This window comes from Hyperolius riggenbachi, chromosome 11, assembly GCF_040937935.1.
Source record: "Hyperolius riggenbachi isolate aHypRig1 chromosome 11, aHypRig1.pri, whole genome shotgun sequence".
NCBI classification, from domain to species: Eukaryota; Metazoa; Chordata; class Amphibia; order Anura; family Hyperoliidae; genus Hyperolius; species Hyperolius riggenbachi.
The window spans coordinates 51827657-52050833 of record NC_090656.1 but is presented as its reverse complement, the minus strand read 5'-3'; the positions used below and the strand labels follow the sequence as shown (position 1 = coordinate 52050833).

At 44.7% G+C, this 223177-nt stretch overlaps 1 protein-coding gene across 3 annotated transcripts; it reads left to right on the top strand.

Annotated features, from left to right (window-relative positions):
• Window positions 1-56518: 56518 nt before the first annotated feature.
• On the top strand, window positions 56519-207089 carry LOC137539214 (capping protein, Arp2/3 and myosin-I linker protein 2-like). Of its 3 annotated transcripts, XR_011024966.1 has the most exons (11): window positions 56519-56701; window positions 77468-77571; window positions 115303-115693; window positions 132851-132964; window positions 145911-145947; window positions 182591-182656; window positions 185242-185529; window positions 194454-194561; window positions 201067-201174; window positions 204605-206198; window positions 206237-207089. XR_011024966.1 is itself a non-coding variant. In XM_068261753.1 (10 exons), exons 1-10 carry the CDS (start codon window positions 56606-56608, stop codon window positions 204769-204771), a joined length of 1476 nt encoding a protein of 491 aa, XP_068117854.1. In that variant the 5' UTR covers window positions 56519-56605; the 3' UTR covers window positions 204772-207089. The 3 variants fall into 3 exon arrangements, 2 of the variants coding, with proteins under 2 accessions (XP_068117854.1, XP_068117853.1); XM_068261753.1 differs by having other exon boundaries at window positions 194457-194561; window positions 204605-207089; XM_068261752.1 differs by having other exon boundaries at window positions 204605-207089.
• Window positions 207090-223177: the final 16088 nt, after the last annotated feature.

The window sequence follows — 223177 nt, the reverse complement described above, 5'->3', positions numbered from 1 at the left end:
GCAACTTCCTTTGTGCGGCAACGTACCAAATAAGTCAGGTAAACTGGAGAATGATCATTTATAAACAATTTAACGTTTGGATTGCCTGGTTAGCATCCTTATTGCTTGTTTACCAGATAAAAATAAAGAATTAATTTATTTTTGGTTTTATGCCCGATGGTTACACTTTAACCACTTCACCACTGAGGGGGTTTACCCCCTGACCACCAGAGCAATTTTCACCTTTCAGCGCTGCTTCCATTCATTCGTCTATAACTTTATCATTACTTATCACAATTAAACGATCTAGATCTTGTTTTTTCCACCACCAATTAGGCTTTCTTTAGGTGGGACATTATGCCAAGAATTATTTTATTCTAAATGTGTTTTAATGGGAAAATAGGAAAAATGTGGGAAAAAATTAAGTTTTTTTTCAGTTTTCGGCCATTATAGTTTTTAAATAATGCATGCTACTGTAATTAAAACCCATGAAATGTATTTGCCCTTTTGTCCCGGTTATAAAACCATTTAAATTATGTCCCTATCACAATGTTTGCCGCCAATATTTTATTTGGAAATAAAGGTGCATTTTTTTTCAGTTTTGCGTCCATCCCTAATTACAAGCCCATAGTTTATAAAGTAAGTGTTGTACCCTCCTGACAAATATTTAAAAAGTTCAGTCCCTAAGGTAACTATTTATGTATTTTTTTTTTATTGTACATTTTATAAAAAAAAATGTATTACAAAAAAAAAATTGGGAGTGTGGGAGGTAATGAGTTAATTTTTTGTGTAAAAGTAATTTATTTGTATGTGAAAAATGTGTAGGGTGTAGTATTACTATTTGGCCACAAGATGGCCACAGTAACTTTTTGCTTTAATGCGACCTCCAAGCGTCCTTCCGGAAGCTTGGAGGAAGTATAAGGAGGCTGTAAGTGTTTGATTTTTCTCACAATGATCGCGCTGCCCATCGGAGAGCAGCGGATCGTTGCGGGGCTAAGATCAAGGAACGGGAATGGATTTTTCCGTTCATTGATCTCCGGGCGAGCGGGCGGCGGCGTGTTTACTAGCGGCGGGTTTACGGGCGGGAGCGCGGGCAGCGGCGGGAACGCGGAAAGTACGGATTTCTCCGCCCCTGGGGGTTAAAGGACGGAAAAAGGGACGGAGAAATCCGTACGGGCGGGGGTAAACTGGTTAAAGGCTACCCGAAGAGACATGTGACATGATGAGATAGACATAGGTATTTTCAGTGCCTAGCACACAAATACCTATGCTATTCCTTTTTTTTTTTTTTTTTTTGTTCCTTTCTCTGCCTGAAAGGTTTAGGGCTCATTTCCACTATTGCGGTGCGGAATCGCCTGGATTCCACCGCTGATGAAATCGCATGCGGATGCGATTCCGCATGTGGTTTTTGCCGCGAATTCGCATAGGTGAGGGTATATGCGATTTTAACCATGTCACTGCCTGTGTGAATTTACATTGGTACCTATGCGAATTCGCGGCAAAAAACCGCATGGGGAAACTCATGCGATTTCCCTATTAAATACATTGTGTGCGATTCGCCTGCATTCCACACGCAGGTGAATTCTGCAGGGTGTTCCGTGCAGATTTTCTCCGCACAATAAAACGCTCCCGCAGACGCATAAGTGGAAACAGGCCCAATCACTTATATTGTCTATGCGAATTTGCATACGCAAGACGCATGTGGATTTGCGATAGTGGAAACGAGGCCTTAAAAATCAGGTATGCAAGTGACAGGTCCTGTCTGGGTCAGGACTGGGTCTGACTAAATTATAACCCTCGCTGATAAGGAATTACAGCCATAAAACATTTTCCTAACAGAAAATTGCTTCTGAAGGCAGGAAAGAGATTAAAAAAAGGTCAATAGTTCATAGATTTTAGCTCTGGCATACTTCAATGAATGTGTCATTGAGCAGAAACAATGAAATGGGAAAAATGTAAAAAGCAGATTTAACCTACTTAGCGGTAACCCCGTGTGTGACACGGGGTAAGCTGCCGCAGGGTGCCGCTCAAGCCCTGCTGGGCCGATTTTAAATTTTTTTTTTTTTTGCTGGACGCAGCTAGCACTTTGCTAGCTGCGCCAGCACCCCGATCGCCGCCGCGCGCCCGATCGCTGCTATCCGGTGCGGCGCGCCCCCCCCCCCCAGACCCCGTGCGCTGCCTGGCCAATCAGTGCCAGGCAGCGCCGAGGGTTGGATCCGGAGTCCCAATGACGTCGGTGACTTTGAACGGGATTTCCTGATCGGAGATCGCCGAAGGCGATCGAAGCGGGGGGATGCCGCTGAGCAGCGGCTATCATATAGCGAGCCCTGGGCTCGCTACATGATTTTAAAAAAAAAAAACTGCTGCGCTGCTTCCTGGCGGTATTTTTCATACCGCCAAGGGGGTTAAATATAAAATAAAACTGGGATATCTAAAAAGTCATTTCTAGGAGGAGGAGGATAGATGCGATTGTTTATCTCATCAGTTTTTCACCTTGAGTGTCTTTTAAAGCGTAAAAGATTCTTTAATAGTTTCGTTGTTTTTAAAATGTAAACTTTTTGAAGTCATTTGTTTTCAGTCATGTCTCGGCAGTTATTGCCACAACCAGCAATACTCTATATAATTTTGACCTTCCCATTTTCAGATGTGCTGCAGTATGATTTTTCATTAAATTTCATTCATTACATTAAACGTTCACGTCTGATAGCTACAGTGGTCTATAAAGTGTTTTATAGAATGATTTACCGGATTACTGAACCTATATGGTATCTGGTTTTATAGCAACGTTCAGCCTGTGTAGCATTTAGACAAGGAATCAGAGAAAAGTGAACCTGAGGTGACCGTTATATTGGAGGCTGCCATATTTATTTCCTTTTTAAGCAATACCAGCTGCCTGGCAGTCCTGCTGATTTTTCTGCCTCCAATACTTTCATCCATAGACTCTGGACAAGCATCCAACAGATCAGGTGTTTCTAACATTGTCAGATCTGACCACATTAGCTGCATGCTTCTTTCTGGTGTAATTCAGACACTATTGCAGCCAAATAGACCAGCAGGACTGGCAGGCAAATGGTATTGTTTAAAATGTAACAAATATGGCAGCCTCCATATCCCTCTCACCTCGGGTTCACTTAAAAAGAACCCGAGGTGAGTTTGACAAATCATATTAGGACACAGAGGCAAGTTGTGTATACAGTGACCAGCCTCTGTGTCCTTTCATTGGCCCTCCCACCAGCTCTGCTGTCCCCCATTAACAAAAGCGCCAGGCTAGCTGCACGCAGATTGTCGCTAGCCTGCTATTTACCTCAAGCTGCTACTCCTCTCTCCTGGGGAGCCACGCTATACAGGAGACAGCATGAGATGGGTAAAAAGAATAGTGGCCTCTGCTCAGATAAGATAATTGGGATCTCTCCATAAGGGCAGCTGTATGCATGACATGGTTGAGTTTAGTCTGATACTCCCCTGAAAAGTACAGGTCCATACACAAAGATCAAGGAACTGATAAATTAACTTTTGCAGCACAAAAAATAAAACTTAGTAAATGTCAACGACAGGAGCGTGCCAATATTCAAGTAAAATGTAAATAAATGCACACAAACGGATGATTTGTAGTAAAGCACTTTCTTTTCCTGTTGGCACATCTGGAGTAAGCTGGGTTCACTCAACACAAAACATAGTTTTCTTCAATAGATATTGGGGAAATGGACATGTCGTCAGATCCAATGCTACATTTTTGTTAACGGAATTTTATGAAAAGAGGGATTGCATAAAATATTGCCTGTTCCTGTTTAAATGTAAACAATTCACATAAAACAGCATGCAGGTAAAAATGAACATAACCATGTACTTATGTTATATATAGTTGAGCTAGGTAAGAGGAACATGGGGAATGTAACCCCTATTACTGGGAGTGTACAAAGCTCCATGCATATAAAAGATAATGGCCTGATCCAATTCACTTTTTATTCTGGGTGATTTTACCTTTCAACCAGTGATGAGCAACGGATGAAATCCAAATGAGTTTCATTTGGATTTCATCCGGATCATTAATGCTGCTGAGCAGGTGGGTGAGGGGGCTAATCTTACCCAGCAGGCGTCTTCTTTCACGTGTTCCACGGCACCTCCCACGATGTGTTCTAAGCTGTGTCACGTGACTACAAACATTTCCTCCTCCTAGGTTGAAGTCCTTCAAGTCATGTGAATTGAGTAAGGGCCAGGGTAAGGGGAAAAAAATGGATGAGTGGTGTAGACAGGTAATGTACCCATCTCAGGCCTAGTTAATGGTGCATCAGTTGCGTTGCAGAATAATTCTGCATGTCTGCTCGCTGCCAATACAATTCTACGGGCCTGTTCACAGTACTGCGTTGTAATGCATTGTGTTATTCTAATTCGCTGCATGCAGGCTTTGCATTAAAGTCTACGCCCAGTTTCCATTGCTGTTCACACACTTTTTAACGTGGGCGTTAGGCAATGGTCCACTGTGAATCCAGTCTCAACCCCTGTCCCTGAGGTCCCACAATACACCACAAGGAATATGAAGCATGTAGCACAACTGCTTGGCTTAAAGGACAACTGAAGTTAAAGGGATATGAAGGCTGCCATATTTATTTCCTTTTAAGCAATACCAGTTGCCTGGCTATTCAGCTAATCCTCTGCCTCTAATACTTTCAGCCATAGGCCCTGAACAAGCATGCAGCAGATCAGGTGTTTCTGACAAATGTAGACAGATATGACCAGATTAGCTGCATGCTGGTTTCTGGTGTGATTCAGACACTTCTTTAGGCAAATAGACCATCAGGGCTGCCAGGCAACTGGTATTGCTTAAAAGGAAATAAATATGGCAGCCTCCATATCCCTCTTACTACAGTTCTCCTTTAAAGGGAACCTAAACTGAGAAGGATGTGGATTTTTCCTTTTAAAATACCAGTTGCCTGACTCTCCTGCTGATCCTGTGTCTCTAATACTTTTAGACAAGACAAGACACAGCCCCTCAACAAGCTTGCAGATCAGGTGCTCTGACTGAAGTAGCTGTATGCTTGGTTCAGGTGTGTGATTGAGCCACTACTGCAGCCATAGAGATCAGCAGGATGCCAGGCAACTGGTATTGTTTAAAAGGAAATATCCATATCCCTCTCAGTTTAGGTTCCCTTTAAGCAATTCAATGTGCCTGCCAGCCCTGCTGATCTATTTGGATGCAGTAGTGTCTGAATCACACCAGGAACAAGTGTGCAGCTAATTTAGTCAGATCTGACCATGTAAAACGCCTGATCTCGTGCATGCTTGTTCTGGGTCTGGCTGAAAGAAAATCAGCCACGCAGCTGGTATTAAACCGAAATAAATATACCTCTCACTTTAGTTGTTCTTTAAAGCAGTGTTCCCCATCCCTGTTCTCAAGGCCTACCAACAGTGCATGTTTGTGGAAATCCACCGTGGTAATTAGTTAGCTCTGGTGAGACACTTAACCACCCTGGCGTTCTGATAAGATCGCCAGGGCGGCTGCGGGAGGGTTTTTTTTAAATAAAAAAAAAAAACTATTCCATGCAGCCAACTGAAAGTTGGCTGCATGAAAGCCCACTAGAGGGCGCTCCGGAGGCGTTCTTCCGATCGCCTCCGGCGGCCAGAAGTAACACGGAAGGCCGCAATGAGCGGCCTTCCGTGTTTCGCTTACCTCGTCGCCATGGTGACGAGCGGAGTGACGTCAGCCGACTCCGATCCAGCCCTTAGCGCTGGCTGGAACTGTTTGTTCCGGATACGCTGGGCTCGGGCGGCTGGGGGGGACTCTCTTTCGCCGCTGCATGCGGCGGATCGCCACGCTGCAGCGGCGATCAGGCAGCACACGCGGCTGGCAAAGTGCCGGCTGCGTGTGCTGCTTTTTATTTCATTAAAATCGGCACAGCAGGGCCTGAGCGGCAGCCTCCGGCGCTGTTGGACGAGCTGAGCTCGTCCAGACCGCTCAGGTGGTTAATTACCTCACTTGTGAATGTTTGTGGTTTCCTGCAAAATGTGTACTGTTGTGCCTTGAGGACAGGGTTGGGGAACCCTGCATTTAAATACCTGCTGACCGATCTACGCCTATTGGCGTGCATGGCTTCTTATGGGGCTAGCGGGAGATTGCGTGTGCATCTCAGCTCCGCCTTCAGTCTCCCAGTAGCAAAACCACCGTCTAATTAGGCTGTTCTGGGGACACAGAAGCGATCAGTGGTGATAGGTTGAAGCCAATAACAGCTGAACTCTGTGATGGGCAATTAGAGGGAGGGACAAAAGTAAATTTATTTAAAAATAAACAGCTGAGGAGTGAGCAGACTCCCCCAACAGAGAGCCTGGTCTTTAGAGAGGTTTAACACTGCGGTTCTCAAGTGGTTGAAGAATATGACAGGAAATGTATAGCAATACTGCACTGTTAGGGCTCAGCCACACTATCCAGCCTTTTTCAACCTTTTTACCTTGGAGGAACACTGCAAGCAATTTTTGGATCTCAAGGAAGCCCTGAATTTATTTTGCAGGTGGCATGGCCTTCAAAAGCTGGTGTGGCTGTTCTTGTCACTACCCCCTATTACAGTGCCCTTCATTATAATTTAGTGCTTCTTTTTACAGTACCACCTATTATAGTGTGCTCTCTATCTTACTTCCCCCATATCCCACAATGGGAAAAATGCCAAGGAACCCCTGTAGAATACTCCGGGAACCCTGGTTGAGAAAGCCTGCTATATGCGCTTTCTGAGCGCTTGTGATTGATTCGTGCTTTCTGAGCAATTTTTTTTAAAAAAAAATCCCATTCATTTTAATTAAAATTGTGGTAAAAATTGTCATGTACATGTCAAATCGTAGCAGTTATTACCGTGATTTTAAAGTAAATGGGAGTGGTTTTAAAAAAAAAAATGTAAAGTGTTAATCTATCACAAGCGCTCAGAAAAGCCCTTATAGTGTGGCAGAGCCCTAATGCCTGGAAGCTTGGGGGCAAAAGCTCCAATCCATTCATCACAAATTGAATTAAAGTTACCTGGACAATTCCTATTTCAGTAATGCTACGTTCAGTGGGGCATTGCATATCCTGCAGATGCAGGATTACAATGGAGGGGGGGAGGTTGCATCGTGTGTTGTGTGAGCCGGGTGAGGCATACAAAGCCTGATTCTCTACACCTGTTGTGTGTTTATGCTGACCAATTCTACTGCTAATGTGCCAATGAGCGTACTACTGAATTACAATACAGTATAATTACATAATGTTAGCAGTGCAATTATACTCTGCACACTGCAGTGGCCCACCGTGAACATAGCTGAAGTGATTTTATATAAGGGGAGGGCATTACTGATAGAGCATATCCACGTTTGCAAGGACTGTGCCCTGGGTTTATTCCATTCAAAAAAAATTATTTTTAGTGCAATGACGTAACCTTATCTTAATTTTCTAGCTACCATCTAAGATGCTCAAGTTCAAGGATAAAAAATAAATACATGTTATGGTGGACAAGCGCCTTTGGGAACTCATTCATTGTCTGGATTGACTCTCCTACTTCCCTCCAGAATGTTGCAACACATATGCCCAAATGGGCCAGGAACTGAATCACACCTTATTCAATCTCAGGAAAGAGGGGTTTATTTTACTATACAAATAGGGTATGATAAATATGGTGATTTTTTTTTTCATTGCCATCAGCCCATCCTTAACCGATACCAGATCTGATTAAAATGAGATCTTAAAGAGTAACTGTCAGGCTGCAGAAGCTAATTTAAACCTCTATTCTCCTGTGTTAAACAGTTTAGACGGAAGCCAAAAAGGCAATAGTGAAGATAAAAATCTCTCATTTGATGTGTGCTTATCAGCAAAGCTGTTAGACCCAAGCTCTTAAGAGGACGCAAGCCGCAAACCATACTGCAAAAGCATTCTGGGGCCCTCCCCTCGGCTGCTAATGAGAAGTTACAGGGTCAAGTAACAATAGCATGTAACTCAGTCCAGCGCACAGCACTGATAAATCTCCTGGCAGAGTACACTGCAGGAGTCCGCTATTGTTCCTAGCCACATGGCTAATTAATATTCACTGCAAACTAGTGTTATTCAGTACCAGCTTTTCTGTGATCAGGAAGCAGGGAGGACATGACGTCAAATTTGGCTTCATAGGAGACAGACAAACATGGAACCTGCCATGAGCTGTCAGGAGCATCATCCTCTGCATATACTATATAAAAATTCTGTGAAATCCAAACGTGGACAGTGAAATGCATATGTAATGTAAGTACAGCCTATATTTAGCTACTGATATATGTGTTTATTTTCTCTGAGACCTTATACCTAACAGCTCCTCTTTAACCACTTCGCATCCAGACCTTGTTTTCCCCTTATTGACCAGAGCAGTTTTGACGCTTTAGCGGTGTCCCTGTTTAACCTCCCTGGCGGTTAATTTTTTTTGCCAAATTGGCAAAAATCCTTTTTTTAAAAAAATTTTTTGTTTTGTTTTATGTAAAGCTACCAGAGTGGTAGCTACATGAAACACCACTAGAGGGCGCATGTGTCCCTCTAGTGCAATCGTCGCCGGCATCTATAGCAAACGGGAACGCGTATATAACGCGTTCCCCTGTTTGGCTTCTCCTGTCGCCATGGCGGCGATCGGGATGACGTCAGCCGACGTCCTGACGTCAGACACCTCCGATCCAGCCCATAGCGCTGCCCGGAACTCATTGGTCCGGGGCGCAGCGCTCTGGCGGGGGCCCTCTTTCGCCGCTGCGTGCGGCCGATCGCCGCAGAGCAGCGGCGATCAAGCTGTGCGCGCGGCTAGCAAAGTGCTAGCTGCGCGCACAGCAATTTAAGGTAGCCATACACTGGTCGATGTGCCATTAGATCGACCAGCTGACAGAGCCCAATCTGATCAGAGAGGGATCGTATGGCTGCCTTTACTGCAAACAGATTGTGAATCGATTTCAGCCTGAAACCGATTCACCATCTGCTGAGCTGCTCCTGCCGCCTGTCCCCCCCCCCCCCCCGTATACATTACCTGATGCTGGCTCCCGGGCATCTTCTCCGCATTGCACGGCTCTGTTCCGGATCCATTACGGCGCTTCCTGTGTTACTCCGTGACCAGGAAGTTCAAATAGAGCGCCCTCTATTAGAACTTCTTGGTCACTGCAGTGACACAGGAAGCGCCGGGATGGATGGAGCCGGAACAGAGCCGTGCAGCACGGAGAAGACGCCCGGGAGCCAGCCTCAGGTAATGTATACCTGATCGGATCGGCCGCCGCTAGCGACGCGCACTTTACCGGCGGGCGATCGAGGGTAATTTCCCGCACGGCGCGATCGACGGACCGATCCGATTTCGGGAGGAAATCGTATCGGCGGCTGCGTTTACCGCGAACGATTGGCAGCAGATTCGATCCCAGGATCGTATCTGCTGTCGAAACGGCCGGGAATCGAGCCAGTGTATGGCTACCTTAACAGTATAAAAATCGCCCCACCAGGGGCTGAGATCTCCCCCTGCGTGGCATAGCCCGAGCTCAGCTCGGGCTTACCGCCAGGGAGGTTAATCACCAATAACTTAATCTGTACTCGTGCCACATAAATGATCTATATATCTTTTTTTTCAAGACAAACTAAGCTTTCATTGGGGGGTATTTGGTCCCAAGTAAAATGTTCCTCTCTATGCATGTTAATGGGAAAAAGGGGGGGGGGGGGGTAATAAAAAAAATTCACTATTTCTCAATTTTGACCAATTTCTGTTTAAAAATAAAAAGTGCAATTGACATAAAAACTGTGCCACCAGTTAAAGTCGCCCCAATATAGTATCACCCCCCCCCCAGTATAGCCAGATGTGTCCCCAATATCAGCCCCCCCAGCATAGCCAGATCTGTCCCGTGTTTGCCACCCCCAGAATAGATTGACAGATGCACCCCCAGGAATAGTGCCCCTCTTTATAGCCAGATGTGTCCCCAGATCAGGATTACCCCCATTATGGCCAGATGTACCCCCAGGATTAGCGCTGCCCCTCATTATAGCCAAATGTGCCCCCAGTATTAAGGTATGCCCCCCCCCCAGGTGCCCAGATGTGCAAAATTTGTAAACCCCCCCTCCCCTTGGTTACTCAGATGTCCCCCTTTAAACATGTATCCCCTCCTTTGAAAATCCCCCTCCCCCCCAAGAATCTATAGCCAGTTGCCCCCCCCCCCCATCAGGCAGCCCCCTCCGTGCAGAGATAGTTAATAAAAATGCACAAGCAGGCAGTCTCACTCACCTTACCTCGGTCCTGCGACTATCCTGAAGCCTGATCCTCCGATCCCCGCTCTGCAGTCAGCCGCATATTGCCGGTAACCCGGGTCCCGGCTTGATGACGTCATCAAGCCGGGACCCGGGTTTTCGGCAATATGCGGCTGACTGCAGAGCGGTGATCGGAGGATCAGGCTTCAGGATAGTCGCAGGACCGAGGTAGGTGAGTGTGGCTGCTTGCTTGTGCCTTTTTATTAACTATTTGTGCGCCGAGGGGGACAGATGAAGGATCGCTGCAGTTCACTACTGCAGCGATCATTCATGGGAGGGGGGTGGACTAATTGGCCAAAAGGGAGCATGTTCCCTTCCACCAATTAGTATTGCAGCTGACAGTGCCGGAGGGTGCACTCTAAAGAGCACCCGACCGTGCACAGCAGGGCTGCAGCCAGGTCAGTATATCTACGTCGCTGTGGCTTGGAGGGCGCCACAGCTGACGTAGATATACTGTAGTGGTGGGGAAAGTGGTTAAAATGTCTGGTACGTCAGACTGCCATCTATTGATATCTCTATTCTCTGTCTTACCCAGAAGAAGGCAGTCATAGGCCTCAGACAAAGGTTTGACTACTTTGAGTAATGTATATTGACTCTCTCATCTGAGCTAACTGACAAAGGTGTCTACTGAAATAGCAACTGCATTGCATGCCTCAATTGCAGATCGCAAAAGAACATTTTATCTATTTTAAAGTTTAGACTGTTAAATTGCAGCAAAGTACCCTGTGATGTGTATCTGCTTGATCCCACATCTGGCCCAAATAAGAGGATTTAGAATAAACAGGAAATGTTCAAAGTGTGGGTTGACCCGGCCTGGAACCCACTGCAAAATGCAATCGCTAGCGTTTCATATGAGCAGTTTGTAAGCGATTCCTTGAGCGTTTTAGGGAGTGATTTTAAAAAGTGTATCATTTTGCCAGCGGTTGTGTAGCGATTAGCGGTTTAAAGTCTGATTGGTCCTTTCTATTAATTTTAATTTTGTTACAGTGTACATTAACTTAAAGGCGCTAGCAAAATCACTCTGCAAGTTTTGATGAGCGATTACGCCAGCGATTATATACTTCACATTGAACTTCAAACGCTAACAAAATGCTGCATGTCGCTTCTGTGGAATTTGCACCATCCATTTACATTGGCAGAGCGTTTAGGTAAATCACTAGCGATTTCTCAGGCTCCCTAAACGCTCAAAAAATCTTTCTAGTGGGTTCCAGGCCTTAAGGAAACAGAATGGGGGGGGGGGCTAACTAACTTGGTTGCTGCTTCCCTTGCCTTGAGAGCAGAAATCAAGGGACCTGTATGGAGATATGACTGTCTAGATCAGTGGTCCTCAAACTAAGGCCCCCGGGCCGTATGCGTCCCTCTGAGGCTTTTTTAACGTCGCCCACATAAAATAAAAAAATATTACTTATAGATACGGCCTGCTGCATCTTTAAATATTGGTGGCCCACATATAGAATAGCATTGCTGGCACCACCCATCCACATGGAAGCCAGAAAGCAGTCATTTGCTGGCTTCCAATCCAATTCCACATCAGGTGACACTGTTGTCTAATTGGATGGCAGGTTGTCACCTGGGTATGCTTCACCGTCTGTCCTGCAAAGACTTCTTCAGGCTCCGCGTGAATGAATAGCTGCTGCTGGCAGTTCTTTTCCTGTCATGGTGGTTGTGGGTGTGAAGGGGTAGTGGGGCTAGAGGTAATGTAAAGGCATTGCGTGTGTAGGGGTGGATAATTTACAGTTTATGCATTTACTGGGGAAAGGGGGTAGTTTTGTGGTGAGGCACTTTTGAAAATAGTGTGGCAGAGCAAGTAAAATTTTAAAAGTAGGAACACTACTGCTGTAGCATGCACTACTAACTAAAGGTGCATGCACACATCAAGACAAGACAAGACAAATAACATTTATATTGCGCTTTTCTCCTTGCGGATTTAAAGCGCCAGAGCAGAGCAGCAGCCACTAGGGCGCGCTCTATTGGCAGTAGCAGTGTAAGGGAGACTTGCCAAAGGTCTCCTACTGAATTAGTGCTGGCTTACTGAACAGGCAGAGCCGAGATTCGAACCCTGGTCTCCTGTGTCAGAGGCAGAGCCCTTAACCATTACACCATCAGCCAACATCAGACTATAGTCTTTGGAAAATGAAAGATCACAGACCAATCTTACCACCCTTCATGTAGTATGAGAGCCATACTCTACACAGTCTATTCTATGGAGCTGAACTCCCCATCAGAAAAAAAATATTTGCAAGATGCTGCACACAAACATGCTGCAAACACTCAAAAGATCTGTAGCTGCAAAAGATCTGTAGCTGCAAAAGATCCATTCCTGCAAATTGCAATGATAGTCTATGAGATCTGCAGATCATCATACACACATGATTTAACTGACAATTATCTGCAGATCAGATCCACCAGGATGGATTTTCAGATCTGTGGATGATTGCTTGATCTGCAGATGAATGTCAGTTAAATCATGTGTGTATGATGATCTGCAGATCTCATAGACTATCATTGCAATTTGCAGGAATGGATTTTTGGCAGGAACAGATCTTTTGCAGATAATGATCTTTTGTGTCTGTACAGCATCTGTGTGTGCAGCATCTTGCAAAGATTTTTTTCTGATGGGGAGTTCAGCTCCATAGAAAAGACTGTGAAGGTATGGCTCTTATACTACATTAAGGGTGGTACGATTGGTCTGTGATCTTTCATTTTCCAAAGACTATAGTCTGATGTGTGTATGAGCCTTTACTCACGCTCCCCCTAAAACGAAACAGCTGCTTCAATTGTCCCACTCTGGACCCTGTCAGGTCCAGTGACAGAGGATGAGATCACTTGACAGGCAGCCTATTTGTTCAAAGTGCGGGGATCTCGTCCTACAAAGTGAATCAACTCCCAAATCAGCTAGCTAATTGTACAAGTTGTCAGTTGGTACTTCTCCTGTCTGGCTCTCGGGGAAATTGCTGATGTTGCTGAAACCCAAAAGAAGCTGAAGACGTATCTGACACTTCCGCTGCCCGGCGGATTAACTGTATACACATCACCATGGCAACAGGGACGTGAGCCCTCTGCTGCACATGTTCACAGTCCCAGTTTGAAACATACTGTATGGCTCTCAGGAAAATACATTTTAAAATATGTGGCGTTTAAGGCTCTCTCAGCCAAAAAGGTTCCTGACCCCTGTTATACAGTATAGACATAAGTCTATGGTAGGGATTCGATTGTAAGCCCCCCTGAGGGAAACTAAGGCAGCAGTAGGGTAAAAATAGCTATAAAATTTAAAAGTAGAAGGGGCAGTGGTGGACTTCTCTAAGACACAGAATAGAGTTGAAAATGTATCAACAAAATACATTTTATTTATACAGTCCAAGATTAGATACACAAGTGTACTGAATCTCGGAGTGTATAAATAAGATTTATACAATTATTTCCTGCTGTTACAAAGTACACAACACCCACTGTGAACCTAGCCTCATAATATATTTTAATAGTAGTGAAGTAGTGAAAATCAGTGCAACTATACAAAAGAGGGAACATATTTACAGATTAGATAAGTACACAGTATAAAAAAGACCAGGGATGAATGAGAAGGTACCTATGAGAAGTAGTGATTGCTTAGTCTGTGTCCATCAGGTGTCCAAAACAGAAACTGCCAGTTATGCAATACGGGTGGTGGGTAGAGGCATTGGCTCCAGGGCGCAGGCTCATGTAGTACCGCATAGTTTTAAATTTGCCCTGAGAGCAGGCAAAGGGATCATCCAATCACTACTACGTAAAGGATGGCTTTGGTCGGGGATTATCAGACACTACCAGAACATCCATAAGTCATCAAGGAAGAGTAATATTAGGCCTTGTTCACATTATCGCACGCAGATGGCTGCCATCTGCGTTTGTATGGGTTGCGTGGCTGATCCCATTCACTGCAGTGAATGGGTCAGCTGCACGTTTTGCTAAAAAATGCGTGCAGCATGCGTTTGCGCACTGCGCTGAAACAGAACGCATGCAGGGTGAACATTAGACAGTGCTGTCTATGCACTTTTGTTGCTTGTGCTTGTCTGCCTACTACACGCATTGCCAAAATATGACCGGCATTTTTTAAGCGCCGGCAATTCTCAAAATCGCCCTAAAAGCGCTTGTACAATGATTCCCTATGAGAGAGTTCACATCTGAGCGGTTCGTTTCCGATCCGCTCAGCAAATCGCTGCCTGTACCATATTTAGGGTGATTTTGCTACAATGGAAGGTGTAGGGATAACGCAAAACGCTCACAAAACCGCTTTGTTCGGCGATTGCATTCGCGCTTTTAAGAATAAATACATTGTATTTATTATTTTCCGGGTCAAAGAGTTCACTTCCTGACTTGCGTCAGGAAGTGAAAAAAGAAATCGCTCTACAAAAATGCTTTGAAAAGTGCTTTAGACAAAATCATAGTGTGCAGGTAAGCGCCAGGAGGGGGAAAAGAAAACAAAATCGCAAAACGCGGCCGTCGGCGATTTCGATTTTAGATGTGAGCAAAGCCTAATGCCTCGTACACATGCTGGAAAGTATTCAGCTGTAATGCTGGGAATTCACCATGTGATATTTTGACAGATGGTTCGATAGATAATTTCCAACAGGTCTGATCTTATACACAGGAAAAGAGCATTCCGCTACACTGAGGCTGGGTATAAACCTTTGCTTCAACTTTATTTGCACATCAGTAGACACATACAAAGGTTGACGCGTATCGGAGCTCCAAAAGGCTCCTTAATCATAGCCATAGCCTGGCTATGATTAAGGAGCCTTTTGGAGCTCCGATACGCGTCAGCCTTTGTATGTGTCTACTGATGTGCAAATAAAGTTGAAGCAAAGGTTTATACCCAGCCTCAGTGTAGCGGAATGCTCTTTTCCTGTGTACATGTTCTGAGATCCTGGCTTCTGCTCCCTTGGCTTGTGCAGCGGTGGTGTTAGCGTTTCCTCCATCCTTGTTGCAGGTCTGATCTTATTTTCGATCGTTTTTCAGATCGATTTCTCATAGAAGTGAATGGAAATTGATAAGAAACACGATTGGAAATCGATCAGACAGTAAATCTGCTGAAAATTCTTATAGTGTATTCCCAGCATAACATTCCTTCGGCACTGTCTAGGCTCAAAATCTAATGTGTGTACAGCTGCCTCTCTGATGTATATCGAGATGTTATGCTGGATTGCTAAATGACAACTTGCGAACTAACTCCCCTCTCTAGTGAACAGTACATGCTACTTGGTATAGCCAAGCTGTGTGTGTCTGTACAGCTCTCGTTCCCTTTAGTATTAACCTTATGACTAAAGGCCCATATCCACTCTCGTCTGAAATCAGTGGTGGCAGACAACAATGACTACCAAGCCTGAGAATTGGGCAGACCGCCGTGGGTACAATGGCGCAATGATGGTCGCTAAGGCTTGGTTCACACATAAAAAGGTGTCCAGTCCTGTCCTCAGTTTTTGACCGTTGGCATCTGCTTTGAATGTGTTTCTTTGGCTTGTGTTCACACATAAATCTGTACATCTTTGGTCTGGTCCTATCAGTTATATATGTGTTTCTGTGGGTGTGTTCAAACATAAAAGGTTATTTACTGGTCCAGTCAGGTAAAAGTGATGCGAAGCTGACTGGACTGGACCAGAAAAGACTAATGTTCGTTCCAATGTTCTTTCAGGGGACGCTTGGCTGTCTAAGGGCCTGTACACACTGCTGCGCTTTTAAAATCGCTAGACAGAGGCGCTTATTGTGTCCATAAGACTGCACTGTGTGTACTCCTGTTAATTATTGCCTGAAGAAGCGGGAATATACCCGTGAAACGGGCTGTGCTGTATGTTGGAGTATATAAATAAATTTGTTTTGTACTAAAACCGACAGTATCATGTCTGCTTCTGGGAGGTGAGTCCACCCCCACCTCCTGAGGAATTTTAAAGTTTTTAGATATATTTTATTCTGTTGGCGCCTCTGTTCTCCTTACAATGTCAGCATCCACCCCTGGTGGAGGGGTTGAATTCCCTTTCTTCTCCTAATATTCAGAGAGCGACATCTTAATCCTGAGTGAGGACAGGCCTAATTTCCTCACCTGCCTACACAGTGGTTGCCTAATTGGTAACCCTGACTTGTGAGTATATCTATCATATACTTTTCCATTTACCCATCACCCAACTTACTACAATATATTGGGCTCTCGCTATCCCTTCTTTTTCTTTTAAAATCGCATGCGTTTTTTAATCGCCAGGTCTTTTGAAAAATCATTAAAATCGTGTATGTACACACTGCTGCGATGCGATTTTTCTATTTTCATGAATGCTTTGCAATTTGATCAGTGTCACCCCCAGTGATCATTTCCTAAGCTACATACTCACCTGGCGACCATCTGCTAGATCTCTGTCACCCAAGGGATTGGGTACAGATCCCTGCAGGGTAACAAAGCACTAAAGACGCTGTACATACGCATCAACTTGTATGTTGCTTTACGGTAGGGGACAGTAGGGACGAGAGTGTGCAACCAATGCAGTAAGACCAATGTGATTGGCAGTGAACGCAGCACAAAGGAGTGAGCCCATGGGAGGTCTGCGGGGCCTGGGCTACTAATTGTCTTTAAGTTATTGCAGCTGTGCACTGGAAGAACAGCGGGAAGCAGGGACCTATCAGACAAGGGAAGGCTGAAGAACTGTGCATAGACAGTACCTGATTGGCTGGATCCAGGTACTTAAAGGGAAGGTTCAGGGAGGGTGCCTAAAAAATAAAAATCAATTTCCACTTACCTGGGGCTTCCTCCAGCCCGTGGCAGGCAGGAGGTGCCCTCGCCGCCGCTCCGCAGGCTCCCGGTGGTCTCCGGTGGCCGACCCGACCTGGCCAGGCCGGCTGCCAGGTCGGGCTCTTCTGCGCTCCAAGGCCCGGCACTTCTGCGTCCCACGCCGGCGCGCTGATGTCATCGGACTTCCGCCGCACTGTACTGCGCAGGCGCAGAACTACTGCGCCTGCGCAGTACAGCCCGGCGGACGTCCGATGACGTCAGCGCGCCGGCGTGGGACGCAGAAGTGCCGGGCCTTGGAGCGCAGAAGAGCCCGACCTGGCAGCCGGCCTGGCCAGGTCGGGTCGGCCACCGGAGACCACCGGGAGCCTGCGGAGCGGCGGCGAGTGCACCTCCTGCCTGCCACGGGCTGGAGGAAGCCCCAGGTAAGTGGAAATTGATTTTTATTTTTTAGGCACCCTCCCTGAACCTTCCCTTTAAGGAGCGGCGGCGCACGGCTGTGCTAGCCGTTTCAGCTGGAACCGGACCGCAGCAGTGATCCCCCCGCCCTCCGCTAAACGTACTTATGTTTAATGTTGATTAAAAGCTGTTTATTTGTTTGGTGAGCATAAAGCTTGGTGTGTTAAAGACCTCTTGGGTAACCCTTAATAAAAGCCACAGCCTGTTATACGAAATTCTGGGAGTTGTGTGGTTATTTATTAGAGATCTAAGGCATACTGTGTGTGCCAGTCCCCGCATGACATCCCCCGCGAGTCTTGGACATAGGTAAACATCTGACATGCCGGATCTTTAGGCACACATATATCTGTACTTTTTGGATCTAACTTTGATAGGTGTTCCGGGTGAAGTTAGAGGAGCACCTCATTTCAGCTCTGTTGGCTCTGCTACCATGTGTCAGTTTGTCACAACTGCATTTCAGGGCTTTTACACTTTATGCCATTCTGATCATGATGCGGGTTTTAAAAAGGCTGTTTCCTCTACGTTTTTATCCTTGAGTTGCAAGCAGCCACTGAAAATCAGAATCGCATTGCAATTTGCAGTGTAACAGAAGCCTCAGCCAGGCCATAATGGTCTCTTTTCTGTGAAAGGAGATGCACTTTAACAGAACCCTTGTTCTTGGGAGATTTATTTGTAAGACTTGTTAGTGTTTCTCTGTGAGACTAAATAAAACTGCTGAACTGTTCTCCCTCTTGCTGTGTGATGAGAGGCAATAGATGTTAGCTGGTTGATCAGTAGCAACAACTGAAGACAGCTTCAAATGTAGGTCACTTCACTGGAAACAGTAAATTCGGGCGCCTGAGGCTAGTGGACAAACCGGGCGCCGCCATTCACTCCTATAATAAATATCGTTTAATGGGCGCCCGATAGGAAAAAAGGGCGCCGGAGATAAATAACGTTTTAAAAGCGGCGCCCGGAGACTTAATGTTTTATTACTGTTTCTCATGATTACACATTATTTAATGATTTATACATTTTTAAATTTTATTTTTAAACGAAAAACAGTACAATATTTTTTAAAAAATTATTTTTAAACGAAAAACAGTACATTTTTTTTTAAACATTATTTTTAAACGAAAAAACTAACAGGGGGGTCTTAGGTTTAGGCACCAACAGGGGGGTCTTAGGTTTAGGCACCAACAGGGGGGTCTTAGGTTTAGGCACCAACAGGGGGTCTTAGGTTTAGGCACCAAAAGGGGGGTCTTAGGTTTAGGCACCAACAGGGGGGTCTTAGGTTTAGGCACCAACAGGGGGTCTTAGGTTTAGGCACCAACAGGGGGGTCTTAGGTTTAGGCACCAACAGGGGGGTCTTAGGTTTAGGCACTAACAGGGGGGTCTTAGGTTTAGGCACCAACAGGGGGGTCTTAGGTTTAGGCATCAACAGGGGGGTCTAGGGGTTAGGGGTAGGTGCAGGGAGGGTTACTTAGTATTTTTTTTTTTTTAACGTTATTATACGTTTCACTATTTAAACGAAAGATTAACGTTTTTACAATTGCCGATTTAATGCACATTATTTAATGATTTATAACTTTATAAAACTTTAATTTTAAACGAAATACAGTACAATACATTTTTAAACGTTATCCATGCTTATCGTTAAAAACCCGGCGCCCTTTTTTCCCAGCGCCCCTTTTTAACGTACGCCACTTCACTCTTCTACACATCATGGCACCATACAAGAAAATCACTTTGTTTCCCATTTTTTAAAATTATTTTCCCAATGTTTGCAAACTTTTTCATATGATTAATCAGCCTTAACCCTCCTGGCGGTTTGGCAAAATCCGCCAGGGGGCAGCAAATACGTTTTTTTTAATTTTTTTTTTTTCATGTAGCGAGACGAGGTCTCGCTACATGATAGCCGCTGCTCAGCGGCATCCCCCCAGCCCCTCCGATCGCCGCCGGCGATCGGAGATCAGGAGATCCCGTTCAAAGAACGGGATCTCCTGGAGGGCTTCCCCCGTCGCCATGGCGACGGGGCGGGATGACGTCACCGACGTCATCGACGTCGTGACGTCAAAGGGGACTCCGATCCACCCCACGGCGCTGCCTGGCACTGATTGGCCAGGCAGCGCACGGGGTCTGGGGGGGGGGGGCGGCTGCGGCGACGCGTATAGCGGCGGCGATCGGGCACTGCACGCAGCTAGCAAAGTGCTAGCTGCGTGCAGCAAAAAAAAAAATTATGCAAATCGGCCCAGCAGGGCCTGAGCGGTGCCTCCCGGCGGCATAGCCCGTGCTCAGCACGGGCTTACCGCCAGGGAGGTTAAAGTGGACCCAAATTAAAAATACAAGATTTCAGAAATAAAATCTATTTTCTAAATTATAATAATAAATAGCAGCCTTTTTTCAGCTGCATGATGACAAATATAAAATATTTTACATTTATTGGAGGAACCCCTCCCTTCCTTTCATATTGCCGGGACAGAATCCGGCAGACTGGTGGAGTAGGTGGTGTCCGGCAAAGGAGGAATTGCTAATGGCTGCCACCTGTATAACTCTAGTTATGAACAGAGAAGGGTGAAAAGCATGCACTGAAATGCTCATAGGCTTGAAGGAGTGTTTATTTATCTTTGTATGTGTCAGAGTGGTGCAACTAAATATTTTTAATTTAAAAAAATGTTTGGCTTGGGTCCACTTTAAACTGAACCAAAACCGAAGCTTGGGTTCAAAAAGAGTTATTTAATCAATGTGTGTGCAGATATTACCTGTCGTCCATCGCTCACCGTGCGGTACTCATCCACCTTTGGAATGTTATTTGTGATGTGGTAGTTAGCCCCCCAGTATAGGTAGTCAGGTATAGGTGCCACCAATATAGGTATCAAGAAATAGCTGCCCCCAGTTTTAGGTAGCCAAGTATAGGTGCCCCCAGTATTTGGTAGCCAGGTATAGGTGCCCCCAGTATAGGTAGCCAGGTATAGGTGCCCCCAGTATTAGGTAGCCAGGTGTAGGTTCCCCCAGTATAGGTAGCTAGGTATAGATGCCCCAGTATAGGTTAGCCAGGTATAAGTGCTCCCAGTATAGGTAGCCAGGTATACTGTAGCTGTCCCCATTATATGTAGCCAGGCATAGGTGTTTCCAGTATATTTAGCCAGCCATAGGGGCCCTCACCCTCCCTCCCTGCAGGGGTCACCAGTGCTGTGTGTCAGTTACTCACCATGCTTCTCTCCAGCGCTGGTCGCACCACCTCTGTACAGCTGGTCTACTCGTCTGGAGCATTGTGACTCGGCGTCATAATGCTCTTGTTGTCGTGACATCATCAAGCCTAGTCCAGAGTAGACTAGCTGTATGCAGCGGAGGTGATGCGATCGGGGCTGGAGAGAGGCACAGTGAGTAACTGACACACAGCGCCAGGGATCATGGAGGTGGTATCTATAGCTAGCTAACCTGTACTGGGGCACCTAAAGGTTGCTAACGTATACTGGGGGCACACTCAGTACTTTAAAAACCTCTGGGGCGGTATGCCCGACACAGTGTCAGGCATATCACTTTCTTGCCTGACACAGTGTCGTGCATACCTCCCAGGAGGTTAATGATTTGCTGGATGAAGCCCTGTATAGACTGCAGCTTACAAGGAAAGAGTGAGAATATAACATACTAGTAAAAAGGCCAGCCCGTTAAAAAAACGGGCGCTAGGTCACAGCTGCTACCCCTCCCCGCAATGCACGTAAATACGCGTCCCGCTTGCTCGTTCCCCACCACTGTCTGAAGTATATGCACACAGGGAGCTGCTTGCTTGGTAGTTGGAAAAAGCTGTTATCAGCAGGGTCGGACTGGGCCACAGTAGTACATTTTTTTCCCTCGGTGGGCCCTGCCTCCAGGTCTCTGGTGGGCCCCCCTCCTTGTCTGACAGAGCTCCAATTGCTGCCTGCAGCACAAAAATTCTCTTCTCAGTGCTGTAATCACTCATGCTGAGAGCAGTGGTGTAGCTAAGGAGCTGTAGGCCTCGATGCAAATTTTACAATGGGGCGCCCCCAAGCACTCTATACATAACAATTGATACGATGCACCAAAACCTGCCAATTGCAACTACAGTGTCAGAGGTGCAAGAAGGGGATGGGAAATAGCTTGTTAATGATTACCACTGTTCAAAGTATTTATAGAAGTGATTATTATGAGCACAGGACCAATAGAGAGGTAATACTGTTGTTGAGGGAGGGCCCTTCGGGGCCCCTTTGGCCCAAGGGCCCCGATGTGGTCGCAACCTCTGCTGCCGCAACCTCTGCAAAGTATGACATTACTTTATATTGAAGGAGGGGACTCTATGCAAAGTTTTGCTGGGCAGCAGTGTCTCTGAATTACAATGCTGCTAAGATCATGTACATTTGGCGCTGTCCATAATACATCATGACCACGCCCACCTTCCGGTGCATGGTCACGCCCTTTTTTCACCGCAATCATGGGATGTGTGGGCCCCAGGGTGAAACTTATTTGGTGGGCCCACAGTGTCCCAGTCCGACCCTGGTTATCAGGACGCTGCCTCTCACCCGCACTGCTGTGGTTGCTTACTCTGCTCTATACCCATCAATAAAGGAAGCATTTCCGAAATGCCGACGTTTGGGTAAAATAGTTGAGGGTGCCAGCACCTCATCTTACACTGTTTGCTAAACTGAATTACGCTTACTATCAGATTGGGACTCTGTTCCTGGACTTTTACTACAGGGGACTTGGTTCTCCTAGAGACTCACTCTGGTTAGATGCAGCATTGGTTAATGAACTATTTACAGATAGCCTCCATTTTTTGGACTGTGTCCTTATGAACTTATACTGTTGCTTAAGCATCTTTCCAGATAGCTGTGTGTTGCCTCATATACTGCATGTTTTGTATGTCATTTTTGTATGGATTTCCTACTTATACTGAGAGCTCAGACCAGCATATGTAATCACTTTGTATGAATTGTAAATACATTTTTCTAAGCATTTGAACTGGCTTGGTGTGCGTGTCTTCTTGTAAATGAAAAAGCTGTTATTTCCCACAATGCAATGAGAACCTCTGTGAACCACACACAGCAAACTGTCAGGTCTGGCCCTGTGTCCTAACTGCCCTGGCTGCGCACATGCTCAGTACAAAAAGCCAGGGGGACACAACCATTCAGTTGATGACGCAGGGACACTTGCATTTTATTGTATAGGATATATGTAAGTATTTATAATATTCCATAAATATATTTCATAACTAAAATACATAAATGTAAAACTCTCCCACCAGGACGACCAATTGTGTCCAGGAGTGGTGGACTGTCAGAACGCCTTGGATGATAGGATATGTAGATCAACAACTGCAACCTGCTGTAAAAGCTCTCCCTTCATATGTCCAGGACACGCGAGATGTCTTAGGAATGTTATGGACCTTAGTGTCTCCATCTGGGGCTTTTCTCATCGGAATCATCATGAAATTGTTGTACACACCAATCCCACACAAGAACAGCCTACAGTAATATATTTCTACCTAAATAGAACACAATGTGGGTGCATTTTAACATAATGAATTCATATGTCATGCAATGCAATTCATATTACAGTATAATTGCTTACTTTTGAAGGTCAGTTTCATCGTCAATGTAGGGGAACTTCGATGGGACAGCCTGTGTATTATGCCTTTCTCCACATGGGTCTCTGGGAGAGACAATTTGTATTCAAGGATCCTGGAGCAGTGGCTGGATAGTAGTTAAGGGCTCTGCCTCTGACATAGGAGACCTGAGTTCAAGTCTCGGCTCTTCCTATTCAGTAAACCAGCACCTACTCAGTAAGGAGTTCTTTGGGCAAGACTCCCTAACACTGCTACTGCCTACTGAGTGTGCTCTAGTGACTGCCTTGCAAGTGCTTTGAGTCTGACTGGAGAAAAGCTCTATACAAAAAAAGGAATTATTATCCTAGATACCAAGCACAGGTCGCCCTCTGGGTCTGCTACATTGATGGCGTGCTGGTGGTGTAGAGCGGCACAGAAGCTGAGCTAGCAGGCTTTATTGAGACTCTTCATAAAAATTATAGGAATATCCGTCCAACCTATGTGTCAAGTTTAACAACAATTTCCTTTTTGAACTTGAACTTGACAATCTGAGGAAGTACTGATACAACAACATTAAGAAAGCTAGTGGCGTGCTATAGCCATATCCACGCCACCAGACATCATCCAGCAACCCATATTAGGTGGATTTCATATGGGCAGTTCCTTTGAATGCAAAGGAACTGCTTTACTGACATGCAATTTCCACAAGAATTGTCAGCAATGTATGCACAGTTTTGATAAAGGGAGTCCTTCAAAAGTCACTAAAGAGCATGAAATAAAGGAAGAGAGGAGCTTTTGCACCCAAAAAATGAAGATGAAAATGTTCAATGACTCAATGTTCATATGATCACATCACTTATGGTAGCCATTGGTCGACCATAAAATAAATATTGGTGAAAATTGGCCAGCCTTATTAATTCACTTTTACAAAAGATGCAGTTTAGGCACTGGTTATGTGTAAGTAGCCCCAGAACCTCCATAACTTCGGCCTCTTTTCCATGGGCAGTTGAACTGTATGCTCAGCAAGCAGTTGCTGGGCAGGAGTGAGCAGTTACCAGGCAGCAATGAGCTGTTGCCAGGCAGCAGTGAGCAGTTACCAGGCAGCAGCAAGCAGTTGTGAGAATTTGAGAGGCATTTCACTGCCTATCAGCTGTCCCTGGAAAAGAGGCCTTAGATCTTTTAGTATTTAAGGGGATGATTTGGGAACCCAGCCGCAGCCGCTGATCAATTAACCACTTTCCCCACCACTACAGTATATCTACGTCAGCTGTGGCACCCTCCAAGCCACAGTGACGTAGATATACTGACCTGGCTGCAGCCCTTTGGTGCAGGAACAGGTGCGCTTCAGAGCGCACCCCCCAGCACTGTCAGCTGCAGTACTAATTGGCAAAAGGGAACATGTTCCCTTGTAGCCAATTAGTGACCCCCCCCCCCCCCCCTCCCTGAGCGGATGAACGATCACCGCTGTAGCAAACAGTGTGATCCTTCATCTCCCCCTCCTCCGTGCACAGATGGCCATAAAAATCCCAGCTCTGAACTCAGCCGCATATTGCTGGTGACCCGGGTCCTGGCTTGATGACGTCAACTGCCAGGCATCTGGGTAACTGGGGGGATGAAATCTGCCAATGGGGGATCATTTGGTTACCTGGGGGGGGGTGTAACCTAATACTGGGGACACATCTGGCTATAATTGGTGGGGGGGGGGGCAATTCTGGGGGCACATATGGCTGTAATGGGGGAAATTTTATCCTGGGGACACATCTGCCTATAATGAGGGGTGCCAATCCTGGCGGCGTAACTGTCTGTCTGTACTGGGGGGTGGTAGATACAAGGGACACATCTGACTATACGGGGGGTGCTGATATTGGGGTCACATCTAAACTGGGAAGGTTGGGCTGATACTCGGGGCACATCTGACTATATTAGGGGGGACATAAAACTGGTGGAATGGTTTTATCCCTGTGGCACTTTTTATTTTTAAACTGGAGTTGTTAAAAACTGAGAAATAATACATTTTTTTTATTTTTGGTACCTTTTTTCAATTAAAATGCCTAGAAAACAAAATTGTTCTTGGGACTAAATACCCCCCATCGAAAGCCTCGTTTGTCTTGAAAAAAACGATATATAGATCATTTAGGTGTAGTGAGTAGGGATAAAGTTATTCCTGATTGAATAGGGACATAGCTAAAACGTAAAAACTGCTCTGGTCAATAAGGGGAAAACAAGGTCTGGATGCAAAGTGGTTAAACCTTTTGATCACCATGATTGGCCATTTGCAACGATCAAAAAGAAAGCTTGTTTTGGGAAACAAACGTTCCCTGGGCATTTGAACTGAGCACAGAAAATGTCAGGAATGGGTTAAAAGAAACCTGCTCTGAGGGGAAAGTGGAGGATGTCATCTGTATTCACTTTTAAAAAGACTTTTTGTCACCTCTGTTTTTGTCAACAAGAAAAAGTCATTTGAGCTCCATTTATTATCAGCTGATATATATTGTGCCACTAGAGGGCAGCAGAATTCATACTTTATACCTTATTTTAATATTATAACTTCACACAATTCTTAAAATGTATAATACAAAGAGCCTAATTTTCTTTCTTGTTTATTATACCCCTCATTTATTTTATACACCTTACTTTGTTAATTTATTTCGAATATCAATTTATTTCGAATATATATATTTATATATATATATATGGTATACTGTATATAATGATTACATTTTTCTAATCTGGTCACATCAAGACTAATGCCAAACTATTGGCTAGGTATGCAAAGTAATATATTCTAAAATCTCAGTTTGGGGTTACAGCAAAATCAATGACAAGCAAAATAAACAAATTCTGCTTTCTGTTAATTTTCACAATAATTAATAGTTTTTTCCCCAAAAAATATAAGTCAAGGGGTAAGGCAAAACTAGAGATTGCCTTAGAGAGCTAGGCCTCCTTTCCACAGACTGTTGAGCGGTGTGCTTAGCAAGCAGTTACCAGGCAACAGTGAGCAGATACCAGGCAGTAACAAGCAGTTACCAGGCAAAAGTGAGCAGATACCAGGCAGTAACAAGCAGTTACCACCAGGCAGCAGTGAGCAGTTGTTAGAGTTTGAGAGGCATTTCACTGCCAATCAACGGTCCATGGAAAAGAGGCCTTAAAGAGGAATCACTGCGAAAATCTTTAAATTTATAACACACACAAATAAGAAGTAAATTTCTTCCAGAGTAAAATAAGCCATAAATTACTTTTCTCCTATGTTGCTGTCACTTACAGTAGGTAGTAGAAATCTGACATTACCGACAGATTTGGGGCTAGTCCATCTCTCCATAGGGGATTCTCAGCATGGCCTTTATTCTTTATAGCAACTTTCCCTGAAAATGATTAATACAGAGATGCTGGCCAGCTTCCCTGATCGTCACACACTATTTTGGCGGTTGGACGGAGCAACTGCCATTCACTAAGTACTTTTAAAAATAAAGAAAACCCTGAGAACCTCCCTATGAGAAGATGGGCTAGTCCAAAATCTGTCGGTTCTGTCAGATTTCTACTACTTACTGTAAGTGACAGCAACATAGGAGAAAAGTAATTTATGGCTCATTTTTCTCTAGGAGAAATGTACTTCTTATTTGTATGTGTTTTAAATTGTAAGATTTTCCCGACCGTTCCTCCTTAAAGAAGCTGCTTTTAACTATGAATGAGATGCAAATTTGTGCGGCTTGAAAAGGGATCTTTGAAGGTGGAATCTGATTGGTCCATTTTTAAGCTCCACACAGTTGCATATCAAATTTACATAATCCTGCATCAACTCTCAATTGCTTACATCTCATTGACCATGCCTACTTTAAAAAGGAACCAGTGCACAAGTGGTTGGTGGTGGCAGTGAGTCCCTAGAAATGTTGTTTAACCCTTTCGGGATCGGCTGCCTAACCCCACTTAAGGACCAGGCGATTTTGCATTGGTAGTGGTGAGTTTGGGGGATCAGGCAGCCGGATTCCCACTGTGGCTAGCTGGGCATGGTGTCCCTTTGGTAGTTAGGTGTGTCCCCCCTGTAGCCTGCAGCCTTTACTCACCTCCCAGGCTCCAGCGATGAGCAGCTGTGGACCCCTCCACTCTGGTCGGCATCCTCGTACTGCCGCTCAGTTCAGGGTCGGGACCTGGCACTTACATCAGAGCGAGCGGGGATGCCAGCCTGTGCGGAGAGGAGCGCCGATCGCCAGGAAAACGTCAGGAACGTGAGTGGATCCTCTTCTTTCCCCCTACTGCCGCAGCTCTAACAGTGATCGCTATGATTCGCCGGCGGTCGTAGTGATCACGTGATCAGGAGACAAGCGCGATGGCTTCTGATCACTGAGGGGATGACAGCTGACATCTCCCCTCTCGGGTGCGCAATAGTAATTGGATACCAGTCTTCCACCCATTATAGAAATTGAATAGACCAGGGTTTCTCAATTCAGTCCTCAAGGCCCACCAACAGCACATTTTACAAGAAACCACAAACATTTACAGATGGGGTACTTACGTAGTGTCTCAGCAGAGCTCATTAACGGTAAGCCTTTGGCAGGACCCTCTACCCTTACGTATCATTCTTGATTGTACACTCTACCCAGAATATGTGAACTGGTACTACTGGCACTACCCCTCCAGTGTATGATCTAGCATTGGATTACTACCTGTATTGTGTTGTGTATCTTATTGCTTATTACCTGTATTGTTGTAACTATTGTCTAGTAACTGTATTGTGCTGTCGGTCACCCTGTTATCATTGTCTGTAATCCTATGTATTTTCAGCGCTGCGTAATATGTTGGCAGTATATAAATCTAATAAATAGTAATATTAATTAGCTATCTCCACAATTTCCACAAAGCTTGCACTGTAGGGGGTACTTGAGACTTGAGAAATCTTGGTCTAGACCTCTCACCAACTGGATAAGCCAACTGCATGACTCACAGCCATCAGCTCCCGAGGCTGGGCATACTGAGGGTCACTGCTTCCATTCTGGGTTTCAAGAGTGGCAGACAGGTGACATGCAGCGCGACCCACCCACCAACATGTTTTACCCGCCTGTGCATGAGCTTCCTCAAGGTGTAACATGTTGAACCATTGGAAACATTTGTTTTTACACATACAGATTCACAGAACGTTTTTCTCGAACACTCTCGCTGCCACTACTTTTGTCCAGGATTCCAAACTAAATTACGGTACATAGGATGTTTGTGTATGTGTATGCCGCCATCACTTGAAAACGCCTTGACTGATTTCAACAAAACTTGGTATACAAATCCCTTACTACCTGGGATAATATGTCTCGTGTCCCCCAGCCCACCTGGCTGGAACCAATCAGATTTCACCTATTCATGTCAATGGAAAAAATGTTAAAGTCTGCCATTCCTACTGTAATAAAGCCAGAGACCCCAAACTTGGCACAGCTGGTCACTTGGTGACCGAGGTGAAAAATTCAGGGAAAGTGGGTGGAGCATAAAACAGCCAATCAAATTTCAGCAATTCATTTTCGATGGGAAAATGTAAACTGCAGCCATTCTTAGACTATTAATGGTAGGGTTCTCAAACTTGGCACACTTGGTGACTGGATGACTGTGATTATTATTCAAAAAAGTAGGTGAAGCCTACAACAGCCAATCAAAATTCACTTATTGTCTTTCAAGGGGAATATTTAAACTACTGCCATTCTTACACTGTTAATGGCAGAGGCCTCAAACCTGGTACAGCCGGCCATTGGGTGACTGGGGCTCAAATTCAGAAAAGGGGTGGAGCCACAAACAGCCAATCATATTTCTTTGCTGGATAAACTGCTTTCATTCACACAATTTTGATGCCAGGAACCTGAAAGTTTACAAACTTGGTCATTGAGTGACTGTGTGTCAATCATACAAAAGTAAGCACAGCAAAAAAAAATTCACTGGGAAAATGTAAACTGCAGCCATTCTTACACTGGTAATGGCAGGGTTCTTAAACAGTTGGTCACTGGGTGACTGGGATTAATATTCAGAAAAGTGGTTGGAGCCTGCAAAAAGCCAATCAAAATTCACCAATAGATTTTGAAGGGTAATATTTAAATTGCTGCCATTCCTGCACTGTTAATGGCAGAGACCTCTTAACTGGTACAGTTGGTCATTGCTCAAATTCAGAACAGGGGGTGGAGCCAAAAAAGTGAATCAAATTTATTTCATTTCAATGGGAAAATAAAAATTAATGATGCCAAGGACCCCAAAGCTCAAAAACTATGGACCGTGTGTCAAGATAAGAAAAAGTAGGCGGAGCCAACAACAACCAAATAAATACCCGGGCAACACCAGGTCATCAGCTAGTAGCTCATAAAATCTACATTCAAAAGCATTCTTTACTTCTTATTTCCATCATCTACTCCCCTAACCGTCCAACAAAATATAACCTCTTCTAAGGAGAAACTCATAGCTTTCGAATGTGCACAGCTAGTGCGCTTTTTAGAATTTTTATTCTGAATGTCCCGTCCTTATTTTAAGTTTTCTTTTCATCTTTCCATTGTAGATTAATTAATCAACTGTACATTATAAGAATTGCCTGTGTATGTCCTATCTCATATGCAAAGAACATCCTTAAAGTGTACCAGAGATGAGTAATTCTAATAGATTTACACATACGTGGGGCTTCCTTCAGTCCCCTCCGCACCAATCACTCCCACTCCGTCTTCCTCCACTTTCTAGTTCTCCCGTTAGCAGCCCCATAAGTTTGGCCAGTTGCAGCCAGTGGGCACATGTGCAGTGCAGCTGCGAGTGCCCCCCCCCCCCCCCGTCTCGCTCCCATGGCATTCTGCACCTGTGCAGTAGTACTGTGTAGATGCGCACAGACGTGACAGGGCATACGCAATGCACCCTGACAAAGCTATCGGGGCTGCTAACGGGAGAACGAAGAGGTGGAGAAAGATGGCATGGCAGCGATCATTGCAGAAGGGGCTGGAGGAAGCCCCAGGTATGTATAAATATTTTATACTTACTTGTTCCAGGGTCACTTTAACCATATTTATCAATTGCTGAGTTGCCTATAGTGATTTTTACTAGTAACTGTGTTTTGTAATTCTGGCATTCATTTGCTTCACACTTATTACATAGTGGCTTATGTGTAACTTCTAACAGTCTGTTAGCCCTACATCCGGATTAATATGCATGAGCCTTGTAGAGACTACCCCCCACTGCTGATATGCTAACTCACTCAGCTGAGCTGACCATCCTGTTTCGCTCGGATTGTGCTTTGCTGTGTATTATTATGCTGGTACGCGATAAGGTAGCGTACAGGTTTATATACAAACAATAGTACAAAGGTGTAGTCTAGATCAGGCTGAAGTCATACACAAATCAGAGATATCAAGGTACAGAGTAACTAAGCTAAATCCTAGTCAATAATCAAGCAGAGTCATACACGTAAATCAGATGTCAGTCGTATCGAAAGGAACAGGCAGTAACAAAGTCAGGGACAGGCCGAGTCGGTAACGTATATCAGATGGCAGCGGTACAGAGGGACTAGACAGGAGCGAGGTGAAAGAGGCAAGCAAGAAGTCGGTACACAGATAATATACAATAAGATGTTACAATAATAATATTACAAGAATATATACGAAAATAATAAAGACTGACTAACTGGAGTACATATATATTGTGCGTCTAAACAATATATCAATGTAGCTCAAAGTAGCTAGCTAGACCTAGAACCAGCGAACTGATTAGTATCAAGGTCACCGTGCAATGAATGCTCTGGCCTTAAATACATGAATTCCCTATCAGCAACTACTCCCACCTGGTGATGTCAACTAGTGACATCACCTGCTGACATCCCTAAACCCCCCTCCTAAGCCTATAAGGCTTATCTGAATTCGTGCACGACCTAAAGGTCGCACCGCACACGCGCGAGTCAGAAGACACTGCCGGAGGGAAGCCGGGGACGCCGCCAGAGGATTCCAGCGCAGAAGCCCCGACGCTCGCCTGGACCATGCCCGAGAGGCAGCGGGACCTGCCGCTGGAAGGTAAGCTTATTACATTACTCCCCCCTTGAGGAGTGGTCTCCGAACACTCTCCTCCAGGCTTATCAGGAAATTCCAGATGAAAGTCCTGAATTAACTAATCAGCATGGATCTGACTGGCCGGAACCTAGCACATTTCCTCCAGCCCATATCCCTTCGAAATCCAAGTACTGTACAGAACCACGAACTCTCCTGGAATCCAAAATGTTCTCAATTTCATATCCGGGTTCACCATCCACCTCTACTGGCAGAGGAGGAGCTGAGGATGAAATTGTGTTCGCTGCTGGTTTCAAAAGGGAAACATGAAATGAATTGACTCCTCTGATAGACTGAGGTAATGTTACCCTGTTAACCAAATCGTTAATCTTCTCCTGAATGGGATAAGGACCAATAAACCTAGGTCCCAATTTCACAGAGAGTTGACGTAAAGGGATGTTCCGGGAAGAAACCCATACAAGATCCCCCGGGGAAAATTCAAATTCAGGTGAATGTCTAGCATCAGCATAATTTTTCTGTCGAGATACAGCATTCCATAGGTTTTGCTGTACCTGAGGCCAAATCTGTTGAATGTGAGTACTCCACTCCTCTAAAGCTGGAAGAGGAGAAGGAGAAGATGGGGAAAAGGTAAACTTAGGATTCTGACCAGTGACAATCCAAAACGGTGACAATTTGGTAGATGAACTGGGGAGGTTATTAAATGCAAACTCGGCAAATGGTAAATAATCCAACCATGACTCCTGACAGTCAGATGCAAAACAGCAGAGATACTGTTCCAGGGACTGGTTAGTTCTCTCTGTTTGTCCGTTGGTTTCTGGGTGAAACCCGGAAGAAAAAGAGAGTTTGATGCCCAAGAGATCACTGAAAGCACGCCAAAAGCGTGACACAAACTGGACCCCCCTGTCTGACACAATATTTTCAGGAATAACATGTAAGCGAAAAATATGTGTAATAAATAGCTTAGCCAGTTCTTGAGCTGAGGGTAACCCAGGGAGAGGTACAAAATGTGCCATTTTGCTAAATTGGCTAGGACCCAAATAACTCTTTTACCTCCCGAGGAAAATAAATCCACCACAAAATCCATTGAGAGATTAGACCAAGGTCTCGATGGAATGGGCAAGGGTACAAGATGACCTCAGGGAGCAACCCGAGATACTTTATTCCTGGCACAAGTGGCGCAGGCTGCCACAAATGCCTTTCAATCCTTATTAATGGAAGGCGACCACACGTGACGGGACATGAGTTCCAAAGTTTTAGTTTCACCCGGTTACCCCGCTAGTTTAGACTCATGAAAACCTGTAACATCTAAAGTCAAAGATGCAAAGGCACATAATCTACATTAGGGGGTTTCCCCGGAGGACTATCCGATTGAAATGACTGTAAGGACTCGTATAAATCAGGAAACTCCTGGGTATGAGTGGCGGCCAAAACACACTGTGTGGGCACAATACTTTCAGGGACTCCGTCCTGAAATTTCTCAGGTTCAAAAGTTCTTGATAAGGCATCAGCCATAACATTTTGGACCCGGGTTTGTACGTTATTACAAAATTAAAGCGGGAAAAGAACAGTGCTCATCGGGCTTGTCTGGGGTTAAGCCTTTTAGCCCCCTCAATATATTGTAAGTTTTTGTGATCCGTGTACACTGTTATAGGATGAACTGCTCCTTCCGACCAGTGCCTCCACCCCTCGAAGGCCATCTTTACTGCCAAGAGTTCACGGTTGCCCATGTCGTAATGCCGTTCAGCAGAGGAAAACTTCCTAGAAAAGAAGGCACAAGGATGCAACCTTTCTGGGAGGCCTGAAAACTGGGAAAGTATGGCTCCTACCCCAGGTCAGAAGCATCCACCTCAACTATGAAAGGTAGATTTACATTGGCATGGGTGAGGACAGGAGCCGAGCAGAACGCATTCTTAAGCTCCAAGAATGCTTTATAAGCCTGAGGTGACCAATTGACCGGATCTGCATCCTTTTTGGTTAAATCGATCAATGGTGCAACCAAAGAGGAGAAATTTTTAATGAACCTGCAGTAATAGTTAGCAAAGCCTATAAATCGTTGGATGGCCTTGAGGCCTTTGGGGGGCAGCCAGTCCTGAACGGCTGATAGTTTTTTTTTATCCATGGACAGACCAGTATCAGAAATGACGTAGCCAAGGAAAGGAACGTAACTTTGAATAGACACTTCTCAAATTTAGCAAATAATGAATGAGTTCTCCCTCAATTTTTGTAACACAAATCTCACATGTCCCCGATGTTCAGACAAAGAGTAAATTAGAATGACGTCTAAATAAACGACCACAAATCTTCCTAATACATCTCTAAAGACATTATTTACAAAATCCTGAAAGACAGCTGGTGCGTTACATAAACCGAAAGGGATCTTCGTAATGCCCGTCCTGGGTATTAAAGGCTATCTTCCACTCGTCTCCCTGACAAATTCTAATCAGATTGTATGCCCCTTGCAAATCTAATTTAGAGAAAATCTTTGCTCCTGAAACCTGTGCAAATAGATCATCAATCAGAGGTAATGGGTACCTATTTTTATCGGCAATTTTATTCAGTCCCCTGTAATCAATACAGGGGCGTAACCCTCCATCTTTTTCTCCACAAAGAAAAAGCCGGTGCCGGCTGGTGAAGTGGATGGTCTAATAAACCCTTTCTCTAAGTTTTCTTTAATGTATTTTTTCATAGAAAGTTTTTCAGGCCCTGTGAGGTTGTAGAGGTGACCTCGCGGAGGCATGGTACCGGGCAACAAATCAATGGGACAATCGTAAGATCTGTGTAGTGGTAATTTATCGGCTGATTGAGGAGAGAACACATCAGAGAAATCCTCATAAGGTGGTGGTAGTGTTACTTGTTTGACCCTTAGGCTGCGGAGAGGGATACCCCATATACAAACATCCTGACAATGCGGTGACCAACCCGTAAGTTGTCCCGAACACCAATCAATATGGGGATTATGTCTCTGCAACCAAGGCAACCCCAACACGAGTGGACTAGAAGGCATACGTAACACATATAACTGAATTTTCTCATAATATAAGGCCCCAACCTGCAACGAAATCTCCGGTGTGATGGATATGGGTTGTTTGGGCTGCAAAGGGGTATCATCTATGGCCGTAACATAGAGTTTGTTCTGCAAAGTGAGAACTGGAATACCCAGGTTGGCTGCAAAAACAGAATCTATAAAATTTCCTGCCGCACCTGAGTCAATAAAAGCTTTGGTTTGAAATGAATCATTACCCCAGTGTATGGTGACTGGCAAAATAATTTTCTTTATTTTTAGGGGAACAATTGGCCCGCCCAGGTGAGGTCCCCCAACTTCACCTAGGCGCTGGAGTTTTCCGGAGCCTTTCCATTTGCAGAACAATTTTGGGAAAAGTGACCTTTTTCACCACAATACATATAGAGACCAGCCTGTCTTCTTCTGAGCTTCTCTGTGGGTGAAAGTCACGAGAAGCCCAGTTGCGTCGGTTCTTCACTGGAGGATGTGCTACCTGGCATAAGGTTCCCTGAGACGGAATAGACTTTGTTTTGATGTCTGTGTCTGATCCGTCTGTCAACCCTTATGGCCAGGGAGATGGCATCCTCCAGAGTTCTGGGTTCAGGATGACTCACAAGCATGTCATTTACAGAGTCAGCTAGGCCAAAGAGAAATTGGTCGAGGAGTGCTGCCTCACCTCATTTGACAGATACCGACCATTTTCTGAACTAAGCTGCATACTCTTCAACAGTATGCCTTCCCTGAGGTAAGTCTCGCAACTTACGAGTAGCCGTAGCTGTAATGTCTGGGTCAGCATATATTACAGCCATGGCATCAAACAACTAAAGAGCTACATCTTCAGGACTTAACCCATATGCCCAAGTTTGTGAGTCTCCTTGTAATAATGTTTTGACCAGAGTAATTTTCTGGAATTCTGTACCAGAGGATCTAGACCTAACCTCAAAGTATGACATACATCGGTTACGGAAGTTACTAAAGTCAGAACGAGAACCTGAAAATTTCTCAGGTAATGGCATTTTAGGCTCAATAATGGTTGGAACAAGAGCCGGTGGAGGAGATTGCTGAACATTAACATCTGCTGGTATATTGATCTGAGCGAGTGCGTTGGATAACTGAGTTATCTGCGTTTGGTGAGTGGCCATTTGTTCAGTGAGGTGATTAACTGCACCGGCAAGTGTCTGAATCTGTTCTCGCAATTCCTCCATGATATATTTTTTATGGACCTTGATAATATCACGCTGGTACGTGATGAGGTAGCGTACAGGTATATATACAAACAATAGTACAAAGGCGTAGTCTAGATCAGGCTGAAGTCGTACACAAATCAGAGATATCAAGGTACAGAGTAACTAAGCTAAATCGTAGTCAATAATCGAGCAGAGTCATACACGTAAATCAGATGTCAGTCGTATTGAAAGGAACAGGCAGTAACAAAGTCAGGGACAGGCCGAGTCGGTAACGTATATCAGATGGCAGCGGTACAGAGGGACTAGACAGGAGCGAGGTCAAAGAGGCAAGCAAGAAGTCGGTACACAGATAATATACAATAAGATGTTACAATAATAATATTACAAGAATATATATGAAAATACTAAAGACTGACTAACTGGAGTATATTTATGTTGTGTGTCTAAACAATATATCAATGTAGCTCAAAGTAGCTAGCTAGACCTAGAACCAGCGAACTGATTAGTATCAAAGTCACTGAGCAATGAATGCTATGGCCTTAAATACATGAATTCCCTATCAGCAACCACTCCCACCTGGTGATGATACCTAGTGATATCACCTGCTAACATCCCTAAACCCTACTCCTAAGCCTATAAGGCTTAACTGAACTTGCGCGTGACTGAAAGGTCGCACTGCGCACGCGCGAGCCAGAAGACACTGCCGGAGGAAAGCCGGGGACACTACCAAAGCATTCCAGCACAGAAACCATGCCACTCGCCCGGACCACTCCCGGAGATGCCGCGGGAACTGCTGATGGAAGGTAAGCTTATTATATGTATATAACCAAGGCCCTAGGCAGTTCACTGACTGGCAGTTTGCATTTAAAGAGACTCTGAAGTCTCATAAAATTCAGGTTTTTATTTTAAAAATCTCTTTAACATCATTGCCCTAAGTAAAACACAGCATCCCCGCGGCTGCACACTAACTAAATCCCCCCAGACACCCCGGGGCACATTGCAGGGAGCGCTTCCGTGAGAGGCAGAGCTTTTGGCTGCAGCTCTGCCTCTACACGCGTCCATCAGTGCGGATCGCCGCGTCCGCCCGCCCCTCTCAGTTTTCTTTCACTGAGAAGAGCGGGGGAGAGGTGGAGATACGCGCGGATTGATGCGCATTGAGGCAGAGCTGCAGCCGAAAGCTCTGCCTCCTCCAGCAGCAAAATCCACGACCAAGAAAATCGTGGATTTTTGCTGGGAAGTTTGGGGGGATTTAGTTAGTGTTCAGCCACGGGGATGTGGCGTTTTAGTTAGGGCAATGATGATAAAGAGATTTTTAAAATAAAAACCTGAATTTTATGAGACTTCAGAGTCTCTTCAAGAGTAATGTTTTAAGGGTGAAGCACTCGAATTGAATTTACCAAATTCTCTACAATTAGAAACAAGACGCCCCAATATCAATGACCGCTTTGGTATTTGATTATAAAAGTATCAAACTATGTAAGATATCCCCTTGTTCCTTATAAGATGCTAATCTTTTTCAAGGACTGTTAGGGACTTTCAAGGGAATAGAATAGGTAAGTATTGAATCAAATCATCTGATAACCAGTTAAAATATCAATTTATTACAACATATTTATTTCTCCACAATTTGACATCACACCAAGATACGGTAATTTCCACTCAGCCCCCTCCTATCATGTCACTACTACTCCACCACTTTAGTTTGTAAGCCTTTGGCAGGACCCTCCCTCAATGTGTATCTGTACACTCTGCTCACAGAATAATAGGAACCTGAGTTACTGAGACTATTACGCCAGTGTATGATCTGGTATTATGTACCTTATCACTTATTGTCTGTTGTGTGTTGATTGTCACCCCATTATCAATGTTTGTAACCTTATTTAGTGTACAGCACTGCATAGTATACAATTAATAATACATTCAATGACATGGACAAGTCATCCGTATACAGAGGTAAATCTGAGTTACAGTTTTTAAAGGACAACTTAAGTGAGATGAATATTATTTTTATTATAATCGATTTATAGTGCCAATATACTTCTTGGGGCTGTACAAAGTAAGAAACATGGGGTACATAATACAGACAAATGGTATACACCAATAAACAGAATACCGAAATGCTAGCAAAATACAGAATTGATACAAAATACAGAATTGATCATTACAGTGGAAAAGTAGCATGATGAAGGCTTCCATGCTTACTTCCTTTTAAACAATGCCAGTTGCCTGGCAGCCCTGCTGATCTATTTGTCTGCGATAGTCTCTAAATAAAAACAGAAACAGGTACGCAGCTATTCTTGTCAGATCTGACAAATAATGCCACAAACACCTGATCTGCATGCTTAGTCGCTCAGTCTAGCAGGAAATAATAATATGACAGCCTCCATATTCCTCTCGCTTCAGTTGTCCTTTAGGGCCCGTTTCCACTTGTGCGGTGCTGAATCGTCGCGGATTCCCTGCTGACAAATTTGCATGCGGGAGCGAAATCGCATGCAAATTTTACCGCAAATTCGCATACGATTTCACATAGCTTAGTGTGTATGCGAATTTAACCATGTCAGTGCCTGTGTGCTTTTACATTGCTTTCATGCGAAATCATATGCGAATTCGCTGTAAAATTCGCATACCAAAACTGCATGCGATTTTCCTATTAAATACATTGTATGTGATTCGCATAGCGGTGTGCGGCATGCGAATTCTGCGAGGTCTACCGTGCAGATTTTTTCTGCACAGAAAAACGCTCAGAAACAGGCCCATCCACTTGTATTGTCTATGCGAATCTGCATGCAGGAAACACATGCAGATTCGCTCTAGTGGAAACGGGCCCTCAAAGAACATTATCTGGATGTCTTTTCTTTCCTGGAATCTTGAAATATTGTCGTTTCCATTCTCTCAAAAACTTTTACAGATACCATTCAATCTATTCCCATCCAACTAGGTCTTCAGCTAGGTCTTCAGCTGAATCTTGATATGTGACTGTACTAACACATCTCTAACATTTGGTGCAAACATTGCAACCATCTTCAGATATGGGCCCACAATATCACTTCAAGGGGTACTATGGCGAAAAACTGGAAAATACAGCCAGGCTGCTACTCATGTACCACTATCCTGGCAGATGGACAATGCAATTCAAGGAGTGCCTTTGAAAGGAAAAGAAATCCTGAGAATTCCCCATGAGGAGATGAACTATTCTTTAGCCTGTTGGTAAGGGATTCAGAATTGGTAGATTATTGGTAGATTATAATCCCTTCTGCAAGTGACAGCTACATAGGAACCGAAGCATTTATAGTGCAGTTGGAGAAATGTACAACTCATGTGTAAAAACAAATTTTAAATTTTACAGTTTTTCACCACAGTACCCATTTTAAATGTAAATAGTGATCCTCAGTGTTCTGAGTCACAGTGGCTGATGCTGAGGGCAGCTGGGAGTCACGAGGGCAATTCATTTAGCTGGTTACAGGTCTACACAGCTGATTTAATGGGTAACAATTACTATTGCCATGGTATTCTTTTCAGTGCATGTTATGTAGCCGACTGCTATACAGTCCAGCCATCCCAGAGTGGTGTAGAGCAGTTCTAATATGGGCTTACTTACTGTGGATTGTCGGTTTATGGCTCAGCATACATTATATTGAAGCACTGGAGTGTGTAAGCTGGGAGCAGCACTGTGTAAATGGCACATGAATGTTTGGTGGGCCTGCATTATGCTTCTAGGTAGGATTTTAATTGCTTTTATTGATCTGCCTTGTCTTGTTAGTATTGAGCACTTTGCAATAAAGTTTATATATTGGTTCATCTCTGGTTCACCTGTGTACAGAGATTGTTGTTTACCTATGAGTTAGCTGGCTTCTGCTTAATTAACTTTTGGGTTATTATAATGGGAATTTATTGGGAAAGTCTTCCAGAATCTTTAAAAACTCCTGCCAAATGCCCAGAAATGCCTATCACATTTTTAAGAGTTTGGCTGGCATTTTTATTTGGTTTATGTTTACAGTGGAAAACAGAACTCATCTCTAAGGCTAGAAAATATGATGGAAACTCTCATTCGAATGCCAAGAAAACACCGGTTATGCTTTCACAGAATTTGACTTAAAGGATATCTGAGCTGAAGGCTTTACTTACTGGGGCTCTCTCCAGTGCGCCGCTAGCCCCTCCCAAAGACTTCTGCGCACGCTTCTGCACACGCTCCCTTGTGCAGTTCACCAATATTTAAACTCTGCAACTGCAGAATGCTCCTGGCGATTGGAGCACGATCAAGAATGACACACATGCACAGAAGCCACAGATCTTTTGGAAGGGCTAGCAGTGCACTGGAGAGAGCCGCAGGTAAGTAAAGCCTTTAGCTTCACCTATTGGAAGGGCTAGCGGCGTATATATACATACGAACTGGTTAAAGTGTGTACCTGAAGTGACATGATGAGATATATATACCTTAGGTACAAATAGGGCTAGTGCTACATAAGTGTTAGAAATTGTCTGAAGTCTCTTGCTGTACAGCAAATGTTAAAGCACTAGAGCTGGTATCTATGCGAATGAGTTTGTCAAACAGCTTGTCAAATTCAGTGTGGTTTCCTGAAAAGTAAATAGAAGGCAAGAAGTTATTATCTGGCTGAGAACAGACTGATGATATAATTTTAGTGATGAAAAGAACAAAAGATCATGTGTAACTGAATTAAGGTTTTCCATCAGACTGTCCTAGCGGCAGTTTGGAATTCCATCTAAAAAATGAAGCCCTTAACCTGGAAAAAAAAAATAGGAGACACAGGGCCTGATCCAATTTACTTTTTCTCCTACATTTTCTCGTAGGTGATATTTTCAAATCTTATTAAAGAGAACCCGAGGTGGATCTTCGGGGGGCAGATGGGACACAGAGGCATGTCCTCTGCCTAATGATAAAATGCATATTAGTACTGGATAGTATGATAAAGGGTTACAACTTCTTTTGGATTTTATTGCTGTCTTGCATCCCCATCTGTGAGAAATTCTCTGTCCTCCTGTGAAGATGAAAAGTGTGAAAATGTTTTCAAGAGGGACAGTGACCGTAACAAACAAGCCATTTCAGAACTGGAAGTGAGAGGAAATCTCTACAGACACAGCAATAAAAGAGGGTTGTGCACAAATTGGATGGGGCAGGGAACAGGGCTATGGTGTTATGTAGCCCCTTCCCCAGTTTAAATAGCTAGATGTACCTCCAGTGTTATGTAGCCCACTTCCCAGTTAGCTACGTGTGTCCCCAGTGATCTGTAGTCCCCCTCCCAGGTTAGGTAGCTAGATGTGCCCCCAGTCAGTCAGCCTTTCCACTGTCAGTCTGGCATCTTATCTTTTCTTTCAGTAGAGCAGCATGTGGCAGAGAGTTTTCAGCATGGAGCCGTTCAGCATGTAGCACAAATGACGTTGTAATGAGAGAACAGCGCCACCTACTAACACTCTGCTGCATGCTGCTCTGCTGAAGAAAACCGATTAGACCCACAGACTGGCAGAAAACAGCCCACAGATCGGCAGTGGGCCGCAGATTGGGGGTTGGGGACCCCTTCCCGGTAAGTCATAATAATTGGGCAGTTCATATCACTACTGCTAATGCTCACTGGCCATGCTGGAGATATCATCTGGACCAGTGGAGTAGCTAAGGAGCTATGGGCCCCCGATGCAAGTTTTACAATGGGCCCCCCCAAGCCCTCTATACATAACAATTGATACAGCGCACCAAAACCTGCCAATGGCTACTACAGTGTCAGAGGTGCAAGAAGGGAATGGGGAGCAGTTTGTTAATGATTGCCACTATTCAAATTATCTATAGAAGTGATTGTTATTAGCACAGGGCCAATAGAGAGCTAATACTGTAGTTGAGGGAGGGCCCTTTGGGGCCCCTCTTGCTCAAGAGCCCCGATGCGGTTGTAACTTTTGCACCCCCTATTGCTACGCCCCTGATCTGGACCATTACAGGACTAGTGGCTATACAGCTCACTATGTGCCCCTTAGGTGCTGGTAACTCATGTAAAAGGATTTGGGTAGCAATGGCCCATTTTCCATAGAGCAGGGAAGAGAACAACAGTACATCTGATTATAAGTGATGAGCTTATGCTAGAATTAAAAAATACACATTGGCCCAGAACTCAGCTTTAACTCCTAGACCTCTTTTACATGAAATGCTGAAGGTCGGGAATTCACTGCCTTCCGTTCAATGGCCAGGCACTTACTAGTGCTTGGTACGGGCGATGAACAGGCAGCCCCAACAGGAGTCACCTCTCACTGCAGCCGTGTTCAGATGTGAAGTGTCACTTTTTTTGCACCACCGCATGTCAGTTGATGACACGCGTTGTGTCACAAATGCTGCTGTTCGGCTGCATTCTAATTGCACCTGACTGATGCTTGTGGGCAGCAGCTGAGAGGTTGACCTGCCCAACAAGTGCACAGTTCAGCCTCCCATGTGAAAGAGGCCTTGGAATTAAAAAAGAGATAGAATAACCACTTCCAGACCGTACTGATTGCAATCTTTGCCCTGTTTTGCACCTGTTATCTTTGCCATAACTACTTCCTCAGGTAAGATATTCCAGATTTTAACCCCTCTCACTGTGAAGGACCCCTTTCTAAATAGATGACAAAAACTTTTTTCCTCCTTCATGTCCCCTTGTTCGTTGTACAGTGGGGTGCGAAAGTTTGGGCAACCTTGTTAACCACTTGATGACCTACCCTTTACCCCCCCTTAAGGACCAGCGTGGTTTTTAGTGATCTGTGCTGGGTGGGCTCTACAGCCCTCAGCACAGATCAGGGTGCAGGCAGAGAGATCAGATTGCCCCCCTTTTTTCCCCCCTATGGGGATGATGTGCAGGGGGGGTCTGATCTCTTCTGCCTGCGTGTGGCTGGCGGGGGGGGCACCTCAAAGCCCCCTCCGCGGCGAAATTCCCCCCTCCCTCTCCTACCTGTTCCCCCCCCCCGGTGATCGAGGCTGCACAGGACGCTATCCGTCCTGTGCAGCCAGTGACAGGACGTCCCCTGTCACATGGCGGCGATCCCCGGCCGCTGATTGGCCGGGGATCGCCGATCTGCCTTACGGCGCTGCTGCGCAGCAGCGCCGTACAAAGGTAAACAAAGCGGATTATTTCCGCTTGTGTTTACATTTAGCCTGCGAGCCGCCATCGGCGGCCCGCAGGCTATTCACGGAGCCCCCCGCCGTGATTTGACAGGAAGCAGCCGCTCGCGCGAGCGGCTGCTTCCTGATTAATCAGCCTGCAGCTGGCGACGCAGTACTGCATTGCTGGTCCTGCAGCTGCCACTTTGCCGACGCACGGTATAAGCGTGCGGTCGGCAAGTGGTTAATTGTCATGATTTTCCTGTATAAATCATTGGTTGTTACGATAAAAAAGTCAGTTAAATATATCATATAGGAGACACACACAGTGATATTTGAGAAGTGAAATAAAGTTGGATTTACAGAAAGTGCACAATATTTGTTTAAACAAAATTAGGCAAGTGCATAAATTTAGGCACCACAAAAAAGAAATGATATCAATATTTAGTAGATCCTCCTTTTGCAGAAATTACAGCCTCTAAACACTGCCTGTAAGTTCCAGTGAGAGTCTGGATTCTGGTTGAAGGTATTTTGGAGCATTCCTCTTTACAAAACATCTCTAGTTCATTCAGGTTTGATGGCTTCCGAGCATGGACAGCTCTTTTTAACTCACACCACAGATTTTCAATTATATTCAGGTCTGGGGACTGAGATGGCCATTCTAGAATGTTATACTTGTTCCTCTGCATGAATGCCTTAGTAATTTAGAGCAGTGTTTAGGGTCGTTGTCTTGTTAAAAGATCCAGCCCCGGCGCAGCTTCAGCTTTGTCACTGATTCCTGGACATTGGTCTCCAGAATCTGCTGATACTGAGTGGAATCCATACGTCCCTCAACTTTGACAAGATTTGCAGTCCCTGCACTGGCCACACAGTCCCACAGCATGATGGAACCACCACCATATTTTACTGTAGGTAGCAGGTGTTTTTCTTGGAATGCTGTGTTGTTTTTCCTCCATGCATAAAGCCCCTTGTTATGCTCAAATAACTCAATTTTAGTTTAACCAGTCCACAGCACCTTATTCCAAAATGAAGCTGGCTTGTACAAATGTGCTTTAGCATACATGAAGCGGCTCTGTTTGTGCTGTGGGTGGAGAAAATGCTTCCTCTGCATCACTCTCGCATACAGCATCTCCTTGTGTAAAGTGCGCCGAATGGTTGAACGATGCACAGTGGCTCCATCTGCAGCAAGATGAAGTTGTAGGTCTTTGGTGGTGGTCTGTGGGTTGACTCTGACTGTTCTTACCATTCGTCGCTTCTGTCTATCCGAGATTTTTCTTGGTCTGCCACTTTGAGCCTTAACTTGAACTGAGCCAGTGGTCTTCCATTTCCTCAATATGTTCCCAACTGTGGAAACAGTCAGCTGAAATCTCTGAGACAGCTTTCTATATCCTTCCCCTAAACCGTGATAGTGAACAATCTTTGTCTTCAGGTCATTTGAGAGTTGTTTTGAGACCCCCATCTTGCTACTCTTCAGAGAAAATTAAAAAGAGAAGGGAAACTTACAATTGACCCCCTTAAATACTCTTTCTCATAATTAGATTCACCTGTGTATGTAGGTCAGGGGTCACTGAGCTTACCAAGCCAATTTGAGTTCCAATAATTAGTTCTAAAGGTTTTGGAACCAATAAAATGACAACAGTGCGTGCCCAAATGTATGCATCTGCCTAATTTTATTTAAACAATTATTGCGCACTTTCTGTAAATCCAATTCACTTAATTTCACTACTCAAATATCACTGTGTAGTGATATTAGATAACACAATGAAGACGGTTGGCCTTATAGCGTATTTCCAGAAACATGGAATCCCAGGCATGCTTCTTTCAACTGACGCGGAAAAAGCTTTTGACCGCATTGCCTGGGATTACATGTTTGCTGTACTTAGGGGCTGGGGATTCGTCTGCAATTGCTATGTTGGCTACAACCCCTTTACCACAAGCCATCAGCTAGAGTTAAAGTCAATGGTTACCTTTCTTACCCCCTACAAATCTCAAACGATACAAGACAGGGCGGCCCCCTGTCCCCATTACTCTTTATAATTACCCTGGACCCTTTCCTAAACATGATTAGACACGACCTTGATATTAAGGGAGTGAGGGTTGACAAAGAGGAGTTTAAGGCCGCAGCTTTTGCAGACAACCTCTTATTCTTTAGCACCAATCCGACTATCACTCTACCTATTCTTGTGACCATTTTACTGAATTCCAGGTTTTATCCAACTTCAAAATAAACTTCCAGAAGTCTGAAGCAATGAATGCTTCCCTATCTCAATCCTCAACTACCCAATGCAAAGGTGCCTTCCCATTTAAATGGGCGGCCAGGCCAGGTTTTAAACTCAATTTTGAACCCTTACAATTCAAACTTCTTGCTGAGCTTGCTGCTTGGGGGACAAAAACATATCTGTCATGATTGGGGTGAATAGCATAGGTGAAAATGACTCTCCTACCAACATTTTTATATGTTTGCCAAGTCCTCCCTATTGCTCTCCCCAAACCATTCCTACATAACCTTCAATCAAAGATTTTGGGATTTGTCTGGGGGAATAAAACTCCAAGAATACGTCATAGCCTTCTTAAACTTCCTAAAGAACAAGGTGGGACTGGACTCCCAGATTTTATGGCTTATCACCAGGCAGCGATTCTTAGCAGACGTTTTGAGTGGTGCAACCACAAATCTATCAAACATTGGGTCATCATTGAAAACACGTTCTCTCCAGTCTCCTTACAGGCCCTACCATGGATTATTGACTTGAGGGTTAAACTCTGTCACCCATTCACCCACTCCTCTATCAAAACTTTCAGAAGCCTTTTTTCTAAAGCGGAAGGATCCTCCCTTAATGCCTGTCAGGGATAATCCATCATTTCCACCAGGCCATTTCTTTTCCTTTGCACATGGGTGGCTACTACCCACTATTCCTAGACTGAGAGATTTTGTTCAAAACAGGGAGGTCAAGAATATCAGCACCCTCTAGTTAACTAGTGGCATCTGACAAATTCCCATACTGGGCTTATCTTCAAATGCGCAGTTTTCTAAATGACTCCACTCACAAATCCAGGGCCTGCAGGCCTTTGACTCTTCTTGAGCAATCTTTGATGCGATCTGGACCACACAGACACACCATCTCCTTAGTATATGACCTATTGATTACTATGGGTATCCCGTCTACCCTACCCTATCAAGCCACATGGGAGGAAGTTTTAGGGAGGTCCCTTTCTAACGAGCAATGGCAGACCATTATGTCCCTGACTCATAAGTCTACACTAAATGTTTCTACCCAACAACAGGGATTCAAAATCCTTACCTTTTGGTACAGAACCCCTGCACTACTCAGTAAATTTGCTCCAGGGGTTTCAGACTCCTGCTGGAGGTGTGCAGCCCCTAAAGCGGACCTACTACATATCTGGTCTTGCCCCCATGTAACCTCGTTTTTGGAAGGAGGTACATAAATGGTCAGTGGCAATCTCAACCATTTAAGTCCCTTTCTCTCCTGAAGCTTTATTACTGCATTGCTGTCCTATTTCCCAGAAATCTTACAAAAAAACTGTCCTGGTCCACCTTTTAAATGCAGCTAAGGCCTTAATCACCTTGCTATGGAAGAAACAAGACATTCCTTCCATTGTTCAATGGTGGGCCAGAGTTGACAGTATTGCTCAAATGGAAGAGATCATCATTTCTTCACAAGACAAGGCAGGCCAATATGTCCATACCTGGGCTTGCTGGGTCTTGTTGAAACACTCGGATGAATATAAAAACATGATTGGCAGTTACGACCCCCCCCCCCCTCCCCTTTTCTCTTGTCTGTTTGAGTTGCTTCATTTCTTCATTTCTTGGTTTAGTTTTCATCCTCTCTCTCTTCTTCTTTTTCCCCTTTCTTCTCTGAACCTTTCCTACTCCTGGGACTAGGGAGTAGAGGTTGCCGCTGCCATGTTTTTTCTTCTTTTGTTGTTATACTTTTTGCTTTTACTTTCTCTTTTCTCTTTTCTTCTCTCTTCTTCTTTTTCTTTCTTTACTACTTTGATCTGTTTTGACTAAGTGGCCTTGAGAAACATTGTAGTTTCATACTTGTGTAAAAAATATACCTATAAGACACGTTTCTTGAAGTTTATGATACGATTTGAGTTACTTCTCTGCTTTCTACAAGATAATCTTGTTTATATCCAGTTGTTAAGAGATTACTTACTTAATGTAAAAAAAACAAAAAAACGTTTGTTTTGATGTTTGATGCTTTTATACTCTTAAAAACAATACAAATCTTTGAATGTAAAAAACAAAACAAAAATATTACTGTGTGTGTCTCCTATATGATATATTTAACTGACATTTTTTAGCATAACAACCAACGATTTATACAGGAAAATCATGACAACTAACAAGGTTGCCCAAACTTTCGCATCCCACTGTACAACCTTGAAAGGATTTAAAGGACACCTGAAGTGAGAGGAATATGGAGTCTGACATATTTATTTCATTTTAAACAGTGCACATTGCCTTGCTGTACTACTGATCAGCTGTATTTAATACTTTTAGTCATAGACCCAGAACAAGTATGCAGATCAGACCCAAGTATGACCCAATTAGCTGCATGCTTTGTTCATGTTTGTGATTTAAACACTACTGCAGCCAAAGAGATCAGAAGGACTGCCAGGCAACTGGTATTATTTAAAAGGAAATAAATATGGCAGCCAGAAAATGCTTCTCAGACTCAGTTTGGATTCCCATTAAGTCCAAATTGAAAAGCCACCTGTTTACTCTGGCATTTAAGAAAACGTGACTGTATCCCACTTGAGTCTGTAACACAGTCCACCCTGCAATTATGTACTGAGTGGGACATCACAATAATACAATACAATATCTATTACAATAATATTTGTAAAGTGCTTTTCTCCTATAGCACTTTACAAATATTATTGTATTGGATATTATATTGTATTGTTGTAATGGTTATGTCCTCTGTAAATATGTTGTTATAGTGACTAATGTCTCAAGCAATGTCCTTGGTAGTATAATAAGTAATGTCTTTGGTGAGTTAGTGGGTTAATTAATGCCTTATGCGATAACTCTGTGGGTGGGATATCTTTATTAATGTAATGCTGGGTGAGTGGGCAATCTCCTTGGTCAGTTAATGTTTTTTTTAAATGTCTTAAAAGATACCCGAAGTGACATGTGCCATGATGAGATAGACATGTGTATGTACAGTGCCTAGCACACAAATAACTATGCTGTGTTCTTTTTTTTTCTTTCTCTGCCTGAAAGAGTTAAATATCAGGTATGTAAGGGGCTGACTCAGTCCTGACTCAGACAGGAAGTGACTACAGTGTGACCCTCACTGATAAGAAACTATAAAACACTTTCCTAGCAGAAAATGGCTTCTGAGAGCAAGAAAAAGATGAATAGGGGAATTTCTTATTAGTGAGGGTCACACTGTAGTCACTTCCTGTCTGAGTCAGGACTGAGTCAGCCACTTACATACCTGATATTTAACTCTTTCAGACAGAGGAAGAAAAAAGGAACACAGCATAGTTATTTGTGTGCTAGGCACTGTACATACACATGTCTATCTCATCATGTCACATGTCACTTCGGGTATCCTTTAAGGAATGTCCCTGACCATCTAAGTAATAACGGCCCTTATCTTCTTCCTCCCTCTTGGACATCCCCAGGTCAAGTTCCTCTCACTGCTCAAGGTCCATTACAGATGGTGTCTCTGAAGCACACAATCTCTTGTAACTCTGTTAACCTCCTGAGCGTTAATCCCGAGCTGAGCTCGGGGTATATCGCACAGGAGGATTTCTCAGGCCCTGGTGGGCCGATTTGCATAATTTTTTTTTGTTACACGCAGCTAGCACTTTGCTAGCTGCGTGTAACTTCCGAACGCCGCCGCTCGCCGCCGATCTGCCACTACCCGCCGTGTCGCACAGCCCCCCCCTCCCCGACCCCTTGCGCAGCCTGGCCAATCAGTTCCAGGCAGCGCTGAGGGGTGGATCGGAACTCCCTCTGACATCACGACGTCCATGACGTCGGTGACGTCATCCCGCCCCGTCGCCATGGCGACCGGGGAAGCCCAGCAGGAAATCCCGTTCTGAACGGGATTTCCTGCTTACTCTGATCGCCGAAGGCGATCGGAGTGGGTGGGGGGATGCCGCTGCGCTGCGGCTATCATGTAGCGAGCCCTGGGCTCGCTACATGATTTAAAATATAAAAAATTTAAAAAAATAGTGCTGCGCCACCTCAATTATATCGCCCAGAGGGTTAGTGTGCCTATATCATTATTATCTTCATCATCCAGAAGATGCATACTGTTTCCATGGAAGCAACCAATGGCAGAAACACTAATGTTCATGGAGACACATAATGGCTTTAGGGAAGGGTTGTCTCCAGGGAAACAGAACACATCTTCTGGATGATGATGATGTAGGTAGACTAGGAGAGAGTTTGTGCCTTCGAGCCATTGCATGAAATGCTCTTTAATTAGTAACAGGAGGCTGTACAACTGGGCCTGGGTGTGAGAGATAGAGGAACAGGGAATGTCTAAAATGGGGAGATGAAAAATGGGATGTCTACGCATACGTAAGGGGCAGCCGGTCTTCTGCACAGAAGCATCTGGATGTGGTGAGATTCCACTTCATAGACCAGATGGATATCCATTCCATTCATTAGAGAAACAAAATAGCAGGCCATAGATACTGAAATTGCGCTAAAGAATGTCTGCTCTCAGCAAGCAAGAAGCAAAGGGCAAAGTTAAATACCAATTTTGATACACATGATTATAATTGGTTGTAAGATGCTGTGGAGAGTGCCAACTCTTGGTATGGAAGATCGGTCACAGGGGAAGAACATTTATTAGTCTCAAGCTGATTTCAGGCCTAGAAAGTAAAATGATATAAAAATTACACTTACTGTAAATGAACTTCTGGCTTAACGTGGCTTAATAGCAGCAATCTTTGTTGTTGTGACGTACTGAAGTTAGGTATTAAATGTGGTCGGCCGAGAGGTCTGGACAAGGTGCCTGAGAATTTGTAGGCTATAGCACATGGGTTCTATTCCACCAAGTCCAGTTTTAAAAAAACAGGAGGCAGGGTTCATACTTATTAAAAGCCACTTCTGTTTTGTGATTTTCCAAAATTGCAGTGGTCGTACATGTATTGCACTTTATTGGCATCCCATTCTATTTGTGCTGATATGCAAATGCATTTGAATTTTTTTTAGTTTAAAATTTGACTGTGACTAACTAACTATAAATTAGCTTTATTCCCCAAGTGCGATGGTTGACATTGTCCCTGGAATGATTTGTGGTACACATGGCATTAGCAGCAGAACAGTTGACAGGCAGTTATTTACAAGCACAATGATAGACATAGAGACAGACATTAAGCACGGAGATCACTCATTTTGGGCATAGGGGGATCGAGTAAAGCGGGACGACTGCTTGGGGAAGAAGGTGCTCCTGCGTCTGGTGGTTTTGGAGGGGGTGGTTCTGTAGCAGCAGCCCAATGGAAGAAGCTTGAAGTAGCGACTGCCAGGGTGGGAGGAATTTTGTGAGATCTTGGTGACCCTGGTTTTCAGTCTAGAAGAATAGAGGAAGTCCAGTGGTGGCAGTAGAGAGCCAATGACCCTCTCTGCAGCATTAATACCTCAGAATTATTATATATTGTACCTGTCCCTTGTGGTTGCACTTATGTACCAGACGATAACAGAGCAACAGAGGGAATGGTGGCGGAGTAGAAGCTAATCAACAGATCCTGCAGCTTTCCAATTTTTTCCAGTTGCTGCAGGAATAACAGTCTTTGCCAGGGGTGCTGCTTGGCCCAGGTAAACTAGGCAGCCACTTGGGGCCTCACCCACAGCAGGGGCCTCCCTTGCTGCCTCTCCATCATTCACCCACAGACCTCAGTTCAGCAGTAGGGATGCTCATTCCGATTCCACGGCACGGAAATGTCAGAATTTCCAATCGTAATTCACATTTCTGCATCGGATTGCGTAACGCGGAAATTAGAGTGCGGAATGAGGAATTCGTCAGAAATCACAGACATTTCTGCTATACCGATAATCAATAATTTTAAGCCAATCAGAAGACTTGGGATGCATCAGCCAATCAGAGAATTACGATTTGTATTCCGGTAAGTAGTATTGGAAATTTCCGTGGAAATCCGCTGTACCAATAGTCGGTAATTTTAAGCCAATCAGAAGACTCGGGATGAATCAGCCAATCAGAGAATGAGGATTTTTACTGCGGTAAGCGGTAGCGAAAATTTCCGTGGAAATCTGCCATACTAATAGTCGGTAATTTTAAGTCAATCAGAAGGTTCAGAATGCATAAGCTAATAAGAGAGTGAAGATTTGTAGTGTGGTAAGCGGTAGGCGGAATTTTCTGTGGAAAACGGAAATCCATGGAAATTGGAATACCGTCAGAATACTGCTAAATACAGTCAGAATACAGCAGTGGCGGAAATCTGCACTGGCAGAAATGCACGAAAATCTGCAATCCTGACCATCCCTATTCAGCAGCAACGTGTAAAGAGAGGAGAGAAGCGCAGCGACCATGGAGAATATTTCAGATGCGGAAGGTCATTGCTCATTTCCCGCATTTGAAGTGTTCTCCTCTCTTTGGGGCACCACAGCAGGTCACCTTGGCTACCTTGGATACTGGGGGTGGCTACCTGTGTTGGAGGGGGGGGGGGGGATGCCCTTGCTACCTATACTTTGAGTGGCTATCTACACTGGAGGGGGAGGGGTGCTCCTTTAACTACCTAGCTATACTAGCACAAATGATGTGCTGCTTGGGGCACAAAATCCTAAGCAGCAGCCGCCCTGGTCTTTGCTGAGCTTTCTTCTGAATTTTGGTGGTATTCTGCCCCCACCTTATGTTGTTGGTAATGGTGGTCCCAAGTCACTGAAAGCTTGATAGCCTGGTGACTTGGCAGGTCTGCTTCTTATTGTGCGCTATGTCGATTCCTGTTTGTGCAAGTCAATGGGAATGCAGAGAAGTCCCAAAACAAAACAAACTTTCACATCCAAACGAACGCATGTAAAAAATGCAAAAACGAGCACAAATATTCATAAAACCCATATATATATATATATATATATATATATATATATATATATATATATATATATATACATATATATATATATATATATATATATATATATATATATATATATATATATATATATATATATTGTATGGCTCTATAAATTATAGGCTGTATGCATGCTGGACACCAGCGACTGGATGGTTGCTGGGCTTGCCATTGTGGCTTACATTGTGGTTTACATTATCCATCACTGAACAGAAGTAATGCATAGTGGCGGAACCTTCAACCTGAATAATTGCAAATACATACTGTTTTAAGAAGGCAAAAATATATTTAAAAGAGGAAAACATGGAACACTTCCTATACATCTAATAGGGAACAGCTAAATGTTGAATGGGGATGCCCACAGGGGTGGGACCTCTGTGATCCTTCAATGGCCTCGATTCATAAAGCATTACCTCATGCGGTAATGCTGAAAACAGCAGACTTTACCGACCACTTAGCAAAATGTCAATTCATAAAGGCTGTTACCGCATGAAGAGCTGACATTACCGACCAGGGAGATAAATTACTGACTTGGCTGCAGTTACCGACAACACATGTCAGTAAATTGTCAGCAAATGTCAATTCATAAAGCCTTCAACAAGCGGTAAGCCTGGCGGTAGTTACCGACACCTCTGGTGAGGTCTTTACAAGTTACCGACAGCTCTGATTAATGCAAAGTGCAGAGAGCCGAAGTCTGTTTGATTCATCTGTGGAGAGAGCCAGAGAGCCCTCTGTGTGAATCATTTCAGCAGGCAGGGAAAGACTGTGTGACTCATCTGTCTGAGTCATCAGTGGAAAGAGCCGGCTGTGTGAGTAATTTCTGCAGGCAGGGAAAGACTGTGTGACTCATCTGTCTGAGTCATCAGTGGGAGAGCCAGAGAGAGCCGTCTGTGTGATTCATTTCTGCAGGGCAAAGAGGGAATCGGGACACTGCTCTACTCTACCGCTCAATGGGCTGCAGTAATTTACCGACCTCCAAGGGCAGCTGGGGAAATCGTTATGAATTAGCACACAGACCGGGAAAATTCCGAGTGCGGTATTTTCCCGACAAGATTTTGTTTATTGCACTGCTGTTTATGAATCGAGGCCAATGTGCGGAAGGCACGCTAATATACCTAGAGGATTCTTTTTTATCTCGGCAGGCAGTCTTGAATATCCTTGAACATCATGCATGTATTTTTCAATCTAGGAGTTAATTATAGAAAAACCTCTATTGCCGATAGACCCTGAGGGCTCAAACCCACTTGCAGCCTTTTCTAAGCGCTTGTGATTTGTAAAGCTCTTGCTAATGCAATGCTATGGTTGATTTTTATAAAACCACGTAATTCAAGCGGGATCACACCTAAATAGCATTACATTGGCAGGAGCTTTTTAAATGAGAAGTACTTAGGAACAGCTTTTTGTAACTGTTCTCGATCCTAATGAGGCTTCCCCCATCCTCCTAAGCCTCAGGGATTTAGCACTGGGTCCCTCGAAACCGCATCCAACAAAGCTGTCGGCTGTAACGCAGGTGCAGTATCGTCTGCAATATTTACCTAATGCGATCCTGCACAGAGGCAGTAGCAGCTTTCTGATCGGGTTCTGCCTGAAGTAGCTCGAGCCCGATCAGGTCCACTCTATTGTGCAGACGCAAGTCAACTGGGCCTGCACAGTAGGACTCGACTTTTTCCGCCTGAGCCTGATTGGAAAGCTGTTACTGTGTCTGCGCAGGATCGCGGTAGGTAAATATTTACCTTGCCGGTGAAAAGGGACGGCCAGCGCTGGATCCCGGAGGGGGCGGAGGAATGGGGAAGCCTCTGTGAAGCCTTCTTTAAGTTATCTAATGTACTCAAAAGGGAGTTGGATCTTCCTAATACTACATTTTTTTGTTACTTACAGCTGAGATATGAAACTTCGTCCCAGATTCCCTCAGTGGAAATCAAGCTGGAAGCAGTCCTTTCTTGGGCACCATTTTGCTCAGGAGTATGTGGACAATCCATTGTCCTTCACATACTCAGAGCTCCTATCTTCTAATCCTCTGGTGGCCATTCATCATTCAATTTGCCACCAGATCGACCACTAGATAGATCCCTCTCTGATCCTTTAAAGAGAACCCGAGGTTATGCTGGATACACACGGTACGTTCCTGCACTCGATGCGACTCTCGATTCCCGCCGATTCGCGGGCGCTCGATTATTTCCGACATGTCCGATTTGCGTTTCGGTGGATCGTTAGGTCGATTTGGCATACTTTACATGAGAATCATCGAAATGCGCTCGGAAATGCTTGGAAATAATCGAGCGGCCGGGAATCGAGCTGCGCATTGAGTGCGGGAACCCACCGTGTGTATCCAGCATTAGAGTGACATAGAGGCTGACATGTTTATTTCCTTTTAGATAATGCACATTGCCTGGTTGTCTTGCTGATCCTCTGCCTCTAATATTTTAAAGGGAATGTCCAAGCAAAATAAAAAAATGAGTTTCACTTACCTGGGGCTTCTACCAGCCCCATGCAGCCATCCTGTGCCCTCGTAGTCACTCACTGCTGCTCCAGTCCCCCGCTGGCAGCTTGCCGACCTCGGAGGTCGGCGGGTCGCATTGCGTACATTTTTACGCATTCCCGCTAGTGGAGGAACATTAACACATACATTTTTACGCATTACTGGTTCAATGCCAGTTGACAGGACTGCCAGCCAACTGGTATTGTTTAAAAGGAAATAAATATGGCAGCCTCCATAGGCCTTACACTTCATGTTCATTTTAAAGATATTGATTGATGTGATTGCTATCCACCATTACTACTGTTCCAAACAGGTCAATCGGGCCGTGCGAGGTGGTATATATCGTTTTGTGGTTGTTGAATTGGGCCAATAACTGTCCCTTACATAATCTAATGTTCCTACCATAGCCATATGTCCCTACTATAGATTAGTGTCATTTTTTGGGATAAGCCAGAGGAAGCTTGAGTGCCTGGAGGAAACACACACAAACATGAACAGGTACATACAAACTTCATGTAGGTATTTCTCTGGTCAGGAATTAAACCTCGGACTCTAGCAAGTTGACAGTCCTAGCCACTTAGTCACTGTGGTATATGGTTTATGTCAATACAATTTTATTGTGCATGAAGAGAGTGCATGAAGAGAGTTCCGATGGTTGACAGCTGAGGGGAAGAAGCTGTTCCTGTGTCTTGAGGTCCTGGTGGAGATGGACCAAAGCCTTCGGCCTGAAGGGAGCTGGCTGAAGAAGTGGAAGCCTGGGTTTGAGGGGTCATTGGCAATTCTCAATGCTCTGGACCGCAGTCAGGAGTTGTAGAGGAAGTCCAGAGGGGGAAGTGATTTTCTGCCGATCCTCTCCGCTGATCTGATGACCCTCTGAAGTTTGTTTCTGTCGCTGGCGGAGGAGCCAGCGTACCAGACCAGAATGAAAGAACAAAGGACAGATTTAATTGTGGCGGAATAGAAATTCATCAGAAGCTTCTGGGCCATGCCGAACTTCTTCAGTTGGTGGAGGAAGAATAACCTCTGCTGGGCTTTCCACTGGGTGGAGGTGGTGTTTGCCTTCCAACTTAGGTCGTTGGAGATAGTTGTGTCCAGGAGGCGGACACAGAGAACTCTTTCAACTTCCTTGCCGTCAATGCAAATTGCAGGTGGAGTGGAGGCGTGCTTCCTAAAGTCAACAATCATCTTAACGGTTTTTGAGGCATTGAGGACCAATCCATTCTCCCTGCACCAGTAGCAGATTCTGTTGACCTAATGGCAGTATGCCCATTGATTGTTTTTGGTGATGAGACCAACTATAGTAGTGTCGTCAGCTAATTTAATTACTGTGACATAGTCTGCCATGGTTTTGCAGTTGTTGGCATATAGAGAGAACTGGAATGGTGACAGGATGCAGCTTTGTGGTGCCCCTGTGTTTGTGATCCTAGGTTGTGAGGTGATAGCATCAAGCTTCACAATCTGTTGATCTGTGAGGAAGTCTGTGATCCACAGGCGGAGGGCAGGGGGACCCTGAGCGGGGCAAGGTTCTCCTGAAGCATCTGGGGGCTGATGGTATTAAACGGTGAGCTGAAGTCGAGCAGGAGGATCCTGGCGTATGAGTCTGGTCTGTCCAGGTGGTCGTTGCGTTGACGAACTCCAGGTAGATGTTATTGGTGTCATTGGTGAAGCTGTTCGGGTTCAGCAGAGCCTAGGTGGATATCTTGAGGATGGACAGCACCATGCTATCAAAAGTTTTCATGATGACAGGCGTAAGAGCCACAGGCCTGAGGTTGTTGAGGTAGGAGACTCCCTGCTTTTTGGGGACAGGGCTGATGGTGAACCTCTTGAAACAAGCGGGGACTTTGCCTCCCCAAAGGAATTTGATAAAGATGGGGGAGAGAATAGGCGCTGTCAAGTTTTCAGGCAGGCTGGTGACACCCTGTTGGGGCCAGGGGCTTTCCTCACATTTAGGTTTGTAGCTTCACCTCTGGATTGACACTTTCTATGATCCCTGGTGGTGCTTGTTAGGTGCTAAAATGTCTCTGGTAGCATTGAATCTTTATTGTTTTTATCAGCTGGTGATCACATGACATCAGAAAGAATCAAGCTGCCGGACATGTGGCCATACTGATTCTTCTTCAGGTACACTGATATCATCTTTCAGCTTCATAAATGCATGGATACAATAAGTTTGTGCTACATTTTGTCCAGAGCCCCCCTTTAACCACAGTTACAGCATTGACCACCTAAAGTACCCTATATGTCATGCTGTTTGAGCAACTGATTTTAAGCAATGCTGTTCAATTTTCCAATGTTTATCATGTATTTTATTATCCCTACCATAATTCAGTGCAAATTTACTTGAAACACATTTGTTTATTTATTTATTTTTGTGAAAAATTCTAAATCATGCGATAAACAAAAAAAAGCATGAATGCATTTAAGTCTTACCTGTGTTTTTTTGGTTTATTTGACTAGAAAATTAGTATTATTTCTGAATGCTGTTTAGTATACATTAAAAGCAAACAACGGTGTCATATTGATCTCCTGCACAATCCATTATATTTTCATTAGTGCCTCTGAATATGTTAACAGGAGCAGGATGAACAAATCATCTCCACTCCAGTTCCCACCCCCTGCCCTTCAAAATAATTGTGTTTTCTCCCTAAGGACCATAAAGGCTGGATACGTAGGCTCTAGCAGAGAACACTGTTGCAAGCCAGATAATTTTCCCATTCAGCTGCTCTCCCCCTGAAACCACTCCCTTCTTCCATAAACGATGCTGAGAATACAGTCAGCCTGCTTCCTTCTACCCAGCCTGCATGCACAACGCACCTTATGGACCTTCCAACGGATGGTGAAAAACTGCAGCATTACACACTCCAGAGACCCAGACCCAACAGAACCCTCAGGCAGCCACCTAAGAAACCTCATGTAAGACACTTCTTCATTTCAAAGCCTAGATCAGGGATAAAATGAAGTCTTTTTTTTCTCTAGGCAAAGGATGCAATTCATTACATGCCCATCAGATGTCTGAAGGATGCAGGATTTTCTGCTTATATATTTCTATGATCTGCATTTTATTGATTCCTTGCTTTTGTTCATATTTGCATCAGTTGCTTTTAGTATATTCACAAGCTGGTTTGTGGTATAATTATGATGATAGGTTATTTATTTTAGCTGGTATATGGCTGTTTTTCTCTGGGTCAGACCTAGAAGGCCTCATCTTCTGACATGTTCCTACCGGGTAAATGGAAGACCATAATTATAGCATTCAGTCCTCCTTACAGCAAATATGACACCATATGGATATCTGTATTCCGGGGTGTGTTTGACGAGATCTGTTTCTGTTATGTGCATGTTGATGTTTTCTTATCAGTGAAGGATGCTACAGGGATCTCCTGTGTAATCATTGTAATCTGTTTCCTTCAATCTCACAAACTGCAGGCTAGGTAAATAACACAAGTGTAAAGGGAAATTACATAGAATGGAGGATAAAGTCATTTTTATTTACATTCTTTGTGAATTCTAACCACAATAAGGCTTAATAATATGGAGGACATAACCCTGTATACAGCACAGGGAGCCGGACATGCCCGAAGTTGTCCTTCTGTAAGCGTTATTGGTTTTAGGGATTTTGTTTTTCAGCTTGCATCTTTATTGGCCTGTTATGGAAATTGTGGAGTGTGCATTTTCTTGCTGCATGTACTTATTGCCATTAACAGGGACAATACTCTAAGGACTCATACACATAGATGGAAAGATGAACCCTCCACTCAAGAATCAATGCACAATGCTTTTGTGGTATAGTCAGGTGTAAGCAGGTACCTAACAATCCTACAATCACCTTTACAGGCAAGCTCCAAAGGCAATCTGCATGCAGCACCGGTCAGTACAGCAGCACCAATCAGCAGGCCTCTTCTTAGCAAAACTGCTTCTCTGCCGCCCAAATCAACCTTTTTTCATTGGTGTTCCGCAGGACCTTAAAGAGGAACTCCACTGAAAATGATGTAATAAAAAATTGCTTAGTTTTTACAATAACTATGTATACGGGATTTAGTCAGTGTTTGCCCATTGTAAAATCTTTCCTCTCCCTGATTTACATTCTGACATTTATCACATGGTGACATTTTTACTGCTGGCAGGTGATATCAGTGGAAGGGGATCCTGCTTGCTTTTTTGGCAGTTGGAAACAGCTGTAAACAGCTATTTCCCACAATACAATGAGGTTCACAGACAAGAAACTGCCAGGAGCATGGTCCTCACAGTTTCCTGCGAGAGGGGTTTCACCACAATATCAGCCATACAGACCCCTCTGATGATCCGTTTGTGAAAAGGAATAAATTTTTCATGCAAAAGGGGGTATCAACTACTTATTGGGATGAAGTTCAATTTTTGGGTACGGTTTTTCTTTAAAGAGGTACTTTAATAAAAAGGGGAAAAAAACAATACATTGCAAAGTGAGAAGTTAAAAATAGTAGAGAGATCAAGAAATGAGTTATTTGCCATGAAATTGGTTCCTGTTGTTTGATCCACAATCAGTCGACGTGTGATCATCTTTATTACTGGAAGACATGAAAAAAACAGACAGCACCAACTGCCAATGGCCTCAATTCACTAAGCGTAACTCCTGTCTTTAATAACTCTTCTGAGCTGTTTTACAGTTATCACAATTATATCACCATGGTGATAACTGTAAAACAGCTCAGAAGAGTTATTAAAGGCAGGAGTTAAAGGGATACTGTAGGGGGGTCGGGGGAAAATGAGCTGAACTTATCCGGGGCTTCTAATCAGGGATGGTCGTAGTCAGCCAACTTCGCTACGCTGGAAATACGCGTAGTTTTACGCAATTACGCTTCGCCAAACTATGGCTTCGAAAACAAATATTCGCTTCGTATGCATTTCGTAGAATACGCGTTAAAATACGCAATTACGCGTAGTGCGAAGCATAGTGTATGCGGATACTTATGCCCTTATGCAGAAAATTGTACGCATTAATTTCTTTATAAAGGCATATAATGGGAACCCTTCAATGCGTACATTCCCCTTTCCAATGCGTACATTTGTATGCATACAATCGCATGCGGAAAATTAGACGCGAGTAACACATTCGTAGTTCACTACGCAATACACATGTTAACTACACATAGTGGGCGTAAGCTACGCGTAGCGGTACTTCGCTACGCGTAAATTCGTAAGCGTAGGTTTGAAACTTCGCCTATGAACTACGATGCGTAGATGCGAACTACGATGCGTAAATTCGCACTGGCGTAGTTTCTGCTCATCCCTGCTTCTAATGGTCCCCCGCAGACATCCTGTGTTGGCGCAGCCACTCACCGATACTCTGGCCCCGCCTCCAGTTCACTTCTGGAATTTCTGACTTTAAAGTCAGAAAACCACTGCGCCTGCACGCCCGTGTCCTCGCTCCCGCTGATGTCACCAGGAGTGTTCTGCGCAGACACAGACCATACTGGGCCTGCGCTGTGCGCTCTTGATGACATCAGCGGGATCGAGGACACGGCAACGCAGGCGCAGTGGTTTTCAGACTTTAAAGTCTGAAATTCCAGAAGTGAACCGGAGGCGGGGCCGGAGCATCGGTGAGTGGCTGCGCCAACACAGGATGTCTGTGGGGGACCGTTAGAAGCCCCGGGTAAGTTCAACTCATTTTCCCCTGACCCCCCTACAGTATCCCTTTAAGCTTAGTGAATTGAGGCCATTATCTACTACCACACCCCCTAACAATGTGATAGGCTAAAATGTGTTTTTTTTTATATAGCTATACATAGACACAGAGAGAGATACTGGTTGCTTGGCAATTGAAAAAAGCCATGATTTCCCACAATGCAACACTGTTCACAGACAGAAAACTATCAGAACCTAGGTACTGACATCACACTGTGGGAGGGATTTTATCATAATATCAGCCATACAGATCCCTCCTGATGATCTATTTGAGGAAAGGTAAATATTTCTCATGGAAAAGGGGTGTCAGCTACTGATTGGGATGAAGCTCAATCTTTGGTTACAGTTCCTCTTTTTAGTGTCTCTCTAGTCACTGGAAATACACTGTACAGCTTTCAGTAGGACCAGGCTGAAATCCAATAGCTTGTTATTGCATGCTGTTATTTCAATCAGAACCTGAGATTGTTGCCAGTAAAGTGCTATGTATGTCTGTTGCAATATGCTTTCTGAAACCAGTCATTAGCTTGCATAGCTGCTGAAAGGGCAGGTCAGAAAACCCCTATCAGAACAGAACCTGTTTATTAGCCACACACAGTAAAAATAACAGAACTCCAGCTGATCATGAAGCAGAATGACACCTTCAATAATAACAGAGATTTTTGGTTTCTCATATGCTTGGATATGAGGGTGAGCCACAGCAAGGCCAACTTCATTCTGGGCTTAAAAACAAGAAGAGAATTGAGAGCCCAAAATGGTGCAGTATTGTCAGGTAAAATGAAGAGTTCAATACAATTTTATGTGTATATACTCACAAACACGGGTTACCCAAAGGCAACCACTTTAAATGCAGGTGGGGAGCATTAGGACCTGACCCCACTCAGGTTAAGAAGTCGCTCTCTGTAGATAGTAGATGGGGATGCACCCCTCCACCCAGGGTGGACTAGAAGATCAGCAAAAACTCGGTATACAGAAGCGCCAGAGTAGAGTAAAACGTTTTAAAAACCGCTTAAAAGCAGTGGGGGATGTTAGGGTGGACTTACCTCCCTCTTACAAAAAAAAAAAAAGAAAACTTACTCGAGTCTCGATAAAACAGAAAAACAGAATTGACAAATAATTTATTCAACTCCACAAATGCGACGCGTTTCACAGGCGTGACCCCGCTTCCTCAGGCAAAAATGGGAGCACAACTCAGTGGGTCAAGCAATAGGTTTGAGACAGAGGCGCTTAAACCTATTGCTTGACCCACTGAGTTGTGCTCCAATTTTTGCCTGAGGAAGCGGGGTTTGAGCGCCTGTCTCAAACCTATTGCTTGACCCACTGAGTTCTGCTCCCATTTTTGCCTGAGGAAGCCGGGTCACGCCCGCGAAACGCATTGCATTTGTGGAGTTGAATAAATTATTTGTCAATTCTGTTTTATCGAGACTCGAGTGAGTTTTCTTGTTTTGTAAGAGGGAGGTAAGTCCACCCTAACACCCCCCTTTGCTTTTAAGCGGTTTTTAAAATGTTTTACTCTACTCTGGCGCCTCTGTATACCGAGTTTTTGCTGAACGTCATTCTGGGGTACCTACTCTCAAGGTGGATACAAACATATCCCCCATACAGAGGAGCTTATCGTGACCTTGAGACTGTACTGCGTGTACTCCTACTTTTTATTGCCTGAGGAAGCGGGAATATACCTGCGAAACGCGTTGCAAAAACCCCTGGAGTGTACCAATACATTTGATTGTTTTGAATACACAGTTTTTGTGTCTGCTTGCAGGGGGTAAGTCCACCACTGCCTCCTAAGCAATTTTAAAAGTTTTAAGAATTGATTTTATCCTGTTGGCGCCTTTGTGCTTTATTACGTTATATATATCCCCCATCCCAGCCTGTTCAGCTGCACAGGGCACCATGCAGGCCAACAAAAAAGAAGACACCAACCACTTCTTACATATCTGTATGATGCACCTCCTTTGCCCCTGTGAGACACTAAACATTCTTTGTAAACAGTCACCCTCATTATTTCAGCATGCTTACTTTATGCCATGTGCATATAAAACACAGTCATTCTATTGTGTTTCTAATAACAACCGCCATACAAAAGACAGTCAAAGTTTGCTGCCAGACCAGTCAATGGATTTGTGCAAGTGATGAAAATGAGTAACAATGGCTTTTCTGTCTAGCTGACTACCTGTGCAGCAAGGTTGGAGTCTATGGACTGTCTGTACTTGAGAGCACTGTTGCCATGGTTGCAAACTGCAATTTGGCATTTAGCTGTCAATTTTTTTCCCGAAATTCTTAGGTGGCTGTGAATTGGATTGAAATGAAAAGCTAATTTTTAATAACATTAGCTGACAGAAATACTGTATCAGCAGCCATTCCTGTTTAGACCAATTTTACAACACAATTAGAATTGCCCTTTGCTAATTGTCAAGTGGAAGAGACCAAGTGAGGAGGGTAATCAGTTTCTCAGTAGTTCTGTTGACAGATAAGGTTTTGTCATATGCTGAAAAGTTACATTTCTGAGCAGTTTTTAGCACAAAGTATATAAAGACTTTATTTTGCTGATATTACATGATGACCGGGGCTGTGGAGTCAGTACAAAAATCATCCGACTCCATCTCCGACTCTTTGAAACCTCCAAATCCAGGTGCCCAAAATGGCTCTGACTCCGACTCCTTAGTCTAATACTTAACAAAACTAAGGATTTGGTACAAAAATCATCCGACTCTGACTTCTGACTTCGACTCCTCCGTTTATGAAACCACCGACTCCGACTCCAGGTACCCAAAATTGCTCAGAGTAGGTTTCCTCTAACTTCCTGTTATCTCTCTGGGACAGGAAGTGATGAGATCCAACCCTAGCAAGGAGTCGAATGAAGCACTTTACCATAACAACATGAGTATTGCTATGGTAATGCACATTAGTAAAGCTTTTAGCATAGTAACACTCGCGTTACTCGAGTACCTCGGCTCCTGCTAATATTGTAACTCGTAGTAACCTACTGCCAGTAGTAACGGTAATATTGCCATGCGCTATCTGCACCCAGCAATATTACAGCATCTTCATGCATCCATTCTTTGAGGTGCAACTTTAACGGCAGGGTTGACCTTTACACTAATCAGTAGCCTACACCCCATTTTCTGTGAGGAATCTTTACATTTTCTCTAATAGGTCACCAGCGACTGCTGTGAGGCTGATAATGAGTTGAAACCCCTCCCATAGTGTGACATTTTTAGTCTTGGCTATGACAGTTTCCTGTCTCTGAACCGCAAAGCATTGTGGGAAATAACATGCTGTTGCCAAGCAAGCAGTACCTCCCTCTGTGGATAAAAAAACCCTTATATCCTGTAACATTGCTAGTGGGTGTGTTTATAGATAACAGCATTTTGTGCAGTTCAGTTTTTTCCTGCCCGCCAGCAATAAAGATTCTGACCTGCAGGCTCAGGGAGGATCAAACAACATGAAAGAATTACATGGCAAGTATAAATCTTTTCTTGATCTACTTCAGTGGTCCTCAAACTAAGGCCCGCGGGCCGAATGTGGCCCCCTAAGGCTTTTTTACTGGCCCCCACACACAAAATGTATTATAGATGCGGTCAGCTACATCTTTAAATATCGGTGGTCCATATATAAAATGAAGCCAGAAAGCAGTAATTTGCTGGTTTCCAATCAAATTCCACATCAGGTGACACTGTTGTCCACTTTAACTGCAGGTTGTCCCCTGGGTATGCTTCACTGTCTGGCCCGCAAAGACTTCTACATCATTTTATGTATACTCCGGCCACCCAGCAGTCTGACATATGTTAACCCGGCCCTCGACCCAAAACGTTTGGGGACCCCTGATCTACCTTCTATTTTTACTCCTCACTTTGCTATACCTTGATTTATTTTTTCCCCTACTACTATCTTTTGGTAAAGTTGCTCTTTAAAGAGGAACTCCAGTGAAAATATTGTAATTAAAAAAGTGCTTCTTTTTTACAATAATTATGTATAAATGATTTAATCAGTGTTTGCTCATTGTAAAATAATTCCTCTCCCTGATTTACATTCTGACACTTATCACATGGTGACATTTTTACTGCTGGCAGGTGATGTAGCTGCTGCTTGCTTTTTTGGCAGTTGGAAACAGCTGTAAACAGCTATTTCCCACAATGCAACAAGGTTCACAGACAGGAAACTGCCAGGATTACCATGGTCCTCAGAGTTTCTTGTGGGAGGGGTTTCACCACAATATCAGCCATACAGCGCCCCCTGATGATCCATTTGTGAAAAGGAATAGATTTCTCATGTAAAAGGGGTTAATGGCTACTGATTGGGATGAAGTTCAATTCTTGGTTACGGTTTCTCTTTAACAAGCCCCAAAGTCCCAATTTGTACTTTTTAAACCTGCCAGATCAATTATTTACAACATGTCCGGTCTGAATTTTGACTGATTTTTTAATCGTTTTGGTGATTTATTTCCATAGAAGTAAATGGAAATCGATTGGAAAAATGATTGAAAAATCGATCGAAATTCAGATCGGACATGTTGAAAATAATCCATCTGGCAGGTAAATCTGCCAGAAAATTGTATGGTGTGTACCTAGCATTATGCCTAGTACACGCCATACAATTTTCTGTAAGATTTTCTGTTTCTGTAAGATTTACCTGCCAGATAGATAATTTCCAACATGTTGGAAATTATATATCTAATGCTGGGATTACACGTTACGTTTTTTGCAAAGAATCGTTCTGATAGATGCCTTCGATGATAACATTCCGACATGACCGATGTTCCGCTCGATTCATTTCCGCTCGATTTCTCATAGAAGTGAATGGAAAAAAGATAAGAAAAACAAGCGGAAGATAAAAGAATCGAGCAGAAGATCGAATGGCTAATAGATTGCGCGCAGAATTGAACGCAAAAAACGTAACGTGTAATCCCACCATAACCATCTATCGGCCTAGCAATTAAGCATTGTTCTACTCAGCAGGAGATAACCAGAAGACAATGCACCAGAGATAATGACCAGTCTCTACCAGTTCTTTACAGAAAATAATCTAATTACAGAAAATCGCACAGAACAATCTAACAGAAAATGGTGTGTACTAGGCATTAGACAAGAGCTGTTTACAATGCAGGAACAGAACTTCAGTCATTCATCTTCCCCATTATCATGATTGGCCATATGCTACAGCACATACTCCAGGTATATACTGTATAAATGGAACAGCGGATTGTGAAAATACATGTAAATCTGCTACACTCAATATGTATCTCGTAGCTTGAATTTATTTTGTGTTGAGTCTTTGGTTTAGCTTTAAAGTCTACCTCCAGAATTTTCTGAGAATACAATAAAGGATAAATCTCATCAGTTTCCCACGACTGGTAAGTTATGGTCATTCATATAAAACAAAGTCAGCAAAAACCTTAGTTAGGCTCCCTGCACACTGCAAATCTGTTTTGCGATTCCGATTTGCAATTCCAATTTTCCCTGAATACAATCAACAGAAAAACGGTGGAAAAAATGCAGGATCCAGTAACGATTAAAAATCCGAATTGGAATTGGATGTAAAAAAAGATTAAAAATCGGAATCGGAATCGCAGGCAGTGTGCAGGGAGTCTTACTCAGCTTCCTTGTAGTCATATGACTGCTCCACTGCTCCGCCTTCTAGTGTTAGTGGGTGGGCACTGCATCAAAACTAATGATGCAGAGGAGGAAGCGCAGCATAGACGAGTACTTTTATAGCAGGCGTCTTTTGATTTGGGTGCTGCCAATAGACTGAATATTTGTAATATATTACTAATATTCTACTATCGACTTGCCTGACAACTGACCACAAACCCTTACCTAAACACCTAACACTAAACCCTCTACCTACGCCTAACACTAACCTTCCTCCAAAACAATCTTCTTCCTAAATGCCTAACACTAACCTCCTCTTCCTATGATTCCTATCTTCCCCCTACCCTATCCTCTAACACTAAACCTCCTCACACTATCTATCGGAACACGGCAAATGATAGCCAAACCCCATCGTCACTAGCTGCTCACCAGCGCAGATATCCAGAGCTCAGCTAATAATAGTTGAACCCTGATGATGTTAACCGATCACCAGTTCCCAAGTAAAGCACTTGGTGCCCCACAGCCGCAATTTAAATTGTGTTATATGGATTAGCGGAGAAGTGCCGTGCCACAGCATGCTAAGTTTATTTGCTTCGGCCTACACTGATAGGCTCTAAGGTTGTGTCACACCTTGCATGACAGTTAAAGAGGAACTCCAGTGAAAATAATGTAGTAAAAAAAGTGCTTCATTTTTTACCATAATTATGTATAAATGATTTAGTCAGTGTTTGCTCATTGTAAAATCTTTCCTCTCCCCGATTTACATTCTGACATTTATTACATGGTGACATTTTTACTGTGGGCAGGTTATGTAGCTGCTCCTAGCTGTTTTGGCTGTTAGAGACAGCTGTAAACAGCTAATTCCTGTCTGTGAACATTGTTACATTGTGGCAGTTTTCCCAGAGTACCGCGGTACTCAGAGCTTCTTGTGGGAGGGGTTTCAGCACAAAATCAGTCATACAGCGCCCCCTGATGGTCTGTTTGTGAAAATCATTATATTTCTCATGTAAAAGGGGGTATCAGCTACTGATTGGGATAAAGTTCAATTCTAGGTTGGAGTTTCTCTTTAAGGAGAAGGATGAAAAATGAAGGGGTCATGTGATCACAAAGATGTGAAATAAAAGAAATTATTTAGATAGGCAAAAACATTTAGATACATCTTTTTATTTGGAGACCTGCATTTACTATTAGTGCACAGGGCTGAGAGGTCACAAACAAGAAGACTTTACAGTATATCAGAATGTTTTGTAGTTCCAGAGACAAGACTACTAAAAAGAAGTGATGACATTGGGAAGGGGTGACAAGCAGTGACGACAGCAGGAATGGGTGACAAGAAGTGATGACAGTGGTAGGGGTGACGAGCAGCGATGACATTGGGAAGGGGTGACAAGCAGCGACGACAGCGGGAAGGGGTGACAAGAAGTGATGACAGTGGTAGGGGTGACGAGCAGCGATGACATCAGGAAGGGGTTGCAAGCAGCTATAACAGCGGGAAGGGGTGACAAGAAGTGATGACAGTGGTAGAGGTGACAAGCAGTGATGACATCGGGAAGGGATGACAAGCAGTGACGACAGCAGGAAGGGGTGACAAGAAGTGATGACAGTGGTAGGGGTGACAAGCAGCGATGACATCGGGACGGGGTGACAAGCAGTGACGACAGCAGGAAGGGGTGACAAGAAGTGATGACAGTGGTAGGGGTGACAAGCAGCGATGACATCTGGACGGGGTGACAAGAAGTGATGACAGTGGTAGAGGTGACAAGTAGCGATGACATCGGGAAGGGATGACAAGCAGTGACGACAGCAGGAAGGGGTGACAAGAAGTGATGACAGTGGTAGAGGTGACAAGCAGCGATGACATCGGGAAGGGATGACAAGCAGTGACGACAGCAGGAAGGGGTGACAAGAAGTGATGACAGTGGTAGGGGTGACGAGCAGCGATGACATCGGGAAGGGATGACAAGCAGTGACGACAGCAGGAAGGGGTGACAAGAAGTGATGACAGTGGTAGGGGTGACAAGCAGCGATGACATCGGGAAGGGATGACAAGCAGTGACGACAGCAGGAAGGGGTGACAAGAAGTGATGACAGTGGTAGAGGTGACAAGCAGCGATGACATCGGAAGGGATGACAAGCAGTGACGACAGCAGGAAGGGGTGACAAGAAGTGATGACAGTGGTAGAGGTGACAAGCAGCGATGACATCGGGAAGGGGTGACAAGAAGTGATGACAGTGGTAGAGGTGACAAGCAGCGATGACATCGGGAAGGGATGACAAGCAGTGACGACAGCAGGAAGGGGTGACAAGAAGTGATGACAGTGGTAGAGGTGACAAGCAGCGATGACATCGGGAAGGGATGACAAGCAGTGACGACAGCAGGAAGGGGTGACAAGAAGTGATGACAGTGATAGGGGTGACAAGCAGCGATGACATCGGGAAGGGATGACAAGCAGTGATGACAGCAGGAAGGGGTGACAAGAAGTGATGACAGTGGTAGAGGTGACAAGCAGCGATGACATCGGGAAGGGATGACAAGCAGTGATGGCAGCAGGAAGGGGTGACAAGAAGTGATGACAGTGGTAGAGGTGACAAGCAGCGATGACATCGGGAAGGGGTGACAAGCAGCGACGACAGCAGGAAGGGGTGACAAGAAGTGATGACAGTGGTAGGGGTGACAAGCAGCGATGACATCGGGAAGGGGTGACAAGCAGCGACGACAGCGGGAAGGGGTGACAATCAGCGACGACAGCAGGAAGGGGTGACAAGAAGTGATGACAGTGGTAGAGGTGACAAGCAGCGATGACATCGGGAAGGGGTGACAAGCAGCGACGACAGGAGGAAGGGGTGACAAGAAGTGATGACAGTGGTAGAGGTGACAAGCAGTGATGACATCGGGAAGGGATGACAAGCAGTGACGACAGCAGGAAGGGGTGACAAGAAGTGATGACAGTGGTAGAGGTGACAAGCAGCGATGACATCGGGAAGGAGTGACAAGCAGCGACGACAGCAGGAAGGGGTGACAAGAAGTGATGACAGTGGTAGGGGTGACAAGCAGCGATGACATTGGGAAGGGGTGACAAGCATCTATAACAGCGGGAAGGGGTGACAAGAAGTGATGACAGTGGTAGAGGTGACAAGCAGCGATGACATTGGGAAGGGGTGACAAGCAGCGACGACAGCAGGAAGGGGTGACAAGAAGTGATGACAGTGGTAGAGGTGACAAGCAGCGATGACATCGGGAAGGGGTGACAAGCAGCGACAACAGCGGGAAGGGGTGACAAGAAGTGATGACAGTGGTAGGGGCGACAAGCAGCGATGACATCGGGAAGGGATGACAAGCAGTGACGACAGCAGGAAGGGGTGACAAGAAGTGATGACAGTGGTAGAGGTGACAAGCAGCGATGACATCGGGAAGGGATGACAAGCAGTGGCGACAGCAGGAAGGGGTGACAAGAAGTGATGACAGTGGTAGAGGTGACAAGCAGCGATGACATCGGGAAGGAGTGACAAGCAGCGACGACAGCGGGAAGGGGTGACAAGAAGTGATGACAGTGGTAGAGGTGACAAGCAGCGATGACATCGGGAAGGGATGACAAGCAGTGACGACAGCAGGAAGGGGTGACAAGAAGTGATGACAGTGGTAGAGGTGACAAGCAGCGATGACATCGGGAAGGAGTGACAAGCAGCGACGACAGCAGGAAGGGGTGACAAGAAGTGATGACAGTGGTAGGGGTGACAAGCAGCGATGACATTGGGAAGGGGTGACAAGCATCTATAACAGCGGGAAGGGGTGACAAGAAGTGATGACAGTGGTAGAGGTGACAAGCAGCGATGACATTGGGAAGGGGTGACAAGCAGCGACGACAGCAGGAAGGGGTGACAAGAAGTGATGACAGTGGTAGAGGTGACAAGCAGCGATGACATCGGGAAGGGGTGACAAGCAGCGACAACAGCGGGAAGGGGTGACAAGAAGTGATGACAGTGGTAGGGGCGACAAGCAGCGATGACATCGGGAAGGGATGACAAGCAGTGACGACAGCAGGAAGGGGTGACAAGAAGTGATGACAGTGGTAGAGGTGACAAGCAGCGATGACATCGGGAAGGAGTGACAAGCAGCGACGACAGCAGGAAGGGGTGACAAGAAGTGATGACAGTGGTAGAGGTGACAAGCAGCGATGACATCGGGAAGGGATGATAAAGCAGTGACGACAGCAGGAAGGGGTGACAAGAAGTGATGACAGTGGTAGAGGTGACAAGCAGCGATGACATCGGGAAGGGGTGACAAGCAGCTATAACAGTGGGAAGGGGTGACAAGCAGTGGTTGTGACAGGCCTGCAGGCTGCAGTGCTGCTATTTAAGGGTCAGGAAAATGAACTACTATTTTTAAAATAGCTGGGTATAACAAGAATTGTTCACCTTTTCTTGTAAGTCCGAAAAGGTTATTTTTGTATTTTTCCAAATTTGTTGAGTAAAGCTAACTCTTAATACTGTTAGTCTCTTATCCGTAATATACAAAAAAAGACATTACATCTATCAGCTGTCTTGCCCACGGTATTGTACATTCCGCAATAACCCAATACTTGTCCACCTGCAATAAAAAGTTAATACTTAATCCTAAAATAAACACACTACAACAATTTGGACATAAAATGGCCGCGGCCCTTTATCAGGGCTTAATTAAATATTAAAACTGGGAAAACTCGTGGAATGAATAAACAACATCCACAACTTGAACCACCTTCTTTAACTCAACTCCATCAAAAAGCATAGATTATTCCAAACAACCAAAACGTCCCTAGCTGCTTGACCCTGTAGCCCAGAAGCCAACTGGTACCCACCTGCCTAGCATCGGGTGTCACTTCCCACATAAAGTTGCACGCAACAAAAAAAGAAAAGAAGAATCGGGGGGGGGGGGGGGGGGGAGTGCAGACCACTCTCTTGTTAGGTGTCTTCTCAGAGAGTGAAAGGTCAGGTGATCTGCAGTCTTATTTATTGTCTTCTGAGCTTTGACACCTTAAGGTCAATCCGTTGTCCAATCACAGTCGGGGCCAGGCCACAGGGAACTTCTTAAGCCGGCCCACCTAGTAGGTACCAGGCAGAAACTTCACCCCATGACAACCTGTTTAAGCGAGAAAGAGAAAGGACATCTCCTTCAGAAAAATCAACACTAGCACAACACAAAATCACCTCAGCATTGTTCATAATGACAGTACCGTGAGGTGCCTGCATTATTCATTATGGCACCTGTACACGAACGCAAATGCATGATTTCGCTGAGCAATTGTGTTTATGCCTTTGGAGAAGAAAGAGAAATCAGAGTAAATGTAGGAGGAGGCAGCTCCATCCCTGGCCTATCCCAAGAGGATGGAGGCCCATACATACTTGCAGCAATGGCCAATACATACATACTTGCAGTAATGGCCCATACATACTTGCGGTAATGGACCATACATACTTGCAGTAATGGCCCATACATATTTGCAGTAATGGCCCATACATACTTGCAGTAATGGCCTATACATACTTGCAGTAATGGCCCATACCTACTTGCAGAAATGGCCCATACATACTTGCAGTAATGGCCCATACATCCTTACAGTAATGGCCCATACATACTTGCAGTAATGGCCCATAAACACTTTCAGTAATGGCCAATACATACTTGCAGTAATGGCCCATAAACACTTGCAGTAATGGCCAATACATACTTGCAGTAATGGCCCATGCTCTGTACTTGCAGTAATGGCCCATACATACTTGCAGTAATGGCCCATACACACTTGCAGTAATGGCCCATACATACTTGCAGTAATAATGGTCCATACATACTTGCAGTAATGGCTCATAAATACTTGCAGTAATGGCTCATACATACTTGCAGTAATGGCCCATACATACTTGCAGCAATGGCCCATACATACTTGCAGCAATGGCCCATACATACTTGCAGTAATGGCCCATACATACTTGCAGTAATGCTCCATACAAACTTGCAGTAATGGCCCATACATGCGTGCAGCAATGGCCCATACATACTTGCAGTAATGGTCCATACATACTTTCAGTAATGGCCCATACATACTTGCAGTAATGGCCCATACACACTTGCAGTAATGGCCCATACACACTTGCAGTAATGGCCCATACATACTTGCAGTAATGGCCCATACACACTTGCAGTAATGGCCCATACATACTTGCAGTAATAATGGTCCATACATACTTGCAGTAATGGCTCTTACATACTTGCAGCAATGGCCCATACATACTTGCAGCAATGGCCCATACATACTTGCAGTAATGGTCCATACATACTTGCAGCAATGGCCCATACATACTTGCAGTAATGGCCCATACATACTTGCAGTAATGGCCCATACATACTTGCAGTAATGGCTCATACATACTTTCAGCAATGGCCCATACATACTTGCAGTAATGGTCCATACATACTTGCAGTAATGGCCCATACATACTTGCAGTAATGGCTCATAAATACTTGCAGTAATGGCTCATACATACTTGCAGTAATGGCCCATACATACTTGCAGCAATGGCCCATACATACTTGCAGTAATGGCCCATACATACTTGCAGTAATGCTCCATACAAACTTGCAGTAATGGCCCATACATACTTGCAGTAATGGCCCATACATACTTGCAGTAATGGCCCATACATACTTGCAGTAATGGCTCATACATACTTTCAGCAATGGCCCATACATACTTGCAGTAATGGTCCATACATACTTGCAGTAATGGTCCATACATACTTGCAGTAATGGCTCATAAATACTTGCAGTAATGGCTCATACATACTTGCAGTAATGGCCCATACATACTTGCAGCAATGGCCCATACATACTTGCAGCAATGGCCCATACATACTTGCAGTAATGGCCCATACATACTTGCAGTAATGCTCCATACAAACTTGCAGTAATGGCCCATACATGCGTGCAGCAATGGCCCATACATACTTGCAGTAATGGTCCATACATACTTTCAGTAATGGCCCATACATACTTGCAGTAATGGCTCATACACACTTGCAGTAATGGTCTATACATACTTGCAGTAATGGCCCATACATACTTGCAGTAATGGCCCATACACACTTGCAGTAATGGCCCATACACACTTGCAGTAATGGCCCATACATACTTGCAGTAATGGCCCATACACACTTGCAGTAATGGCCCATACATACTTGCAGTAATAATGGTCCATACATACTTGCAGTAATGGCTCTTACATACTTGCAGCAATGGCCCATACATACTTGCAGCAATGGCCCATACATACTTGCAGCAATGGCCCATACATACTTGCAGTAATGGTCCATACATACTTGCAGCAATGGCCCATACATACTTGCAGTAATGGCCCATACATACTTGCAGTAATGGCCCATACATACTTGCAGTAATGGCTCATACATACTTTCAGCAATGGCCCATACATACTTGCAGTAATGGTCCATACATACTTGCAGTAATGGCCCATACATACTTGCAGTAATGGCCCATACACACTTGCAGTAATGGCCCATACACACTTGCAGTAATGGCCCATACACACTTGCAGTAATGGTCCATACACACTTGCAGTAATGGCCCATACACACTTGCAGTAATGGCCCATACACACTTGCAGTAATGGCCCATACACACTTGCAGTAATGGCCCATACACACTTGCAGTAATGGCCCATACACACTTGCAGTGATGGCCCATACACACTTGCAGTGATGGCCCATACATACTTGCAGTAATGGTCCATACATACTTGCAGTAATGGCCCATACACACTTGCAGTAATGGCCCATACACACTTGCAGTAATGGCTCATACACACTTGCAGTAATGGCCCATACACACTTGCAGTAATGGTCCATACAGACTTGCAGTAATGGCCCATACACACTTGCAGTAATACACACTTGCAGTGATGGCCCATACATACGTGCAGCAATGGCTCATACACACTTGCAGTAATGGCCCATACATACTTGCAGTAATGGCCCATACACACTTGCAGTAATAATGGTCCATACATACTTGCAGTAATGGCTCATACATACTTGCAGTAATTGGGTCATACACACTTGCAGTAATGGTCCATACATACTTGCAGTAATGGCCCATACATACTTGCAGTAATGGCCCATACACACTTGCAGTAATGGCCCATACACACTTGCAGTAATGGCCCATACATACTTGCAGTAATGGCCCATACACACTTGCAGTAATGGCCCATACATACTTGCAGTAATAATGGTCCATACATACTTGCAGTAATGGCTCTTACACACTTGCAGTAATGGCCCATACACACTTGCAGTAATGGCCCATACACACTTGCAGTAATGGCCCATACATACTTGCAGTAATGGCCCATACATACTTGCAGCAATGGCCCATACATACTTGCAGTAATGGTCCATACATACTTGCAGCAATGGCCCATACATACTTGCAGCAATGGCCCATACATACTTGCAGTAATGGTCCATACATACTTGCAGTAATGGCCCATACATACTTGCAGTAATGGCCCATATATACTTGCAGTAATGGCCCATACATACTTGCAGCAATGGCCCATACATACTTGCAGCAATGGCCCAAACATACTTGCAGCAATGGCCCATACATACTTGCAGTAATGGTCCATACATACTTGCAGTAATGGCCCATACATACTTGCAGTAATGGCCCATACACACTTGCAGTAATGGCCCATACACACTTGCGGTAATGGCCCATACACACTTGCGGTAATGGTGCATACATACTTGCAGTAATGGCCCATACACACTTGCAGTAATGGTCCATACACACTTGCAGTAATGGCCCATACACACTTGCAGTAATGGCCCATACACACTTGCAGTAATGGCCCATACACACTTGCAGTAATGGCCCATACACACTTGCAGTGATGGCCCATACACACTTGCAGTGATGGTCCATACACACTTGCAGTAATGGCCCATACACACTTGCAGTAATGGCCCATACACACTTGCAGTAATGGCCCATACACACTTGCAGTAATGGCCCATACACACTTGCAGTAATGGCCCATACACACTTGCAGTAATGGTCCATACATACTTGCAGTAATGGCCCATACACACTTGCAGTAATGGTCCATACACACTTGCAGTAATGGTCCATACACACTTGCAGTAATGGCCCATACACACTTGCAGTAATGGCCCATACACACTTGCAGTAATGGCCTATACACACTTGCAGTAATGGCCCATACACACTTGCAGTGATGGCCCATACATAACTGCAGTAATAGCCCATACACACTTGCAGTAATGGCCCATACATACTTGCAGTAATGGCCCATACATACTTGCAGTGATGGCCCATACATACTTGCAGTAATGGTACATACATACTTGCAGTAATGGCCCATACATACTTGCAGTAATGGCCCATACACACTTGCAGTAATGGCCCATACACACTTGCGGTAATGGCCCATACACACTTGCGGTAATGGTGCATACATACTTGCAGTAATGGCCCATACACACTTGCAGTAATGGTCCATACACACTTGCAGTAATGGCCCATACACACTTGCAGTAATGGCCCATACACACTTGCAGTAATGGCCCATACACACTTGCAGTAATGGCCCATACACACTTGCAGTGATGGCCCATACACACTTGCAGTGATGGTCCATACACACTTGCAGTAATGGCCCATACACACTTGCAGTAATGGCCCATACACACTTGCAGTAATGGCCCATACACACTTGCAGTAATGGCCCATACACACTTGCAGTAATGGCCCATACACACTTGCAGTAATGGTCCATACATACTTGCAGTAATGGCCCATACACACTTGCAGTAATGGTCCATACACACTTGCAGTAATGGTCCATACACACTTGCAGTAATGGCCCATACACACTTGCAGTAATGGCCCATACACACTTGCAGTAATGGCCTATACACACTTGCAGTAATGGCCCATACACACTTGCAGTGATGGCCCATACATAACTGCAGTAATAGCCCATACACACTTGCAGTAATGGCCCATACATACTTGCAGTAATGGCCCATACATACTTGCAGTGATGGCCCATACATACTTGCAGTAATGGTACATACATACTTGCAGTAATGGCCCATACATACTTGCAGTAATGGCCCATACACACTTGCAGTAATGGCCCATAAACACTTGCAGTGATAGCCCATACACACTTGCAGTAATAGCCCATACATACTTGCAGTAATGGCCCATACATACTTGCAGTAATGGCCCTTACACACTTGCAGTAATGGCCCATACACACTTGCAGTAATGGCCCATACATACTTGCAGTAATGGCCCATACATACTTGCAGTAATGGCCCATACACACTTGCAGTAATGGCCCATACATACTTGCAGTAATGGCCCATACACACTTGCAGTAATGGCCCTTACACACTTGCAGTAATGGCCCATACACACTTGCAGTAATGGCCCATACATACTTGCAGTAATGGCCCATACATACTTGCAGTAATGGCCCATACACACTTGTAGTAATGGCCCATACACACTTGCATTAATGGCCCATACACACTTGCAGTAATGGCCCATACACACTTGCAGTAATGGCCCATACATACTTGCAGTAATGGCCCATACATACTTGCAGTAATGGCCCCTACACACTTGCAGTAATGGCCCTTACACACTTGCAGTAATGGCCCATACACACTTGCAGTAATGGCCCATACATACTTGCAGTGATGGCCCATACATATTTGCAGTGATGGCCCATACATATTTGCAGTGATGGCCCATACACACTTGCAGTGATGGCCCATACATACTTGCAGTAATGGCCCATACACACTTGCAGTAATGGCCCTTACACACTTGCAGTAATGGCCCATACATACTTGCAGTAATGGCCCATACACACTTGCAGTAATGGTTAATACACACTTGCAGTAATGGCCCATACATACTTGCAGTAATGCTCCATACAAACTTGCAGTAATGGCCCATACATACGTGCAGCAATGGCCCATACACACTTGCAGTAATGGCCCATACATACTTGCAGTAATGGCCCATACATACTTGCAGTGATGGCCCATACATACTTGCAGTGATGGCCCATACATACTTGCAGTGATGGCCCATACACACTTGCAGTGATGGCCCATACACACTTGCAGTAATGGCCCATACATACGTGCAGCTATGGCTCATACACACTTGCAGTAATGGCCCATACATACTTGCAGTAATGGCCCATACATACTTGCAGTGATGGCCCATACATACTTGCAGTGATGGCCCATACATACTTGCAGTGATGGCCCATACACACTTGCAGTAATGGCCCATACATACTTGCAGTGATGGCCCATACATATTTGCAGTGATGGCCCATACACACTTGCAGTAATGGCCCATACATACTTGCAGTAATGGCCCATACACACTTGCAGTAATGGCCCATACACACTTGCAGTAATGGCCCACACATACTTGCAATAATGGCCCATAGATACTTGCAGTGATGGCCCATACATACTTGCAGTAATGGCCCATACATACTTGCATTAATGGCCCATACATACTTGCAGTAATGGCCCATACACACTTGCAGTAATGGCCCATACATACTTGCAGTAATGGCCCATACATACTTGCAGTAATAATTGGCCATACATACTTGCAGTAATGGCCCATACATACTTGCAGTAATTTAAGTGACATTAGTTATGTTAATTAAAATAGATAGGTGATATAATCTGTTACCCACCATGTGTTAAAAGATCAGGCAAATGTTTGTGATTTCATGGGGGCCGACATCTTTTTTCATGGGGAATGCCATTTTTTTGGTTGAAAGGAGGTGACAGGGAGCATGAGGCACAGTTCCAACATTCCTGTGTCCTAATCACCCCTTCCAGCTGCACGCGCTAAGCTTCAAATCTCAAATTCAAAATAAAAAAAATAATAATAATTTGCGCCGCCAAAACAGAAGAAGAGAACAACATCAGAAATCCCATCATGCTTTGCACAGCATCAGGGGAAAAACGCCCGGGCAGTTTTCTTCTGTGCGGCTAGAAATGAGGCTTGGGTAAGAAAAACAAAGTTCTGATGCTGTGAAACTGTTAAAGAAACACCAAGGCATTTCAGTGCTGCTGAGTAGATTTTTAGTCTGGAGGTTCACTTTAAAGGTTGTTTGGCTATGTCATTAGATTTGGCCAAAAATGACTACACCAAGCATAATTGTGTGATGTGGAAGCTGCTGTTTGATATTGTAATACAAAATGCCCCCCTTTCAAAATATTGAATCTGCTCCTTAAATGTACTCTATTAGATGTAAAGGACATTGTTACATCTTTTGACTTTTTCCCTAATTTTTTACTTTAGGTTCTACCATCAGAAATAAATAAAGTAAGGGAAGATATTGTTTGTACTACAGTTGATGAAGGAATTGATGACTTCTTCTCCAGGAAGCACGAAATTGAAATTGAGTAAGTAGTCACTTTTTAAAATGTAAACTCAAACCTACATAGAGTGCTTCTAGTAAAGTATGATGCTCTAAGGTGCCCCTGCTGCCCCTGGACATACTGCTGTGACACAGATACAGGCATTCACATTTTAGTAGGTATATATGCCCTTATTCAATTCACTTTACCTCTAATTTTTCATCTCCTTTTTAAAAAAATCTTTTCAGCACTCTGCAATTGACAAAGTACCAAAAAGAAGGTGACAAAGTACTTCCTGGCGGCTTAAAAGGCATTTTATTGATAAGGGGTTAAAATATCGCGTACGTACAAAAAGGGCGCCTGGACAAAAAGGGCGCGGGGTGTAAACGCTAATTAATAATTAATCATTAATAGCGTTTATAAAAATAGTGTGCTATATTTCGTTTACAAATAATGTTTTACAAAATTATAAATCATTAAATAATGTTTATGAAATCGGCAATTGTGAAAACGTTAATCTTCCCTGTTTCAAAAGTGAAACTTATAATTACGTTTATTAAAAAAACGATAATATATGTTTAATTGTTATAATTGTATATTATTGTGAATAACCTTCATTTATGGTTTGTTCTTATAATAAAATCTGAAAATATTCTTTATAACAATGATATAAATATAACTACGTTCGTAATAAGTGTTGTAAAACATTAGTAAGTATCACTAAAATTTTACTAAAACTATACCTAAGCCTACTCTCACACAGAACCCTCCCTGTACCTATCCCTAACCCCTAGACCCCCATGGTGGTGCCTAAACCTAAGACCCCCCTGGTGGTGGCTAAACCTAAGACCCCCCTGGTGGTGCCTAAACCTAAGACCCCCCTGGTGGTGCCTAAACCTAAGACCCCCCTGGTGGTGCCTAAACCTAAGACCCCCCTGGTGGTGCCTAAACCTAAGACCCCCCTGGTGGTGCCTAACCCTAAGACCCCCCTGGTGGTGCCTAAACCTAAGACCCCCCTGGTGGTGCCTAAACCTAAGACCCCCCTGGTGGTGCCTAACCCTAAGACCCCCCTGGTGGTGCCTAAACCTAAGACCCCCCTGGTGGTGCCTAAACCTAAGACCCCCCTGGTGGTGCCTAACCCTAAGACCCCCCTGGTGGTGCCTAAACCTAAGACTCCCCTTACTGATCGCTTTATTATGTGGATAATAATGTTTTACTAATTGTGGCTGCAAAAAATATATTGCAATTTACGTTACGTACTGATCGCTTTATTTTGTGAATAATAATGTTTTACAAACAGTAAGGGATAAAATTTTAAATAATGTTTTAATTAGTTAAATAAGATAAATATGTTTAGTATTTTTATAAACGTTATTCGGCATGGGTGCATTTTATAAACGTAAATCACCACAAGCACAGTTATAAATCATTAAAAATCTCCGGGCGCCGTTTGTAAACGTTATTTATCTCCGGCGCCCTTTTTTCCTGCTCGGCGCCCATTAAAGGTTATTTATTATGAGAGTGAATGGTGGCGCCCTTTTTGTCCACTAGCTGCCTGCGCCCTTTTTTCCCGCTTCCGAAAATATCACCTAGGAAAAGAGATAGGCGAAAAGGTGAATTGAATAGGGGCCACGGCCTTCATCTGGACCAAAGAATATAAATTAGGCATCGCAGTAACTTGGTTCACATTGGATCATGATGCAGCTGTCAGTTGCTTGTTTACTTTAGTGTACTGGTGGCCCACAAATCTGCTTTATTAGCTTTTTCTGAGGATATGAAAGTTAAGCTAATTGTTGCCCATTGGGGATCAGGATATGATCCTTTGGGCGACAATTCGTGGGCATGTTGCTGTGCAGGTGCATTGCTAGCCTTCATGTAGTGGACCCAGCTATGGAGGAGGTGGAGGGACAATGATTAGCACACAATGTGGTGGATTCCTGCGAGTGGGGGGGGGGAGCAAAAATATTGTGATTGGTCCTGCTCGGGCATTGTCAAGGATCAGGCACAACAGATCTTTAACAACTCCCGATGCCTGAGCAGGATCAATCGGTGGGCACTGAGCACACAAAATGATTGTCTGCTGAAATGTTTGTTATCACATGTGTGTACGTAGCTTAGCCCTCTTGCCGTTACAATTCTGGCGGCAAGGGGGCAGTGCAACACTTTTTTTTAATGTTTTTTTTTAAATCATGTAGCGAGCCCAGGGCTCGCTACATGATAGCCGATGAGAAGCGGCATCCCCTATCCACTCTGATCACCCTCGGCGATCAGAGTAAGCAGGAAATCTCGTTCAGAATGGGATTTCCTGCTGGGCTTCCCCGGTCGCCATGGCGACCGGGCGGGATGACGTGACGTCAGAGGGAATCCCGATCCACCCCTCAGCGCTGCCTGGCACTGATTGGCCAGGCTGCGCAAGGGGTCTGGAGGGGGGGGGGGCGGTGGGTAGCGGCGAGCAGCGGCGATCGGAAACTGCACGCAGCTAGGAACATTTTTTTTTTGAAAATCGGCCCAGCGGGGCTTGAGAAATCCTCCTACGCAGGTTACCCCGAGCTGAGCTCGGGATAACCGGCAAGGAGGTTAAAGAGAATCTGTACTCTAAAATTCTTACAATAAAAAGCATACCATTCTATTCATTATGTTCTTCTGGGCCCCTCTGTGCTGTTTCTGCCACTCCCTGCTGAGATCCTGGCTTGTAATTGCCAGTTTTAGGCAGTGTTTACAAACAAAAAACATGACTGCTAATCAGCATGTGACAGGCTCAGAGAAGCTCAGTCTGTGACTCATACAGAGCCTGCAGGGGGCATGGAGAGGGTGTGCATAACTTCTATCCTATCACAGCAAGGCAGCACATTCCTGCCTCAGCCGAAAAAACCAGCAAAGGAAAGAAGATTAGATTATATAAAAGAGATAATACAGCCACTGTGCAACTAGGAAAGGCTGAAGTAAGACAGACCACATTAGAACAGGTATAGGAACTTATAGGATAGAAGAAGTAAGGCAGAACATTTTGTTACAGAGTCTCTTTAAGTTTCAAAGCACAAATAAATGAAATGAATGGAGGTATGTGGTCAAGTCCAGGTATGTCTAACACCAAAAAGTAATCCATGCATATAACATGTCAAAAAAGTATATGCACAGCCTGATGTAGGAAGTAAATGGGTATCTTTATTTAAGGAACATATCCCAATGCATAAACATAAAAGCGAAGTCAGCTACATGGGGAATAAATAGACAGTGACAAAATTATATCATAGTTTGTTGTTGCTCTTTTGTCCAGTGTTGTCAAGTCCAGGTATGTCTGATTTCTGATAAAATATTTTATAGTGAACAAAAACTTTTTGCAGCAGAAATGACTGAAAACTGCTGTTGCTTTGTGTCAAAAGTTGTTTCATGATTTTATTGTAAACTTGTTCTATCACTAACAAGGCCGGATTTTCCATAAGGCACTGTAGGCACATGCCTCCAGGCGCATGATGATGGAAAGGCAGCTCACTCCCCAGGGGCGTAGCTTGGGCTGGGCGGGGTAGGACACGTGCCCCCGGGCGCTGGGTCCCTAGGGGCACCCTGCTGTGAACCTGTGTTTTTTTTGTTATTATTTATTTATCCCCCCCAGCGGGAGCGCAGAGAAGAGGGAGAGCTGTGGGCACAGCGGTGAAAGGGGGGGGGGGAGTCTCCCCCCCCTTCCCTCACCTTAGGGCTCACCCTCTCTCTCACTCCCCCTGCAGATATGAGCGGCAGGAGGGCGGGCGGCAGAACACTTACTCCATTAACACGGAGAAGACAGATCTGTGCTCCGCTGATCTGGTCTACACTAGACCAGATTAGCGGAGCACAGATCTGTCTTCTCCACGCGAATGGAGTAAGTGTCCTGCCTGCCGCTCATATCTGCAGGGGGAGCGAGAGAGAAGCTGAGCCCTTAGGTGACCATCGCTGTGTCCACAGCTCTCCCTCTTCTCTGCGCTCCCGCTGGGGGGGGGGCACCTGGCTACATATACTGGGCACATATACCCCTGGCTACTTATACAGGGGACATATATACCCCTGGCTACTTATACTGGGCACATATACCACTGCCTACGTATACTGGGGATATATACCCCTGACTACATATACTGGGCACATATACCCCTGGCTACTTATACAGAGAACATATATACACCTGCCTACTTATACTGGGGACATATACCCCTGGCTACTTATACAGGGGACATATATACACCTGGCTACTTATACTGGGGACATGTATACACCTGGCTACTTATACTGGGGACATATACCCCTGGCTACTTATACAGGGGACATATATACACCTGGCTACTTATACTGGGGACATGTATACACCTGGCTACATATACTGGGCACATATACCCCTGGCTACTTATACTGGGGACATATATACACCTGGCTACCTATACTGGGCACACATATACACCTGGCTACCTATACTGGGTGGGCACACATATACACCTGGCTACCTATACTGGGGACAGATATACACCTGGCTACCTATTCTGGGGACACCAATAGGCCTGGTTACTTCCACTGGGGACACCTATAGACCTGGTTACCTATACTGGGGGCACCTATTTTGGGGGAACTGCTGCCAGATTAACTGCATTTTTGGGGAACCGCTGCTGCCAGATTAAGTGTATTTTGGGGAACAGCTGCCAGATTATATGTATGTTGGGGGGAGCCACTGCTGCCAGATTATGTCTATTTTGGAGGAACCTCTGCCAAATTACATGTATTTTTGGTAAAATGCTGTCAGATTACATGTATTTTGAGGGGACACTATGGCAGAGCTCAAACATCCCTGGCAGACCTTTTACACCACTGCTAAGGTCATGTATATTTGGCCCACATTCTGTTGCATGGCCCCTTTTTTCGCCACAGGTCCTTCCTTACAGGGCACATTAATAGTCTTTGTCCCCGGGCGCTGAAAGCCCTAGCTACGCCTCTGTCACTCCCCTCCCTGAGCGTCACCTTCCCTCCTTCCCTATTCAGAGTGCCGAGCAGAGTGTAAATGAGAGGTTACTCACCCAACTCTCAGCGTTCCACTGACCAGATCTCCCTTCAGTTGGGGGCACCTCTAGCTACTTAATACTGAACACACCTCTGGCTTCCTAATGCTAAAGGCCACATGTAGCTACCTATGACGGGTAAGGGAGAAGTGACAGCTGGGCCTGCCAGAACCCTTGCGGTGCTGTTCAGCTTATAGATTCATAGAGGGCAAAATCTAGGATGCCAGGTCATCTGTGCCTATAGGCTCCTGTGAGGTAAATCTGGGCCTGATCACTAAGAATCTCAATTAGGAGACATGATGAGCTGCCCCCAGTAAAACAATGTGCTTTAGGAAAATAGAAGATGAAGCTACACATTGAGCTGGTTCTTAGGCTTATTTCTTGTTTTGCCTATATATTTTTTTCTGTTAAAGTACTTCCAAGGTGAACTAAAAAAATCTATTTTTTAATTTTTTACTCACCTGGGGCTTCTTCCAGACTTGAGCAGCAGTCTCAGTCCCCCGCCGCAGCTCCGGTGTCCCCGCTGGGTGCCCACAATGATGGCGACCCGCTAGCGGGGTCGGCTCTTCTGCGCCGTCCACGCCATCTGGTGCATACTGTGCCTGCGCACAACTGCTGCTCAGACGCAGTACTTGCCAGATGACGTGGACGCGCCGACACAGGCAGATGCACGGGCGCCCGCGCAGGCACGGAAAATCCCGACCTCGCCGGTGGGTCGACATCATTGCGGGCGGCAAGCGGGAATACCGAGGACCACCGAAACTGTGGCGAGGGTCTGAGACTGCTGCTTGAGGCAGGAGGAGGCTGCAATTGAGTAAAAGAATTTTTTTTAGCTCACCTTGGAAGTCCATTAAACAAAGCACATTGCCTGGCTGCCCTCTTGACCCTCTGCCTTTAATACTTTTAATCATAGCCCATGTTTCAGGTGTGTGATTCAGAAACTACTGATCCATGAAAGATCAGCAGGATGGCAGGCAACAGGGGCATAACTACAGGGGAGCAGCCCCTAGGACCGGAGAGGGGCCCAGAGCTGTAAGGGGACCCCAACTGCTACTTCACTTCCTCCGATACAGGAGTCCATCCTTCAGATCAGGTATTTCTGTGACTACACTTGTTAGGGGTGTGAAGATTGTGATCTCCACACTTGTTTTAGGAACCTTGCAAGATGGGCCCCCAGGCTGTGAGGGTCATTAGTGGTAGGAAAGGGAAAGGGTGTGAACATCAGGGCCGGATTTCAGCCTAGCCAACATAGGCTGGGGCCTAGGGCGCCTGAAAGAGCAAGGGCGAATTTCACCCTTGTAGAAACTGCTTGACTGCAGTATATTCCTGTCTGTGTGCTTTGGAGAGTGTCCTGTGCAGTCAGCCAGACCTATCCGCGGCCGCCCTGCTTCTGAGTTTGCCACACATAGCTGAGGGCGGCCACGGACAGGGTCGGGGATTTTTAATGAGGCAGAGGGAGGTGATGACGCTGCAGGCTATTTCCAGTGACGTGTATGCCTGCAGCCTGTCGCTCCCTGAGTCCTCCCCCTCTCCTCTCTCTGTACGGAGCTGTGTGTTCTGCAGCCCCGCCCCCTTCCTCTCCGGGCTGCTTGTCACACACAGCCTCTGCCGGGAGATTCAATTTGCACTGCAGGAGCTGCTATCAGTGGTATATACGGGGAATAGCTATCACAGGCAAGTAGCAGCACTTTAAAGTTATCTACTATCTATCAGCTGCAATAAAGATAAGAACCTACAGGAGGGAGCCAGGAGGAGGGATGGGGGCTGCTGCTGATTATTGACTGTTTTCTTCCCCCTGCATGTCCAACATAAACTCTACAGCTGAAACTGCAATTCTTTTTCTCCTTCTCTCTCTAAACTTTCCTCCCCATCACATGCTTTATTTTCCTTTCCCCTCTCTGTCATCTAGTGCTCTCTTTTCTATTCTATCTTACAGTCTGTAAATCCCTCAAATTTTACAAGTGCATAGTCATGTCACTGCCTGTCCACAGAGGAGCTCACACTCTAATCCTATAGTCATAGTCTAATGTCCTACCATATTATTATTATTATGTATTTATATAGCACTGACATCTCCTGCAGCACATTACAGAGTACATAGTCATGTCACTGACTGTCCTCAGAGGAGCTCACAGTCTAATCCTACCATAGTCATAGTCTAATGTCCTACCATATTATTATTATGTATTTATATAGCACTGACATCTTCTGCAGCACTGTATAGAGTACATAGTCATGTCACTGACTGTCCTCCGAGGAGCTCACAATCTAATCCTACCATAGTCATAGTCTAATGTCCTACCATATTATTATTATGTATTTATATAGCACTGACATCTCCTGCAGCACTTTACAGAGTACATAGTCATGTCACTGACTGTCCTCAGAGGAGCTCACACTCTAATCCTATCATAGTCATAGTGTAATGTCCTACCATATTATTATTATGTATTTATATAGCACTGACATCTCCTGCAGCACATTACAGAGCACATAGTCATGTCACTGCCTGTCCACAGAGGAGCTCACACTCTAATCCTACCATAGTCATATCTAATGTCCTACCATATTATTATTATTATGTATTTATATAGCACTGACATCTCCTGCAGCACTTTACGGAGTACGTAGTCATGTCACTGACTGTCCACAGAAGAGCTCACACTCTAATCCTACCATAGTCATAGTCTAATGTCCTCCCATATTATTATTATTATATATTTATATAGTCCTGACATCTTCTGCAGCGCTTTACAGAGTACATAGTCATGTCACTGACTGTCCACAGAGGAGCTCACACTCTAATCCTACCATAGTAATAGTCTAATGTCCTACCATATTATTATTATTATTATTATGTATTTATATAGTCCTGACATCTTCTGCAGCACTTTACAGAGTACATAGCCATGTCACTGACTGTCCTCAGAGGAGCTCACAATCTAATCCTGTCATAGACTAATGTCCTACTATATTATTATGTATTTATATAGCACTGACATCTCCTGCAGCACTGTACAGAGTACGTAGTCATGTCACTGACTGTCCTCAGAGGAGCTCACAATCTAATCCCTACCATAGTTTTAGTCTAATGTCCTACCATATTATTTTTATTATTTCTTTATTTATATAGCATTGACATATTCTGCAGCATATTACAGAGTACATAGTCATGTCACGGACTTTCCTCAGAGCAGCTCACAATCTAATCTCCACCATAGTCATAGTCTAATGTCCTCCCATATAATTATGTATTTCTATAGCACTGACATATTCTGCAACACTTTACGGAGTACATAGTCATGTTACTGACTGTCCTCAGAGGAGCTCACAATCTAATCCTGCCATAGTCATAGTCTAATGTCCTACCATATTATTATTATTATTTATTTATATAACACTAACATCTTAAGAAGTATGTTACAGACTACATAGCCACATGTCACTGAGCCCTAATCCGCCGTAATTCTATTCTCAAATTTGTAGCCTTCACCAAGCTTGCCAAAGGGCCTAGCTTTTAGGCCACATTCACAGTGGGCCTTGCATTTCCTGTGACAGCAGGAATGCAACAGATCGGGACGCGGTGCTGCATGTTATGTTAGCCTTGTGTCGGATACAGTGAAGTATACAGTCAATTTAAAGCATGCATCACTGTTACTGTGATTGCAAGCATTTAGTAGTAACACACTGTATGCCGTATGTTACAATACCGCAACCTGTTATACTGCGCTGTCAATCACTCCCACGTGGACCGGAGCACCTGCGCTGTCCGCTCCGGCCCACGTGGCGGTGAACGGCTGCGGGCAGAGCTGCGGCGAGGGACATGCTGGGAGCTTGGGGCTGGAGGAAGCCCCCGGTAAGTAGCACTCATTTTACATTATTTTCCCTGATGACTCCTTTAACCTCCTTTAACCTCACTGAAATCATGGGGCGGCTGGAGATAGTGGGCCTAGGGCGGTAAAGAGTACAAATCCGGCCCTGGTAGAGGGCTCCATCAAAGTTTTGCTGGGGGCCCATGATTTGTAGTTACGCTCCTGGCAGGCAACTGCTGTTAAGAAAATAAATGTGGCATTCTCCATATCTCCCTCAGGACAGCTGTCCTAAGCACAACATCCACAGTCCAAGTTGGACTATAGGTTAACTCACTGATAGGAAATTTCAGCCATAAGACTTTTCCTTCAGGAGAATAGCTTCTGAGTGCAGGGGATAGATAAAAAAAGGTCAATAGTTCATATATTTTGGCTTGGAACTCTTTTCAGATTGTGAGACAAACTGTATCATTGCCAGTTGAGACAAAACTGCCTTTTCACTGATACACAGAGACTGAAATTGTGGGATTCTGAAAAAGTCTTTCTTAGGAGTAGGAAGGTAGAATCAGTTGTTTATGTCATCAGTTTATTTTCACCTTCTTTAACACTGTGTTCAGAATATACCCTATTAACAAAGGATTCTATCATCTCTTTAACTGACTGATCATACAATTCACCGTTCCTAGTAATGGACAAATTGACTATATGGGAGGCCAGCATGTGCCATGGATAAAACCTGAGGCCAAATACGTATTTTTGTCCATTTCTCATGTAAGTCAGTACAGGTTACTTAAAGAGAGTCTGAAGCTAGAATAAATCTCGCTTCAGACCTCATAGATAGCAGGGGCACGTGTGCCCTTGCTAAACCGCCGCTATCCCGCGGCTTAACGGAGGTCCCTTCACCCCCAAATCCCCCTCCGTGCAGCGGGGGAGCGCTTCCTGGTTGGGGCAGGGCTAACCGCCGCAGCCCTGCCCCACGCGCGTCTGTCAGCGCGTATCTACGCCTCTCCCCCGCCCCTCTCAGTCTTCCTTCACTGAGAGGGGCAGGGGAGAGGCGGCGATGCGCGGCTGATAGACGCGACTGGAGGCAGGGCTGCAGCCGTTAGCCCTGCCTCCAGGAGCGACCAAGTCTGCGACCAAGTGTCGCAGTGGGGGGTTTGGGGGTGAAGGGACCCCCGTTTAGCGGCGCTATAGCGGTGGTTTAGCAGGGGCACACGTGCCCCTGCTAACTATGAGCTCTGAAGCGAGATTTATTCTCGCTTCAGAGTCTCTTTAAGTACTTTTAGAAAGTGTATTTCCTGTGTGTTGTGATCCAAGATGAAAGTGATAGTTGCTATGCAACCGCTGAGATAAGTATAGAAAACAGTCAAAACTGCCTGGGTACACTACCAAATAAATAATGTCATTCATAAATTCAACCAGGTTAACATTGTTTACAAAATGGATGGAGGATGAATGTACTCAATGACCTCCTTAAAACAAACCTGAAGCAAAAATAAACTTATGATACAATGAACTGTATGTGTACTACAGCTAAGAAATACAACATTAGTAGCAAAGAAAAGTCTCATATTATTCTCTAGTACAGGAAGAGTTAAAAAAACGTCAGTTGTTATCTATGCAAAATAGCTTCACTGAGCTCCTGGACCCACTGGGTTGAATACAGTCCTGTTTTCTGAAGCATTTAAACAGCAAAGAAACATTGAGAGACAGCTTGAGATAAGGTTTTACTGCAGGAAAGTTCAAAGGGTCATTATTTCTGCTGTGTTTTATGGCTTAAAAGAGAGTGTTCAACTGTGACAGTATGATGTAATGTTACAAAACAAAAAGTAATATAACTGAAAATAAAAATAAGAGATTCTTTTCTTTGCTACTAATGTTCTATTCCTTATCGGTACTACATATACAATTCATTACATCATAAGTTTCTTTTCACTTCAGGTTTGCTTTAATTTGTAGTGTATAGGTATTCATAGTTAGGAGTCACATTTGGACCTATTGAAGCAGAAAATTATATAAGTCTGTTTCTGCATGTGCCTTGTCCAGTGCCTCATTCATCTCTTGAATTCTGTCATCATGTGGAAGCATGGGCATCACTATCCCTATTTTCAGGGGGCCTGTGTCCCCAATCTATTTACTGGGGTGCCCCGCTGTCTCCCCCGGCCGCCAGGGGTGAGAGGTGTCTACCATATTAAGGGGGCATTCTGCCTATTTATGTGAAATGCTGTCTATTTATGTGCCTCATGACTGCTGAATTTGTCTTATTGGGGGCCTCAAGATTGCTGAATTCGTCTTGTTGGGGGCCTCATGATTTGTTGGGGGCCTCATGATTGCTGAATTTGTCATGTTGGGGGCCTCATGATTGCTGAATTTGTCTTGTTGGAGGCCTCACGATTGCTGAATTTGTCTTGCTGGGGGAGCCTCATGATTGCTGAATTTGTCTTGTTGGGGGTCACATGATTGCTAACTGCGAGACTATGGAAAAAGCTGAATCCATTCCTCATCATATGAGACAATAGCATTAAACCTACTTCTTTAGCTTTTTAAAACAGAAAATAAAACTGGGAAGGTTTAAAAAAATTGAATACATTTTTCAGGAATAGGATGGATGAAATTGTTTATCTTCATGGTTTATTTTCAACCTGGATTTTCCATAATGTTCATGTATGAGTTAAAACGTTTGTACAGTATTTAGTTTAAATTGCTGTTGCCACTTTGCGATAGGTAAGTGACTTTTGGGTTGCAGTTTGGGCACTCAGCCTCCAAAAGGTTCCCCACCGCTGTCCTAATCTAATGTCCCTCCATTGCTAGGTTCATGTAAATTTGTCTCCACCCGTGACCACACCCACATTCTGGTCCATGGCCACACCTGATCCTTGCTACTTTCAGTATGTACAGTACTAGCTGTAAAGCCTGGTACACACACATACAATTTTGATTAGCCAATTTTAGCTCTGTTCATCAAATCCATTGTCTGTTGGCCCACTTACTGCATGGGAATAGTAAAATTGGTCAGTGATTGACCAATCAAAATTGTATGTGCGCATACATCTTTGATCTATGCCTATACTGATTGTATATTCTCTAAATAACAGACAGGGGTCTCCATCTAATATTTCGATGGGCAGGCCCGTTATCTGTAGCTTACACCGCTGCTAAGTTCATGTACATTTGGCCCCACCCACGGTCACGCCCACTCACTGCATGGTCACGCCCATTTTTTGCCGAGATACTTCACATTTAGTGGATGTCTAGTATTTCTAGTCTTTTAAAGGACAACTGAGGTGACATGTGACATGATGAGATATACATGTGTATGTGCCGTGCCAAGCACACAAATATCTATGCTGTGTTCCTTTTTTTCTTTCTTACAGTTTCTGTCCGGGTCGGGACTGGGTTGGACTAGAGCATAACCCTCACTGATAAGGAATTACAACTATAAAACACTTTCCTAGCAGAAAATGGCTTTTGAGAGCATAAAAGAGATAAAAAGGGTCAATAGTTCATAGATTTTGGCTCTGGCATACTTAAATGAATGTGTCTTTAAGCAGCGATAATGAAACAGTAAGAACTTAAAAAGTAGATTAAAATATAAAGTGAAACTGTGTGATATCTATAAAATCAGGAGGAGGAGGACAGATACAATTGTTTATCTCATCAGTTTATTTTCACCTCATGTTTCCTATAACACACATACTATTGGTACATGGTACTGAAAAAAACTTTCTCCATAGTACATGCTATACTTGGGCCAGTATGTCTCCATGACTTCTACTTTTTCTTACACGTTTCCTAACACCATATTTATATAAGTCACAGAAACTATTAAAAGCAATTTACCATGTAAAATATTAGTTCGCGTTTTTTTAAGCAGGATGCCATTACATGGTTTATTTGGTCCAATTAAAGAGTCACTGCAATAACAATAGTAGAATGTACTGCATTAAAGAGAACCTGTAACAAAACAAAGTTCCCCTGGGAGGTACTCACCTCGGGAGGGGGAAGCCTTAGGGTCCTACTGAGGCTTCCCACTCCCCTGTACCTGCAGGCAGTCCAGCGCTGGCTCCCCCGAAGTGTCTAGCAATTCTCCCTCGACAAGCCTGACAAGCGTGATAAGCACTGATTTATTTACCTTTCCTGGCTCCGCACAGAGATAGGCGAAAATAGCCGATCTCCGTCAGGTCCGCTCTACTGCTCAGGCGCTGGAGATTGCGCCTGCGCAGTAGAGCGTGCCGAGTAGAGCTATTTCCGCCTATCTCCGTGTGGAGAGCCGATACTGCGCCTGCGCAGGAGCCGGGAAGGTAAATATTTACATCCTCGCTGTTCGGGGAGCTTCATCTCCGCTGCTGTGGGACCGAGGAGGACGGGGGAAGCCTCAATAGGATCCGGAGGCTTCCCCCACCCCAGGTGAGTACCCCCCAGGGGAGGTTTTTCTCATTACAGGTTTTCTTTAATCAGGATACCCAATTTTACATTCATTATCCTGGCTTCAACTTTAGAAACACTTCCTATATGTGTATATTGTAGTATATTTGGTATGGAACCCCATCCTCCCAGTGATGTTTAGCCTAGTCAAATTAGTTATGCAGCCTTCTGCCTTAGAGCATTCTGGGAGACCAGGTGTTGTTTCTGCTCACTTTGGAACACACAACAAACACACATTCTGCAGTGATGCTCCTTGCCAGCAGTAAAGATGTCACCTCCTGGGATACATTTAAGATTGTAAATCATGGCAAGGAAAGATTTTGCAATGGCAAATACTGACTAAATACTGTAGAAATAAATATTGTAGAAAATAAGCAAATTTAATCAATAAAGTAACACTATCAATAATACCCAAGTGTTCTAAAATGGCAAGGTACAAATAATGTCTAAATAACTGTGTAAACATTTTCCTACTTTTCATGTTAAATATCAGAGGCAAAAGCTGTAATTTGTAGTGTGTAGGTTGTAGCTGCATTGGAACAAATCATTAGCAAAAGGGGAGCCTGTGTTTCAGGGAAGGTGCTCAGATTTAAAAAAGATGCCTTGCCTCTCCGCCCCCCCCCCTTCGCCCAAAATGCACAGTGGTACCTACAAGTGGATTTGGACCTTTACCCCAACCCCCTTGGCCAGTGGCGGCTCCAGGAATTTTTTTTAGTCGGTGCTATGCAGGTGTTTGAAAAATTTCCGGGGTAGCTGACGACCTGCGGCGCGCAGCAAAAAATAGGTGTGGCTACAACCAGCGTGCCGTGGCGATAAAATGGGCGTGGTCATGACCGGATGAGGGCGGGGCTAACTGTAATTTAAAGTGAACCCAGGGTGAGAGTGATATGGTGGCTGCCATATTTATTTCCTTTTAAACAATTCTAGTTGCCTGGCAGCCCTGCTGATCTATTTGGCTGCAGTAGTGAACTGAATTACACCAGAAACAAGAAATGTGAGCAAATTTGAACAAAAAACACGTTCAATAACCCCAATATGCACTGTGATGATCCGCTCAGCTGGCTGCACAGGCAGACAGCTGTTTGTCCATTCCTCTACTCTGTGGGCTGCAGGTCTCTGGAACAGAGACCTGTCTTTCCATTGCAAGTTTCTGGTCTGTTCTCTTGCTGGGGAATTTGCATGCATTCGTTATGCAAATCCCCTACCTGCCTTCTTTGATGACTGGCACTATAAGAGCTTTATGTTTCCCAGAAGGCTTTGCTGGTCATTTCCTTTCCATGGTCTGTTCCTGATGGACACTGCTGGAGTGTCAGCCATTGCTATCTAGTATAGTTAATTCCTGGGGGTTACTTTAGGCTCCCCTTCTAGCCCAGTCAGGTTGTATTATCTGTATTGCCTGTTCTGTCTTGTCTTGTCTGTTGCCATTGTCCAGTCCCAAAGGTGGTCGACAGGAAATGGTTCTGATCTCTGTTCTTGGAGTATAGCTGGTGCAGCGGTTGCTACCAGCTATCTCTTTTGTTCTGTCTCCTGGGATCGCGCTAGCTACTTTTCGCTAGCGCTGGGGATCCTTCTGTTCTGTCTTCTGGGATCGCGCTAGCTACTTTTCGCTAGCGCTGGGGATCCTTCTGTTCTGCTACTCTGTACCTGGATCGCGCTAGCCACTTTTCGCTAGTGCTGTGGATCCTATCTCTCGCTTGTCCCTGTTTTCGTGTGTCTGTCTTGTCTGCTACGCTTGCTGGAGGCTCGATGAGGTAACCGTTAAGCAAGCGCTTGCGTCCTCTGTTTCATGTTTGTCTGTCGATGGTTAGTTAGGCGTGCTTGTCTCTCTCGGTGGAGACCGCGCATAACCGCGTGCACTGTTGCGAATGAGTGCGGTGTTCGCGGTTAGCTAGCGTTTGTTATTTTCCGTATCTCCTTATTGTATTATTTGCTGTGCCTTTGCTACCCTCGTATTCTATTCTGAACTGCCTTGTGTCACGTCTGGCGATCGCACCTCTCGCGATCGCGTTCCTATTTCATATCTGCTGTTGTGTGTGCGCGGTCGCGGGGTGGCGACTGGATTGGCGCACACGCATACAACCTGTCCCTTTGCTCAATCTCATTCGCAATCGCCTCTCTTGCGATTGCGTTCTGCGCTTCGTACAATTCCTGTCTGGCACTTGTGGAGGTACAGAGGATTGGTTCCTCTGCACTCCCCAGCGCCATCTGCCGACAGGAATCTCCCTCTACAGGTGCGTAGCACCTTTTGCTGGGTGCCTGCAAATATACGCTTGTGGAGGATTTCCGCCGTGTCAGCGCACGCATTGTGCGCTGATCACGGAGAAAGTTCCACAATCGTTACATGCACAATAGTTATCAGATATGACCCCAATATGCACAATCGTTATCAGATATGACCCCAATATGCACAGCCGTTATCAGATATGACCCCAATATGCACAACCGTTATCAGATATGACCCCAATATGCACAACCGTTACCAGATATGACCCCAATATGCACAACCGTTATCAGATATGACCCCAATATGCACAACCGTTATCAGATATGACCCCAATATGCACAACCGTTATCAGATATGACCCCAATTTGCACAATCCTTATCAGATATGACCCCAATATGCACAATCCTTATCAGATATGACCCTAATATGCACAATCCTCAGCAGATCTGACTCCAATATGCACAATGCTCAGCAGATCTGACCCCAATATGCACAATGCTCAGCAGATCTGACCCCAATATGCACAATGCTCAGCAGATCTGACCCCAATATGCACAATGCTCAGCAGATCTGACCCCAATATGCACAATGCTCAGCAGTTCTGACCCCAATATGCACAATGCTCAGCAGTTCTGACCCCAATATGCACAATGCTCAGCAGATCTGACCCCAATATGCACAATGCTCAGCAGTTCTGACCACAATCAGCAGCACCACCTGAATTAAGAAAAGAAAAACCCATTTACTCACCTACAGTCAGAAGACCTCCTGTCCCGACCTCCTTGTGGCGCGCAGCTCCCATGATCCTCTTCCTTCACGTGACTTCCTGCCTGCAGCCTGCATTACCCGGCGAGCAGGGCTACGGGAAAATGGCCGCCCGAAGCCCTGCACTGCAGACTCCAAGGCCTCGATTCATCATTGTCTTTGAGATAACTTTTTCCAGTTTGTTAAATTACCGAATTCGAAGTCTAGAGATTTCTAGTTGTATTCATCAAGGTGTTTCGGCATTCGGTGTGAATTCGATAACAATTCGGTAAACATTCGGTAACGTGTCGATATTTCCATTTTACAGCGGTAATTTAACACAAGGCCATAAGATTCCCATGGAATTGTGGGTAAAAGGCAGTCCTTTGAGCACTACGTAGCAACATTCTGAATAGGGCTTAACTCCTGGACCAGGATTCTGGAAGTGGTTGGGACAATCCCACAATTTGATAGGAGCCTTTTCTAAAAAATTATAGTGCAGCTAGCAAAAATAGTTAACCCTGGCACTGCCTGTGTTCTCTTACAAGATGATTCAAGAGAAATGCAGATGTCGTGTTATAGCAAATAAATCTATTCTCTTACAAATTTATATGGTTGCAGACCTTATTCTTGCCCTTCTGCGCCTTTGAATCACTCTCAGCTGATACATAACTACTTCAAATGGCTCCATCTTCTCTGTCAGCAATGATCTGACAGGAATAACGACAGAGCAGTGAAGGAGATAACTAATCCTAAATGTAACGCTAAACCACGCCCACTTTCTTTTTCATGAATTGCACTTTCTTCCGTTTTAGCGAATCATTACCGAATCGTTAACGAATGTTCGCTAACAGCTGTAGATAACTTTGATGAATCCTGAAATGAAGTTAACAAATTCGGTATTTTACCAAACTGTTGTTAACAAATTTGCTAAGTGTTGATGAATCGAGGCCCAAGTCTGCAGAGCAGGTCTTCGGGCGGCCATCTTACCGTAGCCCTGCTCTGCTGCTGCTCTTAGACGCCTGAAGTCAGTTCACGCCAGAGGTTGCTTTGGGGGTGCTATGACAAATTTAGGGGGTGTTTGAGCACCCCCAAACACCACCCTGGTGCCGCCACTGCCCTTGGCCTGTAGTGACATGTGACCTTCACCCCCCCCGGCTCTCAAATTGTCCCAAACCATCCCCCTGAGCCCCTCCACTTGACACATACATTCAGTCACAGAAGCGCTGGATGCATTCAATGGCGTGGAGTCAGTCGGACCTGTCACGGGTGGCCCCATGTTTCCTCCTCCTCTTTTCTGGCTAGGGGGGTATTGATTGTTATTTGGACGATGAATGCAGATTCTGGGTGGCATGTGGGTTCTGGGTGCGGGTACAGGGTGTCATGTGTGTTCTGACTGTGGGTGGGTATTGAGTGTCATGCAGGTGTTGGTTGCAGGTACTTAGTGCCATACTTAGTGCATGTACGGGATGTCATGTGGGTGCTGGGTGCAGGTACTGGGTGTGCAATGGGTGCGAATACTTGGTGCCATGCCTGTACTGGGTGCTGGCTATGGGTGGGCATTAGGTGTCACATGGGCTTTAAATGCAGGTACCGTGGGTGCAGGTACTGGTTAAGTGGGTGCCAAGTGGAGGCTGTGTGCAGGTGTAAGTACTGGGTGCAATGTCAGGCCTGGGTGCAGGTACTTGGTTTCATGTGAGTGTGAGTACTGGGTGCCAGCTATGGGGGGGGGGGGATTTTGGGAGAAGTAGAGGCCAGTAGTGGTTGCTGCAGGAAGGAGAAGTCATTGGGGGAGGTAGAGATCACTGGGGGTGCTGGGGGAGGGAGGGGCCAGTTTAGATGCTGAGGGAGGACACTATGGGTGCTGCCGGGGACACGAAGGGTGCTGCTGGGTGAGGGAAAGGTCAGTGTGGGTGCTGGGGCACTGAGAGGTCAGTGCTAATGCTGGGGAGGGATAGGTCGGTATAGGTCATAGGTGGAGGGAGAGGCAAGTGTGAATGCTGGGTGAGGGAGAGGTCACTGTGGTATTTCCACATGCAGTGGGTAGAGCTTATCACAACTGGGGTGGGGCTTCCTTTTCACAGCCAAAGGGGCCTGTTTATGGATAAATAAAAAGGGGGGGGGGTGCTTGGGCACCCAGATTCCCCCCCCCCCCCTCCCGGCGCACATGCCTGCTGTGCTTCAATGTTACATGTCTATGCATATACGACTACAGACTACCACATTTCTCTTTGAAAGCAAATAAAAAAAATGTTTAGTATGAAAACTCTGGGTATCAAGTTTCACACATAGTTTCAAATTTTATGCTGCACATAACAAGATACATTTCCTCTGCCCTCTGTGCAGGAAGCTCATTCAGAGAGACAAGCAGCTTCTAGTGAGACCTCTCGTCTGTTAAAGGTATAAAGTACACACAAGGTTAACAGACATAGGGAGAGGGATTCCCCCTTCCCTCATGATTCACTGGTCTGTCACCCTGGCCCTTCATTAACCACTTCTGTACCAGGGGGGGGTTGCCTGATCGGTGCTGCGTGGGCTCTACAGCCCGCAGCACCGATCAGCTAGCAGCCAGGGCGATCAGACTACCCCCCTTTTTTCCCCACTAGGGGGATGTCCTGCTGGGGGGGTCTGATCGCCGCCGGCTGTTTGCGCTTGCAGGGGGGCTCTTCAAAGCCCCCCTCCGCAGCGCTTCCTGGCCTCCTTCCCCTTCCCTCCCTCTCCCTCCCCCTGTGAGCGGCGCAGGACGGAATTCCGTCCTGCGCCGGATAGGACAGGCTTCAGCCTATCAGGTGCCGGCGATCCCCGGCCAATCAGAGGCCGGGGATCGCCGATCTCCGCTACGGCGCTGCTGCGCAGCAGCGCCGTATACATGTAAACACCGGGGAAGATCTTCCCCGTGTGTTTACATTTACCCTTTGAGCCACGATCGGCGGCTCGTAGGGTGTTCACGGAGACACCCTCCGTGAACTGACATGGAGCGGCCGTTTCCATGGAATCCACTTCAGGATTCAGGGGCGTAGTTAAGCGTACGCCGAATCCTGAAGTGGTTAAATTGTGAAAGGAATTTGATAACAGTAAACAAAGAGATAAGCAGTGAAATGTATACAGCAGTAGTTAGAAGCACTTCACAAACTTTTCCCATCCCAGTTTAAAAAAACAGGTTAATCGATAGTGTTTCTTTAAGTTAGTTACGTTCAGTAAAGTTCTTTTTAAAATAATTGCACATATGAATTTCAAATATCTATCCTTTACAAGTTACTTATCCTAGTGCGCCAGCAGTAAATTTTGTGATGGCTATTCTATAATGAAAAAAATCGAATATGTTATTGTCTTCCTAGATGTTATAAACAGTCATAAGGCCAGGCAGCACGGTGGCTTAGTGGTTCGAATCCCAGTCAGGTCAACATTTGCAAGGAGTTTGTATGCTGTAATATGTACGAACAGAGGCGCCAAGCAGAGTAAAACAATGTTCTAAAAATGATAAAAATGCGAAGGCCCAGAGGCGCTCACACACTTTATGAACCTGAACCAGTTTTATATGCTCCTGTACTGCCTGATGAAGCGGGACTGTTGACCGCGAAACGCGTTGCGATTTTATGGAGCTGTGAATAAATTGTATATTTTTTACTCTGCATTTGAGTATATGTCCACTACCAGAGGGAGGTAAGTCCACCTCGACTTCCCTCTTTTTATCATTTTAAGAACATTGTTTTACTCTGCTTGGCGCCTCTGTTCGTACATATTACAGCACGATTAATTCCACCCCTGGTGGAGGGGTTCTTTCCCCATTTTCCTATCTACAGCGAGCGACTTTTATACCTGAGTGGGGTCAGGTACTAATACTCCCCACCTGCATGATACATACATAGACATAGCTACAGCTGCTGGTATGGGAGCTCCATGGCAACCGCACCGCATTCCCCTGTATCCGCCCCCTCTTCGCTGAGTGGCTGCTCATTTTAATGCTGCCTCTCGCGTGACTTGGTTACACTCCCTCGCTCCAGCTCTGTGCGCATCTAGGCCGCACACACTTACGTGTAGCGCTGTCAGCATGACGCGCCGTATGCTTTGCCCAATCAACTGGCCCCACGTCATAGGGTAACCGGGCGGGAACTTACACGGAAGTAGGCTATTTCAATGGCCTCTTCTGTCCAGCACTCGTGCACGTTAGGCCTCCGAAGAAGCAAGGCTCACCCCATGTGAAACGGTCGTAAGGCCGTGCACCCACTGGCGCCCACAGTGCCTCCCACATCCAGCAACCAGCACGATAAGTACTAAATCTTGTACCCGTTTTTTACGAACTTTTTTTACCACTGCTGTACACCTGCTGCTTTCATATTAAACTACAGTGCCAGACATCTTTGCTGTTTCCTCCTATGTGTTACATACATAGACATATGACTACGGTAGGGATTAAACTGTGAGCTCCTCCAAGGGACAGTTAGTGACAAGACTATATGCTCTGTACAGTGCTGTGGAAGATGTAGGCGCTATATAAATAATAATAATAATGAGGATCATTTCAATTCTTGCTCTATGCTGACATGTTTCCTAGCGTAATCGTAATTTCAGCTGCAATTCTTCTTGAACACGGTTGCGGTTTCGTATACAAAAAAATGCTGTAATAGCATGACAGTGTGTTCCTTTTTTGGTACTTATTTCCATTCCTGCTTAGCACAGACTTACTAGTTATTAATGATGTGTAGTTTCTATTCTGCCACTTTTGAAAGCATTTGACGTTCCCTCTTACTCTGGGAGCTGCACACACATTTATATAGATTGTTTTCAAATGTTCTTAATTCATCTTAATAAGTTTTGGGGCACAGTGTGTTCCTTTGTGTGACGTTACATTTTTTTTATATTGTCAACATTCTGTTCTGCCCTACTTTCAGGGATTGTATTTTTTACTATGTGGCCTACATAGTTATACATTTGTGTTGGCTGTTTATTAACTATGTACTGTATAAAAAAAGTGATGTTTATAGGGTTACTTTTCTTCCATCTTGTGTTTTTCTTAAGGTGGCCATACATCTGTCGACTTGGCGGCCCACCGACCATCCAATTCGATAACTATTATCGGATCAGATGAAAATCGGTGCCCAAAATTGGTCGTTTGTATTGATCGGACATGCTGCAAGATGTTGGGCCGTTGTGGTGGATTGGGTGTGCGTTGGTAGCGGCGAGCGATATTGGGGTGACCGACAAATGCAACAAAACTCCCAGTGCTGTTCCCGCTAATGTATAAATGTGCCCCTGTGTATGCATTTATACATTATCTGTCCTTTATTGCCCATCATGCGGTGCCCATTCCGTGTTTGAAATCCCACTGCTCCATTAGCACTATTCACCCCACAGGTGTATAGCCTGTGGCGCATGACACACACGGCGGACTTGGACGATTCCTAAGAGTTTTCATGCTCTCCCTAATCAGATTCTATCACAGTGCGATTTGTCTCTTGGTAGAATCTGCCCATCATCGCTAGACGTATGGGCACCTTTAGAGGTAGTGTTAAAGAGAACCCGAGGTGTGTTTAAAGAATGTTATCTGCATACAGAGGCTGGATCTGCCTATACAGCCCAGCCTCTGTTGCTATCCCAAACCCCACTAAGGTCCCCCTGCACTCTGCAATCCCTCATAAATCACAGCCGTGCTGTGAGGCTGTGTTTACATCTGTAGTGTCAGTCTCAGCTGCTCCCCCGCCTCCTGCATAGCTCCGGTCCCTGCCCCCGTCCCTTCCCTCCAATCAGCAGGTAGGGAAGGGATGCAGGCGGGGACTGGAGTTCTGCAGGAGGCGGGGAGAGCAGCAGACTGACACTACAGAGATAAACACAGCCAGCTCTGACAAGCTGTTTGTCAGCAGCGTGGCTGTGATTTATGAGGGATTGTAGAGTGCAGGGGGACCTTAGGGTGGTTTGGGATAGCAACAGAGGCTGGGCTGTATAGGCATATCCAGCCTCTGTATGCAGATAATATTCTTCAAACCCACCTCGGGTTCTCTTTAAGATAACATTTGCCCTGCTGTTGCCTGATTGGACGGATGACTTACGGATGACTTACAATCTACTTGTTGACTTACAGATGTACACACATGTGGATGAGTGCTTCTGGAATTCTAGCTTTATAGCTGTCTATATGGTCCAGTGGAATGGCAGTTTGAAAGCATGTAGGGAGACTTTGTCTCTTGAAGGCAATGGAACACCTAATTTACAAAGTATATAAAACAAACCTCCCTCTAAGGGAGGTTTGAAAATAGAGTGGGCCATGGAGGAGGGAAGTGTGACAGGTATAATGTACCTTCAGCGGGCTGTTTCCTGGTCCACCACTTGCACACCCGTTTCGATGGGTGTGCGGAAAGTGCAATCACCCAGGGCGCCGGATTGAGTGGGGGGTGCAGTGGCGAGTGTGCATAGTGGACGCCTGGGACAGGAAGGAGATAGAGGCTGCGTGCGTGCCAGGATCGTAGGGAAGGTGAGTTGTAACTACGCTATGCCTGCTCTTCCCCGCAGCTGTGCCTATGCTAGAGGCACCTACCTACCTAAACTATACTCAAGGCACCTACCTATCTAACCTATACCGTGAGCACCTACCTATATAACATATACTTGGGGCACCTACCTATCTAACCTATACTGGGGGCATCTCCCTATCTAACCTATACTCGGGGCACCTATCTATCTAACCTATACTGGGTGCACCTACCTATCGAATCTATACTGGGGGCAACAAAACTGGCTAACTATATTGGAGGCACCTACCTATCGAGTCTATACTGGGGCACCTAGAGATGAGCGTAATGGCGTAATTACGATTTAGCGAAATTTCGCGTAATTAGTGTAATTACGTTTATGGCCGTAAGTACATAATCGTAATGAAGAAGGATTTCGCGAAATTTCACGTAAGCGTAATTTTCGCGTAATTTTCGTATTGCAACGGGTATTACGAAATTAATGTGTATGGCCATGCTCCCGAAGCGGAAAAGTTGACGCATGGATCAATGTTAGGTAGCCTCCGACTTTAAGGGTTAATAGCAAAGCCCCCTTAAATGCTAAGAGCCTCACATTTGGAGAATATATTAAGGAGATCAGAAGGAATAAGAGGGAAATTTTTTTTTTCAAAAAGACCTTATAGTTTTTGAGAAAATCGATGTTAAAGTTTCAAAGGAAAAATGTAAACATTTAAAAACCCGCCGAATTTAACGGTTAATAGCAAAGCCTGCTTAAAGTTTAGGAACACCAAATTCCCAGGGTATATTAAGGGGATCAGTGGGAATAAGAGGAAAATTTTTTTTTCAAAAAGACCTTATAGTTTTTGAGAAAATCGATGTTAAATTTTCAAAGGAAAAATGTAAACATTTAAAAACCCGCCGACTTTAACGGTTAATAGCAAAGCCTGCTTAAAGTTTAGGAACACCAAATTCCCAGGGTATATTAAGGGGATCAGTGGGAATAAGAGGAACATTTTTTTTTTCAAAAAGACCTTATAGTTTTTGAGAAAATCGATTTTTAAGTTTCAATGGCGAAAATGTCTTTTAAATGCGGAAAATGTCAGAATGCGGAGCACCGGCCGCGTGGGGCTCCGCACCCTGACTATACCAGCCTGCATGGTCCATGGATTGGGGGGTCTCGGAAGGGGAGGGGCAGCCAAGCTTTCCCCTCCCCCTCCGACCCCTTGTCCAATCCAAGGACAAGGGGCTCTTCTCCACCTCCGATGGGCGGTGGAGGTGGAGGCCGCGATTTCCTGGGGGGGGAGGGGGGGTTCATGGTGGAATCTGGGAGTCCCCTTTAAAAAGGGGTCCCCCAGATGCCCACCCCCCCTCCCAGGAGAAATGAGTATAGAGGTACTTGTACCCCTTACCCATTTCCTTTAAGAGTTAAAAGTAAATAAACACACAAACACTTAGAAAAAGTATTTTAATTGAACAAAAAACATAACCACGAAAAAAGTCCTTTAATATTCTTAATTAACCATTAATACTTACCTGTCCCTTTAAATAAATGATCCCACGCAATATCCTCGGAAATGTTCTATCAGTTACAATGTAACAAAGATATTACAATGTAACAACTTTGTTACATTGTAACTACGCCGCACCCGACGCCACTCGCCGCTCAGCCGCCGCATACGCGTCCGTGCAGGACGCTAAGTCCCCGCTGGCCCCCGCTGTCCACCCCGCCCACATCTGTCACCCACATGTGGGTGACATGTGGGTGACATGTGGGAGAGGCGGGGAGGGCAGCGGAGCCGGCGGGGATTTAGCGTCCTGCACGGACCCGACAGAGCTCTGAGCTATATAGCTCAGAGCTCTCTAAGCATCTTTGTATTTGGGCTCCAAGGAGCCTCATTGGTCCTTAGCAGACCAATGGGGTTCCTTCTGATTTGAAGGAACCCCATTGATCTGCTAAGATCCAATGGGGCTCCTTGGAGCCAAAATACAAAGATGCTTCTCAGAGCTCTGAGCTATATAGCTCAGAGCACTGTCGGGTCCGTGCAGCGCAGACGCGTATGCGGCGGCGGCGAGTGACGTCGGGTGCGGCGTAGTTACAATGTAACAAAGTTGTTACATTGTAATAACTTTGTTACATTGTAACTGATAGAACATTTCCGAGGCTATTTCGAGGGATCATTTATTTAAAGGGACAGGTAAGTATTAATGGTTAATTAAGAATATTAAAGGACTTTTTTCGTGGTTATGTTTTTTGTTCAATTAAAATACTTTTTCTAAGTGTTTGTGTGTTTATTTACTTTTAACTCTTAAAGGAAATGGGTAAGGGGTACAAGTACCTCTATACTCATTTCTCCTGGGAGGGGGGGTGGGCAACTGGGGGACCCCTTTTTAAAGGGGACTCCCAGATTCCACCATGAACCCCCCCCCCCAGGAAATCACGGCCTCCACCTCCACCGCCCATCGGAGGTGGAGAAGAGCCCCTTGTCCTTGGATTGGACAAGGGCTCGGAGGGGGAGGGGAAAGCTTGGCTGCCCCTCCCCTTCCGAGACCCCCCAATCCATGGACCATGCGGGCTGGTATAGTCAGGGTGCGGAGCCCCACGCGGCCGGTGCTCCGCATTCTGGCTATCCCAGCCTGCATGGGGGACAAGGGGTTAAAGAGGTCTGGGAGGGGGGACCCCACGTCGTTTTTTTTTATATTTCCCACACTCAGAACGAAGTAAGTAAAACTCTTCCCACTTGGGGGAATCTATGAAAATAATACACTATTGTTACCTGTGCAAAAAAAACGGACATTTTCCGCATTTAAAAGACATTTTCGCCATTGAAACTTAAAAATCGATTTTCTCAAAAACTCTAAGGTCTTTTTGAAAAAAATTGTTTTCCTCTTATTCCCACTGATCCCCTTAATATACCCTGGGAATTTGGTGTTCCTAAACTTTAAGCAGGCTTTGCTATTAACCGTTAAAGTCGGCGGGTTTTTAAATGTTTACATTTTTCCTTTGAAACTTTAACATCGATTTTCTCAAAAACTATAAGGTCTTTTTGCAAAAAAAATTTTCTTCTTATTCCTCCTGATCTCCTTAATATATTCTCCAAATTTGAGGCTCTTAGCATTTAAGGGGGCTTTGCTATTAACCCTTAAAGTCGGCGGCTTTTTTATATTATACGGAGCGTTACGGTTTAACGCGAAATTACGGTAGCGTTTAATGCGAAATTACGGCATGAACGAAACGCGAAATTACGCGTTGAAAATCATGCTTACGGTATTTTCATTTACGATTTTAATGGCAATTACGCTACTGTAATTTCGCATCGTAATCGCAAATTTCGCATGCGTAATTTTAGTAATGCGAAATTACGAAAATTTCAGCTCAACTCTAGGGGCACCTACCTATCTAACCTATACTGGTGACAACTATATGGGCTACCCTATATACTGGAGGCATCTACCTAGCTAACCTATACTGGGGGAAACTACTGTATGCCTGGCTACCTATACTGGGGGAACCTATAGATGGCTAACCTATACTTTGGGCACCTATACCTGGCTCCACAGGGGGAGCGCAAGTTTTACACCTTTGCCCTGGGTGCAGTTTAGCCTAGGAACTTCCCTGACTGTCTATGCTGGCCTCCATCTTCATTAGGAAGACCTGCAGGTGCTTAAGCTTCAAGCTGCTGCAGTGGTGTTGAGCGCTTTCAGCCGCCACAATGCATACCTCAACAACAATACCCTACTTGACCACCTACCGTCTGGATTCTGACCTGCACACTCAACTGAAACAACCCTCCCCGAGGTGTTCAACGACCTTACCCTTGCCAGAGCCAGAGGCAATTACTCCATCCTGCTCCTTCATGACCTTTCCTTGGCATTTGATACTGTAGACCACCCCCTCCTCCTCCAATCACTACAGTCCATGGGCATCCATGATTTCGCCTTGACTTGAATTTACTACTACCTATCTAATGGCTCCTTTGCAACTTCCTTCAACGGCTTCTCCTCAACCCCTGACCCCCCTTCTCAGTTGGGGTCCCCCAGGTCTCTGTTCTTGGCCCCCTTTAGTTCTCCATATACACTTCCTCAATTGTAAATCTCCTCTCTTCCCTGGGCTTCAAATACCACCGATGACACCCATAGATTTACCTCCATACCCCTGATTTCTCCTCCTCCACTATGGACAAGGTGTCTTTCAACTATTTCCTCCTGGATGTCAGCTAGGTTCCTGTAGCTCAACCTGGACAAAACTGAGCTCCTGATCTTTCCACCACACGCTGCTGCACCCCTCCCAGATTTCCACTTCACAATCGACAACATAACTATTCGCTGTACCTCCCAGGCCCATTGTCTGGGTGTCACCCTGGACTCTGCCCTCTTCTTCATCCCCCACATCCAACCAGAGCCTGCAATCTCCATCTCCGTAACATCTCCAAGATGGGTTCCTTCTTGACCCCGGACATGATCAAGCTGCTCTTCCATGCTCTCATCATCTCCCGCCTTGATTACTTCAACTCGCTCCTTTCTGGCCTCCCCTTGAAAAGGATTTCCCCCCTTAAATCAGTTATGAACGCGGCTGCAAGACTCATCCATTCTTCTCACCGCTCCGCTTCCACATCTCCCCTTTGTAAATCCCTTCACTGACTCCCTATCTGATTAAGGATAAGTTTTAAGATTCTATGCCTGGCCTTTAAATATGTGCACAAAACTTGCCCTACCTACATCTCAAGGCTTGTTCACAGGTGTACGCCAGCTCATCCCCTCCGATCCTCCAACAACCTTCGCCTAACTGCTCCACACATTTCTCTCTCCCATGCGCGCCTGCAGGATTCTTCAAGAGCCGCCCCCACCCTGTGGAGCTCCCTGCCACTGCCCATCAGACTTGCTCCCTCCTTCAACACATTCAAGTAAGCCCTCAAAAACCACCCCTTTCAGGTGGCCTTTGCACCTCCTACCACACAGTAACTATGTACTGAATATTTATTCCACAGCACTACCTAGTGTGTCCACCTCCCCCCCTTAGATTGTAAGCCTTTGGTAGGGTCCTCCCTTCCCTAGTGTATTCTACATAATCGTGTGCTCCTTTCATATGACCACCTCGTCCTTGTATTACTGGGCCTACCTAGGCAGCCCAAAATCGCATGATCATGTATCTTGTACTATTTGCCTTGTGTAGCTTTGTTCTATGTTGTATAACCTTGTTATGTCTGTCATCCTTTGTATCATTGTATGTATTTATTGTATTGTGTTTATATGTTGGTGTTTTATAAATACAATAAATAATAATTATAATATACTTTCCTAGTAGCTCTGGGTCATCATGAGCTACCTGAGTATTACTTAATAGTAGTTTAGCCATGTACATAGAGCACTGTAGATTGTTAACTCCCAAGGGCGGAGTCTCCCCTGTAGTGTCTGTTGCCTCTCAGGTACATATTTTGTATAGCAGATTGTTCTCAAACCACGCATTACCTATGTATGGATTATTCTACTTGTGTTTCTGGATGACTGCACTGTGCATGAAGAATGTGTCTATTTATGGTCCTCACTATTGTAATTGCCCCACCATGGGAAATGATGGTGCTAAGCAGATAAAAATGTATAATAAAAATAATACTACCATGGCAGAGGTAAGATCCAGTTTACATTAGATTTAGTTTTAATTGGATAAGGTGGCTATTTTGTGCTTGTAGTTTTAGCTTTCTACACTGCGTTGCTATATTTCTCTTTTTTTCCTTTTTAACATAATTTCTCGCATACAAATCCTAAAGTTTTATTGTCCCTTCCTTCTCATTTAGATTTTTTATCTATGTATTTGTTATTTGATAACATAAATCCTAAATAATTCTTTGTGTTTTACAGTATCGCAGCCTCCATATACCTCTCATTACAGTTGTCCTTTAAGTCAAATTTTCAGACAGGAAGAGGAAGGCTTGCTGCAATGTTCCCTATTATCACCTGCTCATCTCCGCCTCTTAACCACTTGAGGACCTAGGGCTTTCTACCCCTTAAGGACCGGCCACTTTTTTTCCATTCAGACCACTGCAGCTTTCACGGTTTATTGCTCGCTCATACAACCTACCACCTAAATGAATTTTGGCTCCTTTTCTTGTCACTAATAAAGCTTTCTTTTAGTGCTATTTGATTGCTCCTGCGATTTTTACTTTTTATTATATTCAGCAAAAAAGACATGAATTTTGGCAAAAAAATGATTTTTTTAACTTTCTGTGCTGACAGTTTTCAAATAAAGTAAAATTTCTGTATACATGCAGCGCGAAAAATGTGGACAAACATGTTTTTGATAAAAAAAAACCCATTCAGTGTATATTTATTGGTTTGGGTAAAAGTTATAGCGTTTACAAACTATGGTGCAAAAAGTGAATTTTCCCATTTTCAAGCATCTCTGACTTTTCTGACCCTCTGTCATGTTTCATGAGGGGCTAGAATTCCAGGATAGTATAAATACCCCCCAAATGACCCCATTTTGGAAAGAAGACATCCCAAAGTATTCACTGAGAGGCATAGTGAGTTCATAGAAGATATTATTTTTTGTCACAAGTAAGCGGAAAATGACACTTTGTGAAAAAAAAAAAAAAAAAAAAAGTTTCCATTTCTTCTAACTTGCGACAAAAAAAAATGAAATCTGCCACGGACTCACCATGCTCCTCTCTGAATACCTTGAAGTGTCTACTTTCCAAAATGGGGTCATTTGTGGGGTGTGTTTACTGTCCTGACATTTTGGGGGGTGCTAAATTGTAAGCACCCCTGTAAAGCCTGAAGGTGCTCATTGGACTTTGGACCCCTTAGCGCAGTTAGGGTGCAAAAAAGTGCCACACATGTGGTATTGCCGTACTCAGGAGAAGTAGTATAATGTGTTTTGGGGTGTATTTTTACACATACCCATGCTGGGTGGGAGAAATATCTCTGTAAATGACAATTTGTTAATTTTTTTTACACACAATTGTCCATTTACAGAGATCTTTCTCCCACTCAGCATGGGTATGTGTAAAAATACACCACAAAACACATTATACTACTTCTCCTGAGTACGGCGATACCACATGTGTGGCACTTTTTTGCACCCTAACTGCGCTAAAGGGCCCAAAGTCCAATGAGTACCTTTAGAATTTCACAGGTCATTTTGAGAAATTTCGTTTCAAGACTACTCCTCACGGTTTAGGGCCCCTAAAATGCCAGGGCAGTATAGGAACCCCACAAATGACCCCATTTTAGAAAGAAGACACCCCAAGGTATTCCGTTAGGAGTATAGTGAGTTCATAGAAGATTTTATTTTTTTGTCAAAAGTTAGCGGAAATTGATTTTAATTGTGTTTTTTCACAAAGTGTCATTTTCCGCTAACTTTTGACAAAAAATAAAATCTTCTATGAACTCACCATACTCCTAACGGAATACCTTGGGGTGTCTTCTTTCTAAAATGGGGTCATTTGTGGGGTTCCTATACTGCCCTGGCATTTTAGGGGCCCTAAACCGTGAGGAGTAGTCTTGAAACGAAATTTCTCAAAATGACCTGTGAAATTCTAAAGGTACTCATTGGACTTTGGGCCCTTTAGCGCAGTTAGGGTGCAAAAAAGTGCCACACATGTGGTATCGCCGTACTCGGGAGAAGTAGTACAATGTGTTTTGGGGTGTATTTTTACACATACCCATGCTGGGTGGGAGAAATACCTCTGTAAATGGACAATTGTGTGTAAAAAAATCAAAAGATTGTCATTTACAGAGGTATTTCTCCCACCCAGCATGGGTATGTGTAAAAATACACCCCAAAACACATTATACTACTTCTCCCGAGTACGGCGATACCACATGTGTGGCACTTTTTTGCACCCTAACTGCACTAAGGGGCCCAAAGTCCAATGAGTACCTTTAGGATTTCACAGGTCATTTTTGTTTCAAGACTACTCCTCACGGTTTAGGGCCCCTAAAATGCCAGGGCAGTATAGGAACCCCACTAATGACCCCATTTTAGAAAGAAGACACCCCAAGGTATTCCGTTAGGAGTATGGTGAGTTCATAGAAGTTTTTATTTTTTTGTCACAAGTTAGCGGAAATTGATTTTAATAGTTTTTTTCACAAAGTGTCATTTTCCGCTAACTTGTGCCAAAAAATAAAATCTTCTATGAACTCACCATACTCCGTACGGAATACCTTTGGGTGTCTTCTTTCTAGAATGGGGTCATTTGTGGGGTTCCTATACTGCCCTGGCATTTTAGGGGCCCTAAACCGTGAGGAGTAGTCTTGAAACCAAATGTCGCAAAATGACCTGTGAAATCCTAAAGGTACTCATTGGACTTTGGGCCCCTTAGCGTACTTAGGGTGTAAAAAAGTGTCACACATGTGGTACCGCCGTACTCAGGAGAAGTAGTATAATGCGTTTTGGGGTGTATTTTTACACATACCCATGCTAAGTGGGAGAAATATCTCTGTAAATGACAATTGTTTGATTTTTTTACACACAATTGTCCATTTACATAGAAATTTCTCCCATCCAGCATGGGTATGTGTAAAAATACACCCCAAAACACATTATACTACTTTTCCTGAGTACAACGGTACCACATGTGTGACAATTTTTTGCAGCCTAGGTGCGCTAAGGGGCCCAACGTCCTATTCACAGGTCATTTTGAAGCATTTGTTTTCTAGACTACTCCTCGCGGTTTAGGGCCCCTAAAATGCCAGGGCAGTATAGGAACCCCACAAGTGACCCCATTTTAGAAAGAAGACACCCCAAGGTATTCCGTTAGGTGTATGGCGAGTTCATAGAAGATTTTATTTTTTGTCACAAGTTAGTGAAAAATGACACTTTGTGAAAAAAAACCAATAAAAATTAATTTCCGCTAACTTTTGACAAAAAATAAAATCTTCTATGAACTCGTCATACACCTAACAGAATACCTTGGGGTGTCTTTTTTTCTAAAATGGGGTCACTTGTGGGGTTCCTATACCGCCCTGGCATTTTACAGGCCCAAAACCGTGAGTAGTCTGGAAACCAAATGTCTCAAAATGACTGTTCAGGGGTATAAGCATCTGCAAATTTTGATGACAGGTGGTCTATGAGGGGGCGAATTTTGTGGAACCGGTCATAAGCAGGGTGGCCTTTTAGATGACAGGTTGTATTGGGCCTGATCTGATGGATAGGAGTGCTAGGGGGGTGACAGGAGGTGATTGATGGGTGTCTCAGGGGGTGGTTAGAGGGGAAAATAGATGCAATCAATGCACTGGGGAGGTGATCGGAAGGGGGTCTGAGGGGGATCTGAGGGATTCGCCGAGTGATCAGGAGCCCACACGGGGCAAATTGGGGCCTGATCTGATGGGTAGGTGTGCTAGGGGGTGACAGGAGGTGATTGATGGGTGTCTCAAGGTGTGATTAGAGGGGGGAATAGATGCAAGCAATGCACTGGCGAGGTGATCAGGGCTGGGGTCTGAGGGCATTCTGAGGGTGTGGGCGGGTGATTGAGTGCCCTAGGGGCAGATAGGGGTCTAATCTGATAGGTAGCAGTGACAGGGGGTGATTGATGGGTAATTAGTGGGTGTTTAGGGTAGAGAATAGATGGAAACACTGCGCTTGGGTGGTGATCTGATGTCGGATCTGCGGGCGATCTATTGGTGTGGGTGGGTGATCAGTTTGCCCGCAAGGGGCAGGTTAGGGGCTGATTGATGGGTGGCAGTGACAGCGGGTGATTGATGGGTGGAAGTGACAGGGGGTGATTGATGGGTGGCAGTGACAGGGGGTGATTGATGGGTGATTGATAGGTGATTGACAGGTAATCAGTGGGTTATTACAGGGGAGAACAGATGTAAATATTGCACTGGCGAATTGATAAGGGGGGGTCTGAGGGCAATCTGAGCGTGTAGGCGGGCGATTGGGTGCCCGCAAGAGGCAGATTAGGGTCTGATCTGATGGGTAACAGTGACAGGTGGTGATAGGTGGTGATAGGGGGTGATTGATGGGTAATTAGTGGGTGTTTAGAGGAGAGAATAGATGTAAACGCTGCGCTTGGGTGGTGATCTGATGTCGGATCTGCGGGCGATCTATTGGTGTGGGTGGGTGATCAGATTGCCCGCAAGGGGCAGGTTAGGGGCTGATTGTTGGGTGGCAGTGACGGGGTGATTGATGGGTGATAGGTGATTGGCAGGTGATTGACAGGTGATCAGTGGGTTATTACAGGGTAGGACAGATGTAATTAATGCACTGGCGAATTGATAAGGGGGGGGGGGGACTGAGGGCAATCTGAGCGTGTGGGCGGGTGATTGGGTGCCCGCAAGGGGCAGATTAGGGTCTGATCTGATAGGTAACAGTGACAGGTGGTGATAGGGGGTGATTGATGGGTGATTGATGGGTAATTAGTGGGTGTTTAGAGAAGATAACAGATGTAAACAATACATTTGGGAGGTAATCTGACGGCGGGTTTGCGGGCGATCTAATGGTGTGGGTGGGTGATCAGATTGCCCGCAAGGGGCAGGTTAGGGGCTGATTGATGGGTGGCAGTGACAGGGGGTGACGGGGGTGATTGATGGGTGATAGGTGATTGGCAGGTGATTGACAGGTGATCAGTGGGTTATTACAGGGAAGAACAGATGTAATTAATGCACTGGTGAATTGATAAGGGGGGGTCAGAGGGCAATCTGAGCGTGTGGGCGGGTGATTGGGTGCCCGCAAGGGGCAGATTAGGGTCTGATCTGATAGGTAAAAGTGACAGGTGGTGATAGGGGGTGATTGATGGGTGATTGATGGGTAATTAGTGGGTGTTTAGAGGAGAGAATAGATGTAAACAATGGATTTGGGAGGTGATCTGATGTCGGATCTGCGGGCGATCTATTGGTGTGGGGGGGTGATCAGATTGCCCGCAAGGGGCAGGTTAGGGGCTGGCTGATGGGTGGCAGTGACAGGGGGTGATTGACGGGTGATTGATGGGTGATTGACAGGTGATTGACAGGTGATTGACAGGTGATCAGGGGGATAGATGCATACAGTAAACAGGGGGGGTGGTCTGGGGGGGGGGTCTGGGGAGAATCTGAGGGGTGGGGGGTGATCAGGAGGGGGCAGGGAGCAGGGTGGGGGATAAAAAAAAAAATAGCGTTGACAGATAGTGACAGGGAGTGATTGATGGGTGATTAGGGGGGTGATTGGGTGCAAACAGGGGTCTGGGGGGTGGGCAGGGGGGGGTCTGATGGGTGCTGTGGGCGATCTGGGGCAGGGGGGGGGGGAAAATCAGTGTGCTTGGTGCAGAGTCAGACTAGGGTGGCTGCAGCCTGCCCTGGTGGTCCCTCGGACACTGGGACCACCAGGGCAGGAGGCAGCCTGTATAATACACTTTGTAAACATTACAAAGTCGATTATACACTTTGTATGCGGCGATCGCGGGGTTAACATCCCGCCGGCGCTTCCGTATAGCCGGCGGGATGTTGCGGCGGGTGAGCGGCGCCAGGCGGAGGATCGCGTCACTGATGACGCGATCGCTCCGCCCATGCCCCTACAAGGACTGCCGCCAATTGTCAATACGGCGGTCCTTGCGGGGTGCACTTCCCGGCCGCCAATTGTACATACGGCGGTCGGGAAGTGGTTAAAGGACAGGACTGAGGAGAACAAAAAAAAACAAGAGCCACTTACCTAGGGCTCCCTCCAGCCGCTGGCAGCCTATCTGTCCCTCAACACACCTCCAGTGTCCGGGGGTCCCCTCAGTTGCAAATGCCGACTTTGTCAGGTTGGCATCTTCTGCACCTGCATGAGCGCGGCGGCACCCCTTGCGATTGCGCTCATTTGGCCTAGAGCGTTCTGGGCAGGTGCAGAAGTACTTTGCCTGTACAGAACGATTCCGGCTATGGGAGTGCAGCCTGCGAGTGGTGCGGCCGCGGGCTTACGCAGACGCAAAAGATGCAGACCTGACAAGGACCCCAGGACAATGGAGCTGTGGTGAAGGACAGATAGGCTGCCAAGGGCTGGAGGAAGCCTCAGGTAAGTAGATCTTGTTTTTTTTTTCTCCTTGGATGTGTCCTTTAAGGGGAGTAAATAGGGTGGGGAAGAGGAGATAATGGGAGAGTGATGGAGAGAACATCACACCAAGACTGCCTCTTCCTATCTGAAAATTAGACTTAAAGCGGAATATAACCCTGCATTTCAACTTTGCTCTAAAACATTATTTACAGCATATTATATGCAACCAGCATTTTTTTTTACTAGACCAGCATTGAAAGGGTTACACACAGAGCTTAAAGTTCCTTGGATAGAAATGCAGAGCATCCGAAGTTTAGATAGATACATTTAAATAAACACAATGTAACAAGTGGTGAATGTTACACACTCTCTGACTGTCCTCCAACTCCTGCACAGTCAGAGAGAGTGAGTCACATTCCACACTTGTTACATTGTTAAATGTTAAATGTATCCATCTAAACTTCGGATGCGTCTGCATTTCTATCCAAGGAACTTTAAAGCTCTGTGTGTAACCCTTCCAATGCTGGTCTAGTAAAAAAAAATGCTGGTTGCATATAATATGCTGTAAATAATGTTTTAGAGCAAAGTTGAAATGCAGGGTTATATTCCACTTTAAGCTAAAAGTCACATTTTTCAAGGTGTGATTACAGGGACCAGAGGGGGTGTTAGAGGGGGGAGGAGATGAATGGACAATGGACAGAGTTATGGCATTCCAGCATGGCCATACCTCTGTGCTTACCTTAGGTAGCTTTGCTTTGGGTCAGGTGTGCTTTAAGTCCATCAAAACAGAAAAAAACAATAATTCCAGTGATTTTCCACATTTTTAGTGACAGAATTCTATAAGACATAATTTACACAACACTGGTGGATAAAATTGTACATTTTTGTCCACTTTCTTAAAGAGAATCTGTATTGTTAAAATCGCACAAAAGTAAACATACCAGTGCGTTAGGGGACATCTCCTATTCCCCTCTGTCACAATTTCGCCGCTCCCCGCCGCATTAAAAGTGGTTAAAAACAGTTTTAAAAAGTTTGTTTATAAACAAACAAAATGGCCACCAAAACAGGAAGTAGGTTGATGTACAGTATGTCCACACATAGAAAATACATCCATACACAAGCAGGCTGTATACAGCCTTCCTTTTGAATCTCAAGAGATCATTTGTGTGTTTCTTTCCCCCCTGAGGGGGGAGTGCATAGCAGAACCACAACACTGAAGAACTTGGCAGCCTTCCAGACACAGGCTGACAAGTCTGACAAGGGAAAGATACATTGATTTATTACAGAGACTGTGATAGTACAAAGTGCTGCAGTAAGCCAGAACACATTAGAATAGCTTTTGGAACTTGTAGGATGATAAAAAACAGGATGCAATTTTTGTTACTGAGTCTCTTTAAAGACAATTTCCAGAAAAAAAAATATGGTGGAGTGGATGGCACTCTCACCTATCAGGAGCCAGGGGTCCTCAAATCTCAGCTTGGACACGATCTGCATGGACTTTGCGTGTTCTCCACAGTCATTAGGATTTCATCTAGGCACTTCCTATATAATTTCCTATCACATGCCAGAAAACACATTCGTAAGCTAATCGGTTCTCGAAAAAATTGTCCTTAGACTGGGGCAGGGAATTGGGGTATTAGACTATGTTTATGGTAGGAATTAGATTGTAGACTTCTCTGGGGAACAGTCAGTGACATGACTATGTACTTAGTGAAGCACTGGAGAAAATGTCACCATTATAGAAATGCGTAATAATAATTGACAGATGTCATGTGTATATTTTTTGGAAAAATGGACTTAAAGAGAATCTGTATTGTTAAAATCGCACAAAAGTAAACATACCAGTGTGTTAGGGGACATCTCCTATTACCCTCTGTCACAATTTCGCTGCTCCTCGCCGCATTAAAAGTGGTTAAACACTGTTTTAAAAAGTTTGTTTATAAACAAACAAAATGGCCAACAAAACAGGAAGTAGGTTGATGTACAGCATGTCCACACATAGAAAATACATCCATACACATGCAGGCTGTATACAGCCTTCCTTTTGAATCTCAAGAGATCATTTGTGTGTTTCTTTCCCCCTGTTCTCATGCACTGAAGTTTCAGGCTGCTCTTTTCTTCCTGCAGAGTGCAGACAGCTTTGCCCTTGTCTGTAATTCCTCACTATGTGAAATCCCAGCCAGCTCAGAGGACGATTTATCCAGCTTGTAAAAGATAAGAGAGAAGAGAGAAGCTGCTCTAATCTAAATAACACACAGGCAGTGTGCATAGAGGGGCCTGGAAGGGGGAGTTCATAGCAGAACCACAACACTGAAGAACTTGGCAGCCTTCCAGACACAGGCCGACAAGTCTGACAGGGGAAAGATACATTGATTTATTACAGAGACTGTGATAGCAAAAAGTGCTGCAGTAAGCCAGAACACATTAGAATAGCTTTTGGAACTTGTAGGATGATAAAAAACAGGATGCAATTTTTGTTACGGAGTCTCTTTAAATTGTTACAGCTACTGTCAGGATCACTTCTGTCTGTCTGTTCCTGCTAGTCCTGTTCCTGTGGGCGTAAATATAATCTGTGGTTGCTATTAGTTACGCTACTTCCTGTTTGTCTTGTCCATGCCAGTGTTGATGCATGCTATCGCTGGGGCAGCGATTAGATTGGCAAGCATTCCGTCGGTCTTTCTGTTGTCTGTCCTTGTTACTCAGTGTGATGGACATCAGATGCTCAGTGCTGCAGTCGCACTGAGCAACCATTATGACTTGTTTATTTGTGGCGGTTATCGGAAGTTCAGAGCGGTGGTCGCTCTGAGCAATCTTGCTCCCTTGTTCATAGCTCCTAGTGTGATCTGTGTAACTTCTTCCACAAGAGCATTCCACTCTAATACCTAATATCACCCAGCTTGCTCTGGTGGTTCTCTGGCTTTCTCGGCCTCAGCCGCTATATCTTGCACCTACGAGGCCTGGGTGTAACCGAAGTCGGGCAGGTGTTATTTCCTCACCACATAGGGCGAATAAGGTGGTGATAGATTGGGGTATAGTGGCTGAAAGAAAGCAGGAGATCTGCCAAGCATTACAGCTGCTATTGATGTATTTAACTATCATATTAATTGTATGTTTCCAAATATCTAATAACATTAATTGATTTTTTTGTTCACTATGTAGGAAAGCACCATCAGAGATTCCTGTAGAACCTGTTGTTATCTCTTCGGGTTCCCGGACACTGAAAAAGAAGATAGGAGAATTTTTTGCATTGAGGAAGCCAAGATCCACCAAATCTTTCAAGTTTGAAAAAGACTCTGAAAGTGATTCGGTAACTGTGAGAGGCAAAAAACAGATCTTAACTGATATACTGAAGCCTCTAGGTAAAGGAGGCGAGAACACAAAAGAGAATGATAAAGGGGACAATGCAATATCAGCTGAAGGAAAGTCTGTGGTTGATCCAACATGGACACCAGATGCTGCAAGGAGGATTAAACCTAGATATGCTCGAGAAGGAAAATCACAATCACTGATACTGCTTTCAGGAGAGGATGAAGAATCCATTGGGATAAAGGTAATTCTGAGTTAATCAGTACCATTAAAGACTACCGGAAGTGACATGTAACATGCCAAAGTAAATGTTACTGTGCAGTTCCAATCCGATATAGATGTGTGTTCTTTTTTTTTTTTTTTTTTTTACTCTGTGAGGGTTAATAATCTAGAGCTCTAAATTAATCTTTCTGTGTATTCAGGCTGCCATTGGAATAGCATATCTCTCACTCATAACTAATCAGAACGTGTAAATTCTTGCATGGCTGAAAAAACACACTTGTGAAAAAGTTCAATAGTTCAAGATGTGTTGGTATGAGAACTTAAAGTAGAACTGTCTGTGATCTAAAGAGTATCTACAGCACGATAACACTTATGGAAAAAAAACCCTCTTCATTACAATTTATGGGAATCCTACATTTTTTTTTTTTTACAAGGTTTCAATTTTGGTGCAATACGAGATGAAAGAACAGAAGCGCTGGCACTGCAGTCTATACACTCTTGTTAAGATGGGAGGGGGAGGGAGTGGCTCCGTCACACACAGTCTAGGTATGGATGGGTGAATCCCCAGCGTGCTCAGGCAGTAGTATGTCTATATCAGCAGAGAAGGAGAAAAGCGCCGGCACTGCTGTCATTCACTTTTTATTTACTCCAATATAAATAACATGCTAAAACATGCGTACAAACATTGCAACATGGTGAGGCCACATACCCAAAGGTGGACGCAGTGGTGCAGCGGTGGGTGCAGAGGGAGAGGAGCCTGACGGCCGTTTCGCACTATGCGCTTCTACAGAGGCTGCAAAACAACTGCTTTGCAGCCTCCGTAGAAGCTCATAGCGCGAAACGACCGTCAGGCTCCTCTCCCTCTGCACCCACTGCTGCACCACTGCGTCCACCTTTGGGTATGTGGCCTCACCATGTTGCAATGTTTGTACGCATGTTTTAGCATGTTATTTATATTGGAGTAAATAAAAAGTGAATGACAGCAGTGCCGGCGCTTTTCTCCTTCTCTGCTGATAAGGTTTCAATTTTGCTGGGAGCACTGAAGGAGATAAGCCTCAGTGTTTACTGTATGTCTGAGCTGCCTCAGCAGAGCTCTCCTGCAGCCTATCCCCAACTGCTGATAAGAACTAATTAGACACTTTGATCTAATCTTTAAAATACTGATCACAGAGAAGTGAATTCTTCTGCAACTATATGTAAAAAATAAAGACTTTTCATTGTGTGCTGTGCAAGAGTTCCAGTCCACTTGCAGTATATAAACAATGTCATTCTCTTGAAGCAGTCAAGACTTTAAACATTATATTATTAACCTTTTAACCACTTTACCCCCAGCGGTGCGGATTTCTCCGTCCCTTTTTCCACCCTGTTAACACCAGGGATGGCGAAATCCTCACCTCCCGCGCTCCCATCGCTGTCCATGCTCTCGCTCGCTCGTCTGCACGCCCCCACGCTCGTGCACGCCGCCGCCCGCTCGCCCAGAGATCAATGAACGGGAAAAAACGTTCCTGTTCATTGATCTAAGCCCCCGCAATGATCAGCTGCTTCTATGAGAAACAGCGCGATCATTGGGATTTTCCCCGCCTCATTGTGCTTCCTGCAAGCGTACTTCTGGACGCTTGCAGATCGCATGAACAAAAAATTACTGTGGCCATCTTGTGGCCAAATATTAAAACTACACCCTAAAGCATTTTTCATGTACACATACATTAGTTATACACAATAAATTAACTCATTGCCTCCCACACTCCCCAATTTTTTTTTTGTAATTAAAAAAATTACAAAAAAAAAAACAAAACATAAATAGTTACCTTAGGGACTAAACTTTTTAAATATTTATGTCAAGAGGGTATAACACTGTTACTTTATAAACTATGGGCTTGTAATTAGAGATGGATGCAAAACTGAAAAAAAGACACCTTTATTTCCAAATAAAATATTGGCGCCAAACATTGTGATAGGGACATAATTTAAACGGTTTTATAACCAGGACAAATGGGCAAATACATTTCATGGGTTTTAATTACAGTAGCATGCATTATTTAAAAACTATAATGGCCGAAAACTGAAACATAATGATTTTTTCCCCACATTTTTTCCTATTTTCCCATTAAAACACATTTAGAATAAAATAATTCTTGGCATAATGTCCCACCTAAAGAAAGCCTAATTGGTGGTGAAAAAAAAACAAGATATAGTTCATTTCATTGCGATAAGTAATAATAAACACGGTGGCGTAGTGGTTAGCTCTCTCGCCTTGCAGCGCTGGGTCCCTGGTTCAAATCCCAGCCAGGGCACTATCTGCAAAGAGTTTGTATGTTCTCTCCGTGTCTGCGTGGGTTTCCTCCGGGCACTCCGGTTTCCTCCCACATTCCAAAAACATACGGATAAGTTAATTGGCCCCCCCTAAAAATTGGCCCTAGACTACAGTACTTACACCACATAATATAGACATATGGCAATGGTAGGGATTAGATTGTGAGCTCCTTTGAGGGACAGTTAGCGACAAGACAATATATATACACTGTACAGCGCTGCGTAATATGTCAGCGCTATATAAATACTAAATAATAATAATAGATAAATGAATGGAAGGAGCGCTGAAAGGTAAAAATTGCTCTGGTGTTTCAGGGGTAAAACCCCTCAGTTGTGAAGTGGTTAAAGCAAAATAAGACCATGGGATTCAAGAAAAGTCCTATTTATCTCATCTTTTTATTTTCACATCAGGTTCTTTATAAATGATTTACTGTTTATAACCATTAGCGTTTAGCACTCAATAGCACATGCTGATGTGGCAAGACATTACTTATTATACATCAATGCTCTGTACACCTCTTTATTCTTAACAACATAGGTAACATAGTTGAAAAGGAACATAATATCACTGTACTTATTTCCAGGAACGCACGTCCTCCTTAGGAGTGCATTCCTGGAAATGGGTATAGATTGATCTTCCATGTTTCTCTAGGGATGTGCATATTTGTATGAACTCTTAGCTCCTAGACTTTTTCTGTGGGAATCAATCAAAGTTAACAAGTTTTCTGATTGGCTGGATATCATGTGCCAAAAGAGTGATTATAAACACAGTGCAGACTAGTATGGTGCTGTAATTCTTACCATTCCCAGCAGATAGTCCAAGTTTTAATAGACTGCATGTGCACTGCATAACAGTAATAGCAAGATAAAAAAAACACAGGGACTATGGGAACCTGATCTAGTGTAGTATGTTAGTATGAAGTTGTAGAGGTAACGAAATAGATGAAAATATACTCACAGGTTTAGGTTGCTGATTATAGCAGCCACTTAAGGGTGCAGTGGCTTAATAGTGTATGGTTTAAGTGAACCAGAGACGAAGTACCCTCATGTATTTTACCATATATATCAGTGGGAACATTAGAGAAAACACCTACCCTGCTCTCTGTTTCATTCTTCACTGCTCAGCCTGCTTGTAATCAGCCCTGATAAAATCCCTGACTAGAAATGGCCTGAATGGTTCGCCGGCGAAAGGGTTCCTGGTGAACTTCCGTAGTTCGCGATCGCAGAGAACCGCAAACTTTTCCGGAAGTTCGATTCGCCCCCATAGTGCATCATTAGGGTCTACTTTGACCCTCTACATCACAGTCAGCAGGCACATTGTAGCCAATCAGGCTACACTCCCTCCTGGAGAACCTCCCCCCCTTATAAAAGGCAGGCAGCGTCAGGCATTGGACACACTCATGTGCCTGCAGTAATTAGAGAAGGGAGAGCTGCTGCAGACTCTCATAGGGAAAGCTTAGTTAGGCTCTTGTAGGCTTGTTAGCTTGCTCCTTACTGATTCTTATTGCAAAAAAAAGCACCCCTCAACAGCTCATTTGAGAGCTAATCTTGTTCTTGTGATCTATTTTTTTTTTGTGTGGCCCACTTGCATTATATACAGCCCTGTCAGTCAGTCAGTCACAGCTGGCCTTTGGTGTAATTCCTACTGTGCCACTGCCAGGCCCAGCACATTCAGTGACTACCTGTGTTTGTGTGACAGGCAGCTGCACATTTGTAATCCCAATCACTGCACCTGTTCACTGTTCAGTGCACCTACCTACCTACGTGAGCGCCCGCATTGTTAATACCACCAGTCATTGCACCTGTTCACGTCAGTACCTGTGTGTGTGTGTGACAAGTGCACATTTGTAATACCCATCACTGCATATACCTACCTGTTGTGTTCAGTGCACCCACCTACCTACGTGAGCGTACGCAGTGTGATATTTAATACCACCAGTCACTGTACCTGTTCAGGATACGTGTGTGTGACAGGTGCACATTTGTAATACCCATCACTGCATATACCTACCTGTTGTGTTCAGTGCACCCACCTACCTACGTGAGCGCACGCAGTGTGATATTCAATACCACCAGTCACTGTACCTGTTCACGGTATGTGTGTGTGACAGGTGCACATTTGTAATACCCATCACTGCATATGCCTACCTGTTGTGTTCAGTGCACACACCTACCTACGTGAGCGCACACAGCATCCGTGTGACTGCCTGCCCCAAGACTAAGTCAGTCCCCACACACAGCATCTCTGCCTGCACGCCGTGTGATTGCCTGCCCCAAGACTAAGTCACTCCCCACACAGCATCTCTGCCTGCGGGCCACTTGACTGCCTTCTCCGCCACCACCAACATGGTCCAGGACTCCAGGTGGATTCCTGAATTTTTAAGGCCGCTATAATAATTTTTCTGGTGCGTGTACATGCCTGCCTAATTTTTCTGAGTGCACTGCAGCTGCAACAAGAAAACAAAAGACATGTACATGTGCCAATTCCCCCTCATGATCGTTACCTTGCCGCGGTGAAGGGGCTTGCATATCACAATGAAGCAATGACCGCCGGCTATATGAATGTCTCGGGGGGGGGGGGGGGGGGTGCACACCCATGATAATAAGGTTGTTGCTTCAATGTGGACAGACCAAATTTGGTCAGCTGGACAGTCACTGTTCTGTCATTCAGCTACCTCACACCGGCGACCATATGGGCTGGAAAGCCGCCATCACCTGCACTCTTGTCATGGTGCGCACCAGTCCAGCACGGCCGTCACTCCACAAACAGCTGTTTGCAGTCACTGCATACCTTTCACTGCATCTTTGACTGCACATTGTATTATACCTGGCAGTCAATGCATACCTTCCACTTGAATGGATGGCAGACTTGCCCTCCATAACATATTCTCGTTAAAGGATTTAAAGTTGATTAATCTCGAAAGTCCTCCTGTATTGTTATTTTTGGTCACTACCTCAGGACGTACATGCCATGCCTGCTGCCTTCTTTGGATTTGTGGTAGCCGTTTCTGCTCCTTTGCCCACAGCTTGCCTGCTGCCTTCCTTGGATGTGTGGTGCCTTCCTTGGATGACCACAGATGCCTGGTCTGCAAAGCATGGTCAGGGCAGGTACATTACTTATACAGCAAATGGGTCCTTACTTGGATGTGCGGTGGTGGTAGCCGGTTCTCAGGCTCCCACTCCGGATCGGAATCGAACCCTGATTCCCCGGCCATTACCTGTGGTCACAATAGCAGAACTGCCCTCCATAATAGATTCTCATTGAAGGTACTGAACAGCAAGCAGAAAATGTAATTTAAAAAAAATAGATGTAAGCTTTAACAATGATAGAGAAAGAACCATCGAAAGTTGATAAGGCAGTCAGACATTACCTGATATCACTGAGGAAGAGCAATCTCGCCATGGTGCGCACCAGTCCAGCACAGCCGTCACAACACAAACAGCTGTTTGCGGTGCGTTACACAGTGAGTTTGGTGTGTCAGTGTGAAGCAGTACTCTAATTACACTCCCTGATTGATGTATACACATGCAAGATGTTTTAAAGCACTTTAGGCCTGCAATTTAGCATTCAATGTGATTTCTGCCCTTAAAATGCTACTTTGCGTCAAATCCAGATTTTTCAGGACTTTTGGCGTCTATCCCACTCCCCCATGCAAAAACTCAGATGTTAGACCCCTTGAAACATCTTTTCCATCACCTTTCTGGCCAGCATAAGTGTTTCTAGTTTTCAAAGTTTGCCTCCCCATTGAAGTCTATTGCGGTTCGCAAAAGTTTGCATGAACCGAACTTTTGTGGAAGTTCGGTTTACGGTTCGCGAACCGAAAATCGGAGGTTCGGGGCATCTCTATCCCTGACTGAGCATTCAGTCTGGCTTTGCTCAGGAATCATTATAGCTGAGTGTCTTTTCTGATGTCTTTTCAAGCCCAAGCCTGCCCCCTTCTGGCTCTGCTATAATGACTCAGCTATAATGATTCCTGAGCAAAGCCAGACTGAATGCTCAGTCGGGGATTTTATCAGGGCTGATAACAGGCAGTCTAGGCAGTGAAGAATGAAACAGAGAGCAGGGTAGGTGTTTTCTCTAATGTTCCCACTGATATAGTAAAATACATGGGGGTGCTTCATCTCTGGTTCACTTTAAGGGTCCTGCCTCTAAACACAGTAGTCCTGGGTTCGAATCTTGGAGCTTCCTTTTCAGTAAGCTGCACCTATTCAGTAAGGAGAACTTGTACAAGAGTCCCTAACACTGCTACTGCCTACTGAGTGCGCTCTAGTGGCTGCCTTGCAAGCGCTTTGAGTCCAACAGGAGAAAAGTCCTATACAAATACTGGAATTATTATATGGCGAAGTACCATTCCCTGCACATGTAGAAAAACAAAGAGATGTGTGCTGTATCCTGGTTCATCTGACTGGTTCATCTGACCTAATCGTCTATTGACTAATTAAAATGGCTTTGCAAATGCCTAAGCATATGCATGCCAGAATATGCAGGGTCTAAACTGCGGTGAGCCTTCCCTGCAGGAGTTGGCCCACGCAAAATCCACTGCATCTCAACAGGAGCGCCACGTGTAGGCCTCCCTTTTGCTCCCAGGAAAAGTTGAGCAGCGGTGACACCCCACAAACATCCACTGCTCAGGGGCACCACAGCCGCCCCCCTTGGGGGGGAGCAGCGAGACGGAGACAGCTCCCACTCGGCCTCGGTTTAGATGTTGGTCACTGCCTCAAAAAAGAATCTTATAAACAAACTTATACTTCAACCCCGCAACAGGCGTGACAACAATGAGGATAAACAATGTCTGGAAGTGCCCAATGAGTAATAAAGCAGTTAAAAACAGTTTAAAAAAAGAGGGTAAATGTCGACTTACCTTTTCACCACTTGAGTGATACATTTTCAAACTTTTTGTTGAAAATATTCCACAATAAAGGACTGTGCATTTCATGACCCAAAGCCGCTTCCTCAGGTCAATACAGTGCTAGATTCACAGTGTGATAGGGCTCTGAGGCGCTTGGGCCCTATCACATTGCAAATTTAGCACTGTATTGACCTGGGAAAGCAACTTTGGGTCGAAAAATGCAATATTTTCAACAAAAATTTACTAGTTGAGTGGTGAGAAGGTAAATCATCACTTACCTTCTTATTTTAAAACTGTTTGGTATAGTTTTATTACTAAGTGTGTGCCTCCAGGAGTTGTTTATCCTCACCGGATAATATTAGTCTGTGCTAGCCAGGAGGACCACAGGAAATAGAAGCGAGACAGAGATTTTAAAGGGCGTTGTGTTTTGATGACCCAAAAATCTGGACAAGTGGGAGAATATGTGAATGGCTGCATGTTGGTGGGTGGTGTCTAAGTGGGTTGCATTCTTGCCTGAGAGAACTAGAGTCCCAGGTTTAAGTCTCAGCCAGAGTGTTATCTGTATAATCTTCCTACAATATATTAGTGTGGGTTTTCTCCAGGTTTTCTTCAACATCCCAAAAGATAAAACTGACGTTGGCGGGGTAATGGTTGACATGTTTTAAGGATACAGGCATGGGTAATCTATTACAGGAAATGACAGCTGACTTGTTACAGATAGAAGCTGCGGGTGGAGTGGTAGCTGACATGTTACTGGTGACATTTTATATGGTTGGATGGTGTAGGTGGGAGGGGGCCTGGTGGAGGAATTCCGGGCCCCCCGCCAGTTGAGATTATCAGGTATAGCTGATATGTGATGGTGATGCTAGTACTTGGCTACTAAATAGCCAAGCTCCATCAGGTTACTAAATAGTTGTCGGGGCTCAGCTACTATATAGCGGTGAAGGGTCTCGGCTATTATATATTTAAGCTCTGGATAGGGAAAAAAGATATGGTTAAGATTAGGGAAATAGGATAAAGTTAAGATTAGTGTTAAGAGGGTTAGTGTTAGGGGATAGGGGGAGGATTGGCCTGCGGTTTATGGCAGCCAACAGATGTCTCATCGATCAGAGAGAGATCTGTCTCTTGGCGATTGGCTGCCAAAATCACTAGATGTATGGCTACCTTACCACTTTATCCTCCTCTACATTATCTCATCTATGGGAGGATAACATCCATGTCAGAGGAATTTATGAAACAATGAATAACAAACAGACAATGAGTACTCAACCATTGCCAGTTATCAAGTACGCCTTAACCAATGCTTATGCTGCTTAAATTCATTCTAACTAATTAAGAGAACCTTGTAAGGCATGGATGTCGAACTCCAGTCCTCAAGGGCCAAAGTCATCACCATTTTTGGCACACCTCAAATGAATTGATGGGATTGAGTTAGGAAAGGTGTGGTTTATCAAGCAGAACACATTTCTCAGTCCTTCCTAAACACTGGCATGGAGGACTTGAGTTTGACACTTGTGTTCTAAGTTCTGATAGCCACAAACCAATACTTGCTGTCTATCAAACCAAATCCCAACTTCAAAAGGTTATTTTTGACAATATTTTTGTGTAATCCTGGGAAAAAATACATGAAAATACCCAGTAGTTAAAAAAAAAAAAAAAAAGGAGAGACACAGCTAAGGCACGGTTAAGTAACAAACCTTTTCTATAGAAATAAACCTATTTATCTTGAAATGAAAGAAACAGAAAAGGAAAACACCATTGTTATTGCATTTTACAAATGCTAGTTGCTTGTCTGTTGGACGGATCTATAAGCTTCAGCTCTTTCTTATACCGGCAGAAAACAAGTAAACAGCTAAAGTACTGACAAATTATTAGTGCCAAATCACGGCTACAGATAGCTGAGACAAATGATTAATAACAATGTGTTGCCGGGGATGTTGGTATTTTGTTGCTGAAAGCATTTCTAGGGATCCCTTGTCACTTCTAGAAATTGCAAATTTGTCAGCGACTCTTAGCTGCTAATGTTCTTAAATGGAGATCTACAATCACTTTCGAGTCTTTCAGTTTTCTCAGTCATCTACTAATTAATCAATGGCATTTTAGCATCTCAGCAAGTGGCTTACTTGCATTGAATATGTCACAGCAACAAATGGCAGCAGCAACAGAAAGGAGAAAAAAAATCAATAGGGATTTGTCACCCCTGTGCCGTAGGCCTTCAAGTGGAGAGAAAACATCTGATCTGCATACTTGTTACCATGGGCTGTATTCACAAAAGTCCAGTAAAATGTAAACATGCAGACCACACACATACGTGTTACTGGGTGTTATGGAAATTATGTAACATGTTATGTAGTTCATCTAATTTACTTTATACACACAATGCATGTTACATAGATTTGTGAACACAGCCCCACATCTGCAAAGGTTGTGGGTATCAAATCCACAGGCGTTTCCTGTGAGAGTGCAGCTCTGCATGGTCTACTGACAACTCTCCATGAACTCTAGAGGTACTGGGGCAGATTTATTAAGGCCAATGGAAGGAATACTCGAGGAGTAGTTGCTCTGAGGGTCCAATTGCAAATTGGCTGCAGCAGCTGGCCACTTCGCACATTGGAATACCAAAGTGGCCAACTTTGAGTTCTGGCCATAACATATACGTAGAAATATCAATAGACATAAGTTTATTGTAGTTGCTAGACAACTATACAGTCAAAAGAGAAACCAATTTACAGAAGTCCAAGGCATGGTAAAATACAGTATATTTAAGAATACTGATACTGGAAATAAGTAGGGCTGGCCAACAAGAATACAATTAATACTAAATTGCTGTAGGATTATGTAGATTTTGTATGCAAATTTATGCAGTTTGCAAATTGACCAATCAAATTCCACCAAGGTAGAATTCGAAAGGCCCATTTTCAAGTTGCATTCATTTGCATAGTCCGTCATCAACCCAGAATTATTTACATCTATCAACCATCCCTGCAAGTAACAATATTTAATTTGCACTGTGTAAAAAAGAATTGACTGGATCCTTTTATCATGAAATGTTTTGTTTATGTTTAGTGAAAGTGGTTTCCCCAAATCTTCCCAACAATAGTAAGCTGGGGTCTAATGGTAATGAGGTCTGAAGTAGAGTATTCATTATTCCCAGGACATCTCTCCAGAAGGGAATAATCAATGAACATGACCAGAACATATGTATAATGTTCTGCAACCCTGGTGAGCAACTCTAACAGCAATCCAAATTAGTGGCGTTCATTCTGTGCATACACTCAAGGGTGAGATAGACCCTATGAAGGAATTTAGTTTACTGTAGTTGGTCTCTGGCCAACACTATCATAGTCGGAGAGACCTTCAATATCTCATCCTATTCTTCTCTGTCTAAGTCAGAAATGTAATCAGTCCATTTGTCAAAGCACCCATCAAGTTTAGAGTTATTCATTATGGTCAGTTCGCTATAAATGATCGCCATTGCCTTGGGCAGATCCCTGGTAAGAAGTAACTGTTCCAGACTGTCCGTTGGTTTAGAGCAAAATTGTGAGGAGAAGACAGATATCGAAAAAGGTGTTTATTGAGGAGGCCGAAGTCGATGAAGGTGGAGAGAGAATTCACACTAACTACAGTAGGTGGCTGAGAGTATTGAGTCTGGTATAGTAAGGAAGTAGGGTAGATTCGGATTCCCCCACAGAGGGGTGTATCAGGATATGTGGTTTGGTGACTTCAAGGGAGCTCTAGCCACCTTCCATGCCTTCCAAGTGGCTGTCATACCTGCAGTATCCCGCAAATTAGACTTAGGACCCCTATACGTAAAGTTAGTGAGCTGTTCATGGCAACCTAGGATTGCCGCCTCCACAGTCACTGCAGAACCATGGCTATCCTGTGAGAGCCACTAGCTAAATTTTACACCAAGGACTAGCCAACAGCAGTTAAGATGGTGACCAAAACACCAGACATCCCCATAGACCGCAATGTTAATTAGCCATTTGCTGGGGATCGGCTACACCAGACAATGCCATAAACCGCAATGTAAATTTGCCACTATAATGTGCCCTGGGTGGTTCATGTGGGCACTGAGAAGCGAGTGGTGGGGTTTGGCTATAAGTAGCTGATCGCTGACATTGGCGGAAGTGAGCAGCTAACGGTGGTGTAGATAGAAGAGTTAGTATTAGGCATTAGAAGGGCCACTCACTCCAGCTGGCCCAAGCGGTCAGGCACAGCTGTTATACTGACCTGAAGATATGCTCATGGGAAGCAGGAAATTTGTGAGCCGAGGCCCCACAGAAGCTTGGGCAGCGGCATAGGCGCTCATACTAATTTTGGCCATGGGAGAAAATGTCAACGTTGGAGGCACCTGATAAATTAGCGGGCACTGGTATAGTGGTCTTTGACCCTATGGTTTCCCTGCTTCCTCAGATAGTAATAGCACTGGGCAGGGGCATAGGGGCCACAGTCGCAGCAGTTGCTTGTGCGACAGGGCCCGTGGGCCCCTGAGGGGCCCGCTCGTCCTTCACATGTGCTGCTGCTTAGGGGTCATCAAATACTCACTTCGCCACTATCCACGCGCATCTACAAACTTCTTCCTGTCCTGCGTTCCAGCAACCAATCCTGGCTATCTATACTGAGGCACCTATCCTTGGCTATCTATGCTAAGGCACATATCCCTGGCTATCTATACTGAGGTACCTATTCCTGGCTATCTATACTGAGGCACCTATTCCTGGCTAACTATACTGAGGCACCTATTCCTGGCTATCTATACTGAGGCACCTATCTCTGGCTATCTGTACTGAGGCACCTATCCCTGGCTATGTATACTGAGGCACCTATCCCTAGCTATCTATACTGAGGCATCTTTTCCTAGCTATCTATACTCAGGCACCTACTCCTGGTTACCTATACTGGGGCACCTATTCCTGGCTACCTATACTGGAGGCACCTACTCCTGGCTATTTAATGTAGGGTGGGTGAGGGCCCGCGTCCAAATTCCGCATTGGGGCCCGGAGGTTTGTAGCTACGCCACTGGCAATGGGTGGTTGAATAAAATAACATTCCTTATTGTTAAAATCTTACTGTATATCTTTTTTAATAATTGTTTTTATATCTTTATTTAGGACAGAATTAAACAGAGTACAATAATACAATACAATAACATTTGTAAAGCGCTTTTCTCCCATAGGACTCAAAGTGCATAGCTGTGTCTCCGATTAATACAGGGTTTCAGGCTGGGTTGTGTTACAGAGGAGATAGTCAGATGTTCATGAATGCCAGACTGAAAAGGTAGGTTTTCAGTTTAGACTTAAATGTTTCCAGGGATGGGGCTGTCCTGATTGGGTGTGGCAGGGAGTTCCAAAGTGTAGGGGCAGCATGACAAAAGGCTCTGTCTCCAAAGGTTTTGAGGTGGACTCTGGGGGTGACCAAGGTGTTACGTCCTTTTGATCTAAGATTGTGGGGGGTGTGATGTAGTTGCAACAAGTCCTTCAGGTATCCAGGGCCCAGATTGTGCAAGGATTTGAATGTCAGTAAGCCAATCTTAAACAGAATAGTAGTCTGTGTGCTGGCCATTTGCAGTGTTAATGGTTTTGTTCTCTGTGTTTAACTAACTGGTACAACTGAGAGTTGACACTTTATTTTTGGAATGATGTGCTAATGAGTCTGAATAATATTTTTAATGGAACTGATTTGCCTGAAGGGAGAATTACATGTTGAATTCACTTGTAGTTGAAGTGTTTTTGTGCAGCGTAGGGGAACATATGACCTGATGGCGCTCAGAAAATATATTTGTTTTCTGGATTAAATGGTCGCTATGAAAAATGTTGACGTCACTGGGGTTTACTTTTTTATATTTTAAGTAGAATGTTAATAGCAGAGTAGAAATGAGCTGATAAGGAGAAATATTTTATCTTCAGGTATGGGAAAGGGCTGAATTGTTCTTGAGGCGCACACTTAAAGAGGAACTCCAGTGAAAATAATGTAATAAAAAAAGTGCTTCATTTTTACAATAATTAAGTATAAATGATTTAGTTGGTGTTTGCCCATTGTAAAATCTTTTAAATCCCTGATTTACATTCTGACATTTATCACATGGTGACATTTTTACTGTTGGCAGGTGATGTAGCTGCTGCATGGTTTTTTGGCAGTTGGAAACAGCCGTAAACAGCTATTTCCCACAATGCAGCAAGGTTCACAGACAGGAAACTGCCAAGAGTACGTACTTTTCTTGTTTCTTGTGGGAGGGGTTTCACCACAATATCAGCCATACAGCGCCCCCTGATGGTCTGTTTGTGAAAAGGAATAGATTTCTCATATAAAAGGGGGTAGGAGCTACTGATTGGGATAAAGTTCAATTCTTGGTCGGAGTCTCTCTTTAACAGAATTTCATGATTTTGTTGGTAGTGCACTCCTGAAAAACACATGCAATCCTGCAAAGCATGCTCCCAGCCTCACACTAATCTTTCCATTGCTTCACGGCTTGTTCTTCATAGTCATGAATGGCAGATGTGTGTGCTGCCCAAATAAAAGTGTGCAGCAGTGCGTTGTGCAGCAGTGTGTTGTGCGGCAGTGTGTTGTGCAGAAGCGTTGTGCAGCAGTGCGTTGTACAGCAGTGTTGTGTGTGGCAGTACATTGTGCAGCAGTGTGTTGTGCAGCAATTATTATGTTGTGCAGAATCGTTGTGCAGCAGTGCGTTGTACTACAGTGTGCTGGAGTGTGTTGTGCGGCAGTATGTTGTGCAGCAGTGCGTTGTGCGGCATTGTGTTGTGCGGCTGTGCGTTGTGCAGCAGTGCGTTGTGCGGCCGTGTGTTGTGCAGCAGTGCGTTGTGCGGCAGTATGTTGTGCAGCAATTATTATGTTGTGCAGAATCGTTGTGCAGCAGTGCGTTGTACTACAGTGTGCTGGAGTGTGTTGTGCGGCAGTATGTTGTGCAGAAGCGTTGTGCAGCAGTGCGTTGTGCGGCATTGTGTTGTGCGGCTGTGCGTTGTGCAGCAGTGCGTTGTGCGGCCGTGTGTTGTGCAGCAGTGCGTTGTGCGGCAGTATGTTGTGCAGAAGCGTTGTGCAGCAGTGCGTTGTGCGGCAGTGCATTGTGCATCAGTGCGTTGTGCGGCAGTGTGTTGTGCAGCAGTGTGTTGTGCACCGGAGCAAGGGTAAAATGAATTTTGAATTTAAAATAATGCATCTATTCTACATTGTCTGCTGTGCATTGTGATACTGCATGCATAAATGCCTATAATGTGAAAAGAGACCCAGGGCTTTTTTATACTGCAAATCGCAAAATGCATTTTTTTTATTTTTGGGCTATTTTACAACAAGGTTCCATGTTTCAAATAAGGTGACTGCCTAGGGAAATGAGGCCATTTGACAGCACCACTGAGAGGTAGTATAAAAAATTGTATTTAATAATTAAGGTGCAGTAGTGTTATAATTCATAAAGTCTGGGTCAATTTGGCATTTGCACTCTCAGAAAAAGACCTTATGGTTGTGAAGCACGTCGGCTGCCTGGCCTGGAAATAGGAATCGTGTGCCAGTACAATTGTGATTTGACTCTGAAAAGCTTTCTAGTGTTGCTGGATAAAAGCTCTATAGGTATGTGTGGTTTATAGAAGAACAGTTTCTTTGATAGTTGTTATTTAAGCTATATACAATTCATATTATACAAGTCAAGGAGACACTGTCATTTGTGTTGGAATCCATCTTTCTGCCTGGGATAGCTGTCTGATATAAGTCTTGCCTTTGGTAGCCTAGTCAGATGGGAGGCACAGGAGGCACTAGAATAATTGTAGCTATTGGTGTCCTATTTTGGGATCATTCTTTTGACTGATAAACTCTTCAAAATCCGTAGAAATGTAGTAAGTAATTGATTTAAAGTGATCAAACTTGTTACAAACCTGGACTCCTGTACAGCAAGTTTCACTCACAGCCTTGCCAGATTCTGTTTTCAAAAGGGAGTCCTTGTGAGTCCTGAAAAGTAGATGCAGATCACTATGATCCAACTTGGAACTGACTGATGACTCCTCCTGCAACAAATGATCAAACTTTGGTCTTTACGATCCTAAACTCCTCCTCCTGCAGAGCTGCACCTGCACAGCAGTGTTTTCATCTACCCTCCACAGCTGAAAGCATAGCAAGCTTTGGGAACCCACTAGGACTCACATTCTTGATAAGGCAAGCAAGATTATTGTGCCTAAAAGTGTATGAAACATTTCCTTTACCTTATGCACATTTTTACATTTTTGAATTATCATAGTTTTCCGGGATGGACATTAACAAAGAAATAGGTCTCCCCAATGATAAAGTCCCAACATGACACATCAAACATATAGTCAATCAAAATACTTTATTTGAACACTGGTTACAAGAGTGGCATTAAAATCATCTAAAAACAAGGCATGATCTGGGAGTCCTCCACAATATTAAACAAATTGGGTACTGGGGCTATTGGGTAATAGGTTACTCCCAGTACTCAATGCAACTTTTGTATTTTGATGGACTATATGTTGTTTGATTTGTCATGTTGGGACTTATTGGTCTTTTGTCATTGCGGAGGCTGTTTCTTTGCTAATTTCATTGCTGTCGAATGGGCCGTGTGGCCTATTTCCTCCGTATATGCATCCTTATGTCTAACTGTTATGACAAGAAACTAATAGGCATGTAGCTCTGATGCTCATACTCTTTCTTTTTGATAGTGTTCCGGGACTGACTGTAACATTTGCTTTGTTATAACTAGTGAATAAATGATCACGTTTGGCATCTAGTTGACTCATACTACAAGTTATATAAATATTCCAATTTAGGTCTATTTACACCTCTCTTTCCCAGTGTTCCACAATCTTATAAATTTAAAATTCCAAAGGAAAATGAATGTAGCTCCAACTGCAAACCACTTTTTTTCCCTTGATGGTGTTTTATTACTCCTGCAAAATAACTTCTTCAGTTCTAAGGAGTAAGGATTTCTAGACATTTTATAAATAGAGGTAATCCACTTACTCCAGACTACAGCCAAGCAGGCTGTTAATTGTTGAAGTGCCTGGCTGAAGGTGTGCAATGACTGCAAAACTTCTAGAAGAACATGAGGAAAAATTGATTGTTGAGGAAATATGGTGTCAAAGGCCTCTTTTCAGATAAAACTTTGTTGCCACTTAAAGGGAGGCTGAAGCCTAATTAAAAAAAAATAAAAATCAAATACTCACCTAAGGAGAGGGGAGGCTCTGGGTGCTAATGAGCTTTCCCGTTGTCCTCGCTTTCCCCCACAGGCTCCCCATTAGCAGTCTATGACCGTTTGGTTGTAGACATCTCTCTTCCAAGTTGGTTTGGCTTCAGCAGTCTTCGGAAGCACTTCCGAAGACAGGCCGTTCCGTACTGCACATGCCCTCTCTCACACACTCGTACGTGCGCAGTACCGAGCCACCTGTCTAAGACTACGGAAGTCTCCCGCGGCAGGAGATTTAAACCGAGAAGCCTGCAGGGGGACGAGGAGACCGGGAGGAGAACAGGAAAGCTCCAAGACCCAGAGCCTTCCCTCTCCTTAGGTAAGTATCTGTTTTTTTGTTTTAAATTAGGCTTCAGATTCTCTTTAAACTATTTACATCATGACCATTAATATCATAGTAAGATACTTTACAGGAGTGGGAACAAGTCTTTAGAATAGAAAAAACATGCCCCGTTTTTCTTTGAATATAGAATGATGCAGATACATAAGGAATTTCACAGAACTAGATTTATAATTCAAAGCAGAGACTCGCAGGAGCAAACTGATATACACAGACCTGCAAACACATTTCTGCAGGTAGGACCCCTGAACAGATACGGATGGCTACCTGCAGTGGAAGCAGTTACCGTGGTTACTGCAAAACACAACCAGGTTTGGACCTTTTGTAGGTATCAGACCCTATGCAGGTCTTTGCTTTTAGGTGTTTAAGTGCCGTCAGCCGTCAGGTAAGTACACTGACTCTTGTTTAAACAAAATATAAAAGTATATGTAACACTGACAGCTGATGGTCATTTTTCTGTTTTATTATCAGAAAAAGCTGTATGAAAAGTCAGAAGCTTGCAGCACATTTGAGCACAGAGTTCACAGCATGCTACATCGTATTGGAGTCATGCGGGTTTTATCATCAGAAACCAAGAAGAAGCAGGTGAGTCCTAAAATTGCCTGTAATTCACACTGAGAAAGCTGACGCTTAGCATGCTTGGCCCGTACAGTAATATGTTACTACAGTGGCCACTGTGTATTGCTCCAAAATGATTTCTCATGGGGGATATTTATATCTGTGTTGGGAACAGAGGATTGTGGACCGCACAAGTAAATCAGTAAGACAGGCTGAGCCAGCAGTGGTGTATTATTGCAGCTGGATCAGCATTCAGTGCAGGGCTCTGCGTTCACATGAATAAAGAGCTGAACCCAGCAGTCAGTCTCAGCCCTGTTCATTTCAATGTTAGTTTGTTTCAGTGCCAGCTTCTGGTTTTTTTTTACACCAGGGATATCACAGGCAAATTCTACAGTAGCTGAGTGTTTGTGGGATTACTGGTTTTGCTAGCAGGGGTATAACTAGAGGGCAGCAGCACATGCGACTGCAGGGGGACCTAGAGCTGTAAGTGGGCACCAACTACTACTTTACTGCCTCTGATAAAGGGGTCCATCCTTCAGATTAGGTCTTGTGGCTACACTTGTTATGAATGTGAAAATCATGATAGCCACACTTGGTTTATGATCCTTGCAAGATGGGCCCCCAGGCTGTGAGGGTCACATGGGGTAGGCAATACTAGTGTAACTAGAGGGAAGCAGCCCCTGCAATCACAGGGAGGCCCAGAGTTGGGGAAGGGGGTCCTCAACTACTAACCTTCCCTTCCTCCGATACAGGGGACTATACTTCAGATCAGGTGAATTTGTGGCTAAACCTGCTAGGGGTGTAAAGATAACATTGGCCACAATTGTCTTATAATCCTTATGAGATGGGCAACGAGGCCGAGAAGGGCACCGAGGGGAGGCAAGGGAAGAGGTGTGAACATTGGGAGGGACTTATTAGAGTTTTACTGGAGGGCCCCATGAATTGCAGTTACGCCATTGGATTGTTAAGTGAAAGGGTGTAAACCGTGGGGGGCCCCATCAGCGTTTGCTGTGAGACCCCATGATTTAAAGTTACAACCGTTTGCTAGATTTTATTCTTGAAGAGAACCCGAGGTGGGTTTGAAACATCCTATTAGGACACAGAGGCAAGCTGCGCTATAAAAGACGCGGGCGAGCGGAGGTGACTGACAGCCTTCAGGTAAACAGCCAGCTAGCGAAAATCTGCGTGTCGCTAGCCTAGCGTTTTTTTATGGGGGAAGCAGAGCCTGGGAGGGGGGGGGGGGGAGGTGGAGACAGTGTGTAAGGACACAGAGGCTGCTCTTTGTATACAGCACTTGCCTCATAGGATTTTCAAACCCACCTTGGTTTCTCTTTAAGTCTTGTGTCAGACATTAGGATTAGCTGAAGGGGAAGGAAAGGGGGGGGGGGGGGGAGTTAGCACATGGAGGCAGAGACAGGAAGAGAGGGTAAGGTAGGACTGTGGGCATCCTCTTGCTGATAGCTATTACATTGATCGGCTCTGGTACTTCAGCCAACAGTGCTGCGCTGTCAGTGCTGCCTTAATCCCAGTGCGTTAGAGGAACATGGAGGTCATAAGAAAGTCAAAAGATCCTTAAAAAAACACAGGGACTCTGGAAGCCCGATATAGGTGTACGTTTGTTTATGCGGCCAGTGAGCTGGGCACAGGGTGAGCCGAATGACAGCTCACCCTGCTTCCTCTCAAATCCTGGTGGTGTTGAATACTGTTCCTCCTTTGAGTCATTTGCGGTCCGGCGATTGCCCTTACGTGACTCGAGCACAAAAGCATTGCTGCTATAGCGTTGCCTTGTTCTTTGGCCCGAAAAAACCTGCTTCGCAATATAGTGTAGAAAGTTTAAAAGTGGGAGACCATAAAAAAGTCTATATACAAGGATACTCACAAACCATGTTTTCCTAATAGACCAACCACTATTATCACATGTGGAGGAACAGCTGTCCTCATTCGGCCTTTGTTTCTTCAGTGTGTTAGGTGGTCACCCAACAACAAAGTTTCGTAACACAGCGGTAAGGACAATACTGTAGTTAGGAGACACCCAAAAATATATAAAACAATTAAAACTGTTTAAAAAGGAGGTCGTTGTTGGCTCACCTCCATGGAGAACACATAAAACAGTACCATATAATGGAAAACCACTTCTTAGCTACTTTCTTTTCTTTACAATGTGTTGGAAAGCGGCAGAACTACAAACCATGGAACCCCATTGCAAAACTTAATGAGACTAAACAAACTCAGTCATTTACTCCCTTCTTCTATTCTTTCTTGGATCAGTGGACACGGTGAAATCAGCTCATACATACTTTGCAGCTGCTCAGGGGCCAAAATTTTCTTCTCAGAAGGGGCCCAGGACCGCTGCTAAGCCCCACCCCAAATCATTGTGACGTTTCGCTCCCAAATCCCTGCTAAGCTCTGCGCCACAGACACATGCCAGCCTGTGTGCAGTTAGCTGTGGAATTTATTTTTTCGATGCTCTGTATTTATGCAATTCATTTTTCTCCTAAGCTTTCTCCTAGGTGATAGTTCCGCACCTTATCAATAAAACACCTTTAAAGCCTTTTCTTCACCTACTTTTTGGTACATTTTCAACTGCAGAGTACTGAAAAGTTACTTTAAACAGAAGATGAAACATTATCTCCTAGGAGAAAAAAAGAAAAAGTGAATTGAATAATGGCTAAAAGAGAATAATGCATTAAACATCGAGAAAGAGTGAAGGTAGGATATATTGGCAACTGCTCATTCCTCTCTATACATCTCTGGTAATAGATTCTGGATGATCATGTAGAGCAGGGGTAGGGAACCTTGGTTCTCCAGCTGTTAAGGAACTACAAGTCCCACAATGCATTGCAGGATTCTGACAGCCACAGTCATGATTAATAAAGGCAAATGCATGCTGGGATTTGTAGTTTTATCACAGCTGGAGAGCCAAGGTTCCCTACCCCTGATGTAGAGGATATCCAATTTCCTTTATCCTTCTTTAAAAAGGAGCAGTCAGCCGTACTATCTCTGAAAAAAACAAACAAATATATAAGTAGATAAATACTTGCTCTATTTACATAACATATGTATTGTACTGTCCACGTTATGATTCCTGTGAATTTTATGAAGGAAAAGCAGAGAATCCTATTCTAGACAGTTTCCATATTTACTGTGACTATTTTGAAGCCAGTCGTGAAGTAATATCCGCCCTTAGTCTCCTCTGCCTTATTTGCCTGCCCTTCACTATAGAATGTGCATTGTTTCAGCTTGAGAAATATTGGCCAATCAGAGAGGAACAGAGGTGTGGGAGGGGGAAACAGGAGGGAAAGAGGCTTCAGCCAATCAGGCTGCATTAGTTAAGTCTGAGAGGAAGTAGGAAAGCAAAAAAACACAACCCAGCATGCCCTGCAACTTCTCTTTTGTGTGCCAAATTTTCTGTGTACCAAATAAGAGTCATGTAAACTGGGTAATGATAATTTATCAACAAGAAAAGAAATAGTGATTTTAACTTTTGGATTGCCTTATTAGCATCCTTATTACTTGTTTACCAGATAAAAATAAAGAATTGATTTTTGATTTTATGCCCGACAGTTACTTTTTAAATCATACAATAAAAAGATAAAGGTTCAAACAGAACAATATTACCAATGCAATACTAACAAGGTCATCATACACATATGTATGAATTATCGCAAATTCTTTCTGTTTTAAGAAAGCAAACTTTTGTTTTTCTTAACATCTTAGTAAGGGGGCTTTTAGGACCATTGTAGTCCCTTACACACTCCAATGAGTTTTGGGTCACCATGAGCTTGCTAGTTAGTCTGTACCTCTCGGTGTCACAAGCCCTACCGCATAGAGCCAAATTAATCCATGCCATGCACTGATGAGGATCAAACAATCGGAAACAGTCTGTATGCATGTTGGATTATTATGGCTCTGTACAAATTAACAAACTGACACATCATTGCATTCCAGCGGTTCTGGAGGTGTGTTTAGCTTGTAAGGGTACAATGCTTAATTTGCATATATTCAGCAGTGATGCCCTGGGAGACATCTCGAGCTCACTCCAACCTGAATTATCGCAAATTCTTTCTGTTTTAAGAAAGCAAACTTTTGTTTTTCTTAACATTTTAGTAAGGGGGCTTTTAGGACCATTGTAGTCCCTTACACACTCCAATGAGTTCTGGGTCACCATGAGCTTGCTGGTTAGTCTGTATCATACACATATGCAAGATGTTAGTTGAGAACATGAAGAAAAAATGTCGATATATGTCAATTATTAATCCGCAAAGAACAAATAATGAATGGCTAATCTGGCTGAGTGGGTGTGAGCTATAAGGGGAGTTTAATCAAGCTTTACAGATTTTAAAAATAACTTCTTTATTATTGAATAATACAAAGATCACAACTCAGCTTCGTAACACCCACTGAAAATAAAAGGCTTCATAGAAAAAGCTCAAATCTAGTATGCAAATTGAATAATGCTTCCTTTTGTTCCCGAAGGGAACCCGGGGACCCATACCCAGGTCTCTTATACTAAGACATATTATGGTCTGGAGGTCTGGAAATCCTAGGATCTTCCAGAAAGAGGACAGGAGAGCCCAGGAACTCCTCATGGTGTAGTATGTTATGCAAATGGTATAAATAAGACCAATAAAAGTGATACTCACCAGGGTGGGTTCGTAATCAAGGAGTCGGAGCAATTTTTTGGGTACCTGGAGTCGGTGTTGGAGTCGGTGGTTTCATAAACTGAGAAGTCGGATGATTTTTGTTCTGACTCCACAGCCCTGGTACTCACAAACCTGGCTTACAGAACATAAGCTTTGAGTATGATGTATTTTGTCACAATTCGCAGATAAATATACGTCTTGACACGTTAGGTCACTCTCAAGGGAAAGTATAGGTCACCAAAGGGGGAGACTGTTTAATATACGGTAACTTGGGATGGAGGCGCCCATCTGGAGGGATTTTTTTTTATATAGTGATTTTTGCTGGTGGTTTACAAGGCATTATATTAACAAGGTGTGGAAATATCACCCCGGAGAAAACTCAAGAGGAAAAATGAAATGCATATGTGCCCTGGAGGGGGTGATTGTTAGCCATTTAGAGGGGGTTAGTATTAGCCATTAGGAGGCGGTTATTGTTATGCATTAGGAGAGGATTAGTGCTAGGCATTAGGAGGGGGTCAGTGTTAGGCATTAGAAAGGGGTTGGCTGGATACTGGGGCATAACAATAGACCCTGCAAGCAATGCAGCCCGGGGGGAGGGGGGGGTGGTGGCATACTGCAATCCTAAGAGGACCCAGAGGCATGTCATGTGCACAGTACTGCAACCCCTTTGAGCGCATTATCGAGGGCAGATGCTACAACCTCACATAAATAAAGCCATCTAGCGACAAGCATATTGCCGCTAGGCTGGTGATGTTTTATGGGGGGGCAGCTCGGCATAGGGGGGGCTGGCAGCGGTGATACAGTGACCCAGAGGCATGTCTTTGTGTACATGACATGCCTCTGGATCCTATTAGGATTGCAGTGCCGCCTCGGTTCTCTTTAAATGTGTCAAGCATTAGGCGGAGGTAATTGTTAGGTATTTGGAAGGAGATAGTGTTTTGGAGGAGGAAGGATTAATGTTATAATTCAGTACTGGATAAGTTGATTGTAAAATGTCAATAATATATTATCGGTATTTTAATTATTAACCAGCACCCAAATCAATAGTGGCATCACAACCTGTACTCATATCATAAGTAGTCCAGTCAGGCCCGGATTTAACTCACAGAAGGCTATAGGCACAGATATCCTGGCACCTCCAAACCCCCACCAAACTGCAGCGCAACTGTGTTGGCTGTCCCAGCTGTCGCCTTCCCTTGCCCCTCATAGGTACTTACATGTGCCTGTTAGCATTAGCCTGAAGGAAGTACCCACAATATTAGGTAGCTAGAGGTGCCTCCAAGTATTAGGTAGCTAGAAGCAAACACGCTGAAACCAGCGCAGGAGATTTGGGCGCAGCCGGCGCCACGATAGGCTGAATAGGCATTACGGCTATAGCAGGCACAGGGAGTAACTTCAGCACTGCCAGAAGACGGAGCTGAATTTACTTTTAAAACACTATAATTCGGCTGCCAGCGATTGCTGGAAGCCAAATTATTTCATTCCCCACCATCCATGGTGGCCTCGAGGGGGAATAGTATTTATTACGGCCGGGACTTGTGCGGCAGCAGGATCAGCCATATACCGCCTGAATCCTGCGCCCGAATAACCAGCGCCGTTATCTCTCGTATGCGCTAGAAGAACCTCAGTATTAAGTAGCCAGAGATGCCTCTGACTGAAGGAAAATCTTGTCAGTGGAATGCCGAGAGCAGGGTGCATAACCTCTCATTTACACTCTCATCAGGACTAAGGGAAGGAGGTGTGTGGTGAGAGGAGTGAGGCGCCTTTCTACCATCAGGCGCCTGTAGGCACGTGCCTACAGTGCCTTATGGTAAATCCGGACAGTAAACCTGCACTGGTGGGTAACAATCTTCAACCTCGTATCGGGTATATGAAAGCCCAGGTGACGTCGATGACGTTAGATGTCATGTCTGATCGTCGCCATTGCGTGGGATCCCGGAGCGGTAAATATAGCCGGCGACGATCGGGGGTGGGACACAGCACTGGGGCAATCAGGGAACACATGTAGCTAGCCTAGTGCTAGCTACATGATTTAAATTTTTTTTTTTTAAAAATAGCCCTCCCGCGGACGAAAGTCCGCATCAATTGAACGCCAGGGAGGACACCTTTCGCCACCGTCCGTCAGTACACAAAATCAATGAATGGGTAAACAATTCCCATTCACCGATCTAAGTGGCTGTGATCAGTGACCACCAGCATCACTGAGATGCCATGGTCATTAAAGAGACACTGAAGCGAAAAAAAAAAAATATGATATAGTGAATTGGTTGTGTACTTTGAATAATTACTAGAAGATTAGCAGCAAAGAAAATATTCTCATACTTTTATTTTCAGGTATATAGTGTTTTTTCTAACATTGCATCATTCTATAATATGTGCACATTACACAACACTCAGCATTCAAAACGAGTCTTTCAGAGCAGTCTGTGAAGTAATGGCCTCTCCTCTAGCAGAGGAAAAGTAAATAGTCCAGGAACAGTTGAGATAATAAAAGTCAGATAACAGCCCTCTCCACGACTTAAGGTGCCCATACACTCGTCAGATTGGCAGCAGATAGATAAGAAATGCATCTGATGATCTATCTGATGCGTTTTTAGAACATTTTTTACCAGGATAGAATTCCAATAGATTTCAGTTTGAAATCTATTGAAATTCGATCTGATGGCATTTTTTTGCCATCAGATTTCCATTAAGGCCAATGCAAACTGATAAGCAATCTCATCAGATCGACCTAAATTTTCCACCCTGCAAGTTCGATGGAAATCCATCGAAATCGATCGAAATCGGCCGTCGATCGGTCGATTGGCCAACCGATTTGCAATCGATTGATCGATCGATCCGATCGGTCGGCCAGAAAATCGGCTGAGTGTATGGGCTGCTTTAGTTGGAGAGCTTAATGGCTTGTTTGCATAGAGATAACAACTGGAGTTTCTCAACTCCTCCTGTACTGGAAACAATTACACTGATGTATCTGATCTTAATGTTTTATTTCTTAGCTGTGCTACACATACAAATCATAATATCATCATTTTTTTTTCGCTTCAGTGTCTCTTTAAGAAAATGAAAGTAACACATACACATATTACTTCCTGTTAGCATACTAACAGTATGCACAGGAAGATAACGTGGGGGACATCTAGTGGCCAAATAGTAAAATACACCTACATACACTTCTTCATTAAAAATACATACATCTACTATTAAAATAAACTCCTTACCTTCCCCACAGTGATGAAAATAAAACATTTTTCCTGTATAAAAAAAGATATTTAAAAATAAATAAATAGCTTCACTAGGGACTTACCGTATTTTGCGGAATATAAGACGCTCCGGCATATAAGACGCACCTAGATTTAGAAGGCAAAAATCAGGAAAAAAAAAAAAAACTAAACCTAGGTGCGTCTATGTTGCAGGGGTGTCTTATGGACCTTTAAACCCCCCAAAACTGTCTCTATCTAAGCTGAACTGCTCATCTACACTAAATCCTGCTACACTACACTTCACTTACCCCTGCTGCCCCCACCAACTACACTACACTACACTACACGAACTAACCCCTGCAGCCAACCCAAACTACACTACACTTCACTAAGTAACCCCTGTAGAAACCCAAACTACACTACACTACTACACTACACTAACTAACCCCTGCAGCCAACCCAAACTACACTACACTACACTAACTAAATCCTGCACCCAACACAAACTACACTACACTTTGCCCCTGCAGCATCTCACCTGATCCTGCTGCCGCGATCCTGTCCTCCTCCGCCTGACTGCCGACTTCCAAGGGTCATCTGAGGGTCCCAACTGTGGTCATCTGAGGGTCCCAGCCATCCCATCCAGAATCCCGGCTCTTCAGTGTCCCAGTCGCCAGATCGTCTTAACTGCAGACAGCAGCCATGCGGTAATCACGCGCTGCTGCCTCGCCGACATCCTCCATGGTAACGGCGTCCTCTTCCTAGTTACGGTGCCCCCTTCTGTGTGACGAGCAGCGCATGTGCGCCTGACGTCATGCGTGACCCCGGCGCACGTGCGCCTGAAGTCATACTTCAAAAGTAATACTACAACTAAAAGTAACATAAAAAAAAATCAACACACATTTACATTATAAACCTATTGTTTACATCCCACTCTCCCAAAACTACCCAAATAAAATGTTTAATATAAAAAAAAAAAAAAACATTACAATAAAAAAACAAACAAACATGTAAATATTTACCTAAGGGTCTAAACTTTTTAAATATCAATGTAAAGATGAAATATTTCTATATTTTTTTATTTTAAACTTGTAAATAGTGATAGATGCAAAACGGAAAAAATGCACCTTTATTTCCAAATAAAATATTGTCGCCATACATTGTGATAGGGACATAATTTTAACGGTTAAATAGCCGTGACAAATGGGCAAATACAATACGTGGGTTTTAATTATGGAGGCATGTATTTTTTTAAAACTATAATGGCTGAAAACTGAGAAATAATGAATTTTTTCCGTTTTTTTTCTTATTCTTCCTGTTAAAATGCATTTACAGTAAAGTGGCTCTTAGTAAAATGTACCCCCCCCCAAAGAAAGTCTAATTGGTGGCGGAAAAAACAAGATATAGATCAGTTCATTGTGATAAGTAGTGATAAAGTTAGAGGCTAATGAATGGGAGATGAACATTGCTTAAGTGAAAACGACGGAACGAGAATGGGTTAAAGAACTGTAGTAAAAAATAACATAATGAATAAAATTGCTTATTTTTTGCAATATCTATTTATAGATTTAGTTAGTGTTTGACCATTGTAAAATCTTTCCTCTCCCTGATTTACTTTCTGAAATGTATCTCTGGTGGAGACTTCCTTTGTTCTGATAGGTGATCTGTACGGAATGTTCGTTACCGGGATTTCTATGCACAGAGGGAGATATTGCTTGCTTGGCAATGGAAAAAGACGTTATTTCCCACAATGCAGCCAGTTTACAGACAGCAAACTGTCAGGATCTTAGTCATGACATCACTCTGTGGGAGGGGTTTCACCACAATATCAGCCACACTGACCCCCTGATGATCTATTCAAGAAAAGGTAAAGCTTTGTGGTGGGAAAGGGGTACTGGCTACTGATTGTGAAGAAGTTCAATCCTGGGTTAAAGTTCCTCTTTAAATTATCCACTGAATTGCCTCTCCTTTTCGCCAAGAGGGAATTATGATCAATAAAAACAGCAAAAGCATCATTGTTTGACTATATCTGGATGTTTCGCACATCTTTTTTGTTTTGTCAATATTTTAAATCTAAATAAAAATGTTTCTGCGTTTTTTATTTTATTTTTTATTTGGATTATTAACCAGTGTAACCTGGTGTATCCTGCAGTGCCCCATGCTGTGTGACATAGTGGACTTGTAACACAGCCATTGCTGGCATTTGCTAGCCTTTTAATCATAAGAAGTGAGACTGGTCTTGCTTGCACCTAAGGGTGCTTATACTTGTTTTATTAACCTGTGAGCGCTGATCTTAATTTTTACAATATTTTAAATCTTTTAGAACAAAAACTTGTAAAATGATCACTATTTCACCAGTGAGCTGCCCTTGTCTGTGATCACTTGATTCAGAAAACACTTTGCCCTCTGCTGGCAAAAACAGATAACTACACACTGTAATGTGCTCCTACCATCATGCATTTGAATTCTACTTAGGCCTCTTTCACACCAAGACGTTGCGTTTTAGGGGACGTTAAGGTCGCATAACGTGCCCCTAACGCAACGCATGGTGGTGTTGAAGTTGAACGTCAGATTGAGCTGCGTTATGAGGCTCTTGGTGCTATCCTGGGAAGTCCGGATCTTTGAACCGAATCTTTGAATCATTTTACTAGGGAAGCAGGAAGCAGGGGGTGCAGCAGAGTGAGAGGTGCAGGAGAATGTGGGCACATTGAGGGTGCTAGTGGGGAAGAGAGAGATGCAGCAAGAAAAGATTGTGCTTGTGCACAGAAGCTGCAGTTCCTGTTTCTTCCAGACATCCACTGTGAACCAATTCCTTCATTGTGATGATCCGGATGATTCGACTCACAAAAAAGATCCGGATCCGAATTGTTCATGATCTGGACAACACTGCAGTGCAGTGAATATTAATTAGCCATGTGGCTAGGAACAATAGCGGACTCTCCCCTTACTGAGCATGTGCAAACAGTCTAACGCAGCTAAAGCCACCTATAACGCACAGCATGCTGCACTTTCATTTAACGTACACTGTAATGCAACGTGGGCATTGTGAACAGCCCATTGATTTTTCATTACTGTGAGTTAGGCTGCGTTACAGGCTGCTCTAACGTGCGCCTGTAACGTCCCACTGTGAAAGCAGCCTAAAATGAAATAAAACTCTGACATAACATTCATTAAGAATATGTTTTCCTACTTTTTATTACCCATAGTTATCATATTTGCTTTTGTGCACAAGTGATATTATCTGTCTACAAATGACAAGTTCCCAAAGTTCAGTTTATCTGCTCTGAAAGCTGCCATTGTATTTTATTAATACATTTTAATATATATTTACAACAGCTATCTAGTGATAATTTGTCATATGTCACTGCTTGTCAGCTCCCGAGCAATTCCTTCTGCACATGTCTGGCTGTGTAATGCTGGGACGATGCGTTTCTGCCGCTCCATTCTCCGCTCGATCGCTCTTGCTGCTCCATTCCCCACTAGATTCTCTTATCTTCCGCTCGTTTTTCTTATCTGTTTCCATTCACTCCTATCAGAAATCTAGCTGCAAAATGATCGAACGTGAGATCGGACATGATGGAAATTATCTATCGGATCATCTATCTGCTGCAAAAATGCATTGTGTATTCACAGCATAACTAATTGTAACTGAGGAATGTAAACACATAATAATGTTATCTCTACTTTGGATCTGATCCTAAGCTGAATGGGCTTTCCATGGCTGGACAAACTGCTGTGTTTAACTGTTTGAATGCTGTTCTACTACAATTCTTTTTCTGGTAGTAAGTTTAAGGTTGTAAGTAATCTTTTAGAGCAGAAGAAATGCTGAGTTTCAGACCACTTTAATGCACTGGAAAAGTGATTGCATACAAATGTTGTTTATTTTGTGTGCGAGTTTTGAACCTCTTTCTGTTGCCTACCCTTAAAGGATTCCAGAGGCAAAAAATACAGGCAAAAGGGGGGAGCTGGAATGTATAGTGAGCCATCCTGAGGCCCACCGCTCCCTCTGTTCTCCTTTTTGCCCCTCCGATGCTGCTAATTGCCCTCCAGCACCCTTTTCCAGGTTGCTGAAATCAGGCATCACTGCGCCTGCACTGGCTCGGCTGTGCGCAACCCCAATTACGTCCCGCACAGTCTAGGAGGTGCTTTAGGTCAACAGTAGGCAATAGGCTTTCAGAGGTGCTCATACAAACTAGATTCTGTATCCTAGAAGCCACCCTACCTGAAGAAGTGGGTGATAAACTCTGAAACTCATTGTAATTGGTGCTTAACCTCCCTAGCGGTATGGACAGAAATGTCAGTTCAAAAAAAACATGCTGTGAACAGTGTAAACATGCATACACATCAATACTCTCCTGCACTGTATACTAGACCCTTGCTTGACACATTTTGGCAAGTTACAGAAAAAAAAAAGTTTTAAAAATAAATGTTATCACTGTTTGCACAGAAATCCTGGGGAAATTCAACGCTGGGGAGGTTAATAAAAAATGTCCCTTTTAGTAGCATCTATCGTATTCTTGGGAGGGTGTGGCATATTGTCCCTCCTCTCACCTCCTATGTTACTGCTATCAAGCTTGGTAAGATCTCCTCGCTTCCTCTCTGGATAGGAAATAGAAGGGGACATAGAACAGTAATAAAAGGCCAAAAAAAGGTCCTAATCCTTACCACACTATAAAAAAAATATTTTCCCCATTTAATTGAACTTTACGTTACAGAAAGTCTTATTGATCACTGATATACAGTACATATGTAGCAAGCAATTTTAAATGAAAGCCAAGCTTCACTTTAAGTTATGAAGGACCGGAGCCACATAGATTCCTTGTAGCAGCATAAAGGAAGGAACCCAAAATCCATTTGCTGAAAAATCAGTGCTCTGTTGATCAACTAGTAGCTCCTAGCAGTACTTGAAAGCAGGGCTTCCACAAATCACGCCTACAGATGAAGTTCTAATTAATACCCGCACACTGTTTGATCCAGAGAACTCGGCCGCAGGCGGTTTTTTGTTAACCCTCTAGGCTGCATCTGAAAATTAGGAACAGCTGAGAACTTTTTACTGCATCACAAATAGATTTTTTGTTTGATACTCTATAAATGTGACTTATATGGTTATTGTTTTGTGTATTGTTACAGGGAAAAGATGGTGAAATAAAAAAGGCTGGTTCGGAAGGTAAGTTGTCTCTGTTTATCTTATGCATACTAGATTGGATGATGCAAAATTTGGGACTAGATTGCAGATGCAGATCGTTACAAACAATTATAGTTCTGGTCTATTTTACTATAATCCTACATATTGTGACGCAGCGACACGGGCATGTGTGTAATTGAAGCATTAGTAATTGGGATGCATAGCCGACAGTTGTCAGCTAACAGAAACCTCATTTTTGGCATCTTAGTAGCATTTGCCAGCGCAAGTAACACCGGGTGGAAGTCTTTTGGTGTAACACTTCAGGAGTGACGTTAGGTCAGTAAATCCACTACCGGTCAGCAACTCCAGTGTAAGGAAACACTTGGTATGGGCAGTTCGTAGACATCTGTCTCATGAAGGCACATCTGAGCATGGCCATAGCTGCTCTCATTTGCGACACGACATGGTTTCCTACTGGGTCACATGATAAGAGACGCCAACTGGAGAGCAAGGAAGTACCAACATTTTTTACAAATTCACCTATTTATCCTAGATTGGATCGAGGCCCAATTTAGGAAGGGATGCAAAGAGGGGGGCCTGATGTCTTTCCTCCATCCGTCTCCTAGGCCCCTCCTTGCTTCCCTATTGGCAGAGACCAGCACAGCAGACATGCTTTGCAGCCATACCATCTCCAGCACTGTGTGTCCCAAGTCATGATCATCCTCCACTACAACCCACTATCTACCGTCTACTACACATGATGTGTAGTAACAGCAGAAGGTAGAGAACAGGAAGCTGAAGTTTAGGATGGTAGGGACTCAGGAGACATGACACTGGGGATGGCAAGAATCTAGGATGCCTTGCTGCTTTAGCCTCTGCTTAGTACTGGGAAAGCAAAGGAGGGGGGCCCTAGGAAAAGGGAGGGACCTTCTCCAAACCAGGGGAGTGAGCAAGAGTTGGGGACGTGGATGGCAAGGGGGGGGGGGGGAGGGCACTGGCACACACATCTTATGGGGAGGTAGGGAATAAAGGCTACCCAACATTGTTATATGGGGTGGGGGAACAATGCAAAGGTTATCTATTACCATTATAAGTGGAATTTACCTGCAGTATGAGATGGTACGATAACATGCTGGATCGCTAGCTACTGTATCTAATGCGGCGTAAGCCTTCAATCCCAGTTACTACAGCCTAGACACTTTTCAAGGTTCTGGACGATAAAGAAAAGAAAAACAGCACAGGTTTCCCCACAAGATCTTTACTAGCCCTACATCTGAGAATCAAGCACCTTATCCCAGCTGAAGACCTACCTGCCCTGGTTCATGCATTTGTATCCTCCCGCCTAGACTACTGCAACACCCTGCTCATCAGATCTACAGATAAGGTTCTGCGCCCTTTACAACTAGTACAGAATGCAGAAGCCAGACTCCTAGCCAATGCCTCCCGCAGCTCACACATCACCCCAGTACTGCAAAATCCTCACTGGCTGTCAGTAAAATGGAGAATCCATTTTAAGATCTGCCTGCTGACATTCAAGGCTCTAAACCACATGGGACCCAAATACAGTACATAGTGGATTTATTGGAACTTTATGCCCCTCCACGCACCCGCCACTCTGCCAATAAGATGAAGCTGGTTATTCCCAGGATACACTTAACATTTGGTGCTCGGGCTTTTTTCTATGCAGCCCCTACTGTATGGAACTCACTTCCACAGTCAGTGCGAGAGTCTCCTTCTCTGGACAGCTTTAAGAAAAGGCTAAAAACCCACCTCTTCTCCCGAGCCCTTGAGACCGTATAACGCAGGTCACAGCTTTTTGAGTCCCCAGGGAGAAAAGCGCTATAAAAATATTATTGTTATCCCAGGTATAGATTCTGTTACTGAGTCCAAAGAAACAGTGATAGTGTAGGATGCCCGAAGCTCTAATCACCAGCCCTCAATGGGGTGCAGCTTAATGTGACTGAGAAGCGTGAGTTGTGCACACGCTATGCACGGTAGTGCAGCGCAGCATGCTCTGGTAACTTATGCGTCCTCCTTGCTAATGACAGACGCTCCACTCCTCCCACCCTGAGCCCCTTCCAGTGGCTTCATCAAACATGATCCCTGCTCTTTGATTGGTCCAATAGGCTGCCTGTCACTTGGCCTGCTACACTGCACTACCATGTGTAGCATGCGCACAACTCACACTCACAAAGCACAAGCCTTTATTACCCTAGTTCCTCCTACTTTCATGGCCTGCTGTCCAGCAGAGGTTTCAGGGAGAGACTACTAATTATTTTATTACACACACTAGTGGACCTAAGCCCGTTTAAAAACGGGCTAGGCCTGTCACTGGGCATGCGCCCGCCACGCACTCACATTTCCACCGCACACGTGCGCGCGCCCACCTCAGTCCCAGATGTTATCATCACACCTTCCCTGTGGATAAATAATTGACAGCTAGAAGGGGGGATGGGAACATGGTAGCTCCATTAGCTATTAGAAACAAAGGCAAAAAAAGTGGTGCTTGATTCTATTTAAAGGGAAGGTTCAAGCAAAATAAAAAAAATAGTTTCACTTACCTGGGGCTTCTACCAGCCCCATGCAGCCATCTTGTACATTTTTTCGCATTAAACCAGTAATGCGTAAAAATGTATGTGTTAATGTTCCTGCACTAGCGGGAATGCGTAAAAATGTACACAATGCGGCCCGCCGACCTCCGAGGTCGGCAAGCTGCCAGCGGGGGAATGGAGCAGCAGTGAGTGACTACGAGGGCACAGGATGGCTGCATGGGGCTAGTAGAAGCACTAGGTAAGTGAAACTCATTTTTTTTATTTCGCTTGGACCTTCCCTTTAAGACTGGGCAGTTTCTGTTAAAAAAGGCACTTGAATTTTGCAAAAAAAAATTATAATAATAATACAGTACATAAAAACATTTACATTGAGTTGTTGTTCCTGAGCTCAGATGGCTTTGTGGACTACTAAAGGTGTCCTACAACGTCTTTCGCAGTCCACTTTTTGAGATCACGACACTGAAGTCAGTGGTCATATATCAATGTCACTGTATTTTTACAGAACTGCTCATTTTGCTGCACACAAGAGTTTTCAAAAAGAAAAATCACTAATTCTGGCTTATATTACTACCAGCCTCCAATTTAAATTATTCAAAAGCACGTTTATTTTAAAATGTACTGTATTTGCCAAATCCATTCACCTTTCCATATTCATGAGTATCAGTCTCAAAATATAAAATTTTAAAAGGCATGATAATACATTTTCATACATTATTAAACATATGCAGCTATTGTTTGGTTTTATTAACAAAAATGAACTGCGTGCTTTATTTGCAAAGAGAAAATGCTTGTGCTTGAAAAGAAAATTGTTTAGACAACAAAATGCATTTATTATGGCTGGGGATGAGCAGCAAGGATGTCTGCCCTTTGCTGTGGTTCACTCCTTGTAAGTGAATACACCTGGTCACAATCAAACAGCACTGCAAAGCGCATTACTATTCTGTAAAAAGTGTTTATTAAATCATACCTGTTGTCTTCTCTTATTTTAACTTGAGCTGGTCATACACTGGTTGACATGGCAAGCAGATAGTTCCCTCTCAGATCATTATCAGATCAGAGAGGGTTCTATCTGATCAAATTTCTCCATATACTACACAGATTTTAAATGGATTTCAGCATGAATCTATTGAAAATCTGTGCGCACTGCCTGCCGGGTTCCCAGGTTTTCCAGTCTCCCCCACTCTCACCCCGTGTGATCATATGTCCATCAGTGTGTCCTCTCTCCACTGGTGGGCTCTCTCTCTCCTGTTGCCTGTGACACGTGATAAAAACTAGAGGCCAAACACTACAGGCGTCAGGACATGTACCATACATGACCATTAGGGACCTCTAGTGTTTGACAGCTAGCATTTATGACGTGACACAGACACCCAGGAGCAGTGGTGCTCAGCAGAGCTCGAATATTCGAGTAGCTCGAATATTCGAGCTCTTTTTCAGCTATTCGAGCTCAGTATTCGAGCTCCGAATAGCTGCAGCTATTCGAATGGGCTATTCGAGTAAACGCGAATAGCCCATTCACTATTCGAGCTATTCGAGCAAACGGCGCTATTCGAGCTCGAATACCGAGCTCGAATAGCGTCATAGCCCAGATTGATGTCCTTAGAGCCAATCAGAGGGCTCACAGGCCCTCTGACGGCAGCCAATCACAGAGGGGGACCCTGGCCAGCCCCTACCCTATAAATAGTGGCCGCCATGTTCCGTTTCTCCGTCCTTGCCTGAGACTTGCATAGAGAGAGAGTTGCTCCTTTGTGCTTTGGCTTAGCAAGAGCTCTATTGTGGTCATTTACCTAGCGTTTTTGCTCACATACACCTCCTATACACACCTATATTGTTGTTAGTTAGATAGACATTGTATTTTAGTTAGTAGCTTTTGTGTTACATAGAGAGAGACTCAGACAGCTGCTGCAGGCTTACAGCTTTAGGCCTCAGGGCCTTGCCTGTGTGGGCAGCTGTCCTCCTGTCCTCTGTTAGTTTATTTCTCATTAGTATTTAGACAGTATTAGATAGTATTAGACAGTATTTCTGCTGTCCTCTACTACTTAGTGATTGTATTTTGTATTGTAGTTATATACTGTAACTGTACTAGGACACTCACTGACTGTCACTGTTCATAGGCTAGCTCCTGCGTGTGCTTGCACTCACTGTCTGTGTACACACACTCTATTTCCTTCTGAATAGTTATATACTGTAACTGTACTAGGACACTCACTGACTGTCACTGTTCATAGGCTAGCTCCTGCGTGTGCTTGCACTCACTGTCTGTGTACACACACTCTATTTCCTTCTGAATAGTTATATACTGTAACTGTACTAGGACACTCACTGACTGTCACTGTTCATAGGCTAGCTCCTGCGTGTGCTTGCACTCACTGTCTGTGTAGTACACACACTCTATTTCCTTCTGAATAGTTATATACTGTAACTGTACTAGGACACTCACTGACTGTCACTGTTCATAGGCTAGCTCCTGCGTGTGCTTGCACTCACTGTCTGTGTACACACACTCTATTTCCTTCTGAATAGTTATATACTGTAACTGTACTAGGACACTCACTGACTGTCACTGTTCATAGGCTAGCTCCTGCGTGTGCTTGCACTCACTGTCTGTGTACACACACTCTATTTCCTTCTGAATAGTTATATACTGTAACTGTACTAGGACACTCACTGACTGTCACTGTTCATAGGCTAGCTCCTGCGTGTGCTTGCACTCACTGTCTGTGTAGTACACACACTCTATTTCCTTCTGAATAGTTATATACTGTAACTGTACTAGGACACTCACTGTCACTGTTCATAGGCTACTAGCTCCTGCGTGTGTGTGTGCACTCACTGTCTGTGTACTGTACACACACTCTATTTCCTTCTGATTACTGATTGATTATTGTAAATTCTACTTCCTGACAGTTACTACTTACTTACTGTAGTAGGGACACTCACTCAGTCACTGTTCATAGGCTAGCTCCTGCACGTGTGTGCGCGTGCGTGCACTCACTGTCTGTAGTGTACACACACTCTATTTCCTTGTGATTACTACTGATTATTGTAACTTCTAGTTGTACTTCCTGACTGTTACTACTTACTTACTGTACTAGGGACACTCACTCACTCTCTGTTCATAGGCCAGCTCCTGCGCGTGTTTGCGCGTGCGTGCACTCACTGTCTGTAGTGTACACACACTCTATTTCCTTGTGATTACTACTGATTATTGTAACTGCTAGTTGTACTTCCTGACTGTTACTACTTACTTACTGTACTAGGGAGTCGGGACACTCACTCAGTCACCTCACCCACCAACCCACTCCATTAAAGTACCCCACTTTTCACCCGCCCTTTTCAAAAACTTTTGTGTTTACGCCCAAAACATCGAAGATGTCTGGAAGTGGCAGCCAGCGCGGTTTGGGCAAGGGGAAGGGCAGCAAGGGAATCAGGAGGAGAGGGAGCAGCATTGTGGCAAGCCGCGGGCGCGCCACCATGCACAGTTCCGCAGCAGCAGCGTCAGTGGCTAACATTCCTCCCATAGCCACTGGCCATAGACGCCTTGGGCGCCGCCCAGCAGGAGCATCTGCAACTCACGCTGCAGAGACACAGCAGCAGCAGCAGCGTGTAGCACCTGCTCCGATTTTCCTCCAGCCGGGTCGGAAACGTCCCATTGAGGAAAAGGATGCAGACACTGTGGTGCAACTGATGACGGAGGATGAGCAGCCCGCCATCAGCTCTGCATCCGAGGCCTCCACCCTCACCACCACCACCACCCCTGTTCGCAGCAGCCGCCCAGCAGGGCCTGGGGAGGAGGCCAGTTCACCGTCACTCGCCGACCTGTCATTCAGCAGTCTTTTGACCCCAGGCATCATGAGTAAATTGTCTGCTGTTGTTGGCGATCTTGAGGAGGAGATGCTGATGGGCACTTTGGGGGATGAGGGATTGGACAGCAAGACTGTGGCGACAGTCAAGCAGCCCATCCATGCATCAGGAGAGGAGTTTGGGGGGTCATCATCCCAGCAGGACATGTTTCAGGAGGGGGAGGATGATGATGACACGGTGACAGACAGAGACTGGGTGCCACCACCTCCAGGGGATGTCGTCCTCAGCAGCTCTGAGGAGGAGGAGGAGGATGCGCTTGTGGGCCTTGCAAGGAGGTGCATCATTGCAAGCATTGGCAGCAGTAGGCAGGTCCCACAGCCTGCTGGTGTCTCAGGCTCAGCAGCAGCAGCAGCAGCATCTGCCAGTACCACCACCAGCCGCACCCAAGCCCCCCCCCCCCAACCACCACAGGGAGACAGGCAGCAGCGGTTCCATGCCGTAGGGGGTCGTTTTTGTCACCAATCTGGCGTTTTTTCACCATGCCCACAGTGTACAGCAAGTACGCCACTTGCAACCACTGTCAGCGGAAGTTGAGCAGAGGTGCAGACCCCTTAAAGTTCAGCACCAGCTCGCTCATCAACCACCTTGCTGCGAAACATTTCCACCAGCATGAGGAGTTCCAGAGGCTGAAGGCATCTGGTGCTGGCAGTGGCACCACACCCATCACTGCACAGCCTTCAGCAGCAGCAGCAGCAGCAACAGCAGCCACCCGCCCTCCTGCTCCTCCAGCAGCACCAGCAGGAGTGCGGAAACGCACTGCTCCTCCCCCCTCTGCAACTCCTGCCGCCGACACTGAGGCCTGTTCTGGCAGCCAGTCCTCAGTGGCCTCCTCTGCTGTGTCTGCTGATTCCCGTGCCAGCAAAAGGCCACGCCAGAGCCTTTTGAGCGAGTCCTTCCAGGGGGTGGTTAGGGCTCTGCCTCCCAGCAGCCGTCGCGTGCGGCAGCTGAACGGCTTGCTGGCACGGGCCATGTGCTCCCAACTCCTGCCGTACACGCTTGTGCAGGAGGGGAGCGACATGCGTGCGCTGCTTGCTTGCGCAGCCCCAGACTGGCAGCTCCCCAGCAGACACTTCTTCGCCCGCAAGGCCATTCCTGCACTGCACCGCTTTGTGATGGCCAATGTGGAGCGAGGGCTGGAGCACGCGGTTGGTGAAAGGGTCCACGTCACCATGGACTCCTGGAGCAGCCGCTTCGGGACAGGCCGCTACCTGTCCTTCACTGTCCACTGGGTCAGCTTGGTGGAAGGGGGTGAGGATGGGAGAGCAGCAGCGGGCACAGCAGCAGCAACACAGTGGGTGGTGCCCCCCCGCAGGGTCAGGGGAACTGCAGCAGGTTCCTCCGATCCTCTGCCATCCTCCGGCACACCTGGTCAAACCCCCCGCCTCAGCAGCAGCGTGAAGGCCCGCCACTGCCAAGCGCTGCTGCACTTGGTCAGCCTTGGGAAGACCAAGCTGACGGCAACCCATGTGTTGGCCAAACTCCAGGAGCAGGAGAGGATTTGGCTGACCCCCAAAACCCTCAGAGTCGGAGAGGTGGTGGCCGACAATGGGGCCAATCTGGTTGCCGCAATAGACAGGGGAAACCTGTCCTGGTGGTGCAAAAGTTCTTGCGCACCTACCAGGGGATGGGCGAACTGCTGGAAACGGCAAGGAACGTTGTGCGTCACTTCCGGCGCTCGGCTGCAGCCTGTGCGAGCCTGGAAGACGTGCAAAAGGAGCTGGAGCTGCCACGCCATCGGCTGATCCTTGACGTTCCGACTCGCTGGAACTCCACCCTGGCGATGTTGGAGCGTCTGGTTGAACAGAAGCACGCTGTCAACCAGTACCTTGCCCTGACCACTGTTTCCGCCGCTCGGAGAAGGGACAAGACCAGCAACATCCCGTCCATCGTCCCCGATGATGACTGGAGGCACATGCAGCAGGTGTGCTTAGTGCTGGCTCCCTTTCTGCAGGCCACTAACATGGTGGGCAGGGACCATGCTATGGTCTGCGAGTGGGTGCCCCTGGTTTGTCTGCTGAACAGGGCCCTCGATGCTTTGCTGGAACAGGGAGCGGCAGCCTTGGACCAGCAGGAGCGGCAAGCAGCTGCACAGTCCACCTCTGAGGGGGAGGAGGGGGAGGACTTGGTGGAGGTCCCTGACCTTGCTGCTGATGAGGGGGATCAGCACAGTGCAGCTGAGTTGGTGCGGGGGTGGAGAGAGGATGAGGCGGCAGAGGAGGAGGATGAGGAGGACAGCACTGCCGTCGATGTGCCAGCACACGTGGCCCGCCTCTTCCCAATGGCAGCGCACATGCTGGCGTGCCTGCGCAAGGACCCCAGGGTGATCCAGATGAAGCAGAGGGAGGACATCTGGATCAGCATGATGTTGGACCCACGCCTCAAGGGGAAGTTGAGCCAGTTCCTGCCGCCTGCAGGAGGAGACCCAGCGCAACAAATAAGGAGCTTGCAGCAGGCCCTTGTTGAGCGCTTGGAGGAAGCCTTCCCCCAGCCTTCCACCCCCACTGTCCAGCAGCCAGCACAGAGGCAGCAGCAGGTGCCCGCATCCAGCAGCAAGCGCCCCACAGACCTGCTGTCTCTCAGCCACGAGCTCTACAGGACTGTAGAGGCTCCGGCAGCAGTGACTAGAGAGGAGGTGCATGATGCAGCAGCATCCTCCTCCGGTCACAGCCAGCGCCTGACCCGCATGGTGGCTGACTACATGGGGTCCTACAGCGGGCTTGACAGCGATGCCCCTGTTGATCCCATGGAGTATTGGGTCAAGCGCCTGGAGATCTGGAGCGAGCTGGCGCAGTACGCCCTGGAAGTGCTGTCCTGCCCCCCTTCCAGCGTGCTGTCCGAGCGCTGCTTCAGTGCAGCTGGTGGCGTGGTCACCGAGAAACGCTCACGTCTGTCTCACAAGTCTGTGGACAGACTGACGTTTCTCAAGATGAACCAGGCGTGGGTGGAAGGCGAGTTCCTGGCCCCTGTTGTCGGCGAGAGGGGGACATGAACTGGCTAAGAACCATCGTTAATGTGCCTTACCACCCTTTACCACCTCCTGGCTCCTGCTAACTAAGCCAGCCTGGTTCAGTTTGACTATTACGTCGCCTGCAGCCACACATTTTACACCTACAGTGGGCGGTGTGTACTGCCCTTCTGCTGTCTGTCTGTGTTTCCCACTGCCAGGGTACACAGAATTACATTCTGCTGCCACTCTGCCACCAGCTATTACGTCAAACAATAGCTTTATATCTGTGTAATTGGTTGTACAAACAAAACCAAAAAACCATAAAAAAAAAAAAAAAGGTTTAATTTTTCTGAGGTGCCTGGGTTGAAAACTGTGTTGTCCCAGTTGTGTATTGGACACGATGTGGGCTGCACGACCGCTGTCTGGGACCTCCTGTTGTGTTTATTTACAGCCCTGGTATCACCGCTAGGTACCAGGGCTATTATGTCACGCTGCCTGCCTGCTGCCACACTCACACTACTCCTCCATTCCTCCTGCTGCTGCTGTCTGTCTGTGTTTCCCACTGCCAGGGTACACAGAATTACCTTCTGCTGCCACTCTGCCACCAGCTATTACGTCAAACAATAGCTGCTCACATTACTCCTCCATTCCTCCTGCTGCTGCTGCTGTCGGTCTGTGTTTCCCACTGCCAGGGTACACAGAATTACATTCTGCTGCCACTCTGCCACCAGCTATTACGTCAAACAATAGCTATATATCTGTGTAATTGGTTGTACAAACAAAACCAAAAAACCATAAAAAAAAAAAAAAGGTTTAATTTTTCTGAGGTGCCCGGGTTGAAAACTGTGTTGTCCCAGTTGTGTATTGGACACGATGTGGGCTGCACGACCGCTGTCTGGGACCTCCTGTTGTGTTTATTTACAGCCCTGGTATCACCGCTAGGTACCAGGGCTATTATGTCACGCTGCCTGCCTGCTGCCACACTCACACTACTCCTCCATTCCTCCTGCTGCTGCTGTCTGTCTGTGTTTCCCACTGCCAGGGTACACAGAATTACCTTCTGCTGCCACTCTGCCACCAGCTATTACGTCAAACAATAGCTGCTCACATTACTCCTCCATTCCTCCTGCTGCTGCTGCTGTCGGTCTGTGTTTCCCACTGCCAGGGTACACAGAATTACATTCTGCTGCCACTCTGCCACCAGCTATTACGTCAAACAATAGCTATATATCTGTGTAATTGGTTGTACAAACAAAACCAAAAAACCATAATAAAAAAAAAAAAAAAAAGGTTTAATTTTTCTGAGGTGCCCGGGTTGAAAACTGTGTTGTCCCAGTTGTGTATTGGACACGATGTGGGCTGCACGACCGCTGTCTGGGACCTCCTGTTGTGTTTATTTACAGCCCTGGTATCACCGCTAGGTACCAGGGCTATTATGTCACGCTGCCTGCCTGCTGCCACACTCACACTACTCCTCCATTCCTACTGCTGCTGCTGTCTGTCTGTGTTTCCCACTGCCAGGGTACACAGAATTACCTTCTGCTGCCACTCTGCCACCAGCTATTACGTCAAACAATAGCTGCTCACATTACTCCTCCATTCCTCCTGCTGCTGCTGCTGTCGGTCTGTGTTTCCCACTGCCAGGGTACACAGAATTACATTCTGCTGCCACTCTGCCACCAGCTATTACGTCAAACAATAGCTATATATCTGTGTAATTGGTTGTACAAACAAAACCAAAAAACCATAAAAAAAAAAAAAAAAAAGGTTTAATTTTTCTGAGGTGCCCGGGTTGAAAACTGTGTTGTCCCAGTTGTGTATTGGACACGATGTGGGCTGCACGACCGCTGTCTGGGACCTCCTGTTGTGTTTATTTACAGCCCTGGTATCACCGCTAGGTACCAGGGATATTATGTCACGCTGCCTGCCTGCTGCCACACTCACACTACTCCTCCATTCCTCCTGCTGCTGCTGTCTGTCTGTGTTTCCCACTGCCAGGGTACACAGAATTACCTTCTGCTGCCACTCTGCCACCAGCTATTACGTCAAACAATAGCTGCTCACATTACTCCTCCATTCCTCCTGCTGCTGCTGCTGTCGGTCTGTGTTTCCCACTGCCAGGGTACACAGAATTACATTCTGCTGCCACTCTGCCACCAGCTATTACGTCAAACAATAGCTATATATCTGTGTAATTGGTTGTACAAACAAAACCAAAAAACCATAAAAAAAAAAAAAAAAAAAGGTTTAATTTTTCTGAGGTGCCCGGGTTGAAAACTGTGTGGTCCCAGTTGTGTATTGGACATGATGTGGGCTGCACGACCGCTGTCTGGGACCTCCTGTTGTGTTTATTTACAGCCCTGGTATCACCGCTAGGTACCAGGGCTATTATGTCACGCTGCCTGCCTGCTGCCACACTCACACTACTCCTCCATTCCTCCTGCTGCTGCTGTCTGTCTGTGTTTCCCACTGCCAGGGTACACAGAATTACCTTCTGCTGCCACTCTGCCACCAGCTATTACGTCAAACAATAGCTGCTCACATTACTCCTCCATTCCTCCTGCTGCTGCTGCTGTCGGTTTGTGTTTCCCACTGCCAGGGTACACAGAATTACATTCTGCTGCCACTCTGCCACCAGCTATTACGTCAGACAATAGCTATATATCTGTGTAATTGGTTGTACAAACAAAACCAAAAAACCATAAAAAATAAATAAAAAAAAAAAGGTTTAATTTTTCTGAGGTGCCCGGGTTGAAAACTGTGTTGTCCCAGTTGTGTATTGGACACGATGTGGGCTGCACGACCGCTGTCTGGGACCTCCTGTTGTGTTTATTTACAGCCCTGGTATCACCGCTAGGTACCAGGGCTATTATGTCACGCTGCCTGCCTCATTGACTGCCTGCTGCCACACACTCATCCTCCTCCTCCTGCTGCTGAATTTACCTCCTGCTGTCTGTGTGTTTCCACTGCCAGGGAGCACATACAATGGCGCTTCCAACATGCGTGCGCCACCAGCTATTTGTTACGCTCAAAAATAGCTGCATTTCTGTAAAAAAAAAATTGAAAAGAGAAATAAGTGAAGAAGAAGACGATATAGAAGAAGATGAAGAAGAAGAAGATGAAGAAGAAGAAGATGAAGAAGAAGAAGAAGAAGAAGAAGAAGAAGGAGAAGAAGAAGAAGATGAAGAAGAAGAAAATGAAGAAGAAGATGAAGAAGATGAAGAAGAAGAAGATGAAGAAGAAGAAGAGGAAGGAGAAGAAGAAGATGAAGAAGAAGAAGAAGAAGAAGAAGAAGAAGAAGAAGAAGAAGAAGAAGAAGAAGAAGAAGAAGAAGAAGATGAAGAAGATGAAGAAGAAGATGAAGAAGATGAAGAAGAAGAAGATGAAGAAGATGAAGAAGATGCAGAAGAAGATGAAGAAGATGAAGAAGAAGAAGATGAAGAAGATGAAGAAGAAGAAGATGATGATGAAGAAGATGAAGAAGATGATGATGAAGAAGATGAAGAAGAAGAAGATGAAGAAGAAGAAGAAGAAGAAGAAGACAATATAGAAGAAGAAGAAGATATAGAAGAAGATATAGAAGAAGAAGATATAGAAGAAGAAGAAGAAGATATAGAAGATAAAGAAAAAGAAGAAGAAGTATATACAGTACTGAACAAAATTCTGGACACAACTTCTCTTTTCACCTTTTTTTTTTTAAAGGAACATCCCCACATAATCACTTGCTGTTGTTACTTGGAAAAAAAGATGTTTCTTGCATCATTCACCCTCAAAACAAGTGTTGGAAGCTATTTAAGGCCAATTCGAATAGTCAGCTCGAATAATGAGCTCGAATACCGACTCGAATAGTGAGCTCGAAGTCCGAGGTCGAATCGAATAGTAAAAATTATTCGACTCGAATATTCGACTGACCTCGAATAATTTACTATTCGAATTCGACCAAACTCGAATTTTAAAAAGTATTTGAGCACCACTGCCCAGGAGAGAAGAGACAGGAAGGAGAGCCTGGAGGTGGAGAGAAGACACGTCAGCAGATGGGTGAAAATAGGCGTAGCTCCGCTGCTGCGTCGGTCATCACAAGACCAAACATTACTAGCATCATGCTTCTTGACCAGCCGCTGATATTCCAAATCAATCGATGTTGGATAATAATTGATCTATCGGGAATCGTTTGCTGCATAGATTTCTAGCAGATTTGTTTAACCTCCTTGGCGGTAATCCCGAGCTGAGCTCGGGGTATGCCGCCGGAGGTCGCCGCTCAGGCCCTGCTGGGCCGATTTACATTCTGTAAAAAGCAGCACACGCAGCCGGCACTTTGCCAGCCGCGTGTGCTGTCCGATCGCCGCCGCTCCGCGGCGATCCGCCGCGTGCAGCGGCGAAAGAGGGTCCCCCCAGCCGCCCGAGCCCAGCGCAGCCGGAACAAACAGTTCCGGCCGGCGCTAGGGGCTGGATCGGGCGGCTCTGACGTCAGGACGTCGACTGACGTCCATGACGTCACTCCGCTCGTCGCCATGGCGACGAGGAAAGCGAAACAAGATAGGCCGCTCATTGCGGCCTATCTTGTTACTTTCGATTGCCGGAGGCGATCGAAAGTACGCTTCCGGAGCGCCCTCTAGTGGGCTTTCATGCAGCCAACTTTCAGTTGGCTGCATGAAATATTTTTTTTTTTATTCAAAAAAAACCACATTGCAGCCTCCCTGGCAAAATAATTAAACCGCCAGGGAGGTTAAATGATAGAATTGGCCGAATATCGATTAAAAAAATTGACCAATGTATGACCACCATTATAGTAAATTTATGTGTTTTTTTTTTTTTAAAGAAAGAAAGAAAGAAAGAAATTTTTATGTCAAAACAAGGTCTTGCACAATTTTTCTTTGAAAGTATAACTAAACACAAGGCCTGTAGTGTGAACTATCCATCTGTTAGTTGGGTGGTACAGGTAATACTCTTTCTGTCACAAAGTGATTCTGCTCTTCCTAGCCAAATGATGATCCACTTGGGCTCTTCTGAGACTGCAACTTTTCTGACAGACTCTCTCCAAGAAGAAAAAAGGGCATTACCTATGCATTTCCATCTTCTTTGCCGCCCCTCGCCCACTGATGTATTCCCTGCTGGACAAGAAGTACATCACTGGGGTTCCCTGTCATATTTGCGTCGTTATGCTCATGCGTGCCACAACGCTGCCACCACCATATTGCCCATAGACATACATGCATTCCGTCACTGCGAAAGTAATAATAATAATCCAAACATTTCTATAGCGCTTTTCTCCTGTGAGATTCAAATCCCTCAAGAGCTGCAGCCACTGGAACGCGCTCAAGAGGCCACCCTACAGTGTTAGGGAGTGTTGCCCAAGGACTTCTTACTGAATAGGTACTGACCATAGCCAGGATTTGAACCCTGGTCTCCCATGTCAAAGTCCGATGGTAACGTGCTGTTGACTTTGTAATGGCTCAGCAGTGAATCGGGCACCTCCGGTGCAACTTGAAGTGATGGGGTAAGTGTGCTAGGCCCCATAAGACTTTCATTGCTGTTGTCTTACCCTGTGTGCAGAAAGGGCAATGCAATGCAATACTATGAAAGCATCCTAGTGTAAAAAGGGTCTCATTGTTGAATCAAAAGTTAGCCAATTAATAGCATCGTCTTAATTCAAATTTCCTGCTCCAAAATTGAAAAAAATCCTTAGTATAGTTCAGTGCTCCACAAGCCTTTCTTCTATTTAAAATTATAACTTCTCTTTCCATCTCAATGTACTCCTATCTACGGTGTTAGTTTCTATTAGAAGCACAGTGGATTGCTTGTATTTTATATGCAAGGTGACCTGATTAAAATGTATAAGAACATCAGAGGGCAGTTCAAAGGCTTGGCAGATGATTTTTTGTTCTTATGCTTGTACAAGGGACAAGGGGACATGATCCGCATATGAAGGAAAAACTTTTTGCCATGTATTTAGAAAGGGGTTATTTACAGTAAGTGTTTTTTTTGCCTTCCTCTGGATCAACTGGGATATGTATGGGTTTAGGACAGTTCACAAAAAATGCACGCAGATCAGAGCCGGGACAAGGTCCTCCAGCACCAAAGGCTGAGACACCAAAGTGCGCCCCTCCATCCCTCCCACCCCAGCCATTGCTATTAGTCTAAGAGGTGCCCCAGGGCCCTTAACAACTTAATCTCTAGTTATCTGGCTTTCAATTACTGCCTTGTATCCCCTTTTCTTATTTCTCTCTGCTTCAAACACAATAGGGGAATGATAGCTGAGTGAGTTGTGCCCCCTCCTACACTGCGCCCTGAGGCTGGCGCCTCTCTCGCCTCTGCCTTGGCCTGGCCCTGATGCAAATTCTAATAAGTGTGAATGGCCCCTAAGAGATTAGAGCATAGTTGGGCATATTCTAATCCTCTGCATAGCATTTTCTTACCTTGGCGTAATAATGTGTGCTGCATTTTGTCACAGTGATGGATGGAGAGGCTGTATGCAGTTTCTCAGTTTTCCTAATAACAAAAAAATGCAGTAAATAAATCCCTGATGAATTATGAACAGTATCAAAGATCATTTTTTAGCAGAGATCTATTGTCCCTTCATTCAACTACTTGCTTAGTGTAGCTGTATACATAATAATCAGTGATCAGCACAAATTTCTCATAATCGTAATTTTGCATAATAATTCCCAATTGTGATGCAAAATCGTAATGCAAAGTTTGGGAAACATCTTTATTATTTTGTTTGTAACTGTAATGAGGAACCCAAATTTAGTGGTTAATAGCAAAGCGTAGTTGTGACGTAGTGCACATGCGTAAAGCGCTTCTGGCTGTGGGAACGCATATAAGAATGCGTGTCTCCCGACCAGGAAGTAGCTTCGGAGGGTCGGTACAGAGGAACGGAGGGCACCGGAGGAGGATGGGGGGAGGTGGGCGTGAGGTGAGCCAACTTTACATGCCTGTGCCTCCTGTTTTTACATTTTCTTTTAGGCTAAGGTATCCTTTAAAGAGGAACTCCAGAGAAAATAATGTAATGAAAAAGTGCTTCATTTTTACAATAATTATGTATACATGATTTAGTCAGTGTTTGCCCTTTCCTCTCCCTGATTTACATTCTGACATTTACGACGTGGTGACATTTTTACTGCTGGCAGGTGATGTCAGTGGAAGGAGATGCTGCTTGCTTTTCTGTCAGTTGGACCCAGCTGTAAACAGCTGTTATTTCCCACAATGCAATGAGGTTCACAGACAGAAAACTGTCAGGACCATGGTCCTGACATCACACTGTGGGAGGGGTTTCACCACAATATTAGCCATACAGACCCCCCTGATGATCCGTTTGAGAAAAGGAAAAGATTTCTCATGGGAAAGGGGGTATCAGCTACTGATTGGGAAACATTTTTGGTTACAGTTTCTCTTTAAAGGGAATAGTGGAAACAAGTCAACTACAACAGACCTTGCAGCTTTTGAGAAAATTGATTTTAAAAATGTTTTTTAAACTCTAATTTTTCTGAGTTTAAAAACCATTTTTCCTTTGCATTTTTAAAATCGACGAGAATTATATGGAAGTTATGCAAAATTATGAATGGCTTACACTAAATCATTTAAATGTCCAAATCGTAATTACTTATGGCCATAATTGCAAAAATGTATGCAAAATATTGTGTAATCGTAATTAGCAGATCCCAATCATCACTTATTATAGCCTTATAAACAGGAGTTCCTTGTGAAGCCGTATTGGACTTGAAGCTGTTGGTTAGCTGAGAGATGTTGCCGAGTGTCCTTGAGACTTAATAGTATGTTGCTGTGAAAGCTTCTCATTGTTCCTTTTGTTATAATACAGCAACAACTGCAGCTTAGACTTCAAGGACTATACTACTGTAAGTGGATAGTAGGTTGTACTGCAGTGATTATTGTTATTACTGTAGTGATTATTGCTAGTCTATGGTTTCTTTCATTACTGCCTAATAGTAGTCCACTTCTTGTTCCTCTTGAGTGTTGTTGGTAACATCACATCTAACATGTTTGAAAGTGTTTTCTGCCCTTCCTCCGCAAAGTCTTATTGTATGCTGAAGCTTCTATTACAGCCAGATTCTGCATCACTTTCTGTGTTCAGGATTTGGAATTCCCTTTAAAGTTATTGACAATAAATAGCCCTTAAGCACCTATCCTCTAATGTTCTTTTAGCTATTGGGCCACATTACCACTGTCCTTCTCTTCTTGTAGGTAAGTTTCTTTCTGGAGAAGCCTTGTGTCAGGGCTAAATACTGTAGGTGTCAGGTGAACTGGACACTGCTAGATAATATAATATACTGTATATATTACTGATATTTTACTATACACTTACCTGGTCCCCTATTCTCCCACTAACCTCCTCTCCTATTACCTAACATTAACTTCCATTCCTAATACTAATCGCTAACCACCCCCAAATACCTTACACTAACCTCCCCTCCTAATGCCTAACACTAACCTCCCAATACCTAAAACTAACCTCCCCTCCTATTACCTAACACTAACCTCGCCTCCTAATGCCTAAGACTAACCCCCCAATACCTAAAACTAACCTCCCCTCCTATTACCTAACACTAACCTCGCCTCCTAATGCCTAACAATAACTTCCCATCCTAATACCTTATACCAGTGGTGCTCAACCTTTTTTGGCCCGAGGGCCGAACTTCAAATCAAGAAAAATCTCGAGGGCCGGAACACATGCGTACAAAATTTAGATGTAAAACTTTTAGCGTTTTTCTAGTAACAGTTAACATGGTGTTGGAAATGGAAAGAAAATGACAATATAAGAATTGTTGTACTCACCATTTGATGCACATTTTCTTAAAGAGAAGTTTGCGGCTGCTTGGGTGTATGCACAGGGCAGATTAATGCAGCAATGGTATCAGAGTGGCCTGTAGTGTGCTGGCTGAGGCTGTCAGCTCTGCTGAGGAGGAACAGAGGCCTAATTACCCACACGTGGCCTGTAGTGTGCTGGCTGAGGAGGCTGTCAGCTCTGTGTGGGGCTGAGGAGGCCTGTCAGCTCTGTGTGGGGCTGAGGAGGCTGAAACAGCGTGTGCCCCGGTGTCTGCCCGCGGTGTCCTGCAGAGGAGGAGAGGATCGGGTGGTATTACGTAGTATGGCACTCGGCGGGAAGCGCATACACCAGCGTGTGCTCGTATTCAGCCCCGGGTAGCGCTGGGATAGTTAGAAAGCCTTGCTCATTGGTTACTGCAGGAACCTTCCTCCAATAGGAATTAGGCTGATTCCTATGGGAGGAAGGTTCCTGTAGTAACCAATGAGCGAGGCTTTCTGACTATCCCAGCGCTACCCGGGGCTGAATACGAGCACAAGCTGGTGTATGCGCATCTCGCCAAGTGCCGATACTACGCAATACCACCCAATCCTCTCCCCCTCCACAGGCAGACACCGCGCGGGCCACAGAAACTGGCTTCGCGGGCCACAAATGGCCCGCGGGCCGTAGGTTGGGCACGGCTGCCTTATACTAACCTCGCCTCTTAATGCCTAACACTACCCCCCATGCCTAACTCTAACCTGTGTAAGTGTAAACAAGGCGGGAGGAAAAAAGGGTGCAGGATATAGCTGTTAAATGAAGTTTGCGTTATTGTGTACTACTTCAAATATTGGTATTTTCCTTTTTTCTACAGAGAGTCTGTATCTACATCATGAATTGCTGTTTGTAACATAACAATTTGGAGCTGCCAAACAGTTATCGATATAACCTTTAAAGTGTTTCGTAACGGCTATAGAGGATAATGGCAAGTCCACAGAACTCTATTGCTAAGAGGAAGGGAGTACACTCAGTTCCGTGCAGGGAGAGCCAAATTACAGCTCTCCCTGCTGCCGCTAAACTCTGAGGCGCCGTTAAATACTATTCCCCTTCGAAGTTGTTGCAACTCAGAGGGAGAGGTAATCCCTGGTCTGGGAGCTGCCGGAGCCCTGAGTTACCACTACGTGGGGCATGCAGCATAGCAGTGCTGCTGTGACGGCGCCCAGCGTCGGCGCTGCACGCCAAAATAACCTGCTTCGAGAGGAAGGTGAATTGCACCATTGGATTGTGGAAACTTGGGTGCTGAACATAACGGCACGCCCACACAACTCTATTGCTAATGGGGGTCAGGTCTATTGCAGCATTGGACAGGATTCTTATGGAAATTTGAGCACTGAACATAACGGCAAGCCCACACAACTCTCCAGCACCCAAGTTTCCATAAGAGTCCTGACCAATGCTGCAATAGACCTGTTCCCCATTAGCAATAGAGTTCTGTGGGTTTGCCATTATGTCCAGTGCCCAGATTTCCATAGCAGTCCTGTCCAGTGCCGCAATGGACCTGTCCCCCAGTTCTGTCTGCTTGCCGTTATGTTCAGTGCCCAAATGTCCATAAGAGTCCTGTCCAACAGTGGTGCTCAGCAGAGCTCGAATATTCGAGCAGCTCGAATATTCGAGCTCTTTTTCAGCTATTCGAGCTCGGTATTCGAGCTCCGAATAGCTGGAGCTATTCGAATGGGCTATTCGAGTGAACTCGAATAGCCCATTCACTATTCGAGCTATTCGAGCTAACAGCGCTATTCGAGCTTGAATACCGAGCTCGAATAGCGTCATAGCCCAGATTGATGTCCTTAGAGCCAATCAGAGGGCTCCCAGGCCCTCTGACGGCAGCCAATCACAGAGGGGGACCCTGGCCAGCCCCTACCCTATAAATAGCGGCCGCCATGTTAGGTGTTTCCGTCCTTGCCTGACTTTGTACAGAGAGAGATCTGCTCCTTTGTGCGTTGGCTTAGCAAGAGCTTTATTGTGGTCAATCACCTAGCGTTTTTGCTCACATACACCTCCTATATACACCTATATTGTTGTTAGTTAGATAGACATTGTATTTTAGTTAGTAGCTTTTGTGTTACATAGAGACAGCTGCTGCAGGCTTACAGCTTTAGGCCTCAGGGCCTGCCTGTGTGGGCAGCTGTTCTCTCCTGTCCTCTGTTAGTTTATTTCTCATCTATACCAGTATTTCTGCTGTCCTTTAGTACTGAGTGATTGTATTTTGTATTGTAGTTATATACTGTAACTGTACTAGGACACTCACTGTCACTGTTTGTTCATAGCTCCTGCGTGTGCGTGCACTCACTGTCTGTAGTGTACACACACTCTATTTCCTTGTGATTACTACTGATTATTGTAACTGCTAGTTGTACTTCCTGACTGTTACTACTTACTTACTGTACTAGACACTCACTCAGTCACTGTTCATAGGCTAGCTCCTGCGCGTGTTTGCGCGTGCGTGCACTCAATGTCTGTAGTGTACACACACTCTATTTCCTTGTGATTACTACTGATTATTGTAACTGCTAGTTGTACTTCCTGACTGTTACTACTTACTTACTGTACTAGACACTCACTCAGTCACTGTTCATAGGCTAGCTCCTGCGCGTGTTTGCGCGTGCGTGCACTCACTGTCTGTAGTGTACACACACTCTATTTCCTTGTGATTACTACTGAATATTGTAACTGCTAGTTGTACTTCCTGACTGTTACTACTTACTTACTGTAGTAGGGACACTCACTCAGTCACTGTTCATAGGCTAGCTCCTGCGCGTGTGTGCGCGTGCGTGCACTCAATGTCTGTAGTGTACACACACTCTATTTCCTTGTGATTACTACTGATTATTGTAACTGCTAGTTGTACTTCCTGACTGTTACTACTTACTTACTGTACTAGACACTCACTCAGTCACTGTTCATAGGCTAGCTCCTGCGCGTGTTTGCGCGTGCGTGCACTCACTGTCTGTAGTGTACACACACTCTATTTCCTTGTGATTACTACTGAATATTGTAACTGCTAGTTGTACTTCCTGACTGTTACTACTTACTTACTGTAGTAGGGACACTCACTCAGTCACTGTTCATAGGCTAGCTCCTGCGCGTGTGTGCGCGTGCGTGCACTCAATGTCTGTAGTGTACACACACTCTATTTCCTTGTGATTACTACTGATTATTGTAACTGCTAGTTGTACTTCCTGACTGTTACTACTTACTTACTGTACTAGACACTCACTCAGTCACTGTTCATAGGCTAGCTCCTGCGCGTGTTTGCGCGTGCGTGCACTCACTGTCTGTAGTGTACACACACTCTATTTCCTTGTGATTACTACTGATTAGTGTAACTGCTAGTTGTACTTCCTGACTGTTACTACTTACTGTACTAGACACTCACTCAGTCACTGTTCATAGGCTAGCTCCTGCGCGTGTGTGCGCGTGCGTGCACTCAATGTCTGTAGTGTACACACACTCTATTTCCTTGTGATTACTACTGATTATTGTAACTGCTAGTTGTACTTCCTGACTGTTACTACTTACTTACTGTACTAGACACTCACTCAGTCACTGTTCATAGGCTAGCTCCTGCGCGTGTGTGCGCGTGCGTGCACTCAATGTCTGTAGTGTACACACACTCTATTTCCTTGTGATTACTACTGATTATTGTAACTGCTAGTTGTACTTCCTGACTGTTACTACTTACTTACTGTACTAGACACTCACTCAGTCACTGTTCATAGGCTAGCTCCTGCGCGTGTTTGCGCGTGCGTGCACTCACTGTCTGTAGTTGACACACACTCTATTTCCTTGTGATTACTACTGATTATTGTAACTGCTAGTTGTACTTCCTGACTGTTACTACTTACTTACTGTAGTAGGGACACTCACTCAGTCACTGTTCATAGGCTAGCTCCTGCACGTGTTTGCGCGTTCGTGCACTCACTGTCTGTAGTGTACACACACTCTATTTCCTTGTGATTACTACTGATTAGTGTATTTTCTAGTTAGTGTACTAGGGGACACACTCACTGTTCACTGTTCACACTTACTGATTACTGATTTTTGTATTTTGTATTTGTACTGTAATAATCACTTAGCGATCTAATCAGTTAGTGATTAGTGTCACCTCACCCAACAACCCACTCCATTAAAGTACCCCACTTTTCACCCGCAGTTTTAAAAAACTTTTGTGTTTACGCCCAAAACATCTAAGATGTCTGGAAGTGGCAGCCAGCGCGGTTTGGGCAAGGGGAAGGGCAGCAAGGGAATCAGGAGGAGAGGGAGCAGCATTGTGGCAAGCCGCGGCCGCGCCACCATGCACAGTTCCGCAGCAGCAGCAGCGTCAGTGGCTAACATTCCTCCTATAGCCACTGGCGGTGGACGCCTTGGGCGCCGCCCAGCAGGAGCATCTGCAACTCACGCTGCAGAGACACAGCAGCAGCAGCGTGTAGCACCTGCTCCGATTTTCCTCCAGCCGGGTCGGAAACGTCCCATTGAGGAAAAGGATGCAGACACTGTGGTGCAACTGATGACGGAGGATGAGCAGCCCGCCATCAGCTCTGCATCCGAGGCCTCCACCCTCACCACCACCACCACCACCCCTGTTCGCAGCAGCCGCCCAGCAGGGCCTGGGGAGGAGGCCAGTTCACCGTCAGTCGCCGACCTGTCACTCAGCACTCTTTTGACCCCAGGCATGATGCGTCAATTGTCTGCTGTTGTTGGCGATTTGGAGGAGGAGATGCTGATGGGCACTTTGGGGGATGAGGAATTGGACAGCAAGACTGTGGCGACAGTCAAGCAGCCCATCCATGCATCAGGAGAGGAGTTTGGAGGGTCATCATCCCAGCAGGACATGTTTCAGGAGGGGGAGGATGATGATGACACGGTGACAGACAGAGACTGGGTGCCACCAGCTCCAGGGGATGTCGTCATCAGCAGCTCTGAGGAGGAGGAGGAGGATGCGCTTGTGGGCCTTGCAAGGAGGCGCATCATTGCAAGCATTGGCAGCAGTAGGCAGGTCCCACAGCCTGCTGGTTTCTCAGGCTCAGCAGCAGCAGCAGCAGCAGCATCTGCCAGTACCACCACCAGCCGCACCCAAGCCCCCCCCCCAACCACCACAGGGAGACAGGCAGCAGCGGTTCCATGGCGTAGGGGGTTGTTTATGTCACCAATCTGGCGCTTTTTCACCATGCCCACTGTGGACAGCAAGTACGCCACTTGCAACCACTGTCAGCGGAAGTTGAGCAGAGGTGCAGACCCCTTAAAGTTCAGCACCAGCTCGCTCATCAACCACCTTGCTGCGAAACATTTCCACCAGCATGAGGAGTTCCAGAGGCTAAAGGCATCTGGTGCTGGCAGTGGCACCACACCCATCACTGCACAGCCTTCAGCAGCAGCAGCAGCAGCAACAGCAGCCAGCCGCCCTCCTGCTCCTCCAGCAGCACCAGCAGGAGTGCGGAAACGCACTGCTCCTCCCCCCTCTGCAACTCCTGCCGCCGACACTGAGGCCTGTTCTGGCAGCCAGTCCTCAGTGGCCTCCTCTGCTGTGTCTGCTGATTCCCGTGCCAGCAAAAGGCCACGCCAGAGCCTTTTGAGCGAGTCCTTCCAGGGGGTGGTTAGGCTCTGCCTCCCAGCAGCCGTCGCGTGCGGCAGCTGAACGGCTTGCTGGCACGGGCCATGTGCTCCCAACTCCTGCCGTACACGCTCGTGCAGGAGGGGAGCGCTGCTTGCTTGTGCAGCCCCAGACTGGCAGCTCCCCAGCAGACACTCCTTCGCCCGCAAGGCCATTCCTGCACTGCACCGCTTTGTGATGGCCAATGTGGAGCGAGGGCTGGAGCACGCGGTTGGTGAAAGGGTCCACGTCACCATGGACTCCTGGAGCAGCCGCTTCGGGACAGGCCGCTACCTGTCCTTCACTGTCCACTGGGTCAGCTTGGTGGAAGGGGGTGAGGATGGGAGAGCAGCAGCGGGCACAGCAGCAGCAGCAACACAGTGGGTGGTGCCACCCCGCAGGGTCAGGGGAACTGCAGCAGGTTCCTCCGATCCTCTGCCATCCTCCGGCACACCTGGCCAAACCCCCCGCCTCAGCAGCAGCGTGAAGGCCCGCCACTGCCAAGCGCTGCTGCACTTGGTCAGCCTTGGGAAGACCAAGCTGACGGCAACCCATGTGTTGGCCAAACTCCAGGAGCAGGAGAGGATTTGGCTGACCCCCAGAGGCCTCAAAGTCGGAGAGGTGGTGGCCGACAATGGGGCCAATCTGGTTGCCGCAATAGACAGGGGAAACCTGACCCACATCCCCTGTCTTGCCCACGTGCTGAACCTGGTGGTGCAGAAGTTCTTGCGCACCTACCAGGGGATGGGCGAACTGCTGGAAACGGCAAGGAACGTTGTGCGTCACTTCCAGCGCTCGGCTGCAGCCTGTGCGAGCCTGGAAGACGTGCAAAAGGAGCTGGAGCTGCCACGCCATCGGCTGATCCTTGACGTTCCGACTCGCTGGAACTCCACCCTGGCGATGTTGGAGCGTCTGGTTGAACAGAAGCACGCTGTCAACCAGTACCTTGCCCTGGCCACTGTTTCCGCCGCTCAGAGAAGGGACAAGACCAGCAACATCCCGTCCATCGTCCCCGATGATGACTGGAGGCACATGCAGCAGGTGTGCTTAGTGCTGGCTCCCTTTCTGCAGGCCACTAACATGGTGAGCAGGGACCATGCTATGGTCTGCGAGTGGGTGCCCCTGGTTTGTCTGCTGAACAGGGCCCTCGATGCTTTGCTGGAACAGGGAGCGGCAGCCTTGGACCAGCAGGAGCGGCAAGCAGCTGCACAGTCCACCTCTGAGGGGGAGGAGGGGGAGGACTTGGTGGAGGTCCCTGACCTTGCTGCTGATGAGGGGGATCAGCACAGTGCAGCTGAGTTGGTGCGGGGGTGGAGAGAGGATGAGGCTGAGGAGGGAGAGGAGGAGGATGAGGACAGCACTGCCGCAGATGTGCCAGCACACGTGGCCCGCCTCTTCCCAATGGCAGCGCACATGCTGACGTGCCTGCGCAAGGACCCCAGGGTGATCCAGATGAAGCAGAGGGAGGGCATCTGGATCAGCATGATGTTGGACCCACGCCTCAAGGGGAAGTTGAGCCAGTTCCTGCCGCCTGCAGGAGGAGACCCAGCGCAACAAATAAGGAGCTTGCAGCAGGCCCTTGTTGAGCGCTTGGAGGAAGCCTTCCCCCAGCCTTCCACCCCCACTGTCCAGCCAGCACAGAGGCAGCAGCAGGTGCCTGCATCCAGCAGCAAGCGCCCCACAGACCTGCTGTCTCTCAGCAACGAGCTCTACAGAACTGTAGAGGCTCCGGCAGCAGTGACTAGAGAGGAGGTGCATGCAGCAGCATCCTCCGCCGGTCACAGCCAGCGCCTGACCCGAATGGTGGCTGACTACATGGGGTCCTACAGCGGGCTTGACAGCGATGCCCCTGTTGATCCCATGGAGTATTGGGTCAAGCGCCTGGAGATCTGGAGCGAGCTGGCGCAGTACGCCCTGGAAGTGCTGTCCTGTCCCCCTTCCAGCGTGCTGTCCGAGCGCTGCTTCAGTGCAGCTGGTGGCGTGGTCACCGAGAAACGCTCACGTCTGTCTCACAAGTCTGTGGACAGACTGACGTTTCTCAAGATGAACCAGGCGTGGGTGGAAGGCGAGTTCCTGGCCCCTGTTGTCGGCGAGAGGGGGACATGAACTGAAGAACCATCGTTAATGTGCCTTACCACCCTTTACCACCTCCTGGCTCCTGCTCACTAAGCCAGCCTGGTTCACTTTGACTATTACGTCGCCTGCAGCCACACATTTTACACCTACAGTGGGCTGCTGTGTACTGCCCTTCTGCTGTCTGTCTGTGTTTCCCACTGTCAGGGTACACAGATTTACCTTCTGCTGCCACTCTGCCACCAGCTATAACATCAAAAAATAGCTATATCTGTGTAATTGGTTGTAAAACCAAAACTACAAAACCATTAAAAAAAAAAAAAAGGTTTGATTTTTCTGAGGTGCCCGGGTTGAAAACTGTGTTGTCCCAGTTGTGTATTGGACACAATGTGGGCTGCACGACCGCTGTCTGGGACCTCCTGTTGTGTTTATTTACGCCCTGGTATCACCGCTAGGTACCAGGGCTATTATGTCACGCTGCCTGCCTGCTGCCACACTCACACTACTCCTCCATTCCTCCTGCTGCTGCTGCTGTCTGTCTGTATTTCCCACTGCCAGGGTACACAGAATTACCTTCTGCTGCCACTCTGCCACCAGCTATTACGTCAAACAATAGCTGCTCACATAATTACTCCTCCATTCCTCCTGCTGCTGCTGCTGTCTGTCTGTGTTTCCCAACGCCAGGGTACACAGATTTACCTTCTGCTGCCACTCTGCCACCAGCTATTACGTCAAACAATAGCTATATATCTGTGTAATTTGTTTTACAAACAAAACCAAAAAACCATAAAAAAAAAGGTTTAATTTTTCTGAGGTGCCCGGGTTGAAAACTGTGTTGTCCCAGTTGTGTATTGGACACGATGTGGGCTGCACGACCGCTGTCTGGGACCTTCTGCCTGCTGTGTTTATTTACAGCCCTGGTATCACCGCTAGGTACCAGGGCTATTATGTCACGCTGCCTGCCTCATTGACTGCCTGCTGCCACACACTCATCCTCCTTCTCTTGCTGCTGAATTTACCTCCTGCTGTCTGTGTGTTTCCACTGCCAGGGAGCACATACAATGGCGCTTCCAACATGCGTGCGCCACCAGCTATTTGTTACGCTCAAAAATAGCTGCATTTCTTTAAAAAAACAAAAAAAATATATATACTTTTTATTACTACTGTGTGATATTATTTTTAGAGGTGTCCGGGTTGAAAACTGTGTTGTCCCAGTTGTGTATTGGACATGATGTGGGCTTCACGACCTCTGTCTGGAACCTCATGCTGTGTATTTACGGCCTGGTACCACCGCTAGGTACCACACAGCCTATTATGTCTCGCTGCCTGCCTCATTGACTGCCTGCTGCCACACAATCATCCTCCTCCTCCTGCTGCTGCTGCTGAATTTACCTCCTGCTGTCTGTGTGTTTCCACTGCCAGGTAGCACATACAATGGCGCTTCCAACATGCGTGCGCCACCAGCTATTTATTACGCTCAAAAATAGCTGCATTTCTTTAAAAAAAAAATATAAAAGAGAAATAAGTGAAGAAGAAGAAGACGATATAGAAAAAGAAGGAGAAGATGAAGAAGAAGAAGATGAAGAAGAAGAAGATGAAGAAGAAGATGAAGAAGAAGAAGATGAAGAAGAAGAAGATGAAGAAGAAGAAGATGAAGATGAAGAAGATGAAGAAGAAGATGAAGAAGAAGAAGATGATGAAGATGAAGATGAAGAAGAAGATGAAGATGAAGAAGAAGATGAAGATGAAGAAGATGAAGAAGATGAAGAAGATGAAGAAGAAGATGAAGAAGATGAAGAAGATGAAGAAGAAGATGAAGAAGAAGAAGATGAAGAAGATGAAGAAGAAGATGATGATGAAGAAGATGAAGAAGAAGAAGAAGACAATATAGAAGAAGAAGAAGAAGATATAGAAGAAGAAGAAGAAGAAGATATAGAAGAAGAAGATATAGAAGAAGAAGAAGAAGATATAGAAGAAGAAGAAGATATAGAAGAAGAAGAAGAAGAAGAAGAAGATATAGAAGAAGAAGAAGATATAGAAGATAAAGAAGAAGAAGAAGAAGAAGTATATACAGTACTGAACAAAATTCTGGACACAACTTCTCTTTCCACCTTTTTTTTTTTAAAGGAACATCCCCACATAATCACTTGCTGTTGTTACTTGGAAAAAAAGATGTTTCTTGCATCATTCACCCTCAAAACAAGTGTTGGAAGCTATTTAAGGCCAATTCGAATAGTCAGCTCGAATAATGAGCTCGAATACCGACTCGAATAGTGAGCTGGAAGTCCGAGGTCGAATCGAATAGTAAAAAATATTCGACTCGAATATTCGACTGAATTCGAATAATTTACTATTCGAATTCGACCAAACTCGAATAATAAAAAGGGGTATCCGAGCACCACTACTGTCCAATGCTGTACTACACCCACATTTACAATGGGCGCCTTTTTGCCGCTATTTACATTGTAAGTAATGAGGCACCCTTGTTTATGAGGTAGCGTATGCACCAAATTACTTGCTTTGCACTAACCCCCCCATCCTGATGCCTAACAGTACACTAACCTCCCCTTCTAATGCTCAACAATAACCTTCCTTCCTACTGCCTAACACTAACCTCCCCTCCTAATGTCTAACACTAACCTCCAATACCTAAAACTAACCTTCCCTCCTAATGCCTAACACTAACATCCCGTCCTACTGCCTAACACTAACCTCCCCTCCTAATGCCTAACACTAACCCCCCAATACCTAAAACTAACCTCCCCTCCTATTACCTAACACTAACCTCCCCTCCTATTACCTAACACTAACCTCCCCTCCTAATGCCTAACACTAACTCCCCAATACCTAACACTAACCTCGCCTTACATTAACCCTTCTGTCTATCGCTCTAGTAGCAGCTGAGGTCAGCTGTACCCATTCTAGCACTGAAAAACTGTCTAGATTGAAGATAGTCTACCATGTGTACAAGGCATTAATGATATAAGACATGTCTTTAATACTGGGAAAAGGTTAAAAACATGTATCTGTCAGCCTGTTGGGGTGATTCCCTCTTTTCCTGGCTCAATGCCTAGGCATTAACTGTATGACTGCCACTGGAAAGTGAAGGATTCAAGGATAAAGGTGTGTATTTCAAATGTCTGGTGTATAATGTTTGCTCTGCGGTTTGTTCATTTAGCTTTGACATAATGTGAACAGGTGGAGGTTTAACTTGCAAATAACTGTACAAATATTTTATCCTCAGCAATTGCCCTCAGCTCATAATGAAACTTAAAGAGGAGGAGCTGCCAGCCATACTATCTCAAAAAAAAAACACATACAGGGGTTGGACAAAATAATGGAAACACCTAACATTTTGGCATCATAATCTTTGAACATGTTTAAGCAATCAAAACTTGACATATGTTAATTATTTTTGTTATTTGATATGTTTAACTAAAATAATTGTTTTTTACAGATATTTAAACAAAAGTTGGTTATAATGTATAAAAATGGCAGAACTCTCAGACTTTCAAAGAGGCCAAATTGTTGGTGCTCGTATGGCAGGCGCTACTGTAACAGAAACTGCCCGAATGCTTGGCGTTTCAAGAGGTACTGTCTCAAAAGTAATGACTGCCTTTGAAAGAGAAGGAAAAACGTCCTCAGCAAAGCACAGTTGTGGTCAAAAGTTGAAGTTGTCTGAGAGAGACCGTCTGACTCTAAATCGAATTGTTAGAAAAGCTCACAAGACCACGGCTTCTAAAATCACTGCAGAGCTGAATGAACTCCTACAGAACCCAGTTTCCACAAAAACTGTTCATCGGGAGCTGCACAAATCTGAATTCCACGGAAGAACTGCAATTAGAAATCCTCTGCTCTCAAAGACAAATGTTTCAAAGCATTTAGAGTGGTGTAGAAGCCACCAGAATTAGTCCCTCGAGCAGTGGAAAAATGTGATTTTCTCTGATGAATCATCACTTACCTTATTTCCGACCTTCGGCCAAGTGTATGTTTGGAGACAGCCGAAAGAAACATTTCATCCAGACTGCCTTCTCACAACCGTAAAACATGGCGGGGGTTCTGTGATGATCTGGGGTGCTATTTCTTGGAAATCCACTGGGCCAATGATTTCCCTTCATGGAAGAATTAACAGCCGAGATTATTTAGGAATTTTCGACAACCAAGTTCATCCTATGGTTCAAGAACTGTTTCCATTGTTGCCATCTTTCAGGCAGGGAACACACTTGACTGTTTTGGTACGCGTTTTCTGCACAGAAAAACTGAGAACTCATGTTAATCAATGGGCTAGTACACACTTAATATTTTGTTCGCGCGCAGAAAAAAACTGACATTCTGCATCATGACTCAGCACATTTTGTCAGTTTTTTGTATCAATTACTTCAGCTGCTGTGAAAAACCGCACGTGTTTTCCTGCATAGAAACACACTTGGTGTGCAGAAAAAGTATGCAGGAAAACGCACGCAGAAAACTGAAAGACAAGTGTGTTCCCTGCCTCAAGATGATAATGCCCAATCCATACAGCTAAAATTGTTAAAGAATGGCACGAGGACCATTATAATGAAGTTGAGCATCTCATCTGGCCACCACAATCCCCAGACCTCAACATTATTGAGCATTTATGGTCATTTTTAGAGATTCAAGTAAGAAGTCGATTTCCGCCGCCATCGTCTCTAAAAGAACTGGAGAGTGTTTTAACTGAAGAATGGGCTAAAATTCTTTTGTCCAACCCCTGTATATAAGTAGATAAATATTTGCTCTACTTACATAACATATGTATTGCATTGTCCACGTTTTGATTTTTGTGATTTTTCTTTAGTAAAAAAAGAGAGAAACCTTCTTAGGATTCTCAATTTTTAACTTTGTCTATCTTGAAGTCAATCCTGATGTCATTTCTTCCTTTGCTCTCCTCTGCCTGATTGTGTATGCATTGCTCGCCCTCCTCCCAGTCTTCAGGCACTCCCACCCAGCTCTGCAATAGAAAGTGCATTGTCACAGCATTGGAAACATTGGCCAAACAGAGAGGAACAGAGGTGTGGGAGGGGAAAACTGGAGGGAAAGAGGTTTCAGCCAATCAGGCTGCATTAGTTAAGTCTGAGGGAAAATAAAGAAGCAAAAAAAAAATAAAAAGACAACCCAGCATGCCTTGCAACTTCCTTTGTGCGGCAATGTACCAACTGAGAGTCAGGTAAACTGTGGAATGATCATTTATCAACTAGAAAAGTAATTGTTATTTCTCACTTTTGGATTGCCTGGTTAGCATCCTTCTGACTTGTTTACCAGATAAAAATAAAGAATTTGATTTTATGCCCGACAGTTACACTTTAAAGGACAACTGAAGTGTGAGGGATATAAAGGTTGCCTAATTTAATTAATTTTAGGCAATGCCAGTTTACAGATTATCGTGCTGATGCCTCTAATACTTTTAGCCACAGACCCTGAACAAGCATGCAGCAGATAAGGTGTTTCTGACATTATTGTCAGATCTGACAAGATTAGCTGCATGCTGTTAATTGTACAGAGCCACACTAATCCGACATGCATACAGACTGTTTAGAATTGGTTGATCCTCATCAGTGCATGGCATGGATTAATATAGCTCTACCTCTTTCAGCCCCTTGTGGAGGTCATACATCTAGCGATTTTGCTGTACGATCGACCATTTGATATAGTCATTTTATTGAATCAAGAAAGAATTGAGAGGGTATTGAGTGTATTCCAGTATGCCCAATCGATGAAAAGCATCTGATATCATGTTGAATCCACCAGCTTAGTCGATCAGTCAGGATGCAAGATATCGGTTGATAGCACAGGAATCGGCAACTGATTAAGTATCATTCGATTGGCTCTGAAATGATTTTTGCATTCAGAGCATGGAGACACAACAACAATCAGTCAGATTGATTAGTGAAGGTGAATTGCATAGGATATCGCTTGTAGTTTGTGGGTCACTAGTTGATCATCCATGTGAGGATATATTGGGGTGAGGATGATATGTACGGTAATATGCAGAATATAGCCGCCGTATGGTATCGCACCGAAGCCATATTTTTTCATTTTCCTGTCTGCTGTGTAATTCAGATGTGTATGCCTGCTACAAGCAAGTCTGGCTTTGGGGGAAGCTACTAATTGTATATAGTACATTTGTGAACAGGAGAGCAGGAACTTCTGAATGGATTTGCTAATGTGTCAATAGACCTATGTTTGCATTAAATTCCTCTGGAAGTTGGATGCTGCTAATTGAATCTCCTGTAGTACATTTGCATTTGAGGGAGGACAATAGCAGACAATCTCGGAGGTGATTGTCTGTGTCTGTTTACAGGCAATTACAGGCAAACTGCTACCTGTAGCCAAAATGCAATCTTTTGATGTATGACTAGACCTGTCAAACTGTAGAAGTCTGCCTGTGGGAATTGGATTTTGACCGAACACAATCCTGTATCACAATCTCCTAGATTGAGACATCACAGAACGCTTGTCATATGCGAATTTCAAGGCTTTTCCTGTCACACCTAGCAGACTTCAAAGCAATCCTGTTGGGGCTGGACATTAAATGCCCCAGGGGACACTTCGGACTATTTAAGTTGGTCCAGGACAGTCACAGGGATCTTCTCCTGGAGGTAGCACATAGCTAGGGATGATCTCGACTCCTGGTCGAAAGACGGCGTCCTCCCGTCAAACAACATTCTAACCTACGCTGGTATCGTTCTTTTTCCCCCCGTTTATTTTACGCAACTGTCCTTGTGTGTAACTTTGTTTCTTAACTCTGTAATGTTTATTTCGTTTTTTGTAATCTTTTGTATATATCCTTTTCTGCATTGTTCCACTTTTTTCCTGGAATATTAAATTGTTATTTAATAAGCTTGTCTTCTGCTGTACTGAACTAACACCCATAGCCTAGAAGAGACTGAAGTGCAACTGTGTATAAGTCCATGCCTAAGTGTATGTTTGAGCAACCCTACCGTATGAGATTGTGATTGCATTGTGTGTGGGGCGTTTGTCATACGTTGGCCTAAAGTGCGCAGCTGACCCAACGTACAAAAATGCCAGTGCGAGTAGCTCAACAGCAGAGAGGCTAACAGTATCGTTCGGAACGACTGTTAGTGGTTTTGCTTCACTACAGTGTAAGATTGCAATTGTGCGTGTGCGTGCGTGGTGTTCCCGTATTCGGCCTAAGCGCAAAGCTGACCCGAATATGAAAACGTGGATTGCATGAGCACTCGACCGCAGAGTGGACGTTTCTAGCAACAGCTAGTGGTGGCAGTAAGGAGCGTTTGAGGGGTCCCAGCCTTGTCTGTAGCTTGAATAAGGCTGTTCCCCGCTTGATCTGGTCAAACCCGCAGTCGGGAACCGTATACGCAGGCGTGCCGTGGGCCGGTTCCTGACAAACCATACTGAAGATCCCCCAATAAAGTCAATCGCTTTGTTGATTCAATCAGAATCACTAGAAGTATGGCTACCTTTACACACTCCTAGGAGTTCTAGTTCACCATCAGCTTGCTGGGTACTCTTTAACTCTGGCTTTTTCAAGTCCTATCCCATATAAGCCACATTAATCAATGCTATGCACTGATGAGGATCAAACAATCCGAAACAGTCTGTATTTATGTTGGATTCATTTGGCTCTGTAATATTAAAGCGTATCCAAGTTGAAAAGCTAACTTTAACAAGTAACTTGTCTATATATCTTATCTAAAGTTTAGATAGTTTACACAGCATATCTAGCTGCAAACAGCTTCAAAAGTTTATGATTATTTATTCCTGTGATACAATGTGGGCAGCCATGTGCTGTTTGTCACATTGTCACAGGCTGAGGGCTGGAGATGCTATCAACTTGCCTGTGTGTAAATTCAGTCCCCTCTCCTCGTCCCTCCTCCCTTTTGTTTCTGAAATCAATGGCTAGTAACCTCCTCCTCCTGCTGCCCAGACTGAGCTCCCATAAGCCATCGCTACAGTGCCAAGGCACTGTGAAAAGCTGTGGGTGAGGCTTGTTTAGTTTATAGAGAATTAGAGTATTAAAACAAAACAAAAAAAGTATTTGGCTTGAGGAATGCCCTATAAACAATATGAAAGGAACACAACTATGCAACGAGTAAAAGTTTATCTCAGATCCACTTTAACAAGGTGACACATCATGGCATTCCAGCAGTTCTGGAGGTGGGTTGAACTGTTGCTATAAACTATTGTATTTGTTGTTAACGTAGCTAAAAAAATCCCTTACCTTTTTAGACACATTTGTACTTCTTTTTTATTAATTCAGTCACACACCACATACATGCCAATCTTATATTTTTTGAGCCATGTTGGAGCCACTTTGTTAAGGAAGTGATCAGATGCAGAAAGAGAGGAGGGAGAGAGGTGATGATGAGAAAATGCTGGGGGTGACATTTTTTTTCTAGGAAGTATGAACAGCATTGACGTTAATGCCAATGAAAGTAAAACAAATTTATAACTCAAGTTCATGTAATAGAGTGCTTGGCTACAGTGGTGCTTATGCAAGACTTCTCGGCAATGTCCTTCCAGGTGTCAAGTGCAGTCTAGCATGAAGTATTGAAGTGCATTAAAGTGTCAGTTGTGTATACAAGCATAAATCTGAGGAGAAGATTTAACTGTTGTAGAAAGTCAGTGTTGGTCTTTTAGTTTCCCTTCAAAAAAAATAAAAAAGTTATTAATGGTATATTTATAAAATGCCACTATGAAATAACAAAACTATCTTCTGATGAGAATGTGGCATGTTTAATGCGGACATCAAACCAAAAAACGTTGATTTCGGTGATACCTTTAATCAGGGGCACCTCTATCCATTTTGTCACTCCAGGCGAGAAAACCTGTGGCGCCCTTCCCCTCACCCCCATGGCGCCCCTCCCCATGAAAATAATCGTAATGCAGCAGCGTTTCACCAGGAGATAACCGTAATGCGGCAATGTTACACCAGAAAATGATTGTAGTGCGGCAGCGTTTCACCAGAAATTACACTTATTGCGGCAGCGTTTCACCACAAAATACATGTAAGAAAGAAAATGTGACAGAGGAAAGTGCAGGGGACAGAGGTTGCACATGGAGACAGAAGGAGGCACAAAGGGAGACAGAAGGAGGCACAAAGGGAGACAGAAGGGGGCACAAAGGGAGACCGAAGGAGGCACAGGTGGACAGAAGGAGGCAGAGTGAGACTGAAGGAGGAACAGGGGGCAGAGGTAGCACAAGGGGACAAATAAAGACAAAGGGGACATAAGGAGTCACAGGGGGAGAGAAGGAGGCCCAAAGGGGCAAAGAATGAGGCAGAGGTGGCACAGGGGGACTGAAGGAGGCATACAGAGACAAAAGGAGGCACAAAGGGAGACTGAAGGACAAACAGGGGTCAGACATGGCACAAGGAGACAAAAGAAGGCACAAAAGTAACAGAAGGAGGCACAAAGGGAAAAAGAAGGCTGCACAAGGCACAGAGGTGGCAGCTGCCTCCAACTTATGCTAAGTAGATGTAGCAGAAGCAAGTAATAGAACACCCATGGGGCGGGGCTTAGTCTGGGGCGGAGTTTTATTTGGGGGCGGGGCTTACTCCAGCAACTTGGCGCCCCCAGGACCAATGGCACTCCAGGCAATGGCCTGTACTGCCTATGCCTAGAGGCTCCCCTGCCTTTAATGACTATCTATTATGACTATCTGTACATGGTTTAATTGCAAGCTTTCGATTCTGACCCAGTTCTGTATAATGCCTGAAGAAGAAACATAACGTTTGGAAAGCTTGCAATAAACCATGTACAGTTGGTCATTAAAGGTATTACCGGAATCAACGTTTGTTGGTTTGATGTCTGCATTTCTGTACCACTCTTCACTCACTGGCATTTCTAAGAGTCATTAAAAGGGAACTCCAGGAAGAGTCATTTGATTGGACATTTATTAAAAAAAACATCTGTAATTTATACTTAATTTATACTAAAAAAACATAATTTAGCCTTTAGCCAAGTGGCTGACCCACCTGATTTGAGTCGAGATATTTAGAGAAATATTTGCATGGTGTATTGCCCCCTTCAGTCTGATCATTAATGCAACGCAAAAGTTCTCTTTTAAAATACAAGCTTACCAATGCCATTGTTTACATAGAATATAATAGGGAAGCACATGCATGCTTTGGTCATTAGTAGTTAATTCTGCCTTTTACAGTTATAGGCCTACCCAGTCCTTTGCCACTATATACAAGGTGTGTTGAAGTAATTTCTTTTTGTTTTAATGCTAATGTTCATATCCATGAATCATGTAGTATTGTGGTTTAGAAACTTCCTGCATTTTGGCTGCGGTTTCCATAGTCTTCAGACTTACAAGGATGTTCTATCACTGCACTGGAGCTACCATTGAAAATCGCAGCTCTTTCAGATCGTAGACGTGTGGTTGGCCCCTAAGTGGGGGACTTGTGATTTTTACATTACTTTGGGACAAATGTAAATAGGATAACTTTATAAGCAATGAAGAGCAGGAAAATACTGTATGTTTGTATATTGCCTTTTTAAAACAGAAGGAATTTGCAATAATTCAGCTTAAAGTGAACATCTGTGGTTACCCACAAAGCACCACTACTGCAGTGGTGCATTGTGTGCAACCACAGATGGTCATTTTAAGCGGAATTATCGCAAATTCCTTCTGTTTTAAGAAGGCAAAGCACACTTAGCATTGCTTTTTAGTAGGAGGGCTTTTCTGTCTCTTTAAATCCCCTATACCTTCCTTGTGGTTTTGGGTCACCCTGAGCTGCTTGGTTACTGTATTGTATTTTATATAACTTCAATTTAAAGATTAAGAATGAATGTATCATCGTTCCTCTGTAAACCATTTATTTTCTTGTCTTTCAGGAGATATTGTTGATAGTGAGTCTCATCCGCCAACCTTAAATGCTCGAACACAATCATTGTCCACAGGTACCTTCTGCCTTTAAGGGGCCCTTTCGTATTACTGCATGCCTAGATATTCACTGGGAGGAGATATATTTGTTTCTAACTTGTATGTGTGTTGGTAAAGTCAGTTTATGTGTGATCTTTTTTTAAATGTTTAAATCCCTTTTGTATTTTCATGAGGCCATCCTCAATGTCTAGTGGCTACTTGTGTCTGTTGCCCCCTCCCCTATACATTTCCCTGGTGTCTAGTGCCCCCTTCCCTCCCCTATACAGTCCCCTGGTCTCTAGTGCCCCCTTCCTCTCCTGTACAGTTCCCTGGTGTCTAGTACCCCCCTCTTTTGACCTATACAGTTCCCTGGTGTCTAGTGCCCCCTTCTTCCCTCATATGCCTTCCCTGGAGTTCTAGGGCTCTACCCCCAATATAGCTTCACTGGTGTTCTAGAAAGGGGCCAAACATAATGCAAAGTGGGGAAACCACTTGAGGGCCAAATTTGATGGCTCTGAGGGCCAGATTTGGTCCGCGGGCCAGAATTTGACATGTATGTGTTAGTGTGTTAGTTATTGGTCACTCAGACATCCTTCCAGCTGCACTGGAACTACTGTCTTTCCCCTGGGTGGAATCCAACCTGATCTAGTACTATGGCCTCTTAACTTTCTTTTTATTATTTACAAATGGGAATATTTCGAAGGATTTGCCAGATCACAACAAATTCCCTTGCATGGCTAACTTTTCCAAACTGTGATCCAACCACCTGCCTCTGGATTTTAACTTTACTCATATTCTCTTCAATGGCACCAACTAGTGCCTAATCAGTGGGTAGAATACTTTTATTTTAGGAGTCAGTCAGTGTGTCCTTTGTTTGCAATTTACATTGGATAGCATTATAAAGCAATGAGAACATGTTTATAATCCATATGGAGATGCTTAGATATAAAGTAAGGAGGAAGGGATCCACTACATCTGTAGAGATGCAGGCTCGGCATACGCACAGTTAAGGTGCATTCAAATACACAATTACTGTTGCTAACAGTGCAACAGTTCAGGGCTCAGTTTTGCACAGATGCTTGCAGGTTACTAACACTGTTCTGTTGCTATGAAGGGGGAAGGGGAGCTGATGGCATGTGACTAAGCGGTACGAAGTGGGTGGGGTTAGTAGGAGAACAATGTCCTCAACCTGTTACCTGCTCATGACCAAGATGGTCCTCCAGGCATATCTCTCACTAACACCTCGGTGGGGGGATCAGGAGCTGATCAGGAGTTCATTGGGAGGAATGTTACAGCATATCAACTAGCTGAGGAAAGTAGGTAATATACTGTTCTCCCTGCGCCACCCTGCAGGTGAATAGTGGGAAAGGGCAGAGCAGGACATTGAAATGGAGGGCTATTGGCACTCCCCTGGTTGTCTTCTTTTATATTGGTTGAGAGCAAAGAAGAGAAAGAACTTGCAAACCATGCATATTCTGGCTTATCTTAGAGTGGAGCTGTCAGCCGTGCTATCTCAGAAAAAAAACCACACATATACGTAGATAAATACTTGCTCTACTTACATAACATATGTATTGCACTGTCCACATTTTGATTTCAGTGATTTCTCTATAATAAAAAAATAGAAAATCCTTCTTAGGATTTTCCATTTTGTCTGTGTCTATCTTGAAGCCAATCCTGACATAATTTCCTCCCTTACTCTGTCTGCGTATTATTGCCGGCGCCCCTCTCAGTCTTCAGACACTCCCACCCAGGTCTGCAGTAGAACGTTAATTGACAAATATTGGCCAATCAGAGAGGAACAGAGGTGTGAGAGGGGAAAACAGAAGGGAAAGATGCTTCAGCGAATCAGGCTGCATTAGTTATGTGTGAGGGGAAAGTAAAGAAGAAAAAAAGAAATCCCAACATGCCCTACATCTTCCTTTGTGCGGCAGATGTACCAAATAAGAGACAGGGAAACTGGGGAATTATTTTTTTATAAAGGAGAAAAATAGGAGTGATTTTTAACTTTTGGATTGCTTGATTAGCATCCTTATTACTTGTTTACCAGATAAAAATAAAGAATGAATTTTTGATTTTATGCCCGAAAGTTACACTTTAAAGGACACTTGAAGTGAGAGGGATATGGAGGCAGCCATATTTATTTCCTTTTAAACAGCGCAAATTGCCAGACTGTCCTGTTGATCCTTTGCCTTTAAAACTTTTGGCCACAGACGCTGAACAAGCCTGGAGATCAGATGTTTCTGACTAGATTAGCTGCACACTTGTTTCAAGTGTGTGATTCAGACACTAATGCAGCCAAAGAGATCAGCACGACCTCCAGGCAACTGGTATTATTTATAAGGAAATAAATATGGCAGCCTTAATGTCCCTCTCACTTTAGGGACGGTAAATGGTGGATGTGGAGGTAAAGTATTGAGATCAATGTACATTTTGCACATGACCATGTGCCTTAATACCTTAAAACACACATCAACCTCAACGTTTCACCTCTTCTTCCACCTCTACCCAGGCAATGTTCATTTGCCATATAGTGTTTGTGCATTTTCTTTGAGCTGTTTACTGTAGTGGTATTGTACATTTTCCCATAATAACATGTATTGAAAAACATTTATTAACACAGATAGAACAACAACGCCCACAACAGCTGAATCCACCAGGAAATCCGATGAGGACTTTGCAAAACAACTAAAGGCAGAACTTAAAAATAAGTGTTTGGAGATCCAGGCTTCCCCAAGAAAGTGTGACGTCACTCCACAAGATATCAAAATCACAGTGGAGAAATCTGAGGACTCCAAAAGTCTACCGGGGCTGGAAAGGGTCTTACCTGTGTCTTCTCCCAGTAGGATTATTCTCTTGGAGGGTGCAACAAAAGGAAAGAAAGATATCTCAGAAAGCATCAAAACCGATGGTGGGTATTGTACATCACATTATATGCGGAGAATAAGGTGACTGTGTGCATAGTACTGAAACAAGGAAGGCTAGTTAGTCCTGTGTTAGCTATGGGATGGATAAGAAAAAACACTTTTTATTAAAAAAAAATATTGTTGCAAATATTACCATTTGTTAGGCTTGTTGATATGGGTGCAATTACACATTGAGGGGTGTTAGAAGCAAGCCCAATCAAAACGCTTCCCAAATGGCATACATGCAAAAAGGGCACCAGGAAATTTGGGCACAGGGTGAAGCCAAAAAAAGTTAATTATTATTCCCCCTCTGTGCTCCGCTATAGTTGTAATTCACATTACGGCGGCCTACGGCGACACCCAGGTGTCCCACGCCCTTTTTACCTGTCTTGTCCCGAATGTGTTGTTGGGGTAGATGAGCCACACCATAAAGAGTGTCTGAGACAAAATATTGGTAGGTTTTCAGAATTCCGTGCAGAGCTGTCTCAGACATCTTAAGAAATAATAAGATAGTGCAGTTTCCTTCTAAAACTGTTGTAAAATTGGAGGAGTTAGGAAGGTCTCTCAGACAGTGCAGTGTGTGAGGGGAATTGCTGTTGCTGAGGTAACCAATACCTGTATTGCATCAATGCCCAGCACACAACAGCTTCACAGGACACCTGGCAGCAGAGGGGAGGAGCCCTCCATAAATCATGCCTAGCCTGCACTGCTGCACTATCTGTAGAACTGCTATTAAGAGCGTCTTAATATGCAACAGTTTAGGAATGGATTTGCACTTTTCTTAACCCTAGTGCAACTCTAGAAATTCACACTAAACTGCCTCTATTACGCAGGATTTAATACCTTTCTTATCATACAGAACAGTCCCCCTGCTGATTAGAACTGTTTAAGAAGAAGAAAAAACTGTTAGTAATGCTTTATTAAATCTGGCCCTGTGAGTCTGAGGAATTCTCAATGATCACACCTTTCAAATGCATGTGTGAAGATGCCCAACTGCAGACTGAAGCTTCTGACAGATGGAGATGGAGGCAATCTTCTGATTGGAAGTGACTTTCTGTAAGTTCCAAAAAAACCTCCATTTCAGAAACTGAATTGAATGCTGTTAAAGGATCTCAGGTGCACTTACAGTGCACCCGCTAGACAAACACTGCCACTATTATTGTAAAATGGATAGCTTTCATCAGCTTTAAGACCGAAAAGCTATTCTTGTAAAGTGCTTCTTTGCACCTCTATAAAGGTCGACCTTTGTGGGGGAATTATGCAGGAGAACAGAGGCGCCAAAAGGATAAAAGGAAGCTAAATGAGCTTAAAAAAACAAATTCTTGGTAAATAGAGGAGGTAGTGGTGGACTTACCTCCTCCAAGTAGACACACAACGACTGTAGTAAAGACAGTCAATATATTTTATTTATGAACTCCAAATATGCATCACGTTTCGCAGGTTTGATCCCGTTTCATCAGGCAAAAACAACGGAGCAATAGCATATGTGGTCAGTAGAAGAGCCAGGTAGAGGTGCCAGGCTCTTTTACTGACCACATATGCTATTGCTCCGTTGTTATTGCCTGATGAAGCGGGATCAAACCTGCGAAACGCGTTGCATATTTGGAGGTTATAAATGGAATATATTGACTGTCTTCACTACAGTCCTTGTGTGTGTACTTGGAGGAGGTAAGTCTACCACTACCTCCTCTATTTACCAAGAATTAGATTTTTTAAGCTCATTTAGTTTCCTTTTATCCTTTTGGCGCCTCTGTTCTCCTGCATAATATTGAGTCCACCCTGGGTGGAGGGTTGAACACCCTTTTTTCTCATCTACAGAGAGCGACTTCTTATTCCTGAGTGGGGTCAGGATCTAGCAACCATTTACCCGTACATATTACACTATTGGGGCTCTTGGTGTTCCTTGTTTTTATTTTGTGGGGAAATTAGTAGAGGACACTGTTTTGGCTTGAAACATAGGGATCTATTGAGCGGCATAACAACAACTCGTGGTGCCCTTCAGCAAGACATTTCTAGCTCCCCCCCCCCCCCGCCCACAATGTTCACACCTCTTTCCTTGCCTCCCCTTGGTACACTTTGCTGCCTGGAGGCCCATCTTAGGAGGGTCATAAAACAAGACTCTCCTTCATGATCTTCACACTCCTGACAAGTGTAGTCACAAATACACCTAATCTGGAGGATGGACCCCGGGTGTGGAGGAACGGAAGGCTAGTAGTAGGGGCCTCCACAGATCTGGGTACCCCTGCAGTCACAAGGGCTTCTCCCCTGGATCTATTTATGAATCTGCACAGAATATGTAAAGTGTTTTTGTTTTTTTCTTTTCACTTTGTTTGCAACTAACCACAAATAAAAGCTCGGTGAAACGTTATTTAAGCTTTTACGACATTCGTTCTGCTGGGTGTGTGCCAATTGCAGTGAGTGTGGGTGGCCTATTTATAACAGCACGCAAAGCTTCTGACACCGTTCATTGCTTTCCTTCTAACATGCTGCATGAAGGTGGTGTAATGCATTCATTACTGCTGGAGTGATTATGAGGGGGACACGTCCTCTAGGGCCACCTGTGGCACCCTTGCTATTAATTCTCTGCTTGTCACTTCTTATCTAACACCTTCATGAATTAAGTTAATAATGAGAATGCTGGATGGGTGAATTGCAACAAGAACACATTTATTTTAGGGCCTTTCACATTTTTCAACAGCAGACCTCTTAATAAAATATGAAATTGCCGATACGATGTATAAGAATGTCAAAAGGCCTGATAACTACTAACTAGCGGTTATATTGTCATGGGGAGACAACGCGCTGTAATATTATATGCGGTACTACCACAGTAGTGTACTGCAAGTTAACTACTTAAGGATCGCAGTGTTAAACCTCCCTAGCGACCAGGACATTTTTTACAAAAGAGGCCACTGCAGCTTTAAGGCCTCACTGCAGGGCCATACAACTCAGCACACAAGTGATTCCCCCCCTACCTTTTCTCCCCACCAACAGAGCTTTCTGCTGGTGGGGCCTGATCGCTCCCCCAATGTTTATTTTTTTATATAAATATTTATTGTATTATTTTGTTAATAAATTCTGCCTTTTTTTAAATTATTTTAATATTCCTCCCTCCTCCCGCCAGCAAATCAGCGTGATTGGCTGTCATAGGCTTCAGCGTATGACAGCCGATCACTTTCCTGCCTACAGAGGGGACAGCCAGTTCACACGGTTGTCCCCAGTACAGCGCTGCCTTAGATCGCAGCGCTGTACAGGGCTATTAGACAGCAGTTTTGCCGTCTAACAGTCTCCGAGTGGTGATTGCCATTGGGAGACTGAAGGCGGGACAGAGCTCCGTCATCCATGTGGAGAGGCGCGCATAGGCGCGCATCGCCGCGCGATCTCCTGCAAACCCCATTCCCAGCCATTTACGCCATTCGGCGTGGAGCGGTCCTGGGGCTGCCGCGCTGCTCATGCCAATCAGCCTGAAGCAGTCGGCAAGAGGTTAAGGTATTGGTGTGACCCATCGTACTCAAGTACGTTCATACCGTCTTTCCCCTAAAATAAAACCTACCCCGAAAGTAAGGCCTCCCTTATATTTCAAGCATGCTTGAAATATAAGACCTACTCCGAAAATAAGGCCTAGCTGGGTAGAGCGCTGTGTGTATGGGGAGGTGTGTGGGCTCTTACCGCACCTCCCTTGTGGCTGCGTCCCCCTCCATTCCAAGTAATTTCCCTGGTGGTGGCAGCGGCGGCGGCGACATGGTATTCAAGCTATGAGGGCGCCCTTTGACCCTCACGCTGCACGCAGTACGCTTTGCCGGCTTGGCGCTGACGCTCCACTCATGTAATAATCAATGTGCGCCTGGGGCGCCTGACTGAGGTGGAATGGAGTGGCTGAGGGCGAGCATTGTGTTTATCACAGACTCACAGCCAGTCAGTGTGCTATTGTGTTGAGATGCAGCTTGTCATCTGAGAACATTAAATGAAGCAGAGTAAATTGTTGGGTGCTGTGCGATCATTCCAAACCGGGGGTTGGCTCACAAGTTTGCCTCGGGCAGCAAAAAGTCTAGAACCGGCCCGGGCTACCCAAAAACTTGCTATGAATTGCTTGACTTTGAAATAGAAAAATGCCAAGCAAGAGGGGCAGACTTACCATTTCAAAGCTCTCTAAATAGGCCCTATGGCATTAAACATGAATAAATACAATATCAGAGCATTTATCTATATAGATTTATCTGAACTGTGGCTGAATTTGTTCAAACTAATGGTATGTTCATTGTTATCTTCTATTCCACCCTTTTCTTTGGATAACACTTTATTCAATGTTTCCTACTCCATTAGAGATATTTCGGAGACATTACAAAACTATTGCATGAAAGGAAGACCATACAAGTGCATTGTGTTCTACAATAAGGTGGAACACAATGCACTGTACGAAATAGCCTTTAATCCACCCACAGTTTTATAAGAAAAGGTAAAGGTGGTGTAGATGTGCTTTTTAGCCAATTTTCAGGGTTCATTTTCCACTGTGCAGTTTATAGTGCAAGTTATTGTCAAAGTTTGAAAACTCTCCTTTTAGATCAGTTACAAACTTACAGGGTTGGAAATAGTTTTGGTATGGTCCTGGTCTGTAGAATTACTGCAGATAAATAGGCACCAACATCCTGAGTCACAATATACTATTTATTGATTAATGAACCAAATATAAATGACTGGATCGAGCTGGATCAAGCTCACCTTCTGTCCTGCCTCTCATACTCTGTAGTGCCAACAATCAGTTTTCACTCCTCATTTTTATGTTCTGGAACATCATCAGCAATGTTGTGTTAGAGAAGCAAATATTGCTGCACATCAATGTCGCTAAGGCTATAAGGCCATTTCCAAACGTAATGATGGAAAACATTCAAGACAGATGCCAATCTTCCCAAGAGTGAACAGCTCAGCAAATTCACCCCATGGTCAGACCGTACAATGCTCAGAGAAACTGCTAAAAATCTTAAGAACTACGGACATTAGTTAGAATGCTAAATGTTAAAGTTCATGGCGGTACAGTTAGAAAAAGACCAAACAATGATGACTATTTTGCAAGGGTTGCTTCTAGGATATAGCCTTTTCTCTTTAAAAAGAACTGAATCAGTAAATGGCGAGTAACTAAAGAGTACATTGCTCCAGAGCTCTTTATCTGGAGCAATGTACTACACCATGTAAACCACAGATCATGCCCATTGCTGGTTTTACCTTATTTCCACTGATCCCCGCTACACCCTCCCGAGGCAGGCCCGTTGATGTTTTATTTATATATAGGAAGACAGATGTTTGCCCCCTTAACACTACATCTAAGGCTATCATCCTGTAGCCCTCCAAAGCCAAAAAACTAGCTAATTAATGTATCAACTTCAGAATTGCCAACAATGGATTTATAGTGTACACAAAGCTACATCCACTGTATTGTATGCCAGCTCTTGCTTCAGAGAAGCATTTGAAAGATTAAGCAGTTGTATTTGGCTTATCAATTATTTTTCTATGTATTGTGTGACAGTTACCAACATTTTCAGAATCAGAGGAAAAGCATTAGGATTGATGTGTTGAAACGTGTGCAAAAAACATGCAAAACTGGGCCTACTGCCCACAGAAATTGGCAGCAGTTTAACCATTCTTCCATATTAAAAACAAGATTTCATAAATCAGTCCTATCATGTCCTGATAATAATTATACAAATCAAAAATTGTAGCTATGAAGATAACACGTAAAGCCCCCAGTTCAGGCACAGATTGCATATGTTTTTATTAAAACATTAATTTATGCTACTTATGCATAAATATTGTTGTAAAAGCATTTTCTTGTTTTTTACTAAATAAAAACAAACAAACTACATGCTCCACCAGTTTTTAGATTCTTATGAACTAATAGCAGCTTGATGACCCTCAGCTTACCCCCAGGCAGTCTGGAACACTCCTCTTTTAGTCACATGACATGGAAGGGGGCATATGACTTGTGATGCCTGCTATATGTCATATCGAGTACGTGATAAGCCACAGCGCACACATTTCATTCACAGTGTCCTTTCAGCAAACAGCCCCGGTCACAGCTATTTAGCTCAGCTTTCAGCTAGTATCAAAGGGTGCAATTGCCCAAACACCCCTGCTGTGTAACTGGCCATAAATTGTCGCTCCTTGCTCAGAGCTGCAGAGAGAGACAGATTTTACTTCATGTCCCCCTCTAAGCAGCTGACCTGCCAGTAGCCTCCAAATTCATATCTCCTCTCATTTCTTAGATTCTAAGCTTTTTTAGGATGGTCTGATGATGCTAGCAGCCCCGTTTTTTTAGAGATTGTTAAGTTCATTTTAAAGGTGGCTACACACGATACAATAAAATGATCCGATTTTACGGCAATTCGATAAAAACGATTGGATCTCCCGAAAAAAATCGAAACCTTTTTCTTCATTCGACTGAAAAATCCGATCGGATTTCCCGTTTTCTTTGATTTTTATCGATCCGGAATGCCAGATATTTTTCTTCAATCTTTCTAAAGATTGTATGGTGTGTCTTGGATTGTCAATTTATTAATATACACACCCTAGCAATTTTCTCAAAGTTTCCAATCATTTTTATTATAATTGGGGAAAAATTTAACATAAGTGTATGGTACATTGGTCATATTTTTGAAATGTTGCAATCAGTCAGAAAAATTGATTGCAATTCTTAAATTGAACAGATATTTAAAAAATTGTATGGTGTGTGGCCACCTTTACACACATTCTGAGAAACTTCCAGTATGATAGGACATAAAATCATCGCTTAGTAATACAGGGTTGAAGTACCATTGTATGACTACTTCTGTTATACCCCTCATATTTGATATCTGAGGATTTGTAACATTGCACTGAACGTGGATATGCATTCTATTACTTGATGTGACCTATGGGCATAGAGAGACCAGGCAAAACAGGAATTGTGCCAAAATTTCTCTCTGTGCAGGGGGAACTGCCCCCTGTTCCAATTACACAGGGCTGGACTTGTGCGTGTCATAACCACTTCCAGCTGGAGAAGTGAGTAAAACCCAGGGGTTCAAATAGTCCAGGGACCTTTGTTTATCATCTGTTGTCTGGCAAGTGGCCATCTTGGATTAATCCTCACCAAGGCCTCTGACTTTTCCAGACAAAGACTTTTGGTTGCCGCAAGCCACATGAACTATTAATTGCCGCATGGACTTCCAATAACAGTATTTTGTACTGTATTATAGACATTCTATTTAATTTTTCATCTCTTATTTGTATCAACTCAGTTTGTCTGACTGGCAGGTAGATTTACCTGTTGGTTGTAAAGTATATTTGTGTGTATCGATTTATAATAAAATTAACAATTGAATTGTTTCAGTCCTGCCCTTGTTTCTGCTTATCTGAGTGTTGCTTAGAACCCTGCCTCAGAAGAGACACACTACCATATTATCTTATTATTTTATAAATTGTTGATTTGCTAGCTAGGTTGTAAAATAACAGTTTCTTCCTTTTAGGAGTAGCTAGGTGGAGTATATCCACTCCCATTTGATCCGGACAGTGGTGGCAGCATTACCATCGATTTCCAGCACAAAATCGATAATTTTATTTTATGGATTGTATGTACAATTGAAATTGTATCATGTATGGGCCCACCAACCAATCTTAAACATTTACTATGCTCACAGTGTAATTGCCTCCAGAAAATCTCCAGTTAATGAGACCTTCATGGCAACTGCGGCCTAGTAAGATGGGATTGGTGGGTGGTTGTCACATTGTCGGCAGCGTTGTGGCGATTCTTTTGACGTCAGTCTGTTCACCATATTTCAAGCCTTCGGATGAAACTATTCCCTGAATGGTAACGGTGGTAGCAGGGGCGTAACTAAGACCCACTGGGCCCCCCTGCAGAAATTCTGAGCTCCCCCCTCAGGGCCATTTTGGGGTGCTGGAGGGGTTGCAGCATGAGGGGAGAGCTATGGCCACACTCGGTAGGGAGGGGGGGTGGTCCCCTCCCCTCCTCACTTCGGGCTCTCCACTCTGCGCTCCCCTCCAGCTTCAATAACTATTTGTGTGCAGCGGCGGGCAGCGGCAGATCCACATACCTTCTGTGCGCTCCAGCGCAGATGCTTCTCTCTCTAGCCTCTGACGCGACTTCCTGTATAAACAGGAAGTCGCGTCAGACACTAGAGAGAGAAGCATCCGCACTGGAACACACGGAAGGTATGTTTGTCTGCTGCTGCCCGCCGCTGCACACATATAGTTATTGAAGCTGGAGGGAAGCGCAGACGGGAGAGCCCGAGGTGACGGAGGGGGGGACCGTCCCCCCTCCCCGCCAAGTGTGGCCATAGCTTTTCACTTCATTCTACAACCCCTCCAGCCCCCCAAAACAGCCTTGAGCTGTTAAGGGGGGGGGGGGGTGGCCCAGGCCCCCCATGGGCGCACCTATTGTTACGCCCATGGGTGGTAGATTAGATGGGATTGCTTTGTCACATTATCATCTGTGATCCAGCAACCAATCTTTTAACGTCAGTTTGCTCACAGTCTTTCAAGCCATCGCATGCGACTGCTCCCCGATGGTAACTGGAGTAAGTTAGAGTGGATTGCGGTGCTGGATTGTCACATGACCGAATTGTCAGCTAAAGTCATACCTCCCTATTAACTGATAGCCTATCAAACTGATTGGGGGAGGGGGTGTTGGAACCAGCAGTTGAAAAATTGCTACAGGGGAATTGTGAAACTTTCAGTTTATTTAGCCAGTATCCTATTTCGGTTTGCAAAGCTTTATTTTTTTCAAGAAAACTGTTATGCACATGAGTTCTAGAAAAAAATATTCTGGTAAATACATACAAAAAACCTGGGTTTTAAGAAATAAAATAGTACCATATGTTGTTGTGAAATGGTGATTTAGACTGTATGTGGTTTTTATTATGTTATTTATTTTTCTTTCAAGAAGATCTGCTAAAACCCAGGTTGCATCTCAAGCATCTTCATAACAGAAGAGCTGTGTCAGTTCATGAAGACCAGTTCAGAAACCATGGATTTACATCAGAATTAGAAAGTAAGATTCCATTTCAAATACACAGTGGTGTAAGATAATTGTGACAGAATGTTTACTTCTGTTGAAATGTTGTTATCAAATGATTATGTGATATGTTGCTGACAAAGCTCTGGAGTCGGTACACAAATCACCTGACTTTGACTCTGACTCCTCAGTTTATGAAACCACGGACTCCAGGTACTCAAAATTGCCCTGACTTCAACTTCTCGACTCCGACTCCTTAAAGGGGAGCTGTCAGCCATACTATCTCAGAAAAAAAACACACATATATAAGTAGATAAATACTTGCTCTACTTATATAACATATATATTGCACTGTCCACATTTTTATTTTAGTGATTTTTCTATAGTAAAAAAAAGAGAAAATCCTTCTTAGGATTCTCCGTTTTAACTGTGTCTATCTTGAAGCCAATCCTGATGTCATTTCCTCCCTTACTCTCCTCTGCCTGATTGTGTGTGCATTGCCCACCCTCCTCCCAGTCTTCAGGCACTCGCACTCAGCTCTGCGATAGAAAGTGCATTGTCTCAGCATGAGAAATATTGGCCAATCAGAGAGGAACAGAGGTGTGGGAGGGAAAAACAGGAGGGAGAGAGGATTTAGCTAATCAGGCTGCATTAGTCTGAGGGGAAATAAAGAAGCAAAAAAAGACAACCCAGCATGGCCTGCAACTTCCTTTGTGTGGCAATGTACCAAATAAGAGTCAGGTAAACTGAGGAATGATCATTTATCAACAAGAAAAGTAATAGTGATTTTTAACTTTTGGATTGCCTGGTTAGCATCCTTATTACTTGTTTACCAGATAAAAATAAAGAATACATTTTTGATTTTATGCCAGACAGTTACACTTTAATCTAATACTTACCAGGTCTGTGAAGTTGGTTTAGAAATAATCTGACTCCTCAGTTTATGAAACCACTGACTCCGACTCTCCTCCCGTAGCAGTGGCGATGTAAATATTTACCTCCGTGGCTCCAGCGCAGGCGCAGTAGAGCGGACCCGACGGAGATCGGCTATTTTCGCCTATCTCCGTGGAAAGAGCCACAACAGCGCCCCCGCTGGAGCCAGAAAAGGTAAATATTGCACAGCGCGACAAATTGACGCCTGTGCGTTCCGGGTGCTGCAGCGAGACCGCCGTGGGACACAGGAGAACGGGGAAGCCTCAACAGAGGCTTCCTCCTACTGAGGTAAATACCCCCCAGGGGAACATTTTTAGCCCTCCCAAATGTTCTTCACCAGCCATTTACCAAAGATACTGTCGTCCAAAGCAACTGCAGATTCCCCTGAGGTGTGGAGTCTAAAGATCTTCTCCAGGATCTATTGCAATGACTCATGTTTTTCACTGTGTAAAGATCCCATGCCTTGAAGTTTGCCAACAGACAGGTGTAGTTTGCAGGGAGTGTTTGGATTTGGCAGTGGAACTGCAATTTAAGGGTTTTTTTTTTTTTAGAGGGTTCTTGTGTTTTGTTTTGTTTTGTTTTCTGATTTAGACTATTATATTCATTTTATCAGTGTTTCCACTGATTGAACTCTGTTGTTTGCCAAAACCTCTGGTATCCACACAGTCCTTTCCCAACACCCAGACCTAACAGTCCCCCTTGATAAACCTCCCCATCCTGATGCGCCTTAATGTAACCTGCCGTTTAACAAAAATATGTTTTCCTTGTGCTTAACCCTCCTCTAATAAAAAAACATGCTGCAGATTCTCGGATTGCTCCGCACCGCTCCGCACCGCTGCTCACACAATGCACGCAGTGGAAACTGTTCCATTGCCGTGCATTGGGCACAGGACACCCGCGGTGCGATGCGTCTATGTAGCCGCATCGCACCGCTTCTAATGGAAACGGGCCCTTACCCTTCCAAGCTCAACTAATAACAGAGATAGTTTTAGGTAAAAAAAGGAAGCCTTTGGCAAAAATTAAAGTTAGATCCCATACATCACTGACCCCTAATGCTGGGAACACATGTTATGTTTTTTCACCCGATTTCGCATGCGATCGATAGTACGAATCGAATCTCAACCAAAAATCGACAGTAATTTTATCGTCCGCTTGCTACACACATGTACGTTTTCTGTTCCGTTTTTACTATGTTCTCGACTAATTACGCCCACTATTGATGACAATGCATTCTGATACGGCCCCCTGAACGCCTCTATATAGCACACATAATCGAGCCGCTTCATCGATTGCGCCAACACACGATAAGATAGTAGTAATTTTGACCGTTTGTTTTCAACATGTCTGATACTATTCAGATCGAGAACACACTCAATTCTGCTCAAGTGTGCTGAAAAATGCTTCCGATTTTGGTTGCGAATTTGATTCGTATGATCGATCGCACAGGAAATCGTAGGGAAAAAACGTAACGTGTGTTCCCAGCATAACCTTCCTACAGGGGTGTAGCAATAGGGGGTGCAGAGGTAGCGACTGCATTGGGGCCCTTGGGCCAGAGGGGCCCCGAAGAGCCCTCCCTCAACTGCAGTATTAGCTCTCTATTGGTCCTGTGCTCATAATAATCACTTCTATAGATACTTTGAATAGTGGTCATTATCAAACTGTTTCCCATCCCCTTCTTGCACCTCTGACACTGTAGTTGCCATTGGCATGTTTTGGTGCACCGTATCTATTGTTATGTATAGAGCACTAGGGGGCCCCATTGTAAAACTTGCATCAGGGCCCACAGCTCCTTAGCTACTCCACTGCCTTCCTAACTGATACTGACTTTTGACACAAAATCTTCTGCCTCTGCACTCTCCCTGCCGGGCACCCAACCACACAGCAAAGTATTTCTGGGGCTGGACTAATTATTGTATGGTGGGCTAATTGTACGGTTTTCCAAGGTTTTGGCGCTGCTCAGTTTTGCAGTGAGATCTAGAACATTTTTCATTTTTACCGTTGTATTTCTAATCCTCTTTAGGATGTAAAGCATTAATTCATTTGGGAAGGATTCTTATATTACGCAGCTCAAAGTATATTTATTTTAGAACAACTAGACTTTGGGGACATCTAGTGGTAGAAAAGAGTTTAAATGGATTATCTTTTAGGTAAGCTTATTGAGAAAATCCAATTCATTTCTTTTCTGCGTAGAGCCAATAGTGCCTGTATATCTCATTTTATGAGTAATTCTAAATTAACCATGAACAGAAAACAGTTTTTTGACACTTGCATGACATGCCCTCTTATACATGCATATACTTTGCAATATTTTTTTTATCCACTTGAGAACCGTAGTCTTACACCCCCCTGGCCATTTTTTACAATTTAGGCCACTGCAGCTTTAAGACATCGCTGCAAGGTCGTACAACTCAGCACACAAGTGACCCCCCCCCTTTCTGCCCACCAACAGAGCTTTCTGTTGGTGGGCTCTGAACGCTGCTAGGGTGTTTATTTTTATTTATTTATTTGTTTTTTTTAATACATTTGGGCATTTCTTTAATTTTTTTTTATTTCCTACTCTCCCTCCCTCCCCCCAGCAGCCAATCCCAGCAATCGGCTCTCATAGACATCAGCCTATGAGAGCTGATCGCTCTCTGTGCCTCCCAGGGGGACAGCCGTGTCACACGGCTGTCCCCAGTACAGCGCTGCCTTAGATCGTGTGCATTGTAAATAGATGACGGTTTCGCCGTCTAACAGTCTTGATCGGCGCTGGGAGACTAATGACGGAGTGGAGATCCGTCATTCAAGCAGAGATGCGTGCGCATTGGCACGCACGATCTCCTGCAAAGCCCCGCCCCAGGACTTGACGCCAAATGGCGTTAGATGGTCCTGGGGCTGCCGCCGTGCTCACTCCAATTGGCATGGCGCGATCGTTATCAGGTTAAAGATTCTTTATTTTACAACATAGCAATACAAAAGGTAATACATTGGGCTTGATTCACAAAAGCGTGCTAAGTGTTAGCACGCCAGTGAAAAGCCCCTTAGCACGTGCAATGTGCCTTTGCACGTGCTGATATGCATGCAAACGTTTGTGAGCGCAAAGTTTAGCACTGCGCGGTGCGCGGGAAACATCGCACCATCCGCGTGCAAAATAGCCTGATAAGCCTACTTTGCACGCAGATGGTGCGTGTTTCGCGTGCACCGGTGCGACGTGTCACACGCACCAAATAGCGCACGATCAGTAACAGCTTTGCCTGTGCGAACTACTTAGCACCCTAGTTTGCACGTGCAAAGCTTTTAGGCGTGCTAGCTGTGTTAGCGCCCTTTACTGAATCAAGCCCCTTGCATCACAATATTACTTTTGTTCATCATAACAGCTCTGTAATATTTTTAATAGATTAGACCAGCCTTTCTCAACCTTTCTACCCTGGAGGAACCCTGTAAATAACTTTTTGATCCCAAGGAACCCCTGCAAACAATGTTTTGATCTCAAGGAACCCCTGCAGTTATTTTGCAGGAGGCATGGTCTTTAAAAGTATGTGTGACTGTTTATTTCACTACCCCCTATTACACTGACACTCATTATACTGTCTCCTGACCCCCCAAATTAGTGCTTCTTGTTACAGTATCACCTATTATAGTGTGCTCTATATACTTCCACCACGATGGGGGAAAATGCCAAGAAACCCCTGCAGAGTACAGGGACGGATCAAGACCAAGTTGCGCCTGGGGCAAGGTCAGGTTTTAGCGCCTAAAGGTCAGGTTTTGGCGCTTAAACTGTCATTCATTTTGCCGCCTTTTTAAGAATTCAACAAACTGCGCCTGGGGCAAGATACCCGCTTGCCCCCCCTCCCCTAGATCCGTCCCTGGCAGAGTACTCAAGGAACCCTGGTTGAGAAAGCCTGCATTAGACATTAGGTTATACAGACAGTCCCCTACTTACAAATTACTCGAGTTACAATGTTTCAGAGATAGAAACAAAGTTGTCTTCATGTACAAATTATACAATACCTTTTTTTATTACATGTTTTTGTTGTTAAATGTTAGTGTTGTATAAACTGTTATAGGTAGTTAAAGGGAACCTAAAGTAAAAAAAAAAAAGAAGCCCATTCACTTATCTGAGGCTTCTTCCAGCCCCTGAAGTTCTCCTGCACCCTCATCGTGACTCCGTGCTCCGCAGTTCCTCTGCTTCCGGTCGGCTGACGAGTAAGTCGGCCGGCCACTGCGCATGTGCAACACCGTCCCTGTGCATCGTCTATTGCGCTTCCTGTGGCTGTGAGCATTCTGCGCATGCGCAGTTGCAATCTTTGCTTATGTGCAGTTGATGAGCTCTCCCAGCCATGGGAGCGCGTTGGAGGAGGGGCGCGGCACAGGGCCGTGCACCCAGCATTGAAAGTAGACTCTGGAGGAACGGCGGAATACGGGATGACGACAAGGGACCAGGAAGGGGGTGGAAGAAAAACCAGGTAAGTAAATGGGAATTTTTATCTTTTTACTTTAGGTTTCCTTTAAAATCACTATAAACACATAAGGGTTGAAGAAGCACCCAATGGATGGAGTGGTGTACCTGGACCCCTACGCCAGCAACTCAATGGGTACACCATGCACTGGTATAAGGATGGGTCGTCACCACCAGAAGTAATTTATAGCTCTTTTATTTCAGACAAGGCAGCAATATAAATTACTTCTGGTGGTGCCGACCCATCCTAATACCAGAACCACCTTTAAAATCACTGTAAAAGCACATTGAAAGCAACCAGAAAACATAGTTTATACTACTTGTCCAAATCCAGAGTTGTTTGAAATTAAATCATTTTTCCGCATTTTCCCATGTTTTGAAAATCTATTCTTTTTTAAGACTAAAAAATAAATGTATCAGAAATTCACCACTGCTTCACTGCTTCAAAAGCATCCATTTTATGCTGAATACACACCATGCGTTTCCGCGTCGAATGCGTCCGTCGATACGCGTCGATTCGATTATTTCCGAGCATTTACAAATGCATTTAGATGATTTTTAGGTCGATTGCCATGTAAAGTATGGCAAATCGACCTAACGATCCATCGAAGCTTGAATCGGACATGTCGGAAATAATCGAATCGATGCGTATCGACAGACGCATCGAACGTGGAAACGCATGGTGTGTATTCAGCATTAGTGAACCCGAAAATCAGCCTCTCCTTATCTTCACACCAATGTCATCATTGCTTTAAAAGCAGGTGAGATCTGCTTTCGACATAACTAAATAGGTAAATAAATAAACCTGACTTTTATTTGTGCTAATAAAGGTGTCTATGACACCCCAGAGTGCTGTGTATTCCTGGTGGTGTGTGGCCAACTCTGATAAATGCAGGGAAGGGAGTGAATCAATGATGAATCCCGCAATGGATACTTTAATACAAATAAGCTATCAAGCTGTCACCTCCGTTCTTAATTGGTGCAATCTCTTCCATTCAGAATAGACAACCCTCGCCATTTCCTGAAGATATGATTATACAGCATGAAATGACATTTATTATTCTCTGAATTTCAATGAATCCGTTGCATACTGAGTGATTTTACAAGCTGTTTATGCACATTTATCTTGGGTATCTCTTCCGACTCATTTTCATGTTGTATCTGTTTAAGATGTTAAAGTTCCTCTGCTACAAAGATCTCCTGTTCTGAGGCTGAAGCAAAGAAGTGAAGCTCCCCTTCTGCTCAGCAGTGAACCAGCTTCTACCTCTGTAGCACAGGGTGAGTCCATGTCTACATTGGTTTTGGTATTTACTATATGTTCCCCAATCAATAAGATGCAAATCATTCCACCTCGTATTCAAATTTCATGTACATGATATGCAGCTTGAAATTTTGGACCAATTAGAATAACTTCCTGTCAATTTTTATTGGTCCGAGTTCAAACTGCATAACATTCACATGAAATGTGAATGCAATGAGAAATGTGCATGCCATTGTGCCATTGATCATTCCTAATGATATGTACCGGTAGGTGTCTTTTTGTTTAGACCAGTGCTGTCCAACTCCAGTCCTCAAGGGCCGCATTTTTGGAGTAGCTCAAATGAATTGATGTGGCAGAATCAGGAAAGGTGTGGTCCATCAAGTAGAACACATTTCTCCATTCTCAGTCCATCCTAAACACTGGCATGAAGATGGCCCTCCAGGACTGGAGATGGACAGCTCTGTTTTAGGCCAGATGTATACCTTCCATATTTGTAGATATTTTGGAAATAGTTTCATGTTGTACATATAAAAAGTGGGCTTCTGTTAAAGCCTATGGATAGAAAAAAATCATACTTATTTCACTAGGATGGCTAGAACTCTGGTCCCCGACCCCCATCTTCTTTCTTTGGAACCTCATTCCTCCCTTAGCACTGCTGTGAGTCTCCTGTACGTGACAGAAGGACCGTTTCTGTTTAAAATAACTTTTCAGCACTCAGTAATTGAAAAAGTACCAAAAAGAAGGTGAAAAGGTACTGTCAAAAGTATTTTCTTGCTTGCTGGTGGCTTAAAAGGCATTTTATTGATAAGATGTGAAAACACACCTAGGAGAAAACGTAGGAGAAAAAATGAATCGGATCGGGCACAAAGAGTTTCCTCGGCTGTTGGACCTACAAGTTTTGGTCATGGTTCCAGTAAGAAGGCAGCTGTGCTGTCAATCTAAGGCAGCTCCCCTACAATTTTATAGATCTGATTTCTAGAGGGCCAGGATGTGGTGGGCAACTTGAAGGTTGCAGCTGGAAGATCTTCGCCACTGAAACAGAAGCAGGGCTGAAGACACCTGGGGAGGTGAGTATTGCATAATCTTCCCACAAGGTTAGTTTTAACTTTTTTGCCTAGAGTTCAACTTTAAATTTTAAAGCAGGTAGCTTAACCACCCTGGCGTTCTGATTAAATCGCCAGGGTGGCTGCGGGAGGGTTTTTTTTAAATAAAAAAAAAACTATTTCATGCAGCCAACTGAAAGTTGGCTGCATGAAAGCCCACTAGAGGGCGCTCCGGAGGCGATCTTCCGATCGCCTCCGGCGCCCAGAATAAACAAGGAAGGCCGCAGTGAGCGGCCTTCCTTGTTTTGCTTATATCGTCGCCATAGCGACGAGCGGAGTGACGTCATCGACGTCAGCCGACGTCCTGACGTCAGCCGCCTCCGATCCAGCCCTTAGCGCTGGCCGGAACTTTTTGTTCCGGCTGCGCAGGGCTCAGGCGGCTAGGGGGGCCCTCTTTCGCCGCTGCTCGCGGCGAATCGCCGCAGAGCGGCGGCGATCAGGCAGCACACGCAGCTGGCAAAGTGCCGGCTGCGTGTGCTGCACTTTATTTGATAAAAATCGGCCCAGCAGGGCCTGAGCGGCAGCCTCCGGCGGTGATGGACGAGCTGAGCTCGTCCAGACCGCTCAGGAGGTTAAGGTAGGTAGCTAAATAATTGATTCACTATGCATGTGGAAACAAGGCTAGCAGCAGCTTTGCATGACAAAACTAGAAATGTAGTATTGGTTATTTAGAATTTGTGAAAAAAACATTTTAAAGGGAGCCAGTCACAAATAGGTATATGCATGTTTTCATGCATATATTCTGTATTTATTCACAAGACACTTTTTTATATAAATCCAAATGATTGATTATTCTTTACTTACTTTTCATCAAACTTCTGTATGTTTCAATTGTTGCTTCTGAATATCAGAATATTAGAAATTTTGAATTAAATCAACTGTTTCAAGTGTTTACTAAATGGACTTTGTTTTGCATATCAGTGACCTGTATTATTTTCTCCCGTGTAAGATCGTTACACAGTTAACTTAGCTGTTTAAAATTTTTCCTAGTGGTAAAGTACACAGTGGAGCCATAGGTACTAGCCACCGGTCAATGTAAAAATCCTTTACTTTAAAAAATAATGTAATTTCAAGTCATCATTTCAGCTCTTGTTCAAAAAGTAAGACCATAATCCATAACTTTAAACCATTAGGAACTTCAATACGGTTATCTTGATTGAGTTCAGTGCACTGCTTTTGACCTCCGACAGCAGAACTCGTTGTTCTGTAAATTCTTATAACATTTTCATCTCTGTCTACTAGCAGAAAACATAGAAATTGAAAGCAGAACTCCTCTGTTATTGTCACCCACACTGTACCCGAGTGACAAGTGGCCATAAATACACATTACAGCAGTACTAATTAGAAACAGGGAAATTTAACAAATAGGAAAAAAAGTACTAAAATTAACCACCCTGGCGTTCTGATTAAATCGCCAGGGTGGCTGCGGGAGGGTTTTTTTCAAATAAAAAAAAAACTATTTCATGCAGCCAACTGAAAGTTGGCTGCATGAAAGCCCACTAGAGGGCGCTCCGGAGGCGATCTTCCGATCGCCTCCGGCGCCCAGAATAAACAAGGAAGGCCGCAATGAGCGGCCTTCCTTGTTTTGCTTATATCGTCGCCATAGCGACGAGCGGAGTGACGTCATCGACGTCAGCCGACGTCCTGACGTCAGCCGCCTCCGATCCAGCCCTTAGCGCTGGCCGGAACTTTTTGTTCCGGCTGCGCAGGGCTCAGGCGGCTAGGGGGGCCCTCTTTCGCCGCTGCTCGCGGCGAATCGCCGCAGAGCGGCGGCGATCAGGCAGCACACGCGGCTGGCAAAGTGCCGGCTGCGTGTGCTGCTTTTTATTTGATTAAAATCGGCCCAGCAGGGCCTGAGCGGCGACCTCCGGCGGTGTTGGACGAGCTCAGCTCGTCCAGACCGCTCAGGTGGTTAATTAGCCTGGAGTACTTGCAATCCTCTAAATAGATTGGCTGCTAAAGGGCTAAAATGGTAGGCAGAGCAGCATTCGTTTTTTCCTTAGTACTGGAAGCAGTGGTACAACAGGGAAGAAGACCCAATGGCTACTGAGAGACTTGCATTCTAAATACATGCTTTATCTTCAGGCATTTAAGACTTTTTGAAATAGTTTCACCCACTCTCATAAACTGGTACCTTTTTGGCTTGCTTTTTGGGAATATGGACAACTACCTTTTATTTAAAAAACAAAAACTTATTATTGTATTTGTTTTGGGTTCCCTTTGGGACCACTACCCAAGTCTGCTGTAATTCTCCATAACTTAATTGGATACACTTTAACAGGCTATTGATTTTCTTTTAATAATTTTCATAATTGTTTAAAGTTTTATCTTGATATCTACACAGAATCTGAAAAGGGTGACCTCGAAGACAAACCAGCTTCTTCGGAACCTGCACAAGTCATGGTGACAGAGGGGAATGTAACCCATAGTCCTGTAGAGACTGTACAAAATGCCGCCATATGCCAAAGAACTGCAATCAAACCAAGCGAACCACCCTCTGACAATAACTAATGGACAATGTTTTATACAGCCAATCACCAGAAATGCTATGTGTGATACAAAAGAACTTTTGAAGTTTCCTGGTCATTACATGAAATGACCGAAGATTGCCAATTCATTTTTATTTCTCATGCTGCTTTGGCCAGACTTTAAGTGCTATTTTTCCTTTGTTTCAAGGTGCAATCTCCGCCAGAATTTGCTAAATTAATGACAGTGTTTTGACGGGGGAAACAATATAAAGTATATATTCAAAAATCTTTTCTATTCAGTGTCAAAGTCTACATGCAGCATTTGTATGAAATGCTGCCATGGATGTGTTGAGTTTAATGAGAACAAAAACACACCATTCAGTAAATAAAATTCCTTTTTTTGTGTTCATGATTTTTAGAATAACACTCATTAGTGAAAGCTTTTACAAAAGAACTGAGGAATGATACTATGTCACTGCACATCTGCGTATTCTACAGGTATCTGCAAACTCGAGAGGTTTATTATCAAAAGTATTATAGAAGTACAAATCAGGACAATTCAGTGCTTGATCATTTGGCTAATATGGTAATTTGGGGGCGTGAAAGTAGAATAAGTATGTATTCATATTTTTTAAAGTAAGGAAGAGCAAGAAAGGTTAGGGTTGTGGAGGTTCGTATGAAGGTTTCGGGGTTTGTGGATTGACGTGCTCACACCAGTGTGAGGGTGTAGCCAAACTGGCAAAATACCTGATGAAGTTGTCCAGACCCGTGAAATGCGTTATTTACCAATAAAATTAGATTCAATATATTTGACTTAAGTCATTTTTGAGATGTTTGTGCAATACTCTTATTTAAAATATTTTTACTTGGAGTGCCTCCAACACTTTTTTAATTATTAATTAGGGAATGTTTCAACATTAGGGAATGTTTTTGGGTTAAAGTGTACCCGAGGCGATATGTGACATGATGAGATAAACATATGTATGTACGATGCAAAACATATTAACAGCCACGCTGTTTTTCTTTTTCTTTTTTTGCTGCATGAAAGAGTTAATTTTCAGGCAAGCAAGTGACAGCTTCTGTCTTGTCGGTACCTTGTTGGGAATATAGTAAACCTCACTGATAAGCAAATTACAGCCATAAAAGTTTTCCTGGCTAGATACAACTTCTGAGGGCAGTGGAGAGATTGAAAAAGATATATAGTTCATGTATTTTAACCCTGAGGACTGCCTTTGAGCAGAGACAATAAAACATTCAATCTACTTTGCAATTGTTTAAATATAAAATAAAACCATGGGATATCTAAAAAAAAGTCATTGTAGGAGTAGTAAGACAAATACAACTGCTTATCTCATCAGTTTATTTTCACCTTGGGTGCACTTTAAGGCTTTTGGTTAGGATTTGGGGAATGTTTTAGGTTGGGGTAAGATATTTGTTTAGCATTTGGGGAATGCTTTGGGTTGGGGTAAGGTTTTTGGTTAGGATTTATGGATTTGGGTTGGGGTAAGGTTTTTGGTTAGGATTTATGGATTGTTTCAGGTTGGGTTAAGATTAACAATAATAAAAACTGTATTCAAATGTATAACTTAAAAAAATGTATAAGGTTCAAACCTAATGACTTGACACCAGACCAATGAATATTATTTAGCGTTTATAAAACACCATAATTAGCAATGGTGCTTATGAAATGAGATACAAACATGGGTGCTTAATACTGTATATGGGTAATAGCAAAAAAGTGATACCAACTAAAATTTTATTAGATCAGATATTAGATTCAAATTAATCATTGAACGCAATGAAAATCTCTTAACTACTTTCGGACCGAGCGAGTGCGAATCTACGTCGGGCAGGGGGCGCTGCGGTCCTGACAGGACGTAAACTCTACGCCCCATTGACCGCGTGCCCCAGCCCGTCTCCGCCGCTCGGACCGCTTTGCCCCCGCCGCTCGTTGCTGCCCTGCCGCCTCTATGACGGCAGAGCACTGTGAGCCGGGCAGGAGCCGTTTTCATTGGCTCCTAGCCCTTTCATTCATGTAAGCCGCTCTCATTGGCTTACATGGAGTGACAGTGTCAGGAGCCAATGAAAGCGGCTCCTGACCGACGCACAGCGCTCTGCCGTCATAGCGACGGCAGAGAGAGCAGCCTGCGGCGGGGACAGAGCGGCGTGTTCGTCGGGAGCGGCGGGTCATTGCGGCGATTCGTCGGGAAGTGGCGATTTACGGGACCAGCACCCTCTGGTCCTTAAGGGGGCAGAGGGTGCTGGTCCAGAAAGGGTTAAAAAAGTAAAGTTGATCGATATGTGGTTATTTTAGTGATCGAATATTAATCTGGCATGCCCATTCCTTACCGTGCCGTAATAGTTGGGATTGTGGGGTAAGGGGGGGGGGGGCAATGGGGGAAAGGGGGGTTGTACCCCAGGTGGCAGTAGCAAATGACCATGATTAGCCTATCTTTGTACCGCATCATGCAGTAAAATCTACTGAAATCAGATATCTAATGGTGCAAGGTGGTAGACCAGGTAATCAAGTGATATGAGAAGGTATTGATTATTAACCAGATCGGCCACACATGGCATAAAGCATGCCTAGCATGATACAGATAATGTAAAAAAAACAAAAACAAACCATATAATGTTTATAATAAGAAACAATAAAGGAGGAAGTCCTGCACCTACAATCGGACAATCTAAATAGGTATCTTAACTGATACGCAAGGCAGTGGTAAATTTGCTGTGTGCTTAACCTTCTGCCGCCCGCGTCACGCCAGTAGGCGTGGCCGCGGCGGCAGCCCCAGGACCGCCTAACGCCAATTGGCGTAAAGTCCTGGGGCTCTGTTTTACATGAGATCGCGCGCATGGTGCGCGCGCATCTCATGCTCGGAGGGCGTAGCTCTGCCCCGCCTTCAGTCTCCGAGCGGCTATTGCCGCTCAGGAGACTGTTAGACGGCGATCACGCCGTCTATTTACTAGGTGCAGCGCTGCGATGAGCAGCAGCGCTGCACTGGGGACAGCCGTGTGACACGGCTGTCCCCATGGGGGACAAGAGAGCGATCGGCTCTCATAGGCAGAAGCCTATGACAGCTGATCGCCATAATTGGCTGGCTGTGGGGAGGGAGGGAGGGAGGGAAGAAATTTAAAGAAACAGGGGTTTTTAAAGAAAAACAACAAACAATAATATTTATTAAAAAAAAAAATAAACATGGGGGAGCGATCAGACCCCACCAACAGAGAGCTCTGTTGGTGGGGAGAAAAGGGGGGGGGGGAATCACTTCTGTGCTGAGTTGTGCGGCCCTGCAGCTTGGTCTTAAAGCTGCAGTGGCCAATTTTGCTAAAAATGGCCTGGTCACTAGGGGGGTTTAGCCCTGCAGTCCTCAAGTGGTTAAAGAACACAGCAATTTTACCAGCAGTGGCGCCAGTAGAGCAGTGCCCATTACCCAATTAGCGCAATACGTGTTACTGGGGTAAACTGGGGTGTTTTGCCATGTTAACATGCGGTACGCTACCTGCAAATGCCAAATTTACTACTGCTTTCTGCATCAGGTTCATGATGAGATAAACGTGTGTATGTACAATTCCATTCCTGCATATAACTAGGCTTTGTTCATTTTTTTTCTTTTTCAACCTGAAACGGTTTAAATGTTCAGGTAAGCAAATGTCAGTTTCTCTCTAGTCTGGACATAATCAGTCTATAGCACAGCCTTTCAACCCTGAAGGGAACCCTGCATATAAGTTTGGGGATCTCAAGGAACCCCTGAGAACATTTTTTTATCTCGAGGAACCCCTGCATTTATTTCGGAGAAGTCATGGTCTTTAAAAGTATGTGTGGCTGTTTATTTCACTACCCCCATTACACTGCCACTCATTACACTGTCGCCTGACCCCCCTATTTAGTGCTTCTTGTTAAAGTACCCCCTATTATAATGTGCTCTATTATACTTCCCCCACAATGGGGGAAAATGCCAAGGAACCCCTGCAGAGTACTCAAGGAACCCTGGTTGAGAAAGCCTGCTATAGCATAACCCTGTAGATGAAAATTTATTGCAGCCATAAAACTGTTGCCCTGGCAAAGAACAGCTTCTAAGTGCAGGGAATAGATTAAAAAAAAGGTCAAGTTCATAGATTGTGGCTCTGAACTGTGTCATTCATCTGAGACAATAAAACAGGAAGGCTCTGTTCACAGTGACACATTGCAGTGTGTAGCCAGGGCCGGTTCTCTCATGAAGCAAGGGGAAACATTTGCATCAGGCGCAGAGATTTCAGGGGCAGCATTTTTGTACCGTATGTAGGATTTTTGAGTTGATCTCTTTATTCCTGGGGTGCCTTTGCTCCCCTCCCCTCTCCATATCAAAGAATATGCTTCTTGGTTAAGCCAAACAGAGATTTACATTCCATATGTGCCTACACACCATCAGCCAAAGTGATCATAAACAATCTTTTTGGCTGGCAAAAAAACCTGTTCAAATAAGGCTTTAGACAAGGGTGAGGTTGCGGTTGTGCATAGGTCATAGAGGTAGACTAAGTAACAGCATTTTGGTTGATTTAGGGGAGAACCTCCCTAAAACTTTCTGCCTGTCTTACCAAAGTTTGTTCTCAAGTTACAGTGGCACCTCATTCACACCACACTGCAATTTACTGCAGCAATAGCACTGAGAAACTAAGGTTGAAAGGCTAAGCACATTTTGTAAGCGGCAAAAAGCATAAGAAGTCGTATTCCATCCATGCTTTTGAATCTAAGCATTCTGATTTTGCAGATGACTTGGAGTGCAGTGTTCCCCCAGTCATATCGAACATGAGTGTGCATGTCCAACATTTGTTTTCATTTGAATGTTGGGTATGCCTTGTGGTCTTTCAATGGTATTCCATTTGCTCCACACATTTGTTGGGAATGGATTTTCATATGACGATTATATTTGAGAAATATCCATTGTCCATAACCCAGTATTGTTTACGTTTTTTCTTCTTTTTGTTCTAACTGCAGTTTTCCTTCAAGTAATTTGTTTGAAGTTTTGAAGTGTATGAAGTCAGCATGATTCCATTTTTTATTTATTTATTTATTTACTTCTTTTTGTTTGTTTTTGTTTTGATATTGCTTTTTTAACTATGCTAAATATCTGACCTCCAATGCCCTCCAAATTATCCTTAAGGGCCACATTAATTGCAATGTAGAGATACACTTTCACATATTTCTGCAATAAAAGCAAGCTGCTGTGACTTTGTTTAATTTTGTTATTGCTGTCAGAAACTGCTTGGTGCTTCACCGATGTTATTTTCCTTTCTTGAACTGTTTCCCTCAATCAACATAAATGCAGAGGCAGGCGGTTCTTCCGTGAAAAAAACGTGAATCACTTGCTTCAGGGCGGCAACAATTGGGTGACAAGAGGCGGCTCTCCTCCCCAAATGTCCGCCTCCTCGCACTCCCCGTCTCCCTCTCCCTAGAGGCGCGGTGTCGCTTCACTCACCTGCTCTCAGCATTCCACCTCACCTGCTCTCAGCATTCCACCGATGGGATCACCATTCGCCCGTCCACTGTTCTTTATCCATGGCTACAGCGGTGCTTTATATGACCTGTGATGTGCTGCCGGGTCACATGGGACAACGCTGTTATTGCTGTCAGAGACTGCTTGTGCTTCACCGATATGTATGTTCTTTTTGGAACTGTTTTAACTCATCATCCTCAACCTACATAAATGCAGGGGAGGTTCAGCAATGTGAATAATATGCTCCGGGTGGCAACACTTAGAGGGCAGCAAGAGGCGTTTCTCCTCCCCAAATGTCCTCCTCTTCTCATTTCCCCCTCACTAGATGTGCGGCACTGCTTCACTCCCCTGGTCTCATCGCTCCTGCAATGGGATCTCCATTCGCACAGCCGGCATCCTGTGTCCATGGCTACAGTGGTGCCTCATGTAACCTGCTATGACCTGTTATGTGCTGCCAGGTCACATGGGGCTCTGCTGTGGTCAGAGAGCAAGCAGGACATTGCTTGTGGTTAGTGATACCATCCCTAATCTGCTGAGAACGAGTGATGCAGTGCCAGCACATACAGTACCTGGCATCATGGGGATCAGAGCCAGAATGCTTCAGGCCAGCAGGGAGGAGATGCTGTCTTGGAGGAAGCAGAGGGGGTAGGGACAGTGCCTGCAATGCACAGTCTGATGTGTCTCTCCTCTCTGGTCCGGCTTTGCACACACACATTGAGGGGTTGTGGTGGGGGGATGGGGTCATTCTCACAATGTATTGCTTCAAGCGGCAAAAAGAACGGGCCCTGCATAAGTGTATCCCCATCTGTACTCCGATGATCAGCAAGGTTATCACAGATGCCAGTCAATCTTCAGAGAACACAAGGACTACCATTCTCAAAAATCAAATCAAAGCACTATCTGATGTCTGATTATACTCCTAACGTCTTCACCTATATCGCACAGACATCCAGGGGGAAAATACAAAATAATAAAAAAAACAGGCACCTGAGAAAGGAGTGATAAGCTGCAACTTACAGAACTGGCCAAGCGAGCATTTTAACTTTAGTTTCAAGCAAGAGAGGTTTATAAATCCCCCATTTTTGTCATTTTTTTGTGATTTGGTACCATAATAAAAGATTCATAAAAAGGCAGTTAAAGACTAATGCAATTCCTTCACATTATTTTACATGAAAAAATCAATTGCTTTTTAAATTCTGTACTTTATTTGGAGCATTATACTTGTACAGGGTCTATTCTTCATGGTATAAATTCCACAAAATGGAATTTAGATTCTGATCCAGTGTCACCTGCACATTCATGCTGCAAATCCTCCTTCCTACCGCATCTCAAACCACCATTCAGGGCCATTACTGGCCATTTTGGTGGCCAAGGCAAAGCACGTGTTACCTGCTTCCATCCCCTAAACCAGGGGTAGGGAACCTATGGCTCGGGAGCAAGATGTGGCTCTTTTGATGGCCACAACTGGCTCACAGTTAGGGGTTGATCCACTAAGCTACACTGCTCAAGCAGTGCAGCTTAGTGTGGCAGCGCAAGTAAAATTTTCTAAGTGTACACGCTGCTACTGTAGCATGCACTACTAACTTACTCGCTCTCCCCCCAAAACTAACAGCAGCTTTAATTGTCCCACTCTGGACCCTGTCAGGTCCAGTGACTTTGTAGGATGAGATCCTCGCTCTTTAATTGGCCCAAAAGGCGGTCTGTCACTTGACAGGCAGCCTTTTAGGCTAAAGTGCGGGGATCTCGTCCTACAAAGTGAATCAATCCCCAAGTCAGCTAGCTAATTGTACAAGCTGTTACTCGGTATTTCTCCTGTCTGGCTCTCGGGGGAAATTGCTGATGTTGCTGAAACCCAAGAGAAGCTGAAGACGTGTCTGACACTTCCCGCTGAATGGCGGATCAACTGTATACACATCACCATGGCAACAGGGATGTGAGCCTTCTGCTGCGCATGCGCTCTGTTCCAATTTGAAACATTGGGCTTGATTCACTAAACCATGATAAGGCCTATCACGGGCGTTTTTGTGTGCATTTACGCGTTTGCGCGTGATTGCGAATTTGCACGCGCAATTGCGAAATGATAAAATTATATGGTTTTCCTGCACATTTGGGCATGCAAATTTGCGATTGCGAAAATGCGTGCGAAGACGGCCGTAATAGGACTTATCACGGTTTAGTGAGTCAAGCCTATTGTCATGGGCGCGAGTGACTCTCTCTGTGAGCCGCTGCGCAGGTCTGGACTAGACCAGAGCAGCGGCGCACAGATACAGAGAGTCACTCGTGCCTGCTAATTGCATAAGTGTCCCGCTGCTGCCGCCCGCATCATTTCATTCTAAAGGGGGGAGCGAGAGAGAGAGGGAGCCCCAAAGGTGAGGGAAGGGAGGGGAGACTTCCCCCCTTCTCCACCGCTGCCACACGCTCCCTTTTCTCTCTACGCACTGGGGGGCACCTGTCACTACCTGAACTAGGGGGCACTGTCACTACCTGAACTGGGGCACACTGTCACTACCTAAACTGGGGGCTCCTGTCACTACCTTAACTGGAGGGCACTGTCACTACCTAAACTGGGGGCTCCTGTCACTACCTGAACTGGAGGGCACTGTCACTACCTTAACTGGGGGGCTCCTGTCACTACCTGAACTGGGGGCTCATGTCACTACCTGAACTGGGGGCACTGTCACTACCTGAACTGGGGGCTCCTGTCACTACCTGAACTGGGGGGTACTGTCACTACCTGAACTGGGGGGCTCCTGTCACTACCAGATCTGGGGGGCACTGTCACTACCTGAACTGGGGGGCATTGTCACTACCGGAACTGGGGGGCACTGTCACTAGCTAAACTGGGGGGCCCTGTCACTACCTAAACTGGGGGGCACTGTCACTACCTGAACTGGGGGGCACTGTCACTACCTGAACTGGGGGGCACTGTCACTGCCTGAACTGAGGCACCTGTCACTACCTGAACTGGGGGGCCCTGTCACTACCTAAACTGGGGGCTCCTGTCACTACCTAAACTGGGGGCCCTGTCACTACCTAAACAGGGAGGTTCCTGGCGCTACCTAAACTAGGGGGCACCTGTCACTACCTAAACTACCTAGGTCAGCCAGCCCAGCATCACCACCAGCCAACCAGCCCAAAAACACTGTCAAAAAGGCCACAGCATCACCGCCAGCCAGTCCAGCCACAGCATCACCGCCAGCCCGGCCACAGCATCACCGCCAGCCCAGCCACAGCATCACCGCCAGCCAAGCCACAGCATCACTGCCAGGCCTTTCAGCCCACACATCATCCCCAATCCAGCTAAAAACAGTATTGCCAGGCCAGCCAGGCACAGCAGCCAGTAAAGGAGAATTCAGAAGCCAGGTGAGAGGTGTCTACCATATTAAGGGGGCATTCTGCCTATTTATGTGAAATGCTGTCTATTTATGTGCCTCATGACTGCTTAATTTGTCTTGTTCGGGGCCTCATGGTTACTGAATTTGTCTTGTTGGGGGCCTCATGATTTGTTGGGGGCCTCAAGATTGCTGAATTTGTCTTGCTGGGGGCCTCATGATTGCTGAGTTTGTCTTGTGGGGGCCTCATGATTGCTGAATTTGTCTTGATTGGGGGCCTCATGATTGCTGAATTTGTCTTGTTGGTGGCCTCATGATTGCTGAGTTTGTCTTGTGGGGGCCTCATGATTGCTGAATTTGTCTTGATGGTGGGCCTCATGATTGCTGAATTTGTCTTGTTGGGGTCACATGATTGCTAACTGCGAGACTATGGAAAAAGCTGAATCATCATCATATGAGACAATAGCATTAAACTGACTTTTTCAGCTTTTTAAAACAGAAAATGAAACTGGGAGGTTCTTAAAAAATGAATACATTTTTCAGGAGTAGGATGGATGAAATTGTTTATCTTCACAGTTTAATTTCAACTTGGATTTTCCATAATGTTCATGTATGAGTTAAAACGTTTGTATTTAGTTTAAATTGCTGTTGGCACTTTGCGATAGATAAGTGACTTTTGGGTTGCAGTTTGAGCACTCGACCTCCAAAAGGTTTGCCACCACTGTCCTAATCTAATTGCCCACCATTGCTAAGTTCATGTAAACTTGTCTCCACCGCGACCACACCCACATTCTGGTCCATGACCACACCGTAGCGCGCCGCACATCGTGACCCCATTTGCGCCACACAACGTACCCCCAATTTTTGATGCACCGCACTACTTCTTCCTCCCCCCTTTTTGCCCCCCCCCCCCCCGGAAAATTTTCTGCGGACGCCCATGCTTATTGTATGGCTCTCAGGGAAATACATTTTTAAATATGTGGTGTTTATGGCTCTCTCAGCTGAAAAGGTTCCTGACTCCTGCCCTAAACTAGTAACTAACTAATGGGATGTCTGTAGCCTACTTTAATTGGCTTTGCATATAGCAATGACAAATTGATAAGCTAGATACAAAGATATTGTTTCTCAAAACAAATCTGCAGACATCAAACCAACAAACATTGACTGTAAGGTTCTGACCCAGTTATGTATAATGCCTGAAGAAGAAACTTAATGTTTCGATAGCTTGCAATAAACCATGTACAGTTAGTCATTAAAGGTATCATCGGAATCAACGCTTGTTGGTTTGATGTCTGCCTTTCTGCTCCTGGACTAACACCGGACCACACTTCACTCAAAACTAATCTATAAAGGATTAGAGATGTCGCGAACGGTTCGCCTGCGAACGGTTCCAGGCGAACTTTGGTGGTTCGCGCTCGCCTTGACCAGGCGAACTTTTGCGGAAGTTCGATTCGCCCCATAATGCACTATGAGGGTTGCATCACAGTCAGCAGGCACATTGTAGCCATTCAGGCTACACTAAGTCCTGGAGCCCCCCCCCCTTATATAAGGCAGGCTCGCTGGCCATGACACTCACTCGTGTGCCTGCTGCAAATAGACAGACTAGGGAGAGCTGCTGCAGATTTTTTCTCCTAGGGAAAGATTAGTTAGGCTCTTGGCTTGCTCCTGGCTGATTGTTATTGCTAAAATAGCACCCCTCAACAGCTCTTTTGAGAGCTCTAATGTTTTCATGATGTGTTTTTTTTGTGTGTGTTGCTCACTGACACTGACATTATACAGCCCTATCTGTTGCAGCTGGACCTTGGTAATTGTTATTACTGTGCCAGCCAGGCCCTGCCTAACTATCTATACTGGGACACCTACCTATGCCTACCTAACTACTGGGGCACCTACTTACCTATACGGGGACACCTACCTACCTACCTATACTAGGGGACCTACCTATGCCTACCTACCTATACTGGGACTCCTACCTATGCCTAGCTATCTACTGGGACACCTACCTATGCTTACCTACCTATACTGGGTCTCCTACCTATGCCTAGCTAACTACTGAGGCACCTACCTACCTATACTGGGTCTCCTACCTTTGCCTAGCTAACTACTGGGACACCTACCTATGCCTACCTACCTATACTGGGTCTCCTACCTATGCCTAGCTAACTACTGAGGCACCTACCTACCTATACTGGGTCTCCTACCTATGCCTAGCTAACTACTGGGACACCAACCTATGCCTACCTAACTACTGGGGCACCTACTTACCTATACGGGGACACCTACCTACCTACCTATGCTAGGGGACCTACCTATGCCTACCTACCTATACTGGGACTCCTACCCAATGCCTAGCTAACTACTGGGACGCCTACCTATGCTTACCTACCTATACTGGGTTTCCTACCTATGCCTAGCTAACTACTGAGGCACCTACCTACCTATACTGGGTCTCCTACCTATGCCTAGCTAACTACTGGGACACCTACCTATGCCTACCTACCTATACTGGGTCTCCTACCTATGCCTAGCTAACTACTGAGGCACCTACCTACCGATACTGGGTCTCCTACCTATGCCTAGCTAACTACTGGGGCACCTATCTATGCCTACCTACCTATACTGGGTCTCCTACCTATGCCTAGCTAACTACTGAGGCACCTACCTACCTATACTGGGTCTCCTACCTATGCCTAGCTAGCTACTGAGGCACCTACCTATGCCTACCTATCTATACTGGAACTCCTACCTATGCCTACCTACCTACCTACCTATACTGGGACTCCTACCTATGCCTACCTACATACAAGAAGATAATAAGGTCGTTGCTTCATTGTGGACAGACCAAATTTGATCAGCTTGACAGTCACTGTTGTTCTATCATTGAGCTACCACAGCCCGGCGACCATATGGGCTGGAAAACTGCCACGGCCTGCACTCTGGCCATGTTGCGCACCAGTCCAGCACGGCCTTCACTACGCAAACAGCTGTTTGCGCTGCGTTACACAGTGAGTTTGGTGTGTCAGTGTGAAGCAGAACTCTAATTACACTCCCTGATAGATGTATACACATGCAAGATGTTTGCAAGCACTTTAGACCTGCAATTTAGCATTCAATGTGATTTCTGCCCTTAAAACGCTGCTTTGCGTCACATCCAGATTTTTCCCCGGGACTTTGGGCATGTATCCCACTCATCCATGGCCCCCTCCAGGTGTTAGACCCCTTGAAACATCTTTTCCATCACTTTTGTGGCCAGCATAATTTTTCTATTTTGCAAAGTTCGCCTCCCCATTGAAGTCTATTGTGGTTCGCAAACTTTTACGCGAACCGAACCTTCCGCGGAAGTTTGTGAACGGTGTTCGCAAACCGAAAATCGGAGGTTCGCGACATCTCTATAAAGGATAAATGGCTTAAACTCTCTCAGACCATCCAAGGGACAGGTCGCTGCAACCACTGCACCTGCTGTGATCGGGAGCAGAACATCCAGGAAAATGTAGTAGATAAGAATTCTGTTGCACCAATCTCAGGATAAAAGTCCAATTTTTATTGAGGCAATTGTGGACAAACAACAATACAGCTCATCGGAGCAAACTTATGGCTCCTTAGTCATAGCTCAGCTGTTTGTCTACAATTGCCTCAATAAAAATTGGGCTTTTATCCTGAGATCGGTGCAACGGAATTCTTATCTACTGTTTGTGTGAAACCTGTATTTTTACAGGTTGGAATATTGTCCTGTAAATACAGACCAAATCAAAACAATAAGGTTAGGCTCACAGTGGTGAGTTGCATAACTCATGTGTTATGAGTGTGAACTGCAATGCAGACTGGACATAGACTTTAATACAAAGGGCCTGATTCACAAAGCGGTGCAAAGTGTTTGCACGCCAGTGAAAAGCCCTTTATTCTGCAACGCAACTGACCACTGTGAACACGGCCTTACAGTTGAATTCACTTATAAACAGTACATGCCATTCATTGTTATACTATTCAGGCAACCTTTATTATGCTAAAGGATACCCGAACTGACATGTGACATGATGAGATAGATATGTGTATGTACAGTGCCAAGCACACAAATAACTATGCTGTGTTCCTTTTTTTCTTTCTCTGCCTGGAATAGTTAAATATCAGGTATGTAAGTGGCTGACTCAGTCCTGACTCAGACAGGAAATGACTACAGTGTGAGTCTCACTGATAAGAAATTCCCCTTTTTATCTCTTTCTTGCACTCAGAAGCCATTTTCTGCTAGGAAAGTGTTTTATAGTTGGAATTTCTTATCAGTGAAGGTCACACTGTAGTCACTTCCTGTCTAAGCCAGGACTGAGTCAGCCACTTACATACCTGATATTTAACTATTTCAGACAGAGAAAGAAAAAAAGGAACACAGCATAGTTATTTGTGTGCTTGGCACTGTACATACACATGTCTATCTCATCATGTCACATGTCAGTTCAATTATCCTTTAAGTTTGTTCAGAAGTACCCATTTAGGTGTTAAGGAATAACTTTAACCCAGCATTGAAGTTAATCCCAATCAGTAGCCGATACCCCCATTTCTCATCAGAAATGTTCACCTTTTCTTGAATAGATCATTAGGGACTTCGGTATGGCTGATATTGTGCTGAAACTCCTCCCACAGTGTGATGTCAGGCCCATGGCCCTGATAGTTTTCTGTCTGAGAACCTTGTTGCATTGTGGGAAATAACAGCTATTTCCATCTGCCAAGCAAGCAGTATCTCCTTCTGTGTATAGAACTCTCAGTAAACGAACATTCTGTACAGATCACCTGGCAGGACTAAAGATGTCACCACCAGTGATACATTTCGGAATATAAATCAGGGAAAGATTTTACAATGGGCAAACACTAACTTAATTATCTATAAATTAATATTGTAAAGAAATAAGCAATTGTATTCATTACTTTGTTTCTCTAAAATTACCATTCATCAATGTCTTAAAGAAAACCTGTAACAAAAAAATCCTCCCCTGCGGGTTACTAACCTCGGGTGGGGAAAGCCTCCGAATCCTATTGAGGCTTTCCCCGTCCTCCTCATTCTCACGAACAGCGGGGATGTAAATATTTACCTTCCCGGCTCCAGTGCAGGCGCAGTATCGGCTCTCCGCCTTGGAGATAAGTGGAAATAGCCGATCACTGTCGGCCCGCTCTACTGCGCAGGCGCAAGTCTCCTGCTCCTGTGCAGTAGAGTGGACCTGATGGAGATCGGCTATTTTCGCTTATCTCCGTGCTGAGTGCCTCAACAGCGCCCCCACTGGAGCCAGGAAAGATAAATAAATCAGCGATTGTCAGGCTTGTCGAGCCCGGATTGCGGGACACTTCGGGGGAGGCAGCACTGGACTGCCTGCAGCTACAGGGGAGGGGGAAGCCTCATTGGGACCCTGAGGCTTCCCCCTCCCGAGGTAAGTAGTACCCCCCAGGGGAACTTTTTTTTGTTACAGGCTCTCTTTAATGGAACTAGCAGCTGTGCATAACTATTGCATAAAGCACAGTCTGCTAAGAATAACTCCTTGGTGCCCCCTCAAGCAGCTGCCACTCCAGGTATCTACCTGGTTTGTCTGTGCCTCAGAATGGCCCCGCTACCACCAGTTTTGACTGCTGACACAAGGCAGGTTGGGTCCATGTATTCATGCTGCCAAATTGTCATCCAGCCATCTGTGTACCTTAGCAGTAATTCAGGTTTATTGGAAGGGGTTATGCTTTTTTTCAGTGCTAAACAGTCCAGTTTTGGTGGTGACCACTGCAGTCTCAGCTACCTTTTTTGGAAGTTGAGCCTGATACAGCTTGATATAATGTGATGTTTGAGAAGCCTTTCTGTTCACTGCATCTGTCAACTTTTTCCATTAGAGCCATTCTACCCTGGACTATCAGTAGTGCAGTATTTCTGTCCATTTTTGTTCAGTTTTACAATATTCTGAGAAGGTTGTCGGTGTGTTTGGTTAGGGGCTCTCAGTTGATCAACTCCAGTACCAGATGATAGAGAAAACAAACAGAAAAAAACCGGTGTGCCAACATAGTTTAGTATTATACAACACTGGGATAACAAGCAAGCAGAGTGATACTTAAAGAGGAACTCCAGTGAAAATATTGTAATAAAAAAGTGCTTCATTTTTACAATAATTATGTATAAAGGATTTAGTCAGTTTTTGCCCATTGTAAAATCTTTCAAATCCCTGATTTATATTCTGACATTTATCACATGGTGACATTTTTACTGCTGGCAAGTGATGTAGCTGCTGTATACTGTTTTGGCAGTTGGAAACAGCGGTAAACAGCTATCTCCCACAAGGCAACAAGGTTCACAGACAGGAAACTCTCGGAAGTACCTCGGTACTCAGAGCTTCTTGTGGGAGGGGTTTCACCACAATATCAGTCATACAGCGCCCCCTGATGGTCGGTTTGTGAAAAGGAATACATTTATCATGTAAAAGGTGTTATCAGCTACTGATTGGGATTAAGTTCAATTCTTGGTCGGAGTTTCTCTTTAAGGTGGCCACTAACGGCCCAATTTCTAGCGAAAAATCATTCGAGCGATCAGAAATTCTGATCGGATTGGTTATAAATAATCTCCATTGGTGGACACAATCGATTATAACCGTGTGAAAAAAATGTTGTCCGAATGAATTTTTGATGAACCAAAACTTGGATTTTCTTGTTGGTTGTGATAGCTATGAAGCAAAAATTGGTTCGTTGATGGTGTAGTGAATGATGTATTACAATATTTCACTTCCGATCAGAATTTCTGATCTCTCAAACGATTTTTCGCTAGAAATTGGACCGTTAGTGGCCAGCTTTACACAGGTGGGTTGCTAAGGGCAACCACAATGAAAGGCATGGGAGAGTTCCATCTCCACATGGATAAATATTTGTTCTTCTCCTCAGAGTAGTTGGTTACTCACCAAAACAATAAAAAAGACACTGGACATAATCACAGGGGAGTACCCCTAGCTAGAAATAAGTACTAGACTAAATGGGAGGAGACACCCAAAGGAGTAGGTAGTTCTTTTACACTATAAGGAATAAATAAATGATCTTTCCCTGAGGTAAGACCATTCATTTATTCCTAATCCTGTATAATAATCTGCCTGTGTTCCTGTGTCCATGCGTTTAGGCGCGGCACGTAGGTGGACATTAGACAGTGCAGGAGGACGGGTGCAGGGGGTGGACATGTGTGCGCATGTGCTGTGGCATGCGTGCACGTCGGGGCCGTTGTGTTGTGCGGGAGTGTATGTGTAGCGGGCACGTATGTGTAGTGGACGTGTGCATGCACGCTGATGTGCGGGCGATGTTGCGATGGCGATGGGGGGGAGGGGGTTGTGAGGGGCGTAGCGGCCAAGGCCTAGCGCCTATTATTGTAACGGGCCTAAGGTCTAGTAGTGTATAAGAGCTACACTCCTAACCTTCTTCACGCACCTCCTCCCAGTCCAGTCTAAAGATGGTTGTGCGTGATATCAGCTGTTACAGAAATACTCTAAATTCTTGAACCAGTCCATCTGCATCTAACAGTCATGCTACGGTCTAAGTCATGGTCAAAAGAATTCTGAAGGGAGAAGATAGGCCGAAAAAATAACAAAAATCACAGGTTTCAAATGTGAAATGGCGACAGAGATTTCAAAAGACTTTTTTGTGACTGCTGCCAAAAGTGGTTCTACTGGCTCAGAAATGTGAATCACTTACTAGACAACAAATGTCTATTTTTTTTCTTTGTTTGTTAACGCAGCAGGAACAGTCATACTTTCCTAGGATGAAAAACCCCAACATATATAAGTACATAAATACTTGCTCTACATACATGTATTGTACTGTCCACATTTTAGTTTTAGCGATTTTTTATATAGTAAATAAAAATAATTCTGTTTTTAAAGAAATGTTTTCTTTTCTTTTTTTCCAAGATAATTATAATCAGCTAAAATCAAAGAAAATTACTGTACCCACATTGACACACTTCCAATGTAAAGTACAACAATTAAGTAAGAAAAGAACGGTGCTACAGCATATTAACTCAGTTCCCCTTAAAGAAAACTCCTACCCAACCATCCCTCCCTATCTTCCCAAATTTCCTTTCTCTCTATCCCCCCCCCCCCCCCCCACCTGGCTCCTTATTTTGTATAAAGGATATCTATACATGAATTTAGGCATCAACTGTCTCCTAAAGTTCCAATTGCCCCAGTGTGCCTTTCAGCCAGGGACGGATCAAGACCAAGTTGCGCCTGGGGCAAGGTCAGGTTTTGGCGCCTAAAGGTCAGGTTTTGGCGCCTAAACTGCCATTCATTTTGCCGCCTTTTTAACAATTCAACAAACTGCGCTTAAGGGCAAGATACCCGCTTGCCCCCCCCCCCCCCCCTAGATCCGTCCCTGCTTTCAGCTGTTCATAGGCATACCATGATGAAAACTTAAAAGGCTCCATCATAATTCTTATATCTTCTTGGGCTGTTCTATGTAAAATATAAGGCTTCCATCTGCAAAAAAATGTATTTGTCCCCTTCTCAATGTTGAGTGTTGCCTTTAGCTTGTCCAGCTGCATAAAATAGGAATGTTCAAGTTGAGTTAGAAATATTCATCTATTATAAATCGCCTTTTTGACTGCTGCTAGAATGATATGTCCTATTTCCGTACTGTTCTGGGGTTTTCTAATCTGTTTCTCACATACAACATTTAGTAGCTGGGAGACCTCACCCCAAAACGTACTTATGGAAGGGCAGTCCCAAATACAAGATCTGCATCGATCAGTTTGCATGTAGGAAATTGATTAATGGAATTATGGTTTTTTGGGTTATTTTATGTTAAAAACTTATTTGGCTTTGAAAATAAACAAGAGATGCGATGTTCTCGTTTTTTCTCTGATAAGAATTTTCCAGCATTTTCCACCTTGCAGCATTTCCCTTTAACTGAAGCCAATCCTGATGTCATTTCCTCCCTTACTTTTTTCCTCCTAGAAACTGCACTGTCATAGCTAGCTTGCTTTGTAAACACATGAGAGCACAGGCATATATCAGATTTCAGCAGCTCACTGAATTGCCCTCAGCCAATCAGTGAGAAACAGGAATGTGGGAGGGGTGGTGACAAGCTTCCTTCTCATTGGCAATGTAAAAATTAGAGCCAGGCTGACTGAGATAGGATTTATTACAGGAGAAATATCTGTAGAAATATCTATGTGAATAGACTGGAGTGCTTGCAAATCAGGGTAAGGTTGCAGGCTACATATTAAACACAGAGTAGTGGGTACATGGAATTTGATGTTGTGGCTGACAATCCCTCTTTAAAGTTAATCTCTGGTGTGTAAAATCAATATTATTGTATCTCTCTGCATTGAATTAATAGTTATACTGATGTCACAACTGTTTATTTTTTTTATAAAGCATATCTGTGTCCTATATTTCCACCCTGTCTGATGGTCGCTTCGTCTTCTCAAAAAAAGGGCCTTGACCATTTCTCCTTGCCGAGTGCGCAGAGGATTGTGGGAGATCATGACAAATGATCCACAGCTAGAGGCTGTGCCTGCTTAAAGCCTGTAGTGAGCATGCTTGGGATTCGCCTGGCCCGCATTCATAAAGGTGTGGGCACAAAGCGAAGCAAGATGGCTGTGCAGATAATGATTTCTTTGTCTTCCGTAAAATAATATGTAACT

What these genes read in the sequence shown, in the direction of transcription:
- LOC137539214 (XM_068261752.1), top strand. Translation starts at nt 56,606, where the DNA reads ATGGACCTTCCAACGGATGGTGAAAAACTGCAGCATTACACACTCCAG. An exon ending in AAGCACGAAATTGAAATTGA is followed by an intron (nt 77,572 to 115,302) that starts GTAAGTAGTCAC and finishes TTCACTATGTAG; the next exon opens with GAAAGCACCATCAGAGATTC. An exon ending in AAAAAAGGCTGGTTCGGAAG is followed by an intron (nt 145,948 to 182,590) that starts GTAAGTTGTCTC and finishes CTTGTCTTTCAG; the next exon opens with GAGATATTGTTGATAGTGAG.